The 288,358-nt window shown below is 41.0% G+C and overlaps 1 protein-coding gene across 10 annotated transcripts; it reads right to left on the bottom strand.

Moving 5' to 3' along the window:
* Positions 1–49,064: 49,064 nt before the first annotated feature.
* SHISAL1 (shisa like 1) lies at positions 49,065–245,686 on the bottom strand. Of its 10 annotated transcripts, none has more exons than XM_030040852.2 (7): positions 245,138–245,686; positions 165,774–165,928; positions 96,634–96,732; positions 87,614–87,827; positions 78,552–78,875; positions 76,840–76,869; positions 68,937–75,104 (listed from the first exon to the last, which is right to left on the bottom strand). In XM_030040852.2, the coding sequence occupies exons 3-7, from the start codon at positions 96,701–96,703 to the stop codon at positions 75,089–75,091; spliced, it is 654 nt and encodes a 217-aa protein (XP_029896712.1). In that variant the 5' UTR covers positions 96,704–96,732; positions 165,774–165,928; positions 245,138–245,686; the 3' UTR covers positions 68,937–75,088. The 10 variants fall into 10 exon arrangements, with proteins under 10 accessions (XP_029896714.1, XP_029896717.1, XP_029896718.1 ...); XM_030040851.2 differs by lacking the exon at positions 245,138–245,686 and adding an exon at positions 188,431–188,445; XM_030040854.2 differs by lacking the exons at positions 68,937–75,104; positions 165,774–165,928; positions 245,138–245,686 and adding exons at positions 49,065–53,071; positions 135,361–135,519.
* Between the last annotated feature and the right edge of the window lie 42,672 nt (positions 245,687–288,358).

Below are 288,358 nucleotides of genomic sequence, written 5' to 3'. Positions count from 1 at the left end.
TATTGAAGAGCTGCTCATTGTGAATCTAATTAGACTGGGACCACTGTGACTTGGACTGTCCTCACTTTCATATCTAATGGTGCTGGCTTCTGGGAAGAGACACGCTCCCCTCCTACAGTGGTTTGCACTGTCCCCTTCTTGGGCACTATCTAGGAAAGGTTGTCTCACTGGACATCCAGCACTATTTACGTCTCCTCTTTTTCTTATTTGTGATAACACCTGTAACCAGGGAAGCAGTTTAGTACCATTGTCAGCTGGTTGTGTTTTGTAGTAGGTCTGCAATTTTTAAAGAGGAAGAAATGGACTGTTTCTTGGAGCTGGGCAGCTATCTATCTTCTCTAAATACCTGAGTCAATTTATCTATTACAATATCTTGTTGCCAGTGACATCTCTGCACTCTTTGTTGTCTGCCTTTCCATAGTGACATGTTTGTCCTACTGTGGTTAATTTGAAGCACAGTAAGAGAATTCACATCTTTTGAATCTAAATCTGTGAATGGCCAGTAGCCTGTAAAGCTCCTTAGCTTGCTGAAAAGGAGGTGTATAAGTCTGGCAAGTATCATAAAAGATAGCGGTATGGGAAAGAGAAACAACTATAGTCACATTTGCAGATGATTCTAAATATATGGGGGGTGGGGTGGGGTGCGGAAAACCCAACATATCCCAAGTAATTAAAATAAAAAAGAACAGGATGTCATGAAAATAGATTCTGACCATGAGGTCCTTCTGGGAAAAAGAGGCTCCGGTGGAAGGACCAGAAGCATTTGAAAACGTGTTTGGACACTGAAGCAGTGTGGCTGTACAGGCTGTTTGTGAGAGCTATAGTGGGTGGTTATGTATGGGAAGGTCTCTGCGTTCTGTAGCAGTTGCAATGTAAATGGAATCAGACTGCACTTTGTTTTAGTCCAGACGCTTGAGAGGTTGTGAAAAAATTGGCAGATGTAGTTTGGTTGTAGTAAGATCATAACATTACTGATATAGCAATTCTGCTGGAATGTAAAAGGAGTGAAGAACTTTTGTTGTCATGAGGCCAGGCTCTTTGCTGTTATAAGATGTAGGATGGCTCTAATCTCATAAAAAATCAGATTGCCTTCAACGGATTGTGGACATCCTGTCTATGTTTTTTTAACCTAAACTTTTTTTTTCATCAAACCTTTTTTTATCTTTTCTGTGAAGATCAGCATGGCTTTTGAAGCCCAGATACATCAGTTATTACTGAAGCTAAATCGTTGCCTGCCACCCATGTTCAAATACCCCTCCCCAGCTCCCTTAGGGATTTATTTCATCCAATTACCACAACTGCTGGGCAAAGCTAGACTTTGAGATAGACTCATGGACTGGGGAGCAAATGCCTTCCCTTGAGTCCTTGAAGAGCTCTTGGAGCATCAAGACTGATAGCCCTGCCAGACGTTGTCTCGGTCCTGATTAGATCCTGCCTTGCTTTATCATCTTGTTTACAGTGATATTTTCCTTAGGAGGAAGAAGAAATCAAACAGCTGCTTTTCTGTCAATTCTCATTTGGGAAAGGTAGTGCTGGATACAGATATTTTCAAAATTAAGGCCAGAAGATCTGCTTTCTATTCCCAGCTCTGCTATTCATTCCTTCTGAACTGAGGCAAATTAAACATTCTGCTTTTTTTGCAGCATTTTTGGTTGGGTTTTTGATATTATCTTTCTTCTGCTTTCTTTTTTATCTATTTAGATGCTGTCTTGAACAGTGTGCAGTCAGTCCCATTTTGCAGCGAAAGAGCTGAAGCACTGATACCGCTGAAGTCATGGCTTTTAAAGCGATTTAATTCTCAGTACGACTGAGAGGTGTTTCATAAAGTGTCAAGGCACCTGGTTCCTCTTGTAATCAGGGGAACGTGTTGAAGGTCACACGCACTGATTTGTGCCTAAGCAAGGAAGATGGCTCTCAACAGCCGTACCCTGGTACCTGAAATGGTGGGCTCCCTCCCACTAGGCAGCATGATGGATTGCTAGCAGAATTTAATCTTTAATGAGTTTCTTATCTGACTTCATGAAACCCAATGTGCCTTGATACTTTTTATCATCTTTGCTTAAAACACAGCATCCCTTTGGATGAAATTAATGTTCAAACTAAGAAGATAATTTGTGGTGTCACAGGAGGAAAGAAAAGCAAGGAAGAATTGAGATACATGTTTGATTTGGGGCATTTGTGGTTTTTTTTCTTTCATTAGAGGTGTAAAATAATATATTAAACAAATTCTTCTTTGAACAGTAATTTTTTGCAGTGCACCCTCTCTCTCCAATTTTGGTTCACATCATCCCACAACTACCACATTAATTTCTATGATTCTTACATTTGCTGTTCATGCTGTTGTTATTAATAGATTATCATTATTACTTGAAATCAAATGAAGATGACATACTGACCTGCTAGATTTGAAACTATTTTCTTATCTTTTTTATTCTTTTAATTTCTAGAGTTTGTAGAAAGGACTTGTGTTTGTGCAAAAAAATATTTGCCATCAAATATCCAAGCAATGGAGTGGTTCCCAAAATATTTTTTCTATAAATCCTGATCAGCCATTTTGAAAGCTCTCTGGGAAGAGAACTAATACCCAGTGACTTAAGTAATCAGTCACATAGCATGAATTGCAAATAGGTGACAGAGAACGTGCTAGACCATTGTAGTGGTTGGTAATAGTGAGTGGTCTCTGTGTGGAAATAACTGACCTCAGGATCCTTTGCATAACAAAGATATTTCTAAATGTTTGATGGCCATTTCTAGGATAGCACATCAACTGGAGGAACAACTGAATCTGTTCATTAATTATTTCACTGAGTATTTCACTCATGTGCTGGCATTCCCAAGTGATAGCTGAACAACATGCTGTTGTGGCCCTGCACACAGGGGCTTTAACTGGCAGTGCATCAGTAGTTTTACAGAAATGAATGGAACATGTTCATGGGCATCTTCATGAGACTGAGAATTTGGGAGCTGCCATTGTCATTCCTCCTCAGATGCCCCAGTGGCATTTTGATGAAGCTTTGAAAGGTTTAAGGTGCCTCTGTGGGATTTCCTGGTGTTTCTGATAATCTCAGTAGGTTGATAACTGTGCCTTTGGTTTACCGAGCAGAGGTTTGGTTTTGAAGGCACTTACTTTTTAGAACCAGTTTACTATTTAATTTTGATGCAAGGATGTAAGATGAAAGGCAAGCTTGAAAAATTTCCTTTGAAATCAATGATGTTACATCCTCTTAAACCAGACCCAAAGTCACAATGCTCTACGCGCTACGTATTATGCTTGGCAGCCTAGTACTTAGTCTGTTGGTGCAATTGTGGGCAGAAATAATTTGTCATGGAGACAAAGGGAGATTTTTTTAAATAGTTTTGCTGCTTGCAGTATGTTCAGGAGCTTTTATTATATTCATAAGCTGCCATTTTCATTAGAGTACCTGGTCTTCAAGTTTTTCCATTATGCTTAATGGAGAAATGTGACAGAAGGAGGAATGCTAAAACTAACAGGTTTTTAATAAGTTTTGTAATTAAATTCTCCTCTATCCCTGTCTTTGTGGTAAGGAAATTTGCTGAAATACTTTTGCCCCCAATTAAATATTAGAATGTGCACTGCTTTTTTTCATTATAGCTTACTTTCTTACAAGTTAAAAAGATGAAGAATATGGGTTTTTTGATGGAAAAGGAAACCCACTTCTGAAGTCCAGTCCTTTGCTCTTTTAATTCAATTAAACTTTGACTTCTAGGGCATGGATGGCATCCTGACTGTTACTGATGTGTCACAAGGTGCAGTGGCAATCTGCATGATGTCAAATTAATACCTTTCAGCCATTCATGCTTTGCAAGACCAGTAGTTTCAGACTAACACGTATTTATCAGTCTGATGCTAATTCACATGCTAGCAGAGATAATTTTGGCTGATCAGTAGGTCTTTTGATAACTCTTGATGGATGTTAGTCTAATGTTTTATAGCTAGAAGTTCTTGAGGAAATTAATATTTTAGATGGGAAAGAAGAACGCGAGTGTGTATGAACATAAGAAAAGGAGAGAGTGCTTGTTTATGTGAACGTATTTTGTAAGCAAGTAAGGAAAAAAGGATTAATTATTCTGCACATAATTTCTCACTCTAAGACAATCTTCTTTCAGTCTGGTTCCCAATTCACCTTTAACAAAGGCAGAGCAGTTAGGTAGAAGCAGACCAGGTAGGTAGATCTCATTTGTTTAAATATATCAGTGTGTGAATGACTCGGTCTCAGTTTTCCACTCTAATTCTCATTAGTTCTGTAAGAATAATGAACGTTTCAAGTGTTTCATGAGTAGCTGTGTCACTCCCCTACCAGTCACCCAGCTAGTGGTGCTGTGAGTTCTTACCTCATTACTAGACATCTACAGAAAAGCATAGTGCACATGTGCAGCAAAGCCTGTGAGAGGGGGAATCATGGAGCTTGTGCATTTGTGCCTCGCTCAGTGCCCTCTGCACCAGCCCCACGGAGCAGCCCATCCACCCAGGCAGGAGAGGAAAACCCCCACCAACATCTTCTCAAACATAACTTGAGGAGAAAGCGGTGGTAGCGCTGTGCAGATTTTTGCAAGGTGATGAACTCAGTGCACCATAACTGCAATTTTTAAAGGCATTTCATGAAATGTAATAATATTTCCTATTTGGAAGCCTAAGTGAGCAAATGACTCTTCGTTATACAGTAATTATTTACATTATATTACTAATAGTTTTTGGATATGCTGCTCTAATGTCAAAGATCTCAGAAAAACCCATTGACACCACCCCTTGAATCAAACTTGCTGTAGTCCTGCAGTTGGTTGAATGACGATGTATGCTTTAAAATGTTCAGCATTGCACCACAAAGGAGCCCAGATTTTATAAGTATTCTGTTAAGTGCCTGCAAAGTGTGTGATGAAGATGGATAGGACAGTTTGGTACAGAAGAAACTGCTTTTAGAAGCCATCTGTGTTTTTACTGATGAGAATGAATTTTAACTAATGAAAACTTCAGTGGTGAATGTTGTACATATTGCAGCAACTACTCAGTGTGATTAGATTTTATGTAGTAACTTAAGAAAGAGAGGTGCAAAATCCTGCAAGGAACATCTGCCTTATTTTGAGCTGCAGTTGAGTGGTGATGTTTGGTGGTTTGTTTTTTTTTTTACCCCCAGTTCTGAATTGATATATCCTCTTGGAAAATTTCAGAGAAATTTTGCAGACTTTATTTAAAGAGCAAATGTGCTTGAAGATGTGGAGTGGTCATATCCTTCCCAGAAGTGAAATGATCTCTGTCAGTTAAGGTCAGGGTTGGTGGTAATGTCCACAAAATCTAAAGACCTGAACTTTTTTTTACAGTGCAGCTTACCAGAGCTTGTTTAAAAAAAAAAAAAAAAAAATTGCAGACAAAGGAAATGCTGATGGTGATTAGTGATCCCTCAGTATATCAATAACTCTTCTGGGATGCTTGGAAAAAAAAATCTTATCAGAAACAATTTGGGTTGCATAATCTTTATTTTCTGTGAAGGGTATGATGTTTTGATGGAATAGTCCATGTGCTGGGGATTCTAGTTTTTCAAACAGATTTGGCTTCCCTTTCCTAAAAGACGTAGTTTGTGGAAATATCTTCCAGGTGCTGGACAATTAGTCTCCAGACCCTGGAAACCTCCACAAGTGGGATCTCAGCTAGGTTAGGTACCCCAGGTATGTACACCTGTGAACTACTCAGATTCCCATCACAGCCAAAGATAGAAAGGAGGCTTTGGCAGTAAATGCATCTCAGCCTGATGTGGGCATTCAAAATGACGCCAGTACACCCCAGCCTGTAATTTCTGATTTCTCTGCATTAACTGTCAAAGGAGCATAGATACAGATGTTGATGTTAGACAAGACTCCCACCTTGCCTCCTTACCCTCAGTGTGGGGGTCCTCTGGCTACCTTTATCTCCCTGGAAATGAAAAAGGAGATTCTTTAAATCCTTTTTTTAACCTGGATGTCATTTTATGGGGAAGATTACCTCAAAGCTATTTCCCCTCCGCATTCCCACCATCATCACATTTTTTAATCTCATCTGTGATGGCACAACACTGTAGAAATAGTAGCAAAAGTCCCTATAACTAATTTCCACTTGTACATGCCATGTTACTTTGGTTCCTGGTGATGTGAACCCGATACACCATTTCCATGCTCTATGTAACCTCCTGTAATCTATTGCTTTACATAAAAAAACCCCCAACTGGGCTGTTCAGTGTGTTTCTAGATAACTGCTGCTTATCTGAACAGGAAGCAGAAAAGGGTGAAATAAATGCAATTTTCAGCTGTGAGCACCTAGAAAATGCTGGATGTTTGAAAATTGAGAGATTAAAAATAAATATTAAGGACTCTTGATTCTTCCTCTGAACTTTTGACCATTTGCATTATCCTGATTTTTCTTTTGGGGCAATATTAGATGCTTATTTTTTTTTCAAGTGAATGTCGAGATTCCCTTGAAATAATGCAAGTCTAAGACATGGCATTTAGAAAAGGCATCAGATGTTACTAAGAGCGCTACATGAGGGTGCAGGTTTGCTCCATCTCGTGACAGATTTCTAGGACTCAGCCCCTTTTCTCATAGCTCTGTTGCATTTTGTTTTTTCTGAGGTGCTGACCACTATCATAGCAGCCAAGAGTTACATCCCTTTTCATGGCAACTGGATATCCTGAGTGTCTTAATTATCAGTATGCAAGGATATATATAATTGGTATGGCAAATTCTTAGTAACTATATGACCCTTTTAATGCATTGACATTATCATGTCTTTCTGCTATCTGAATTTGCCTGCAGCTGCTGTTTTCTGCCACACTGAGTTGATGTGATCCTTCACGAGACTTTTTCTGACAGAAGAAAGAGAGAAATAAAGCTAGAAGAGGGAGGAAGGCTGGCAGAAGTAGCTTTTATTTTCCTTCTTTCCTTGCCTCTAAATGACAGGGAAAGATGTGTGGAGAGACAAAAGAAATCGCTAATTTAAATGAAAATGAGCGTGCTTGCACAGGGACTTGGTCACCAATACCTAAACCCCAGCACTTCAATACTTTGGACTTATGGATTTCGGTAAACACAATTACCTCAACAAGGTTTACGAATTATTAGTATTTTGCAGGGAGATTACAACACATCATTAAAGATGAAAGGTTATTTTCAGAGCTCAGTTAAGTTTTAAATTGCATCCTTAGAGTCCAAGAATGACCTTTTAGCTAGCTTGGGACAGACAGAAGTATCCAAAATGTGGATCAGCGCAACATTGCTGAGCAATGATGTTTCTCACAGAGGGACAGCAGATCATTAGAGGGGGTACTTAAGAGTTTCATGTTATTCAACTTTGAAATGGTTTTCAACTCTTATTATCTGGCTTATTCTTCAAAAAGAAAGAAATACAAAAAGGCTTCTGTTATAAAATTGTTTGAAATTGTTCTTCAGAGACTGAATATATGCACAAGCTCACTCCTTTTTATCTAGATATTTGGTCTGAAGGAACTTGTGCAGCTAATTCTAAATGGTGCACAGAACTCTCGCCAAACTTTGTTTTAATTAAATAGTATTTACATTTCTAGCATCCTTTTTATTCCTTTTTCTCCTACTAATCATTTAACAGTGATATTTTCCCTGGTAAATCTTTCAGCAGATATGCTTTTTAATTGGCAAACTCCCTTTGCACAACTATTAAAAAAAATTAAAAGATTTAGATACATTGTTTTTGTGTAACACTTCACAGCTCCCATACTTACTTAAATGCTTAAACCCTTACTCTACGCCCTTCTACATTACTGCTGGCAATTCTTATGTGTGAGAAAACTGGAGATGCCTCAGACGTTGGAGGCAGGTTACAACAGCAGCCCATGCTGCAGCATAGGCTGGAGTGTGTACATCTGACTGGTTCCACTTTAACTGCTGAATAATTAAGATTATAGGTCCTAGCCATATGAGGGAGGTATAGAGCATTCTTGATTTCTGCCTTGTTACTGGTACTCAAGATGTTTAACATTTCATAGCATCAGCCTCCTTCCAGGGAAAGCTGGGGTAGCTGGATCTGACCATGCTGTTCTGATAAGCCATATTTTCATATACCTAAATAATATCTGTGTTTTGTGACTGACTGAATTCCATCTAATTTCCAGTGTTGTAGTTGTTGGCTTGCTCACCACAGTAATTCTGTTGCAGAAATATTTTACAGGATGACAGGGAAATTTATGAGATGGCAAGGAAAGAGAATTACCTTCTTCTAGCATTTTGTTATACAAATATGATTCACTAGGATTTGGACTTAAAGGGATTTTCAATAATTCTTTGTCTAATTCTGCCTTTATGAATGGCTAAGTTTTCTGCTGTTATAAGTTGCCAGATCTTGGGGGAAGACAATGAAGTTCTATCAATTCTGATAGAAGTAACTATCTCTAACAATTCAGGAGTAGAATGAAGAATAAGAATAGGGAAAATTATGCTCTATAGAGTAACATCAGAGCAAGAATACTACAATTCTTCAACTTTTGAAGCTTTTTATACTGAATTTTAAGAAAAAGAGCATGGCTGGGAAGAGGGGCCTCTTTACCCATGTATTATTAGGATGTTTTGAACTGAAAGCATTGCATTGTAAAACCTTGTCTTTATTCTGTGACTTGCAGTTTTAAGTTGGAAGTAACTGATGTGGATACTAAGCTGTGAAAACAAAAAGTCCTCACAGCCTCATTTTTGGACCTGACACTATACACTGGCTGAGGCTTTGTCTCCAGAGCTTTAGGGCAGTACCTTGATATTTTCAAAGATGTATCAGTACTGTGAATACATTTTCACTACATGAACTCTGCATCTATAAGCAACTCTGTGTGCAGACCATTTAGCTAGCTGTTGAACTGTCTTGTTTGTACGAAATAATTGTGCTTATAATTAGGAGGCATAAATTTAGATGCCCTTTGAAAAATGTGTTCTTTAATATCAAAGCAATGCAACAAATGGACCCTTTTTTGTTGTTGCCAAAATAAGCCGGGATCTGCTGTTTAACTTGATTATATAACGACGTTTTCCAGTACATTTCTTCCACAGGGTCCAAAGCTCCTAAAGCCTGTATGTATGTGTTGCACGTGAACACCTTGCATCGAACAGATGTGATATAGGCCAATTTGCTGCAATGCTACATGAAATTAAGGACAGGAAGCAAAGGTACCTTCCAAACTGAAATCATATGAAGTGATTCCCAATGGGCAGTGGAGGGAGGAAGCAGTCAAATTAGAGGCAAAGCAGGAAGCTGGACGGTCTTGTTTTAGAAAGATTGCCAAGGGATCATAACTACCACAAGAGTACAGAATCTTGATTTTTCTTTCTCATCCAAAAAACAATACCTCTATCACCAGTGCCTGCACCAGAGGGATTTTTCATTTTCTGTTTAGTGATCGCTGGTCTAAGGCCAGGATTTAGAAATGTTGACTGTTTCTGAAAGCCTTCATATGGATCTGTTGAATATAAGCTGTTTCATATAATTTATACTCGCATCCACCTGATTTCAGCATCTGGTTTCTGAAGGGCTGATGGAATTACAAATGAATCCTGCATGTTTTTCTGAAGGCTGGCACTCCTTGTATTTTTGTAAGGAGCAAAGCCTTAATTTTCTAGACTTGGGAAATCGTAAACCCTAAAAGTTTCATAGCAGAGTGATTAGAAAGACCTCATATAATTAGAATTACATTTTTAAGGCGTACTATTTTTTAGGATGCCAGACCTAGAATATAATTGGCTGTTTGTTTGGGTTTTTTAAAGTGGTGATTCAATTTAACTTTACTTTTTAAGGGATCCGAGGTTTCCTCAGATATTAGGCCTTCAAAGTGACCTTGTTTTTAAGCCAAAGATGTTAATTTTGACTTTGAGCTGGACCAAATACAGTGAGTCCCAGAATCTGGACTAATCAAGATTACAGTCCCATTTTCCTGGTAACTTTGGTTTATGTCCTGCTTGGGGGAAGGATGCCATTTACTTATTTGTAACCATCTCTATTTTTGTAGTATCTTGGAATGTGCTGCAGGTATGCTATCCAAGTGATTCTGCTGCCTGCCTGCCTAGCTTCTATGATTTGATAACGTCAAGGCATTTGATGGCATGTGTTGTTGGAAAAAACACTGTATGAGATAGTTTAGGAATTGAGAGGAGTAATTTGTTCAAATATAGAACATATAAGGAAAAAAAAAATTGGGGGACCATAAACAGATTTTCAAAGTCACTTATATGTATGTGAAGACATATTAAAAAATCATCAAATATCATGGGCCAGATTTTCAGCTGGTGCCTTTGCAGTAAGCTTTGCATAAGTTATCAGGGAAAATGGTCTATAACACAACTTTAAAGTACACTTCCTCCAGTTGGTATTGGGGAGGCCTGGTCCCTGCTCTTAAGACTTGTCCATCAGATTCAAAGGCATTCTGGAAAAATGTTTATATATAAACAACAACATTAAGACAGAAAACTACGGGGGTCATATTTTCCCTAACATTGGTGCTCTTTCTTAGGTAAATGGTGGCACCATTTGTCTTCTGGATCATAGCCAGTGCCTCTTCGCTGCAACAGCTGCTATTTTTTGCCTATGCCTGACTGAATCCCAGTGCCTGACAGCACCTATACCTGCACGCTCTTACCCCCTGCTTTCTAATTTCAGCCCCTGTGTACAAAGTAATTTCATCCAAGTGATCTTCTGTCACATTCAGTTGACTTGATTGTCCACTCCCAAAATGCCGTTGCCAGTTTGGATTGACACTGACTTTAAGTCAGCTAACTTCAAAGCCAACTTAAATTTGCTTTTCAGTGTTAGCCATGCTACCCTGCATCTCACACTTGTGACTCGACTACTTATAGCCAGAGACTCTGCCTGTATGAGTGATTCATCCTTTATGCATGGTTATGGTAAGCCATTTCCTTACTCCTCTCCAAATTAATGCTAATTGGATTACACTGCTATTCTCACAAGAAGAATTAGTTGTATGATGCTGATGTACTCTAGTTAGCTAGAAAGCCGTATGTGGGAAACAGAACTCCTGGGTTTTTGCCTCCTGAGCTCTACACTTACGTTCCATGTCTTCTCGGAGCATGTATGTTGTTTTCCCAGCAATCAGGGCTGGAAACTACTTTTTTTTTTTTTTTTTTTTGTGTGTGTGTGTGTGTGTGTGTGTGTGTGTGTGTCTTTCTTCCAAGATACTAAAATTTCAATGTCCTCCTATGGTTCCAGGAGCTGAGGCTTTGAGCAATGTGTCCAGCCTCTGCATCCTGTGATACAATGTTCCCTAATTTCGGTGCATGTTTTAGGAATGCTGCTAGACAGATGAACACTGCACAAATAACCTCGGGGCCTCCTCAGTACCATTTCCCCTTCTTCCCTTTGGCTCTGGAAAAGATGCCTTTATGGTTTATTTATTTTATTTATTGATCTCTTTCCCTGTCTTCTACAAAGCTACACTAAAGCATGTATCTTTAAAAAGAGATGAAGTACATCCAGCACACTCTGGCAAAAGAGTACTTGCTTTCACTACAGAAGAAAAATTTCTGCATGAAAAGTTTACCCATTTGTCTAGTGGCTATAATAAGCTGCAGGAACTGCAACCACCTGAGAGCCAAGACAGGAGAAAGGAAAACAATTGAGTAGCTGAGCCCTACGGTAAGGAGCACTAACACAAAGGCAGAGTTTGCCAAGAAGAGCCAGCCCTATGAAGAAAGAAAAGCAATTTTCTATTGAGAAACCTAAAGAAAGGATAAAAGGCTATTGCAAACCCACAGTATTTGGGAAGGGTTGAGGGAGTGACAAAATAGATTAAGCTTATCTGTGGTCCGTGGCCCTCAGGAGATGTGCTTCCATTTGTTTGGTTTGGGGTTGGGCAACAGCCCTAGTGCTGCCTCACTTCACAGAATTGCTGTGTAATCTAGAAGGAAAGAGGTTTTCTCCAGCTTTACTAGATGCTAAAAAGAATGCTGCTGCTCAGCACAGAGCAGCACTGAGATGGTCATCCTAGGCAGACAGGCAAGAAGTTCTTGGTCCAGGTGGGAGATCTGAAGAGCTGACCACTTCTGTAGGAGCCAAGGTGGCAATGTGGAGCGCCGTGATAAAATCCAGACCCTACCACAGGGAAGCTCTAGTTTTGAAAGCAAGACAAAAAATCTTTTGTTGCCATTCGCAGGGCATGGTTGTCCCTGAAGGCTTAAGAACCCCATCAGCCATTTGGTATTGCTTGCCCACCAGACAATACCTGCAGGTTGTTCTCATTTCAAAGCCGTAAAGGTACTGTCCCCAGCTTCTTACCTGTTTTGGGAAACGTGTCTCCATGCTTTGCTCCCAACAGTCCCTCTGATAAGGGCTCTGCAGGGACACATTTTAGTGCTGTTTAGATACTTGGCCTCAGCATCCCATGCTGGGGCTGATGATGTTGAACGGGGTTATGGGGAACAGAAGAGCTTCTGAAGTGGTGCTTAGCTGCGTAATAATTTCCTGAGTGTCAGTGCTCAAACCTCCAGCAGATTAATTTTGTACTAAACAACATACTGCTTGTTTGTGGATAAAGTTCCCAATCTAACTGCTGTCACTAGAGCTGCATTGAACTCATATGTTGGTGACCTTTTCTGTCTGAGGATGGGGAAGAATAGGACAAAGTATGTTTGGAAAATATGTTACGTGATAAAACTGGTCTGAGAAAGCTGTGGTTGAACAGAACTGTCATTGACTCAGACATCCTGGAGGTTATTTTCCTTATGAGATAATATAATTATAGGAATTATAAATGGAGAGAAACTATTGAAGTAATTCTGTCCCTTCCATACCAACACAGTGCTCCTACATCACTCCTTCCTGGTTCTCTACACATCGACTAGCACTTAGCCATCTGATATTACTTTGCTAAAATTAATCCTCAACTTTATCTAACCCTTCTGAATAACTATGAGATAAACCACGTTTAGCTCTCTAATAGTTTTGGAAAGTTAACTAAATTAATTAGGTGAAACGACCTAAGAGGTTTGGGGGGGGAGGGGAGGGTGGCCAGTAAAGGTCTTTGGATCATATGTAATCTCTTGTATTTAAGTTCTGTCATTGCAGTGGTGTTTGAAAGTAGACAAACTCTGCAAGAGCCTTTTAAGGAATGGATCCCAGGATAGGATAGAGAGCACCCTTTCTAACTTCTGAGACTCTAAACCTCCTTGGAAGGATCTCAGATTTCTCTTTCTTGTGCTGTGGAAAACCCTGAATTGCTGTTTTCCCAGGTGAAATTTGAAGTGTCGGTGCACTCTTTGTGCCACCTTTTTTCTGTGATCTGATGTGACTGATACTAGGCAACCAGAATTGCTTTGCCATTTTATCTGAGACCTGGAAGACTTAAAAGAAACTTCTTGAGATCAATCCATCAAGGTAATGAAACCTCAGATTTCTTTTAGTCTGTGGAAGAAGACGATGCTCAAAACCTGGCAAGAATAAGACATCCAGACATTACTGCATACATTGGTGTTATAAATGTGCCTTGGGAAATTCAATCTGGTTATGATCATTGCAAGACCAGAAGACAAGAAAAGCATGCTAAATAACTATAACTGAGCTCTAATACGCGCCATCGGCTTTGAAAGCTTTGGCCTGAAAGGCTCATTGTGAGTTTTCCGAATCATCTCCGGTTAAAACCACTTGTGTTGTTTCATCTATTTGCATTCATGGCAATTACTCTTTATTTGTGATAGAATTCCCTCTAGATTTCAGAATTTATTCACTGAATATTTATATAAACTTATCTGGAGAAAGGCAATATCTTACTGGCCTTTATTCCTCCTGAGCTTGAAAGTGGATCTTGCTGCCTGTTCCAGAAGAAACATCCTGAAGTGCATCCATGTGCCCAGTGAACCCTCAATGGTAGCAAGGCAAGTAGATGAAAGTGGATGAAAAATGTTGTGGTCAAAGTATTAGTCCTGCCACAAACTACACAAATGATTATTTGGGTAGGACACTTGAGGTGTGATTTGACTGCCTAGATCGAGGGTCCTGGTGCCACTCGTGATGTCTTTATTAATCTGAGACATTTGGACCCTGATGGCAAATATGACAAAGATGATGGGATTTAAGAGAGACATCTCTTTCTGGAAGGATGGCAACTGGAAAGTAGGTGGGGCATCCCATTGTAATGAAGCAGGATGTTTCAGCAACTAAATGCCACCCTTTACAGGCAAAACAGGGGAACTGGCAATGCTCAGAGTACTGGAACCTTGGTGTAGCTCTTGGGTGCCTAGCTTCCACAGGGCATTCAAACCCCTGGGCAGGCACCTTGGCGGTGCAGGAGGACATGCGAGTTGTCTCAAATTCACCAAATCCATTGCACTTAGCTGGCGACAGAATGCTGAGCACAGCGATATCATTCAAATCCTGTTGCCCTCCCAGAGATAAATTCCCAGGGCTCTGGTCAGGCAAGCCTCACAAAGATTTGCAGCCTGAAGCCCTTCCCTGGCAGTGCCTGCCTGGGACCTTGCTATTAAAGTGTGACAGTCCTCTCCTTATCGCCATTCACACGACTCCTTTTTCTCAGAGGGATGCTCCAAGCCCTATCTCCAGAGATGTGAATGCAGAGTATGTTTCCGACATCCTCCCTGCCCTGCATGTGAATCCCTAAATGCCGCAACAGCACTGGCAGAAACAGCTGCTCGCGAATTCTCCGCCTGGGTGTGTTTGAACACTTGCGTGATTAGACTAGCTGAAATATGACATGTGTCTGTTAAACTGAAAATGGGTTTTCACAGCCTGCTGGCCTTCAGAGAGAGTGTGTGGGCTGAATGGATCACTATCAAGCAGGGAATGCAAATGTTTGCAATTTTTTTTCCTTGGGAGAAGATGGTGTAACACTGATTAAACTAAAATTCAACTTTTTCCTCTGCAGAAGCTTCATTACATCAGCCTGTAGGCTTCTTCTCAGTGCCTTCAGTTGTAGCCTGTAATCTAACTTTTTGCTTTCTGCCACAGCAGTGCAGCCTTTCAGATTCCTCCCTCCTGGTATCTTTGGCAGGAGAAAATGGATCCCTTTTCAATAAGGCAAGAGGAACCTTTGTATAATTTAGTCTATTTGTGTCCTACCAACAAGGTGTCAGTTTTCTTCCATAACTCCTTCCACACTAAAATCAAAGGCATGTCTTCTTTAAAGATATGATCCTACCTCTTCCCTTCCTTCTGCTCTGCTTCTCTGGCTTAAGCAATCTTCCTCTGAACATCTAATATTAAAGGATACGCTTATTTTATCTCAGTTGCTAATGTTTTCCGTTAAGTTCTTGGAACCCTGCTCCTCTAAGTCTGTGCTTTCCAACCCCTGGCACAACATTTTGAGTTCCTCTGGGAGAAAATGAAACAACAAGGTGGATGTGAATGGCACCAGGCACCCATTGATGATTGCTGCTATTTGATTGTAACAATAGTTTGATAGTAACAATAATCTCTGGGGTTTTTTTCAATAAATGCCAGAGATTTGGCACATATAGTCAGGCAGATTGTGCAAGCGAATACCTGAGGCTGCCTTTTTAAAGACGAAGTTTCTAGCCCAAGCTCTGCCAAGCAGGAATTTTTTCAGCTTCTAAGCCAGCATATTTTGTAAAAGAGGAGATCTCTGCTTGCTTGCTTTTCTGGGGTAGGCATGCAAGAGTAACATCTTGGAAAGATATAGCTGAGTAGAGGTCAGATAACATCCTAGGTTGGTGATCTGAGGGTGGTTTATTTTCTGTTCAACCTTCTTGCGCACAGTACAACCCTAATTTGTTTTGCACAGCAGGCAGTTGTGTTTTACTGAAGGTTGGGCCACTGCAAAGAAGAAGGGGCAATAAAGTGCTAGGGTTGTCATGGGCCACTTCCTAAAGGTTAACAGTTTGGGTTGAATTTCAGCTGTTTCTGGGGCTCCAGTTCTGTCACTGAGAGACTGAAACACCAAGAAAAATGCTAACTTTAATTAAAAGAATAAATGGACTCTCCTTTTCTGCTGCCACCCATCCACAACTTAATTTGAAAAATATTTACTTCAAAAAGGTTGTGAAAGTGTTTGTAGTTCATAAAAACTGGTTACTTGACTTAAGGTAAAAGGTCCATGGGGTAAATTCTGCAAAAGGTGGTCTGACCAGGTTGCTTTACCTAAGTTTTAATGCATTTCCATGCTTTTATGGAAATTGTTAATGGTATTATTGTGTTAATGGTGATGTAACTTCTGCCTGTTTTTATAGAAAACAACATATATTACCCATTCTCATTACAATAGCCCTTCCCATTTTAAATTTAAAACATGTCCAAGTTGAGAAAAGCAAATGCCAAAACCAGTTTTCCTCACTTCTGCATTCTTCAGTTACTCCTGTGACAGATTTGGGATCTGCCTGTGCCAAGCTGAATTCCATTTTGATGGCTGAACCCCTCTGCCTTTCAGGATTATTCATACTATCTGATGACTGTTCTTTGGTATTTCAGCCTTGTTGTCGATTTAAAACATCTTTTTGCAGCAGGGATTTGGTGCCAGTCGGGGTGCAAGAAATGTTTGCACCTGTGCAGCCCAAGGTGGGGTGGATGTTCCCAATGTAGTGGCCGGGAAGGGAGTAGCACCCCTTCTCGTAAATCTGAAGAGAGGCAAGAGGGAAACACCGATTCCTCTAGCTCTGTCCCCAAAGTACTGCTTCTGCCTGATGTGTTACCAGTTAGAAAAGGTGGCTCAGGCAATCACAGTGCCGTCCTCCTTTACATGGTGTGTTTTGGCCAGGAAGAGCCATCTGCAGAAGATGAGCGTTTTCTGCTAGGGGGCTGTTTGTTTTCTTGGGCTGGCTCCAGGTAGAGGGATGGGGATGGGGTCTGGAAGCCTCCCAGCTGCAAAGGATGGACATTTCTGTTTTTTTAAATCAGGTGCTTTCCTGACCAAAGAGGTAGCAGATTGTCATGTTGTCACTAGAAGAAAGTTGTAAAGAGGGAAAACAGGGAGGGTTTTTTGTTCTGTGCATGCACTCAAGGGAGGCAGACGACTAAGGTCGCTCTGTGGGAAACAGAATCTGTAATTTGTTTTTTAAAAAAAAAACAAAACTGCAGTGGACTCCTGCTTGCAGGAGTAAAAGCGGTGGTAGTTATTAGATGATTTTTTAAAGGCTCCCTTTCTGAAAGGTATTGAGTGGCAATCCATAGGGCTTTGGTGTGAATCCACCTGCCCACAGGTGAAGGGGAGAGGGGGTGAAGAAGAGGTTTGCCGGAAAGCAGACAGCTCTGGTCTGGGGGTCTACGATGATGAGCTGCAGCCCTGCAGCCTGGGAAGGGTGATGGGCATGGAGACTATTTGGATCCATTCACTCAGAGATAAAGACATGCGTTAATGTCCCACCTTTACACAATTAATGTCCTGTGGGAGTCAGCGGTCTCCTTGCAGTGAACAAGTGTTTTTGTATAGAAGGAAGGGGCTGTTCACAACCATTTAAAAGTGCATATGTGTGTGTGTGTGTGTTTGTGAAATCTCTTTCTCTCTCTCTGCCCTGCCTTTCCTATTTTTTCTGTGCATTAATTCCTTGTATTTCCTTCTCCTTACACAGTGAAACAAACCTGGCTGTTTTCCTTTTGTTTCTAGCTGGTTTATCTGTCTGCTTCTCATGAATTAGCACAATACTGCAAAATCTGGACTGCAAATCAAGCAGAGATTGGGCTCTGTGAATGGGAAATTAGATCTATTTTGCTTAAAAAAAAAAAGCTTATAGAAAACTCCCTGAGATCATTGCTTTTAGATAGTAATTTCAATAATTTCGATTTATAAGAGTGCTCCTCATCCCAGGTATGGGCTAAGGGGAAAATACGGATGAAAAAATGTTATAAGTATTTCTTAAATCAGAATTTAATTTCCTAATTTTTAATTGGCACTTAAATAAAATTGTGTCAGCTGCTTTAGCACCAGATTTTCAAATAACTTTTCAAGTAACACCTTTACCATGGAGTATTATTTAGCACAAACTGCCATTATAGAGCAACACGAATTTCATTCTTCCACTGTTTGCTTTTAATACCCACTGCTGCTAACACAGATGGCACCCATGTGACGCAGTAATTTTATACACAGTTTAATAAACAGAAGATTTCTCATTTGTGGTTTCTTCCACGTATCCAGCTCGAGTTCAGACAAAAGAAGACAAGGGCTGTACAGCAAAGCCTCAGCGAATGTGAAGCTCCACCAGCTTTCAGTCCGTCTCAGCTGAAGGATGGTACCTGTGGAGCTAACACAAAATCTAGCTCATCTCCATGCTGGAATGCAAAACCTTGCACAGAGACATCGTCTCAGAGCTGTCAACGCTCCGGTGCCAGGCTCACCCGGCTGCCGAGCTTCGTGGTTTGCTGCTCCTGATCAGTTTGTCCCCGAGGATTCTGCCTTTCAATGGAGAAGATAAGAAGAAAAGATGTTTGGGAGAAGTGAGTCCTGATGAGACGATGGTGACAGCTTAGGGGCAGCGCGCTTCCTCTCCACTTACCTTCATGGCAGCTGATGCCTCATTAGCAAATTCTGTTGGTGGTTTGTCTGCTGACTCTCATTGCTTTCTTACTCACTCTTATAATTTTCTTTTAATATGTGCCATTCTTCATCTTTTGTGCACATACCCCCATCCTAAAATGAGCTAGAAGAGCTGAGCTCGTCTCCCCTTGCAAAGCTGCTCCGCAGGGGTAGGAGCAGTGCACAGCTAGCAGTAACTCGCTCGGTATCCCTGTTTGTATGGTGTTGTCCGTAGGAGGAAAGGGTCACAAGTGAAAAGAGCTTGCTTCCTAAGCTAGCCAAAAGAGGATGCTTATAAAACGTTAAGCCTCTCCGATACTTGTTCAGCACAGAATAGGTTAGTTCCTCATTTGCTTTGTGAAGCTCTTGTTTCATTTTAAAAGATGACTGTTAGGATGGCGAGTGCTTAGTTCCAGCTCAACATATTTTTTAGCAAATATGGGTGACCCATACGTTTTCAGACGAGATGAAGCCTGATGGTAGTCCCGAAGAAGTGGGTGTGAGGGACTGAAAGAGTTAATGCCACAAACATTGCGGTGGGGCAAGTTCTGCCTAACAGGAGACCACCTGCAAGAAGCCGGTCAGCGGGTGGGGGACTGGGGCCGGGGGTGTGCGCTTCCCTGGTCAAACAAGGGTCATGCCTGCAGGGTGGGAGAAGTTCCTCCCCAAACGACCCCCAAGCCACCGACCTGTTTCCCGAAGGTTGTGAAAGCACAAACCGCGCATGCACACCTAATTAGCCTAACGAGCTCGAGTGCCTGCCCGAAGGAAGGGCAAGGAGGTGATAAAAGGACAGGAATGGAAGCCTCAGGTGTGCGGGGCCCCTCGGCTGACTGGAGCAACGCTGGACCTGGGACTGGTGAATTTTTCCTCTTTTCTCTCCCTTTCTTTTTTTCATAACCCCTACACCTCATCCCTTTAGACATAAACTGTTGACCAAGTCTGGGACTAGGACCAGACCCAGCCGCCCCCAGGCTCCTCTCTGAGGAGGAGTCTGTAAAGCAACGGGGTCTGCTCTGAACCTCGTGACTCAACGGGAGGGATATCCTTATTGTCTTCCCTGCACTGATCCCCAGATAAGCAAGGCTTGTAGTATATGTTTGGTGACGTATGGTTAGCAGGTGTTATGCGGTTTACTGACGCAATTTCATGCCAATTCTTGTTGTAAGCAAATAAAAAGTGAGTTTTGTGAGTTAAAGGATCCCTGGTGTCATTTCACCTTAATCCTGACCTGGGAATCAGCAAACCTGAGTTGTCATCCTGAGAAATTGGGATGTGACACTGGGTGATGTTTTAACAAAGTGGGAGAGGTGGGATGAATAACAGGTATCGATAACAAGATTTTTTTGTTTTAAAGCGGGGGACAACACATCAGTAGGAGGACGAGAGGTGGATCTGAATGTATCAGTTAACCAGAGGTGGATGTAGCTGATTCCACTAAAAAAAAGACCCAGGGAACAGGGAAATATTAGTGTTCACCTTCAGGGCCGTACTGGTTTTGGCTGGGATAGAGTTAATTTTCTTCATAGTACCATGTGTGCTGCTGTGTTTCGGATTTGCGATGAAAACAGTGTTGATAACACAAGTATGTTTTAGCTATTGCCGAGAAGTCCTGCACAGAGCCAAGGCCTCTTCTGCTTCTCACCCCAGCCCACCAACGAGTAGGCTGGGGGTGCACAAGAAATGGGGGGTGCACAGCTGGGACAGCTGACCCCAACTGACCAGAGGGACATCCCATACTGTATGATGTCATGCTCAGCAATAAAAACTAGGGGGGGCATTGCCAGCGCTGCCGTTGCTTGGGGACTGGCTGGGCACAGGTTAGCTGGTAGATGGCAATTGGGGAATTTTTTTATCGCTTGTTTTTCTTGGTTTTGTTCTTTGTTGTTTATTTATTTATTAATTTAAACTTACTAAACTGTCTTTATCTCAGCCCATGACTTTTCTCGCTTTCACTTTTCCAATTCTCTCCCCCATCCCACTGCGGCGGGAGGGAGTGAGCAACTGTGGGGTGCTGAGCTGCCTACCAAGGTTAACCCACAACAACAGCCTTGAGGCCTCCTTTGACATCATGTATTTAGTCCTGGGTGCTCATGTTCCAGAAAGGTGTACTTGAACTGGGACAAGTCCGAAAAAATACTACGGTGAGCAAGAAGCAAGTTTTCTGTCTCAGGCTGTCAAAAGCCATTTTTGATTTGGCTTGGCCAGAGACATACTGCAAAAGGTTGTAACGTTATACTGCCAAGGCATCCAAATATACCGTGAGTATCAAAACTGTTGAAGAGCTGTTTTAAGTCATCACAGACGAGCAGCAAACTTACAGAGCTAATGTAGATTTTTAGGTAAGGCAATTGAATGGTTTCAGTACATGTTAGGTCAGAGTTCATAAACAATGAGGTGGTTTAATCATGTACTTAAGACTGCAGCCTGTTCTCCAGCAGACTGAGCAGTCTCTCTAGGAAAGGGGACACAAGTGCTCTGACAGAGAAATCCCCTTCAGTCTTGGGATAGTGATGCTGCCCTCAGAGGCTCTGACTTGTGCTTCTTCTGTTTAAATTTGTCTAGTGTGCACAAAGCTTAGGTCAGACACAGCAGATGGGTTCAGCACTTTTTGCAAGTCAAGTATTTCTCCAGCATCTTATATGAGTTTCATCAGGTTTTTTAATATTTGCAGCTGACTGTTAATGCTTTTGTCTATTAGTGGGTTATTAGTTACATTTCTGCTATTTCCAGTGGTCAGTCAACAAGTCACACATAAGTTGATAGTTGTGTTTGCTTCTTGTTGTACTCACACCACTTTGTTTTGATCCCCCTGACTGAGCTGTTTTGGATGTGCTTTGGTTTAGGGAATGGCTGTAGCCTACTTGGGATTCTGCTGCTTGTTCCAGCTTTCTTTACTGTCCACATCTATGGTGAGAGGTGAAAGAGGCTGGCCAGCCACCCTTCCATAATTTTAAGATTACTACATGCTGGATGTAGAGGAGCCTTGAATTAAAAGAATAGCTTGAAACAATTGAAGGAGTACTACTGGCACAAAACGAACTGCATAAATTCATAGATGACCAATCTGCAGAGTAGAAGAAGGTTTCCAGCCATCTAGGGGATGGCTGTTCTGGGGGAAGAAAACCACCCTGCTATCTCTGAGAACAAGGAGCTGAAATCTAAGCTAGAGCTTCATAAATTTATGGAAAGGGTTTTATAACAGAACAACTCATGCAAATAGAAAATGCAGCTTGTGATTCATGTATAGGTATTTCTGAGGGACTTCAGAAGGAGACTGGTTTGCTGTTTGCATCATTGATATTGTACTAATCCTATGCTTTAGGATTTCAACTGGCTGCTTGCTGAGACTAAAAAGGAATTTTTCTCCTTGGGCTGTAACTAAACCCACGAGATAGTGGTGCTCGTACGTCTTGCTCAGTGACTCAGAGGGAAATATATCACCACATTTGGAGACCAAAAAGATAGTTTCCTCAGGTGAGGCTGGGAAACAGTACACAAATTCCTTTCTGGCTTTCTGTTCGAAAATGGAGTGTGGTTAGCTTAAGTTGTTCTGGGAGTTAGACTTTACATGCTTCTACTATTACAGAGACTTAGGACATTGGTAATGTTCTTGAGATCCCCTAATCTCCTTCACATCCGTTCCTTACAGATGGGTGTTTTTAATCCTTTATTACAAGATGCAAATTTATTGCCAGGCACTGGTGGTTGTTTGTGGCTTTTGGAGCAGACGTTTACCACAAATGGCCCCAAATGGTTCTTCCCAGCCTCACATTTGGATGTCCTCACCCTGTGTTTTCCTCTGTTCTCTGTACTCCCATAGCTGAGGTTACAGTGCTCTTACTGTTCTTTCCACCTGCCTCTGTCTTTCCCTTCACACAATCTTTATGAATTACCTATATCAGGTTGTGTGTGCAGGAGAACAGAGAGTGTTTGGATAGGAGGATTTTCACAGCATCAGAGGAATGCTATTAGCATTACTGTACCGTCTTATTGTGTGAGCTGTTGACTGTGGAGCCATCATTGTGTTTTGTTTCCTACTGCACTTCAAGTCACTTCCTCTTCACTTGAGGAAAGACAATGATGTGTTTCAATCATAAGCTGATTAAACCTTCAAAATGTGGATGAGTTTCATTAACCTATTTTTCCAGTTTCCAAGTTCTGATCTTCTACAACTGAGTCAAGCAACCCACTATGTTGATTGCAGTACATCTGCTGGGCTCCTAGTGAGCTCATCAGCTGATCTCGGGTACAAGTTTCTCCCTACTACTGAAACAAATTCCTGCTGGAAAAGGGCTGAGCCCCAAACTTGGGTTGCCAGTGCAGCTGTGACTGCAGTGAAGGAGATACTCCTTCTCTGTCATGAGTACATCAAACCCTTGGTCCATAGACCTTTTGAAAATTCAGATTGCGGTCTGTGGGGTAAGGCTTAGGCTCTCCTTAATTCATCTCCCAGATACAAAAGCAACAAACTATATTCCTGACATTTCCATCAGCTAGCACAGTGACTGCTTTTTTTTTTAGTAGTGCTTGTGGAATGCACACAGCTGTGAACAGGTTTCTAATAAAGATCCTTCTCAATAATGGCCAAAAGAGGTTGCTTTAACCCATAAGCTGGAATAGTTAGCACTGCATACCAAGGCTTAGACCGATGCAAGGAGCAAAAAGGTAACTGTGAAGGTCCGGATGCCCTCTGCTCTCAAAACAATGACAGTCTTTTTTATACTCGGCAAATTTTATGATTTCCAAAAGGAAAACTGTGTTGATCAACAGAGAGGCTTTCTGAAAGGCTTTGAGGCAGATACAGATGCAGAGCAAGGGTCTGAGAAAGGATGAAGATGCCAATGCGTAATGCTTGTCAAGCTGTTGCTGATACCCAGAACAGAAGTAATTAACTCTTCATGAATAGTTAAATTTGAGGAGTTGAGGTGACTGTGTTCCACAGCCAGCTTAGAAAAATAACTGCATACTGTGGGCTTTGCCATGAAGTTAGCTGAATCTGGAAAGTTGGTCCCATAGTTCTAGTCAAGCTGTGCAAATACTCTGAGCACATTTAATATATGTAAATTAAATTAATGTCAAATCACCGTGTCTCTGTGGTAGTGAATAATACAGAAAAAGCAAATGGGATGCACAGCAAATGGAGGTGATTCAGCTGTCAGACTGTGTGCATGAATGTTTCCCCAAACTCTTCTCTAAATGGAGAGATTACAAAAGTACAATTTTACTTAAAAGAGCAAATATGTAATAAATTAAAAAATGGTGACATTATTATGTTTCTTTCTGCTTAGTCCTGCAGTGCTCTAGCTTTAGCTTTAATGTTCAAGCGTGATAATTTAGTTTTCTAAAAATAGCCTGCCAGACTATGCCTTACATTTCATTATTTTATGAATACTCCTTTGGACATTCCAGGCCATAAAGATCAGCCCCCAAACTCGCACTGTAAAGCAAATATTGTTCCTTCCTTGGGCAGATGAATTATTAATCGAGGTTGGGCTTTTTTGGTGCAGGAAGTTCTGATGAGTTTAGTTTTGCAACAAGGATTTTAATCTTGTATCTTGGAGCTCTTAGTGCAGGCAAGTAGATATAAAACTGATGAATTATAAATGTTATAATGCTGCCAAATTCCGAGCTAAGGGAAAAGGTGGCAGTTCAGAAGGATGCGTATCTTGAGTCCCTAAGAGCTTTGTGCACAGGTCAAAGGTGCTGCTGGACAGGCTGCAGCTCTGCTCAGGTTGTAGTCAGCAGCAGAAAGTGGCTTAGTTTTTGTCAGGTTGGCTGTAAAAGTTTTCTGTTGTTTTTTTTTTTTTCTTTTCTTTTTTCTTAAAACCAGTGGGTACTCTAATATGGACACTCATGGGCTTTTAATGGGAGTGGATAAAGAGATGAGCATGAATACAAATGATTCTCTTTTGCTGCTTCTTGGAGAAAGCGCATTAAACTTGTGTTAAATAGAATGAAAAATAAAGCTGTCTCCAGGATAATTTTTTTAAATAATGTGTAGTATTGGTGTTTTACACATTTAGTTGGGAACGAATTACTGAAGTGTGCAAATGCTGTTGTAACTGAAGGGCCACAGTAATCAAGCACTAAAGGACTTTTTCCCCTAGAGATTTACTTTTGGTGGTACTTCTCTGTTTTAAAGAAAAAACTGATTGACAACAAAAAGCCTACATAAGAACAAAACCCTTTTGAATAAATCAGGATGTTTAGTTTAAAAATTTTCTTTAGAAGAAGGACATGTTATGTGAAGTATTAATCTTAATTACTAAAGGAAGAAAAATTAGTTTCTACCCCTAAATATCCTGGTTTGTAACCCTGAGCCAGGTCATCAGGCACAATCCTCCAGTCAGTAGGAAGAGGTTTGGGTCTGTGCTTTCATTATTTTGTTCTGCCTTGGGACAGAGTGGGGACCCATCTCCACCTTGGTGCGATATTGTGCTATTTCCCCAATGACATCTAGTTGCAAAGCCCCACTGGCGTCGTGAAGGTGGAAGAAGGTACTTGGGGGCTTGAAACAGTATTCAGAAAAACTTCCCAGAGTGTGATGATCCCTTGTCTAAGCAGTGTGAGGGTGACTGCTGCCTTCATTCAGCTGCGACGCGGCGTTAGCCTGTGGGGAAGAGACTCGCTGGAAAGCAGCGTGGTTGGATCTGGGCTCTTGGTGTTGGGAGGGCAGTGCCTGATGAGCAGCCTCAGCTCTCGCCCTGGGACAGGCCTTTCTCTCCTGGAGGTGAAGTGTAAGAAAGCACTTGCTTAGGGATAATTTGTTCAGTATTTCATGTTAACTTTCTGTATCTTTCTGGATCTGCTAATGTGCAATATGGCTGTCCAGGGAAGGTGTGGTATTTTTGGAGAGACGGGGAGTCATGTGGACCTGTGTGTGCCTCCAGACAAGACGTAGCCAGGGGTTACACAGTCTCTTTGAACGTGCCTCATGGCAGTGGAGAGCCCCTGGACCTGAGCTTCCTTTCAGCACAGCCTGCAGCTTCCAAAGGCAGGAGCTCTTGAATGATCTTTTTGTGAAGCCATTCAGATGGATGGGCTTGCAGCCCAATCGCATCCCGGGCTGCATCAAAAGCAGCGTGACCAGCAGGTCGAGGGAGGTGATTCTGCCCCTCTGCTCCACTCTCGTGAGACCCCACCTGCAGTACTGTGTTCAGCTCTGGGGCCTCCAACATAAGAAGGACATGGACCTGTTGGAGCGAGTCCAGAGGAGGGCCACGAAGATGATCAGTGGGTTAGAGCACTTCCCCTATGAGGACAGGCTGAGAGAGTTGAGGTTGTTTAGCCTGGAGAAGAGAAGGCTCTGGGGAGACCTTGTAGCGACCTTCCAGTACGTGAAGGGAGCCTACAAGAAAGTTGGAGAGGGACTTTTTACAAGGGCATGTAGTGATAAGACAAGGGGTAATGGCTTTAAACTGAAAGAGGGTAGATTTAGATTAGATATTAGGAAAAAATTCTGTACTGTGAGGGTGGTGAGCCATTGGAACAGGTTGCCTAGAGAAGTTGTGGATGCCCTATCCCTGGAAGTGTTCAAGGCCAGGTTGGATGGGGCTTTGAGCAACCTGGTCTAGTGGAAGGTGTCCCTGCCCATGGCAGGGGGGTTGTGACTAGATGATCTTTAAGGTCCTTTCCAACCCAAACCATTCTATGATTCTATGGAAGTTGTAGTCCTTGTGGTCCAGGGTATTCTGCTATCCTATCCCTCTCAGGCATGGCCCTAGCAGGCTTCTGTGATTGCATCATTCAGCAGGTCTGGGGACATTCCTGTCTCCCAAAACTGGAGTCTCCCTCTTCTTAGCCAGGGTCCTTGTATTTTGGCATGCAGACATGGGAAAAACATTTGGGGTTTCTATTTTTTTCTTTTTTTTTTTAAATATGATTTCCCTCCCTCTGCCTCCATAGTCCTTTCTCCAGCATAAACCCAGCCCCATCCCACAAATGTCCTCTCCTTGCCTGAGTTTGAACCCTATTTTCCCCTCAATCCTATCAAGTATCAAATGGTTTTTCCTAAATATTACCCCACAGCTGTAACTGTAGTGGGACTGTGTGCCCTAGGAAGCAAACCCCAACCCTGAGCAGAACCACTGCCCTAGGTATAGACGTGCTGGGAAGAGTGGTGAGGAGGGTAAAGTGGGAGGAAGAGGGACAAAGCCAAACAGGAGTTACTGACTCAGGCTGCATGCCTGAAGGACACAACAAAACTCAAGGCAAGCTGAGTGGCATGGAGATGTGGGAGCACGTGATGCGGTTTGTCTTTGCCCAGAAAGGTTCTCCTCTTCTCCCCGTGGCAGAGCTGGTGTGCCTCTATGTCTTGGGAAGTGAATTAAGTCTAGATTGTCAAATGATGGGATGACAACGTGGTTCTTGGTCATACAGCTGGCAAACCAGCCTGGGAAGGCAGCCCCACATCACCACTTTAATCAGTTACCCTTGAAATACTCTGCAGCCAAGCCAAAGCATAAGGCCGAGAGAAGCTCCGGTTTGCATCCAAAGCCAAACAAAACTCCTGATTTCTGCAGCTGCCATCCAGCTTCCCTGCTTTTGGCTGTCATCACTTTGTATTGCACCACCGCAAATCCACACTGCTATTATTCCTCTGTAAAACACCGTGTGTTGATGGATAATGCTTTCATTAGTCCTAGCAGCATCGTGCCCATTCACAGAGCCAGGAGTCACTTATTTTTTGCCAATTATTTATTAGGTGACTAATGTACATAAAGGAAGCATTTATGAAAATACATCCAGTCAAAATTTATGCTGGAATGATTGGTGTTACAATAGTTGGCAAGGGGCTTGTACGGAGGCAGGAGCTCCCCTGAAGTCAAGCACAATGCCAAAAAATAATAGGGCATGAAAGATGCCTCAGAGTGGTTGATTTAAATAGATAAGAGAATAGGGAAGGCGAAGAGGTGAAATGAACTGTTTGACCTGGTAGCACAGCAGAGATTGTCAAAGAAGCTGTTTTCTCTCAGAAGGTGCAGCTTTGTGAAGTTCAGATTTCCATTGGGATGTGTCAGCCTTTGTCAGCAGGAACAGAGGAATTAATTCCAATGATGCTGGCATGTTTCCTTTTAATGTGTTTACTAATGTTCACCTTCTGTTCAGGAACGATTGCACAGAAAAATCTTGGCATACAAACATCAAATTACTTGGAAATTTCTGTTCTACAAGGACATTTTGCGTATTTCAAAGCTGACACTGAAAAACAAAACAGAATCCAAAACCTGCAGCCTTTTCTTTTGGGTGAACCAAGTTTTCTGCACGTCTGGTTGTTGGTAAAACATAGAAGTATGAGCCCAGGTCTTGCGAAACTCAGTCCTTCCCATGGGAACACAAAGCCTTTTAATACTCAGCTGTGTGGCATGCCCATTAAGTTATTGCTGATGTCAGGCTGATGTACTTCTCAGTGCAAAACCTCCATGCGCAGGCGTGCTGTGAGACCATCCGTTTTGGTAGGAAACCCTGTAATGTTTTTCTGCCTCTGATTTAAAAGGTCAGAGCACAAGAAATCTGCACACGGAGGAAGGCAGTGCTGGTGCTGCTGCTGGCACTAACCTGTCCTGAAGTGAGGAGATGGGTCTGGACCCATTTCTGGCATGGGATAGTGGCAGGGGAGAAAAACAACTCCTCATCCAGATCGGGGATGTGGCACGGCAACTCTGCTGCTTCCTGGTCTTTAGCATGTTGGGGCTCCCTCTGAGCTTGTCACAGCCTAGATTTCACCCCAATGCCATCAATTTCCCAGTGTCCTGTGGCCAAAGGGGTGCACTGTGTCACAATAACTAAGATGGGAGGTGAATGGTGTTTGAGAATTTTAAAGCCAAAGCGAGGATTTCTAGATTGAAATTTATAGTTGTTTTGATTTGCGTTTGTCAGAACTGTAAAATATCAGTCTTTTATTTTTTGCTCGGGCAGCAAAGACTTTTTTTTTTCCCTGGGGCCCCGAAGTCCATTCCCCAGGATGGACCTGCATGATGGGTGCTGCGGGACCAGCAGTAACCGCAGTGATCTCCTTTGCTTACCTGAGCATCAGTGGCAGACCTGGTGGCAGCTATCTCATCGTGGGGTCACTAGTGTTGGTGGGTGAGAGGTTTGGGGTACTTTCCCTTTTTCAGGCTTCGAGGTCAGTTTGTATGGGTGGAAAACCATTTCTTTTCACGCACTTCCACCACCTGGTCATCAAGCCCTCTCTGAGCATCTTGCCTACCGCTTAATGCAGATGACCAAGAAGCCCCGTGGGGTAGGTAGCATCAAACTGTTGCCTTCCCTGGCTCAGCAGATGGAGATGGGAATTTTGCTGCCTCGCAGGTCAGCTATGCCCACAGCAGAGCTGACACAGGCGGGAGGTCAGAAGTGGCCAGGCGGTGCCACGTTTCATTTAGGGAGATGAAGTTTTGGGGTAGAGTCAACTCACAGGTGCTGGCACTGCTGGGCACTGCGTGCCTATGGAGGGGGTCAGACATGTGGGGACAGCCAGTGCTTCTCTGGCTGCTGAGGATCCTTTGCTTTGAGCTGGTAATGGTCACAAGACCTCATTTTGACACTCTCAGTTTAGCTGGCTGGAATGGAAGATGCTCTGGGGTTTGATTATTTCTGTTTTGTGAATTATACACAACATGCATGGGAAAGCAGTGAGATCCCAGGAGAGCCCTCTTTTGTGATGATTAAAGCAAATAAATAAAATTTGAGGTGCTCTGTCACTCTTTTTTCTTTCAGCTACCCAAGTGTAACTGCACTTGAAAGGATTGCGTGATATCAGGGCAAACAGCAAATTCTTCCTTTCAGAAATGGGGGAAGGTACTTTATTTATATAGTTGAGGCCAGATTCATTCCTTTGATCATGAATTGCAGCTTGTCTCTTGCCAGTGTTATTTCATACTTCATCTTTTCTCATCTAGTTTCTTTTTCTTTTGATCTTGCTCTGTTACTTCTGCCAGTTGTGCTACGTGAGGAGAATAAGTAAACTTGAGACCTGAATTGGCACTGGAAAGACACATCTCTCTAGCTAGGAAATTACTTGTGTCAGATGCCTTGGAAGTTTGACCGGGATGCAAAAGCTTAGTGGTTGTGCTGTTTGTCTGGCATCCATCTGGCACCATCTGCAGAGCGTTTCTCTTGCACTTGGCTTGTTATGGTCTAGTGTGCTCTAGTGCAAAGCAGGCACACAAATATGCAAACTCTAAGCTCTTGGGAGCAAATCCCAGGGAAGACTGGGGAATTCAGTGACCTTTTTTCCCCCCTCAGGATCTCTGGAAGTCTAAAGGCTGCAGCGTTTAGTTTCTTTTAACTTAGAGGTTAGGGCAAAAAGCTTCAATTTGTTCCTCCTGAAACCCAGGGGTCAAAAAGACTAAAGCTATGGAGACTCCAGTTCCTCCACACTCATTCTTCAGATAGACCAATTTTGCCCCTCTCTAGCAGGGAGAAGAGCTTGCAGCTGCATGGAGAGAACAAAAAGAATTGGGAGGCCCATCAACCCTGCTTGGCTCAGTGCTTTTCTTGATGGCCATCTCTTAGAAGCCTTTCCAAGCCTCTCGCTTCACCAGGTGTTGGGTTTCTGGAAGAGCTCCCTTTCTGAGGGAGCCCGAGCCCATTTCTCCAGACCGGTGCTCACACTGGTAATGACTGTCCTGTCCTCTAGTACTTTGGCAGAGCGGCATGTGGACAGCACAGTCCCACATGGCCGTGGCTCAGCAACCATCAGCAACACAGAAACCCAGAGCACACCATGGCATTTGACACCTGGCCACTCTGACTTTGACGAGCTTAAAGGACCATTCCTACTTGGGCTTGCTGGTTTGGTTTTTATTGTTGTTGGTTTGGTTTTTCCCTTTTTTTTTTTTTTTTAAATTTCTCATTTCTATTTGTGCTCCTTTTCCTCCCTTTCAGCACTTCTCTGCATTTCAGAGCCACTGCAGTGCTTAGGTGTATTTATTCAGAGGAGTTTTCAAACTGTTCTTTGTAACATTGTAGGAAGTAGTGATATATTTTTGCAAATCTCTTGAAAGGCACAAATCTATCATGAACTCCTGAAATTTTGATCGTGAAATTTACTCAATTGATTCAGTAGTAGATTTTTCTCCCCTACCTGTCCTTTTGAAGTCCCATCCTCTAGAGGCAAGTGACTACTTTAGAAATTCAGCTTTCATTTATTAAAAGAAGTTTTCAGCTCTCATAATCATAGGTGGATGTTAAAAAAAACAAAACAAAACAAAAAAACCCCACCAAAACAAAACCCAAGTGTTAACTAAAGCACCCAGGAAGGTAAGGAGGTTAAGAAGAACCAAGCATTGTCAGGTTACAAATAATTATTTTTAAGCTGAATCTCCTGACCAGCTGGATTTAGCTTTTTTTGGTTTTAGAGTGCCACAGGCTGTCAGTACTTGTCTCCACTAAAAAACTTTTCCTAGTAAAAGCACTTTTTACTGGTATGATTTCAAGCCTGATCTATGCTAACCTAATTTTTAATTCACCTTGCCCTTATTTATGCAAGGTAACAAGTTGCGCTCCACATTATATTACTAGTGTGTTGTAGTTATTGCATTTCTCCCCTTTATGTGATAGATTTACCCAGTGTAGCCAGGAGGGTCCAGATAAATACATAGTGCATAGGGTACATTTGCAATGCTTGGGGAGTCCATAACAAGCTGTGTTACCCTTAAATCCCTGGTTCAGATCTGTCTTCCAGTCCATGGTGAATGAAGTGTCTTGCTGATTTCTTCCCAGTTTGCAGGCCACAGTGATGAGAGCTGGGGATACACAGATGCTCTATTTTTTTCCTATTTTTTATGTCTGTGACTAGGTAAAGATTAGGTCTTGCATTGCTGATTCCCATCTACTCTTTTAGCTGTAAAGAGATCCTTCTCCTTAATTTTTTTTTTTTTTTCCAATAAAGTCTAATTCCAGGACACAGAGCTTCAAATCCTTCCCAGCTGACTATGCCAGTACACTGAACACATTAATTTTTACAATTTTAGACAAACCTTTTTTTTTCGCTTTTAACCCCCAAACCACCAAGAATCCTGGCCAGAGAGGATTTCTTTCCTTCCTGCCTGATGGTGACTGACCTCAGTCGGAGGGGTTTGTGGGGAGCCCTTGCCGTGCTGCTCGGTTAGGGAGGCAGACAGGAGGGATGAGCAGAGCAGGCAGCAAGCACTTCGTGCTCGCCGGTGGCCTTGCAGGCAGCTGACGCCGAGTGACTGTCTCGGCGTGGGGCTGTGAGTCACTACACAGCGTCAGCCTGCCAACATGAGTAACTGAAAGGGACGGCGGCGGCTAGGGAGAAAGTTTAACGGAGGGATGCCTGCCACGTTTCAAGGAGTGGGGTTTTTTTAATAGGCAGTGGCTTAACATCTGTAAATAGACTAATTTTTTTTTTCCTGGTTGGTGGAGTGTCATGGTCCTCTCGCTTTGGATCTGTTAGTGATAACAGTTAATTTGCATTGTACCAAAGGGACTTTGTTTTGCCCAGCAAATTTAAATGCCGAAATCATCCTTTGAAGTGCCTGATGTGAGCTTCTCTGTTCTGCACGTGACCCTTCGTCTCTATGGCTGGCTGTGTGATACCTCCATGGCCATGGTGGAAATCTTGCGTAATGTTAGTTGTAACAAAATGTTAGGAAATACCCATGACCTTCGCGGCTCCAGGCAACACCGAGGAAGCAGCGGTGTGCAACTAGCCCAGCTCTGTGGATCAATTCCAAGGTGTTTGCTGCCCATGGTGGTCCAAGGGCCCTCGTGGGAAGCCTTGGAGAAACTTTTCTCCCTGGCACTTGGTCCTTCGTGACCCTTTTTGTTTTCAAAGTCCATGTTAGACTTAGATTCTAGGTAACTTATTCCATATTTTTATGCCTTTGAGAAAGGTGATGCATAACCTGACCTTTCTCATAGGTGATTTTGTCTTCGCAGCTGTCTCTTTTCCCTGTGATAACGATTTGCAAAAGGTGTCTTTTGCCCCATAATGAGAATTGATAGGCAGCACCCTGGTCTGTGCAGAGCTGTAAGGACGTGGGGAACGGAGAGCTGAAGGGAAGAGCGGGCACCGGGGCCAAACAGGTTAGCACGAACACCACCGGCTATCAGCAAAGACAAACTGGGTTTCTGGGAACAGCGTGGCATTTGAATTGAGGCTGCTTTCTAATGTGAATTTATACTTCTGGAAAAAAACAACCCGGGATTACATTTGCCAGCCATTTGATTGATTTAGTTGAACTGGTGCAAGTGTTATAGCTTGGTGTCTGCTGGGGAGATCTTCCATCCCCAACGTTGAATGCCTCGTTTACGTTTGGTGACAGGCTGAAAAACATCACTGGGCGGTTTTGTTCTTTGCACCCAGACAGAGGGATTAAAGTGTGCGAGTGGCTTAGGAAGATGGGACATGGCAGAAATTCACTTTTTGAAAGGGGAGTCCTGGCTCATGGCTGCTCAGTGATGTTTAAAAGGTCTTTAACGAGAATATGTAAAGAGCTGAAGTTCATATATGAAGACTGTTCCTCTCTTGTTTCTGTACAAGCCCTGTAACCATCCTAAGCGAAAACAGGGCCAGTTGGTCGGTGGTAAAGCACTGGGCAGTGGGACTGCGGTATCCCCAGGAAGGCAGTGAATTTTTTCTGCTTAGTGATGATGTATAAAAAAAAGAATAAGCTAACTGTCCTTTCTAATCCCAGGTGGAGCTCTGGGGGGTGGTAAATGATGTTCTGAACAATCCCATAGGCTCGAAGGAAAGCGCCTGGGCTGTGTGTGCTGGGCTGGGCGAGCGCAGGAAAAGGCAGCATTGGGGAATGGAGGCTTCTCCCTGGCTGGGACTTCGTCTGCGTGGGTCAGGCTGGTTCAGCAGCTGTTGCGGTAGGTTTGGTCCTGCCTCATGCCCTGGGCATAGATGAGGTGACCCACCAAGGTTCCTGCCAGCACCGTTTTCTGTGCATCTGGGACTGGCTGTGTTTAGACTTAAACTCTGCTTATCTGCTGCATGAGATGTATTTCAGTCCAGGGAATTGGCTTTATTTACCTCCATTTTGCTTTTGATAAGCTGGCAGGAAACTGGCAGTAAGAAAGGGATTTTTATGTGGGTTTTTTTGGGGGGGGGGAGGGTCCTTTAGAATTGAAATGCTGTTTAAAGGTGACATGCTGCTTTCCAAGTGCACTGTATCTGCATTCAAATTTTTGTAAATATGGGCTTTGAGTTGTATTTAATTAATCACCCATTAGCTATCACTAAGGTATACGATTACAGCAATCCACGATCTGAGAGTTTATTAATGCTTCAGGTAATGTGGGCCTGCACAGTGGATGGGACGGCAGGGCAGAAGTAGGGTTTCTCTGTCTGTGGCTCTTGCTGCACACAAGCTTGCTGGAGTCTGATTGTGTTACAGTGGAAACAGAAGAAAGCAAATAGGCCACAATAGGGGCATGTAACTCTCCTCTAATGCTGGTAGAGGACAAACCCATTCTTTATGGGTGTGTTAGAAGCTGCACCTGATTTGTATTGTGTCAGCTATTGTTATTCCAGGCAATAGTAATGGATATATCTTTAGCCTGATGCCTTACTTCTCTTTATACGTGTAATGTAATCCTTAAAAAGCTTTGAATATTATGCAATTGAGAAAAGAAGGCAATAAAGGGGAAAAGAAAAAAAAAAAGACTGTAAATAAAAAAAAAAAGTAAAGGAAAAATAAAATGGATAGGAAAGAGAGAGAGAGATGACCATTTCCTAATACTGTCAGCAAATCTGATATGGAAAGTCACAGGCGACAGTTATGAGTCCATGGTAAATGGAAACCCTGGGGCCATGTGGAGGATGCTGGGCAGCATCTCTGCATCCCTTGCAGATTTTGAAAATCCCAGTGATTTGGGGTGCTGCTTCCCACCCAAGTGATTTCAGTGTGCTTCCGTGCCACTAGTAAACCCTCGGAGGACATAGATGATGGGAGGCAGAGGATGGCGGCTGCTGCTGCAGCTGAGATCCCAGCCTTGGGCCAAGCCAAACTTGTTTATCAGTGAAGGCAAGGGGCACTGCATGGGTTCTGCTCTTCCCCTGTGGTCTGCGGTGCTGCCGAGCCCACACACAGCCTGCTCGGGGCCAGCTGGGACTCAACTGCAGTACTGGTGCAGCACAGCCTGGCTGATGCCGCAGCCCGAGTGATGCGCGGATGAGGGAGAGGTGGCTGCACTGCATGCCGCCAGCTTTGCATACACACGCAGGCTCAACCGTTTGCTTGTTCGCCAGTATCTTATTTTCATGATTGGTTGGTTTTGCTGTGCAAGTGAGCACCAAATCAGACTCAAAAGCAAGCGCTGCAGAAGCTTGTGTATGTTGCTGGAAAACAGCCTGATAAAATAAACAGATGCTGTAATAAAAAATAAAGCAGAAAGTCTGTTAAATAGAGCTTCCCTTAGAGAAAAGGAAAGTATTTCATGCAGCATCCATTGAATTTTCTGGGGTTTATTTTGGTTATTTTGACCTGTAAAGTTGCTGAAGCCTCAGCCGGGTGTGCACGCTGCTGTGAGGCTGGACATGCTTGGAGGGGGTCTGCACCCAGTGCTGTGAAACTGCAGTGGCTGAATTTTTCAGTGCTATGTCAATGTTGGCACATTGTGTGCTCTGGCTTTTCAGAGGAGCTGGCTATTGAGTTTTACATGCAAAGAAAAATAGTTGAGGAGTATATAGTTTGAACTCGGCCTCAACTATTTTTTTACTTTTTTTTTTTTGTGTGTATTTTAAGAGAACAAGGCTGCCTCTTGCAGTCTGCTTTCTTGCAGAAAACCTGCCAAGATAAAATTGGTAGAAGATGTTGTGAGGAGTAGGCCAGTTGCAGGGGGGATGCTGAAATGGAAACCCTGCTGCTTTGGGGTAGCCTCAGCTCTCTGGAAGTAAGAAAAGATGAAGGCAGCATCAGCCTGTGATGCTTCCTGAGGATAAATTTTACAGCACTTCAGAGGAGGCAGCAGAAGTGCCTCAACAGATTTGGAGCAGTGTCTCGAGGATGCCTCCTTTTCTCAGTGGTCTACTGATACAACCCAGACTTTGGCGTTAATTGAGAAGACAGTTGATTTAGTCCATACTAAACCTTACAGTTTTATGGATGCGTGTCTCTGGTATGTAGCTGAATTACTGCATTCTCAGGCAAAAGCAGCAACGACTATTCACAAGCAGAAAAGGAGGAGGTAGAAGTGGTATTGCAGCAGTGATCCAGGAGTAACACTAATATCCGAGCCTCTTTTCAACCACCTCATATCATGTCATTACTAGTTTTAGCTTTGTTGACAAGTTATTTTGTCCAAGATGTTCCCATTTTAAGGTCTTGCACTCCGCAATTTTTTTTTAATTGGATCTTTTGGTACAGTCTAAAACACGTCTGTTATAACTTAGCTATAGTATGGTTAGCAGTCCATTTGCCAATGAGATGCTTGGATATTGCAGTGCCCTGGCACATTTGGGAATGTGTTTCCCTCTCTGTGTAGCATTTTTGGATAGCTCCTTAGGGGAGGCTGGTTTGGATGCAGTTTGGCTTGTGGTCTCTCAGTTACCCTCCAGGGAAACTCCATCAGACACAAAAACCCAAGTAAACAAATTAATGGTTTAAGGTTTCTCTGATAATTGTTTTTACACATGTTAGGGGAATTAATTCCACAACTTCTGTGATGTTTGAACTTCCCTTTCCTTGTCAGCACTTCAACCTCTTCAGAAGTTTTTGATCATCCTGAAGAATTTTCCTAGTAAGTTGATGCTGGAAAATCTTTCCCCCATTATTAAAAAAAAAAAAAAAACAAACACAATTAATAAACAAAAGTGTTGTATGTTATAACATTTAAGGCTGATCTTTTTATGATCCCACAAGAGCAAGGCGATGGAAAATATCAGTCCATCCTGGTTCATGTGCTAGTTCCTGACAGGGGGAACTCTCAACCTGAAAGCATGAACTTCTTCACCTCCAGTTAAGCTTCCCTTTAGCTGTGACAGACGTGCATTTTCTGTGGATCAGCATAGAAAAGGACCTGAGTTGTATCTAAAGGTTTATATCTGCTAGTACTTCTGATCAGAGAACAGATTGGTTTACTCTGCAGAAAAGCTGAGATTTTGGGGGAGCTCCCCCCCTCACTACTCCAAGTTAAGCATTTGCAGAGACTCTGTGCAAGAATTCATTTTATTTCTGTTTTAAACTTCAGAAGAAAATGTAATATAATACATACGGCTTAAAAAAATCCTTCAAATTTTGGAATGCAACTCTCTGAAACATTTGTGATAGGATAAGGTCCAACTTCATTTTCATGAGATTGTTTCACTCTATTTTCTTCCAATTTTGGTGGAATTGAAGTGGCATTTTCCACTGAAAAACTGTCAGTGAAAAAAATGCCTGGTTTCTGGCTACCTCCTATGTGTACCCACCTACCCAGGGACCTTACGATGTGGTAGCAGTGCTCTTTGGTCCATGGACTTAACCTTATCCATACTACTTGGACAGGCCAGCATTTCTACACAGCCTTCATGTAACCTCCCACCACACTGCAGATTTTCTCTGCTATTCTGTGGTGCTCTTCTGGAAACTTATCCTTGCCTCTGTTTACATTTTTTCCGTGGAGTTGGAAACAGGTTCCTCATAATCTTAAAAAGAAAAATACCTTTTATCACAGGGCCTATGCAGAGGTTGTGACTATTGTAAATCAAAAAGTTGTTGGTGGTTAATTAAATGTGGAGAGACAGTAACTCTGCTTTAAAAAGTATACTTTTTCATTTTGATAAGGAAAGGTGACACAGTTACTGGTGTCTATCTGCGTGCTATGAAATGATAGCAACTTTGTTTGCACTGAAAAAAAAATTCCATATGGTGAATACATAAATGAAAGGTTAGAAGTAAAAAATAGTAAGTTAAATACACCTAGGTTATATTTGGCAGTGTATGAAGGAATCCAGTAAGGCCTAGAAAGATGCCTTCAAAACTGGCATGTCAAGACAAGGTGAAAGTATGCTTGTTGGTGCCATCGTGGTTGTTTTTTTCCTCTCTGTTCTAGTTAAGGATGTTTGTCCTTAACTTTTCAGCTTTGATATGTGCATTTGCATGTTTGGGTTTTTTTTTTTGTGGTGTTTTGGTGAAGAATTTGTTTTTTGCCAAACTAGTTAGGCTTTTTTTTTTCTAGATTTTTGTCTGTCTTTAACTTTCTACAAGAGCTCCTTCCTTCAGTGCAGCTCAAGGGATAGAAAACAGCTGTGTCTTGTTCCTTTTTGCTCACGGCAGGGCTCCTTGTTTATGACATCCACAGAGAGAAGAGGGTGCCACCAGAATCTCACTTTTCATCTTGGTCAGTTATTGGTATATAAACCATGTCAGGAAATGGCCTCAAGTTGTGGCAGGGGAGGTTTAGATTGGATATTAGGAAAAATTTCTTTACTGAGAGGGTTGTCAGGTATTGGAACAGGCTGCCCAGGGAAGTGGTTGAGTCACCATCCCTGGAGATATTCAAAAAGTGCGTAGACAAGGCACTTCAGGACATGGTTTAGTGGGCATGGTTGATGGTTTGCTTTTCCAACCTAAATGATTCTATGATTCTATGTCTACTGTTACTGCTTTATATGCTTAGCAGATGGCCTTGCTGAAGCATGCCGTGGGCATCAAGTTAATTTTTTTTCCCTAAGTTGCTGTGGGATTTTGGCAAGTTGTTTTGACTGTCTAGTCCCCTGATTCAACACCAAACCACCCGGGGCAGAGGCAGCACATCAGCAGCTCTGAGCAAGCCAACTGCAACGGGCTGCAGGCAGCTGCACGTCCTGCTGCAGCATCGGGGCTGTGGGGGTCCCCGGCTCCGTGGGGCTCTGTCGGCAGAGGGATGGCCGCTTGACACTGCTTGTCCTTATGTGTTGGGCCTCCTGGCCAGGACCACTGTGATGGCACGTCTCCTCTGTGCACTGGAGGTGGGTGGCTTGTTTTGGTGGTGGGCAGCACGTCAGGATCCCCAGGTCCGCCGTGTTTCCTTGAACTGCCTGGCAGGTCTTGCAAGTGAAACTGTGATGCCAGAGCCAGCTGTGGTGGAGCTGTGCTTTGCCTGTTTCCATTTTCTGTTTGAGAGTAGAAGGCCTGGCACGATGACGCTGAGGAGATGCCCCATTACCGACACGCCAAACCCATGCTGAGCAGTTTGGGATGGGGAAGCCCAGCCCAAGGTCCCACCCCACATCTCTGGGGCCGTGACTGGTGCCCGTTTGACAGCTTGACCTCCCCGCCCCAGTTGCCTGAGGGGTAAAATACATCTAAGCAAAGGCTTGGCTTGCTTTGGCAAACTGATGAGCTAATTCAGATATGCTGAAGCATCCTCTCCGCTACCTCTCGTGAGCTGGTACAGAGACGCCAGGGCAGGGTGAGCTGCCAAGCCAGGTGCTGGGGAGAGATCCCTGCGCTATATGGGGGGCAAACACTTGCTCAATAAACGTCCTGCCCAGGGGTGCAGGGATCGGCCGGGGCAAGGAGGGCACAGGCTGAATCGAGCGGGTTTGCTCTGCCACGCCACACCACGTCCCGCTATCACAGCCCTCAGGAGGAAGCCAGCGGCGAGGGTGTCCTCAGAGGGATGAGGTGCATGGGGTGGCAGGGCTGAAGGCCAGTGTGTGGTGCGGTGTTTCTGAGTCGTGTGGGAGCTTAAAAGAACCGGCGAGGTGAAAAGAAATATTGGCCCTGCCTCAGGAGTCGCTTAGCACAAACGCAAGTGCAGTGATGGAGCAGACCCAAGTGAAGGGCGTATTTTTCTGCAGAAGGTTTTAAGGGGTTCGCTGGTATGAGGTGAAACCATTGATGTCATTGGTAGCATCACTTACCACGCTGACATTATCACTACCTGTACCATGCAGGCGATCGGCAACTTTAAGCTTCTAGCTATTAATCCCTTTAATCTCCTTGTGTTCTAAGCAATGCTATAAATTAGCAGAGTACCTTTTTTCACCTGCCCACCTGTTTTTTTTTCCTTTGGAAAACAAATTCAATTAACTTTATTTTTTCAGAATTAAAGGCAATGTTGTGGGAATTGTGTCCAAATTGAAATGTTCCCTTTTTTGCAAATATGTTATTGCCAGTTGTTGTTTGTTTGTTTGTTCGGTGTGTGTTAATTTTTGGATTAAAAAAAAAAGTCCAGAGACGGCTGGATATACATTAATCTTAGCTAAAAGCTTTTCAGCAGATTAACCCTGGAAGGCAAAAAGGATCTGAACGCAGCTGGAATGAATGATTATTTTCTATTTCAAAGGAATATCCATAAAGCTCTTTATTTTGGGGTTTCACACCGAGTATTACAAAATTATCTCTTTCTGCCTTCATTCAGATTTCCCTTTACAAGTGTCCCGAGAGTGACTTACTATATAGGTTTATTTCTGTTGAGCTGCTGAAATATGTTGCTTGAATCCTTCCAGCACCTCTTCTGGGCTATTGGTGGTAGCTCTGATTTCCTAGGGATTTTATCTATTTACGGTAAATTTGCTGGAGATTCATTAGCAGTAAGACCAAAATTGGAATAGGCTGCCCAGGGAAGTGGTTGAGTCACCATCCCTGGAGGTATTCAAAAAACACATAGACAAGGCACTCCAGAACATGGTTTAATGGGCATGGATGATGGTTGGACTTGATGATCTTGAAGGTCTTTTCCAACCCAAATGATTCTATGATTCTATGAAAATCAAGGTTCATGGGGCATATGTGTAGCTCGGTGCTTGTGCCACACTATCGTAGTAATGTGCCTGTTGTGTACTGTAGTTTCCTAAATACTGTTTGATCCTGGAGGGCAGCCAAAGCCCTCACTGGGGCATGGGGTTTAACCAAATGAGCATCCACCACCAGCACAAAAACTGAAGTGTCAGAAGCAAAGTGTCAAGTTTCTTTTTGGAGGCAGAAGCTGAAAATAGTGAGAATAGAGCAGGGACTTGAAACAAAACTTCCACCTTGGACTCAGAGTGAAGTCTTTTGCTCTCTAGGTGTTGCAGCAGGCAGGCGCAGGTGTGCCAGTGCACACAGGCAATGAAGAGGAGAAGGGTTTGATTCTGCTGCCATGTGGTATTTGCCTAATGGCCTGCTTCCACGAGGCAGGAGAAGACTACCTGGTGTTTTTATTGGCTTTGTTCTAGCAAATTTGACCAGAAACCAAACCCAGATTCAGTCAACCCCAAGCTACCTTTTTGTTTGGTTGGTTTTCGCAAATGCATGTTTGGAGGAAAGAGGGAGAAAGGCATGTGCAGGCCTCCACCTGATGGCTGGCTTCTTTCACTGAAGTGCGGGCTGTACAACTTGTGCTAAAGTCGGTGCTGTGCTTGCGGGCAGATAATCTCTCCCCATGCTCAGGCTGTAAACTGGAGGCAGTGATGCTTTCTTTGGGCATTTCATGCCACTGACACTCTGATATTGAAGCCTGCACCATGCCCAGTGCTAACAAACTGAGCTTGGGGTGGGAAAAGTGAAGATTTGCTTGGGTAAAATCAATGGGCACACGTGAAGGTGCAATTCTGCCGAGACTGGGGCACGCTCCAAATCCTCCCCTGGCACTCGGGGCCTTGCAGTACTTTTTTCCCACTCTTTCGCTTTTGATCAACAATGCTAGACACACTCCATTGTCACTGTGCTGCTAAAAACCAAAGCAAAACGAAGCAAAAACCCAAGGAAACCCCCAACCCTAAGCTAGAAAGCAAACAAAAACCTGCATTGCTTTGATCCTGAATGTTTCTACCTCCTCTTCACATGCCTGTGACTTCTACATTTCCATTGGCTTCCAAAAAGTTTTTTTGCAGCAGAGGCTGTTACAGCAATTCTGGTTGTCTAGAAAAGGCAGTTTTCACGTGTCGGCTGATGATGCCAGACTCTAGCTGCTGCGATGCAAGTAAAGAGCGCCTGGTACCACTGTGATGATGTGTGACCCGTGGGGTATGTCTGCAGTGACTGATGGATGCAGCACTGAAACGTGAATGTCACAGCTGGGCTTGGGGGACTTTGCACGTAGAAAGGAAGATGACACTCAAAAAGGGCTCGTCATTTACAGAAATGATGTAATGGCTCCTTTTGCAACTTCATGCTGTGGTGCAAGGGACAAATTTGGTATCCTTAGAGTGTGGGAGAGAGGTCTGGACAAACACCCTTTAACTTAAATTACTGTGATTTTTTTGTTTGTTTGTTTTTTTAAACCAATGTCTGCTTGCAAAATCCATACGGATTGTCTGCCTTGCTCTATCATCTTCATCACAGCATCCAAAAACTTCATAAAGATTTCCAGGTTGTTCCCTTGCAATGCCGGACTCAGATGCACGCGTTTTGTTAGGGACCTGAGATGGTGAGAGATGAATTGTGCAGCCCAAGGGCTTAGAGAGAGAGAGCTTCTGACAGCCAAAACCCACCTGACCTCTAGTCATGGTCTGGCGTCAGGGCCATAAAATCTGTCTGCCACATTCATGATGACGGATTGAGTTCTCAGAAAATATTGCCGGGCAGATTTGGAGAGAGGGTATTTTAGATAAAAGTGATATAAGAAGTATTGAGGCAAACATCCAGGGGTGACTGGATCTGGTTTGTTTTCCTAAAGTTTATTGGAAAAACAAAGGATAAAAAAAAAAATTAAAACTTTTACTGCCCATATGACATCATATTTCCTGTTGAGCTAAGTGTTTTGATGAGAAATACTGCAATTAGGTTTTAGTTGATTCTTTAGCGTTGTTTTGGTAGGGATTAACCGTTGCTGCTGACTGAAGATGCATGTTCTTGAGCTCCCACTGCTTTCTGCTGGAGCTGCGGCTGCTGGGGCTGGCAGGGGAGGAAAAGTTCCCCTGCTTGACAGTTTATAAAAATCGGAGAGCTCTTCACTATTCTAGAGCAGAAAAATGGTAAGAAAGACTGCTATGACAGCTGCATAACCTACAGTTGCTTTTCGTCACCTCTGAGGAAGCTGGAGACCTTTGCTCTCATGTTTTTCTCTCCCTTGTGTGTGGAGCACACGGGCTATTGCACACCCACTCCCTGGCACCCGACCACACCATCATGGGTGTCCAGGTGCTGCTTCAGAGGGGCAGGTCCCTGACCCACCCTCCTGCTGCACTGGACAGAGAGCGCTGGGACCTTTCACTTGCTGCCTGGACCCAAAAGTACCAGGGCTGCAAACTCCTTACTGAATTTCCAGTGAAGAAAGAAGCCTTCCCTATTGTTCATTTATCACATTATAAGAAATAATTTGAGCTCCTTGGGGAGGGAGACCTCAGTGTATTCCTGTAATAGGGTAAACCCGTAACAAAATCTTGGCTTCGGTTTCACTGTAGGCATTTCTCTCCTTTGCCCATTTCAGTTTGGGGAAAATGGGGAAGAAAAAACTTAGACCATCTATTTTATTCTTGCCTGGGGTTTATTAATCACCAGAAAGCAAGCAATGCTTGCTGTAGAGTGTGGTTATTTCTTTGTTCTTGTTTCTAATATAAATATTTTTGAGATGTCCTGCTCTTCTAACTGAGTATGTTTACGTTAAATCAGTAGTTCCATTTTGCGTATTAAACCCCAACTTTTCCTTATTGGGTATTGTTGTAGAATTAATTACCACCCTTTTACTGAGTTCCTTTCTTTTTAACAAGGGAGAACTAAAGCAGCAGTCACTGGGAATACATTAGCCACAGCAGTTTTCATAAAGCTCTGATGGAGGCCTTGAATTTGCTGGGTTTTGTGCACGTGTCTTGACCTAGAGATTTTCTGCATCAAGGCATTAGAAGAAATCCCTCATATTTACATCCAAGAAGGGCCTCTCAGGAAGGCCTGAAAAGAAGACTGTGCAATATTCTGCAGGGTGGGCATTTTTTCTGTTTCCTCTCTCCAATACAGTCTGTGGCAAGAAGTAGCACAACCTTTTGCTTTATACTCTCTTCTGTGAATGCCCTATAAACTTCAGCACCCATGCTGACCTGTTAAGATCTGATTGATTGCTGCCAAATGTAGTCCACCCAAGCTCTGTGCATGTTTGTCACACCCTACTTTCGTGCCTTGGAGCCAGACAGCACATTGGAAACCTATGGGTCATTCTACTAAAGCCAATGGCTTTGGGTACACCAGGGTAAGTTTTTTGGCTGAGAAACCTGGTTGCTTGCCTGAAATGGCAAATCCTGCAGTTGCTTTGGCAAAAGCTTCGTGTTTTTGCAGAAACCCCACCTGTGCCATCAATGGCTTGAGCTGGGAGATAGCACAGTGAAGGTGAGCCGAAGTCCAGCAGACCTCAGCCAAGCAGGCTGAAACTTTCTGGGTTTGGGTCAGATCACTCTTAATGCTTTCAGACACATCCTTGGTAAGTGCTCGCACGTACTGGGTGAGTGGCTGCTTCTTCTGATCTGAGGCAGTCTCTGGATGTTTGACTTTGCAGTGGGAAAAGAGCCTGGCTGAGGTATGCAGCTGCTACTTGGATATGTGCAAACAGCCGTGCTGACAACAAGAGGAGTTTGGGTTCCCTCTGGCTTAGCGGGGTCTAGGCTCACAGTTAACAGGCGTGCAGCTCGGCCTTCCTTCAGACTCCGCTATTTTTACCCTACTCTGCTCCAAAGTTTATTTGCCGGTTGCCAGCTCACCAAGGTTTGCTCTGCAATTCATGTCAGAGGAGCCTGGGCAAGCAGCAAAGCCAGAGCCCAACCCTGTGGTACAAGCTGGACAGCGGAGAGTGGTTTTAAATCGCAAATGCAAAGCATGCACTTAAAAGTGGTTTTAGTTCTAACAACACTTCCTTCCTCAGTACACGCGGCTATTTCTGGCTCACAGGATAAAGGAGGGAAAGGCCTCGCTGCGTGGTGGAGTGAGGGGTGGGAGCCGTGGTGGGGCTGGAAAAACACACCTGTGGCAAGCGGAGACCTGGCAAAGGCAATGGCCGTGTTTCAGGAGTTGGGCCCTGGAGGAGAGGACAGCGTGAGGGACCCTGGATCAAACCTCGGGAAGTGGTCACAAGCAGTGTAGAAATCTGCTCATAGCACCAGAGTGCAGGGGTTTATCACAGCTCTGACAGAGAGTCTCTTTAGGGAACAAGGCTTGGTCCAAAGCATGCTGGACCTCCAGATGGGCTGTGTGATGGGATCTCATCTAGGAGGTCTGAATCTCTAGTGGCTACAAATGTGGGGCTGCACTGCAGGGGAGAATAGGCATTTTGCACCAACTGGAGAGAGATGGTGAGTAAAGACCACGATCCAGCCCAAATATCCTTCATTTAACTGTCGGGGAGGAGAAGTGAAATGGAAAACTAGATTTGCCCAATTTGTCCATTCCTGCCAACAAAGAATGTGTGTATCTGCAAAAGGATGCTGGAAGCTTTAGTGCAGAGAGGTGATAAGTAAGAAGATTTCTTAATATTGGTGATTCTCCTCTGTAATAGCGTGGCCTGATTTCCCGTTGTCTGAGCATTGGGAAATGGGAGGGGGAGTTAAAAGAGGAAGATGCAGTGTTCAAGTAGTCCAAGTATTCCTATTTTATTTCAGTCCTGAATCAGTTCCCATTTCAGGCACTCCTCCTGAATGCCTGTGGTACCCTTTCTGTGGCTGTGAGGCTGAAGTACCTGAGAAAAAGGATCAGGCTCCCAACTGAAGCCATCAGCTGATGATGTCTTGGCTGAAAAGAAAAACATTCATGTGCAGACTAGGAGGGACTATTTTAGAAGGTGAAGCGGTCGGTCCTTGCAGCTAGGCGTTTGCTTGCTCAGTGCCAGGCGGCATGTCTGGGTCTTAGGGAGGGTGGGAGCACTTGCAGGTGTGTGAAAAAGCACTGCCAGCTACGGTTAGAGCAGTAGCTCGTTGTATATGGGCAGTGCTGGAAAAAGATCTGAAATGGAGGAATGATGACTACACAGCACAAATGAGAGAAGTCACCTCCTGTGCCACTTGCCTGCAGCCCAGGAACTCAATAAAAAATTGACTGTGAGCTCAAAGGGTGCTTTTTATTCATGTGGCATTTGTATGGGTAGTATAACAAAACATAAAATCTGTGAGGCTCACAATATTGCGTGATTTCTTTTCCTAGGGTTTGGGGCTTTTTACTTTTTTTATTAGCTAGAGATAAGTTGCTTTAACAAACATCCATGTGGTTGGCCAAAAGAAAAGGGAAGGGTTGTGAAATGTCTTTGAGCTCCTGTATCTGCATAATAAGAGCAGATATAGCACAGGGATGCTGTGTCTCCTTGCTAGAAAAATTCCCAACTGGCTTTTTCTGGTGGCTGCTTAGAGCATGTTCATTCAGGGAAAGAGAAGGTGTACTGTGTGGTTAAAATGATAATGGAGTTTATACAGCAAATCCCAGCTATCACTTACCAGAGGTGGTAATTCCTACTGCACTACCACCTCCCCCAGCAGCATTTTGCAACATAAAATCTTCCAACAAAATCCAGGCATGCTAGAGAAAGGTGGCTTTGCAGTGAACAGTTTGATACTGCACAGTACTATTTATCAATGATATAATATACCTGATTCCTGGGCCAGCAAATACTGGAGAAAGGAGCTGGTAGATCCTATGCTGGGCAGCAAAAAATTCGTGGTCAAATGCAGCATAGTGTTTTAGATGCTTCTAAGATTCAAATTGTTTTCAATAGCTCTACATGAAAAAAAGGCATTTTTCAGCAATAACTATAAGGCAGTTAAAAACCAAAATTAATTTAAAAAAAAGTAATTTGGGAGAACACATTAAAACTGCAGCTTAGCTGGCCAATAGGAAAGTATTCTCAAATATTACCTAGATCAACCTTTTTTTGTTTGTTTGTTGTCAAAGCTAAGGATTTAAACACAATTGTCACTGGTAGTTCTCACGGTGACAAAGCAGCTATTCGTGTTCAAGTGCTGTCACCCTTTGTAGCTCAGAACGTGGCATGAAACTCCCAGCAGCTCTCATCAAAAACTACCGTGATGCACACAGCCTCTTCATTTTAAGTCTGCCCTGCCTTACGTGCTGGTTTTTTTGGATTGTGAAAGACCCAACAGTGAGAGGAATAGCTCATTCCAGTGGACAGCATTGCAAGTGATAAGGAGGCAGAGAGACGATTAAGAAATGTCATGTAAATATTCCCTACCTTCAAAAAAAAAAAAAAAAATTAGAAAAATAAAGCCAGCTTGCACAATAGCAGAGGTAAGTATGCAGGCACACACCTCATATTAGAGATAGTGTGTTGCTTTAGTTTTCACAGTGAGCAGAAGCCACTGGGGAAGTGTGGACTGTGCTCCCACTGGAAAGCCAGGAGAGTGTGTGTTTCAGGAGGGTTTTATCCTCGAGAGTGCCATCCTGTACAGTGGGGCTGCAGCAGGGAAGTACAGGCATCTCTAACGGGATGCTTTGTTTCCACTTTGTATTTTGTTGGAAAAGTATAAAAAAGAAAGGTGCAAAGGCTAGCTGATGAAAGTGTAGTGAAGAGAGGCAGAAGAGTTTCCCTCTCTTTGGATAAATTATCAGTTCTTTATAAAATCCTACCAATTCCTCATTATCCTTACAGATAAACACCAGTGATGGAATTGCACCTAGGGATGAAATGATGAATTCAAATTTGAGAAGAGCTTGAGGCTTTGTACAGTTCAGCTGTTCAAAGAAGAGAGTTAAAATTCTGATTGGGAAATTCAAGCCATTATATGCTTACACATGAATGCGCACACATACCTAATATATTGGCATGTTTTTTCCCCCACAGTCTCCATTTTCCGTACAAATTAAATTAACTGTTAAGAGTAACTTGGGTGAGAAGGACAGGATTTTGTTACTTGGAAGTAAATATCAAAACCGAGATACCTTTTCTCTCCTTATCCTTCTGTACGTGTGAACGACAAGCAGATCAGTACAATCTCTGCTTTCCAGTAAGAATAAACACTTAATTTAAAGGAACTGGCTGTGGTGCTCATGTTTGTTTATGATTTGGTGATAATGGCTTGGTAATGGCAGTCTGTAAGTCACTATCAGCATTTTAACATCTTCTATGGAAATTCCAGAGATATTTAATTTGCTCACTTGGTATATAAAAGCTGTTCCTGCTGAGCATAATGTATTGAATATAGTTCTTACTCAATTACTAGAACCGTGCTGTAAAAATTGTTGAAACTTGGTAAGGGAGCTGTAACAAACCCAATACATCAATTTACTGTTTCTCTTCTAATTTGTCTTGTGAATTTAGCTGTTTTCATAATTGCAAGTGCAGTTTGAGAAGGGGAGTGGGTTGTGATTATTTATTTTTACGTATTTATGTGTTTTTAAAACTGTCTTTTATCCTCTCTTTCTTTCTGCAATATGTCTCCATAAGTCTTAGCACAGTGGGATGTAATTGTAGTCTCTGACAGTTGCAAAAACCCTAAGAATTATTGAAGTGTTGCTTTAATGAAAACGATCCTTTTCCATTTTTGAGCTGATGTGTGTAGTTATAGAAGCTGCAGGAATGAAATAAGTGACATTACTAAGGATTGCTTATCTTTTTTTAAAAAAAAATTGGCTTTAAAGTTTCTATATTTTTGACTGTTTAGGCGTATTCCTGCAGAACAGTCTCTAGTCTGGGGTTAGTGATCTGATACTGAAAGCATAGTTTCTAATGTGAAAAGGTACATCCTGTGTTTGTAAATGCTAGGGAAAACTTATGCTTGGGAGCCACAGGACAGAGAAGAGCAAGAACTGTTTCTGTCTATGGAAGTAATCTGTACCGAGAGGTGAGAAGCCCTCCTGGACCCTCCCTCCTGGCCGTGTGCTGTTAGGACCTAGACTTCCCACGTATATTACACTCCCCATGTGTATTACTGAAATTTTCTCAAGGAGTGGGTGGATGGAGGAGAAGCTTTAAGTATAAGCAAAGCTGTGAAGAGAGAAGGCGGGGGGAGGGGGGCGGGAGAGAGAGAGATCTTCCGTTGTCAAAAATGTTCCCTTTTACTAGTCTGAAAGCCTACTTAATATTTTTTGAACATTGGCAATGATGCCTCCTAAACAATAGGTGACAAAGGGACCTGAGAGAGCACAGTGCATTTAGAAAGTCTAAACCTCTCTGGAAAAACTGTCCAAATCCTTCAGCCTGGCAGGGAAAAAAGAAAAAAATCTCTTGCCTTTGTGACTTGTTGGTCCTGCCTTTTTGTACAGAGCAAGTTAAACTGTATTCGCCCCTGCCTCAGCTGGGCTGGTGGACCTGCCATAACATCCATGTGGGACAGAGTACTTCGTGTGTGGAAATCAAAATGTTGCTTGCTTTCTGCTCAGTAACACATTTGGCCTTCTCAGCTAGCCTTGAGTAGTGGCAAGATTATGTTTATTTCTTAGCAGTCTCCCACACTTCACTCTTAAGTGTCTTGTATTAGCAACTGCTGGAAAGGTGATGCAGACTAAATGGACCATGTATTTATTGATGCTATGGCCTTAGCTTTTTTTTTGTGTGTGGTGTGGTTTGGTTTTTGGGGGGGCCTTTCCCTGCCCCGCCCCTCCAAATCCAAGCATCATTCTTTGCATTAAATACACTCTCTTCATTTCCCCTTGTATAAACCACTTGTATAAACTATGGAGTATTGGTATCTGGGGATTTCCCTGCAGATGGAAAGGAGGCCATGAAGTTTGAAGCTACTGAAAAAAGTGGAAATCAAATTTCTACAGCTATTCCAGACAGTCTTTGAAACACTAAAGCAAGTTTTATTACAGAGATTAGTTTACGTTACACTCATTTATTAAAACCTAAGGACATCTTTATAAAAACTACTGTATATAAAGACAAGAGCAGTGCAATAGCAGTGTAAAACACGTTTTTGGTTTACTTAATCACTTTAGAAAGACAACATGATTCATAATATGAAGTTAGAGAATGCTGCAAAAAATAGGACAGGATTAGGTCAAAAACTAAATTAGCAAATCACTGGACACTGGCACGTATTGATTTCAAACATCGAGTGTTATGTAAACAGTATTATTGTCAATGTATTAATAAAGAGTGAGAAATCACTGCAACCCTAGAATTTCTAGTTAGCTTAATTAGCCTAAAATTTGACGGCTGACTATTAAAATAGACTATTGTACTGTATATATTATCTTCTTAGAGATTTACTATTTATGTAAAAGGAGGACTAGAAGAAATGCCTGTCTTATACAAGACAATTTTCAAGGCTGAGAAAAGATGTTTCTTCCTGGCGAGTGGGTGATGTTTTCTTTTTGTTGCTTTACTTTTCACACACCATCACTGGTGGTGAAATAGAACCGACTTGAAAAATCACTTTGACATGTTACTTCATTGGTTCTTTGAGTGGACAGTCCTCATATAGAAATTACAGCCATAACAAAACTATTAAAAACAATTATCTAAAATAGCTGCTACAATATGCTGAAGTATACATTAAGAGGCCGGATTGTTTTCACTCTGTGTTTTTGTAAGATCAATAACGAGGCACGAAAGATGGTTAATTACAACACCAAGTCCTGCACAAGCTTTATAACTTATCTTTTTTATGTCCTATGTTATGCACAGCAACTATTAAGGATTTGGACACTCAGTTCTTAGTAAAACTGAAGAGAGAAAATGAGTTGGACAAGGAAGGAGGCTTCTGGAGCACGAAGGTCATTAATAGCCACTGAGACATACAGCTGCCATTGTTAAATAGGGTGTGTAGTGGAATTATACACTTCCGGAAATGTTAATTTTAGATCCCTTATTTTTCCATCCATATCAGGATGGACATAGAGGAAAATACATCTGTTTTAGTCCAGGTCTTTTATTTTAGAGAAAGATTATGTTTGAACCAGTCTCTTTCTGCAGAAATAATTGAAGAATTCATTGCTGCTTATCTGGTTCACCATAATTTTGATCAGGTAAATGCAGAGGGATATCAAGAGCACAGCTACGCAGATGGTTGAGATGTTCAGGTGACTGTCTAGCCAGTGCTCTTCTACAATGTCCCAAACGCTAAGGGAGAGGAGCCTATAGCAATGGTGGTAGGGAAACATGGGTGGTGCACTATTTCCCTTTAGTTTAAGGCCCAACGAGCATTAGTCTTATTCAGGATCTTATGTTCTGCTAAACTAGAGAGGCTATCAGATGATTATAACAACACAATTGATGAACAATTGTTCATCAGCTACGACATGGATTTATCCATAAATTAACTGGTAGGCAAAATCAGACTTTCAGCCAGAGAGTATCTACCTTGTATTAACTGGCTCTGTGTAGAGAATAAAAGAAAACAAACAAACAAAGAAAAAGCACATCAATTACAAGGTATACATATACTAGAAGTAAAGCATAAAACTGCTCATTAATAACGCACAATTCCCAAAGGGAAAAAAACCCTTACAAAATACAGTAAGTCACACAAACCAGTATCTAATACAAATTCCTTCATGAACACAAGCTTTTTACAAAGCTCTCTGTGGTGGTCATCACCTCACAATGAAAGTAGGTGCTGGTAGAAGGTAAAAGCAGCAGTTACTGCAAAGCGCCAAGGTAAGACTCATTACTGTAGATACGTACTTTGTTGGGTGTCTGCAGGGGTTATGGATCTTGGAGCCGATGTGGAAGTGTGGAGAAGATGTGATGTTGGCAGAGGCATGGATGGCATTGCTTCCAGCTACTTGGCTTCCTTTGCTTTTCTTGCAAGTTGGCACTAACAGCACTGCCTTACATCTCATAGGATCGGCTCTCCCACCACCAGGAGCGCTGACCCTTTTCCTGCTGAAGCTCTCATCACCTAGGAGGGAGCAGTTCAGACTGTCTGCCAGTATCTGCAAGCTACTTACAGCGTGTCTTTCCTGGAGGTACTTTTTGTTCCCAGCTGAAGTGCTTTGAATGGTTCTGCAATGCTCTGATGAAATACTCTTTTTAGAAAACTAGAATCTCTTAGGTTTAGTGTGAATGAAGGCTTAAAAATACTGACTCCATTTTATTTGAAGTGCTACGTTTCTCACAATGTAAAACACCCCAGTTGCACTGTGGCAGGTCTGTTACAGCTCTACAAGCTGAGTTGCTTGCAGAGGTGCGTATGCAGGAGCTTCTGTGAAGAGTGAGAATGGGCCAGGCCTGAAGGTTACCTAGGACAGGCTAGAGTCTAATGCCTGCAGGGTGGCACTCCCACCTGTGGCATTTGAATTCTTTCTTATTAGCTGTTGCCTGCCCTTATTCAGTGATACCCTGCATTTTTTACTCATTGGTTTGCAAAGAAAAGGGGCATGTGCATATTGATATCCTACTCAAATTGGGCCTTCTTTGAAGACTGGGCACTCCTGAGGTCTCCAGCCTTGTTGGGTGCCCTAGCACTATTTATTCCTGCCTGGCTTTAGACAGGTACCATCACGCACTCCGGTAGCCGTGAATTAGCTCAAATCACTAAGTAATCTATCCCTTTTGAGTTCAACAGAAGACTAAAATTCACTCAAATCAAAGAGGTACAAAAGGAAAACTTGATTGTTCATTGTCAAGGTGTTCCTCCTGTTGGTTATACAGTAAAATATATGGTTATATGGTTATTTTAAAGTTACTCAGATTTGCAGGACAAAATATTAGGCATGAAGGATTAATTTGGCATTATCATGGCTTTGTGTTATGATTTCTAGATGAACTCCTCTGGGTGTCATTGCCAGGTTCTCTGTGTATATATCTTAAATTGAATTTCACAGGATTTGCTCATGTAATTGATACTGTATGATTTTAAAATAAACCTGTCCTGTGGAAAGTTAAGCCAAGCTGTTGCAACCTAGTGACCAAGTACTCCACATACTTCTGTGGTAGCATCATTGCCTGTCTGGCTTACAAATGTATTCTTAGATTTGTGAGGGGTAAACTCTGAAGCCAGTTTCTGGCTGAGGGAATTGGATTATTGCCTTGTAAAGCAGAGGGACAATGGTATTATTGCTTTTGAAATATACAGTTTGTTGATTTTCTTCTGTTTCTCTTTCAGCTTCAAGGGGTATGGGGGTGGAATGGGGTATCTGTGTTGCTTCTTAATAAAGCTCCCCTCCTCAGGAGGGTGTGTGAAGCTGAAGCCAAGATGTGCTCAGATGTTTGATGTCTTAGCAGAATCATTGCCAGTGATCTTAAAAAGTGTATTAAGGTTAAAGCAATTGCTACCCTGCAGTCTGACTTGATGAAAGGGCTTCATTTACTTACCTTGTAATGCATCTGACAATATGGTTAACAGTGACGAGGATTGCCAGCATCTACCCTATTGTGACAAACTATTCACCAGAGAACTTTGGAAAAACTCACATTCAGTATTCTGACACTTAGATTAGGCTCAAATGGCAATAGATGGATGGGGAGGCAAAGAAAAGTTATCTACCAAAGGTTTGTCTTGTGATCTTTTTCCACCTTTGTGTGGTTTGCCAGAGCAACTTAATTTTCTTCCTATTGAGCATTTCCTCAAATATGATGCTTCCTTTCAGAGATAATAGTATTGGTCTCAAATTAAAATATTGCTTACAGACTACTTCCTTTTAGAGACTTTTTCTATATCCTTTGCCTATAGAAGTTGTCTGACTGGTGTTCCTCTCCAGGTGACTTGCTCAATCTCCCTCTTGTAGACTTTCCTGCTTATCCATCATTTTTTCAGCTCTTGTCATTTAGTTGATTTTCTTGAAAGCTGCTCCTTGAAGTCTGATCTCACCTCTCCCATCTTGAGGCACATCAATATAATTTTCTGGAAGACAAAACCCACAAGTGTTCCCATAATGTTTCATGAGCGCACAACATCAAAGTACTTCCTGTAAAGAAAAACCTGTAGTTTTCTCAGTTGTGAATTTAATTTGGGGAGGCAAGAAGGAGGAAGGAAAAGTGTGAGAAAGAAAGGTGTTAGGAGGCCTCTACCTTCCCTCATTAGCTCTAATTGGCCCAGTGTGAGCTTGTGTGATATGGATGGTTGCATTCTCCTTCTCTTTCTTCCATGTAGTCAGAGTGGGAGGCTAACTTTTTTTCTCCCTGCTTATATTAAACTGGTCCTGGTTCTGCAAAATATTAATCACACAGTAGGTGTGCAAGTTGCCTATTCTTACCTGTAACCTGGCGGGTCATGGAGTGCTGCCTAGCTCCTGGGTCTGGGTGCATACCTGAGGTGCTGATGATGTGCCAGGCCAACCCCTGGGTGAGCATCATCAGGCGGGAACCCTGGGAACTTAGCAGGGAGGGAGATGGGATGCTTTCCTTCAGGTCGTGGAGCCTTGGCTGCTGGAGACAGCAAGGCTGGATGCTACATGATAAAAGTCAGATTTCTCCCCAAATCCCTCTTGTATATATGCCAGCGTACCCATTCCACGCTGTTGTGTTGTCTACTACCTGTGAGATGAAAAGATCAAATTGCTGAAAAGGTGAAAGAGGAAACACAAAGAACTGCTAAACTCTTCATTTCTACTGCTTGTAGTCTACTCTGAAAGTACAAAGTGCAGAGGGCTTCCTTCTGCAACCATAAATTTACTTGGAAGTAAATCTTTTTTCTGTGGACAATCTCACTGGAGCTGTTTACATGAGTAAAGTGTGCCTGTGACCATATGGTAAATGCCTTTATCAGATGGCATGGCATCTTCCTGTTGCGCTCATTACCAAGGTATGCATCAGACCAAGCACAGGCTGCTTACTCTAACCTGTATTCCTTTCATATGATGCGAAAATGCACTTCTATTTCCACATATGTAAATGAGTAAATATTACATTTGTGTGCTTTCCTCACAGAAGTGTTGTGAGTATTCATTGTTTTTTGCTTGCAGTGCCTCCTGGACATAACAAATGCTTTAAATCTGCCCCACTTCACCTTGTGCAGAGTGTGTGCCTGTAACTGGCTGTCTGATCCGTCCATATATGAAGTATGGCAGCGTGTAGGTAAATTGGCTGAAAGCCCAACTAGGGAAAGTTTTGAGTTAGACCAAGATTACTAATCACAATAATAAATTAAAGCAATGCATCAGTTTGCTCAAGCAGGCAAGCATAATGGTACAAATACAAGCTGTTGGAGGCACAGTTTGGTATCCTAGTAGCAACAATACTTAATTAACTTCTCCCACCAGAGTTCTTTGCATATTGGGTATTCTCAAGTCTATATGTTACTTATACATATTGCATTCCATTAATGTATAAAATATAAAGAAACATCTGGTTCAGACAGCAGAATATCTGTGGAAATCTGCATGTTTGAGGTTATCTAGTGTTTACCTATCAATTCTATTCAGTATATGAGGCTTGAGTCTCAACTTTCATGTCAGCATAACTCCATTGAAATTGCAGCGGTGAATCTGCTCGGAAGTGCAAGGTTGGGTAGGCAGCCACCTGAGCTGTAGCTCAGCTCTGTTATCTTAATTCAGATTTGGACATTTCTCGCAGTACTGTTAGCCAGGGAGGACCTCTGAGCAGAAATACGCAATTCTCTCGTAACTAACCCTGAGGATTTAAGCCTTCACCCAAAACTCAAGCAAGTGAAACCTATGTCAAGGTTTGACAGTAATTGTTTTCTAATAATCGAATAGCCTAGACAGCCTTATTCATGTTAGAAATACAAATAAATTACTTTGCATTGTCTTGTTCTGTCACTGTCCTTTTTTGACATTGGTAGAAATGGATATTAACAGAACATGCAAACCTGCCTCTTGTGAGGTCTGCAGGCAGATGAAGTTTAAAACAAGAAGTTGTTTGTATCTAGAAGACAGTCTCCTGAGACTTAGTTATAATGAATTTAAAAAATACCTGGGGAGAGAGAAACTGAAGAGTATGAGCACATATCATGGCTTGGAGCCACCTATGTCCTTCACAGCACCTTCGGTTTTTCCTTTTCAGTCTCCCGTAGAGTGCTATGTGTGCTTTAGCTCAGATGAAATGCTTTACTAATCTACAATCTGCATAACTTAAATCACTAGATTGTTTGATGGGATGCAGTTTCTTTTAGTTATTTGTTTTTTAAAGAAATGTTTAGAGATGGAGCAGGCAGAGCAGGACCGTGTGCTCCAGGTCCGAATGCAATTTTAAATGTGTCAGACCCATCAGCCAGTTACTCTTTTCCTGTACCTGAGAGTCCCAAAGTTGCTCCTGGCCAGATCCTTCTTTCAAGGTTAATGTAAAATCAGGATTGTCACGAAGGTGGTGTAAAATGACAGCTCCCCCATCCAAATACCATAGGAAAGTTTATGAATATTTGTATGCAGCACAGAAGATAAAATATCACTCATGCGAGTAGCTTCAATTCTCTGCCAGTTCCCCTAATGTGTGTATAAAGCTATGGGAGAATGAGTGGGAGGACGTGAACAGCAGAGCCAGCAACACATAGACCACACTCAGCTCTGAAAGCCTCTTACATCAAGTATGAAGTAATCACTGCATTTTCTGAGCTCCTGGCTGCGCCTGGTGCCACATCAATAGCTTCTGCCTGAAACCAAACCCTGACAGGACAGGTTCCAGGGGGAAGGTCCTCTTCCTCTAGTGAGAAGTGGGGTGTGTGATTGACTGCTTGATGGCTGGACCAGTAAAGTTGAGAGGTACTGCTTCAGATCATTTTTGCAATAGTGGGATTGCTGAAAATACTTGCATTTTCCTAAGAAAGATGAATGCTAATTTCCAAGTGCAGTTAGCCAGAGTATTATATTCCAGCCACCCAACACAGCGGGCTTGGCAACAGAAACCCCATATTCGTCATTTCTGGTCACTTCTATTTTAATGTATTTTAATGTATTCAGAGCTGAAGTGTGTGCTCTGGAGGTGGCTCAGGTTACCGCCATTGTGTAGCACCCCAGATGACTGCCATCGCTGCTCTACCTGACTGCTCCGTGAACAGCACCCAGTCAACCTGCATCGATTCTCATTGCCCGGCAAGGAAGTAGCTAACTAAAAGATTGCCGCCTCTTCCACAGCAATGACTTTTTGCATGGCAACTTAGTTCTGCTGGAAAAAATGACAGCCATTAATAATGAAGGAATGATTCAGAGCCTCTGGAGACAAGCTTTTTCGGGGACTTCTGTCATTTTCTGACAAATGAAGTAAACAGTTGCCACATTCACCATTCCAGGGCCTCTTGCTAAGTTGGTGTTCACATAAAAGCACTATCAATCACCACAGCCCCTTCAGACCTCAGATAACAAAGCAAATGGTCTCCACAAATGTCCAGATCTCGCTCTGGCATAAAATTGTATTATACTGATCTAAGCAGACCTGCACTGATCTGTGCCTGTGGAGGTTCTGCTGCAATGCCTTCAAATCTGGTCATGCTGGGAGTGGGAGAAAAGCTTTCACTCTCTGTTCATAGAAGGAGCTTGGATACCAGACTAACAAACAGCTTTCTGCAGTAAGAAGCCCTTGGCAGATACACCGATTATTACAGGCAATAGGAATGCCCTCCTTTCCCATAAATGGAAGGACAAGGGAGGACAAAGCACAACGCACTAGATTTTGAAAAAAGCCTCACAAGATTGAAAGGAAGGATATGAGAAATGAATTGCAGGATGAGCACCAAATGAAAAGCTATTCAGTTGTCTAAATGTATTACAAACCAGAAAGAAATAGAACATAATCTAATCCCTCTGCCTGTGGAGTCTGCCAAAGAGCAGGGAAATCATTTTCATAGCTTGGCATCTGTACACTCCTATGGCTATATTATACATAGAATATAACATTATATCCAAAAAGTATGCTGAAAGGCTGCTTGGGTTATCAAGTCTGATTCTTAAAAGTTACAAAATGCCAGAATGAATGCTGCCGGTGCAATCTACATTTGGCCTTCTTGGTTGTGTGAAAGCAAGCGGAAAGTCTCAGACTTTTTAGGTGGGGCTTGTCATCTTTTTTTCTTTGGGAGAACATCAAAATAGCTGAACGATTCAGATTTTTCCAATGTGGGGGAAACTTTAACAGCAACTAAAATTTGCTTCAGGTTGGCTCAGTCCTGAAGAGGTCGAATGTTTCGGGCTTTTTAATTGACTAAGAACACTTCAACATTAAGCAGTGGCACTCAGTGTTGCCATCTTGCCATAAAGAAGCGGTGGTTTGGCCCCTATTTTCATCCCTAGGCTGAGTGATCTTTTACTGGGTTACATTGCCTTTGATGCAGCACAAATTCTTCTCTGGTCTTGCTGTGAAGTACATCATGGCACCTGCATGAGGTCAGATGAGAGGACTGCCTTAAATGGTGGCAAATCAATTTTGTCACAGCCATTATGTAAAATGACCACCATCACTGGTAGCCATCACTAATGTCTCTAAAGTAATAGCTGGCTCAGGGAAGATAGAGATCTGGTGCTTAAGAGTTTAAACAAAACCTAGGCACTGGAAATTTTCAACTTGAAAAACAGACTCTGAATTTTCAACTCAAGTGTTATTTCTACTGTAGCTGACAATTCTGCAAAGGTGGAGAGATGTGTCAAAATATGTTTGAAAATTAATACCTCAGGAAGGTGTTCGGGCTTAAACAGAGTAAATGTGCAACACATGCCAGATTCATCAGAGTTAAGCAATCCCTTACCTGCAGACTTAATAAAAGACAACAGCAATAGCTGGGATGTGTTAAGAATGAAACCAGAAGCTTCTGCCCTGGTAGGTGTGCTCTTGGTTGTTGGGAGATACATAAATGGGGCCAACTGAGAGAATTCCTTTGCTAAGTAGTCAGAAACATCTGGGATGCTTCTATCCATCACTTGTTAAGAAACACTGTGGGACTTTGTAACAGGCCTGTAAGCCCCAGGGAGGCACAGGACAGACGGGCTTGTTTAATCTTGATCGTACTCTGTGGGGACATTTTGGAGGGGTTCCTATTTGAGGGCAGGTACCAACTGTATTAAGCTGGCGGCCCATAACTTAGCTAGCGTAGGTGTGAATGGCAACTAGAAAGGTTATTATGTGCTCTGGATTAAGCATAGATGGAGAACTGTGAACCACAGCTCCTGTGAGTCATGGATCTGGGGTGTAGCACCAGAGTGCTCAGGCAATTAAGCAGTTCCCTGTCAGTTCAAGAGAAGACTTTCTCGGCAGCATTTCTCTGCCCTGATGCTCTTTGGGAGGACATAACCTACCCTTTTGCTATCGTAGCTTGTGAATCACTGTCCTTATTTAAGAGCATCAGGCAAAAGATAGGTCGGTTGCCATAATGAGTGGAAGAACATGCATTTGGCTGGGGTCCTCTGGAAAGATGAGGCCTATTTAGAAGTCTTAGAAGTCTAAGTCAGGGTACTTAGAAGTACCCTGAGCAGTGCTGGAATGTGCTATGTACTTCAACATACACAAGGCTATCAGGAGAGAAAGCTTTTGCTGGGGTGGGTTAAAGATTATACTAAGTTCATAGTAGTTCTGCTGAAGCACCAGAAAGCCTGCTTTCCGTAACTGATGCTGGGAAATCCACAATCACGTGAGAGATGCTGTCTGCCCACACTGTTGCTTTGCAGGTGGGAATAAACCATTTGGATTATGAGTTTCCTTTGGATTGTGCTTACAGCAATGTATTTGCTCATACTGCAATGCATTAGCATCAGTACAATGGCATACTGAATGAGGAACAAAGACATAAGGCGTGAATGTTACCAACTCAAAGTGCAGGTGGAATAGGTCCTACCTACCAGTCACTGGAAATGGGGCTGCATGTCACCTGTCACACTGTTCTCCTCCATTGCGCTTTCAGAGCAAATTGCTTGTCTGTGTTATGGAAGCTAATTATCACATAAAGGCTTAATATGCTACAGAAGCGAATGCTGTCAGCTGTCTTGGACATAGGAGCATTGTAGCAATATATTCAAGAGTAGCAATGACTGTTTACAATGCTTGAGAAGGGGTTACCAGAAAAAGTCAGGTGCACAAATTATAAGCAGTGTAATTTTTAAGAAATTTCCATTTTAATAATTTGTTACGAGTGTTGGTAAATCTGGCTTTTAAATTGCTTGCTTAAATTTCTTAAGAATCTCACCTCTTTTAGCCTGGATTAAGCTTGTGTAACTCCTATAAGGACTGGGGGATATAAACCAAACTGCACTTCACATCACTGCTGAGAGCTGCTCACTGGCTTTAAAGGAGCTTTAGAAACTTTGGGAAGATCTTGCATTCCTGGGGGGTATGCTGGTTTGGGCACTTGTGTGGGAGAAAGAGCTGCTGGTGGATGGCAGGTACCTGCTGGCCAGATCCTTGGTTGTGCTGCTGTCCTGCAGAGGAAGAGTTGGTGGGTCAGGGGAGGTGCAGGGCTACTCTCCATGCCAGAGGAACATACAGCAACTTAAAGGATTTACACTCTACTGCTGGTTATTTCCTAGCTAAATCTGAACCCAGTACTAAGACCTCCTAATTAACAACAGCCAAGCCCCACACTGGTGTGTAGTCACACATGAGATAAGGTTACTCACACCAGTGGAGGGTCTTTATTTGCCTCTTTAAATTACTTTTAAATTTGTTTCCATGACTTCTTGTTGCTAATGTGGAGTTCAAAGACAGTTTTCAGACAAACACTTTGTCTCTAGCAGGTCTTTCAGCTTCATACTGGTGGGTCCACTGGTTCAGACTTGTGTCTAGGGCAGTGCTCTGAGCTGGTAGCCAGAGAGCTGGGAAACAAAGTGCAACCAGTTAGAAATTGTGTCCCAGCTCTTCCCTGCAATGAAGGGGAGGGACCTGCACCAGTGCTGTTTTTGGCACAGCGTATGGTCTCGTTACTGATTATGTGGTTGCTTTTTTGGTAAGTGAAGCTCGGGATCTGCTTGGATCCCAGGTCTGTCTCACAGACGGATGCAGGAGGAGACTTGGCACTTGGAGTGAGCCTGGAGAGCTGCTGCAGGCGAGGACTTGCCTTCCCCACCTCCTCCACCAGAACTGCGGGTGTTAAAACAGCAGCTGGCTTAACTTCTGTTATTAATATGGCTGCCTGGCTAACAGACCAAAGCTAAGAGAGAAAACGGGTTTCCTGTAGAGTTTCTGGAATATCTATAATTGTAGAAATTAAATACGTCTTTTGTCCCATCAGCTGGGTTGGGTGGGAGAGGAATGAAACCACACAGGACACAATTTTCTCTGTTTTTTACTAAAGGCCGTATTTTACAATTCTCACAAAGAGCAGTGATGTGAAACCCAATAGGGTTGCTAACATAAATAAATATTACTTACTGTGAATAAGGGTTTCTGAAGTAATCCTATGCTTCTGAAAGTCAAGTATTTTTCAATTAGTGGCAATGTTTTTCATTTGATAGTTCCTGAAATGGTTGATACTCCTGAACACAGTTCTGGAAAGTAAAAACATCCAGGAGAATTTCTGAGGTTTTTTTTTTTTTTTTTAAAGGAAATCTGAAGCATTCAAAGTTCTGATTTATGAGTGCTGAATAGAGGAACAGATGAAGGTTTGAGGACATAAATTGAAAGATGATCACTGAAAAGCTGCATGTGTCTTCCCTCACTGAAGCATTGCAGTCTGATTTTTAATGACCTGAAATGTTTCCTTCCTCCTACTAAGGTTATTTCAAAAAAATACTCAAAACACCCTGGGTCTTCCAAAGCATCTTAAAAGTGCGGATGGCCAATTACAAGTAAAACTGAAAGTGAGCTGGACTTACTAATTTGCCAGACATCTACGAAACCCTCAAGTTGCTACCAGGGTGCCTGAATCAGATGCATCACTTGAGGCTGAAATTTATCTGGCTGATTGCTGCCAAATTTTCCTGTAGGCTAATGTGCGGCAACCATTAAATAACTGATACACCTGAAGGCAAATAAATTTGCGTATTCACCCCCCCCCCCCCCCACAGTTTTGTTATGTATACAGTTTGAACCGCCTTCAGTTTTTTTTTCAAGACCTCAATGAATCATGATGCCAAACTGAATAGGGATATCATGTAACGAACTCAGACTTCTTGTTCCACTTGAGACTCTGCTCATTTTCACATATTTTCAGCTAACTGGAGTGACCAAATAGTTTTAATTGCATTCCTGTCATAGAGGAAGATGACTTGAGATATTTAGACATGGAGAGGCCAAGAGGAACTCTTGCTAGAGGCAAGATAGTATTTTTTTGCCTGCTTCTTTAAGGTCTGGGGCAGGCATGTCACTTTGGAAAGGAGATTATTGCTATATGTAGTTTAACGGCATAGATACTGTAAGTGTAAGATACCATCTCACCTAACTTTAGACATCAAAATAGATGTCTTCACTTCCAGAGAGTCACCTCAGGCTCCTTTATTGTCAACAGAAAGCAACAGGCACCTCTGCAGAGCTACTCTCCTCCTGGGCTAGGCGTCAAGTTGGGTGAGTGATGCTGCGGAGACTCCCCTTTGTCCTTACTGGCTCCAAAAGAAAGATGGGTAATCAGTTCAGGTGCAGGTGCCTAAAAGTCCCATGCCTAACTTAGGGAATGAGGAGTCCCACTGCCCCTGAAAACTGAATTATAAAAATGTGTAGCGCTAGGATGGATTTCTGTTACCATCATGTTCAGTCGCATACTGCCAGATGCAAATATATCATCTTCTATGTAAATATATCCAACTCTGTGCTATTTACAATCCAGCACGACTAAGTGGAAGTTGTTCTGGAGTCTCCATGTCCTGGTTAGAAACCTTCCCTCACGTTCATTCATGAGCAGATTTGAGTCATGTGTTTAAGACATGCAACATACTAAAAGATTTTGATGGAAAAGCTAGGGCCTGTAGGTAGTTCTTCACATACAGATACCTCTGGAAAGAAAAGCAACTTTTGACCCTACATGTGCATGTGCAGTTCCAAAGATACTTTTTTTTTCCCCGCTCTCTCATGAACTTCCATTGGCTGAGTGGCAGGAAAGGTACATCCCTGAGGCTCATGACTGTGGCACCCCAAGAGATGCTGCATGCTCCTGTGGATCGGGTAATAGATGGGTACTCTGGAACAGGGCTCGATACTCTGATACTCCTTTTTTTTTTTTTTTTTTTTTTTTTTTTTTTTTGTACAGTGAAATCTCTTGGTACTGCTGTAAGAGCTTTTGAAAAAATCTGTGAACCTTTGAATATTTCTACATCAGTGGTAGGGACTGAATTATCTGAATGTCTCTGATTTCAGCTCATCCCAATTTCCCAAACGCCGATGTTACCAGCTTTCAAAATCTGTTCCCGCAAAGGGGCTTTGACATACCGAAGATACTCAAGTATTCTTCATGTTTGCTGAGCTCTTATACAGCAGTGTCAACCCATACATCTAAGATCCAAGAGAGCACAATGAAAAGTACAAGAGGCTTTACAAGAGTGGGCCCTTCTATGTAAAATTCAGGTACATGATATGAGAAAAAGGCCTCCTTTCATGCTGGCTGACAATTTGAATTTAACAGATCCGCTACAAATTGAAAGCCAGGTTTAAAAAGCAAGCAGTAAAACTTGCCATGTGTTTTATGATGTAGCTTGCTAGGACACTGCCATTCCCTGCTTACGCAATCTCCTAATGTACCCAAAAAATTCACTAGGGATTTTAAAAAAAACCAAAACACCAAACCTTTGTTGTAACAGTAGTGCCCGATTCAGAAAGAGCAGTTACAGAGTGTATTCTTTTATTAAGTCTAGTAACCTAATTTTTTTGTAATTCCTTTGCCATACAGTGACCGATAATTTATAAATAAATGAAGGACATGATTTAAAAGGATGTTTATGCAAGCTATACTCAGTATCTTTATTCAGTGGATGGTCAATTCTAAGTGTTGTGACAGGTCTTTGCAACTTACAGCTGTGGTTAAATGCAGCTTTATTATACAGGGTGATGTATGTGGTTTGTACCTTGACGTTAATTGAGCTGTACAGAAAAGTTAGTAAGTGAAGGAGAAATGTGGCTGTATGTAAGGAACTATGTAGGTATATGTATAGTGATATGAGTGCATGTGCACATCTTTATATATGTGTATATATGTATCATTTATTTTTCTGGCCCACAGTTTCTGTATATAATCTCCCACATTTCACATGTAAGTGTAGCTTAGTTTCTTTGTAAAATTCAAGAATGAACTACTGAGCTGAACAAAAGTAGGCTAACCTACATCAGGTGAATATCCTGCTCCTTTTATTATCTCTTTTTGCCCTAGTGTTCTTTGCCACCTTGGCATCAGCAAAATTCAATCTATTAAAATTGCTGCCTAGCATGTCCTGAAGTCCAGCAGAGGATAAAAACACATTCATGGAAATTGAACTGTTGAAACGTGCTGAAAGGCAGGGAAGGGGTTAGCCAAACATTAGATTTGAGTGTTCTGGTACCATTTGCAGAGCTTCAAGGTGCTGACTTCTTTCAAGGCCCATGGAAGTCAACAAAACTGAAAGCCACTGAGATTTCAGGGGATTTATGTTAGAAGCAGGAGAATTTTTTCTAGATTTGATTTGAAAGAAGGCAGCAAAGTTGGTTTCCAAAGCAGATCGGATTAATATATTGCTTGAACCGGATCTCAGCTGCATCCCCTGCAATTCCTAACAACACTATGCAGTACTCCAGGCTCTCCATTCCCCTGGTAGCAAGGTGAGTGCTGGAGGGGCAGAGGGGGCAGAACGGTGGCCCTGAAGAGGAAGGTGGCCGGTTCCTGTGCCCTATCCAACAACTGCCCAGCAGCAAGGTAGGTGGTGAGCCCCTGTGGACACTGGAACTGCTCCTCAGTCACCACCTAGCCTCTTCATGTCATTTGACTTACTAAGTTCCTCCCCTTTCTTTCTCCTGTTTCCATTTTTCTCTCCTGTGCATTAAAAACCTTCTGTAATAACTGCTGCTTCCTCCAGGAGAGCTGAAACAAGATGCATGAGCTGCGTCCCTTAGTCTCGCCAGAGGCTGAACTTGCTCCAACTGCAGAACGGTCCATTTGGGAGGGAGGACTCTGTTTCAGCACTTGCAGTTTCATCCCCAAACCTGTGGTTTAGCCCAGAATTGTATATTTACTCCCAGTTAAATCAGCTTTTTTATTTACCTCCACGCAACACAGGAAATTCTTTCATTTCTGGAAATAAAATGCATATTAAGGGCATATGGAAAAAACTATATTTCTTGAAATAGTTATCTCTTTTACCAAACAGCCGCCTTTTCTACTTTCACTTTTCAGTATTAAGAGGGCTAGTCTTCTGAGTCAGAGCTTGGTAATTACTCTGTTGAGAGCTAGATTTCAATGTAGGATGAAACAGTCAATTGTGTTTCCTGTAACTGTTCTGTGTATGATTTTTTTTTCTCCTCCAACTGAATTTGTGTGGCTTTTCTAGCAGTATGAAATCTAAAACTATTTCTTTTAAAATAAATTTCTGAAGACACTTCAAAAAAGAGCATGGAACAGCTTTTTAACAGTAACCAAGTTATCAACAATTTAAAAAAAATAGAGGTTAAAGCTGTTGCAATTTAATCTGGTTACTGTTTGGCTTCCTGTTGTAGATCCAGGGTATGTTTGGTTGCACATAACCATCCAAGCAATAAATAATTTTTAACTTTGTTTATTTGTAGTTAGGAGCAGAAGGGTAACACCCACAACACGATCACTGGAAACAGCACTACATGCTGTAAGAGATGTTAGAAAGATAATTTTATGCAGAAACGTTTCTCCCTTCTTTCCTCCCTGCCTTTCCCATGTAAAAAGCCATAGGAGAAGTTGAGGTGTGTTGAGATGTGGAAAGAGAAGAGGCCAAGGACCCTGGACAATTTTAGCAGAGTGCAAGGGGTGAGAAAATATTTTCTCTTTCGTGGTTATCATCTGAGCTGTATTGCTGGCTTCACAAAGAAACATGCCTTGACGCCAATGGTTGAACTGTGACTGGCTTATTACTTTTAAATTGTCTCACAGCTGCATCTAGATACCAGTCTGCTGGGGTGTAAAACGTCCTTTGGCTGCAAAAGGATCTTTGTGCATGGATCAATGACAGCGTATGACCCCTGCTGAGTAGCATTTCTTGAGTTTTGGAGAAAGAAAAACAGTGCTTGCTTGGTGTCATCGGGCTGAGGTACTCTATTTGGTATGGCTTGGTTTGAATGATAATTTATGAAGCATGGAAATTTTTGTTTTGAACAATTACGACTGCCAGCTGGTGGGTTATTCTCTGTTTGTTCTAAGTTATTCTTCTTTATTTATTCATTTGCATGTGTGTGCATGTTTTGTATTGTGAATCTATTGTATGCTCATTTTTTCATGAGGCATATTTAGGCTTCTTGCAGTTGCCCAGTGATGACTGCAGTGTTCAGGTGTGCACTTTAATATTAGATCGTAATAATTCAGAATGAATAATTCAACAACAGCTATCACGTGCATGCGCTATAACAGAGAATCCTGCTGTGCTGTGTCAATGTTCTTGTGTCCACTATAATCTTACAGCACTTCCAAATAAAAAATTGGAAGCCAGTTACTTACACACAAAAATAATCTTCACCTCTTCAGCTCTGTTACCACCACTGGCTTTCTGTGCCCACAGAACGTGAGAGGCGAGGATTTGGCAGGTGGTGCCGAGATGAGACTTTGCCCAGAGATTTCCATTCTTTGGTGTGATTATGCAATCACCACGTAGTCCCACTGGCATCAGCAGCTATTATGCAGCAGCTGCATAATCGGGCGTTTATTGGAAGAGGTGGGGAGGAAGAAGACCACGTTTGTCCCCTGTGTTCCCTAATGGTAGAGGATGAAACAATTGGAAAAAGCATTGTGTGATTTTTGATGTGCAGCTGTTGGCCCATGTTTTCTGACTGCTCTGTAAGTCCGACAAGAATGCAATGATGCTAGGAAAATGCTTGGGGAAGAGTGGCTGGAAAGCTGCCTGGCGGAAAAGGACCTGGGGGTGTTGGTCAAGAGCTGGCTGAATATGAGCCAGCAGTGTGTCCAGGTAGCCAAGAAGGCCAACAGCATCCTGGCCTGTATCAGAAATGGTGTGGCCACCAGGACTAGGGAAGTGACTGTCCCCTGTAATTAGCACTGGTGAGGCTGCACCTTGAATCATGTGTTCAGTTTTGGGCCCCTCACCACAAGAAAGACCTTGAGGCGCTGGAGCGTGTCCAAAGAAGGGCAGTGAATCCGGTGAAGGGTCTAGAGCACAACTCTAATAAGGAGCAGCTGAGGGAACTGGGGTTGTGTAGGCTGGAGAAAGGAGGCTGAGGGGAGACCTTATCGCTCTCTACAACTACCTGAAAGGAGGCTGTAGCAAGGTAGGTGTCAGTGTCTTCCCCCAAGTAACAAGTGATAGGACAAGAGAAAATGGCCTCAAGTTGCACCAGGGGAGGTTTATATAGGACATTAGGAAAAATTTCTTCACCGAAAGGGTTGTCAAGCATTGGAACAGGCTTCCCAGGGAAGTGGTTGAGTCACCATCCCTGGAGGTATTTAAAAGACGTGTGGACGCGGCACCTGGGGACATGGTTTAGTGGTGGACTTGGCAGTGCTAGGTGTACAGTTGGACTTAATGATCTTACAGGCCTTTTCCAACCTAAACAATTCTATGATTCTATGAAAAGTGATGTTGATGTGAGCCTTCTGGGAATGCAGCCTCACACATTTCCCAGATAAATCAGATTTTAAAGAGCCATTCTCCTTAGGGTCCTCAGTTTGGCCTCCTGTACAGACCTATCTTCCCATCCAGTGACTCCTCCTTATATACCATAAGCCCCCTTGCCATAAACCCCCTTGTGAGTTTTCAAATCACAAGTAATGGGTATTCTGCTGCATCTCAAGACATTTCCTTGCTGAACTGCCAACTTTGAAAAGAAATGTACACTTAGGTGAGATGAATCCCACTGTCAAACTTCAGCTGGTTAAATGTTAGCAACTTGCATAAGCTCATCTTCCAGCATAATGTCAAAAAATGAATGAAGAGAAGCTTCCAAGTGATTCCCAAGAGAGGTGGGATGAATAGCCCTCTGGAAATGCCTCTTTCAATGTGTTAGTGAGGATGCCTAAATAGCTAGTAGATGCTCGACTTGTAGATCCCTAAATTGACTGAGGTTAATCCTGCTCCTTATCACCAGTCAAGATTTGTATAAATTGATCTCCCAGGTATTGGATCTTTTTCTGTCTTTGTTTGCTACAGTCCTCTGCTATCTGAAATCTCCTTGCCACGAAGAATTTACAGACTGGGACCAAATTGCCTTTTAATGTTCTTTTAGCCTTGAGCTTCTTAAACTTCTTACAGTTTGACAGACTTTCCAAAAGTCAGATAAGCTCTGCAGCTCTTGCTGAATGCTTTCCCATCTGCCATTACAATTTTTTTCTGCTACAGGCCCTAGTGAAGGTTATGTTTTCCTCTAGCAGTCTCACCACTGCTAGTGAGATAACAGCTCCCTACTTCTAATTGGTATCTCATCTCCTCTTTATATACTCAAGAATTTCATTAGCTTGCTTTGCCATCATACTGTATAGGAAACTGATGGTGAGTAGTTACTTATTGCATTACTGGCTATTTCAAATGGTTCCAGGATACTCTGTATCAGCAATGCCTACAACAGAACAGTAGAGTGTGAGTTGTGCCGTTACCTGAACCTTATGTCCGTGTTTCTACTACATAACATAAAATGTGCAATCTTAGCATTGTGAGGTAGGAAGGTTGTTGCCCAGGTAGGTGTGCTAAGTTTCAGATACCAAAGCAGAGCATGGTATAAAAAGTCTTCAAGAGCTAGATTACAGCCTGTTGTATATTTGATCTTTGTAATGCATTTGCAAATTTTTACAGAACTATGGGAGAGACATATGTAGAAACTGGATGCAGCGCCAGAAGTTTGTGAATCCTTTAATGACCCCTTCATCTTCTCTTAGACAGTCTGCTAGAACCTTGCCAAAGCACTACATTACATGCTGCACTGTGCGAACAAATCTACTCGTGTGCTTCCATGTGGTCTCCTCATACTATGTCAGGTAAGGTGCAAAACTCAACTAGAAGAATCAGTGTTTGCATATGTTGAACCTGGGACTGTTGGGAGCCCAAACCTACAGACCTCCACAGTCCCAGGATTACTGCCTCCTAAATATAAAGGAATATGAAGGAGGTATGATCCTCTAGAAGCTGCAGGATGATACTGGAGGTGGGCGGCAATTTCACACTCTTACAGTATTACAAAATTTTACACAAATTACAATAATGGAAGTATCATCAAATACTTTCAGTGTGGCCCTCAGTAACCAGATAAGCTTTTCCATCTCATCTGTCAAATGGAAGTAAGAAAACTTTACTAGCTCACATCATAAGCACTGTGTGGATAAATATACCACAGCCTATTAAGTACTCATTTACTTCTATAGTATATAGGAGCAGCGCTAACTCCAGCTACAGCCAGTGGTCATGAGAACTGCCTTTAACAAAGATAGGGAAATGCCAGCCAATCCCCTAGCTAATTTTTACTAATTTTGTTTTTTAAATATTCTAGCCTATATTTGCAGGTGAAATTTATTAGTGTAACAAACACTGGAAGATTAAGACTTAAAATGGGAAGATGTAGATTACTTTCATCACTATCCTAATGCTTAACAAGCTCTTTTTTCTGTTACCTCACTTGTCTCTAACTCCTCCAAAACTTGTCCCTTACAGCCAGCATCATCTTGTGGACCTAAGTATAGCTATTGGACTGCTTCAGGTATTTTTACTTTTGCTTTATGTATTCCCAGGGAAAAGACAGGAAGAGGCAACCTGAGCAAGAGTTGGCAAATGCCAAACCAAGTTTATTTATTTTTTTTTTCAATAGCATCACAATTAGGTTGTATTTTTAACACATCCACAAAAATGCATCCACATTTTTGTCTTCGTTTAGTCATTCATGCAACCAGTGGGGCTCTTTTTAATTGGGACACCATTTTTTGTTGTGAGCACTGAGAAGCTTCAGTGAATAGTAAAAAAAAAAGTCAACTGCCCCTCATGTAATTTTCTTTAAGATGTCTTAAAATGCAAATCAAGCAGGTATTTTTCTAGTTCATTTCAGTTGTTAACTTCAGCAGTATATGAGAAGTTTGGGAGGTTTTTGGTGATCGAAAAGGGTGAACTCTGGCTGCTTTCCAATCACAATTTTAGAACTTTTTAGGTGAAACTGTGCTGGAGATGAGCTGTTAGCATAAGAATGATAAAAGGTGCACGGTTCAGCAGCTCCCTGTGACTCATCATTTTCCAGAGATGAGAAGTTGGGAATGCAATAGAAAATAACTTGCCTCCCTCGTCTGTGTGACTGATTAAAATCTGTATCACTAATCAACGCAGAATATAGTTAATGACTGTTTAATTAATTTACTGTAATTTTTGATGAAGCTCACTGCAATTACTTTTCCACATGCTGCTACATGATAGTAATGATTTTCAACAGAAAAAGGCAGCTTGTGTAGCGTGTGTCAGCTCTCAGAGCAGCATCACTTTAATGACTGCAAGGAATTGCTCTAATACAGAATTCAGCTCAGAGATATGATTTGCTACTTACACACACAATTCCCGTAACTATGAAGGCTCCTTTGTTCATGGACTATTCAACTAGTACTAGAGCACCAGTCCTTCAGAAAGAAAAATTGTAGCTGGACCTCGTGCCCTTTTAGGTTTGAGCTCAACAGTCATTGTTCTGCCAGGTGATCGCATGAACTTCTGTGCAAACACTTTTCTGTTGCTGCTTTTAACACTTACTGTAAATGGTTACGTCTCTACAATCGTTCCACCTTTGAGATTCTTTGGAGCCTAAGTAAAGGTTACCAATATATACAAACACCAGGAAACAGATTACCCTATTGGGAAGTAAAGTGAGGTAGCTTATTTATTTCACACATAACCACTTTTTACAGTTATTTTTACCCTCCTGTATTTTACGATGGGTACCCAGTTTCCACCATTTATTCTTTTGATGCTGCTCTGTGGGGGGCTGCATAGTGTTGTGCTGATTAAACTCATTTCTCTGATGTTTAAAGTAACACATCTTACTTGTTCTGTTTTGGGATGATGTTATCACCTGACGTGGGACTAACATCAGCAGCATTTCTAATTGTGTTCCAGTGACATTTGTCATATTCTTGCCATTTAATGTGTTAAACTGGTTTTATCTCTTTAGCATTTCTGGTTTCCAAGAAACTTTTTATAGTGGATTTTGAAGTCTTTTCAGAGGCATGTTCTTCCTGCAGTTAATAGATTTTCTTCACAATTATGGTTGTAGATATCTGTGTATATGTATTTATGACAGTGTTGAGCATGCAACTTCTCCAAAACCTCTTAAGTTCTTGAAAATTGTTTGCTGATTGACATCAGCGTTCTCTCATGACTTTAATAAACAGAAAAATGACTCTAATGTTTCTCAAATTTCAATGCTTTTTAACCTGTTTTGCTTTTGAGACGTGAAACAGCCATATATCAGGTATCTTCCTAATGATGAACAAACTGACCGTGTCTAATTGCTGTCCTTTTCTTGAACTGTGCAGTGAAACATCATTATAAAACCAAGGTCATACAAACACGTTTTATCGCTTTTCTGATGAAATGCCTAATTGCTTGCTGCAGTTGTTTTCGTCATGATCTAATCGGAGAACAGTGACAATAAAAGTAATGATGTGGTAGATTTTGACCTCAGCTCTCACTGCAAATAATTGTCTGACATTGTTACCATTTATGGTCACGCATTCAGCATTATCACATAAGCTTTATGATGATTTCATTACTGTCTGGTATTCCATAGTATGCCATTATTTCATGTAGAAATTTTAGCATACTCTAAAAGATTCTCTGCAACCCCATAAAAGGATTATTTATTACATATGGCTTTTTGTTTAATAATAACTCTGAGAATAATAAATTGGTCTGTACATGATCTTCAGCTCTACTACCTGCTTGTTCCTCCTTGAGTTAGGGAGTTACCTGTTTCTTGATATCCAAAATGCACTTTGGGAGCTGATTTTCCAAGACACTGAAAGCAATGTGATTTTACTTCAGAGACTTTTTTCTTCTTCTTCTTCATTCTCACTTCTGTTAAAAGCACCGAGTGTACATAGATAGTTCTTTTGTAGGTGGTTTTAGTAGTTCTCTGGGGCATAGCCTACTTAAGGTGAACAGTATTCTGTCCATAATTTTCTTTCTTTTTTTTTTCTTTTTTTTCTTTTTTTTCTTTTTTTTGAAAAGTGCTTTCTTTCAGTTCAGAACTCTGAGTTATGTTAAATCTCCTTAGAAATCCTGTTGCAACTTTGCATAAACACAGGAAGGCTTGCCTGTTTAGATCATTACCTCCAGCTCCTTAATACCTTCCTTTTTATTTCTTCTACCACTTGCATTATCTTTGACCAATGCTGTTTATTCTCCCTGTTGTTTGCTTGTCCATCTGCCTTATTTAGTCTCTAGAAAACTAAAAACAATTAGTTGAATTTTACCAATGTAATAAAAGTTTTGGTCCCTGCCAGTTAAAGCTTAATACAACTGAGACTGCATAATTCAATAGAACATGGGAGCTACTCAGTGCTTCATACCTCCTTGCTGTTGCTACTCAGATCCAGCTACTCTTAAAAGCACGTCAGAGACAACTAGGCTGATTTTCACTTACTTACATTTGTATTTACAGATCTAAATCAGGAGTGATTTTGAGCGCCTGACTTAGCTTTTTAAATGCCAACGTGAAAGTGAAATCAGCCAGCCTGGACACCTTTGATGTGCTATTGAGAGAAATGGCCAGACTGCATGAATGTGTGTGGGTATGAAGCTCAGCTGTTGCGCTCAGCTGTACTTGCAAAGTGGCTGGGGCTGTTTTAAAGTTTCTCTGTGATACTTCAGAATCTAAATGAGGGCCTTTAGAATAACCTTGCTATTTTATTTTTCAGTGCATATATAAAATATGTGAAACATGCATGTGCTATTACAATTAATGTTGAACACCTGGCACCTAAGAGGATATAAAGGGTAGGAGTTTGTAACTGCTAAAGTAACTACAGTCTTTTACAATTAAGTGGTTTCTATTGTGACAGAGAAGATAGAATTGGTTGATAAAACTTGGGCTGTCACACTCATTCCTGTGTGAGATGCTATAGTGTTGTGACATTATGCAGTGCAATTGTGGGCTTAATCGGAGCCTTCTGATTTCACACGAATTTTATGCTGCTATCTGCTACTTTAGTAGTGTTATTCTGGATTTGTTATAATGTAGATGAGGTAATGATCTTGCTGCAAAAAAATCTACTCAAAATACATGTGAAAATTTAAATACGGAAGGTGTTCAGAACTGGTTTCCAGTGTTTTTACTAGCTTTCATTTCTCAGGGTGCAGAGTTCATTTAGCAGTACTCTTCAGACCACCTTTTAACTACTCACTTTTGTTCTAATTGCTATTTTCTGACAATTCATTACCACATTTAAGTTAAGTTAAATCACTGCAACTGTACAGTCCATTTAAAAGAAAGACTTTCCTGAAGCTGATGCATGTGACAGTCCCAGTTTGATGGAAAGGCTGAGAAACAGCTAAAATAGGGAATAACAATCAGCCCATATCCAATGAATCTGCAGTTAACAAGAATGTAGAGAAATAAATGTTGCAATATGGGGTCTATACTTTACAGAGCAAAAGGAAAAGGAGAATAAGGCATGAAATGAACAATATATATTATATATGTATCAACAAAAGATGCAGTGTCTATCAATATACACAAAGATTGCCTATATTCAGATTGCGGTGGACAGAAACCTTGCATATTGGCTTAAGTTCACATGCTAATAGTGAATTTCTAAATACAAGGAAGCAAGCAAGCATTCAGTAACTGAAGTATGACTTAAATGCAAATGATAAAAATGAAAAATAAATCTTCCCATTTATTTGCATGAGTAGTGAGGCAAGTAAACAAGACCCAGAGCATTGCAGATTTTGAGGTGTTTGGTTCCAAGCCCACTGCCTGTTTGTGCTGTTGGTCTCCTGCCCCCACATCAAATACGAGGCCCGGCAGAAGGGATATGCAGTGCAAAATGAGTTTCAGCATCTGGCTCTTCTGGGAGCAGAAAGTGATTTCCTTAGCCGTGCTTTTGTTTTTAAGCAATTTCTATTTTTACAGTTATGCAGTTCCTAGCAAATAGACAAGAATATTTAGAAGAAAATATATTCAACAATATCTGTTATTCTAACCCAATGTATTTAAGGGAATGGAGGCACACATATAACAGTAGATGTTGCCCAACACACCTAACATCTGTTACCAGACAGATTCTCCAGATGATAGTAATTCCCAGACAGTTATTTCATAAAAGCACTATATGAGTATTCAATTTTATTTCTTGCCGTCTTTTTAAAAAAACTACTGGTGCTCTGGTTTGCCATATTTAGTCTGAGTGTAATATAAAAATCTAGATAGGGGGCTGTAAATAAAAACTATGCTTTGCCCTGTGATGCAAAATTTTTCATCTTTAAAACAGTATAATTGTATTCCTGTTTAATGTAGCAATTTTGCAAATGTGAATTTGAGATCTCTCATATCTTCACTTTACTTAAAATGGAAGGAGGCAGATTTTGTTCCCTTTGTTACTGTAAATATCTTGTATCAAGAGCAGCCTCTGCACAAAACCCTCCCACCAACCCAGCGTCTAATGTTTTTGGTGGACTATGGCCATGTTCACACCGCGCAGCTGACCCACTTCAGTGCCAATGTCCCAAGCTAGGTGACACAGGCAAGACTGCATGCGCAGCTCGTAAATTACTGCAGCAGAGGACCTACCGAACGTGAGTATTTCGCTCCAGTGATAGTCTGTATCCCGTTTCAAAATTTGGTATCAAAGGGAATTCTTTCACATAGTCTTTTTAGCCACCAGCAAAGTATTTACTCCCTGTGTTTTTTGCACAGTTGCTGTGGACATGCTCAGTTACCTGCTGGCTTCTAGACTCTGCCAATATTTTTATAGGCTTTTTTCTCTCTTTGTTTATAAGTGCTTTGGTAGTCATTTGAAGAGGTGTCAAGTACCAGGTGAATAGCAGCAGGCTAAAAACTACTCTATTTGTTGTCTAAAAGACAATGTGACCCAGAGGAATTCACAGCAAAAGCAGATTGCAACATCTAATAAGGGGAAGTAAAATAGACTTGCCTTTGTCTAACCCATTCCAACTGCATAAAGGAAATAAGCACGGGTTTACCCTGCTGGGCTGATACTTTTCCTGATTCTGGACAACCAGCAGGTTTCCGAAACCATGAGCCATGTAGCATAACGTATCTGATCACAGAGCAGGCATTGGCTCTGCGTGCTGTTGTGCAGAAAGGCAGGGAATAGAGAGGCAAAAGTTAGACTTCAAGACAGTATTCCCTGTGATCTGCATCCTTGATGGAGGTATGGAAGGAGTTTAACATCATCAGAGCAAGGCAGAGAGATCACGTTCATCTGTTCCCCTCACATCTGGAACGTAGCACAGCCACAGAGAGACTGCCAGGCTGCCCCAGCCCACACTTCCTCTTACGTGATCTTCCTTGCTAGTCTGACCTTTTTTAGTCATTATTAACTAACAATATTCCCATGGGTGTGAGAACAAGTTTTTTCAGTAATCAGGATTTTGATTCCTCAACTTACAATACTTCATTTTATCGCCTCCCTGGCTTGTACTTTGTGGAGCAGTAGTAACAATTTGCCTGCTGCTTGTTGCTGTTTCATCTCCAGCTGTTAAAAGCTTGCTCAGGCTAACCAGACTGCAGATTCTTACATGGACCAGTGAGCACGGAAGGGCCCAGCTCATGCACCTCAGCCGTGACCTGGAGGAACCACCGTGAGGCAAGCCACAACCGTTTAATCTCGTTCACTTGCAGTCTCTGACGGTGTTTGGGTTGCGGAAGGTACATCCACCAGGACCTTCAGACCACACAGGCCTTTGGACAGCCCTCAGATGGTTTCCATACTAAAGAAGAAATCAACATTAGTTGGGCCGCAAAATCCATACACTACTTGATGAAGCAACATTATTCTAAATCGGGCTCGATGTTTCTGAGATTAATGATTTTCCTTCCTGTCCTTGCACAACACTGCAAGCCCTCTGCAGAGCAGCCAGCAGCATGTATAATGGATTCCAGACTTCTTTAGTTATAATAATATTATGGCTATACATGGTCCTCTTTGTCTCAAGTAAATAATAAAGTGATCTGCTATGACAAAATGTTTAAACATCTTGGGGATGGTTCTACTCACTATATACTATGACTTGCTTGATTTTTCTCTCTGACATGTTTCAGTCATTGGTTTCACTGCCAATTCATAGCATTTAAACTAGAACAAGAAAAGAAATGATAAAATAAAAAGCACGCACTTACATATTTTTTTTAATCCAGGAAGATCCCAAACTGCTTTACAAACTATAGGTTAATCCTGCCATCTTTTTGAGATAATTTCTTACACTGTCAGTTCTCTGCAATACGGATACCTAAAGTCTCCAGTGCTGCTGAGGTTCTTGATGTGCAAGAATCACTTTCCTATTATCATCATGTGTCTTCTAGAATGGGCATGTTTTTTTAACTGTATTAGGATAAATGCAGTACAGGACACTAACAACTTCAACAACATCTGTCATCATGAAAACCTGCAAACTCTTTCGGAAAATGTCTAACCGTATTTAAGTTTTTATGCCCTGGGATATGTGCATGTCTCACAGGATTAAAAAAATCTATTTTGTATTTTCAAAAAGCTCATATGTAAACAGGAACTGTTCTTATGGTATGATATATGTGTATATATCTATATACACACGCGTAAGCGTGTGTGTGAGGTGCTAAAGAAAAATGCTTATTTTCTCTATGGAGGGAAATGCTGGGATAAGTTTAGGACACATTAAAAATGCCAACATAAACTGAAAAGTTACCAATGCATCTAAGAGGTTGGTGTCATCACCTAGAATAATGGAAATTCAGGTATAAAATACAAAAAGGTATTAATAGATTAGGCAATTTTAAAACCAGTGATGGAAATTGTAAATCCAGTAACTCCGTTGCACTTCTTCACTGCTAGTATGATTACATTTTGAGAAGACAGTACTGCGGTCATTCATCAAACATAGACTACAGCAGAACCGGACTCTGAAACGAAGCTTAATTTTTATATGGCAAAATTACCATATTTTCATGTATATAACCTGCAGATTATCTAACAGAGAAATAAATAACCAGGCAACCTCCTCCTACTCCCCACTATCTTAGCAATTGCTGTAGTACGCAAGTAATTTTCTGAGGGAGCCGTTTACTCAAAAGCCTCTTTCACATGCTGAACACGCTGCCTGTGATCACCAGTGCCTACTAGCTTTTTCTTGGTATTTTTTTAATGTATCCAACTCTGAGTCATCTATGTGCTTGGTTAAGGGGTTGTGAGTTTCAGAAGTTGCAGGTTATAAGTTTGAAAATATGGCATCTCTTGCAAGTGTTTTACATGCTGAAATATAAGGGATAAAATTAGTTTTGCTAAGGAAACATCTACTTATTTCTTCCATTGAGCAATGAAAGGATTAGGGAAAAGAAGAATCAATTTTATGGGAACTGAGGAGAGCACAGACGGACAGTTCACTGGGGAAGGGGTGAGGGTTACTGGAGTGACTTATCAATGCTCATCTCCTGCAAACACAGGAAAAGGAGCATATGGGATATGCTCACCTGATCCTAACATACATTCCCCGCTTAATGCTTCAAATAAAGCAAAGAAACAGAACAACAGAAGTCAGTAAATGGAAAGTGACCAAGAATCCTTCAAGAATTATTGAATAGTTTCCTTTTGTTTGTAATGCTATGTGGGTATATGTAATGCCAAGTGGTATAACCAGGCTACTATTTTTTACATATACATATATTCATGCAGTCGTTACATTTTTATATATGCACACACGTGCACACACACACATATTAAGCTACAATACAACTGTTGTACTACAAACGTTGGTCTTAACCTGTACGGCAATTCTGACCGAAGACTGAGAAATCAATGTGCAAAAAAAAAAGCTGAAGCAATTAGAAGAAAAAAGGAGAGAAGAGGAAGAAGTGGAAAGAAGAGTGCTTACAACTAAGCACAAGCAAGTGTCTGTCTTAAGTAGCACTGTTTGTTAGACTCTTCTGTTTGGACAAGGCCTGCTAGAATGGTCCTTAAGTCTGATCTGCACTGGATACAGCCAGTACCAGCTACTATGCCGAACAACCTCCTCTTTCACCGATCCTTTTCCTTGGGTCAAACTATCACTACCTTTTTTATTACAAAGATTCTTCAACCCTATTTGCTCTAGATTTACACTTAAAACTAAAGGGCAAGTTAAGAAATAAAAGGACTACTGCACTGCTGTCATCATCCCATCTGCAACACAGTGCTACCCAAAGGTTTCAGACAAAGATGAACATTGTGGCTTTACGTGCTCTAGAGCCTTCAGGAACTGCTGTCATCTTTTTCACCCTACTCATTCTTAGATCACTTTATTGTGCCAAAACTCAGCACTCAGCCTTCTGGAACACTTCTGAAATACACTGGTGACACTGTACCCTCTCTGCCCCCTTCCATATCTTTATGCTTTCTTGCCAACACAAAAGTCCCCACCTTTCTTGACATGTTATTCAGAGCATCATTTTATTCAGCTGTCTTCCTTTGCTTCTGTTTTCTTTGGTAAGAACAATCCAAAATCATTCAATGTAATTTTGTCCTATGGCTATCAGTATTTAGTTTCTTCTATTTATATTGCATGTTCTGCCTGCTCCTGAAGTATGTGTCTCCCATTTGGTCTGGGTTTTCGGGGGGGGGGGGCTTTGTTTTGGTTTTGTAGCATTTAACTTTACAGTAGCCTATTTGTATCACCCTGTCAAATGAGATCAAGCTATGCTTTTTTGGCTATGCATATAAAAAAACCTGACCTGGTTTTTACGTTGTTTCTGTGTCTCATGCCACAAATAGTGTGGATTTGTGACATCTCGTATTGAGCTATTTCACCGTTGCTATTTATACAATCTTTTAAAACCAGACCAACAGATACATAGATACACATAGCAATTAGTCTTTGACACCGGAATAAAATTAATTTTATAATGGTTGATGTAGAAAAAATGAGTTGTAGTTTAGTTGTACCACAGAGTAGTAAAACTATTTAGCACTGAAAAATCGCTGCATGTATTTCTCTAAGAACAGTACTAAAAGATGACTTAATACATTCCAGAGTAAGAAATCACTCCTAAGCAGTAATTCTGTAAGACAGTTCATGATATAAAAAATTATATGCTAGAAATGGTGCCGATCAGCCTGAATTTGCAGGCACTTCCAAATACAGGCGATTGTTCACACTACAAAAGTACAGAGTCAAAAAATGTATCATAATATGGCTTAACTTACTTACCAGGCAGATGTACTCTGAAAAGACATCAGGGGTGGGCTTAAAGCATCTCCTTTTAAAGTATGTATTGTCTGTGATGTTTGAGGCTGTGGCTGAGTTTGAGGCTGTGTCTCTGGCTGAGGCTGTGTCTGTACTTGGCTTGGATCCTGAGCAGGGTTAATCCATCGGCTCTGTCCCTGTGTCATCCACTTTCCCTGGATTCCCCACCGTGCCAGGTAAAATTTGCAAATATCGTAGTTCATTGAAGAGTAATATAAGAGGTCCAGTACCAGCAAGATCACCACAAAAAAGCCATAGATCCACACTCCTAACAGTGCGCTGTAGTTACTGTGAAAGAAAAAAAGGGAAAACGAAAAAGTTATTTCATGTATCAGTTATGGTCATCATGTTAGTTTATCAAGGTTGGTTGTTTCATTAATTATATAAATATAATATGATAAATATAATATAAATATAATAGATGAAGCAAAAATTTTGTTCTAAAGCATGTGTCCTTAAAAATTACTTATTATTTTAACCTAAGTACTCCTATATGCATGACATGGGAGGGTTTTAAAAAGTAAGGCCCCCAGTCTTACAAACATCTTTATTTCTCCCTCTCATCTGTGTATTTATATCAAGACATAAATTTGGTGTACAGTTAGCTTCAATGCTTTAAGTGAGACCACCGATACATACATGGTTGATGGGTCCTATGTCTTATTTGGCAAATTCTCACTCCCGGAGAGTCACCCTACTGAAAGTGACAGGGCATTTATGAGAGTGAGGGTTAACCATATGAAAATACGCTGTAATAATTGAGACCAAGGAGCATCTGTGCTATTGAAAACATTCACTGCTGACATGCATTATAAACCACTTGTCTTAAAACCACTTGTCTTAAAAGGTGTTTAATGTGCTTGGATATGCTCTGAATTCAATAATTAATTATTGTTGGATACAGAAGATACTAGTAAAGTATAGGCTTTCAAGAGCAACTGCTAAAGATCCCTTAGTTTGCTGGTAATAAATTTAGGAATGAAGAATATTGACAAGATCATATTATACAATGCATTCCACAGGAAGGAAGATTTATACTACATTTACATGTATATGTTGGTGTAGTTATAATGTGTATATATAGATAAAGGCCATGAAAATTATCAGCTGCTGACACGGTGCACGTAGCTGTAAAGCTATATGACAGATGACTAAAGATATTAAAAGAAAGGGGGGGGGGTGAGGAAAAGTTATAAGGGGTCAAGAATTTGGAGATCAAAAAGGGGACGAAGTGCTAAAGCTCTGCTGGAGATGCAATCTTATTAAAAGAAAAATGACTGTCAGGTGTAAGTGCAGTTTGGATTGGAAACTGTCTTAGTGGGGAGGATGAGGTCAGAACAGAGAAGGAAAGAAATAGGTAAGAATGAGATCGTTAGGTATACAGCAAAGAAGGCTAATCTAGACCTATGAGCTAATGTGGAAGTATGTGTACCAGAGACTGCAAAAACAAGAGCAAGCAGAAGGGATACTAGTAAAAAATGTCATTAGGAAGACAGTCTTGGAGAAAAATTATATCGAAATAATAGGTGGGCAACCCACATCTACGTGAACCTGAACTTTCATAAATAAAATTGAACACACACTCAACCATGCTGTCTTTCACAGACATTCAGAGAAACTTCGAGGGAACTGTATTTTATCAGAACATTGATCAAAATGGAAGTGCTGTGAGAAGAAAAAAGGCTGAGAAGACATTATTATAGATGCAAGCCAGAAAGACATTTTGACATTTTAAAAACATGTCCCAAGCCTTTTCGGAGTTAAAATATTTCAAGTCTCCGCTTTGAACTTTTGTATGACTCTATTTAAACTTTTGTATGACTCTTTCATTTTATACTTTAAAAAAAAAAATCAGGATTTGAAACAAGAAATCAGATAAGAAATCAGAATTTTAATTTCTGTGTTGCTGCCTGTCAGTACTTACGGAGACTGATTCTCCTCTCCAGGGAATGATTTTTCCATTACACAGGTATAACGTGCTTAGATTAAATGAGGTTCCACAGCAAATAACTGTAAGTAACATGAGGAAGGTCAGAGCTGTTAATGGGTCCCTTCCTGTGTAACTGTAGGATTACGCAAGCCTAGGATTTTAAAGACATTTCAGTAAATTTCCAGGAGGATTGCAAGTAGACAAAATATAGTGCTGGTGAAAACGCTTAACTCAAGCATCTTTGCCTCTACTAAAGACTTACACATGCATGTCTAACTTCACACAACAGTGGGTAGACCTTTGTAATGCATTAAAATCCTTGCAGTCCAGGCACTTGAAAGTATAACAGGATCGGGTTAATCCAGGCTGCTCAGCAGTGCTACTCTTTGACTTTCAGTGGATTTATGCCTATTGGGGTAAACTCTTCTATTTTCTGCTAATACAAATAAAAGGGAAGTGAAGGCTGGGGAAGTCAGGAAAAAAGTCACTGTAACAAATCTTGTTCTTCATCACTAATGCCAATAGGATCCATTTTACAAATAGGTGAGCTGTATTTGATCCATAGTAAGAATGGAAATATTAGAAAACATTTTTGTTTTGGCAGCAATGTGAGAGGCAGGAATGTTTCTTATAGTCAGCTCAAAAGAACTTGTTTGTATTTTAGGTATTTAGTTTCACCCATCAAAATTTTGGTTAGTGAAAATGAGAGCTATTTTGAGTGTTCCAATTTAAAGTAACAATTTATTAATCATGCCATATGTGAGTTATCCATCTGCTCCTTCTAAATAACATCTGTTTCTCGCAAGCACAAAAATGAAAGACTGCTTTATTTTCATTAACATACAGTGGGACAACAGCACTATCAAAAGGGCCTTATAAAAAAAATCACAAGCAAAACGAATCAGTAGTATGTTTTGTACACAGAGGGAAATTCCATACTTTGATGCTTTCTGTTTCTCAAACTATTAAGATGGTAGAAAATATTAATTCTGCTGATGGCTACTGAGTATAGTAAAAATTAAAACTTCCCTACAAATTGAGAAGATGTCTTAATTAGAAAATAAACAATCTTACTTACACTGAATAGCAGTAAGGCCAGAGACACAGAAAAGAACCGGGAATCAAAAAACTAATAGGATTTGCTGTCATTTCATTGAACTGAATGATTTAATTGTAGAAGTTTCACCTTGCAATCTGATTTTCCTGTACTTCTGTGCAGAAGTTTCATTTCAATTAAAACCAAAGTGTGAACAGATTCCAAATTTATCGAGATTCAAATGATAGGGGTTTGTTCCTTCACAGGGACTGTCAAGTATACTAAGTTGTTTTCATGTGGTTGTGTATCTCCTCTTCCCTTCTCCAGCTGGAAAGCTTGCCCTGCCCTGCTGGGGCTCCTGCCCTTCCCCATCAGCCATGGCGGAGGTTTCTGTTCAGGTTCAACACAAGGCTCAGCAATACAACACTGAAAGTGACTCCTACAGCTAGGTTGCCCAGTCCTCTGCTGCTGCTGGCACACAAATACAAAAGCTAAATCTAGAGTAAAAGTTACAAGACAATTTCCTTTTAGCTTCTCTGTGAAACAGGGTAATTCATGGACCTATCAGAAAAGCTTAGTAGCTCATTATTTTAAGATATGTCTTTTGTAGAAATATGATGTATATATGGTATAGCCTTTAGACAGAGCCCGCTTGTGTAAATGGAAAGATTTGCTCTGACTTCAGGGAGCCTTGAACTGGGCTCTCCGAGAACAATAAATACTTTTACCATCCATCTCCTCCTACTCCATCTACAGAATGCTGCTTAGATTTCTCTAACATCCCTACACACAAATGAAAGGGCAGGTTCTTTTATTATTACTTTTACCCATGTGATTCCTTCCATCTAATTCATTAACTTTGTGAGACAGATGACAAGCAGGTTAGGACCAGGCTATAATTTTTTTAGAAGAGTTTGTTGGGTTTTATGTGCAGCACATAAACAGAAAATAATTCATTTGGGAATTCAAGCTTAAAAAACAACAAATCAAAACAATTGTGAGCAGAATTCTACAGCTGCAGACTTTAAATGTGGACAGATGGCCATGGAAACTGGTTTTTTCCCTATTCTCCTTCAACAGGGCTGTTACTTGCAGTAGTAACATTTTTTAAGTGTTGCCCCAAGGAAATGCAAGCTTACACCCTAGCAAACGCCTTGGTACTTCTAACACTGAGGAAATCTGTGCAGTTTTTGCATGTACACTTTAAATGTGATTTTTTTTTTTCCCTAATTTCTTTTTACTATTATCTCAAGGGCTTTGCCCAATTCTGTGTTCTCCTGTAGAATCTGGTAATGGAGTACCTAAGAGGCCTTCCCAGCGAAATTACATCTTTTTGCAACGGTTGGTAGTGGAATTGATGCTTTTTTCATATATATTTTTTTTTTATTCTTGTAGAGATGACTTTCTGGAGATGTTTAAGCAAATTCCAGCTCTGCAGGGGACATGCTATACATGGAGAAAGATAGTGCTATTCTAGCCTCCCACTGCTTTCGGTGCAATGTTGTAGTGTGGTGTGCAAAAGCCATTCAACCCTGAAAAACTTGAATAAGAGATAAGGAAAAACATGGATGCATTACAGACTGCCATAATACTGTTCCAGTATCAAATTAAGGATCCCTAGCATAGCAGTACTGCTGATAATCCACCAAAACATCCATAATAGAAAATCTGAGAGAGTATGAACACTAGATTCAAGTGAATATTATTTTTAAGAATAAACAACTTATTAGACGAAGTTTTATGGAAAAATACTTTGAATGGCAGAACTTTTCTTGTCTTTTAGACATTGGTATTTCTATATTTGATACTAAATGAATTGTTCACATTCAAAAATATTATAGACTGATTAATCTGCATGATCGCAAAGATGTAATAGGCCAGTATTCTGCACTTATAAAAACATAGAAATCTTTAGTTATAGTAATGTAAAAATTGTAAATAAACCTGGCTACAGTTATATTGCATGACTGTAGAAGACAAATGTGTTTTTTCAGCTGTGCCATGACAAAGAAGTTACAAGTCACTTCATTAATTTTTTCCCTCAACTGTATTATAAAACAAGAAATTTATTTTGATGATCACAAGAATGACTGAGGGGAAAAATAAACCAAATAATAATACTGAAATAAACCAAATAATAATATTGAATCACTCTTCCCTGAAAACGATAATCCTTTTTTTTCAGTTCATTGCTATTCCCATATCCTAAGTCATTCTCCCCAGCCACAGTACAATAGGTTTCATCAGAATTTTTTTTCAGTGGTGTGTGAAATTAAATCTAAACAAAGAGCTGACTTTGTTAGTATAAAGTGAACCCTGGACCTATTAGAATCCAAATAAAGTTCAATTATCATGTATGTTAAATAAAGTGAGAGTGTATTAAGTAAGATGCTCTTTACAATGTTTTTAGTGTAGGCATCTAGGCTTCACTTCTTTCTGCTCCTTGACAGCACACCAAAATTATCAGGAAGTTTTCTACCACTCTCAGTGAGCTCAGGGTGAGGAGATCTCTCTCCCTCTGTCCCACCACATTGGTGGAGTTTTACGTACAAAGTTACCGTCTCTTCATTTTCCTGGCATCAGAAGTGATGTTTCAGGAAGTTACAAAAAGGTAATGCCAGTTCCACTCTTGTACTTCTCTAAGCTGCATCTCCAGAAGCTTTTTATTGTATTTAGCATGATTTCACATATCTTCACAAAAGATCAGCACATAGCTAATGTCCACGGGAAATTCTGGACTGAAGACATATATGGTCAACAGTCTGCAGGTGGCTCTCAAGCATGAATCTTACCAACAAGGACTACGGAGGTAGCTCTTTCTCCATCACAACTGAATGAGCTGACTTTTTAAAAAAAAAAAAAAAAAAAGATTGCTAAATGAAAACTGATGTAATACTTACACTATGCTCTAAATATTTTCATTAAAATAAATACTGCAGTTCATAGAATACCAAATTACCTTCTTCCCCTTGAGGAACTGCTCACACACAACAGCCCTATAATATGAACAGCCGTATGTTTACTTCTGTGGGTGTGCGTGCATGTGTGTGCACATGTACAGATGTGAGTGGGCATGCGAACAGAGAATGCAGGAAGCAGAGAAACGTTCTACAGCCCAGGGCATATTTTGCCATCAGATTGTACCTGTTCTTGTGTGCGTGTCTGCTTTGGGAAGTAGCTGACTGCCCTGTCCATTTCAGGTTGTTGGTGAAAGGAAGAACAGAAGGGCCTTACCTTAGTAAGCTCTGGCCATGACTACATGAGTAGCTGCTGAGATACTGGAAAAAGCCCGAAGCGTTGGCTTTCTACTTGGCTGAACTACAATTGGCCAGCAGCATCCCAAGCTCTGTGATGAAGCTGCCTGTTATGCAGACTTGGTTGCTCAGCAGTGTTGGTGCAGTGTTTACAGAACAGTAAGGGAAGAAATAAAGCAAATTTGCTCTGTGCAAGACAAAGAACTGGGAAAGTATGGGGGCAATAGCCACACTAGCCCATCCTTGCGGCTCTCTCCTTATCACTCCAAGTCTGAAGCGGTTTCTGGCTCAGTCTGCGACTACGCGCACAGCCCTTCCGTAGTGAGAGTCCTGTGAGGACCTCCCTTCAGGCAGGCATCCGACTGCTGCCGGGTCGTCCCAGCAAACAAAGGGAGAGCACATCCTACTTTTACCATGGAGCGTATATAGAGTATGCATTGCGTGGGGGCACTGGGGCATAGTGTGGTATAAATTCCACCAGGTTGCCTGGAGGTATGCATGTTGGCAGCGTTGGGTAGCCCGAGGTGAGGGTACTACCGGTTTCTAGATTGTCCGAACTGCACAAAGGGTGGAGAAAATGGACGGCCTTTAATGGGCCTGTTAGACTCAAGGGTCTCCCCTGCGTTCTGCGTGATACGTTCTCATGATGTTCCCAGATGCACTACAAGGCCAAGGCAAGGAAATCTCACCTCAAGGACATACCTGCACATACAGTAACAAGACGGTATAGATCCACATTGATTTAAAGGTATCTTATATGGGTAGAGTCTATTTTTGTCTTTCTTTTACACTACACAGTACACGGACTTCTTTATAGTAGGTGATTGTCACATTAACACCTGTAAAGTTAGAGTATGCTGTGAGAGACTGAAAGAGTTAATGTCTCAAACATTGTGGTGGGGCAAGTTCTGCTTAAAGACAAACCCTGCACAGCAAGGAACCAAGGTGAAAAGCCCATCAGCTCAGACATCAGCAACAGGAGGGGGAGGGCGTGCTGGAGGGTGCGCAGCTCCCCGTTCTGATACAAAGATCAAACAACGGCCACGTCTGCAGAGAAGGAGAAGCTACTCCACAAACCACCCCCAAGCCCAAGGGCTCACAAACTGCTCATTAACCTGACGAGTTCGGGTGCCCGCCCGAAGGAGGGGCACGGATGATAAAAGGACACGAACTGAAGCCCCGGGTGCGCAAGCCCACCAGGACCGGACCCCTTGGCTGACTGAACCCAGGACCAGTGAAATCTTTCTCTCTTCCTTTTTCTCTGTCTTCTTCTCTCTTTCCTTTTCCTTTTCCACAATCCCTACACCTCATCCGTTTCAAGACATAAACCATTGACCAAGTCTGAGACTAAGAGTGGATCCAGCCGCCCCTGGGCCCTTCTTCCAAGGACGAGTCTGGAAAGCAAGGGGGTCTGCCCTGAACCTCCTGACTCAACGGGAGGGATCTCCTTATTCCCTGAATCGGTGTATATGGTTACCACAGGTTACATGGTTTGCAGAAGTAGTCCTATGCCAATTCCTGTTGTGAGAAATCCTGCCACCTACTACCACGCCTCCCCAGTTCAGTTTGCTTCTGTCATGAATAAAATCTTTAACTGATCGTTTGGTGTCATTTCACCTTAATTTAGCCCGAGGGAATTTCGAATTAAACACGACTCCCTGGTCTGTCCAGTCTGGGTTGTGACATGTGCAACTTCTACATCTACGCAAGATTCAAACTTCTCTAGGCAGAGCTGTATGAGAAGTGGTTGTTAAAGAAGATGGCAGTTTGCTAATTCCGTGAGCTGGCTGCTGCTGGACGCAGCTGCACACAGTGAGTTAAAAGAGCTGACATCAGTATTCCCGCACCATAGTCTCCTAGCAGCCTAGCACCTGCTTCCATAGGAATGAATGACAACACACCAACTGACTTTCGCACCGCAGAATAAATCACTAAAATCCCTGTTGTAAAGAAAAATCGATAGACTGGAATTCCAGTTCTCTTTAATCTGCTCCTTCCTTGCCCCGGAGGGGCTGGATACCAGAATAAAATGGCAGGGGAAAGCAGATAGATCAGAATTTGACCTTGGGGGTTTACATCAGCTGCAGGTTGCCCTCTGCACCAAGAGAAATTGCAGCAGATTAGTGTGGCCAGAATGTCAAATACTAAATAGGAGACGGACCACAAGTGAAGATTTTGTCATAGCAAATAGGGAATCAGTAACAAAGATCTACTTGCTACTTATTACTTCTTTAGAAAAAAAGTTACTGACATTTACCTTAGAGGATAGGCCCAGCAGTACATGGAAGTATCGCAGGTAACAGGCAAGGAGACCACACATTGTTGGTATATAAACAACTACATTCTGTTCCCCAAGGTCAGTGATTACAAGAGATTTATATTCGAAACATCAGAGATTCAAAATAGTGCATTTGAGTCGATATGGAAAATGTCAACTCACTCCCTCTCTCCCCTGCGGACAGCTTTCGGGTTTGTTTTTACTGATAGACTTTTAAACATAGTTTGGATCAGACTGGGGTTGGGGGAAGGACTTTTCTAACTTTTATATGTAACTTTATATTTGTTACATTTATATGCAACTTTTACATACATGCTCTCCTAGCAATGTTTATAGCCCATGTCAAAGCAAAGAAACCAAAGCTAAAATATCCTTTCTTTTAGGAGTTCTGTAACAGCAAAAACCTTTTAGTAATGTTTTTCTGTATGTGCAATTATTCTAATTGCTTCCATCATTAAGTACACCTCAGACTACGTTATTAGACCAGGAACAGTTTGGTGAAGAGTACTTTAAAACTCATTTACTTACTTATGCATATATCCATCTGCGTTCCCTGTTAAGTTCATCTGCATAACAGTCTGAAATTCTGTCTCATTGCAGCAGTATTTAAATACTGTGTTGTTATGGTGACAGCAAAAGATGTAAGATTTATTGTCAGAAAGACGGGGGCAGTGAAACCCAAAGTGGTAGCGACCTTTGTAGTCCGTATATGGCTCGCAGACCCGAAAATGTGCGGACAGCACTGTAAAACAAAGAACAATATTGGCTTTGTGAGTCACTTGTGTTATCTGTATGTTATGAACTATAATTTTTCATTGGCTAAGCTTAAACAGTTGCTTGATTTCTGAAAAACATAAATACTTCAGAACTTTCAACATCATAACATTGAGTACTAGAAGATCACAATATTTAGCCTCTCCTGACTTTTATTGTTACTATGTTTCTGATTACTATTATTTGTTTTAAGGGAAGAGAAGAAATGCCCTCCATGCCAAGCAGCACAAAAATATTTAGGGAAACATTTTCATACTGCTGTTCTAAATATATGGATATCCACAACCACCCAACAATGTTCATGTTTGATTCTTCTGGGATGGCTACATCAAAACAAAAAGTCTATGTAAAAACTGCAATAAAAGTTTGATGGCACTTGATTTACAGTCACTGTTCTTGACAGAAAATATTGTCTCTACTGTAAAGGTCATTCTTTGATAAGGATTATTCTGCCAAAAATAGTAATTACAAAACAACTTTGAATCTGCAAATAGATAGAACTAATAGAAATACAGCTGTGCAGTTTTGAGGCTTATTGTTGCGTGGCGACAGGCACACTGTGGTTACATCTACGTGGTGAGACTGTGGGCCGATGCAAGCCCTCCGGCCATGCTGTAAGCCTACTGGTAGCAAACAGCTCTGAACTGGAAGCTTTGCAATCATCTTAGTTTCCCTGAGCTAATCAACCGTGAAGAGGGGCAGGATGCAGATAGATCCCTTTCAGTATGGTCATGAGCAACCACACGCCACTTCGTGGTCGATCTGAGAAGTCTTGTATTGTAAGAGACAATATTTGGTTCCACATACTGCCAGCGTTTTAAACTGTTTTATAGTTTGTGTTACGGTAGGCCTTATGGCATCACTTGAGATTGTGTGTACCGTACAGACCCCCCAGAGGCCTTACACTCTAAGGAAAGTGAAATGTAGAAGTCAAGAGTCTTAATACTCTTAGCAGTGAAACGTTTTTACTCTGATTAGAGAACAGAGGCACAGTGATGCTGTGGGTACCTGCACTTCATAACGTTGTACCAATTAATAAAGAATATTCACTTCAGACTGACAGAATTAACCCTTGTAACTTGGTGTATGATTTTTCTATCAGTTTACCAGTAGAAGAGGTTACAGATAATGACTTGCATGGACTTAGCTCAACTGTATAGTATCTCTCTGCACATAGTCCTTGTTGATCTGTAATTGCATCTGTGCACCTTGCCCATCGAATCCTCATTTCTTTCTATGTTGCTTAAAAAAAGCCAATTCCTAACACTTTTGTTTCTCCATTTTATAAAATACATTAATTTCAAGAATCTCTCACTCTCTGTAGGTCTAGTCACATATTAAGGACTATGACAGTGGAGATTACTTCTTTGTGTGTATAGACAGAACCTAGAACAAAAAACAGAGTACTAAACTGAAGAGAAAACAAGGTAACTTGTACTGCCCTCTGCGTGAAGGAAAACTACTCTAAACATTTTACATTTATATATATATATACATATACATACTGGCACATGCACACACACATACCTGTCATCGTTACTGTAACAAAAGAGAAAATCCTTTTGTAGATTAATTCAGTCAGGAACTGAAAGTGCTAGAAAAATGCTATTTCTAAAGGAACACAGATACTGAGAAAACTAATTACCTATCTGTTCTTGCCCTGCCTGGGAAAAATGTGTGTTCCAAATCTGAGGATGCTATAATCAGTAAAGAAATTGTCTTTCTTTAGACTTAGGTTTTCAAAATCCTCTGTTAACGCTTGCAACAGATCTGCATGTTCAAAGTCTGTTGCAAAATCCGCAAAGCATGTAATTGTATGAACATATATTTGTTTGAACAAGTACTTACTTCCCAGCACCCCTCCTTAATTAACATAGCAATAATAAAACTGTTTCAGGATTGATTAAGTTTTTTTTCAAAACTCAGTGGTTGTGGTTGGAAGGGACCTCCGGAGTCATCTGGTCCAACCCTTCTGCTCAAGCAGGGCCACCTAGAGCCAGTTGCCCAGGACCATGTCCAGGTGGCTTTTGAGTATCTCCAAGGAGGGAGACTCTACAACCTCCCTGGGCAACCTGTTCCAGTGCTCAGTCACCCTCACAATGAAAAAACATTTCTTAACATTCAGAGGGAACCTCCTCTGTTTCAGTTTGTGCCCACTGCCTCTGGTCCTGTCACTGGGCACCACCCAAAAGAGCCTGGCTCCGTCTTCTTTACATCCCCCCCTTCAGTATTTATATACATTGATAAGATCCCCCCGAGCCTCCTCCTCCTTAGACTGAACAGTCCCAGCTCTCTCAGCCCTTCCTCGTATGAGGGATGCTCCAGTCACATCCGTCATTCAGCGGCCCTTTGCTGAACTCTCTCCGGTAGGTCCATCTCTCCCTTGTACTGGGAAGCCCAGAACTGGACACAGCACTCCAGGTGTGGCCTCACCAGTGCTGAGCAGAGAGGAGGGCTCACCTCCCTCCACCTGCTGGCAGCACTCCTACTAATGGAGCCACAAAGAGCTTTCCAGCCAGCTGGCCCCCAGCATATACTGGTGCCTGAGGCTGTTCCTCCCCAGGCAGGTGCAGGACTTAGCACTGCCCCGAGTTGAACTTCATGAGGTTCCTGCCAGCCCACTTCTCCAGCCTGCCCGGTCCCTCTGGATGGCAGCACAACCCTATGCCTATCAGCCGCTCCTCCCGCTGCTGTATTAACGGGAAGCTTGCTGAGGTTGCACTCTGTCCCATCATCATTTTAGTTTTAACTACCTATCATTTGTTTTTGGAAAAGTTAAATCTGGAAAACAATGGAGGAGAAACATGGCATGGGAGAAATTCACAAACTAAAATAGAACTTTTAACGAAGTATTTGATTTCCAACAAGAACAGGAGCTTGATTCAGTTACTTAAATCCAGGTTTCCAGTGCCAGCTAAGATTTCCCTAGGCTGTTCTGTCTGGTCTCCAGCTTTCAGTGGAGGAGATGCAGGTCTCTTGTAGGCCTGGTGCACACATGGATGACCTGGGGCAAGTCAAATGGCATCAGATGCACGTGGTTAGGCACCTATAAAGGTCCCTGAGTGTTTTGTAAATGTTTGATATCAGCTTGCAAGGGTGCGTATTACATGCATTACAATGTCTGTAGTTCCACTAGGCATCACCACTAGGAAAAAAGGTAAGTCCATGCCTGATGTCAACAAACAGAAAGTAAGTCTTATTATTGGACCTAATAAATGCAAGTGAAGGGGTAACCTTCCTAGTGTAGCACTGCATTTCCAATAGTGATGTTTATCCATGGTATTTTTGTTTACAGTATCCAGCAGAACACCCATCTAATCCTTCTCTGATAAATGGCCAGCTTCAGATGCTTCAGAGGAAGATACATATGTGCTATATCAAAAAAGCTGTGCGATAAACTCTCTATAGTAAGAAAAACGACTTTCCATTCTTCTCCTTTAGTGCTGCTTATGTCCTGAACATTTGTGTTTGGGTTTTTTCTCCCCACCTTGTCCAGTGTTCTCCCTATCCAGCTGAAGGATAACTTTCAGAAGTAGATGGCTTAATGGATGCACTACTTCAGTTGCAGCTGTAGAGAAAATATAACTGATCTAAACTGATCAGTTTGACAGTTCTTTTTAGCCATCTTCCCTTATTCCTTCTTAGCTGGAATATCTGCACTTTGATTATGCCAGCTGCTCCTAGGAAACAAAATTTTCTTTGATACCTGTAAAGCCTCAGAATGCAACACAAATGTTGTTTATCATGCATTATCAACAGAATCATCATTTTTTTTCAAAATGCAGGTATAATGCCTTTTATGGCTAAAGATACATTAACTTATTTTTCCTTTAAAAAGTTACATTATTACAACTAATTACACGTTAGTAATTTTTGAAGCCTCCAATGTAGATGGTGGTTTCAAGTTTGGCACATTTTAATGGAAGATGTTTATTGTAAAACTAGTTTTGCAAATAACAGGATAGCAAAAATGTAATTTTTCATATGTTATTAATACAATGTAGCTTAGGTGATTACACCCATGTTAAGCTACTACAAGTGAACAGCAGCCCTGCAAGGTTATACCTGACTTGTATATATATCTAGTGCATGTTATAAGAATTAAAACTAGTTCTTTATGTTTCATAAGCAATCGACTACTTCCATGCTTCTGAAACTACTCAGTGCTCTGAGAAAGACATTGCATTATGAGAATGCACTAGAGGGCTATAGGACCCTAAGAAGTTTAGCTTGCTCGTCACTGCAAAGTGATTTACTTAACAGCACATGTGAAAGTGCCCCCTGATCCCTAGAAGGGTCCTTTGCTCATTTTAAAAGGAAAACAAACCCCAAACTTTGGGGATGAAAACCGGGGGAAGGATCGACTAAAGAATGAAGGGAGAATGAAGATAACATCAGGTCAGAGGAGGAGTGATACCTGTAATAAAATGTAGTCCTAAGCAAATCCTTAAATAGGAGAATGTGTGTCAGTGACTAAAATAAATGCACAAATAAGAGCATAACATGATGATTGAATTACAGCCTGAATTTGGTAGTCAGTGTGTGGTGGGTTAACCATGGTAGGCAGCTAAGCACCACACCGCTGCTTGCTCACTCCCCCTCCCAGTGGGACAGGCGAGAGAATCAGAAGTGCAAAGTGAGAAAATTCGTGGGTCGAGATAAAGACCGTTTAATAAATGAATAAGGAAAAAAGAAACCCCAACAACGACAAAAAAGCCCAACCCACAAGTGATGCTAAAGCAATCACTACCAGCAGACTGATGCCCAGCCAGGCCCTGAGCAATTTTTGGATCAACTCCCACCCCAGTTTTATCGCTGAGCATGCCGTTACGTGGTACGCAATATCACTTTGGCCAGTTCGGGTCAGTTGTGCCAGCTCTGTCCCCCGCCAGGCTCCTGCGCGCCCCGGCCTCCCTGCTGGGGTGCACAATGAGAAACAGAAGTGGCCTTGACCCTCTGTAAGGGCTCTTCAGCAGCAGCTAAAATCCTGGTGTGTTACCAACACTGTTTTGGTCACCAGTGTAAAAGACAGCACCATACAGGCTGCTGTGAAGAAAATGAACCCCATCCCAGCCAGACCTAGTACACAGTGAAAAAACGGTATCCATTTATTGTAATCTGTGTAATTTTACTTGCTGTCTTTGCTTCTCTTTGAGAGATTCAATAAACAAAGTGTGTCTTTTTTATTAAAAAAGTATTTTTCCTGAAAATAACTTTGCTTAAATCCTGAGGATTAAAGAGCCTTATTTCTACAGAAATGCTTCAGATAAAAGTATTGTACCTGAAAGGCTCCTAAGTTGTTTGTTGCAAAGATGGCAGCTGTTTCTGAAGTGGAGTTGCATGTGCAAATTCTCATACTATTTTTGAAAAGTATTATTGAACAGATAAGTGACAATAGACGCTCCTATCTCTGTTCTTACTAATTTTGAGATGAGAAGTGTCTGTCGTGCTTCAAATGACTGATTTAAGCTCACCTTAAGATTTATCTACTCTACCTTAAAAAGTGAACAGCCAGTGTACATCAAACTTACTTCCCTATCTGTTCACAGTTAGAGATCTATGTAATGCTGATTAAATTTTTAATTTAGCTACTACACTTTTAAAACCCCAAGGCTTTCAGAATGGCTGGTCTTTATAAGCTTTCCATATGGATCCACAGAAATATTCACATGTATGCATTTTACTTAGCACAATGCCAACCATTTGAGATCCTCTGATAATTTTGCTGTATGGACATTCGTTTCCTATAATTTCAAAGAAAAAAATACTGTAATGTGCAAATAATCTGTCAATTTTTGCTTGTTAATATAAGCCTTGCTGTCATCCCTGATTTTATATATGTGTTTCAATCCATTAAATGAATATAAGTATCAACATTACTGCAAAGCAAATCTAAGAGTTACTGGTCAGAAAGGGTACTCCTCTGGCACGACTGCCTGCTGCTCCTCCCTCTATTATGCATTCCTTGTGCGGCTAGTACAACTAGTAAGCGTTCACAAATCCTAAAATTGCACGCCATTGTGATCTTGATAGCATTGAAATAAAATCAGTCCGAAGTTTCAGTATTCGCAATCCAATTTCATCTTTTTTTTAAATGGAGCCATAGCCTACCTACTCTGAACTGAAGCCTTTCTTTTCAGCATTATTTGTCCCTGCCCCGAGAGCATTTTGCCCACGTTAGGCAACTGCATCTCCTTCCTAACCACGCTGCTAAAGCTGCCAAAATTCATCTTCATTCCGAGCCACGACCTCGGTACCTGACCACGCCTCTGCTCCACTGCCACCGTCACTGCTTCTCTCCTGTTCTGACACACCGAAGCTGGGCTCCGAGAAGAGCTGCTCTGGGAACTGCTCTGTTACTCCTGCCCTTACTTCCATTCCGGCTGTGGAGCCAGTGAAAGTTACGCTTCCAATTGTTGAGTGCAGTTTTCAACCATGCAAAAGGATTTTAGAAATTTAGTACCAAGACTGTGAATCTTAGTATATCAAAGACTTGGAAGTAAAGCATGATCTTACAGACAAAAGTCTGTAAATCTAGGCAACTCAGAAGGAGTCCTGCCATTAGATTTTCATTTCACCTCAGTTTAAAAATGATGTTCATATCATTCCATTGAGAGTAGCATCCTTTTTTTCCCCGTGTCATTTTCACTGCATAAAGCCAGTAGTTCTCCTTTATGGAAGTTCACCCATCTTGGACAAAAAAATTTACATTCATGCTGGCTGCAAAATAATAATAAATTTAATCCTGTAAAATGTGCGTGAGTTAGCAATGACCTAAACCCACTCCTACAGATGTCAGTAGTAAAATTCTCCAAGGAGCAGAGTTAGGCTGCCATGAAAGGCTTATGATGATTTCAAATTAAGCCTGTATTCTACATGCTAAGAATGGATGTCAGATAATAAAATACCAATAGCCAAGGAGCAACAAGAAGATAAGGTACACATTTACAAAGACAATAGTTTGTGATGTTAATAGATAAATTCTGTAAGAAGTAAAAACTATACGTAATTACTTTCAAATAAAAACACTGTACTTCAGAGGCAGTGCTTTTCTTCTAAGAGAAAAAAATATCAGAACACTGGCTTTATGTCTGGGTTTGAGGGAATTAAGTGTGTATAGGTACCAGTCGCTGACTACTTCTATTTGCACACATGTTGTAATCACAGTGTCCCATTCAACTGGAACACAGGTATTTATACCGTCTTGAGGAAAATAGTTAGAGAAGTGGGATCTCAGGAGGTCTCTAGTAGAAGTCCCCTATAAAGAGCGGCAAAGGTATGAAAACTTAACAAAAATCACGAGAAGAGACTGGAGCAGCTGGAAAAGTTTTGTGATGTTTGATCGCTGGGATACATTCACTGAAGTCGTCTTGAATAACTGGCTTCATTTGGGCACCAGGGAAAGAGCTTTCTGAAGTGACTTTAACCTGGAAAACAATGAAGAAGCTGCCACAGCCCCTGTGCCTGACTAGGAGGAGGGTAGTGACATAAGTTGGGATGCAGCGCCATACGTAGGGGTATCCGTGGAAGGACTCTAAAGGAAAATACTAGTTTAAGATTAGGCAGGAAGTAGTCTAGTTGATAACATTGTAACACTGTTACCAAAAGGACTGTGTCAGTTATAGCTAGATAACGAACTATCATTAGCAAGAATCAACTCGAACGCTTGCAAACAAGCAATGAGACTGGGCAACAAAACGCACACTTGAACTAATTGATGAGGATCTAACACGGAGTATTATAGGCATTATGCAGACAAAGTAGTAACAATCTTGCTGGAACACAAGGATACTTTAAGATACATAATGCCTGGTAAAATTTTAAGTATGGTGGTTAGGGATGTGATGTAGTACAAGGGAATAAGGAGCAGTGATGGAAAAAAAAATATGTTTGGATTAAAAAGTGCTTGAAGAATGGAGGATAAAAGAGGTTGTACTGAGACTTAAAAACTAGTAGGATCAAATCTATTTGGACTAAGAACCTTTTTAATTACTATTTTTTAAAATATTCATTCATAATTACAGAAACCTTAATGTCATAAATAACTCCTGAAGAATGAATGCAACTAATAACCATAGCATTCAACTAATTCTCAGTCTAACAACTTACAGATTTCTGCACAAATCCTTTCTGTGTACTAGTAGCAAACATCTAGGGCAGATCTACCAAGTGTCAGGAGAAGAATCTCTGGAACCACTCCCCGGTCCAGTCAATTCTTTAGATTCAGGAAAATAACATAATATTTGTGTACCATGATGTCATGCATTTTTCTCTTAAGTATATATAAGACAAGTTACATGGTATCTAACATGTATTGATCTCAAGAATAGCTGAAGTTCCCAGCTGAATCCTTCACATGCTTACATTCTCTTGCGTGCACATATAAAAACACACAATTGGATCCCGACTTGCTCTGCTTCCAATAGACGGTTATTTAGCTCAATGGTTGGATCGTACGGCAGTCCAGAGCTTGCTTTTTTCTTTTAGATGAGCTGAAAAACTAGCATATCAAAACAGTAGCTTTGTTTCCTTTAAATTTTCAGCCTGCTTTACCATGTCAGTGTCCCACCACCTTTTCCTTCTTAAACTGAATTTTCAACTGCACTTCAAATTCCAGCTTCCAGTTCTTAAATACAAAAACGCTTTATTTACTTTTTGCTCTATTAACAATCTGTTTGACCTTGTTTGTTTTGTAGGAAGCCAGTATTAAATTGCAACTAATTTTTCCCTGTGGCACACATTAGCGAAAGATAAATTCAAAGTATAAAAGTTACCTGCTGACAAGAGTAATGAAAGCAGAACCATCAGCACATTCAAGGACTGTTGACCACAACTTGTCATCATTGGCTTTCATTGGTCCATTAGAGAATTACCTGTTTGACAAGATGCAACATCATGGTTAAGTGTCTGTTTCATCTCACTTGCATTGTTCAAACTTTTACTTCCCCACAAAGCTTTAGTAAAATGAGATGGCTTCACACAATAAGGAAAAAAAACCAAAACCAGTCATGCTTCTTTCTGGATTTAGAAGTTAAATAAATTCTCCTTTTATGATTTCGTAAAAATTCCCTTCTAATTTCACCATGAATGTATACAGCTATTTACATACTTTTGATTAACCCAGAGTAGAGATGAATCATATAAAGTCTTTATTGGATATTCACACCTCCCCTGTGATCTACATTCAGCGAAACTGTGCTTATTTTACTGTCAAAAGAATGGGCTGGTATACTATGCCTATAAGGATATAAACAATATAAAAATAAATTGGCTGCTTTGAAAGTCAATCTGTTTTACCCCATTAGAGGGTGCAGTGGTTCAGAAAGTGGGTCGAGCAACTGAGATGGTTGGAAACATTTGAAAAAAATGTGTTTTCATTACAATCAGAGCATTTCACGGGACTTTTATTTCTTGTTTTCCTAGAAATGATGGTGAGATGTGATGCAGTTTGGCTGGCAGTCATCATAAAAAGGCTATCCTAGTTTTTTGCAGAACAGCCCCACAACTGGGTGAGCCCAAATCCATCCTTATATCTACATGGATTCGACGTCACCAGCTGCACGTTCTACAGCTCTAGCAGAGACTCTGTCCCAGTGCAAGTGTTGTCATCAACATCAGTAGGAACGTCTGGTACCCTATGCTGTTGTCCCTGCTAATGCAAACTAATGCTGGACATATAAGGTCTTCAGCATCCTGAACTCACGTTGACATTAGAGAATAATAAAGAGGTAGCTTACTGGTTTGTACAACAACACTGGGAGCTTGGGCTATAAACCAGAAAGCCTAGATGGTACTACTGAAAGCTGGTAGGGCGAGTCTAATTCTTGGGTTGTTAAAAAAATTGTTCTAAGATGTTTATAAAGAAGCAACTTGGAAAAAAGAAAGGAAAATGGCAATTTATGTGAAAAATTACACTGCTGCTGACAGCTTAAGAGCAACATGATGCCAAATGCTTATGAAATTAGTGCTGTATCATAAATACTAGGTAGTTTACTAATAGGTGTCTACTACAATCTACTGAATCAAATGAAAATCCCAAGACAATTGCACCTGTATGGTACAAAATGGAAGGCAGTGAAAATCAACATTATCATGAATAACTAAATTCTGAGTAACATATGTGGGCACAGGAGGGGAGAGACAGTGCTATCTACGAAGTGTTTAGAGACAAAAGATTTCTCGCTAACAAAAAATGCTGTGTCTGGCACAAGCAGATTCTCTAAGAAGTCATCTTAGCATATGAAAAACAACAGATCACAAACCTAAAAATCAGTGTAACTTTTGTACAAGAAATCACGATAGTTTATACTGTTACCTGCAAGCATGATTAACATCCAAACCACTGTATTTGTAGCTTTAAAATAAGTCAGTTCTTCCAAGGGGAAAATAATTAAAACTATAACACGGAGGTGGTGGGGGGAGGGGGAGTGCAGAAAACTATGAACGTTTATTAAGAATATTTCTCTAAGCATCAATCTTGTTTGGAAAATCCACCACCTTTTTTTTCAGAAGGAATATCATATAAACTAAAACACCAAGCAAATTTAAAGTTAGAATTGCATAAAAAAGAATAATACTGAAAATAAGCCAGAAGTTAAGAATGTAGGATTTTGATCAAGAAAAACAGATACAAAGAACAAGCTATTGCCAATATTGTTAGGAATAAAAGGAGTAAGATTTTTTCCTGAGTAAACCAAAGCTGCAGGAATTCTGATAGTGATTCATTACTAGAGGGAAATCGTGGCTTTAGTAACAGTTAATTAAAAAGAGATCAATAAGCATTTCTGTTGTGTATCTGGGAAGAGACAGATGTTTGGTATAGCTGAGACTATTAAATATTTCCATATCAAAGCTAATTTAGGATGACATTAATGAGTTGATACTAAGGTTCATAATGTGATATTTGCGATTCTGTGTAATTTGTATCCAGTTATTTTAGAAGAGCTGGCTAGGGGACATATATATCCTTTTTCCAGTTCGTTGGGAAACTATGGCAGCTTTCAGAGGACCTGAAGAAACCTAAGGACATTTTTAGAAGTAAATGAGATAATTCAGGTAATTACAAACTTGTGAACATGATGCGGATCTAGAGAAAGTTAATGGAATGGTTAATATAGAATCCAATTAATAAATAATTAAGGAGAGTAATATAACTAATGCATATCATTGTGGGCTTATGGTAAAGTACATTTTATTTCTCTCAGTGTTGTTGTTGATGAAGGTAGCATAAAGTATCTTATTTAGTAGCATGCAACTTGACCAGGTAGTGAGAATGATTGTGGGGGGGGGAAGCGTATTAGTTATGGAAGACTAACTCAGACTGGAAGTAAGATGCACATTTTCTGAAAAGTTCAGTCTTGCTAGTAATTAAGTACGTACAGCCTCACTGGTAATTTTTTAATCAGTACTGTATGTAGAAATCTAGAAGCCTTTCAGGGAGGGGAAGATTTATTCAATTATGTCCAATAGAATTGGCAACAATGAAATTGGCACTTTAATCCAAGTCTTGTGATGCCTGCATTTTATTCAGTGCCAGCTGGGAAGATCAGAGCGAGAGACTAAAACACTAGAGCCACACATCAAAGGCCAGGAGAGCAGCAGAATCTGTGTAGATGTATAAATATATACATATTTGTGATGACAGGGAAATGCTCAGATTTTTAATGACTGCTTCAGTGATCATTAAACTGAGTATGACCATTTTTAGGTGGACAGAGATAGAACTAACCATTCACTACTTCACCATTTTGCATTTTTTTTTTACATGCTGTTGTCTGACTAAAGCAGTCATATTTAGTGCAGTATCGTGAGGATGTCTCTGAGCTATTAGAGCTCAATCAGACAGGTGGAAGAGCTGGGCAGAACAGGTAGCTCGCTAAAAGAAAGTGCCTAGATCATACAAAATATTTCCTAATACTAGGCCACAGAATAGAGATGATAGAAACGTAGTAATTAGCAGTGATCTAGCTGAATAATTTTTTATGATTATTATTAGTCAAGACTGACAGGGCACTTTAAAATTAGAGAATTACATTTGAAGGAAAGAGGAAAGGTAGATTTGGTTGTAGGTTTTGTTTGTTTTTTTTTTTAATGAAATTCGAGGGCCTGGAGGCTAAGAGATTAGGTTTTCTTTTCTAGTTCTGTAAATCAGCGATTGGAAGGGTGGTCTAATGCACCAATTTTAATTTTTAATGCACCATTTTAAGCTTATTTGTGGTCACCGTCGAGGGAAGGAGAATGCCCATCCTTTTCCATATCCTTTGAGATTCCTAGCCTCACACCACCCTGCTCCGTTCTGCTAGCAATCACAAGTATCTCTGCAGCTACATCATAAAGTAGACTAAAGAAATGGTTGAGGAATCACTGGTTTAGAGGCTTTCTTTTTGCTCTGCTTTTCAACACGTCTACTGTGAAGTAGAAAAATTGGTCCTTACTCATGTTTTTTAAGTGCTTTGCTATCTTTTCATGAAATATGGATTATGTTAGGACTACTGCTTTCCCTTGCAGAAGATGCAACAATGAATGATTCAAAGACAGCAACATTCAAAGGAAAGATGCTGTGATGTTATGATCAAGGAGAACAGACATTAATATGAGACTCAGCAGGCGGGTGGCTTTTTGTTTCTGCTGACAAAGGGTCTGCAATTGCACTCTAACTTCCGATCTCCCCACCGCTACAGAAACGGAACTCATTTGCCTTTAACCTCCCTCCTCACCATGGACTTTAGATGCGGGGACCAGATACACGTATCAGTCATTACGCCAGACTTTACTTTTTACTTACACACCATGACGTTTTAGCTCTTACTCTGCTGCTACGTACATTGCTTTGGTTACATACATTGCTTCGGTTATCCTTATAGTTTTATCTAGCTGTCTTTTCTTGAAGGGAATCAGTGAATCATTGGAAAGAAAAGCTGCCAAGAGAAATAACCATTTCATGTGGCAAGATTTTTATGTAGAAATAATTTTCCCCTCACTTTGAAGGAAAAGAAAAGCTATGTTTAGAAGAGATGTTTGAAAAACATTGCACATCTTGCATTTTTCAGTTATTAGAAAGAACAAAAGGAGTTAGCAAGAGAATTTATTAAATACATCAGCACTCACAAGTTAGCTCTCTGTATAGGATAACAGAAAATAAGGTGATTCAAGAGGTCATTTAATCCACCTTTCTGTCACAGGATTAAGTACCTCTAAACCATTCTTAGCAGAAGTTCACAGAATCTCCACCACCAGACGGGTTTTCCAGCCTTCTCAGGCAATTCACTTCCACTGTTCCTCTAACCTCATGGCTAGAAAGGTTTTCCTATGTCTAACTTGCAGCTCCTTTGCTTTGATTCAAGCCCATCCTATCCCCAGTGGAGCTGGAGAACGACTTAACTATAGCTACATTGATTACACCTCTCTTTGCAACAGTCTTTAATTAATACATACCAAAAGTGCTATATCTTCACTCAGCCTTTTCTTAAGCCAACAACTTCCACTTCTTACAATCTTTGTTAAAAAACATATTTGCTATACCTCCTATACCTCCTCTTAAATCTGGCTGTACACTTTATGGCAAGGTGGTACATGTAACTGCAGTGTCGTTTTCAGTTTCAGTTGTTTAATTTTCTTAGTGCCCAGAAGGTCCTAATAAATACCACAATAGCTGCCAACTCTTCCGAGGTAAATAAAAATACCGCATTACAAAAGTGCAGAGCCATAGAGCTTCTGCTGATTCTCATAGTGAATCAAAAGGTACATAGGTATATCACTGTTATACCCAGAAAGGCACATCTACATACAGACGTAACTATATAGGTAAAAACATACCACCACATGTGACGTAACTGAGGATGACTCCCTCTTTTCACGCTAACGCCCAGCAGGCCTTCCAGTCTTGGTGGGCACCAGGGACCTGGCCCTGGGAAATCACGCCACAGCAGCAGCTGCAGCGATGAGCTTCCTTCCACTTCCTCCTCCGTTCTCCTGGGACACGGTCATCTTCCACAGTTATGATTAAATGATACCTAGAAAAGCTCTGATTTCCATAATCTCTTATTCCCCAGTCTCCTCCTGGAAAACACCCTCACTAACCTCAGAGGTGTATTAGCTTTGCTGCACTTCCTACATTGTTGGGACGAGGCGGATCACCAGCAGGGAAATGACCTCTTCTCAACCTATTTGCTCGTGTGAAGACGACAGACAACACCGGTTGCACTGTGGCAGCAGTAAGGGCATGAATAATGTGGCCGACACAATCACAGTGGTTGAGAAAGCTGTTTAAAATTAGATTGAAAAGAGAAGGCTGTGATCCAATCCTAACTTCTAGTCCAGCTCTGTTCACTTCTCACGTTAAAATAGGCTTAAAAATGCATCTAGTATGAGTTAATGAATGCTATTACAGTGAAATTACAGTCTTTGTAAAAAGGCAGCAATGTAACCGGTGTGAAAGAAAACCTGATTATTAAGAAAACGTGGTTTCACAATGCGATAACCTCAAGAAAATGTTTATGAAAAACAGACATTAGTTTTCAGTTGACAGTTGTCTTACCTGAAATGATTGAAACAACCTATGAAAAGGAACTGCTGGTAGAAAACCTTTTGAATTATAGTGCAGCATTAACATTACTCAGTGTCTCTCCTAAAAACATCTTACTACACATATGCTTGAAGTTAAGCATGCGTGAGTCCGCACAACTGCAGATAAAGCATTACAGTTAGGGGTTTAGTATTGCTAAAGATGAGCAAATTTATATTAAACTAACTTGATCATGAAATTCTTTCCCTTTATAATTTTTAAAACTGAAAATATGAACTACTTTATTTTATTTCACCCCTATGTTTATTATTTCCCCCAGCTATCCTCCACACAGAGACGACATGCATGAGTCCTAAAAAATAAAGCTATTAAGTACAGCCTGAAGACCGTCTTGTGAATGTCAAGCAGTCTATAGCTGTTATTCATAAGACAAGGCCAAGAAACCTGTACGTGCTACAACTGTTAAGGCCGCTCATTCATCTCCTGCCTCTTTCACCCCTTTCCCTTTTCACCGACACATTTAGTCAGCCATTGTGACCTGTCCTACACCTACATCCTGAGACACATCATACGCTTGCAAGTTGGAAATGGATTTTAGCAGTTCCTACCCTGACTACGCAGTACATTGCACAGTAGAATCTGATACAGAAGTTAAAGTATTCCTTTATTACAAGATAATTAATTTTAGAGAATCAGTGGTACATTCAGACCTTTTAATCACAAAATTGAACTGATGAGAAACTTCCCTAAGATAGCACAAAATCTTTATTGACAGCCAAATTCCTCTCTCCATAGCAAAACTAAAGATATTAAAGATACTACTATAATGTAGCTGTAGTGCAAATAAGCTTCAGATAATCAATTTCTTGGTGCAATTCATTATGTATTTCCATTTAGCAGGATATTTGATGTCCTGGATTTATTGCTGAGGAAGGTCAGAAAATTTTAAATTGTCATCTGTCCTACAACTGGCCCTTCACTGTATATGGTCTCATTTTGGGGAAAAATACCTAAATTACTTTGGCGAGACAGTCAGCTATGTAAAAATAACAGCTGCAGTTGCAATGATGTACTGACACTGATAACTAACTTCAGCTACAAGTTAGTGGCAACTTTCTCACTTTCATAGCAAAATTCCTTCCGCAGACAAGAGCTACAACCTTTCCTAATGCTCTGAACACCACTTAGCTTTGTTAAGAGACTGAAATATTCATATATTCTCATTTGCATGTACTGTATCAGCATGAGTGTAGGCAGCTGACAAAGATTTGTTGTAGTCATCCAGAATTCTTACTTTTAATGAACTAAACTCATTTTGGATATGTACCCGGGTTATTGAGTCAAACAAGCAGCTGAGTGATTTTGTGCAACCAACTTCTAAGATTAGCCACCTGTGTGAGCTGAAACAAGTGCTTCATTTATCAATTAATAAATAAATCTAGTGAGATGAAACTATCGAGTCTGGTCTATTAATGGAACAAAGTAATCCAAAACAACTGAATTTTGACTCTGAAATTACGAATGCTCTTGGTCTCCCATGAGGCAGAAATTATAAAGAAACATACACAGTTTTGTAATAATTTTCTAAAAGAGCCTGAGAGCAGGACAGGATTAATTTTAAAGTGATTACAAATCTCTATTGTTAATCGAGTTATCATTTCAGCTTTTAAGAAATTAAAAGCTCTTCTCTAGGGAAACTTAAGCTTGTGTTTTTGAGCTACTTTCAGTACAGAACCAGAGCAAAAGTACTTTAAATTTAAAATATTACAATTTCCAAGTCTTAAATTAATAATGTAGATTCTACTAGTTTATTGGAAACAGTTTGTCCCTGTAATTTTAAAGATGTTATTGAGAAATAAAAGAAGTTATGAAGGTAAGATTAGAAGTTTTATAACAGGCATGTTTTAAAAATATCCCAAATCTAATAGACAAATATCACTCATCTCTGTATTACAGCATAGCTCTAAAACCTGAGAATATCTGTTTCTATAAACATGGCAGTAAACCTGCTAGTGTATCTGTATTATCCATTTGAGAAAAAAGTAATACATCAACAATTTATCTAGTGAAAAATAAGCGTGACTAAATTTTTGGTTTCACCAATATGTTGTCAACTGTATATATACAGAATTTAAGAACTACCTATAGTCTCTATGGGAACATTTGATAGATTTTCCTTTCAAAATGGCCTCTTCTGAAAAATAAACCTTCCTGTGAACAGTCTATTGACATCTAAGTTTTATTTCATTCTCACATTCTTGAACATCGTTAATCATTATTTGTATCTAAACAGATTGGTTTCTAACCTTCTGTCAGTCTAGGTTTGTAAAACGGTTTCAAAAATTATTTTGCTCAAAAGTAAAAAAAATGAGAGTAAGTTAAGCAAAAGTTAAAGTGGGCTCAGAATAAAGGATTAATTCGAACATGTCAAGTTCAAAGGAATTCAGAATTCTCATGAATATTTTTTTCCTCTTTCCATCAACTTTAGAAAGGATGTTTCCTTTTACAAATACAAATTATTACTCCATTCCTTTAGAATCTAATTAAACATTCCAAGCCCCTGTATGGGTACCAAGTTGTACTTTAACTCTGGCCAACCACTAGGCATCAATCCTTGCAAAGTTATTACCTTAAGCATGCCCTGTCTTACAGCACTAGAGCTAGTCCTTTCTAAAAGGCTCCAAAATGGTTCTCTGGCCAGCACGTATTGAAATGATAACTCGTGTTCCTGCTCAAAAATGTCACTATGCTATTTAACACATTTTAAAACCAGGACACATTGCAATGGGAAAACCAGCTAATTTTGCTGGCACAGTTAGCTAAGTCAGGAAAGGGTGCAATCCCTGATTAATGTAGCAGTGCTGGAAGAAGCTGCCAGTTGTGGTTAAACTAGCAAAAATACTTTTTTTTTTCCCCTCATGAGGATCATTTTACTATGCCAACACAACGTGTAGCTTATCTGACATAGATGGATCTGTACTACAAGTATTTTGGCAATGTTATTCCAACTTTCCTAAGAAAAACATCTCAACGTGCACTGCAAGCCAGTTCTAAATGTGAAAGGAAAGCACACTAGCTGTCCTAGCGCAGACCTACATGGAGGCGTGTCTACCCTGTGAAGAAACACAGGTTGCTTCCAGTATTTAAGTTCGTTCGTCTAGAACCAGCTCAGCTGTCTTTATACTACAGAGTAGTACTTATATACCCCTACTGCTGGCAGCAACAAGGCTTATGAGAAACAAAATGACCCAGGTAATCACCTGGGATGAACTGGCAAAATTCTGCACTTAATCTACCGTGTCTGTGTGTGTGGTGGTGGTGGTTCTGGGATGGGTGGGCTCTTCTACGCATTTGTTCAAAGGGCAAGACTTCTTCACTTCTGAAATCTGAAACTAGCCATCCGTGTTCCCTTAAGAGGCAAATAACTGTTTGGATTCCAGGAAACGTTTTGGACAGATCTTGCTCACCCTCTTGTTAAAGATAATGATGAAAAACACCCATCGGGGTAAACTGAGAAAGAACTGGCCTTCCTCCTTTAACATCTGCAATGGTATATTCAAATGTTTCATATACTGAAATGTTTCTCAGTAACATCACAAATGAAGGCTGTTCTTAAAGCAGACTAGAACAGGATAAGGAGCTGTCACTGTACCAGCTACGGAAAAAGGAAACTGTGTGGGAGCCTTGAACCAACAAGTGTTGGAAAAAACTGTACGGTGAAGATGGGAGTAACCTCCTTTCACCTGTTCTTTTGCCTCATTCCTCTTAAAACACACCAGCCTCACAGTGCAGCAGAAAATGCTGTTTTTCACTGCTATACACTTAAAGAATACATTAAAAAGCTGGTTTTAAGAGCAGTACATGCCTGTGCTACTGCAGCCATCCTAGCTCATAGGCATTCTAATTAAAAAAACTAAATTTGAGCCCCAGGAACACTGAATTGTTAACAAGGACTTCATTTTGAAAGTTACAAGGCAGCAGAACCAAGAAAAATGGTAGTGAATCCTTTGTCCTCTCCTCTTAGGCAGAAATACTTGCAGGACAAAAGAAAGGACAATTTTTAGTAGTCAGAACAGCAGGTGTGGAGGTTGCCAAGCAGAAGGAAAAAAGGCATGCAGAGCAACAGAAAAGTGGCTTTCAACAATTTTTTTTTTCTTTTTAGCATGCATTTTTGGAACTGAAAAAACAGGTAAAACAAAGCTGTGCTGCTGGTGGTGACAACACAGGCCCAACCTCTGTTTCACGTCCTTTGTTTTACAGAATGTAAAAAGTGCTTATTTTATGTATAGGTTGGGGTTTCTGCAGATTTTTTGCTGTGCACAGAGGTAGGTGCGAGAGAAGCTACTTGAAAAGACTTGTATAGAATTCCACAGAAATCCTGTTTCTTGACCTCACACGGATCAAGCATTGAATACCCCCTCCCCATTGAACCCAGTGAAGTTGAGCAAAAATACAGGAAGGTACCAGAAGCACTAACAGCAGATTGAAACCACAATTCATTTAGAAGTGGCTTCCTTTGTTTAATATTTATTTGTATATGCTCAGTGGGCAGGCATACATCATACACACAGAGCGTACTCCTTAGTGTTCCAAGGACTACAAGAGAACCTGTGAAACCTAGTCATGAGCCACTGACGTCAACGCTGTACGTTGCTCCCTACAGCCATGTACCTAAGAAATGGCTTCCACCTGAACACACCTGTCATTTATATGTCTATAATTACAGTAGAACACAGAGAACATCTCTTCTGTACAGAAGAGATGCTGGATGTATAGGCAGGGAAGGAGCGAAGCGAAGCTCACACCTGAAACAGGTTCTGGCACGGTATCCTGGGTCATTCCAGCGCAAACTGGCACCGACTGCATGTGACCTCTAGTAGTTACTAGAATAGCTAACTTTGGCCAAAAATTCCAATACTGATAGGGATTAGTTTTACATTTTTGAACAGTGAATCTTAAAGGCAAAAATTAAATGCCTCAAGAATATAACTGCACTAAATGCCATTAAGAAGACTGATGAATATACTTGGTTTCAATCATGGGGCTAAATCCCGTTGGATCCAGCTGGGTGCAAAATTACGTCACTACCGAAATAAGGTTTTGCTGTCAACTATACTTGAAACACAATTTCACCTCTGCTCAGTAGATGTGCAAGTCTGGTAGGAAGTCAATGGGCTCACACTACATACTGGAGACTGTAGAACAATCACCCAAAACCAGTAAATGACCCTGAACGCAGGTTCATGACAACAAAGCAACCGGCTGAGGAATTACCACCCTTGTGGATGTGTCAGCCCCTGAGCTGACAATTGTGCTCTACCATGGGAAACAAAGTCTTCCTAAAAAAACATTTACCCCTCTTTCTGTAAGCCAGTATTATGTTTCTAGTTTCAGCATCCTTCTAAATCCAACTTACCTCAGCATGCACTAACAGTAAGCACCTTATAACTTGCAGATGGAAAGTACACTGAGTCATGCATAAAATAAGCATGACCCAGCCATGTATTTTTATTCAGCTCAATTGGTTTATGCTATGTAAGCTTCCTCTACATAGAGAAGGGCATTTATTTCTGCATCTTGTGCAAAGTAACTTTACCATAGTGTTTTGATTAGCTCCTTAGCTAACTTATAATTAAGTTTCAGGGTAAAATACCAGCTTTACTGAGGTCAGTGGGAGTTTTGCCTTGAAGTCAACAGCATCAGCTTTTTACATCAGATAATCACATCTGTAGTAACAAACTGCTACTTGTCTTCCGGTTGCAGTACCAATAGTTCCATTTGACAGAACTTTCTGAAAAGGTTCCTCTGACAGCAACATGCATTTCCTATTTACCTTACAGACCAGTATATAGAACATCATCAACAGAACGTATCAAGTCCAAACAATTCATATGTAAGGAAGAAAGTATGGCATTCATCATGTATGTCACACAGCAAAGATACTACCAGCAAGCAATATTGCATTCATGCAGTACATTTCTTCTCCCAGATATTTTAGAGTCTAAACAAATGAAAAAAGACAAGTGGAGAGGTGGTACTATTTCTATTTTACAGAAAAAAACCTGATGCACAGAGCAGTTACAGTCATAAAGGAAGAATACATCAGATTTGAGAACTGTGTATCAAGTTTCTAGGTCTAATGCCTTAAACAGGAAACACTGATTAAAAATGCCATGCTCCTGTGAAAAGTGACCAGGTTAGGGGAAAAGAAAAAAAAAAAAAAAAAAAAAAAAAAAAAAAAAAAAAAAAAACCAAACAGACCCCATACCTATGGGAATATAAACTCACGTCATGTTTAAGTGATTTTCATAAAGTCTACATACAAAAGAGAGCATGGCTAGGTATTTCTGCTGTACCCTATTTAGTAATGGTCAACTCTGAAGTCATTATAAGCCATAGCGATGCCTTCTGTACTAATGAAGTTAGAAAGTGACAGTGAGAAGTCTGACTTACAACTTTCTGACGGGACCCAGATGCCAGCCACTATATCTTTGAGATACTCCTACAAAGCCTCTGACCCAGAGAACTTAAAAGATAATTATTTAACCTGTGTATAATTAAATACACAGCTCAATTTATTGAAAGATTGTGATGAAAGGATACAGGGATACCAATATGACTTTAAACCATCCTTGCAGAAAACAAGCTTATATATCTTTGAAGGGTCACACTTAACCTCTACATTCAGAGATTGTGAGGAACAGGACACAACGAAGCAAAATAGGAATGTTCAGTTTTACAGCACAGGAATTATTTAAAAAATGAGATACTTTGTTTCTGGAAATTCTGGCTGAATAACTGCATTTCCGCTCTGCAATTATACCACATCATATGCATTACCTCATCAAAGTCTATGTAAAGAATCCCTTATTGTCACAGGGAACAGCCTCTCACAGTCTGGTCCCAATGACCCGTTCTTTTGGGTATTTTTAGCAATATGAAATTAGTTACATTTGTTAAGTGACAATTTTATTATCCTGTAATACAGATAGTTTTAGCTATTTTGCTTGAATGGGGAACACAAAACTTATCATAAAACCTGATCATAAAACATATGACAAAAAAAAGCTGGTGCTACAGCTTCTAAGGCAGGGGGGGGGGGGGATGGGACAGAACACACGACAATATGCATGCAAATTTTATGAGCAGAGTATTATTTTGATCCTAGTATCTCAATGCATTTTCAAGGTCAGTTCCCAAAAGTTTTATCTATTGTAACAAATTTTTTTTTGACCCTCTTGTCTAATAAAATTATAATCATTTTGGCAGCCGCCACAGATGTTCATTCTGCAGTGATTTTCTTCTCACTAACCATAAGGCCTTTGATGCCCACTAAGTAATATATTTATCAGTATGGATGAAGTCATATACTCCAGACAATCAGTTGTGTCTTGGGACAGTAAATTACATCCAAAATATACTGAATTATGAAATCCTTAGAACTCAAACGTAGCTGAACTGAATCTAATGGAGTCTGTGAAGAGCAGAGGGGCTTTTTATATTTAGGATTAAGCCACTTCCACTGCAGGTTCCAAACCTGAATTCCAGCCTTCCCGCAAATAAAGAGGTCTGATATGGAGAAAGAAGGATTGAAATCTGCCTTCCTTATTTTACCCGGAATGACAACTCACAGAGACATCTCTGGAAAACTCTGGTGGAAAGATGGCGAATATTTCAAGGGGCAAAGGAGGGGATGAGGTAGAAACTAAGTGACAGTGTAATGGAAGATGGGATCATCCAAGTAAGGAAATAGGAGCCAGATGCAGAAGTGATTTATCTCCTCCCGTATAACCTTATTCTGTTCCTTCCCATCTTCTAGCTGCTTAAATCATGATTTAGTCCCTACAGTCAAAACAGTGGGAATAGAAATGACCAGATGACTTCTGAAGAACCCTTCCTGTTCTTGAATTTTATTCTCCTTGCTAGCTGCCTCTAAAATCCTCCTCTACGTCCTCATCATTTCTAAGTTCATTGACACAGGACCTTTTCCAGCCAAAAACCAAAGTCAGCAGTCCATTCCTCAGCTTCCTTGGTAACCAACTGTCTTCTACACTATTAAACATACTGCTTTGGTTTGTGGTATTTGACCAAAGGTCACATATTACTCTGTATTCTCCTTGTTGTCCTATATTCTCTCTCCAAAAAAATCCTTATCTTGATTAACCCCCTTGCCCTTGAATCCTCATGTTTTAATACCTAGATTTCAACATCAGTTAAAAGGGTAAGCATAGACTGCAGCATGTTTTGGTGTAATTTGTGTCATGTAATTACCATCTGGGATTACTGTCCTATTCAGGCACCACAACAATGGTAAAGGAGGCTTTTCAGCCTTTTCCAAGGCCTTTTGAATAGTCAGTGCATCAGCTGTTGTAGCTACTGTAGGTCTTAAATGTAACCATAAGTCAAACATAATTTTAAATATGTTGTCAAGAAGTTTTGCTTTAAGAAAATAATCTAGATTTGTAGTTATAGCAAAATGTAGCAAATAAACACAGCCCCCCTATAAAGGCTTGCCAAACCAAGGTCTTTCACACAAAGATATAATTTATTCTTATTTAGCATCTTATCCATCCTACACTAATACAATGGAAAAATTTTAATTGTCCTGGCCACAATACTGGAAAAATTTCTCAGCATTGAAATCTTACTGATTACAGGAAATCATCTGCCCAAAGAATGGTTTACATAGTTTTCAAAAGTCAGAATAATACCTTACTCCATGTGCATGAATTTTGAGAGTTTCTACTGCCTCTTCTTTGCAGAGACACACTGTTAACCTTGCTGCCTCATCCTAAAATGCGTATTCATGACAGATTTAAACACAGCAGAAGTGATACATTAGACTAATCACTGGAACTGCAACAGGGTTTGGGTTTTGTTTGGTTTGTTTTTTTCCTTCCAGGTAGCGTTACACCTTGCTACAACTGCTAGAACTTCAGTTTAATCATCCTAGTTTTCTGCTTACTGACCAGTCTGGTAGAACTATCAGATGGTTATACTCCAGGTAGTTAAGTTCAGCTCTGTTCTTTTAAGCCAGTTGTCTAAATTTCTTTCACATGTAGTTTAACTGGTAAGAATTTATACAAGTTCTTGTTCTTAAGAAGTCTTCTTTGAGGAAAAGGGCTGATTTCCTGCTTGTTCATGGTGTAAATCAAAATAGGACATTTTGATTATACTGCATGCACCAAAAATCAAGTTTTATAAACAAGAATAATAATTTATAAAGTCAGCTAAAATTGACTATTTTTAAAAATGAGAAATGTTTCATATTCTAGATGTAGACATTTGAGAACAACAGAAAAAAAAACCCAAAATTTTATTCTAGAAAGATCCAAAAGCTTATCTGCTTTCTCTCTAATTTATTGAGCAAGAGAAATACACATTGTCCTGGGTCAAATGAAACATTCTGTGTTGATTTAACAGTTGTGGGGTTTTCTCCTCCTTGAAAAGGCAAAAAACATTTCTGTTTAACCCTGGTTAATGTCACTCCATTCCTCAGACAATATGCTTTAATTTTTCCATATGGTCACTAACTCAGAAACCTAATTCTAACGCCAACTTCATTACACTGAAGTCAATGGCAAAAGTTTCAATGTAAGAACACAAAATGGAAGTTTTCATTCTTAACAGTAGATTTTTAGAGGTATTTCAGTAGGTTAAAGAGGCTACAGTGAAATTCCTACAGAAAATTTGGCTGTCATATCAGTCGCAGGTCAAATCCAGTTTTTCTTCTGCAGAACAGTCTGCTAGATATTTGAAAGTAGACATGAGCAGAAGTCTGTCTTACAGGTAAATTTCTTCTATATCCCTTTCATTAGAGGCTTACAATGTCCTGAAGAAAAAATTTACTCCTGAAGACTCTTTATGAAATTATCATAACAGTGAATTATTACACAGTTATTTCATTGTTTCTATAAATGTCTGCTCTTCTCTGGAGCTCTTATCAGCATGGCTATCTTTTAGCTCAATGACTTCTATCGATTAGTTGTAAATAAATAGTAAATGCTATTGGACCAGTTTCACAGTCTCTTATTCTTGCATTACAAAAGGGCTGATCTTCTGTCCCTGTACCACTTCTAATTTTGTATGTCCTTTTGCATCCCACCTTCCAATGAACAGTTTCAATCTTTTCAGTATTCTCTCTGGAGCAAGTCTTGTATCACTTGTCATGTGAGAAATATGGGAGAAACTCAAGAGTCCTTGATTAGGAAGCTAGAATTATCTTTTAATAAGGCCTGGATCAGAATGCTTATTTCAAAGATGCACTTTGAAAATGAAAGAGTATTGAAACACCAATTAATTTGAAGAAGGAAATGGCTTCAAAACATTTTAGATTAGACTGATGTTTACATAGCTTAAAAGTTGTGTTTTCTTTGAGAAGGTACATCACAGTAGCTCAGAAACCCTACAAATTACAAACACCATCCAGTGAATAACAGAAAGTCAGTTTAAAGGAGGCCTTGTTCTTAACCTGATATACTTCTAGCTAAAAGCTATTTACTCTCGCAGGATGCTTTTGGGTCATATATTTTTATTTCCCCCACTACTGTCTTTATCTCAATTGTATACTGAAAATGCCAAACGAAAAGGGCAAAACTGCAATTTCTTCTTGCTCATAAGCTCTAAGTATAGCAGCTTCTGAAGGCAATTTTGAACAGATGAATTTCCAAAGCAAGTCACGCAATTCATCATCTTGCTCATAAGTAATTAACAGTAATTGAGAAGGCCACTGTAACTTACAGAAACCTCTCTCAGTTTAAAAAGAAAACTCACCTTGAACTACGGCATCGATGAAGAAAGAATTTAAGAAAAATCACACTTAGGAAGACACTTCTCAGTTAATCAGGCTTGCAGCTTGAAACTGCAACACTGTGGGCACCGAGTTCCACTTAATCCTTCACAGAAAGGTTCATAACCAGGCAAGGCATCTGCACTGTAACTGCCTTCCAATGTCATAAACCTTGTCACAATGGGGCTCTTCAAATAAAGACTACTGCAAAATACGCTCAGAGATGAGACCAAAGTTCATCTGAAGAAGTGATAATCTTCACGGAAGTCAAGAGGTAGCAACCAGAACTTAAACATCCATCCTTCCTTACAGGGCACAGTCATTTGATAATTAATAAACATAAAAGTTGCAAAAAGCACACATCTAAGAATCGCTGATGCATACGAAAGAGTAAGCCTATTTGTTTATCTAGTAGAAAAATACCTGGGATCTTCAAGTAGATAAAGCAAGCCATAGAGAAATCTGGAAGGCATTGTTTGTTAAAGTAAGCAGAAAGGAAAATTGGCTAGGAATGAAGACGAATATGACAATTAATGTTTACAACCCAACAAGCAATGAGAAAAGCCAAAGCAGCCACATATGTGATAGCAGTACATAGACTTCTGAACTAAAGGTCTCTGACTGACTGCTAAATGCGTGCAATACAAGACAAATAGATGCACTTAAGAAGAGACCTGTGGGGATATCAGCTCAATGAACTTGAAACAAGCTGTTAATAAAGTACTGTCTCAATTGCAAATGTATAAGACAGCCAGTTCAGAAGAATATCCACGTGAAGAGCTAACAAAGCATTTGCAATTAAAATAATTCATTTAAAAATACAGGCAGTCGCATTAGTGTGACTACCCACAGACATTTTCAAATTTTCTGTGGGAACAGTGATCAGCATGTTTTTTGAAAGCCAGTATTACTATTAAAACGGCAGATCTCCCACAGAAGTACATACACAAGGTTTCAGAGCAAGTCAGTGCTTGAAAGTGCTGCCAGTTAACCCGAGGCAAGTGTTTGGGTTCTGTTGTTTGTCTTACAGGTGGAGGAGAACAAGAGCCAACTGAATTCAGCCTTACTCAGCATACGAGCATGTCAGTGGGTCACTGAAACTACTCACACAGAGCAAACTTCAGTACCGCCGGGAACATTAGCGAAAACTTCCATCTTGGTCTCATAACAAGGGAGAAGCATCCCAATCATCCATCTTTTCTCCAGGCAGGCTTCCCATTGTCGTAATAAGCTACCAGCTAGCAGGAAAGCAGTATTTCCAAGAAGACAGAAAAACAGACTAGGTACATGGTACATGAAAACACAAACCCCTTGAACATCGGGTTCTCCTGCAGCACGTCTTCTGGCCAAAAATGTAGGTCTTCCAGCATGCGAGGAAGCTGCTGGCAAAGCACGAGCAGAGGTAGACAAAGGAAAATATGTGTGCGTGTCTGTGTATTTAAGAGAGAGAATGCAATGCAAGAAGTCTAAAAGTAATCTGGTTTTATTACAAGCAGTTACATAGTGGGCACTGCAGCAAAAGCATTTCCACTATAATGGATCTATCAACCTGTCAACACTACCCCGTGGCACCTAATTAGCCTGCTACTTTTTTTATCCACCTTGCATCATATTTCAATTTGCCTTTGTAGTTGGAGCATGAAAAACGTTCTGGAAAGGCTTGTTGTACCCTAAGAAAAAAAAAATCGTGAGCCTTAAGTATTTATATTATAACACATATATTTATGTCACTAAAAGCCGGACTAAAGCTTATTTGCTTTTAATAAAATTTATTATTGAAAATAAAAACTCTTTGTATATTGTGTATAATTCACATTGTTCTGTCATGCAAACACATTGTTCAGATTGTTCATTCGTATGAAGATAAACACGTTTATTCTCCCATTTGCTCAGTGGTATGAGACAATTAATGCACTCTAAAACTACTCATAATATAACTCAAAAAATTAATACTTCAATCCTTCAGAACTTCCTTGCTGGAAAAAGGTAATCAGATAATTAAAGCAAGCTGTTTTTCATCAGGAAAATCAGCAGTTTTACAACACAAAATAACCACTGGTGCAAACATTAATAGTTTCTCCACTGTTACAAACCTTACTCAGTTTGAAAGCATGCATACAGATCATTTCCATATATTTAAGCACAGTCTGCAGACAGCATCTAACAGCCTCGAGTGGTACTCTCTCTTTTTCAGCTATGCACAGGCTGAAAATCTATCCAGTTGCTTCAGCGCTCCATGACACACTAACAACTTAGGTCTCAAGTGTGATAATCAAGCATAACAGAAATATGTAACAACCACTCCAATGTTGACATGTCATTGTAAGCACATGCTCTCTCCCCTATACAAGTACAGTTCTGTCACAGTATGGCAATACATGAGTATCAATGCAATCTGCTTGGTTCAGGGTTTGCAGAGAGCCAGATTGAAAAAAAAAAAAAAAAAAAAAAAAAAAAATCAAAGATCCTACTTCTCTTAATGGACTTGGACCTTTTTGATGTCTCACTCTTTTAAGAATAAGGTTTTTAAAGACAAAAATTATTCTGTCATTAATTACAAGCAGCATGACTTCTCTTCAAACACTAGGAAGTTTTACTTCTGGAGAACAAGTGATGTGAAAGTGATTTCCCCCCTGTTATTTGAAAGATTTCTGTAGCATTTTCAGACAATGTATTTTCAGGCATTCATCTTAAATGGCAAGGAATATTCTTGGATATCAATATTCTTTTTCTTCTGAAGTATTTCTGAAGGTTTTTTAAATCTGACAGGTATATTCATACTGCCTTAACAAAAAGACTCCCCATTTGTGTGTAGCAGCTTGACTTTCACCCTTTGAATTCTGCAAAGTCATCACTATGCCAGTCCTTTTGGTCACCAAGAAGGATTCTATATTGGAGAAAGTCTGAATAATCCATATGTAAGCAACATGTGGGAGCAGAAACGGATGCCAAAGATTTCAAAACATTCTTGGTTTTAATTTAATTACAGAAAACTTGCCTCTAAAAGTTTATTGTTACACGTCCTTCACAATGCAATGGAAATGGCATTTCAGGCTTCCCTGCTTTAACATTTGTCCTCAGTTGCTTGTGCTAAAATGACTGAAAATTATGTGATAGCTATGATGCGACACACGAGATACAATACATACGATATACGAGATACACAATACATATGGCACATATGACATAAGGCACATATGACATATGATACGTGATATAATACACATGATGTGATATATGAGAAGATAGATGAGATAAGATATGATATGATATAACAGGACCTTCTTTTTTGATAGATCCTCATGAGATTAGTCAGATTCCACCAGAGTAACCTCTCCTGTTATCTGGACTTCTTGTGTATTCAAAGAAGGGCACAGAACAGGTTTAAAAAAACAGGAGTGAGTCAGAACGTTGTGCAGTCCTGAACCTTGAATGACCAGCAAAGCAATGATTTTCATTACCACAATGCACACTGTGTGTTCAGTGTAATAAAAACTTTAAATATTGGTGAGTTCATGAAGGTGTTTCCACTTAATAGCTTGATCTTTTGGAATCTCCCTGAATTAAGCTAGAAATCATAGTACATTGTCTCAAGCTGCTAAATGTGACAAACCAGCTTTTCAAACCCACTAAAATGTTTTAAAACCTTTTTGCAAAAGGCTTTTTACTGTCTTTCAGTAAAAAATCACCTATTAACTATGCCGAAACATAGTATACTACATAAATGGAAACAAGAAACTTCTATGAAATAGGATATTAATAAAAATGAAGAGTGAGAAGATGGACCAATGACTGAGAAAGTCTCTTAGCAACAAGGTACAGGAATGAAAAGGGTGCTGCACATATGAAGCAAATTTATGCAAAACTCAGGCTAGAGTCCAACTGAATAAGTATCTATCTTCAGGTAATAAAAGCATATTTATTTCAGATGTTTAGGAAAGCATACTTAGTTAAAAATGTTAGCATTTACTTACTACTGGTAACTGGAGTACCAGGTACGGGGAAGGTGTTTTTGAACACTGTAATGGTTAAAAGAGTTTTCTGTCCTAAATACACTTTGAAACTAAAACCAGTAGTGCAGAATGAAAATTCAAAGCCTGTTCCAATTCTTTCAAGAATCAATGCAGCTAAGGAAGGACTTAAGTGAAAACAACAGGAATAGTATTCTTTATTTCAATAGTAATCGTCGCATAATACTTCATTATTGAGCAATGTTTTAAGTCACTTTACAAACTACCCAAAAAGAACAATTCCTTCAGCACTTGAAACAGTCAGTTTTGTTACCCAGCATCTCAGATCCAAATGACTCTGCTAATGTGGGCTAAAATGAAGCAGACATCTAGTTAATTGGTACCATGCAACGGGCACCTTTGCGTGATTTTCACTGACTCATATCCCCTCTCCCCAGTCTCCCATCTCCAAAGAAGTTAAAGGTTAACAACCATGACCAACCAATGAGAACAAGCTACAGAATTTGAGACACTTAAAAATCAAGAAACAAAGTATTAATTCACTTATTAGACGAAGTAGCTAAACAATGCTGCACATACCTGTGAAGAGCCTTATTTGAAATGTCAGCCTTGCTATTGTTCAGCAGTAGTGAATACACAAGGCTCGAGTTTTCTGTGCACTACAGCTCTGTTGTATCAGCTTGCTTTGCTTGTCCAAGATCAATTTCATCAAAAGGATGGACTGAGTATTTATCCAATAATAGATATTTAGAAGAGAGGGATACTGGGAACAAGTCTTCTGGGTAAGCTTACATTATCTAAAGTAGGGACTGCCTACTGGCCCATGATGATGGATTGACTAGCTGTGGTCATTGCTCTTGCTTCCCATCTCTAGACACAACCTTGTAAAGGACCCAGCTCTTGTGGAAAAGACTGCTGTGCCCCATGCTTCATTTCTAAAATCAAGTACAGAATGGTATTCTGGGAACAAAACCAAACCAAACCACACCAAATTTACACCAGGATGAGAAATCTGTTGTCTATTCAATGCCTCTAGCAGAAGAGGGGTAAGTTAAGGGTCCCTAAGCAGAAATTCCCCCGGCAGATATTCAGACATTCCTGGGATACAACTCGCCTACCTTTAAAAATTTTCTGCAGCATACAGATCTGTATCTATACTCAGTTCAATGGAGAAGGAAGCACTTTCCACATGCAAATCAATGTGAACATCTCTGTTTGGAAGATAAGGAATGTGCTGTTGACTCTACTGAATGACGACAGGTGGAGAGAACTCCATTGCGCATGAATACATCCAGTTTACTGAATCGTGTCCTATCTACTAGCACTGAGCAGCAGCTAAGTGTGAGACAGTTTTAAGAAACCTTATTTCTGACAGCAGTTAATTGTCTTTTAGTCAAATCCAGCAGAGAGGGCCAATTATGGAACATCCTTAGAGATAAATGTGGGATACTGCAATGACAAGAGACCAGGCTTTAATTACAATATACAACAGAAACAGAGAAAGACCACCAGAAGATGCAGACTTGAACTTTCTTGAGGAAATGAGGATGCACCAAGTGAAGCAAATCCAAGTGTACAGTGGACAACCACTACGCAAACTGCAAAGAACCCAACCTATTACAAGCAAGAGAAATCGGATACAGAAAGTTGCCCATGGACCTAGAGTGAACTGATAGCAAGATGACCTCTTGCCCTATGAAGAATGGATGCAGCGACTACAAGGGGATTATGTCACTTAAGCAAGACCATATAAGAACCAGAGCTTGCATAACATGAATGAGAACCATGTCAATAACATAATTAATTCAAAAGCATTCTATTTAAGACTTATGTAAAGGGTTTTAGAAGATAAGCAAGACTATCATCCTGAAATCAAACAGGCTGTTTATTACTTTTGTATTTGGCATACAAAAGTTGGCATGGTTAGCCAAATCATGATACCAAAACTTTAGAAAAACCACTTCATAGAAAGAAGTTAAATTGAGGTTCAAGAGTACTTTGTTTTCACAATGGGAGAATATAGAATAAAATATTTAAGTAAATGAACTAAGAAAGGTACAATGCATAGTGATATGGTGGAGGAGGAATTACCCATCACCAAATTTAACCACGTTGCTCAGTAGACTGGCCATTCCCGAGTATATAAAACTGCCAATGCAGGGTCCAAGGACAATGTTAACATGATACTGGAAGGGACAGAACAGAGCTCAAAAAGTTCATGCACTCCGCAGACTGTGCCTTAAGACACAGATTACAAGAGGAGTCTTTTGTCATATGGCTATTGGAATAACATGTAAAAGCAAAGAGTGAAGGAACCTGCAGTATAAAAGAAGGTAGAACTTAAGACATTGGCTGAGAAGAACCAATCAAATACATAAAAAGAGATTGCGGGGAGAAATCTGAAAACAAAAATGATTCAAAATATTTCCTATACCTTAGATAGCCCAAGGTTATGCCTCAGTCTGTTAGAAAAACAGAATACCTTTATGGTACCCCTTAAGGGAGCGTATTCTGTAGATTACTTTCCCAGCAAAGAAGGTAATTAAAGGAAAATCATAGATATTTTGATGATATAAAAGGTTAATGCTGACAATGCTGATGCCTTAATCTAAAAGAAGTAGCAAAAGAGCATGACTAGAGGGTCTAAACAGCTCTGGAAAGAATTAGATTCACAGAGTAAATAAAAGCAAGAAGGTAAATCCCCTAAAACCAAAAATAACATTAATACCAGATTTGGAAATGAAGGCACCTCAAACTGTTCAGATGACCACAAGGATGCCATGACAAAGGGCTATTGCAAAAATAACTCCATTTTCTTCAATATCTCATCTGAGCTGCTATTGTTTGATGTTGATGATGTTCAATGATTGTTCTGCCTCCTTGAGATAAACTCATGTGAAGACTAGTAGTCCCCTTAAGTATTTTGTCTAGGCACACACTGTGACTCCACAATGAACCAAATTCTTTTGCAACACCAATAACTGAAATTTGCTTTCCCAAAGAGGTAAAGATTATCCATACCCTAGCCAAGGTAAAGACACAGAGAGGGGAAAAACCCTAACCATCTGGTGACTTGCTGAAGACATCGCTAGTTTCCACACTGTCCTGGGTTCAGCTGGGATAGAGTTAATTTTCACAGGAACCTGGGAGGGGGCACAGCCGGGACAGCTGACCCAAACTAGCCAAGGAGCTATTCCATACCGTGTGACACCATACCCAGTATATAAATGGGGAGCAGGTTAGGGGGAGTTCTCGGCGTCGGGTTCCGGGTGGTGAGCAGCTGCACTGTGCATCACTCGTTTTGTATATTCTTTTATTAGTACCATTATTGTTGTTGTAACTTCTCTTTTTGTGTTGTCCCAGTAAACTGTCCTTATCTCAACCCAAAAAAAGGTTCCGTTTTTTTTCTTTTTTCCTTTCTGATTCTCCTCTCCATCCCACTGGAGCGGGGTGGGGAGGAGTGAGTGAGCGGCTGCGTGGTGCTTTGTTACCTGCTGGGCTGAAACCACGACACACATGGGCAAAACTTAAGATTTATAGGGGAAGGAAGATTTGACAACCTTAAAGATTTTTCTTCTTGTTTTGTATTTTGTGAGGAAACACATCTTAAGATTGCGTTACACAAGAAGCCCAAGTACTGCATCCCCGAGGACACATACTCTAGTTGTAAAGCAGTCTGAATAAGCATGGGGAATTCAGATCACTTTGAAGGTCCCTTCTCTCAGCACCAAGAAGTCTAATTCCTACTGCTGACCAAAACACTGCATAGTGAGCAAAACCCAAGTACCATTTCTGTCTCAGAAACTTTAAATCTGCACAAGAAACATAGCATAATGTCATAGTGGAGAACTGCTTCACTGTTGCTAGTTGAGAAAAACCATAAATCTACAGAACCACGATAACCCCAGTCCACATATTCCATGAATGTTTCTGCTGTCAACCGATCAAGTACCTGTCCATAGTGTCATCCTGCTATCAAGATGCTGTGTTTCTAAGTTAACAGATTTCTGGTGGAGACCAACCTTTATCTCTTTTTTGTGATTCCAAGTCTCTTTTCCTCTCCTTCTCGTCAACTTATCTCCTGGAACTGTGTGTTCTGCTCCTCCCACTGCTGCCCTTGATCCTCAAAACAAGGAAGGCAGACCTTCCACAGTCCTGCTGTCACTACTCCTCCATAACCTCATTTGGCTGTCAGGTTTTGCCCATTAAGTCCTTCAAAGACTCTGTGGCAGAAGGCAAAGAAATGCACAGGCTTAATAGGAGAATTTCTTGACCGAATTTATTTTAGAGAACTTAGGAATTCCGATTCTACAAAACTATGACAAGCCCCAAGACATACATTCCCTTATACTGAGCTGACTCCCTCTTCGAAGCATCTACAGCTTGACAGAACACTTTCTTGCCTTTACCCAGAAATCATTCCAGTAGAATCCATCACTCATGATACTGACAAACTGGGGGATAAAATGGCAAATGAAATTCACGTTGGTAAATGCAAAGTAACACAGGGAGGACACCCCCTCCCCTCACTAGCTTTGCACATGATGGTTTCCAACACTGGGTGGGCTACTGCATCTTAGAGAGATATGAAAGCTATAATAAAAAAAAAATTATGGACGTCAATTCTATGCGATGGTGATTTAGTACTCAGTAGCAGTCAGAAAGCAGACAGAATTTCAGAAGCTGCTGGAAAAAAAGGGAACCAAAGAAAAGCTCATTACATCATGGTACTAGTTTATGGTCTAGATGTATCTCTAGAGCTGGAAAGGGAACAGGAGGGAATGAGAAGGGTAGTAAGAGGTGTAGAATGTTTTCTGTATGCAAGCATTTAAACAGACTAGGAAGATTCAGCTGGGAAAGAATCTCATAAAAGTCTATAAAAATCTACAAGTGGCACTGACAAACTGAATAGGCAACAATCATGCATCACTTCTCATAACACAAGAATTACAGTATTATCAGATAGCAGTTCTAAAACAAACAAAAAGAGGTGTTTTTTTCCACAGAGCATGCAGTTTAACTGGATTTTTTTAATGACCAAAGCTTACTTATATATTAAGAACAATTAAACAAATTTTATGGATAAAAACATCCACCAACAGCTATTAAACACAAAACTATGACCTTTAACGCAGAAAGTACCTGCGATGCAGATGACCAGAAGCTGAGAGGGTATATCTGGGGAAATATGTTTGCCCTGTACTTACATGATAGGATATCTAGCCCAGCCAGTATCAGAGACACAGCAGCAAGCTAGACGGATGCTTATCCTGACCCAAAGCATCCACTCTTACATCCTTTTTCTGTGTCATCTGCCCAATCCAAAAGAGCCACGCCAAAGCCCAGTCACCTTGCCCTGTCCCCCATCCCTGCAGAATGCCTACACAAAACCAAACAAAGCATTACTCTACAAGAGCAGATCATGACTTCAAAGTCACCTTTTGATGGCTGCAAAGATCACAGTTTTCTGAAACCTCTTGGTACTAGAAGACATTCTCGAGGCTGTCTGAAAATCTGCTTCTGGGCACATACGAACTACCATAGCCTCAAGTTCTAATGTTCAGGTACAGGAAGAAAAACTTCAGTTTTATACTTATGACCCACTCTTCACTGTGTCTTACTGAAGAGCTGACCCAGGTTTGGATCCTCTAAAACCACAGAATATAATGAAGTCACAACTCAGGGTCAGAGCACGCAAGAGAACTCCTCAAACAGACTTTTATATCTTGAAAGTGGATTCCTGCTAAAAGACAAAGCCACCATACTGATGTGCAGTTATTATTGTGTATAGACATCTACTACTGTCTAGATATTCAACTTAAAATTGCCCTGGACCCTGCACAGGGTATACAGGGAAAAGCTTCAGCAGACTCTTGTGAAGTGGTCAGCCTGCACACTGCTTAGTTTTTGGCCTCTGTAGATTAAGGTCTTCAGAAAAACCAGACACATGCAGTCCTTGAGTTGTTTCTAGGAAAGCAGCTGATCCCTTTTGTTGTCATAATGAGACCGGAATGAGAATATTCCCAGGTGGCGGGGGTTTTTTTGTAGGAATCTAATATTGTATAGGTATTTATGCCTTACTTGTGTCCTGCTGATCACCTGTGTTTTGAGGGTTTTACTTTCTATTGTATTGCGGTTTATATGGTGAAAAATGATGAAGAGTTTGTGTCCTCATGAACCTCGGTTTTAACCACAAACTGATGTAGCACACCACTAAGAAACCAGACCATGCAGAAGGAATTTTTTATTTTTTAAATTTTAAGTGATACTTTACTACTTCTGCCTTAAAGCAGCGTGTCTTCAGACGTTATTTCATTCTCTACTGTGGGAGATCTGCTGCTAACTACTCATATCATTACATTTTCAGAGATCCTTCACTCCTGCGATAGAACAAACTTCAGTATTGCTTAGGTGCTTGGTTATGTATTTTAAACCATTGACAGTTCTGCTTAGTCTTGCTGGGAAGTCTAGATTCGTTTCACAGGGGAAGGAAGGCCAGAGAATCTGCCATCCCGATGAATTTCAGTTGCATCCATCATCACTTGGTGTTTCAAAATTCAGGCTCTGTATTTGTTATATCATTACATTTGTTTTTGTTATATCATTATGTTTGTTAGCAGTAGCAAGCCGTGTAACACATGGCTTGCTTTATTGTGTCTGCTTTGCTACTAATAGCTAGGCAATTTAATTTAGGTGACATCCTTCCTTCCCCGACCCCCAAAATGAAGAAAACCATCATATTGATGGATTGCATTCAGCATGGATATAGAAACGACGTGAGATAATGCCACCGTAAGACCCAAAAGGTAACGATCAAAAACTATTTTTACATTTCATATTAACAGCACTTTTTGAAACTGGATTAAAAAAGTTTGTGATTCTATGGTAAGCATAGCCAGTATGGGCTTAAGAATTGAAGATACCACGTTCCTTGAGGACCATGTCTTAGCTTTGTTTTCAAGAAAAGGACATAGGTACCTTACTCCCTTAAAAAAAGCTTTGGGGGTTTTTTAGTGGTTTCCTAAACTCTTCAAACTCTGTGAGTCTCTGGCTTTTCAGTCATAGAAAATGCTCTTGTGCAAGACGACAGGACTTCTCTTCCAGGAAAGAGGACTTGCAATGATGACAACTCTGGAAACAAACTGATGGTATCCTGTGCTCAAGTGCCTCAACTCACAGGAAAACCCATCTTCTTTTGGGGGGCCACTCTGTGCCAGATATAAATTCTCCAATAAGGCTACATAACTGACTGGTATTTTTTGTTGTTTTGGCAGCTGAATTGGAAAAAATTAGAAAAGATGTTCATGTTTAAATGGGATAAACATTTGTTTGGTTTTGATGCTTGAAAATAAAACACCAGAATATTTACTTCATACCAGACAGAAAGGAAAAGGAAAGGAAAAAGCAAAGGAAATAGGGATTAGGCTCATGAAACAGGAAAAGGATTTTCCTGGTTTTGATCAGTATTGCGTGAAACAAAACCACTTCCACTGTTCTTAGGACCATTTCCTATGCAAGATACGAAGAGGAAGAAGGCACAGTAAATATTTTTTGAGATAGTAGTCTGGCAAATTTTGGAAGTTTGTAGGCAGCTGCTGGACACCCAAGCTTTATTAGCCCAGCCCATGCCACCAGTATACTGCAAAACACAGTCAGTCCTGGCTTTGGTAATTAAAAAAAATGACAAGAGTTCCATTACTCTCCACTATGTGCCTGCCTAAGCCTGCCTAAAGAGAGTTATGTGACTGACATGGCAGACAGAACAGAAAAGGAAGAGCAAGTTCAGAAACTAAAGGAAGAGAAATCTCAGCTTTGATCGCGACGAGTGACAGCACTACAGTTTCATTTACTTTATTTATTTTATACAGGACTTTTAATTGTTTGTTGTAATATAACTATTACGCAGAAGGTTGCAAAACCAATGCTTGCTTTTAAAGCCTAATTATCAAAACAGACAATAATATAAACACATCTGCTTAAGAAAGCTGCTGACTTCCTTGAGAATATTGGTCCTCTTTCATCTCTCCTTAAAGAGCACCTGGGACCAAGACTAGGACTTACTGTGAGACAGACACAGTACAGGGCGCTTCTGAAAAGCATGCCTGTGTTGTTGGAGCTCTTGCTTGATGTTTTAAGGTTGGACTATAATTACCTTTGATTTAAGACTATTGGATTAAATTTCATACTTCAGAGAAGAATAAAAGAAAAAAAAAAATCTCTTAAATGTTTAAAACTGCGAAGCCTTGTGAACACGTTTATTCCGTTTTTCATTCCATCACTGCAGTAAGTTTAGAGAGATGTTACTTATGTTCAATAGGTAAAGTAATAAATTTTGTTCTTACTAGTTCTTAATCATTTGGATTCATGTTCCTGCTACCACAAATCTTCCACTGCAGTCCAAACTCAGAAGATTTAGGGAGAAGCTATGTGGAGTTAGAAAATAGTTCTAAGGGTTACAAACTCTGGACCAAAATTTGCCATAAGCATTAACCTTGTTGCACCCCTCATATTATCACTGAGAGATTAGACCAATTACAAAAGCACAAAATGAACACACGTAATGCAAATTAATTTTAATGAGAGCTAATGCGTGTATGCCTATATGTGTGCATGTGGATACATATTCATTTATCTTACGTATAATAGATTCTAGGAAAAAAAATGGAAGCAAGCTTTGGACTATGGCCTGAGGGCTTAAATGACTAATGATGGATAGAACTTTCCCTGCTATGAATATGTTACTATGAGAAAGAAGATAGAGACTGTCTAACAAAGACAATTAATGGACTGAGCAGCTCTCTGCTGAGAATGACCCAAAAGTGTGGGAAGCTAATGATGAAGAGTAGAAAGGCAAAAGAAGTATTACTACTGCCAATTCCCTCCCTCATAAATTTCATATTGTTACATTTAGATTACTGGCCAGGAGTGTGTCCCGATTCCTGCAGAGGGGACTCAGCAAGGGTTTGCTTTCACAATAGCATCCCTCAGACACATGGAGCTTGACCCTGCTTCCATTCAAATAAATAGGAATTTGCCCATGGACTTAGAAAAGTAGGATACGTGTCTTGAAAACAGTTATTTCATATTAAAGAAATATTTCAGCCCTGTTCAGTAACTCTTCACCTGTGCTCTTCTACTCTGAAATAAAGATGAATTGTTTCTCTGTTGCAAGATGGGCTTGCAATTTATAAATACAGTTCTAGGTGTGAGGCTCCTAAAAAGTTAATTGTCATCAGCAATATATGATGTGAGCTGGTTTCTTATGTAAAATTTGTTTCTCATGTAAAATTATGTTTCTTATGTAAAACCTTTAGATGAACAGTGAAACTCACCCTGAGTGAAAAGGAAGAGAACACAAATGGGAAGAAGTTAAGAGCGACCGAGCCACCGAGCCTGATCTTTGCAGCAAAGATGCTGACCGCACAGTGATTTGGACACCGTGCTGCTCTTCTAGCAACAGCACAACTTGAAGACTGTCACAAATCACAGGTTAGAAGCAGAAGAGCACCAAGCCCACAGGACCCTTCCCATTTGCCACCAGCCCTTGAAGGGCGATGGGACGGGATGTGGAACTACTGCGCTGGCTACTGGCCCTGCGCTAGTGACCCCTCTGCAGCCCAGTTACACGGCCACCGAGTTACCGCATGTAGGAATTCACAGATTTGCCCAAACACAGACAAGAGAGGCTGCAACACAAAGTAATAATTAACGGTCTCCAACTTGTGTGTATAGAATCTCCTTACATAGTTGGCTTCAGGGATTGTTTATTTTCTGGCTAGAGTCCAGTTTTCTAAATCCCTGCCAATAGTATTTCTAAAAATGAAAATTCAGCAATATCTTAATCAAGGAAATGCTGCCATGTCACAATACTTTACAACAGGATCGCAATGAATTACTCTTAAAACTCCACACAATCAAAAAAGATAACAAGGATGATTATATTGAACTTGCTTCATAAAAATCGTTTCAATATTGAGAACAGCCACTCGCTGATTTCTCTCATGACTTTTCAATTCTAGCCCAATCTGTCAGTGAGCAACTCTCCCAAGAAGCCAGATATGCAACCACTGTTTTATTCGGGTCAGGGCTCCTCCACCGCATATCTATAAGGGGAATTTAACTGCTAGTGTAACTGACAACATAATATTTACAAGAATGAAAGTCTTATTAATTTTATTTTTTTTTGTCCCACAAAATAGCAATGAAGACCATCCTGTGAAGATGTTGTTCAGCTTCCATTCACACATGATCGACATTTCCCCCATTTTGGATAGTGTTAAGTTCTTCATGACTATAAATGTTTGGGCTGACACCATTTCTGCCTATAGTCTTATGTTGTCTTTTACAGCTTTCAAGTAAATCAGTCAAGCAGCTTTGTATTCAAGTTTTGCATTCTGGGATATTTTGTACCTTTAGAATAGAAAGTTTGGTCTATTATCTTGGCAAAACAAAAAGTTTAGTCTATTATCTTGGCAGCTTTCTGTCCCAATGACATGCCATGGCTATACTGAAAAAAGAAGACAGGACAAAGAAGCCAAACTTAACTGCGTAAGACAATGCCAGTACTCTGGATTTTAATGCATATTGAACATTCATATTTGCCATTCAAAATAAACTGTCTGAAGCAGACAAAATTTCCTTGGAAAAGTTTACCTCTGTAGAATTTTGCCTATGCTTTTGAATGTTAAAATGTGAATTACCTGGGAAGTGACATAATGGGAAAGCATGTAAGCCACATGCTTTACAAGACAAAGCTGCTCCCCCCTACCCCCCCAAGCATAAGAATTGTTGGGCAGGGGAATAGGTGGAGAAGAATTTAATGGATGTTGATGCTGTTAGGACACTGCAGGGGAAAAAAAAATGGAATCTCCCAAATGTTCACCACAAAACCAAACCAGTCCACAATGAGAGATAACCATGCTTCACCTGGTACTTGGAGAAAATGGTATTCTGACTACAAGCTGAAAACTGCGTGAAAAAGCAGCCCTGGAGCTCTCATGTTTGGGAATGCAACACAAATGGCAAATGTACAATCTATATGACTCAAGTGATTAACTTCCCACTACTTCCTCACACCTTGGCAGCTTTATTTGGACAGAACGGTGGTTTTCTAGTGGCAAAATTAATGGAATACAGGGATTCTGGAAAGCAAGCAAGGAACTGCAGGTATCTACGAGCTACGTTTCGGAACACCCTACCTCCAACAGGCTGTAGGTACTACATTTCAACTCCTCTTAAAGAAAATGCCTGTAACTGAAAAAGTTCCTCTTAAGTGAAACACAGGAATGTCAGTAAGGGTAATATGAGCGGCGGAAGGAGGGAGAAAAAATTAATACCTAAAGGAAAGGGGGGGGGGGGAGAAAAAGTTTTAGTTAGGAACTGGTCTGACTAAAGCATAACAAGTCAAAGCAGCAGAATTGCAGTCCAAAGTTTGCCTCAGTAACTTCCAACAGCCTTCATTCACATCTATGTGGGAAAGGGCCTTTTGCTTCTTCAGGTAAACTGAAATCCCACTGCCTTTTCTGCTTGACATACTGAATCCTTCGTGTAACTGCTGTTATGTGACACTTCACTGCTTCTAGAATTCCATTCCTGATATAATCTAAGGGGCCTGAATAGTGTCCATTAGAATAAACAGGATTTTATCAGTAACATGATCAAGCCTCAATTGTTTCTCCAGGCAGAATGAGAGCTGGTAATCCTCCACAGTCCTGCCAGGAATGCCCTGAGATTTGTTGTTTGCGGCGCTTGGTCTGCAAGCACGTTACTGTTAAGAGCTTTGAAGCCTAGAACAATGCTTGATGTTTTGTGTAATGTTACAGTCTGGTTCTTTATTAGGAAGTTTCTTTCTAGCTACTGAAGTATGTTTAGGAACACATCTCGTTCCTATGGAAATCAGTGAGAATTCTGCCCTTGACTCCAAATACAGCAGGAACAGACTCCCCTTCTGCAACATCACACGTCCTGGCATAAAGTGACAAAATTGGGTGCGCCTGCTAAGCTTCACTAGTGTGAAAAGGTCAACCTACAAACCAAGGGACTCAAAAGAAGCACGCAGGCTGCTGCCGGGGCTGCTGCACATGCAGAGGTGAGGTCTCTCCCCGTCTTATCCCCAGAGCACATCACAGATCTGCAACCTCGGCTTCCAGCCTGCACAGCCAGCCAGGCAGTCCTGACAACTTCTGTGCTCGGAGCGTATCTCCTGCAAGTACAACAGCCTAGACACACCAGTCCTACCATAAAAGCAATGCTATATTATGCCAGCTGAAGATAAAAGGCAGTTCAGAAGCAGCATCTAACGGCTGAGATGCCACCAGAACTCACTTAAGTACAGAGTGCTCCTCTCTGTAGGAATTATATATTGACAGAGGGTTCTGAGCTGTAAGCGGGGAACATGCTCTCTGTTTTTCCTGCTGTGTATTGATTTCTTGGGGGTGGGATGTTCCTTCTTTACATTTTGGCGAGCAGTATATGCGCATCAGGGGTACCAATCAAAGCAGAAATCTATCCTCTGTCCTACGAACTGCTAGCAGATAAACTTGCCTACATTTTTCTAGTTATCAGAAAGAAAAAAATATTTTTTTCCTCCTGTGCTTTAAATCTGAACTGTTCCAAAGGCTGCACTATGCTGTTCTTAGATTTTCAAGGATTCTCCCAAGAGCAGAGGCTTCTGAAGTCTACTGGATATTATCTAGATGCCTGAGCAAAGATACGATATGGCAAAGACAAACCTTTTGCCACGTGTTTTTTGCCTCTATCTCTAGACACTAGTCAGCTTCTTTGAATCAGAATCTCACCACTGGTATTTCCCATCACCAGCGGATGAGCTCTTTACAATCGAGGCAGAGGCACAGAGATAACGAAGACTTCATACTGCAGAATCTATTGAGGCCAGCAAACAGCTCTGTCTTTGTCTTCACGGCCTGTGAAACTAATCCTTTTGTTTGGTGTTTCTGAAGCAGCAAGGCAGTCTGGTTTGCTCGCTCTGATTTGATGTACTCTAACATCTGTGATTTGGCTTCTGCTCTTACTGGACTTCTGGTGACTATTAACACCACTAACTATTACTACCCAATTTACCAGCATCTGGATAACTCTTTTGTAATGCCTGTCTTCACTGAGTGCTGTATTTCTTCCTGAATTTTTAAATCCCTATAAAAACCTTCCTGCATTCTATTCCTTCATGCAAGAGGCCACACCGTATTCAGTGGGACTCTGCGAGGAGGAAGATTTACTTTGCTCTCCAGACTTCCTATAGTCTATACTGCAGTGACGTACAAATTGATCATTGGCAGAGCTATACAACTACTGAACTCCATTATTGGTTTGAGCAACAAAAAGATTTGGAAGTCACTTGAACTTGGAAGTAATTTGAGCTGATGTCTCTTTTCATCTATTTTATAAGTAGAAAACACTCTCAGGTCCTAATCTTCCCAAGTGACTAGAGAGTTTGTGCATGTGAACTTGCAGCCGTGCAACATTAGGCATTTTAGAGACCTGGGAGAGGTTTCCCTCCAGAAAACTTTTTTAAAAAACAGATTTCTTTGGGTTGTTTCAAACTTGGGCCTTAAAAGCCTGAGTAATTTTGAAATCATTGTACACAGTTCATTAAAAATATGGCAAGTAAATGAAAGGTTGGAAAGGAGCTTTTCTACATCTTTATATTTAAGAAGTCTCATCTTTAAGATGACCAAAACAGAAGAGTTTTACTCTACCTTCCACTGGTATGAGAAAATACATTCTTTGTTTTATCTTAATTTTGCCAGCTAAATCCTGATGAAAGACAAAAGTAAATCTACCCCATATAACAGAAGAGATAACTTTAAAAATCAGTTTTCATCTGTAAACCTTTCATAGGAAATAACTCTGCCTCAGTCTAAAGGCCTAGTTTATCAGAAAGCATCAGTATCGATTAGCATAGTGATTTTAAAAAGTAAAACCAAACAAAAAACCATAGCTGAACCAAGTACATCATATTTTGAAGTATAAACATTTTATAGTAGTTTATGAAGAACATAATTAAGCTCCCAACTAGAATAATACAGAAACAGCTCTCATACCTTCCTAACATCATTACTCACTCCTGTCAAATGAAGCCGTGTTTTATAAGGTCAAAAAGTGCACTTGGAAACTCATCTGCCTTTCTCCCTCCTAAAAAAACACTGGAAAAGGTAAAAAGAAAAAAAAAAAAAAAAAAAAAAAATCAAGATTCCACTCTGGATCTTTAGTGCTGGTTTCTGCCCTTGATGAGCCCCTTGCCGCTAATATGCATATTTTAAATTCATGACGGCCTTATTTTTACATCCAGAAAAGTAGTACATTCAACCTGATGGCAAACATAGGTGTTCAGGAAAAGCAGGAATGAGCCATTATTTACGCTCTATTCCTCAGAGGGTAAGAGCTGTGAACTTTTTCTCTGAAAGCTGTTTTCTTCAAATATATTTAGCAAAAGGAATTTTAAGGTACTAACTAGAAGCAATTCCTCCATTACATCTTCACACTGATCCGCAACAATCTTACTGCCTCTCAGACAGTAACGAGTGATCATGCAAAGACCATGGTGACTGATACAGGAAAAATGTTGGCTATCATTTCTTGTTATTGCACTGCAGTAACATTTTGCTGCTCCAACAGAGATCTGCCTGGGCACAATATATGCACATAACAAGACTCTACACTGAAGAGCCTACACTCCAAATAAGCAAGACTGAATGATAAATAGGGGGAGGATGACTAGGGAAAAGATGAAACGGAGGGCCAAAGTGACTCGTCCAGAGTAGATCAGTTACAGAGGAAGGAGCTCAACCACCTCCCCTAAATACTGGTCCAGTATCTTATTTACCAAACCATTTGAGGGACTTCCAACACCAGAGAAACAAACAATATTGTTTATTTCCACATGCCAGCAAAGTTGAAGCAATATGCAGCTTGAGCAATATGTAGCTTGAATATGAACTCTGTTAGAAGCATTTTTGTTTATGAAAACTGGTGCACATTATATCCAAGTTATTTTGGTATAATACTGAGTAAAATACAATATAAACCAATACCATCATTCATAACTATAGATTAAGCCTTCAAGTCTATGTACTTTTTTTCCACTCCCTCAAAGAGAACACCTTTATCAGTGACAGCTCATATACTCAGATGTCTTCTTACAATCTTAAGTGATTATTTTTCTGAAAAATAACTATAAAAGTAATACAGGCTTCTTCTGAATTATCTTTCTTGCTGCCCTGTAATCAGTCTTAAAAAATAAAATGAAGAATTTTTTTTTTCCTCTCATGGCAACTAGGGTCTGAGAATTGAACTGGAGTTATCTGTTGTTCTTATTATCACCAGTAGTAAAAGACTGAGCTTTGCAGAGGATGTAAAGCACAGAGTAAAACCTAGATCACCTTCTCTCTACCTGTATTGACCGTGTAGCACTAAGTAGGAAAAATTTAATAGTTCAGTATGGAAATTTAAGTCAATGACATCCAAAGGAGATGAGACGCTAAAATGTCATTTCTTTTTCTTTCTTTCTCTTCATGAACTGTCATAAAATTACTTCACTGGTAACTTCACTGGTAACTAAGGGCTGGTAATGGTTAGGCGATCCTCAATTCCCAGGAAATATTTTCAGACAGATGTCTCGCTACTAAGCTGCTAAAAAAACAGAACACAAAAGCCAAGGTCACAGGCCTTGATTCTTTAGAATATTTAAGTAAAAGCTTGAAGCGTGATTTGCCTACTGATACTAGAGAACACTAATGCATTTGGAATAAGGCATGTGTTTTAGCACTTTGCAGAACTGAGATAGACTCTCTCACAGTATGAGACAGACAGTTATTTTATAATAGTTTATTCACTTAAAAGAAGCATTTCAAGAATGAAGAAAAATGTATGCTTCTTGATGAAGTTCCCCTACTATTATAACTTACTACTTCTGTCACCTAAAATGGTCATACCTGAACATCTCTCAGGCAGTATTTTGGTTTAGAACTGTATATTCTAAAACATTTCTTCCACACTCCCAATTCTTCTCAACAGAACACTAGATATTAAGATGTTTCTTGGAAAACGATGAAAATTGGTGGAACAGTTTCAGATGTTTAACTTGACATATAGTTAAGTTAAAAGTGCGTGCTTGCTCACTCTCTTTCTCAAAAAAAGCATTTGAGTCCCTCTCAGGTTGCAATGCTAAGGCAAGCGATTGAGACTGTCATTCAATTTTACAGTCTTTTCTTGCTTTACTTTTCTATTATCTCCTGGATGCATACTCTTTGTCACAGTAGATATCCCTACAGACTTAAGGATGCTAAAGACTCTCCTTTTTACCTGCCTCTGCTGAAGTTAACCCACAAAAGCAGTGACTGGTAGTTAGCATAAATGGGATTCGAATCACTGATTTCAGCTGGATGATAGCAGTACACATCATTTGAAGAGCTAACAGGACTGTGCTATGTTAAATAAAGACTGAAGTTAAAAAGGGGGATTTTCACCTGTATTATTAGGGAAAAGGGATGTATAAGATACGTTTACTCCTCATAACAGAAAACAATATATTCAGTTTTAACAGTACTCCATTTTAGAAGAAGGGCTTTGCTTGATTAGCTCAGAGCACTTCACAGGTACAAGTGGGCAACATTTCCCTTTGTTGAGACAGGGTGGGATATAAAGAACTTAAGAGACCTGTCAAGGTCACACCACAAGAAGGTGACAAAGTTACACAATAAGTCACTACGGATTCCCAGCTCCGCTGTAGCAAAAAAACTACAGAAACTGCAATACAACGCCTCTCAAAGGGTTCTGTGCTACTAAATGAGACAGGAACAAAAAGATAACAAACATCACGCTTCTCCGCACTACCTTGTCTAAGGAGTACTTTGAATAAGAGACAAGTCAAACCATATCTTAGTCTCAGCTTTATAGCTAAGGGAGGTAAGGCAGCAAAGCAAGTACTAAGAAATCTTGTATAACTCATACACTCGCTTAGTCCCATCCATGTATCATTAATTAAGGCTGAGGAAACAACCGAGCGTTAGAGGAACACGGAATAGGGGCCACAGGATCACGCAGGTTTTATTTGCTTGTTTTTCTCCTCGGTGACAAAACACGATCCTAGTACCAATACGCTTCATGAAAAGAAAAAAAAAAAAAAAAAAAGAAATCGGGCAAACAGATAACCCCGAAGACTCGGAGGGGTCCTGTTGTCATGGAAACAAGTCACCACTAACGAGCTTTTCGAAGACACGAGTGATTAATACCTGAGTCCTGTAAATAAATATTGATTCAAACCCCAAACGCGCACATAATAAACCTACTGCCAGCAGCCGAGATCGCGGGCAAACAAACAAGCCGGCCATCCCGCGGCGTGCGCCCTCCCCGCCGGCGCCCCGAGCCGCGCTGCTGCCGCACGGCCCCGGCTCCCCCTCACACCGGCGGCCACACAAACTTTCCCGAACGGCAGCGGCCGCCGGGCTGCGCCGGGGAAAGGCGGCGGCGCCCGCTCAAGCCCACCGCGGACCGGACCGGGTCGGGTCGGGCCGGGCCGGGCCAGCGCCGCTGCCCTGCTCCCGGCCGGCGAGGCCGCCGCAGCGCTGCCGGCAACCGGGGCACGGCGCCGGCAGGTCTCCTCGTAGGGAGCGAAGAGAGAAGGGCGATCCGCGACCCCCCCCCACCCCGCCCCAAGCCCCGTAGGAATCAAGCCCTAACCTTGCGCTAAGTCGCTCTCGGGGCACAGCCACTTTTCCCAACAGTTGCACGCCGGAGCCCTGCCGGAGAACTCGCCGCCGAGGCGGGGCCGGGGCTTCGCTCCACGACCCGGCGGACCCTCGAGGCGCCGGTGCTCAGGAGGCGCCGGTGCTCAGGAGCCGCCGCCGCCGCCGCCTCCTCCTCCTCCTCCCGAATCGCCCCGCTCTGCGGCTCCCCCGTCCCCTCCTCTCCTCTCCCCGCCTGCTTCTCCACCTTCTCCCTTCCTCCCCCCGCCTCCGCTCCCACCAGCTGCTCTCCCTCCACCTGGGGCCGGCTCTCCAGGTGCCTCCCTACTCCCACTCGCGTCCCTTCTACGACAGACGAGGCGCAGGAGCGGGCGCGCCGCCTGTCTCCCCGCTGTCCCGCACGAAAACTTGCCCGGACCACCCGGCGCTCCCTTCCCCCCCCCTCCGCGGGGCGGCTCGGCTGGGGATACCCCCGGCTCGGGGATGGGCAGAGCCGCCCAGAGGTGGGCACTCACCTCAGGAAAGCCCGGCGCCGTCCTCCGGGGGTAGAGGCAGGGCTGGCGGCCGCCGCGGCATCACCGGTGGAGGTGAAACCTAGCGGGTGCGCGCTCCATGCCGCCCTCCTCCCTCCTCCTCCTCCTCCTCCTCCTGCAGGGCTCGGCCGCTGCCGGCACGGCTCCGCGCTCCTCTCCTCTCCCCGCCGCCCCCCGCCCGGGAGGAGCGCGCCGGGGATTAAGCGCGCATTCAATTTTCAGAGCATTACGTTAGTAATAGCGGTTCGGTGCTTTTAAATTACTCTGGGAGCGTCCGGCAGCCTGTTAAGAAGCAATCCTCTCCGGGGACGGTTTAATCGGAGGGATCAAAGCCCGGGCGCCGCGTCCTCCGGTTGCGGCTCGCCCGCCCCGGAGAGCCCCAGCAAAAAAGTCGGTCGGTCCGCCTCGGATGCCTGAAGAAAACGCCTCGGGAGAGAGTCGCCAGGCGCCCCCGCCCCGCACCTGCGCGTCCCTCCGCCCGCCGCGGCGAAGGCCGCGCGTGTTTTTTTGCCCAGGCGGCGGCGAGCAGCCCCGTGGGCGCTGGTGCGCGCCGCGGCGAAGCGCGAAGGGAGCTACGGGGACGGGGGAAGGCGCTGGCACCGCATCTCCCAGGAGCAGCCTGACCGAACACCTGCCTCGTACCGCTGCTGGCGAGCCCCAGCCCTCTGCTTAGGAGCAGCCTGAGGGCTCCCAGTCCCACGTCTCGCCAGAACCGGCCGAGGCGAGACGGGGTCCCCCGCGTCTCGCTATAAACTGGCCAAGGCGAGACGGGGTTCCCCCAAGTCTTGCTATAAACCGGCCGAGGCGAGACGGGGTCCCCCACCCACGTCTCGCTATAAACCGGCCGAGGCGAGATGGGGTCCCCCACGTCTTGCCAAAACCGGCCGAGGCGAGATGGGGTCCCCCATGTCTCGCTATAAACCAGCTGAGGTGAGACGGGGTTCCCCGCATCTTGCCAAAACCGGCCGAGGTGAGACGGGGTCCCCCACATCTCGCTATAAACCGGCCGAGGCGAGACGGGGTCCCCCCACATCTTGCCAAAACCAGCCGAGGGGAGACGGGGTCCCCCATGTCTTGCTAAAACCAGCCGAGGTGAGATGGGGTCCCCCGTGTCTTGCTAAAACCAGCCGAGGTGAGACGGGGTCCCCCGTGTCTTGCTAAAACCAGCCGAGGCGAGACAGGGGTCCCCATGTCTCGCTATAAACTGGCCGAGGCAAGACGGGGTCCCCCCACATCTCACCAAAACTGGCCAAGGAGAGACGGGGTTCCCTGCGTCTCACTATAAACTGGCCGAGGCGAGACGGGGTCCCCCGCATCTCGCTATAAACTGGCCGAGGCGAGACGGGGTCCCCCCACATCTTGCCAAAACCAGCCGAGGCGAGACACGGGCCGGCCGTTCGGCAGGAGTTGAGGCGCTGGAGTAAGGACGCGTTTTGGAGCGGTCGAAGCCTGTTTTTTTGGCGGCGTGCCTCCGGCAGACACACACGTGCACGGATGGGCACCGCAGCGTGAGGCCTCCTGGGGCCGTTCAAAAGCGCGTCTGCACGCGCAGCGTGCCCTTGCTGCTGCTGCGACGACAGCAGAACCTGCCCCTCTAGGACAAAGACTGAAGCAACTGCGAGAGAGGACGATGCACGCTGATTTATGGGCTCACTTGTCTAAAAATGGCTAAAGCGTCCTCTTCTCTCCTTCCCTCCTCTCACGCCACGGCTCCGTAGTCCAACAGGTGGTCGTGACCTCAGAAGGAGACTGCTCTCAGCCGATGTCTATAAATGATCACTCTCGTATGAATTCAAATTATGATAAAAACTATTCTTCATTTACATTTTAATGCGTAAATTGCGCAAAGCAGGGAGCTCCACAGGCGCTGTTGTAAGAGCGATGACTCATGCCCACCACGTACATTATTTACTGTTTGGGGATGGAGCTACGTTTAAATTAGGCCGCTCGATAACATAATCTGGATGTTCTGAAGTGCCTCCCTGTAATTATGATCTGGAGGAAGTAAAGCATCGTTTCTTAACCCTAGTCTCTCCCCCCGACATTTTAATTTACAGTCTTGCGTGAAGCTACATTTTGAATATTCAAGCAGGTGAAGTGCACTTTCTGCACAGGTGTTGCACGTGGAAAGGAGCAATCGCAGGTGTACTTCTCAAATTAGGCAAGAATATAAACTATTACTTTCTTCACATTAGCAAATCTAGTCGGTTGTTTAAAAACTGTAAGTTGAACCATTTCAAACGGAAATCAAGGTCCCCTGTCAGCTTGTGCCAATTTCTCATAGCAGGATGTCTCATTACACAGCCATGTAAAACTAGGCTACATTGTCCCATTGGGACTAATTCTGTTACAGGCACCAAATAAAACTCCTTATGACTAGGTGCACTGCAGTTGTTTTTTTCACAAAATAATTACAGAGCACAGGAATGGTGGACCACTGGTTCATCTGTTTGTTTTTTTCTTACAATTCTGTAGTATTGCTGATTCCTCCATTTCACCAGCCCCCAAAAGGACAAGGGCAATAGGCTGTTCTATTCCCCATTTTTCCTTTTTTTTTTTTTTTTTTTCTTTTTCAGCAGATGGTATCAAGGAAGCTTTTCCCACATGGACACAAAGATTCAAAGCCATTCTTGTGAGGTACTCGGGCTTCAGCCACTCCTTTTTTCCGGGGCTTCTGTTTCTCTTAGAGTGACACACTCTCACCCTCATCCATTTCATTGTTGCGAGTGACCAAAGGAAAAACTGTGGCCGGAGCCTCCTTTAAATAAACCACAAATGATTCTGTATTACTCATGCCTATTTCCTGAGGAGCAGACGTTTTCGAGTGGGTATATGTGTGAGGGGAAAGAGCAGGAGGGAGGGTGTTTATTTTTGTTCAACTCTTTTTGGAGGCGAGAAAGAAATGCTGGACTTTTACTGGTTTTTGCTGGAAAGCTGGTTTGAGCTTTCAGTTGGCTTTTGGTCAGATCCCAAACCCACAGGGCTGAAATGCAACAAACAGTAATAGGAAATGCAAATTAGGACGAGAAATGAAAATTAAATCCTGATCAGTGATTCTGCCATCCCATGCTAATGCCAGATGCAGCAACCAAATGCTTCTGTCCCAACAGCCTCATCATCATCTGTGTGATGTTGTATGGCTCTTTTGCAGTAAATGTAAAATAAAACCAATCTTGTATTTCAGGTAGTTAGTACACACTTCTTTTTTTTTTTTTTTTTTTTTTTTTTAAATAGCTGCAAGTCCTCCTGCTCTAGCACTCCTGTCTCATATAATAAAAGCTGTTTAAATTCATGACCTCTATCACTGTGTAAACTTCAAGTACGTATCTTGGTATGGAGAGTTACAATGAACAGAAGACAACCGAGAGATTTATCTGTCACTCCTGCCTCAACCAGTGCTGGAACTGGTATTAGGACCAGGTTTGCCGAGTATGGCAGTGTTCCTGATTAAGCCTATACTACTTCAAGGTTTCAAATTTAAAGCTCTATATAAAAACACAAAAGATGGTAAGAATCCAAGCAGTGATTGCTTGCGTAATTGTGGTATAAAGAAGCCTTGAATGGGAATGTCATTTGGGCCTTGGGACGATACCACAGTAAATAATATAATCATGAAAAATAGCATAGAGCCACTATTCAAAGATTCCTTTTTTCCCCCTGAAGTTAGAGGAAAACACTACTTTAAGGTTCACAACATCTGAGTAGCTAATTTACTATTTTAGCCACTTACGGGCCAGCTCTGCTGGCTCACACAAATAACTTTGCTCACATGGAAAGTCCCACTGACTTCAGTAAGGACAAGATCACACCCTAGGTTTTACAGTACAGAACTCTGTGCTGAAGCAGCCGTGTCAGAGGCCAAATGCTGTAACGATTTGCACGCATGAGTTATGCATAAAGATAAGCATATGTGTAAGCCTTTGTGGGACTGACCCCAAATTTCTCAGGTTTTCATCACTAAAGATTGTACTTTGCCAAAGCCAACAAGGCTGTATTGTTCCATCCCTGGAATTCCACACGCTTTCACCCTCTGTGTAACTGTTAACATACACACAGCTTTTTTCCTAGGCCATGTCAGGAAATCTTAATAATGCATTATGAGCACAGAAGTAGAGCACATGTCAGTATCAGATTCATTTTTGAAATGGCTAATTCACCTTTCTTAGTATTTTAAATAGTTTTCATTGGACTATTACGGTATGAAATGCACACTGTTTCCACACAGTATTTGGAAAAGAGAGTGTTTTCAAGTATTGTTTCAGTCATCTTTCATAACTCATCTTTAAATACCATCTCGGGGGAATTTGCATGGGTTTTTTTGCAAGGGACTTGCATGCTAACAAGGTACACCCAAGGCATTAGATCCTTCCAGATGAGAAGTGTTGACATCTGTAGTGAATTAACAATCAAAGTGCTGACTGCAAACAGGGAAGTCCAAACTCAGGTGGTTTGGACACGGCCCTGGCTACCACATGGTCCTGAAATGTGGCCAAAGATGGTTTTCAGAACTAAATGTCAAGGAAATGACTCAGGGACAGGCCTTACTGTTGCTGTCCAGGCTGTATATGTGTGTGTGTGTGTATATATATATACACACACACGTAGGTTTCATTTGCAAGAAGAAACTGATATTTAAAAAGTGGATGAGAACCAAGAACACTGGCATATACTTCTATAGACAGTGCTGGAGCCATGACTCTGGAAAGGACTAGCTACAGCATAAACATTTTGTTATTGTTTTAATTAGCTGGGGTTTCTAAAAAGAAAATAACAGAGGTAAAACAGCAGCTAATTATAGTAGTGCAAGGACATCTAGCTGTGTGATTTACACACACAGAGGCACATGTACACAAATATACATGTTCACTTTCAAGCCCACATCTAGAGAAGCAGAATGGGTCACAACATTACACAGTGGAGATTACACAGCCTCTGCCGTGCTAGCTCTTGGTGAGGGCTTGTACCAATAAATCCACCTCCGAACACACACAAATGTGGGGGATTGGCATTAATCCTGTTATCAAGGAGGGAAGGACATTCACTCCTCCTCCCACAGAGCAGCCTGCCGTGAGTTCAGGGTGCTCTCTCCTCCATTTGATTGCTAAGCAAGTCAGATTGCAGCACCTCTCTCCCACTCACATGCACCCCGGCCAGATGCTGTTCAGAAGGGAAAGACAGGAGGGTAACTATTTTTGTGTACGCAAATAAAAAATATTGGTAACTTCTTTGTGTAGACGGTGGGTTATGCTACAACACCTGACATTTAAAACCCATTAACACTTGTCATAGAAATATTACGCAATGGGTGGATTATCCCTCAATAGCTCAGCGAGGCCATCCTCAGCCTCTCTCTCTCTCCCCGCTATCTTGTAGATACTTTTTCCTCTTTCACTTTCTGCTGATTGCCTAGGAGAAAATGTACAATTTCCATTGTTCCCAAAAGGTTAACAGATATGTGCTTTTAGATTGTGTTACAACGGACTTGTAAAGCAGAGGGTGGAGAGCTGGAGCAGCGTTCCTGTCTGGCACTAAAAGCAAAGCTATCTTTATAGTTTTCTGTAAGGGCACCATTTTTTCAAAGACAACCCACCCTTCTGAATCATTCTGCGCATGGCAAAGAAGTTACCAGTTCCAAAAGAGTCAGAGTTGGATGGGGCTGTATAACTTCATGCTGGTGGAGAGAGGAAGTGGAAAGAAAGAAAGAGGATTTGGCTCTACAAAATCCAAGTAGGTCTTTGTGGCCACAGTGTCCAGCCAAACCCTCCATTTACGAAAAAAGAGATGCAGCTAGATGCAGTATTTGGACTTGGATGTGGAACCCTTAGTAAGAGAAAAAAGTGGTGGAAGAACAATTGCAATGTAAGTAGAGTTATGCAAAACAAATAAGAGTGTGAAGAGAAAAGAGAGCAAATGCTGGGACAGGTTTTATATTCTCCACAATTTACGGTTTAAATTATTGTACGATGCATATCAGCTAACAGTTTTTCCACAAGTTTCATTTTGTCACTGTTCACTTTCTGTCAGAGATTATTACACAGAGTTGGATTGTTGAACAGTGGCTACATTTCATTCCAAATATGGCTACACTTAAGGGGTGGGATTGTTATTGCTGAATTGTATCTTTCACAATTTTTAAAGGACTCCAAGATCCTTGACATGGAAAGAGCTACACAGATGCGTGATGACTATATTTTACTGGGAAATGCTAAACCAAAGCAGAGAGGACAGAAAATAGGGTGGGTTTTCTTGTAGTTACAGCACAAGATTCTTGGGAATTGGTGGTTTTTACACAGGCATTTGATTCTCTGGGTACCCTTGACAAGTAGAGGCACGTTTTAGTTTAGCTATCCATAACATAAACACAAAAATATCTGGTCTCCCAGATGTGCTGTGGGACATATTGTTTGTAAAGTATTTTAAGGTTCTCCAAATGAGAGGGAATTTGTATTGTTGTATTTTTCTTACTATAAACCAGCAGGAGCTCTTCTACAGCTGACTCCCTCAATGTGTGCTCACTTTATGGGGCTTGGAGGGTGGTACATGTGAGAGACACATGGGACTGACTCATCTTCATATTTCTTAGCTGGCATAAGTGACCTTTGCAGGATAGATTGTTTAGAATTTTGCTGGGAATATAGGTTAGCTTTGGGTTCACCAGTCTCCTTCAGTCCTCTTATAGCTGTAGGACATTTAAGGATCCAGTCCAATTAGGGAGAAAGGAAGGCTGCTTTTCTTTCAGTCAGAAAAGGTTTTATTTTGATGCGTCCACAAAATGAGATTTTCCCCTAATCTCCTGTGTGATTCATTCACGTAATCCCTTTGTAGGCACATCACATTAATCCTTGTTATTACAGAGAGAAACTAAAACATTGAAAGTGTCAAAACATACTGCTCAGCGGAAGAGGCCAAGATGTTGGATCTCCCTACTCTTTATACTATAATAAAGATTTACATCGTTTATGTCTTAGCACTTCACTGGAAATATTCCCTGAAGTTAGTATTCACAGAAAAAAAAGAAAAAAAAAAAGAGAAAGTATTTGAATGAGAAACATGCAGTGCAACATTGAGCCATGCCAGCAAAAGCATTTTTCTACTGTATGGTAATGAGCTGCAAAAGCTGGGTGAAAGGGTTTTTAATGTGAGCTGAACCCAGAGACTGAAGCATACTTTGCAAAGTTGCTTATGTTTTCCTTTATAGTCAATCTCCATGGAATCTCTCGGTGCAGAGCAGACACGCAGAGAAAATGAACAATAAAACCATCATGTAAATAGGTTTCTCTTGCACAATATTCCATGCTCACAGGTTTTAGATTGCCATCCTTGGGCTAGGATTTGCATGCAGTAAATGTCCCTTTACTATTAATGGGCATGGCTCATAATCAAAATCCCCTGTGTACTAATAAGTGATTACCTCCAGAACAGTATTCCACCCTCCTGTTGAGGATTTCTGACGGATGGACTGGAAAAGGAAATTTTAAACTCCACTGTAAAATTCTTCTCCTGCCTGAAATGGAAACCGGAATGGTCACCTTCCCTGTGATGGCATGCTTCTCCCTCACTGTACTGCTGTATCCTCCCTTCTACACTTAACTTACTGCAACCATTCACAGAAATATGTGTCAAGAGCCAGCATACCAAACCGCACCAGTGCTTTCACCAGGGTCCGGGCGGGTATCTGCCAGAAATTCTCATGAGCTCATACAGTGTTTTCATTTCTCTGCTATACACTGTATTATACTCTCTTCTGTATTTTCTCCTTTGCAAACCTTTGCAAAAGCGGACACACCAACCACAGGCAGTTTGGAGGACAGATATTTAGGTGTCCTTCTAAATCATCTGTGCCCATATCCTTAAAATTATTTAAGCATCAAACACCTACATATCCTTGAGGATCTGGGTCACAGATGTATTAGAAAATGTTATCTTCACTTTGAAGTGCAACTTCAATACAAATTTGCTTGCTTCATGCTGCTCCTTCCCTTCTTGCTTATTTACACCAGACACCTTTTTGTTAGTGAAAGCAGCAGAAATAGGTTACTTTGTATTTCAGTCACTTAACCACGCATCCTTGGGTCACTGTTTATTTTGAGGAAAAAAATTTTTTTGGGGGGTGGCACACCTACATTAAGACATCACAGATCACTGACAGAAAATGGAAGAAACCATTTCGACTGATGGGCTGGTAGCCAAACCCAGGGAGAAAGCAAGTAGAGGTGACCTGAGTACATTAGAAATTACTGCTCTTTCTGGAAGCATAGGTCGACACTCGTCCACTTCTGTCTCGCTAGATAAAATACTGCTCCGTGTGTCTTCCTACAGGAAGGGATTAGAAGTGAGACATCTAAAACAAAGGTCCTTTCCTGTTCAACACAAACCTAGTAAGATGTTGTGGTTTTGCTGTCTTTTGCTAAATGATGGCTGCATACCTATGGTGTTCTGTGAGCAATGACGGGTGAAATTTTTTTCTCGGGATGAAATGCATTAAACAGTATCACTGTAAGTAGTAATTACTAGTCATTTGATGTCATAATATTAAGCTTGCATTTCCATAATTTTCATAATAATAGAAGATTTTTGCATGCTGCTTTTGGGGGAGATTTTGATTTATCTTGGCTAAAGTGTTTCTTTTTCCTTCTCGCAGCATAAACTATATTTTGCCAGAAAGCATATCAGTCAGTATCGAGTCATACTCAGGTTGCCTAACTCACTAAGTAAAGTCCATTGTGCTGAGTTGCTCACTGTGCACAAACAGGGAGAGCAATCTGGACTTCAGGGCAGCATGTGGTAGGGAAGAGGCTCAGGGAAAGAGAGAAATGTCCGTTTTGGGGGTTCGTGGAGAACAGAGGTTGGAAAGAGAAGGTGTTTCAGAGTGTCAAAAGAGAAGCAGGTAAGAAGGGGTTGCAGAAGAAAAGGGATGAAATGTAGAAATATAGGGAGAATCAAAGAAGGAGGAAGAGAAGCAGCTCAACAAAGAACACCCAGGGAACTGTAAGGGATGAAACTGAAACCAGTTCACTGTAAGGATCTCAGGACTCCTGTATAAAGTATGTGCAGAATTAGAGGGCTGGAGGTCTTTAATGCCAACCACGGTGACAGTGACTGTGGTTGCTTCTTACCCAAATGCATGGTGGCATTCACGTGTCAGGGTTTCTGAATCCTGTTGTGTTGACTCTCGTACTAAAGCCCTTTCAAAGCAGCCAGGGAATGCTACCAGCGTGCCTGGTAATGGAATTCTGGACACTCTCTTGGGGCAAAGATATTTGCAAAGAAAAATCTACAAATGAGTAAATAAAAAGAAGTCACAAATATTTTCAGAGCTATTTCTCAGTTTTGAAGGTAAATGTTCACAAATACATCCTCCTCACCCTTCCCACATGTCAAGAGCTTGTCCCAGCCTCCTGAGGAACAGAAATGAATGTGAGGAATTGCAGAGAATCCAGGTGGAACATAATAATAATAATATTTGTTTTAATTTTTGTCTTTATTTTACACAGTTCCAATAATTTTTTTCTGACTCTTTTTATATTTTTATAGTACTCCTGCATTTAAAAGGATATTGTTTAATCAGTAGCTGTCACTGCTTTAATTATAATAGCAATATTTGCTCTACAAAGCTATGTAAATCAGGCACACTCACATTCTAATCTAGTATTTCCACATCCCATTTATTTGCAATATTCTTAAGAATCTTGTAAGAATTATTCAAACTGTCTCTGGTCTCCTCTGCTGAAGAATCACATTTGGCTGAATTTCTCCTGCAACTGAAGCCAGCCTGCCCTTCTGTTCTTGGGCTGTTCACATCCCAGTTAGAGATGGGAACAAGAACATAAGATTTTCTGGGAAACTGTATCTACCTGCTCATTTTTGCTGCACAATGGCAGGAAAAAAATCACACGTTATTTTGTGCTTTTTTCTTCATGGCCAAGACTTGCCCAGAGTTCAAAAGCACTAGGCAGAGCTGCTAACAGAAATACAGACTCACTTGACAATACCTGCTGCGATTGGAATCAGCCAGTAAAGACTGAGGAAGAGCCTTTTTGAATTTGTTCAAGTGGCAAACAAGAGGATAAGTATTAATAGCAGATTCTAATAAACCTTCACGTGACCAGAAACAATATCCAACTGTTGCGGCCTTTTAAGCACTTGCAGTTGTGGCAAATCTTGCAGTCTTGACACAAAGAAAATTCCCGCTAGAATTAATAGGAATTTGCGTGAACAAGGATCGAATGACTGCAGACTTGCAGCCCAGCCCTACAAGCCTTTTCTCATGACAGCATCCAATTAAAACTAATGAAGTAACTTGTTCAGGATCACCCAGGGAAATGATGGGAGAGGCTGGGGGGAGGGGGGGGACACGACACTCAGATTACATGAGTCACTGCCAAGTTTCTTGATGTTACAATGTCAAAAATACTTAGAAAACAGAAATGCTGAAGAATAGTGAGAAATGCTAGCCATTAGTTTAAAGTGGCTCCCAGGCAATCTGTCTGGGGTGATCAATTTGCAGGTATATCACCACTGAGGTATAAAGTCCTCCTTTCTGGCAATATTTCTAACCTATCTCACATGTAATTGGGTATTACAATTAAAATGTGAGAATATCTTATATTTTGTAAAGGAAAAGAATTATGTCTTAACATGCCAGGTGGACTCGATCTCTGTTCTCTTCACCTACACCATATTTCAGCTCCCCCTGGACATTTCAGAGCAGCCCAGAGATGATGCTCTTTCACACGCAGCTGGCTGTGCCTGATTTTGCCCCTTGCCCAGCTCAAACCAGTAAATTACATTCTGTCTGTGACCAAACCTCCTCTTTCCTCTGGCTCACCCTCTACACTGGATGCAGCTGAAGGGAGATGACATCCCTTTGCAGGCTGGCTGAGAAAGCAGCTGTTAAATCAACTTATCATCACCTAGGGTGTTAGTGGCATGAGGGGAACGGGGAGGCTGTAAGGATTTGGCCTGCTGTTTATAAAATAAACAGATTTGCTTGCTTGCTTGTGTTGCAAATGCCACATGGGAGTCACTAAAAACAGGAAGAGTTTCAGAAATCTAATTTGCTTTTCATTGTGTATGCTGTTTGATTACCTTGTACATTTCTTTCTGGTCGCAATAAAAATAGTTACTTTCCAGTCACTTTCATTTTAGGTCTCTCTCTAGCACTCACACACCAATATAACATTTGAATTGCAAATACTGTAAGAAATATTTATTAGTCACTTCCTCTGGATTTTATGTATATACGCATCTATATCTTCCTAATGTTTTCAGTTACTATAAGGCTTTATTCTTCTGTCTTCTAGCAGGCGGCTTTTAACTAGCTCTGTGTCTCTAAGTGAGGAAGAAGGGAGGAGCAGTAGTGCATTTAATGTACTTTCTCAGGAAACTGTTCAATCACAGTTTTTGAAAGAAACGTCTGAGTATTGTGTGAGAACTTCAATGCGCAGAGAAAGTTCCCCTTGACTAGAGGCTCACTACCACCTTGTCTGACATCCATGCAATTTAAATGATTAAATGAATTCAAGAAGAAGATCCTATAATGAAATTGCATCCTCCCCTACTTTTCCAGCTGCTTCCCCCTCTCCAAGCTTACCTAACTCAAAATGAGGAGCTTGCTTGCTGTGGTCCATTATACTCCAAAAGGAACATGAAAGAGTGTCTGAACCAAAAATATAAAACATGTCAACACCATGTCTACATGTCTACAAACACCATGATGGTGCCATCTAAATCCCTGAACCCCAGAATGCAATATATTTTCTCCAGTATGCTAGCTGCTCATGGAAACAGCACAAGAGGAATCAAAAAACCCCAAACTTCCCTAACATACAGCAGAGCAAATTCACACAGGCCTGATAAAAGCAAGATGGGTAAGTCAGTCCCCCATGGGACAAACACTTCTCCCAAGCTTCTTCCAGGGAGAATGTGAAGCATTTTCCCATTAGTGGGGACACTGTTAACCTTTTCTGAAAAGGAACAAGGCCAATATGGATTTTCACTCCCTTGAGCTGAATTTGCAGAAGTCTGTGTGGCTGTGCAGCTGCAAAAAAAAAAGGTCCCCTGATAGTAATGAAACACCATGTCACAGAAATAAGACCTAACAGTCTTAGCTTTCTGCTCAGCTTTATGACCAGCATTTCAAAACAACTTATATTTGCTGCTCAGTAGATATTATTTATTTTGGAAGCCTGTATATACTTATTGGACTTCCGTAGCAGAAACAGTTGTTAAGGTAATACAGCAGTAGGCTAGTGATTTGTGTTTGTCCCTAGGGTCTGGCTTATCTTTCATGGAAGTCAGCTGTAGATGCATAAAGCTGGCATAAACTTAGGACCTTTCTCACTTTCTTAAGATCAGTGATTATGGTGGCATTACCTGTGACACGGCCAGGCAGTGAAAGCATCTGGAGCCATGTAAGTCACAGGCCAATTTCATACAGAAATATACCATTAAACTGAGGGTATCCGAAGATCCCCAACTAGCTAGGTAGCCTTCTCTGCCCTGTGACCCTCCTTCACCCTTTGTTACTATCGCCTTGTCTCTCTGGTTTCAGCAAAGTTACTCATGACATATATCAACATAAGTAAGATTAGAAGGCGGCCCCTTGATTTCTCTCCATCTCTGTATTTTCCCTCTACTCCTTTGACAAAGAGGTTCCACCTTTATTTTCCCCCTTAAATAAGTTGGTAGAATATTGTCATTTTAGGTACTTTATGCTGGATGAGCTGTAAACAATCACCTAAGAGGGAAGGGGTCAAGAATACAGATTTTTTTGGCCTTAATGTGTCTAGATCCATGTGTCCAAGTGATATAACACAACATAGATCCGTTGCTCTCAGTCAGTGACTTGAGAAAGGACTTTCTGATTTCAAATTCGAAGGACTGTGCTCCTTCCACTGAAATCCATAAGAATACTGGTTTGAACAGGTTCAGGATATAGGGCTTGAAGAGTCTGATTTTCAGAAATTCTGGGCTCCAACTTTTCTCATGGGCCTCAGTTGAAATGGAGGAAGATAAGAAATGCTGGTCCTAAGATACCAGGTCATCAATGCTTTGCATGGATCAGTTGCAGTGATGGAAAGGGGGTTTCCACCCATTCACAGCTATCACACACTGCCCTACAGAAAGCACATGCACCAGGTTTATAATCTACAGGCAATACTCATGTTGCTGTCAACTCAGCTCGTGTACTGGCTTTCAAAGTGCACAACATTTTACATTACATCATAGGCCACCCTATATATTAAATACGATTGTACCACAGTGTAAAACAGCAGAAAACTTAATAAGAAGTTGTTAAATGTTCTTTAAAATCGTTCACAGTGATGCACAGAATAAGAGCTATGGATTAAAGTGAACAGAATATGCTACTGTCATAAAGTCAATGCACATAGCACATGCCACATTGCAACTTACAATTAACTCTGGCTGTATTTAGGGAATATGACATGACAGTGCATGGATCATGAAGCCAAACAAAATTCCAAGTGTCTTCAATTACCTGACAAGTGTTATTTTAGCAGTAGGATACCCCATTCCCCAACTGTCTTGCTGCCTTCATAAACTTAAATCAATATTTTCAGTGTTATTTGCAGTCTAAATGATGATAGATATTTTAATTTTGAGGTTGCGGTATTAAATTGTGTCATTAATGGGATTTTACCCCTCTCTGTCTCCCCTAAATGATGTCTCTATTTTCCCTTCAAGATGAGTCTCCTGACTACATTTTCAGCAATACCAGACAGAAAGAAGCTTCTATCGTTTACTATGAAATGTATTTTTAAGGTTAATTTCTCTCCTTTTTATGGTAGGTACACATATAAAGCTGTTTCAGAGCAGCACCAATTGGAATACTATTTGAGTTTGGAAAGATACAACTACTAATGTAGAATCAGCAGGGAGACCTACAGGCTACACAAAATCATTATTTTTGGTAAGTCATACTCATAGTTCAGTGAGTTTGGTGGTTTATCTCTAGGAGGAACTTACACCATGTACTTCATCTACAGGCAAATCTTGTTGCTGATCTCATTCTGTTCGCTCTTGCAGTAGCTTAAATTGGCATCACAATGAAAACCGAGATGTGAATTTAAGAAACAGCCATGGCTGGTGTTGGGCCTTTCTTCCTCTGAAGAATGTACATATTGTTCATGATAAATTCAAGTTTGTAGCTCACCTTGACGATCTATGACAAAAAGCTGCTAAGGTGTCCAATTCCTTCCTTCATAAGAAAAAACCTGCTTTGCCAAAATGTCAGCTTACTACAGTCTGGAAGAACAAACGCTCTGTGAATTGGCAGGCAAACATAAACCTCAGTGGCAGTCAATGAAGAGAGAAGGGAGAGATGCGGTTTTTGTTGGGACCACAAGGTGAGCGTGCAGTACTTAAAATGACTTTCCATCTTCATTCTTCCATGTAAGACTGGTTAGAGAGAAGAAAGAAAAAGTTAGGCTAGGTTGGTGATGCTTCAGTCTGAATGAATTGAACTTTCCTTTCACTTACAGAGACAAAATAATATGACTGACTTAATTCACTTTCATTTATGTAAGATGTACATGCACAGTGCCTCAGTCTCTGGCAGAAAGTGGATGATTTACACTGAGAGAGTATCTTCGGTGTATCATTGTCAGAGCACAGAGTAGAACATTAAGACATAGCCAATGAAGCCTTTGTGCTTGCCCAGGAAGGCAGACACCAAGAAGACGTATTGGAAGAATCGTCTTTCCGGCCATGCTGTCTTCTCCTATGTAACATTTCCGTAATTTCTGCTGACTAGCATTCAGTAATGTCTTCTGCCCTTATGATCAATATGAGCCCATTAAAATGTATGGGCTATGTTTGGCAATAGAAGGAGGTTGATATTTGGTCGAAGTGAACCGAGCCTTTCAATTCTGATTGAACAGCAGTATTACTTGATACACTAGGCATTGTCAAACATAGTTAGTGACTTGGAAAGATAAATACTAAATAATACAAGAATATGAAAATAAACTGCAATATCATGTTATTACCACGTTGTCTTCTATAAGGAACATGACACTATATTAAATGAGAATCCAATTCATCCTTGATATTAAAAAAATGTTGAAAAAACCCCACTGAATTGTAAACGTGGACAATAGCACAGCTCCTTATACATCTTGAGACACTCTGTTGTTCATTTGAGAAAGTTGACTCTGTTCTTGACATTTGCTCTTATATTCATGGCAGTAAAGCTCTGGAAATATGTAGAGGCAGTCTCTTAATAGTTTGGCTTATAAAAAAAAAATCCAAGAACATCCAGCCAGCTAAATAGTCCAACCAACGATGTATGCCAACTTCACTGCTAATTGCCTGTTTTAAGCCAGACCAGCTGAGTGTCTGCTACCTTACATTTTTACTGGGCTAAACTCAACTTTTTTTTTTTTTTTCAGTAACACAGATTGTAAAAGAAATAATTCGGAATTACTGAATATTTTGGCTGACCAGAACAAAAGTGTTATCTTTCATTCTTTAATCCTTTTTTTTAAATTAAATGTTGGCAACTTTAAAATAATTTTGAAGGCAAAAATTGAAAAATCTTGTTTGAAAACAATTCATTGCAGCATATTTGTATTTCCAGTATTTTTTCCATTTTTAAACTATCAGCCAAATCAGTGAAGACTTGTGACTGTTGAACAAATGTATTTTTCATAAATAAATCATTAGTAAAATCTATGAGTCTGAGTCACTCCACTCTAGATTATGTCATAATTTTCTAAGACCATTCTTTGGTTAGAAGTATGTCTCACTTTCATCTGTTTGTAAAGCACTGAGTCTATATCTAACCTTGAATTATGTAACTGATTGATGAATAATCACTAATGTTTCCATACTTTCTACTACAGTACAGCCTAACATCCCCACTGATACCGGACTCCCATTGGGTTAGACTCTGGGCAAACAAAACTAATCTCCCTGTTTATTCATAATACAAGTGCTTAAAAGAGATCAGAGTAGAAGAAGAAAATACCAAAATCTGCTTTTTAGACGTTTAGTTCTGAGACAAAGGCAGAGCGAATGATTTCTCTCAAGTTTTGCAAGAAATCTGTAGAAGAGATCAGAAAGTGAACGAACATCTCCTGAGTTCCTCTGTGGTGCCTTACTACAAGCAATCCCTCCTGGAAAGAAAAGACAAACCACGCTTGTTATTTCAGCATTTGCTGAGCTCCAGATGTGGTGAAGCTGCTAGGTCGAGGATCACCTCTGTCTCCATGAGCATGATGCTAACTGCACAGATGCTGATGCAGAGTAAGGCGAGAGTCTTCAGTCTCAAGTGAACCGAGTGGTTTTCTCAGTGTAATTTGCTGTATGTATTGGCATATTGTCTTTGAGTCTAAGCCACAGATCCAGATCAGGCTGTGGTAGGCACTGTACAAGCACAGACCAAATAAAATAGCGCTTTTCTCAAAGAGCTCATAGTTTAAGCACTGCTGGTACCTCCAGTACCTGAAGCGCTTACGATTGCAAATGAAATCAGGAGTGTATAGCCATGACATATGTAAGGCTTCATTATTTTTATAAATAATGACAGGCTCAGAGGCATATGAGGATGTGAGTTTTAATATGCTGGTGAAAGATTCTATGTTTATATTCTCATAAAAAGAAATCTCTTTGGAAGACATTTATGATAACAAGCTCTTCTTTTTTCCTATTCAGAATGTTATGTTCTTTGGAAGATTTCAAGTATTGATTTGCAATAAAATTTCAGGAAGAAAGACACAAAGGGAGAAAAAATTATCTTTAAAAAGAGAAATTACATGGAAATATGAGAGGAAGGAAAGCTATTTTTCTTCTAACCAGCATGCAAAAGAAATGGATGTAGTTGTCTTTAAGAATATTTATTTGCTAAAAGTAATCCAGCTATTTATGAGAAAAAGGAAAAATAAGAGAAGATCATCAGGAAAAAATGAAGGAAAGGAGATTTAGCTAAATTCTTACCTTTCATTTTAATTAACAAGAAAATAATCTGGTAAGATAATGGTCTTTGTTTTCTCAATCCAAGGACACCTTCCCCCCAAAAAAACCTGAAATTGTTGCTGGCAGCACAGATCGTATATAAATAAATTTAAATTAGAACATGTTTAGCTCTTTCTTAATCAAACTAACTTTTATTCGGTTTATTATTGTTAGTTAATGATAATGAGCTGAGCCATATCAGATATAGAGTCACAGAGAGAGAGGTGTTGAAAAGCTGTTTCAAGAAAGCAGATACTGTTCTGTTAGGTAGCATCTCACACTTTATGCAACTGCACCTCACTAGCAAAACAAGATCTGCAGGAAGAGACATTTCAGTACAGCAAGAGCCTTTTTCCAGGAAGAAGCAGGAGACTGGTCTGTTTAGTTAATATTTGACACCACAGATCAACTTTGTTTCCACTTTTTTTAAATGCTTTGTGGAAAGTTTATTACTCACTGAATATTAAAAGAGCAGTAGCATCTTATGCAAATGGACAGGAAAAACCTTTCACTTGCCATTACTCTACCAAAGACTGGTTACTTTCCCATGGGAGGTTTCGCTACGTGATGGCAACAGAGCACGCACTTAGGTTTCTAAAGAGAAGAAAGTGGGCAAGATAGGAGCTTCAGAATAGCCAGGGTCTGCAAGGGTTTTCAACGTCCTGTTCAGCTTCCATCAAAACCCCTGATTTTGATCATTCTAAAACATAAAAGTTACTTAACAATAAAATTGCCATTTTCGTCTCACTGACCTGAACGCACATTTGTCTGCCATTACAGAAAAAGTGTTTTAAGGAAAATGCTTGAAGAGCCAGCAGCTCATTGGTGCTCAATTCACCATGCTGCAATAACATTCGCGTTTCAATCTGTATTCACAATGGTAAGAGATTTCAAAGAAAGTTTCCAGAACGTAGGAAGGCAGGCTGTATGCTTGCAACCACGTTTCCCAACAGGTTGTACCACCATTTGTTTTGAATGAGGTAGATACAGTTGATTCTTCCTTGGGCAAGGTGATAAACTAAATGACAACCTGAGGTCTTCTGCAGGTCTATTTTTGTGATTTATGATTAGTCTTTGCTGGTGAGTCTTCCTTCTGGGAGCTATACAAGAACGTGTTTCTCTTGGTGTTCACACACAATTCCAAGGCGTGCTAAGAGCAGCTGGCATTACTCCCAGGCCATGGCTGAGCTACCATCAGGCCTTCCAACTAAAGCTGGGTAAAGCCGGGTCGGTGCTGGAATAGAAGACCTTTGGAGAATACCAAGCTGCTGAGAAACAGTGGAAAAGCTGGAAAATGACAGAACTGCTGTCTTCAGCATGAGACAGAACACCATGGTTCCAGTCACTTCTGATTATTGTTCAGGATATCATCATCCTGGCTGTACTCACAGTTGGCCACACACTTCTTGCTCCCTAAGCTCCCTTTGTGATTTAATGGATAAAAAGACCGTTCACTCTTTCTGTCCCAGCTTTATGCTTAGCACGTGACTGAGAACTGACTGCTGGGAAGGAAGGTCCACAAACAGCTCTGGGGCAATCAGAACTGCTCCTGTTTTTATGGCTTTTTAGGAGAGGATTTTTCTGTTGACGTGTTGGAGCTGTAACACACAACACCATGTAGACATGCCTCAGCTGTCCCAAATGAACTGATAAAGTACCCAAGTGAAGTACCAGGCTAAGGAAACTACACTGCTTGTAGCACAGAGACAGGTATCTAGTTCAGGTATCTCTTTATATTATGGCGTGGATGTATATCAACTTAGGCAATGAACAGTCAAGGTTGAGATCTATTGATCTTGTGTTGGGGTCTGCTGTTAAACTAAGGCTGTGCCCCATTTCATGACAGGTTACTTCTGGGATGAAAAGTCACTACTACACATTAAAAAAGTTTCTTTTGGAGAGACTGGAGTGGACCCTAACATGGTCTTCCCAGATAATTGTCATAGTGTGACCACTAGTATTTATATGAAGACCTGTGCCTGTTGGTACTTTGTGACAATCTCAAGAGAAATGGCCAATAGCAATGAAGAAACAGAGATGAGCCTCAGTGTATAAATCTGAGGATACTCAAACAGGTGTCTTTTCATCTGCAAAATGAGAATACTTGAACATTCCAGTCAAAAGAAACACGAAAGCATCACTGAGAAAAATCCCTTTTGGATAAACCACCTATGAAAACACTGCACAAAGTATATATGAATCATCCCTTCATAAAATGGAAACTGAATTGGTAAAATCTTTAGAAACAGCATTTAACTCTCATACTCTTTGTGTGGATATTGCCAAAACTGAGAACTCAAAACTGCTCTTGCTCATCTAATGAAATTCTTGAGAAGAGAAGTAGAATTCATAATAATGGCTTCTAGAGTTCTGCTGCTTGTGGTAGAAGCAATATCGTAAATTCTTGCATGCTTCCACAAGGAAAGTTACAGTAACTCTATTGTTACTACTCTGTGTGTATTACAAGTAAGAACTGTTAAGTGCTCATTTTTAAGAACCACATTCCATTAGATTGCTTACAAGAAACCTCATTTATGCATCTGCTTTTTCTTTCCTAGGAAAATGCAAAATTAAGTTATCATGACAACATTTTATTGTGTACAAAATTAGTTCGATTACTAAATCACAAAAGAATTGCAATAGAAACAGATATAACAATAGTATGGCAAATAAAATCCTTATGGCTCCTTCTTCCTGTACTTAGAAAATGAAGAATGATTAGCCACATGTTATAGCAGGACCTATGTTGCTGGCTGTAGAGTGCAAAAATGTTGATTTTAAGTGGTACTATACATGCTCTATTCTGTCTATTAAACTTGTTCTGTTTATCCTGATTATGTTCTTTGTATATGAAAACTATCCGGAAATGGAGGATCCCAAGCATCTGTCCTTTATTTTTGTTTATTGTAGATTTTGATTTTATATTCATGTCACAACAGCTGTGACATGGTTTCTGTGGATTAGAAGTCTGAAAGAGCTGATGACTTTTCACAACACATGCACATAATAAATCTCTAAAAGGATATAAGGTACAAGTATAGTAAGTTCTGTTCCTACCTAACTTGAGGCCTTGACAAGTTAGACACTTAGGTGATGGGCTTAAATTAGAAACAAGGTCATGTTAGGCTTCCTACATAGTTAATCCGTGCTTCCTGAGGGAGATGCAGCCCACCTATGATATGAATCACCCACTGGAGGTGCCTAGCATTCTTCATTGACTGCAAAGGGACCCTACAGTGACCTTGATCCAAATATAGATTCTTTCTAGGTACTTGAAGTTAGTTTAAAGGAATCCAGGACTCTCTAGATAGTTAGGTAAGTTTAGATTAGAGAGGGAAAAAAGGCAAGATGAAATGGGAAGACACGCTGTGTTTAAAGAACCCAAGCACATTTGGTATTTGAAGTTTTGATAAGAAGAAAAACCCAACACCTTACAGAAGAACTTCTGTCCCTCATTCTTTATGACCCATTTTGGCCTCTGACCTTCCATTCCAGAAAAGAACCCAAGCCAAAAATAAACACCCCTCCCTCCCACTCTGGTTAAGATGGTTACTTGCTCAGGAACATAAGACCACTTGTCCTGGGTCGTCTCTGGCCAGTACCCAGTCTGTCTCCAACAATAGCCAGGAATACTCGTCTATGGGGGAGCACAAGTATTGGAACAAACATGGAGTGACATTTTTCTGCAATATTCTTCCAACTTCTAACAGTCTGTGGCTCAGTGGCATCCTTTGTAGTTAACAACCTTCAATTGTATTTCTCTTACATTAACCTGTCGGATGTCCTCTTTAAGGTGCGTAAACTGTTGTCAGCCACAATTTCCTGGGGCAAGGAATTCCACTGCTGAACTGCATGTTGTTTTAAGACATGTTTGTCTTCTGATTTGTTTCTTCTGATTTCGTGGTGTTTTCTGTACCATATCCTTTTGCACTCAGCACCAGGAATCCTTGACTGTCCTTTCCTCCTTCGAAACCTCTGAAGGGTGAGTAGGTAACTATCTGATGCAAGCTCACAAGCAACTGAAAGACTTGGGGAGCATTGCCTCTTTTTTCTCTCTTTCCAGGCTCAGAAGGACAAAATTGCCCAGCTAGAAGACGCGGCTGAAACACAAAAGGCCACGTAAACACCAATACTATGGAAGAACGGCATCAAAGGGAGAATACTGACGATGGATCAAGTGCAAGAGCTTTGTAGCCAGCTGAAGAGAAACATTCAGAGATATGTTAAATCCGAAATATTGGAGAACTTCAAAAGAGGTCATTCTGCAATTGTAAGGGTTCCTGAGAGGACAGAGAAAAGCAGCCTCTGGAACTATGCCCCTCCCCACTCCTTGAAGAAGTTTTTACCCTGTTGGATAAAAATAAAAATTTTTTTGATAGGTTACTGTCTTCTAAACCAACATTGAATGCTAAACCTCAGGAATTGACTGGAACATTTTTCAAATTCCCCTTAAAAAAAAAAAGAATGCCGTTAGCCTGTGATAAAAAAAGAAACTATGTTAGGGAACACAGTGTATTAAGACACTATGAAGACAATTATTTTTAAAGATTTAGGCAAAAGACAAGCAAGAACAGAGATCAGACTTTTCAAGGAAATATGCTAAGCAGGGGAGACCATGTTTCTCCATGAACTTTCAGCACAGCTTTAATTCAAAGCTGGTTACAAAGTGCATCCTTTGCAGAAACCAGAAAAAAGTTTTAATATTTGTACTAGTTTGTTTGTTTGTTTGTTTCACACCAAGTTCCTTCTGGTTGTTACAGTTGTCTACCCTACTTGTACATAAAAACTTAACCAGTGGCTGTGACTAACACATCTAGTAACCTTTTCTGCTCCAAGTGCATGCTTTATTATCTCCTGGAATAGGTATAGCAAGTTTACTACGTGGTTGAGTGTGAAATAGTCCAGGGAAGAGACTAAAAGCAGTATTGAATTCCGCAGGGTTCTTAGGGGAATGAAATATTGGTATGAAGGATGCATTTAAATAGTGTTATCAGTTACACAAGGTGTCTTTGGTTCCTCTAGCTGTAGCAGGGAGTTAATGACATGTTGGCAAGCACACCTAACTGGACAGATCAATACAGATAATTTGTTTGCAGATAGTACAGTGTTATCTCAGCACTGAAGTACACCAAAGAGATGGTTTCCCTGCAGGAAAGCATTAACTTTGCTTTTGAAAAGGAGTGCCAGCAGAAACCCCCTCTGTGCCATCCCGTCTGGTTTCTGGGAGTCCACAGAGGCTCGCGACTCCACGTGTTGGAAGCATAGAAGAAAGGTGCTCTTGCAAAATGGCACCATGTGATGTGTGAATAACCTGAGTGATGCACTGATGGGGAGGCTGAAAGGAAATATAGTACAGGTTGCTGAGCTATGGAGTACTGTGATTTCTACACATCTAAAGCTTTTATTTGTCCTTCATTCATTACCTTTGATTTTTTTTAGCCTCAGATGCTTCCCTTTTGCTCCTACCCATCTCCTTTCTTCCACAGGCCCGGTCCCCTCCCCTGTTTTCCCACCCCCTCTCACCCGGGATCTGAGATTCCCCGTCCCTATTTTCTAGTCAGAGCTCCTCAAAAATGCTCAGACCTTGAGTATAACAACACGGCACACAAAATGTACTAACAGGAGCCTTAATACAAAAGTTTATGATGTGTGGCAATAGGCCTATTTTTCTTCAGTTATTTCTATCTGCCTTTTATATGGGAAAGGAAATAATCTTTGCAGGTAAAGTCTCTTCCTGAGGATATACAGCTCCCACAGTGTCAAATGTCTCAGTTCAAGCCTAAGTATCTATTACAAGTACTTATGTGCTGCACTTGGCAAACATATTAAGAGAAAGCAATGATAGGCAGGAATATTTTGACATCAGTTAAAACCCACCAAATTTTCTAAGTTTCCATTTTCTGTGTGCCTACAAAGTACTTGTTATCCTGCCATGAGAGAAATACCGAACGATCGAAGAAGGTGCTAAGTGCTGGAAAAACTCCTGCCCAGGATGTCACATCTTCTCACCATATTCCACCCGTCTCCATCTCAAATATGTGTGTGTTAGCTTGTTTGAGATGCTAAGTGCTGCTTTTTCATTGCAATTTGGTATTTAGGAGATGACTGAATAGATATTACCAAACATTAAGGATCAGCAAGGTCAGGCTGCGGGGAGCTGAGGGCAACCGCAAGACAGGTTGGGACAGTGTCTTCACCTCCAAGGGGTCAGAGCCACGGTACTAGTGCAAGGGGAGCTGAGAGGGTCTGCTGGTGTTAACCGGGGTCAGCCAAGAGTCCCATCATTTCCAGAGACGCCCACAATGATGGGGCAGCTCCGTGGCACCAAGCCGGGAAGTCAAGTCATGAAGACAAAGTCAGGATCAGCAGAGTGCATGGCCAGACAGGGCATTCCCGCAGCATAGGTCAAACAAGGACCAAGGCTGAGGCTTGAGCTAAATTTGGCTCCCAAGCTAGAGGGGGAAGCCCCCAGCAAGGATTCTTGTAGCTCTTTGTCCCAAGCTAGCTGCTTTCCCAGCAGCCTGACCCAACATCACCTGCCTGTGTCACATCAGCTAAAACCCCATGGTGGGAGAAGAGGTTGCAGAACTTGGTGGTGCCCCCAGGGCCCTGACATCAAGGCGAAAATGGATCTAATGGATCACTGCTGATGTATATTATGTATAAGCCTTTCCAGCTTTTTTTTTTTTTTTTTTATATAGTTACATATTAAATTACACACATGGCTGTTGTGGTTGCTTTGGTACTCTTGATTCCCTTTATGGCCACAACTGGCCCCAAACTCGTAAACCAGCCAAAACTACAATGGTGCTGGAATGACATTTCAAAGATGTACAGAGAAGTAATACCTGGAAGTTCATATATCCAATAGATGGAGATTATTTGTACTTTTGCCATTATCTGGGTTCTGTGCTTGTAGAGATTTCTTTCTGTTTTGCAAGGGCTTGTTAATTTTCTAGCTGCCTCCCATACTGCTACAACTGTTTTCTCTGATAGAGCATCTGTAATGCTCTGAATGGAAACACATCCAAGGAATAGACACTCTGGGGATTATACACTTCTGTCAGACACATATTTCAAAAATTTTACAGAGGAAAATAAACTTGCTAGTGAAAACTAAAGAAGCAAACCCCCTTCAACCTATAACACATAGCCTATCAGATACATCCTAATGAAAAGTTAAATCAGCATTACAGAGAAATTTTAAGAGACCTTGAGGAAAAAAAAAATACAAATTAACATGTTGTAACTGACATTGCAGGCTCTATTTCCAGATACATGGGAAGCTCTGGCTAATAGCAATATGATTTCCACAAAGTACAGTCATGTCAGGCTGATTTTCTCCTTTATGGACAGGCATTATTTCTGGGAATTAGTTGAAAAAGCAGGCATTTCTTAGCTGATTAAGGTTTAAAGGCCTGATTAAACAGCTGTTTTGGGAAGAACAGTAGCCCTCTATAATAAGAATTGGTAAATTATTAACATCATCCAAAGATTTCTGATGAAACAAAAGAATCTTTTCAATTCTCAGAACATGAGGACCTGCTAGGTATCAGCACACCGGTGCGGTGGGGCTACTTATTAAAAAAATGCTGGGAGCTATGGTAGTGCAGCACAGAAGCTTTCATCATCGTATGAGAGGGCAGTATGTTAAGAATTTGAAAGCAGGGAAAGCCTGGAGGACATTGTCACAGAAATCCACACACCATTCCTTAAACTTTTTTTCTTAAAAAGTACTTGGACAGATTAAGAGTTATTTTTGGAGAGTGACATTGAGGAAAGCCCTAATATTGTGCTCCTTGACTAAAGCAGGGATGCCATGCTATGTTGTAACTTCAAATGGGTATCTCTTTTCAACAGTGCTGGCAGACGACTGGTTAGAAACTGGTACAGACAGAATGAGTTCTAACAATGAGCCTGAAAATGCTTTTGAGCTCCATTTTGCATCCAAATCAAGTTGGATTTGTTAAAACTTTGACAGCCATTGACAACTTATTTTGAACCACTGCATGCAATCCAGCGATTATAATGCAATATTTCAAGTGTATATGGAGAAAAGGAGGTTTATCTTCCACCTTCTACAAACTTTTGGGTTTCAGCCTGTGTTTAATTCTCCAGCATTCAGATCTTGTATTCTCACCAGCTTCTCACATCATGAGCTAAAGAGTCTCTTGACACTTTCATTATCTTCAGAGGCATTAAGCCATCATCACATTATTCCTTTCGATTTGCTTCTGAAGCAAAAACTTTGAGAGTTCATCTAGACAGCAGACATTACAGAGTCATCCAATGGGGTATAAATTAATAGTATATACTGATTAATACCCCATGGTATATACACCCAACTCTCCAAACCAGAAATTCAGTCCTATTATCACTTCATTCCCAAAATGAGTCAATATTTGAGTCTGAAATTAATTGGGAAAAATGCGAATTGTTGGAAATCTCCCAGCAGCCATGTAATGGAGAATCTCTCTCAAAGGAATCTCCACAGGGAAATGAATGCAATTAAGGACCAAGGTAATAAACTGCCAAGAAATTTTAACTAGCTAGAAAAGCCTTATTTAAACCCTGAGTTCCCCCAGTGAGGTTAACAGGGAGTGTCATCTGTCCCTGAGCTGCTGCAGAAAGATTTTTAAGTACAAAAATGAATATTCTACATAAATATCTCTGTATTTTTTGTTGCCTCTCTGCATATACCCTCCTAACTTATTAAAAAGAAATTAATAGCATTTGTAGAGGTCTCCTGTGTGCTTCTGGTTAGCACCCTGTCTATTGTTTGAAGAAATCCAAATTATTATGAAATCCAAATTATTATAGGCAAAGTGGCAAATGTGCTCTCCCTTTGCTACTTTACTGCCTTTGCTGCCTTTACTACTGTAGCAATAATTAAAATGAAGAAACTAGATCAGATACTCCTGGACTGTCACAGGTCCCAGAATGCCCTACAACACTTTGCTAATGAACAGCTGCACCAGCCTGAAGCTCTTTATGAGAGCAGGTCACCCCTTGAAAGGGTCCCAGTGGCAGAGCGTATGTTGTAATAACAGACTTTTTTATGGCTTGCAGACAGCTTCATACAAAAATATAAATATCAACTTTATCAGACACACTATGGAGTTTGAGCTGACAAAGGCCTTTTTCTCTAATGCCTGAAAGCGCCGTAATAAAGAAAATAGGGCACTGGTAAGTATTGCCTGGGACTGTCCAGCAGTCAGGCAGCTGAAGGAACAGAGAGAGACCCAAGAATTAAAGCGGTCTTCAGTAGACAAACCTCTGCCGAAGAATCAAGTTCATTATGTTTATTTGCTGAAATGTATTATATCAGGCCACAATGACTTTGGATTTTAACGGCTGCAGAGATCACGTCTGTATCGAGCGTATGAATTTACAGAAAACAGAAATAAGCCTGAGCCCAGAATAGAAAAAAGGGTGTTTGGCTGTTCTGAAGGAACAGCACAGAAAAAGCAGCTTTCCACCCTAGAGAGCAATGAGACAAATTCAAGAACACTTGGAGCATGCAGCTAGATGCAATTGTTTAAGAACCACTGAGACTGCTGAAGGAATTTCAGCCCTCCATTTCCCCCCCGCCCTCGATTCACTCCTTTTCCTATTATGCACATCTCCTCTTATTTTATAACTGTAACACTCACTGTAATGTGTTATGTCTATGCTGCATTGTCTGGCCTTGTACTGTCTGCAGCTTTGACAAGCTTTAAAATTGCCTAATTGGTTAGTTCTATCTGAGATCCTGGGAAAGATGCAGCATTTGGGAACACGCAAAAAGAAATTGTACTTTTCATTTGTTTTTCTGATTTTGTAGAAAAAAATAGCTTAAAAGGCTTCCCCAAACAGGCTAGAATACAAGTTCTCCAAAGAGAATGTGATAAACCTTGTTTGTCACTTTAAAAAATTAGCGTATGCTTTCACACTGCTGTCACCAGGAGATACTTTGCTTCTGCTGCATGTGATGGTGAACAGTGAGTAGCAGCATAAACAAGCAGCATGGCAAAGGCTCATGCTGGAACAAAGAGGCAAGCACAGCTCTGATTTTGCAGGAGAACCTATACAAGGAGGGAACTATATCTGACAGTAACAAGAGAAAGAATACTTTAAAAAGGAAAAGAAAAAGGCAAGGAGAAGATATACGTGCCTGGAAGCAGTGGGATAAGTGCCAGGTAGAGACTAAAGACAATAGCACTGGAGTAAGTAAGAGCTGAGAAGAGAAGCTGCTAGCTTGCAAACAGGGTCATGGGAGACAGAAGTTTTGGGGAAGACAATGCTCTGGAAACTGCGCGACTGAATGAAGGGAAGATTGAGAGGGCGATGGCCAGCACAGCACAGAATGTAACACAAAAAGTCCTCGTGTAAAAATAGATGGGTATGGGAAACAGAAATAGAATTGATGGTTTGGATGAAAGACGAAGTCAGGCCAAAATGCACAGTTAAGGAATTCATAGAGGATTTTGCCAACCCAATGGTTTATAAATCTGAGACTGAAAAAATACTTCTATGTATTTAAAAGTCACATATGTGGCAAGACAAAGTTTATTGTCAAATTAACCATGGAGGAGGAGTTCCTAAGTCTTCTCCTCAGTAAAGCCTCTCAACCATCTGAATTCCTTGTGGGTCACCATCTGAATTGAAAACGTACTTTTATCTGAAAATGAAATTATTTCCTAGACTACTTACCATGGCCTCATGGACCAGTAGTTTGAGAATTAAACCATTTTTAGAGACTCCAGAGGGCATGGGACTGAAGGAAGAGGTGGCAGCAGGAGCTGGGCAGTAAGTTTGGGATAAGGAGAGGTGCCTGTGTCCTGTCAGGGTGAAGGAGTAAGATCTGGGACTAGAAACATGGGGAAGAGGAGATGAAGGCAGGATAGTGGGCTATTTTGATCCGAGAGACTGAGCTGGTAGGCCTAAAATGCACACAAAGGACAAAGAACAAGGGATGGGGAAAGTTGGGCCTAGATCAGAGACACGTAGGAACAGCTCAGAATAAGGAGGGTTTGTCTCCAGAAACTATAGTGGTCTGAATCTCAATATTGATGCCAACAAACAAGAAATTGGATCGAAAACTTCCATATTTGGTAATGAAACATGCTGAGTCAGGAACTCTGTATCTTTGATTATTCTTTTGGTCACATTGCTTCAGTATTTTCATTTGGCTATTTTACTGAAGTTAACTCTACCAAAGTACGTTTTAAGAAAGTACTCGCAGCAAATCCAAGACAGTTTTCCAAATTTTCACCCTTAAAAATTTCAAAGCGTTTGGATGCTTGTGTTAGTGTTATACTGAGAATGGTATGCTCACGCTATGCTGGGAATGACAGCCCCGAGAGAGCACTGGCTGGCATGCAGATTTGCATGTGGTATCTCTCTAGCATGAGTTGAGGATCTGGCTTGTGTTCTGCATCTGTTTTCTCCTTTCCAGATCTGTGTTTTTATTGAAGTTCCCTTTAGAGTGCTTACAGAAAACTACAAGTCGGGACAACGAAGAAGAGACCACCCCAGACAATACGTTATATACTACAGAAAAGATTCATTAGGATCTGGCATTGTGAAAGAAGTAATCTAGCATTGCCCTGCCGTACAGTTACGAAATAGTGAGTATGTACAAAATTAACTGCTTATTAGATGTATAAATTACTCCAGATCAAAGGGGTTTGAAAGGCCACACCACTACTAATTTTTCTTTAGCTTAGCGTCCCCATGCTTCTACTGAATTTCTGACTGGTGTGCAGGACGTGTGACACCAATGAGCACAACACTAGCAGCAGCGTTACTGCAGCTACCAGCCCAGTAAAGTCTGCAGGGAGCGGTAATAGCTTTTACTAGAATAACTGGCATGTTTGGGAAAAAAAAGTGTAGACAAAATCATAGGTACTCACTGGGGTTTTTTATATATGTCTCTCATGGATGTAAATTTGTGATTTTCAGATATGACATTAGGAATTGGGGACACGCAAGTCTGAACTTTTCCTTTCTTGCTGCCTTTTGAAGGTATTCACCAAAATGAATTGCATATGTAACAAATCCTTATGAATTCTGGATAGGAAAACAAAACTCAGTTCACTAAAGGATAAACATATGCACGAGGATAAATTAATCTCCACACAATTTCCAGAAGTACAAATGGTTAGAGCTACAATCCTAGAACTAATGTTGTTATTTAATCAGGACCAATCTGAAGACCGCTGTCATCTGAAGCCATAAATTCATGGAGACATCAATTTCCTGCATATGATGGAAACCCTACCAGAACATCCTGGCTAGACAATATATGGCCATTTGTCCTGATTGAATCTAAAACTTGCCTTGTTTGTGTGTTCATAAATCAAACCGAAAATCTAGACTATTTTGTTAAGAACATAACTGCTGATATGAGGAGCCTATGCTACTTCTGGCAGGACAAAAACATAGGGTGCAATCCTGTTTGGATTAAATTAATCAGATTACTCAAAAAAAACCCCCTAATCCCAACGCATTTGGGAAGACAAATGCATGGGTTAAATCTCACTGAGGAAGAAATATGGCTTCAAACAAGAAAATTTATTAGCCAAATCCATAACAAGACCAAGAATTCAGGTTGATGTTCAACAGTGCAGCTGCAAAGCTATGCTGGCTATTCAATATGTATGCCAGAAGAGTTCTAGTTCCAAATAAATCAACATAATATAGGCTTTGCCTGCAAAAGAAAGTGGCAGTGGTTTCACTAGGATTGTTTCTTTAAATCAATTTCATTAAACATGAAGCAAATCCACATGTGGACACAGTTAAATTGATTTACAACTGGCTTACGTTGATTTAGTTTAATTCAAAGGGTGGAATTTTATATGGCAGCTATACATTGATTTAAGTGCATCTACACAAGACTGCAATGGTTCAATTTAAATAGATTTAAAAGAAGACTTCAGTTAAGCCACTCTTGCAACACGTTAAATAGCAGGTTAGGTCTTACTAAGTAAACACACATAGAGGTGGATGACAGCCACTTTTCAAAGAACAGGAGATTCAAATCAATCTGAGTTAAATTTTATGCAACAGACCTGAGGTTGTCTATTTGTACAAAACTACCAAGGATTAGCTAAGACACTGACTTGAAAATTTTCTTTTTTGACCTATGATCATTGTATTATAAAACTGACCCTACTTTTAAAGGGATTTAATATCTTCCATCAATCCTTTTTTTGTCTTTATTTACTTATTTTTTACATATATGTTCAACATCCTCCTGTTGCTACAATAACTTTTGTTTGTACTTATGGAAAACTCATATTCAGTATTCCAGCAGCACTGATCGTCTCAGCCTGCCTGTGAAGGACACTTAAAACCCACCAGTTTTGATCATCAGAATGCTTTCCTACAGTGCACAGAAGAAAAAAAATGAGAGAGTTTGATACAATACTGGATACCTTTTCTCATCAGTACGTTCAAGTCATGCTCCAGAGACACTGTTTTTGTTGCATTCCCAGTGGAGGATCTAGGCCATGCAGCAGGGAACAGATCGCTGATTCTCATCTGCTTGTAATTCTGCAGTCAAGTTGTGAATCCTCATTTTATTTCATACCTGAACATAAGGGGAAGAAAATACCAAAGAGAAAAGGTGAGTTTTACAATATCCTTTTTGGTAAGCTGGGGTTCTGTTACTTTTTTTACTCAAAGGTTTTTTGCAATATCTTTGACAGATACAAAAAGAAAAAAGTGAACAGTACTTCCCTGGGATAAACATTCACTGGTCTGTGTACAGTAGAATGAGCTACAGTGACTGTTCATTGCAGTGGTCTCATCAGCACCAGCCAGTAAGTACCAAATGTCTTTGAAAATTAGGCCATTTATTTCAGGGCCTAAATAGGCATTTGGGAACCTAACTTCAAGTATGCATTTCTCAGTGCCATGCCTGCTAGCCTCGAAGATGCACAATCCCTGAGCAGAGACCCAAACTAAATCTCAACTGTTTTACCCTTCCGAAGGCAGTGGAATTTTTAACATTTGCGGTGGTTCCAGTGGGACCAGGATTTCACGCTGTATCTTCTCTTTGCTCAGTTTAATGTTCAGCATGCCATCAGTGGTTAATCAGTACAAATGGGATTCATTTATTTGGTGAAAGCAGGACTGGGGTGATAGTGATTACCCCGTTTATTAGCTCTAATGATAGAAATTTTTTGTCACCTCCCTGCCACAACCGATGAAGAGAACACCACCAATTTGCAATCATTTTATGGGTGAAAATACTCTTCATTTGATGGTGCTCTTCATGGACCAACTTGTGACATTAGACATGAGGGATGGGGGGCTTTAGCTGGGGAATCACCAATGTTAATGTTCTTGGGAAATATTCAACTGGATTCCTTTTTTCGCGGGGAATTTTTATGTGTCGTATCATCTCCTTTTTCTTTTTTTTTTTTTTTTTTTTTAAATACAATATAATGTATGTCAGAAGGCAAAATACTTTTATTAGCCTCAGAGTTAAGTCATCTTTCATAGTCAAGACTAAATGATACGTGGAAAGGGACTGATCTCTAAGGCAAAGAAATTTCCATTTATAAAAGTGGAATTTTAATAAGATGTTCTCGTGAGCCCCCTTCCAGCACGTTTCTGGAAAAGGCTCCTTATGTCATTACCAGTCCCCCAAGCTAACCACTTCTGCACTAAACAGTCTGGAGCAGAACAGTTTTCAGCTGCCAGCCAAGGCACAGTGCTATTGCTGCTCCTTCACGGATTTCGGATGACCCCAGGACTACTCCAGAATCCACATCCAAACAAAAAAAGAACAATACATTTACTGTCTGCTCAGAAGAAAAGAAGCCTGTAATTACTATGTGGACAGTAACAGGACGCATGGAGTCTGTCTATAAAGATAAGAAATTGAATAAAGGCTAGCTGAGAAGCGTTATACCGAACTTTAAAAAAACACTCAGAGAAAATGAGAGGAAGAACAGCGGTACTAACAAGAGCAGAGTATGTTGGATTTCTGTCAATATTCTATGGTGTCTAGTGGTGTAAATATGAAGAAAAAAAAATAATTTAAAAAATCAAACATAAATCCTGATTCCACTGAAGTCAATGGCAAAACTCCCATTAACCTGAACAAGACCAGAATTACTTCCACAACAGCCTTGTGTACTTGTCACTGTACAAGATGCTAGTCAGTATTATACTCCGCTGTAATCACCATTAAAATGTGACTAGTCCTGGAAATATTTTGCTGTCACCCTTCTTACTTTCCCTCTGATTTCCAGAGATGTGGTTCCACTTCCCACAGCAGCACACATACTTAACCTGTTTTAGACCAAGGGAGTAGAGATTTGCTTGAAAATCAAAAGATGCAAAAAAAAATTCTACCTAAATATTATAGACTGCTGTTCAGACTTTAGCTGAGAATAGTTTCAAGATGTGGCTGAATATAAACACAATATAATCAAATGAAAAAAAAGGGCAAGTTTAGAGTAGCCATTTCTACCTGTGGCCTGCAAACTACTATAACGCCATAAACTATTCTTAAAAACCTAGAAAAGGCAATGAGGAAAAGCATTTCTATTGCCAGTAAACATAAATTCACTCTGCAGATGTCTGCACTGCCCATGGAAGTTTTTGAGAATCCAAAAATTCAAAGAAGTTGAAAAATCAAATATATTAAAAAAGTGATATTGTTAAACTTGCTAACAAGATGTCATAAGTGGACTTAGAAAATTAGGATTATCAATATTTATGCAAAATACTTATCACAAAAAACCTGAGTAGCAAACCATTTTAACAAGGGGTTAGAATTTGGATGCAAACCTATTCTTTCAAGGTACCTTCCTCAGGCTGAAATCCATGTACATTTCATAGGCAGGGAACCTATATGAGAATGGATTCTTTGGGGTTACTAAGATTTTAGGCTGGTTCCCTAAGGAAAAGAAACTTCTTTACTCATAGTTTTTGTGTGCTTGTTTATCTTATCTTTCCACCAGTCGCTCCTGAGCAGTCCGAGTTCAGCCAAACTCGACCAATAACTAAGTTCCTACAAGTTTTATAAGTGCAGTCAGGTATAAAGAGCAAGAAAGTACGAGCACCTTGGCAAAGGAGAAAAGCTGCAGTGTCAGTTTTACTTTGCTTGACACCAAAGAATCCACACAGAAAGGAAACGTGCTAAGGGCCATTGTCTTCAGTCAGACCTCAAAACCACTGTAGGACACTAACCCATAAAAATGCAGTTTTTATTACCTCTGGCAGTCCCAGAATGATTTGTTCTGAGAATAGATATAGCAGCAGATGTATTACTGATTAGGAGTTTTGCTACTGTCTCAGGGTATTCAGGGCCTTAACCTTCCACACGGAGGGCAAAATCCACGGCACACATGGACTAGCGTTATGCTTCCATTAAGAGCAGGTGATATAGCCCAGAATTCTTGATCTGTAATCAGGCTCAGGTGACAGAGTACGCAGTCCTGCATTTGTAATTATTTCAGTACTTGTTGATTCATCCAAAGGTTGCAAGTTTCCCGATAGCCTTGTTTTTGATTAGGATGCCAGGCTGAAAAATATGTGGTAATTTATTGGAAAATCTCAGGCTCAATTCTGTAATGCATACTTACTGCCATGACCGGATGGATGTTTATCCCGTTTCAGACTTAGGTGATGTCAATACTTATGTTCACTTATTACAATAATACTTTAAAATCATAAAAGCCAATCAGCTCATCTCAAGTAGGAATGACAGATTTAAACATCTAAAATGAATGGATATTAACGGAATAAATTGGTTTTAGTCTACAGACAAAATTTATACTTGGAATAACTTTTAAGCAACTGGAGCTAAATTAAAAAATAGTTATTTTCTTTAGGTGAGTTTAATTAGACTACAGGATCCGAGGAAGAGAGCTAAGTTTTCAGAGCACTTCCCTGCCGCACTGTGCAGGGAAGGTGCTGGACCACAGGCACCGTGTGGCAGCAGGAGCTGATACCAGGGCCCAGCTGCTTAGCTGCTTCCCAGGGCTGACTCTGGCAATTAATTCTTTGTGTGTTGGGTGGGCACCACCACTTCGTTCAGACCAGGAAAAGACAGAGCAAATAGCCCTCCAGAAGACCAGTAAAGCTGCGTGTGCCCATCTGCCGCGGGACTTCAGCCGAAGAGCCGCTGTGAAAGAAGCCCTTGTGCAGTAGCTGTTTCTTAACTAGCTCCTTTTCTGGACTCCCTCATTCTTTCCATGCAAATATAATACAATTCTGAAAAAGATCAAAACATGCACACCTGTGACAGAACAAGAGCATCTGCATAGGGCATTGCTTCAAAAACAGCTTTTCCATTTTACATTCACACTTCAATCTGAAATGACTTTCCAGTGCGAAAAGCCCTTGTTTAACCTGAACTATAGACCCATCCACAAAACCATTTTGTTTCACAGACTACGTATTATTTTTGCTCTTTGTTTGAAACCACGCATAAGTTGTGCCTTAGGCTGGGTCAAGGTGTACCAAGATACTGAGAACAAATGAAGAAAATGAAGAGTCAATGTTCTCGTCTTCAAGATGGGACTGGGTTGCTCCAGAGCTGGGCCATAATTACAGTCCTCTCTCTGGCTTCCCCTCTCTCATTTCTCAGGGAAACCACCAGTGTCCCAGTCTGTGCCCAGCTTACTCTTTACGGTCTCCTCAGATCTGCCGGGAGCTCAGGCCCTGCTCTTCTGTGAAGGGGACGGCAGCTGCCCCCCAGAGAGGGAATAAAAAAGCTCAAAGTAGCTTTTTACTTCCTTAGGTGGTGGCGAAAAGCAGGTCACAGGCGAGCCCTGCTCTGGAAGCGCTGAACAGCACCGTTCCCCGTCCGGCGGGTCGGACAGCAGCCGGCACATTTGCATCGCTCTTACCAAGCGCCTGCAGCTCTTGACCCACACATTTATTTGGCCCTGGAACATGGAGGTGGAAGCAATGCTGGAAGTGTTTGGGTACATCTGATTAATTTCTCTTAAGGTTTTGTATAAACACATACAACTGAATTATTTATGAATTGCTACCTTTTCCCCTACCGTGACAAAACACCGTGTTAAAAAAGGACGCAAAACAGTGGCAGACCTTTTATAAGGAAGAAAAAAGCATTTCCTGTGCACTTGCAATATGGTTCCTTAAGAATGCTGAAAGCCAAAATTTTGCATGATATTGCAGTGAAGGAAAACTTGGAAGTAAATTTACATTTTTTGCAGTTTAAAAAAAAAATCTCCAAATGACAACTTTCCTTCCTTCAGTAATTAAGAGAAGCTACAGTTCTCTTTCAATCAGGATGCAACGGTTTTAATATACTTTACATATGAACTGTGGAAAGAATTTGATAATACACCTCAAAAAACCAACCGGCTTGTTTTGTAGTGGTCAAAAATAGCTACAGTCTTTTCTGCAATTCAAAATTCAGTAATTTAAAACATTACAGAGCTCTTGTCTTTAGACTTCCCAATCAGCTCTTGCAACACGAACGATGCCTTATTACTGCAACTGCTACTTTTGTCTATTGAGTCAAGTCATTCGAAAAATGATTTCATGGTAGAAAAACTGCCCTAATGACAATGAATATAATTTCGAAAATTATTTCATTCCATGAAGGATTTTACATAATTTACATTAACTGATTTTTAACATGCCAGCGATTTATGATCTACCAACCAAAGAAAATACCCAGCAAATAAAAATGCCCTATGAAGAGTATGCATTTACATAGTGAGTTTACATTTAATCTGTAGTTGAATGTGCATAGCCACAGCCCTTTTCACAGGCTGAGCTCTGCCCAGGTATGTCAATTATCAGTCGTAGTGACCACTACACACATGCCATATACATGCCAGCTATCTCAGCCCACTGCCACTGCCCTGCAACAGCACCAAGCAACATTACCCGGCTGTTCAGGGCACAGACCCTACGATTTGAACCCACCAGGGGACCAGAAGTCCTTTTACTTTGGGGTTTGGCAAGTACAGCAGCCCCACTGCTCTCCTTATCATCACGAATAGGCAGAGAGAGAGAGAGAGGAGAAAATATACAGCCATAAACTACGGTTGGTCTGATTATTAAACGTCAGGAAAGAACAATTTGACAGTGCAGCTATGAGAGGCAAGGTATCACTTGGAAACACCCTGCCTGCCTGGAGCTTGCCACTACCAGTACCAGGCTGACCGGATTCCCACAGCCTTCACTTCCTTACTTCTGTACTTTTTATTTGCTTGGTAAAAACCTTTGGGTTTTTTCACCATCTTTGACAGTGAGATTTTAACATCTATTGGAAATAAATTGACCAAAACCATGTAATCTCTCTTGCAGAAGTTTCAGCTATTGAGGAAGAGTGAGTGTGTGCGGGGGAGTGCTAGGAAGGGGGTCCCTCTGTGGACATACTCCGAATATTCACTTTTGGTTTCCAGGCAGTGGCATCAAAGACAGAAACTCCCATCAGCTTTGGGCTCCAGATATTCAACCCAAGCTATGATGAACAAAATTGATTCTAAAGTTAGTTTTTCAGCTATTATTAATGTTCTTGTTTTCTAAAATATTAATTCAAACAGATAAGAAAACGTATGCCATTGCCACATATCCATCTTCCTACCCACACACTGTCTATCTAGGTATTATGTTATCTGTCTGAAAATTGAGTTAATTCCCAGATTGAATGAAGTTCATAAAACTTTCAGTAAAGCTGGGCTGAATTTTATGAGCATGAAGACACATTACAGCTTGGGAAAGAGATCAGGGTAAGCTCCCTGGAATTGCACGGTTTCATTGGAAATCATGCAAAATTTTGTAGGTTCAGCTGTGTCTTGCTTTGAATTTATGAATTTTCTCAACTTCTAAATTAAATCTAGGGTAGGAACTTGCCTGAATTCAGTAGGAGAGCAACGCATCCATCAGCTACTCCTCAGTCCCTCATAGCCCAATGAGCACTGCTTTACACTCGAGATCCGACTACGTTTTCAAGTAACAGAGAACACTGTATTAGCAACCATTGTAATTTTAAACAGTCTTGTCCCATTTACAGAAAACTTCTAGTGGGGAGGAATCTGCTCGCTTTCATCCTTCAAAGCACAAGCATTGCCTTTTACTGTACTGTTAGTTGTGGAACTACCTAGAGCTCAGCACTGCATTTTGTGTGATCAAATCAGCTAAACCATACCGACCACAAGCCCTGCACTGTAAACTGGGGTTCTCCTTCAGCTCAGGTTGAAAGGCGTCCGTGAGGAAAAGGAGCGTGCAACTGCTTTGGGGATGCAGGGAGAGAGCTGAACAGAGGCCTTGTCCCCCCAGATTTGTGACCGAGAGTGCACATGGCACCAAGTGCTCCTCAGGGAGGAAGGAAAGGTGCTGCAATGTTCTTTGGCCCCTCAATTTATAACCACGCTCCACGCTAGCTGTCACCACTGGCACTGTGAGAGGCATTTTAATGACCTTGTGGACCTGAAGGAAGATCCAGGGAACAACAAGCCAGTCAGCCTCACTTCAATCCCTGGGTAGGTGATGGAGCAAATCCTCCTGGAAGTCATTTCAAGACAAGGACAAGACAAGAAGATGGTTAGGAGTAGTCAGCATGGGTTTATAAACGGGAAATCAAGAGACAGTGGGCATAAATTGGAACAGAAGAAATCCGGTTTAAACCTAAGAAAAAAATCTTTACTGTGAGGGTGACTGACCACTGTCACAGGTTTCCCAGAAAGGTTGTAGAGTCCTTAGTTGGAGGTATTAAAAACCCAACAGGACACGGTCCTGAGAAACCTGCTCTAGCTGTCCCTGTTGAGCAGAGGGGCTGCACCAGATGATCTCCAGGGCTGCCTCCCAACCTCAGCCGTTCTGTGAATTGCTATAAGGTGGTTTGTTTTGGGATCAAATAACTGAAGCGTATTGCTGCCATCACTAAGCTATACCAGATGTGACTTCAACACATTTGTTACAAACATAGTACAAAACCAGTCAACCGCAGGGCATCAACTTTATCTCTTTCTTTAAAGATAAGGTCTGTGCTTGTAAGAAATAACTTTTCTAGAAGCATTTCTGGAGGAGAAGGAGATGTGTATCTGTTACTGAGTTTATCTCCGGGTAACTGACTGATAGGTGGAACATAGGAACCCTTTTGTACATCAGCACTGACAGTGCTGGAAGTGCGCCATAGTGGTCAACTGCACCTCATACAGCTTTTTATCACAACATAGCCTGCAGCCTCAGACTGTTGATTTCAATAAAAATGCTCCAAACATCTTTAAGAGTCCTCTTCACCTCTGCTAATTGTTATTAGGAGGCGTGTCATTAAGTATCAGCTCTTACTAAGACAGAAGATTGAAGACCTCTTCTCTAGCATTGATAGGATAAGGAGCTGGAAAATGTTTTTTTAAAATGTATTTGGTGGAAGGGAGTAAAAGGATGAGGTTGAGGGATTATACAATATCACACGGAATTATAGGAAAGAAGCTCAGGCACATGCTGTTAAAATCAAACAAAGGATCATGCTAAAGGAAGTAGCAAACTCTTTTTCCAGGCCTCTCAAATAGCAAAAATACTCAGGACTGCATTTAGGATGCATGCAAAATACTTACTATCCTAGCAAGTGATGCCCTTTGGGTGAGAACCGCAGTATACTGGCAAGACAAAGAGAAGCTTATACTGCCTGTACTAGTGTATGATGTTACTCTTCCATGAATGAGAGGGTTTGGTCTGCACAGCTATCAATTTGGCAGACTCCTCACACAGCAAGCCCTGCTGTACTGTCTGCAGAAGAGGATCTTTTCTATTGCTTTCAATAGCTACCAGGTCCAATTCTTGCGAAATAAACCCCGGAATCAATACACTCTCTGAAGTAGCTTTCACCTCTGACTTCACCTTGCCCTGTGTCAGGGGCTCTCAAACTATGGTATACAAACCATTTCAAAGCACTGTGCCTGTACTCTGCTGCAGCTGTGGTAGCTGGAATTGAATCCCGATTCATTTAACAGCACAGACAAAGTGAAAAGCATGAAGTGCTCAGGCAGCTTGGTGAGGCTGAGCATCCCTGCAAGAGATGTCCTAGAAAGAGCAAGATGTACTGCGAATCAGGGTTGGGAGAGGTCCCAACTCTATGCTATGCTCAAGCACAGAGCTAAGGATGAAGAAGTTCAGACAGAGCTTCCCTCTCCTCTGCTCATCTGTACAGCTGCTGCCACTGCTGACAACGGCACCCGTCACTGTCGGGAATGACAAAATCTGGACAGTTTGGTCAGTGTTACTTATGACCACCAATACAAAATGGAGGCAGCAGGGAAAAGTAGAAAATGAATGGCGAGTCTTAATGAATTTCCTCTGAGCAGCTTTCATCTCATACATCACACATTAATGCAGCATTTAAAATTTTATTTCTTTAAGGCAGTAATAGAAAAATTAAATTATGCATTATTAATAAAGTAACTCACAGCAAGGCTAAAGCCTTTCAAGAAGGTGAACAGAGGTTTCAGAGGCTCTACTGCAGAAGATGAGATGGTGGTGCTACCCACGGAGGAAAGTATTTGGAACCCTTTCTAAAACCTCTCAGAAGTGTTTCTGGACACTATCAGCTGCAAAGGATTTATTACTGGGATAGCAACTGTCAAAGCTAGTGAGAGAATAAAACTGGCGATAAAGTTGGCTTTGCTGTTCAGGACTGGTCGGTGATCACTCCTCAGTCACAGTGCATGTTTTGCATAGACATGGCTTATATGGTACCATTTAGGTGAAAGGGAGTTCTGCGAGTTCATTGATCTAAAGACAATTAGACCTCATAAAAACTAATTGCCACACAAAGCACCTTGCTCCACAGCAAAGACATGGAAAACAGAAAACCAAGCCCTACCTGCCAGGAAGAGTCTTAGCAGATATAAAAAGCTCTGCAAGTTGCTATCTCAGCATTACAGATATGCATGAGCTTAACCATGTACGTGTGATATCGGATACACGTGAGGTTAAACATTGAACTGGATACTAATTGGTCTCCGTTTTTAGAGACCTCAAGCCCACAAAAAACAGTAAAAAAACCCCACAACACATTTCACAAAGCTCTACAGTGAGAAATTGTGTGGCGTGTCAGAGTGGGGCTTGGGAGACCTGATCTGCTGCCCAGCCTTGCCACCAGCTCGTGAATGCCTTCAGCACCCACCCCGCTCATCCCCATCCCAACTTGCCCCTCTGGGGCATGGGCAGAGCCACGCTCCTCTGCTTTGCAAAGACCTGCAGGGTCTTCCCACCAAGCGCTAGTGCTGCTCTAACACTCAAGCTTCTGCTTTAAAAAGCACTACTTCTGCTCCCATTTAAATGGCTTGTTCACAGGCTCGCACACATTGCGCCTGGTTTCACTGCAAAGTAATACACGAAGCAGATTCCTTCCTATAGCACGGCTACCTGCACATATAGGTGTTTTTCAATTATTACTATTACCTACAGGGTAAAGGAAGAAGTATTGACAAATACTGAAAGGATCCGTACTAAGGTTTGTATCAGTACAACCATTCACATGTAACTATTATAGCCACAGAGGACTATAATAGTTACACCAGCACAAAAACTGCTAAGACAAGTGTAAGCCTGAGGTCATGCAATCCAAAGCAAATGAAGTCCTGGAATTTATGGTACTGCACATCAGCTGGGTACCATGATAATTCATAGCCTTTTACATATGCTAACTAATATGAGTGCTTAGTTTCTTTAAGCTAATTTTACTTCTCAGTTCAGATGGATTAAAAAGATCATGAACACAGTTGCAAGCAGAAATTTGCAAAGCTGAGGTAATTTAATAATTGCAAGTCATAAAGCAATATCCCACTTTTCTTATCCTGTCAGAGCTGGCGTGAAGTGACATTAGTGCAAAAGAAAGAAGATTGCTTTTGCAGACTTGGTGGGGTAGGGACAGGGCCTTTCGGTGGGGTATACCAAGTCGGAAAAAATCAAGCCTCCTCCCTTACTGCAGTAACAGATAATTACTGAACCAAAACAGATAAGGGCAATTACCAATGATCTTGAGAAAGATTATTTTAATATGGCACAGAGCACTGTTATGGCAATTAAATTGCTTGTAAAAAAACCCCCGAACTCAGCAGGATTTTAACATCTGCAGGTAGGCAAATCTATCAACACTACTGCTGTGCTTGAAAACAGCTGTCGGCACAGCTTATACCATGGTCCTAATCTGTTCCATAGTGCTGCTTTTTCTGCCGTGCTTCACTGCTCCTTCTTCCCATAGAACTGTATGGGCTTTAGCAGTGGGAGGATGCGATCCCTGCCTACCGTAGTGATAGTTTATGCAGCCCTTTTGTTTGCTGTTACGAAAGTCCCTTCACACCCTGCCACACACTGAGGGGAAGTCTGCCTCAAATTCAGAAATGTTTCCTTCTGAACAGGAATGGAGGCGAAGAATGGAAGTGTGTGACAGAGGTCTGGGAGGGAGGGAAGCTTCTCTGCAAATCCCAACATGAGAAATATAAAAATAATTTCGAAGTGGCAAACCCAGAATCCAATTCACAACACTTACTCTGGTATTGACATTCTAAAAAAAGGCATTACATAATCTGAATGCAACAAAGTAATAAAAATACAGCTTGTTTTTGTGCTAGCGAGGTCTTAACTCACTTACTCAGATTAGAAGCATCTGGTATTGAACTGCATTTCCTTTACTACGTGGGATATGTTTCCCCTCCGTGGAAAACATTTGTGAACATTTTTCAGTATATACTGTGTGAAGCTTCCGTTCTTCTTCTTTCAAAATATTGCGTATATAGATAATACCCAGACCTGCATGTAGAATATACATTCTAGCTGAGTCTTCATAACATTCAGGGTTTCCCAAACACAGGGACCAGAGAGGATGCTCTGTTTCTTCTCTTCTCTTTGCACCTATTTCTGGAAGAGGCATCTTGCTGAGGGTTAATTAATACTCAAACATGGGTAAATTGATATGCAAAGGAGCACCCGAAGTGTCCAGACATTTCCAAAGAGGTGGCAACAGAAGTGATTTCCTTGCAGGTGGATTTGCTACCCATGTTCAGCTCATACAGAGACACAGGTTCTATAGGGGATGTTACATTATCAGCATCTTTCTAATTAAATGTCAATAGCTCTAAGAGGCTATTACTGCTTGTAAGATTCACTTCCAAGCCCTGAAACTTTGCTTTTCCTAACTGTCTTCTGTCTCATACTTTTTTAGAGAATTACACTACTAATGATGGGATTAATATTAAGCCATTTCATTATAAATGGGTTGGATGTACTGTTAATATCTTGAATTAATCTATATTTGGCAAGCACACCTCTGCCCTTGTCCTACTTTCCAAAAGAAATTTAGAATGACAGATTCATTAGCTGTCATAAATAAAATGTCTGCAAGGTTAACCTGTGAGATAGGACTGGATACCTTTTATAAGAAGGCAAACTAAGCATACCTCTCCAAGAATCACAGAAATTAGACAAAGCTACAGGGGGTTTCGCTTGCTTGTTTTTCTCCCCACTTTCTAGTAACTGTAACTGTTGCTTTCATCCTGAGGGCTTGGCTCTTTTTTTTTTTTTGTCGGGTGCTGTACAATGGTAAAAGTGCAAATTCTCACCCATTTCCCTTTGAGCTTGTCGAACCTAGTGAGCTTGCTTTTGAGAAGGCCTCAGTCTCTCGGCTCAGGCTGGGACTCCACTGACCCTGGTGATAGTGCCAAGCGTGCCAGCAGTCAGTGCCCTCCATCCTTCCCAGAGCCAGCCACCTTCCAGACTTCCCCTGCACGCGCAGCAGAGCTCAGCCTGAACCAAATCACGTTTTGCTTTCTGTAAAGGGGTTAGGGAATTGGGCAGCACTAAAAGGAGGAAAAAAAAAAAGAGCTTGCTGAATCATCTTCCCCTTTGCAACGCAGCCAGCTAAATGCAGTCTCCAGCCTTCCGCTTGCCTTGGGGGCATCTGCAGTCGGATCCTGCTTTACGTCAGACAGCAGATGGAGACGTCAAAGGGATAAGAAGTGCTCCTTCCGAGGAAGAAACACCATTTGAGGGGCGGTGGGGGACAGGATGATTGCCGTGACTCACCTTTTGACAATGGTACAAAAGTAGTGTTTGGGGAATTGTTATTATTGACCATATTATTGGCCACATAAATCAACAAGACTTCCTAGGACAGTTAAGCGCCTAACCTATTGCAGCAGGTATTGCACTGTCTGAACAGGGGCACAGGAAATAAGAGACATTACTTCAGGCTTCTGCTTAGCTTTGAAGTGAACTATTGTAGACAAGGGAAAAAAAGAGAAGGAAAAAAAAAAAGATTGATTTTCCTTTTGGCAAATATTTGGCTACAAGGATCTGCTCATCTGTCATTTGTCTTGCCGTGAGAACTGGCCTTTGCAGAATGAAACAAACAAACACTGCTACACTGTATGGCATTTTGTATTGACATAAAAGCCTCGCTGAGGATAACAGACATTTATAGAGCAATTCATATGACTTTAAAATTATCAACCTTTGCCTTTGCTTAGCATTATTTAATCTAATAGTTTGCATTTGTTATTTGAAATGTACGCAGAGTAGATTGTGTCGCTGATAGCTATGTGAAAAGCCTGCTGGCTGTTAAGAAGACTCACCATTTGTGTGTGTACTAACGTCCTCTCCTGAGGACAGGATTTCATGTGGACAATTACAGGCAGACTATGTTCCCCACCTATTCCTTAGAGGGGGCAGAGAATGGCTGCACCAGCACAGATTCCCCAGAAGACTCATGTAGTTCCCCAGAAGATCCATAGACACGACAGTACAATCTTCCACTGCATGGGGTGGGTTGGAAATGGAAAATATAAACTGCTATACTTGCTCTGATTATGCTCAGCTCGCTCCTGTTCCCTTGAGGGTCACTGCCAATTGCCAAAGGTTGGCATAATGCCGCAGCTTCTATAAAGCTGCTGTGTGTACAGGCAAAATTCAGGGACATGGAAGGCAGCTCACTCGTACTGAACTCCCTGATAGCTCATCCTTCACATTTCCTACCACCCACTCACACACAACACTTCTGCTTTGTGAGCACAAGCATGGTGAAACAGGGAATTGGGCTCTAATTGCCAGAAGTCTTATCCTGTGGGTACTTTCTGGGAAATAACAACTTCACAGCCAACTCCTGTGATGCACAGCTAGGACTTGGTCACCACAAAGAGAGAGAAAATTTCCTGTATCTGTTGGAATAATTTAATTCTTGGTGAATCTTCAGCTAAAGTCCATTATCCTTCAGGAAGAGTGAACTTGGACCATTAATGTCCACATTCTGATCTTCACCATCCCCTGTCTTGCTTTGCTTTAGTATAACAAAAGAGATACATGGATAATTTAATTGTCTAGCTGACAATGCACAGAAGAAAACTCCAGGGACAGACAGTTATTTACGCCTCAATGTTGGGCTCACATTCATATTCATGTAGCTGGATAAGCATTCTGACTATCAGGGTTATTATCACATCAAGAATTTTAAAGGCAGCTGATCCAAATAGGTTCTACTGAGATGCCACTCAACCCCAGCTCTTCTCTTTTCTTCTGGGGTCCAGGAAGCCTTCAGTAAGTAGATGATACACAAAGTATACCTTTGTGCAAGCTAAATCTAATAAGTGGTGTTTGATACTGAAGCAACACATTTTACTGACCAGTGAAAAGCATAAGATTCACAAAGCGTAGTACTACTTTCACGCAAGTTCTACGCTTTTTTTCCAAGCAGTATTATCTTTTGAAGTACATTAAAAACCACTGCAAAGCTGGGAATACCCTGACAATCAAAGCTCTCACGAGCATACCCGGTAATTACACTAAAGCTACACCTGAGAGTTATCCGAAATAATATCTTCAGTGATATTAGAGAAGACAAACAGGGACTTTGACTGAATACCAGCGAAGCTCAGTAAAGTCTGTTTCTCAGTTGCCTTACCATCACCCAGCACCATGGGAACAGGCCGATTCTTCAGGGATCCTCGCTAGAACCGTGACACACCAGTGCTGCTCTTACAATTTTGAAAACTGTGTTTTAACCCGGCTGTCCCGCAGACGGGCTCGCCGTAACACATCCCTCAGCCTGGGCTCCAGCCTGAGGCCCACACGCAGGACTCGGGAAGCCGCCGGCAGCAGCGACGTCCCTCACCCCCGGCCCTCGGCCCACCAACAGCTGCGGGCCAGCTCCCGCCCGCGGCCCGCGGCCCACGTGCGGACGGGCAGCGGGCCACGTGCGGCCCCGTTCCGCGACGCCCGTCGTTCGGGCTGCCCCGGCTGCCCGGGACCCCTCGAGAGGCGACGTGGGTGGGTGAGCAGCTCACCCCGGCGAACGGCTGCCCGTCTCACAAGATGGCACCTCAGCGGCGAGGCCTGGGGGGCGCCGGTCACGCGTGTCTGACGCGCTTCAAGGTCTCAACGGGAAGACTTTGTGTCGCGGCGCGGGAACGAGCTCGGCTTACCTTGAGGTTTTCGCGGACGCTGTGCGCGTACTTGCTGGCAGATGCATTTACTGTGTGACTTAGCGGTGATGCCTGTCCTCGATGGGGAGGTGAAAACGTGACCCAGCAATGGTACGCTGAGAACGGAAACAATCTTTTGGCTTCAGATAGCCCTTTTCAATAAAGACAGAACAGTTCTTTCAGTAAATGAAGACAGGTATTCTTAAAAGAGCTGTTTTCTAGGTTTTTGATGGTAAAAATAGCTCTAACGCTACCCAAAGAGCAGTTTGCTTTTTTCCTTAGGGTGTGGGAGCAAAGCCATACACAACATCACAGAGCCAAAGAAAAGTTTGTTTCAGGTGGCGTTGAACGGACTCCGCTCTATGAAGACACTGGCACTAACAGAGGTACAAAAACTAGACAAACTTTTGGGCACAAAAGCTTGTCCTAAATTCAGAGGTGGAAGTCACGGCCTTTAAAGCTAAACGCAACCGAGTACAAATGCAAGTTAGCAGACATCTGTGTGCTTGACTGGCTATGTTAATAATTGTTTAGACAATCTGAAAGAAAAGGTAGTTGGTAGCTGTGAAATGACATTAAGGAGGACTGAAGCGTTAAGCTGGGTAAGGCTGCCGGGACCAGGAAGCTTTGCAGCTCCACCAGCAATGAGACTGCTAATGGCAATTCATTGCTCACCTGAGCCAGGCTTCAAGCAGCGGTGCTTCCTTTTCTGTGTTGTGATGCTGTGGATGCTGGAGATTCAAGGATTAGGATATGTGACATTTTCACAGCGTGAGCCTCAAGCCAGCAGGCTCTTAAATCACCAAGTGTCCAAACAGTTTTCATTGTGCTTTCATCCATTCCCCGCTAAGTAAGATCAGCGGGGGAAAAAACTGCCTCCATATATGAAACGAGAATAGCACAACACCTGCTGGGTCGGAAACTGTATTCATGAGGTACGTAAATGAGTTGACAACAGGAGGACATTGTAACTGGTCCTGCAGCATAAACTCTGACGCAGCTAACGCAGCTTTCCTAAGATATATGGGGTTCATGAACTAAAACCTGGTTATTACAGAAGGAAGCAGCGTGTGTTGTTCAGAAAGCCTACAAAATGCAGGAAAACCAGCCTCATCTCAGGGAAAACAAATAAAAAAGATGAAAGCAACAATTCCAGAGTATCAAGAAGGCCTAAGAGGCTTGCAGATGCCCATCCATAGAAGCTATAAAAAGTGTCCAAACCTATGAATATCAGCCAGTGCCAGCCTCTCCCAGCCAAATGCACATTGCTTCACAGGTCCAGTAACGTATTTTTACCCACCATGTTAAGTACGGTATTTGTTCCTGGGAGGAGACACTGCGGAGTCAGGTGTGGGGAGCAGTGCCTCCGCCAGCACCTCCTGGGAGTTCCTCTTCGCAGGTGCAGGCACTAGAAAATGAGCTAGAGCATGGCTGCGCTAGGCTGAGGTGCCTAAGCTAGCGCTCAGTCAGAAGCAATAGAGCCACATTAACGTAATACTCCTTTTCAGCCAGGCTAATGAACCTGGGCAAGGTACCACATTAATTCAGCTTCCAGCCCACAGGTTAGATTCATCTCTGCCTGCCACTTTATGCTGTGAAGACATGCCCTGAGATCTCAGAGCTGACCCTGAGCAGCAGGCTGGCCAGACACCTCCTGAAGTCCTTTCCAGCTTGAATTATCCTACGATACTGGGAAACAACCCATTCTGAAATCTGGTAATGAAAATGCAAAATTACTTCCTACCAGTAAAAAGCATGTGCCTGATTTTTGCTACCTTTTTTCTCTAATGACAACACTTCCTCTCACAGGTACAGGGCAAAGTAAAGCCTTTTTATCTACAAGTCAGATGTTGCAATATACTGTAAACAAGGTGCCTCCATGGGGAATTAATGACATTTTGGTGGGATTACTGAAGTAAGTAAGTGGTTAGCCAATGGAAGGGAGCTTGTTTTTGACCATTAGTTTCAAAATGACGAGGAGAAAAGGATCTAGTCATGGATCATATCAGCCAGTGACTAGATACAAGCCACATATCAACAAAATGCTCAAAGATTTTTAACTGCCAGAAGTAATTTCTGGTTCCAATTAACTTTTTCCCCCCTTTTCTTTCTAAAATTTTGTCTGTATGTGAACTGGTATATTGATAATGAAACGTCATTAATCCTTTTCTAGGACATTCTTCAATTAAACTAAATATAGCCATGAAATCCTCTGTTAGATAAGATAATAGAGTACTGCAGCAATAGTCTGCCAGCTGCTAACAAGAGCTGTTAACTCCCTAAGAGAGTCAGAGGGGCTGGGACTGCTGCTATTGAGAACTTAAACCCTTCAACGACAGTAATATATATGTAGGCCCAATCAGGAGTGGGGCTAGAGCAACATTTAAGCATACAGTGTTAACACCTGCACAAACTTCTAGAGGCCAACATAGCTCAGATGTGGTTTTAGAAAACATGCAGCGTTTAATTGGAATAAAACCAGATCACAGCTCATATCCCATAATGGAAATGAACAAAGTTGTTTTGTGACTGTTCAAACAGTGCTGAAATTATTTTTGTTTGTTCTGGTAAATTCCTGAATTAAGTTAAATGTCTGATTTAGATAATAGGAGACGCTAATTGTTTGCCTTTTGGAAAGGGTGAATATGACTGATAAGACACAACTTTTCCTCTCCAGAAAAGGCCCAGACATGGTGGTGGAGGAGAGTGAGTGGGTTAACTCACAGCACTCAGGCTACTATTATGGCCTTGTCTACACAGCCAATGTTTTCTGTTGTAGCACTATAATTATACTGCTGTCATTATATATAATGATGTGGTACATACACATAATGGACTGAACACAGGTCTATTCACACAGTCACAAGCATGAACACAGTGTGAAGGTGACAAAAAGAGAAAGGAAAAAGAGGAAGAGAAAGGAAAAAAGAAAATAAAAAAGGAAAAGGAAAAAATGGAAGGGGAAGAGGAAGGGGAAAGGAATCTTCCAGCAGAATGAGGATGCCCATGTAGGGGATTACAAAGTATATGTCTTCTGAGTATGCGTTTCTGAACAGGCAAGGATCTAGGCAGCTCTGGCTCAGGAGAGGCAGAGGTCAGTTCTGTCAGTAGGCTGGACAGGGAGATGTAGTCCCTCCCTTGTACCACAGTCTATTGCAGCCATACTAAGCCACTGTAATTACATCAGTATAATGATAGCATTTTATTTTCCCATTCTAATTTGCCACAGTATAGCCTTATACAGACCAGTATTGAATTGATAAACTTGGTCATATTGGATGTCTTTGGGTATGAAACATCCAACCACCTAGGCAGGGTTTTAGCCTGGACTCAGTAAGTAGAAAAAAATTCAACACTGAGAAAATCAAATTCTCTAGGGTGCTTCTGAAAAGATGTCAACTGACTATACAGCACTTCTTTCTCCAACACCGAGGAATTTGACTTGGTGGCTACCATTGCCTTATGTTGCAAGGACTTTTGAGGCAGAATGGTCTGAATCTTACAGTGTAGCTATGCAGGATCATGGGAGAAGCTGGGGATGCTGCAGAGCTGAGCAGGGAAGTCCATGGAGAAGATTATGCAATCTGAGCACATAGGACATTTACCAGGCAGATATAATGGATCTGTGTGGATGGGTGTAAGAACAGAAAAGGGATTATGTGGTGCTTAGCTTGAAAAAGAGCCGATAAACCCATCATTGTGCCAACTTTTCTTTTTTAACTCAGATTGTTTCACTTATCTGGGCTACCAAACAGTTAAATCTACATACAAACAGGAAGAATGTAGTAGGAATGGTCTACAGAAGCAAGAAAAAGGTGGTGAGCATTGTACCTGTCTATAAATTGTATGAGTCACCGGTACAACAGTTTGTGTAATCAGGCTTTGTGCTTACTCACAGTTAATGCAGCTATTGTTAAGGAAGACGCCACTTGCTGCAAGGTGGCCTTTCATTTGGTGAAAGATGGAAATTCAACTGTGACCCTTCCTTTTATTTAGAAAGGGGGAAGAAGTGAAGTGGGAGAGTTGGGTATGCAATTAGCGATTTGCTGCTATAAACTTATTCTAAGATGGGAGTGCAAGTTTAATAAGCTGGAATAGCTGTCTGAAGCACATGGATGTATCACTCTGGATTTATAATCCCATTGGGCCAGTACTTGCATTGACGTTGTATCCCAATGACTATGGGCATATCTGCGCAGTGTAGTTCAAGCACCTGGGCACAAATCACCTCAGTCCTAGAGATGTGTCACTGCATTAGTCTGGGACTGCGTCCAGATAAAAGGCAAGAGTGCTCTCAAAAGGCCACATTTCTAAACGGCTTTAAACCTGCAGAGAGCTCAGGCAATCTGTAGTGACCTTGTTTCTAATGAGGCCAATGTGTAATTATGAAATATGGGCATGTCAGAGAGATGTGAGTAACCGATTTGAGGAAGAAGAGCCACGGCAGAATGGGAATGAGGGGAAGGAAGAACAGGGTGGCCATGGACTGCCACTCCTTGTCAGTTCAAAACAGGAAAGCCTGAAGCACTCTGGCAATATTTCCTTCAGGTAACCTGAACTTCCCTCTGTCTATGCAGTCGGGGAAAGGTCCCCACATCGTCCCCCTGAAGGAGCCTTCCAAGAAGGACTGTAATGGCGTGCACAGACACCTTTGCCACAACCACTGTGAATGGAAAAGGAGACTCTGCAGGTCTCAGAGGTAGCATCACCTGTATTTGGTTTGGAAGTACATCGCCTGCAGGATTGTGACTTCAGTGCTGCCAAAATGCCCCGTGTGGTGACTCATACCCTCTAGGTGCACCCTGCTGCGTTAATGGTGCAGCAAAAGGCAGTAAAAGTGCTTTGCGCCGTGTTGCATCCAAGGTTTGGCAGCCGCGGGAACAGATGGGAGGGAGGTACGAGCATGGCTGGGAGCATTTGCAGTTTGCAAGGCTGCTGTGTCAAGGATCTCTCTGAACAGAGCGCCAGGTGCCCCAGGAGTCAGTGCCTGCAGCATCCCCACTCCATGGAGAACTGAGTGCCTTGCTCTGCACCCCCAGGTGCCCCAGCCGTTAGCACGGGTAGCCTACTGTCCTCACATCTCATTGCAGTACAGCTCTGGAGGGTGGAAAAGGCAGCTTTGGCTAAGCCAGATGCTCACTTCTGCTCTCCCGTGCTGTTGTGGTTTAACCCCAGCCGGCAACTAAGCACCACGCAGCCGCTCGCTCACTTACCCCCACCCAGTGGGATGGGGGAGAGAATCGGGGAAAAAAAAGTAAAACTTGTGGGGTGAGATAAAGAACAGTTTAATAGGACAGAAAGAAAGAAACTAATAGCGATAATAATAATAAAATGACAATAATAATAATAAAAGAATTGGGATATACAAACCAAGTGATGCAGAATGCAATTGCTCACCACTCGCCGACTGATGCCCAGTTAGTTCCCAAGCAGCGATCTGCCCCCCCCCAGCCAACTCGCCCCAGTTTACATAGTGGCCATGATGTCCCATGGTATGGAATACCCCTTTGGCCAGTTTGGGTCAGGTGTCCTGGCTGTGTCCCCTCCCAACTTCTTGTGCCCCCCCCAGCCTTCTTGCTGGCTGGGCATGAGAAGCTGAAAAATCCTTGACTGAGGATAAACACCACTTAGCAACAACTGAAAACATCAGTGTGTTATCAACATTCTTCTCATACTGAACCCAAAACATAACACTATACCAGCTACTAGAAAGAAAATCAACTCTATCCCAGCCAGAACCAGGACACACGCCCAATTTCACGCTGTAGGGAAGACGGTGTAACAAAGTCATTATGAAATTGATGTAGGAAGGACGTTTAATACTTGAACTGACTGATGCTTTTCTACTCAAAAGATTTCTTTATATTTCTTGAAGCAAAAAGAATGGGGTAAACAGAATACAAGACCTCAAGGCAGCTAGAACCCTGTTAGGGATAATTTTCTCACAGTAATTGCTCTTCCCAGCCTTTGGGCAGGATATGACTCCTGCAGACATCTTACAGATGAGCTGGAGAATATTTCATACCATATACATGCCAGATTTATACTGCCTTCTCGAAAGAATAAACCAGCTTTTGTACAGTAGGGTTCAATAATCTCGGCTGACTATCTCTTCATTTATTTGAATTTTGAGAAATCACGCTTAGACACTTCCTGTTCCTGACTTTAAAGAGTCTTTGGAACATTTTAGATAGAAATTGCAGTGAAACAAACCTGAATTTTTATGTCGTTGTTAAAAATAGCAATTACAACTTAGAAATGCACTCAGTGGCTATGATGAGAGATGTGTACTGTTTACAAAACATTTTCATAGTTATCTGATAGTTCAGGATTCTGAAATCACTTGAGAATCTCTGGGAAGTAAAGTTTAATTCAGCCTCTTGGCATGTGCAATTAGTTGGTTGCCTTAGCTACTCCTCAGATGAATCTGTTACATCCAAATTAAGCTTGAGCCAACACATCTCTGTTGGGCTGTTAGTTAAAAATGAGATTGAGAGGCCTGCACGTATAGGGTTTAAGCAATATAAAAAAATTCTGGTAATTATACTTACTTACTTACTCTGCTCATGTTAGTGGGAGCTTGTGTTTAATACGTTCAACAGTATGAAGAGTTTACTCTCTAGATTTATTTGCATTCAGGGATATCACCTTTTTTTTAATGATCTAGTAGAAGTTGATATTTAAATTCAAGAGGTACATCTGCGTGGACAGATTCAGCAATGCCAATTCACTCTGTCCAAAGCAGTTTGCGGCTTAGCAAGGAGAGCTTGTTTTAAAGACGATGTTAAGAGAACGGGAGATTGGTCCTTCTCATTCAATCTAACATTGAAATTATCCAGATACAGAAGGTTCAATCCAGTTGCGCACATGTAAGTCTTCAATGCCCTTGAAATGCCCTCAGGCATCCTGCCTGGCCACCAGATGCCACACCAGAAGAGCACAGGTCTCCCGCGGGTCCCGTGTCACATCTGCCATGCCGATGTCCCAGACGCCCTACGGCATCACAAATGCTCTAGGGGCCTGGGATGACACTTTTGATAATTTTTCTTTGGTGCTACAAGGGACAGCTAGTGTATGATTAGATCAATAAGTCAAATAGCTCATGTGCATTAACCAAGCCCAGCAGAAGGTATTGCTGACCTGCATAAGCTGAGTATCTGCAGCAGGTCTTATGTGGGGAAGTAAAAGCGAATACTGAAAACATTCCAGGGCAGTCCTTGCTCACTAAGAGAGCTATACAGTCTACAAAATACTTTGATTTTGATTTTTTTTTTTTTTTTAGGCAACTAAAAAGTGTGTAATAACAAAGCAGTTGATTGTGTTGGGCATCAGAGTTTGAGCACTTTATGAGGATCAAATACATTGGAATGTCCACAGTTCATTACTTTTAAATACCTTCCAAAGCGAGGGTGCTCAGAATGACTGTCCACCTGCCTCTCCCTTACCCATACACACACACATATACACCCCTTCGCTCACCCATACTATGAATTTACTTTGCTGAAACTTAGACTCTAGTTCTAGCAGATATTTGTGGATATGCCTAGCCACAGAAGTGTGAGTAACTCTACCTGGTTCAGTGGAAGTACCTTGTACTCAGTTTTGACATGCATAGGACTTAGCTCCTCTGCTTGAGGACAAGTATGAGCTGGATATTTCTCTGCTGACTCACACTGTACGAAATCTGCAGGCTCCTGACCACACTGCTTGCAGTGCCTTCGCTCTTGTCTCAGTTGTCTTCAGCTATGCATAAAGTCCTGTCTGTAACTGAGAAGAATGGGTAGGAGACTCAGTATTTTTGCTGATACTCTGATAAAAGCTATACCTCTCTCTCATAGCCATATCATATACATTAGATTTGATCTGGGCTTTTATGTGTAATAAATATATCTGCAAATATTTATGTACGCAAAAGTAGATATAACAGCAGGAAAATATTAGGGCTTCATCTGACACTGCTTATTTAGGTATACTCAACAATTTTTATCAGTGTTAATGCATTCATATTAAAACACTGAGTATATTTCTTGAATTATATGTTAGGAAAAAAGGATATATTTAAGGTGATGCAAAAATTACAAAAAGCTTCAGTCTAAATCAGGACAGGACTCTGAATGAGTCTGAATAGCAGCACTCTTCAGTCAGATCATAACTTTTCCCAAAGTCACTTCTCAGAGTAGAACTGTACTTTACGTACTATTCAATCCACTTATGTTTCACAGTTATAAATGGTCTCTCTTTTTTTTTTTCTTATTGCATAACATTTTGTGGCCTCCAGCTTACATTTCTCCTCGACAGACTGAACTTAAATCAAAAGGACCAGATACTTATTTTTTTTTTCTATGGGAAGCTTAGCAGTGAAGTGTGCTTGCTTCTTAAGCTCTGTCACTGACAATTACTGGAAAACAAAATCAAGAAAATGTTGACTAGTCCAAAGTTCCTTTTCAAAACTACCGTCTGCAGTCAAGAGGTAATTAACTTGCTATATTGATTCAGAGTTCCTGGGGGCTGGGGTGGAATCAGAGTAAGGTATCAGCAAGGCTGTTAATGCAAATTTCTTATTTACCAACACTGCTTGCTAAGAAGAACTGCATACTATTAGTGAAATGAAAAATGTGTTGCTTATAAATTTGAAATGTTTTCATTTAGAGTTGGCTTTAGTGGCTCCTTATTTCTCAGCACTGTTATTAATATGCAAATAGTAAAGCAATCTTGTATAAGCAGTGACCATGATTTATGCTACCTGAGCACATTTTCTGGTAGAAACAATGGAATTTGTTATCATGAAAAAATAATGTATGTGGAGGTACAGAAGAGGAACTAGCAGAAAGGGGATATATTGTGTTTCAGATGTGTAGGGTTGAAGTTTCTGTAATGACAATGAACAAGACAGAAGTTTTTCAAGAAGATCTCACAGACCCAGTAGCTATTACTGTATCCTGCAGATCTAACTTTGTTTGTGAGATGGTCCCACTCATGCGTTTGCAGGGAGGCGTACTCATAAATATCTTGCTAGGATAGGTGATCATGCTTGCATGCTGTGTGTACTGGACTCCCACTGAACAGCAGGGCTCTCTGGTGCCCGACACATTCCAGGGCACCATCCTGGATGTTTCTGTGGCAGCTTAGGTTTCTTTTAATGAATCTTTCTGTGGCCTGAGTGGATAGAGGCCAGCTCAAAAACAGAGATCCAAATCTACATTTTCCTAGTGATTGAGTGGTTCATGTCATCTTTAGTGGTCATGAGTTTCTAGAACACCATTTTGGTGAATGCCTGACTGAATACTTAGGAAAGGCAAGGCCTATAAGACCCTTATCTTACAAAAATGTACAGGACATATTTAAATTTACTCACTACAATTAGTTTCACTCATTTTGGTGAGACTATTTTCTTTCATATTGGACGTGAGGACTTTGTACAGCAAAGGAAAATTGGTATAACGCATATCAGATAACAGAATGAATGAAGCATTTCCTCTACTTCCCTAAACCCTTTTCAATACACACAACTGCTTGATAAAAATAAAAAGCCTTGAGAATTACATATATACAGTGTGTGTGAGCACTAGACTGAAACAACACCTAGCACTTTGAGGGATAAAATACCTCCTGTATCTGGGATAATTCTTAAAAGAGTTCATCTGAGAAAGCTGGTACTGAAACCATCATTCCTTTTTGGTATTAAGACCCTTATTGCTGTCCTGGGATCTTGCAGGTGGCTCACGGCATATTTTAGTGTCTTCATTTAATTAAGCACTGCACAATGTTGGTGCAACTGAGATGGTGTCTCAGGGCCCAAGGTCCTGACTCAGAGCACATTAATGACAACGCAAAGACTCCCATCAACTCTTATGGTTTTAGGTCAGGCTATAAATGAGTTGAAAATCTTGAAAAAACCTTCCTGAATTTGTAAGGGAATTTCAAAGGCATGAGACAGGTATTTTTGCTCTTTACAACACAAAGGTGTTTTTTCATTGAAATTAAATCCATCATTCTGCTTATAATATGTCTCAAGACTTTCCAATTTCCTTTATTTTGAATAACTACTGAAACAATTGAAATATAGAAGAGAAGTATATCTACAAGGAAAAGAAAGCAGTTATAAACTGTCATGTGTCATAACAGAATGCAACACATCTACATCACTTAGAAAAGCTTTTTCACTAAAATACCATGTAAAAGAAAGTGGCAAAGGAAATAAGCTGAATGAAAAGATGAACTTAGCCTCTCACATTCACGTTTCTGCCTGCCTCCTATCATCTTCTTTTGTCCCTTTCCCATATGTGAGGCATTCTAGACTTTATCATCTGTTTTGGTTTCCCAAAGCACTGGTTTTCCTTTTTGTGGTATTCAAGAAACTACTTGATCCATGTGGCCTGACTTACTAGAGAAGGAAGGGAGATCACTTTGCCTCTGAGAACAATCAATCAGCCGCGCGCAGCCATGCCCTCGGGAAGAGCAGTCACCAGGAGAAAAGTGAGAAGAGCAGGTCACAGAGGCAGCGGCAGATGGGAGATGCTTTCCACAGGGATCCTTGGCGGTGGTGACGTGGAGTTTTCTGTGGCCTAACAAGCCACAGAAAGCTGGTGGACAGCAGCAGGACTGGAGGAGAGGACCTGGCTTGCAGGACACAGTAGGCGAAGGAGGATACTTAGTTACACAGTCCTTTTTTAAATCCACCTCAGTTTGAGTTTTCTCTTTTTTTTTAAGTTCTTTTGTTCATGGTCGCAGAGCTTTAGCTAGTTTGGGGCTTCATAATTTCTTCTGTGAATTTTTTTTAAAAGCCATATAAAAAAAAAGGGTAATTGATTACATGCCTTTGCCAAGAATAACCAACAAAAGTAAGATTTTACATTTGTTCCTTTCTTTCTCCTTTAAACTTCTATATTTTGTAAGTGTAGAAAATAGGGGACGGGGGGGGAAGAAAAAAAATTGAAACCCAGACAGGGAAAATTATTTTTGTCACTTGTGTATGAAAATGAAAAATGGTTTAAATGTTTGCATCAAATGACATGGAACACTTCAGATAAAATGCAGTAATCATTTTTCATGAGCTCTAGTTTGGGATCGTCTTTTTGATTTATGAACTGCAAAGTTATTCACTGAAATAATATGCAAATTTCTAAGCTCTGAAAACAGAAAAGTGAGCAAAAATTTAAAATTTGGGTCATCAGTTTGTTGAGTGTTACCTACTCAGTTACAATGCTGATAGCTCACTTTTGATTCTGGGCAGTGACCCCTACTGTCTTGCTTTTACAGACTCTCTGGTGATAAGAGACTTGGGCTGCTGAGCTAGAAGAAGAAAACATGATCCACAGGGTCTGGTGACACTGCAGTTATTGCTTCCAGTTATCACACTGGACTGGTCTGAGACAGCGGGTGGAAAATTGCTCGCTGTGCTGAACTGGCCAGGGAGGGGACTGGTACGAACTGCTGTTCCTCTGTAAAGGTAACAGTGATTTATTGGGTTAAGTAACAAGGCTTATTCTGCTGACACCAACCACCTCAGGGACTGCATGCAGAGAGAGAAAGCATTAATCATCAGGACAACAAGGTGAAGCCATTTGTAGCTCCTGTGTACACCAAGCCACAGGTATTTTTCCAGGTACTGACTGGAGCAAACACTCAGTTGCAGTTCTTGGCTTCTCACCTTTGGTTCTAACTGGGGTTCATGACAAAATAAAGAAATGCCAAGTTCAGCCACTATTTCAGGAAGTTACATGCCATGCAGTCTTTTCAGCTCACTGATACAGTGAACATAAATGAGATACAAATCTGTCAAGAAAAAGCTCCTAAGCAGTAGTGCCTTGCTGATGGCCATTTCACATTTTTTGAGCTCTCCAACGTCGTTCAGTTCTGCAGAGCATAAGAAGAAGACTTGTCTGTCTTTCTCAAGGGGCTCCTTAATTAAGTAAGATGGATCAACAGTGCAATATAGACACAGAAGAGGCTTTCTGAAAGGTATTAGTCAAAGATAATGCAAAGTTTTCAATGTATACGTGAACAGCTGCTATTGGGGAATCACTGCCCACCCCATCACCAAAAATCACCGTGATTGCAAAAACAAAGTACTGAGAGAGAAAAAACAAAAAGGTGGGAAGATTTGGGAGTAACAAACATGATTAATGTAAACACGGTTAGTATTTAACCATACTGATGATATCCAACATTAAGTAGATAACAAGGTCTGGTGCATGTAAACAAAGCCTACTGTTCCTATAGCGTTATCTCTGAACACTCTGCAGAAGAGGAACAAAAATGTCTCCATTTTACAGACCGGGGAATGGGCGCCTGATGAGATGAAGCTGTTTATCAAGCTGCTCATCAGACAACCCCAGCACTAGGAATTTGAGCTTATGCTTCTTAAGGCAAATTTTACTTTCTATCCAGAAGGTATTTTATTCTCCATTTAAGTATGTTCCTCCATAAAACATCCATTGTACAAAAAAAGCTGTATTAGGTCAGAAGAATGAATTTAGGAAAAACACTATTAAGAGGGATATTGCTTATTCTGTCACGTAATATACTGGAACTGCAGAAAGCTTGCGAGGCATAGCCTTCTCGGTACATATAAACGCTAATGGCATTCATTAAACACACGCACTGAGAGGGAGAGTCACAGACCATTGAAATGAACGGAAAAGGCAACCCTTGATTTTCATAAGTGTTGTATTCAGTTCTGAGAGAGATGGGTTGGGCAAAAGCTCCTTTCTCTTCTGACTGATGCACAGAGCTAGCTGAGGGGAACTGCAAACATAGTAAAATCGTATCAAGCAAAACATCATAGGAACCAGGCTGAGTAGTAATGCCTAAAAGGTTTCTTTTACAAATACGAACCTTGTTTCACTTGTGAAACTCACCATTTGCCTACAAACCAAGATTTTTTAAGAGGCAAGAAGTAGCAAAAAGCAGGTATAGCTTATGATAAATCAGACCTGAAGTTCACATATCTGATCTGATGAACTTTGCTTTATGGATTTGAAAATGCCCAGGTCTCGTTGTTTTGGTTAAAAGCTACTGTCTAAGCCGTGTCAGGTTATTTTGCTGCAAGGTAAATGATTCAATGCGAAGACATTCTGCAAAAGGCTCCTTACCTCAGCACAGAGCAAACTATGTCTTCAGCAGTTTACTATTCATAGCTCCTGACCACATCAAGGAAAGTCAAGGGCAGAGGAAAAACTGAGATACTAGATCAGGTTACACTGGCACAAGTCATCAGGTGCAGATTCGCAAAGGAACATTTATCACTCGGGTTTGATGAACCAGTTTCTGTTTCATAAGAAACTGGGATTTTTTTTTTCCCTTTTGAGGGTTAACAGGTGTTTATCAAAAGTACTATAAGCCTGGTTAGTGCTAAATGTCTTCAAAATAAGTCAAGCAGCCATCCTAGCTGTAGCAATATGTTGACGTAAAAGGCTGTAGGTATTTATGAACAAAAGAAAAAAAGGGAGGCAGTTGCTGCACTGCAGACAGGTGACAATTAAATAATTTTAAATACTAGCTTGGAATGCTATGAGTAGGCTACATGGCATTTAACATGCTATTGCTATCATGCTAAATACTAATTAAATACTTGTATTTCATATGGTTCTCTCATCCTGCAGTACTTTACCAACCCTTTTCAGCCTTTCAATAACAATTTAACACCCTCCTGCCAAGCTGTGGAAAATTATCTTGCAGCTGCAGCATCTGCTCCCAAGCTAACTCTGTAGCTAGCTGTGTTTGTGGTATTAAAGCCATGCCTTCGCACACTGCTTTGTTAGGCAGCTAAAGGACTGTGGGATCTCTCATTTCCTCACCAGTTTTCAAATGAGAGGTGTTTGGCTAGGATAAATGTGTGTTTGTATTATTTAATGAAAAAATCCCACAGTGACATGCATAACTTGTTCTCTTATAGGAAATATTATCCTTTGCTGCATGGAGGAGGATGAAAGCATGTGCTCATTTTGGGAGAGAGAAACTTTAGGAAAAGAAGAGCGATGTTGTCTTCTTGCTGGTGGTTACAATTTATTGCATGTGATATTCTGCTCTTCACTTATACTGATATAAACATTTTGCTGTGGGTACCTTTCAATCAGAAAGAGCCCAGAAAACAAGGCTGTATGCTACTCTTTAAATTGTTTTTTAAGCCTGGAATATAATTTTTCCAAAGCAACTAATAATGTTTGGTGTCCATCTGCTAGTACCTTGAAAGAACGTATTCTTCCAAGACTAAGAAGGTAGACTACTTTAGGTAGTCTTAGGTTGTCAGAGTTCCTAATCACCTATTTTTTCAAAACAAGCAAACAAACCAGAGTAGCCTGCACGCATGGATCCCAACAAGCAAAACACATACATGTGCTGTGCAGAACATCTACTTATCCTTGGATAAGCGGTCACATACTGACAAAATGCTGCGATGTGGCTTCCAGGTGGTAAGATTACAGGCCTTCTGTGTCCCCACTGTGCCCTCAACACCACAGGCATTTCATTTTCAGATACCATCTTTAATAATTCATTATTTCTGTTGCTTCTAGTCATAGAGATCTCTTCCTGAAAGAAAACCTACCTTGGTATTTTTTTATGATATTTTCTTAAAAACCTTAGCATTTATGGCCTCCTAAAAGAAAACCATTATGTTTTAGGGAGGTGATTAATTAGGAATGCACTAACTATTCTTATTCTAACCAAGAACAAGGGTAATAGTCAAAGCCTGAATCTTTTGCGAAATTTGTACAAAGAACGATGCATCTTAGCAGGAAAAAAATGAGAATAATGTTTTGCTTTTATGTCAAATTGGATTTGGATTTTGTGAGTAAAAGAGGTAGGATCACCTTTACAAAAACTGCAGTGTTTTTTTCAACATTCCACAGATTTTATTTTTCTGGCCTTTCTTAAATAAGGGTGAAAAAAAAAAAAGTAGATTAAGAACCACTCTTCACAGCTTGCTTTCTCTTAAATTCATATACAATCACTCACAGAAGCCCTGATCCTTCAAAAGTATTCCATGTGTAGATAATCTCGTAATAAATTATGTCCCATTATGATGTTATTTTCTGTATCACAGCTGTAAATAGGTATAGCAAATTAGAGTTGGTTAGGCATCATCCATCTTTTCCTCTTCTCCTACAAATGCTGTTTGTGCAAGCCTGAATGCTTCAATGACAGAATTTTAATTTTGCAAAAAAGGAACAAAAATCCTTAAATATTTAAAAACAAATGCCCTAGTGAATTGTGGGCAGCCCATAAACTGAAATCAACGTTTCTGTGAATTCTGTCACTTAAAGAAAAAAATCTGGTTTTGGCTTTTCTTTCATCAGTCCGGGAAGCTGATTGATTACCTGTTTGTTTTTCAAAGGCTTGCATTTTTTGCAAGATACAATTCCAGGATTTTTTATCACTTTTAATTGCAATGGAACTCTTATCATTGGCTGATTTTCTTTATTCAGGACTATTATTATAATACTTTTCATGTTATTAAAAAAAAAATTAATATTGAAAGAGGCTCCCAAAGAAAGCTGATTATAGTCAGCTTCATCCTTCCTAAGATATAGGGTTGTTTAAAATATTCTTATATTATCCACTCACAAGCTTGTGTAACTCAAATATACTAATTTCATTTACATGATAGTATTGTTCCTATTTTATGATCACATATTGAAAACCTATTATTATATTTCATGATCTCATTTTAAGACTGTTACATTAATCTTTGCTGTTCTACATTACTACCACGAATATACTGCACCTACAGCTTATGATTAGTTCTTTTATATTCCTCATCATATTAAGAAGGCAATATAGAGATTAGTACCACAAAAATAAGTTGCTGCTGCTAACATATCTAAACGTTTTAAACATATACATTTCTGAATAACTGCTAAACCAGGAAGTCAGGTAGAGATAGATGTTGGGATGTTATGTTTTGATTGCCTTCCTCCAAAATTGCTGCTATCCCAAAGATACTCCCATAAGAATGGGAATAGGATTCTGTTTGTATGAGACCTTGACAATAAAAGGCAGATATAGTGGAGCTGACTATAGAAATGAATGGCATCTTGGCATTGGTTAGACATTTCCCCACAAATCTCAGCTCTCCATTAGACTCTGGCTTTGTCCCTTATTTTCAGTCTGATCATGCATCCGTAGTGGAGTTTTGGGGTGTTCGGTGCGTGCAGACTCAGGCATTGGCATATGAGATTTAGTAAATTGGTTGTATCAGATTTTCAAAAATGCTCCCAGGTGACAAAATTCACTTGTTCTTAGGAAGCCCACGAAGTTACAGAAGGCATTCTGAATCTTTGACTCTGGTTTCAGAACATACGTCAGTGCTAACGTTTCAGTACTAACATACAATTACATCTAGAGTAGACAGGGTGGATGAAGACCTTCGATGATCAGAAGACATGGCATTTATAGGAGAGCTGCATTTCTCTCTGTAGTCTGTTCAGACAACTTTTCAATAGGAGTCATCGAGAACACCAGGGACACCTACGGGTACCACAGCCCTGCGCAGGTGCAGTTTGTGTTCGGGGTGGAGGAAGGTCAGGGAGAGCGGTGGAGCTACTGGAAAGGTTAAGTACATAACACCACAGCGAAGAGAGATTAGAAACAGATGACATAAAGTGAAATACGTTCCTTATCCTCCTTTCTTTGCTACTGGCTATACATTTTCCTTGACAATGGCGTATCTCATTGCTTATTCAACAGCCTGTTCCCCCCTTGCCTTCTATTGAAATCTTCCTCCCCTCACATTTGTCCTAAGCAGTAAATTTTTAAAGGATTCAGCCTGGCATCAGGATGATTTTATTTTTAAAACTGCTTCTTCTGTGTGGTTTAGGATTTTCAAGACAATGTGCTTGAGGGAGGTTGACTGAGCTGGGCACTTCCATTTTTCTTTCATGCAATATTGCCATAAGAATGATTTTGCTTCATCTGATCTTGCTTCTCAAATTCATGATTTTTAAGACAGCCGCTCAGCTGGTATAAATTGAAACCATGTTACTGGTGGCCAGCTCAACTTGTGCCTGGGGAAAATATGCCCCTTTATTCACGAATCAGCAAGGTTTCCAGCTTGTCTGTGAAGGAATTTTTTCTACTGTAAAGCAGCTATGCTTTGTCTGGTCTGTAGCGACAGATGTATGTCATAACAGTAGTTATTAGAAAGATTAAAGCACCTATGACCCTTTTATTTTACCCCCAAATGTTTATTTGATACTGAAGTGTAAAGCTAACAGGAATCAATCCAGCACATGTGGCAAATTCAGTTAAGGAGTTTATAGTAATAGTCAGAGCAATTAACTATTGAAATGCAGCTAGGATTTTTCTTGGAATTGAAATTGATACAGATACTTGAAATGTTAAAGGTGGCAATAATGGTGCAACATTAACAAGACTTGTATTTGACTTTAATTATGTCAGTAAGTTGAATGGCAGGACCATTTGCTCAGTGGGGCAATTCCAATGCCACGTGAGGGCAGTAAGAAGAAAAGGTATTAAGGCTACGGAAGCAAAAGACAACGTCTTTAGTATTGGATATGGCTGCATGTTAACCAACTGTATGGTCACAGCACCATGACAAAATCTTCTTGTTCTTTAAACAGTGGTAGGAGGCCCTGGCTGGCTACAGAGCTCCCTGAGCTCAGTCCTGCCAGGAAAGCACTGCATGGGAGAGCTCCTGCCCCAAAGGGTTTGGACTTAAGCAGATGGAGGCTCTGTCCTAGTATCATCTTCAGTTTCACGGGAAGTGAGGCACACAGAAAGGAGATACCGAATTTCTGTTCAGCCAGGAGTTGATTTCAGGGCGGCCAAATGCCCAAATAGGTGTTAGCGTCAAAGGCTTGGGCCGAAGCGGGTGACCGAAGATCATGCAGATATGCGCAGCAGAGGCCAGGACTGAGTGAAACCTGCTGGCTCAGTCTAGTGCACTAAATGTAATGTTGCGGTCATTTAGCCATTCTTGTGTGTTTTAACTTTGCTCCCTAGAGTGAAATTATTTCCCCCCTGCATTTTTCCCTTCTCAGATATTTGTATTGTATTATATCATATCCCCTTCACATTGTTTTCACATTTACAGTAAATAAAAGTAAATTTGATAGATTGATCTCCTAGACCACATTTTAAGATCTTCTAAATTTGAGTTGGACCTTTCCACTATAAAGCATTAATGTAAGTTCCCTCTCACAGACAAAATTCTCCAGGATATATGCATAAAGAGAGATGGATGTTTCTCCTTTTCGGTACACTGTCACTATTCCGACAATTTACTTTAGTTTCTTATAATTTGTCTCTTTCTTTACCACTAGTTTCTAAATGCACAATTGATTTTTCTCCAGCAGATGTTAGCGTGGGGACCATGGCTTCCTTTATCCCGTGCCCAGGGGCACCTTTTGACACCCTGCCATTGTGCAGCCTTAGGCTCTGTTCCCATCAGCTATCAGCTAGCCCCAGCTAGGGAAGCACAGCACTTGGCCACAGCACTCGCCCATTAAATCAATAAACCTTTTTTATAATGGCTCCTTCAATTGCACTGCTCAGGATGAATGAATGAGCAAGCAGCCAGACGTATTTGTCTGACATCCTAAAATCCCTGCAGAAAAGATATTGGGCTCTGAGAGGCTCCCGGGTGCAGCAAAGCCCTACAGAGCGGATCAGTGGCTGCCACTGCCCCCAGTGCCCACCCCACTGGGCTGGAAGATGCTGTCCGTCCTCAAGCCGAGCTAACTTGATCTGCTCCTCAACCAGCACCTGAGCTGAGGCTGTTTTCAGCTTCTGTTACGATAAACTGAAATGAAAATGCCCTGTAGTCGGTTTGCAAGTTGGTGGTTCTTCCTCCCACAGAGCGAGCCGCCACGGCTGCTGGGAGCCTGGGTGCTGGTGCTCGCTGCTTCCCGCAGTCGCCCAGTTTCCCTGCAAGGCAGGCAGAAACCCAGCAAGGTCACAACCTAGAGCTCATTTCACCTCCTGGGGGCTGACGTGTAAGTATGTGATCCACTGGCACTCTTGACTGACTTGATTACTACAAATTGAGCTTTTACAATACCAAGGTGGTGTGGGGAAGAAGGCACTGTAAAAAGTAATTTCTAACAAGCCAGACCGTGTTTATTTCATACATATGCTGTTTCCTAGCTGTTTGTGGCCACTGGAAGAGTTATCCCTGCAAATGCTTTGCAAACAGACGATGCAGATGCTCTTTGCCCTGCTCCTCTGAAGCAGACCTTCCTGACGCAGCCGCACTCAGCTCCCCATCCTCCTCCCACCTCCATTATCAGCTTTTCCTCATTTATAGATGGTCTCAGCAAGTCCACAATCCTTTTTCAATTTATTAGATTCTTTAACTGGTTTTGCACATTGTCACAGAATTCTGCAATTTTGTGCTGCAGGGCCAGTTTCCGAAAGGCACAGTCCCAGGGGAGGGTTGTTAGTGCTGTGCACCGCTCACTGTTTGGGTCAAAGCTGCTCAACTGTTATAATCCTGTTTCTACAAAGTACAACGTTCCCAGCTCGTACTTAAATGAGCATTCCTTTGCTGGGCCAATGTGCTTTAATACTGTCTCTCCTTGTACAGCAGCTTTAGGGACATGCCATAAATGAAAAGCAGATACAACATATCAAAATACAAAGAGTTCTTTTAAAAATAGAGGACTCCATAAAAAGGACCGAAGCACTGAATTCAATGTATATGCTGCAATATTAGCTCCATGCTTAAAGGTCCTTCCAGAATTAGGGGCATTTTTGCAAGTGTTTGGCAGAATGTTTTACAGCTATTTAAAAACACTCTTTGTATCCTGAGTTACAAACATTTAGTAGTTCCTGTCAGCTACATGTTTAGCACTTCTTTTAGTATGGAAAAAGGGGAACTCCTGGCACTCAGGGCAGGCAGAGCCTGCACACGTTTCATACCGCTTGCAGCTGCTGAATGGTGGAGGGAAGGTGTGGTACGAAAAAGATTAGCCATAATTATTTTATATGCTGCTGGATAGTGGCACTAAGCAACCTACCTTAGATACTTCAAAGTCCCAAATGACCCTTAGCCTGGAAGTATTACCTCAAGTAAGATGAATAGCTGAGCACATCTGAGAAATAACAACCTGAAAGAGTGCATAGAGATGATACTGCATGAGAATTTTGTAAAAGGTTCCCTTTAGCACTGCGACTACACTTGCATGCAAAGCATGGCTTCTGTAAGGGTCTTAAGGGCTGCTTAATAATACCTTGTGCTTCTGCTATATATCCATTTACAAGGCTTTTAAAGAAAGCTTGTAGTTTATTATTCCCAAGCATGCTATTTATGTAAACAGTCAGCAGATACAGCCAGTACTGTATGCATCTTGTTAAAAGCTTTTAATAATACATGATGAACCAGACGGAAAAAAGGTCAAGTAAATAGTTTTAACAAGACTATATAAAACATGTTGCATTAAACATTAAAACTAGTTGTTTTCCTACTACTTAAAACTGTTTGTTTTGTGTTGGTCCTTTGCAATATTTTAGAAACAAATTTGCTTTGTGTTCGTCTAGATAACACACTGCAGATGTGCTAAGAGTAGCCATGCAGAGTGGAAACAGCGGAAACCCTGGTGATCTGTCAGCTCACATTACACAGTTACCTAGTATTTGTCATCTTCTAGTAAGACATAGATAGATGCATTACAGCGATGCCACATACAGAGGCTGGCACTTTACCTGTTCAACGATAAGTGACACGAACAAAAGGAACACAAGTGCTTTGCAACCAGAAAGGGACTTTTCAGAGGCCAAGGGTAAAAGAGAGTTTCCTTTCTCTTCATTTCTGGCTTTACTTTATTGTAGAAACCAGTGGGGAGTCCCAGACATTTACTTTTACTATTCCCTTACAACATTTAATGACAAATAAGAAAATATTGAGTAAAGATGTCTCTGAATTCAATTACTGTTTTTTATTTTTGTTTTCTCTTGTCACTAGGTAATATCACCAAGTCATGGAGACAATCTTGCCAGTTATTCAATAAAAATGCTAGTATTTTTAAGTTAACAAACATTTCCACCCACTCAAATTCTGGGCAGGGGGTGTGTGTGTGTGTGCGAAACAACAGCTGTAATCTGAAGATTTTGACTATCTTAATTGTTATATCACCTCACGATCTGGATATCACAAGTTTCTGTTATGTTTTGTATGTATCAAAGTTGGGCTTTGGACAGCGTGGACAGAAAACTCACTCTGCACCAGGAAAACATACGGTTAAAAAAGGAAGCTGTTGCCTCAAAGAGGTTATAAACTTGTGGCTACGTTGTTTAACCTTATTTATGTCAGTGTGCATTTGGTCCTGGCCTAATTGCAGGTTAGTTATTAAATTTAAACAGATGGTTCAACAAATGGGTTGGAAGAGAAGGAAAATCGCACAGAAGTTATATAACCGCATTTCTGAAAATTCTGTCATATAATCTACCTTGCCATTAGTCTGTCATCATCATTAACATCAGATGGGTTATTTTGCTTTATCGTATCTCTGGTTTTCCGTATAGGAACTCTGACATCTAATTTTAATTACCTCAGCCTGAGAACTATGCCACTAGATAAGCAGGTACAGCTGTATCCAATCTAACTTACTACCAGGTTGTACTACATGTCTCATAACAAATTTGGATTTTAAAGTTACAAATATTAATGTCACAAAAAAGGAAAACTTGTCCAAAATTTACCATACAGGCCTCAAATGTTCAATATCCATCAGCTTTCCAAAATGACATTTCTTGGAACTAGCAAAACCAGACAATATTATTCAATTGAGTCCTGACCCAACCCTCCAAAAACAACTGAAATGACCAAGTTTTGGACCTAGCTCTTGAAATTTATTCAGCTATGCTTTTGGCACACTTTAAAGATGTATTCGAATAATATTATGTACATTTACACCAGGATTACGCACACTTCTCCATAAGCAGATAAGGAAGCAGGGCCCCAAATCCTATTTCATAATTGACTTGGACATTCAAGTGATTGAGTCTCACTGAAAATCAGTGGAACCCAGATTCCTTACTGCATGTCAAAATATGTAGCAGTTGCTTCTGGGAAGGATGAAGGAGGAAAGTGAAGTGTATACTTTTTGGAAGAAATTAGAAACCCAAAGAATAGCTTACTGCAAGCTCTCTTCATTCAGAGAAACTACAGTAACCCCAACAAAAGCAAATGACTTGAAAGGTCCCAAGTTATATCTCATGATCTTATAACAGGTAACATGGTGTGTTCATCCTTACTGTGTGTGATGGCTGCATAAGTGTTGCATCCAGCTGTGCTAACGTCACCTGCTCACCGTAATAGAATTTCCTAAGGGGCCAAATTTTGCTCTCTGTAAAGACAAACTGTCCTTAATTTTTATTTTTTTTCCCCAGTTTGAATGGTTAACAGGGACAACAACTAGGGATACATGAACTTTCTTAGCTCAAACAGGTTTCCTGAATTTTTATCAAGTCTGTAAATAGAACTTAAACTTTTGCTAAGTGCTTAACCTTGGTTTTTCATTTATATCCTTTTTTCTGTTCTATTTCTTCATAGTGGCAAAGGCTACAGGTGTGCAGGAGAAAGACAAAAAGAAGCCGCATGACACACAGCTTAGACAGATGAGCTCTGTTAAACCTTGCTGTTAGTTGTTCAAGGTAACACTAGTCCTAGCTGCCTGCCTAGCCCTCTTGGTAGAGGTTGCTGCAAGGTAAAGTCAGCAGAAATTAACCAGTTGCTCCTGTTAAGAGCCTGGTGTCTTAGTACGTACTCACTGGCTTAAGACAAAATATTGAAATCTGCCCAGAAACTGCATAGCTGAAGGTGCAGGTTCCCTTGCAGGCTGCATTAGAGGGCTGGTAACCTCTGTCAGTGAGACCAGAGAGAAAGCTGGATATAACATCTTAAACCTCAACAGTGAGATTTGCCAGTGCGCATCAGTCAAAACGTGCATTTTCCTCTTTTTTCTGCACTGAATTGGAGGCTGGAAAAAGGGGATTGCTAGTTTTATGCCAACAAATCCCATTCTTGTCTAACACAGCTGGATTAAATGCTCTTTGAGGCTTTATGATGCAGAATTACTGTCCCCTAGCTATAGAATATATGTCTTGATAATAATTCCACAAATTTTGTAAGCCTATATCTAGCTGGGCCTCCAACCAGAATGAAAATTATAACCTCATCTGAAAAAAGGATTATGACTACAACCCCCCCACCATCACAGAGAAGTTGTTCCCTGAGGACTCACAAGACAGGGCTCATAGATGCTTAATTTCATGAAAGAAGTAAGTCATAGTGACACAGGTGCCAAAAGGAAGAATTACACCAGTTTTTCAGCTGCATGCAAAACATACTTGAAAACAGCTTCTTCCTAATTATCAAAAAGGATCCACAGAACAAGGCTAGACTGCAGAGTCTTCCTTCATTTTCATATGGCTCACACCACCCTACTTACCACTGCAGACAATGACCAGCTCACCTACCAACTCGTGGAGGCTCATTAACACGTTCCTAGGTGATACACACCTGAACTATTTTAAAAAAAGTAGAAATAAAGCCCTTTCTGTGCCTATGTTACCATAAGATCGTTACCCATAAATCTCTGGAAAGTCATGAGAACACTCCTCAGGGACAAAATAATTGCTGATGATTCAGTCAGAAAATTGATAATAAAGGTTAACTGTCTAGAAAAGAATATTTCTCTAATAGAGATGCAGTATGAGGAAACTAAAGTCAGAATTCTGTATTTTCAGGGACATGGCAGAATTGAATAGGGCAAGTTTCTAATAAGGTCAATATAAACCAAAACCATATCTATTAAAAATGTTGGAAATAGAACAAACACAAATACCCTTTTTTTTAACAGGTAAAACAAAAGATACTGATGCATGGGGGTGGAAAAGGACTTCAGTAAGGACCATAGGACCTTCATGAATCAATTCACAACCATTTAAAAGAAGCTCTGCACAAATGCTAGCCACAAGTTAAGACCCTTTAACCATTAAGTAACAAGGAAAAAAAAAAGTCACAATTCTTCAGTTCAGACCAAAAAACTAATGTGACCAATACAGGTCCAGAGTAATTTGTAAAATCTACATATAGCTTATACATTTCTGAGAAACCATTAGATAACAGTCAAGAACTCACAAGCCACCAGCTTCTGCAATTCTCTAAGTGAGATGAGTTGACAATGGAGAGATTGGAAAGGACTGCCAAAGAAAAGATGCACCAGAAAACACCGGAGAGACAAAAGGATGGACAGAACTGTTTCAGAGCTGAGAGGAGAACAAATAGTTTTACGGTGAGGTGACCCAAGAAGGTCCTCTGGGCTGAGAGGGACTAAGCAGTTCGGAGGACATACTGGTTACGCAGAAAACCTGCATATTGCTCTTGACTACCTGAACCCATCCCAAAGGTTTCAGAAGATACAGGAAATTAAAAGAGCAATATACAAAGACAACTGCGCACAGATCAAGGCATTTTGTATGCTTTTGAGAAAGCGGCAGTAGTACTCTAAGAGAAATGCCTGCATGCTTGAGACCATTTGCTTCTCTCTAAAGTTTGCCTTTGTGCAACCCCTGTGTTTGTTTTGAGCCTACAGCTACTGTACAAAAGCCGTACTGTATTGCTGATCATCGCCTCCCATTCCCTATGTCTTATCTAGGAATACCACTACATCCTAGTTAAAATAGAGAGATGGGAAATCAGAACTACACTTAGCATTAAAGACGTGAGCTCATCATGAATGTATATAGAGTGGTTTAGTTTTGCTTCCTATTGGTTTCCTAATAATGTAAAGTATTCCATTTACTTTTTGATTGTCTTTGAGTAGTCACGTTCCTAGGAGCTCTGTAACATCTCTATGATCTCTTTCCCTCATGGAAATGGTTACTTTAGAGTCCACCACTGTTAGTGTAAAATTAGGATTGCAGCCCTTTGCTGGCAGCAAAACAGATCTTATTGGATCAGGACCTCTCAAAGAGAACGGATAATTCTCCAGAGAGAGATACCGAACAGAACTGTAACTATGTGTATCCCATATTTAGATCACACCATAAATTAAACCATAAATTGTTTAAAAAAAAAAAAAGTAATGTCATACTGATACTGACATCTCTAACCTACTCATAATTCAAAATCAACAAATACAAGACTGAAAAAAAATTTGTATTTTATTTACTGAACTAAGTGACTGTTTCCTTAAAGCCTTTGACTCTGTAGCCATCCTTCAACCTAGTGTTAGATGGAGCAAAAGCAAGGAAAATGGATCCGTAAGCTTAGGATTACCACAGAGAAATCCAAGAATTAATCATATAGCGATATAAATCATCATCAGCAGGTCAGGTTCACTCCTTGGCACTTGACATAAAAGACTTCCTTCAGAACTGTGCTGGACAGAGGTGGATTGGAAAAGACAACTTGACTGATTAGCCTGCAACGACACGGCTTCAGTAACCAATATCTACCAAGTAGTCCAAGGGTTAGAGTAGTGGTTTTAAGTGGCTGTGGAGTTTGCGTGGGGAAATTGCATTCCCATCAAAAGTGTTAAAAACCTATCTTAAAAGCCCTTCTTCAACTGCTTATGAGTTTCACCACCTTGGTCAAAATCCTGCCCTCCTAGGCTTTCTTCAGGTACCAGCAAACACACAGAAAGCAAGGTTTGCACTTCTCTCCATGTATTTAAGACATACATTTGTCTGAAAAGACTACTGAAGCCCTACCTAAGTTACTTCAAGACATCACTCTCTTGGTAAATACAGCTATGTTCACCATATTGGAGTATGGACGTGCCTTGTGAACATCTCAGGTCATTAGAAGTCAAGCATGGCTGGTCTGAGTGCAAGACTTAATTCCAAACACCGATGGCATTGTAGGCAGACGCTGAATCTCTTCACTATGCTTCCCTAAACATAGATTTGAATTTTGAATATTACTTTTTCCTGCCCAGTATACAAAACGCTGAAGAACAACAGTAGACACTGAAGAATGATGTTAGACATAGCTAGAAGACAGCAGACAGAAGGCAATGGTAAGGTGTGGTGACTGGAAGACTGAAAAGATATTAGAATATGAAATTAGTAAGATGGATGAGGTGAAAGTTTTAGGTTAATTAGGACCTAACAAAACCTAGTATTGATATTCACTACTAGATTTCCAAAACTGTGATTAAATCAAATTTCTGGAACCAAAGACATGGGCTTTTTGTGCGAGTCCTAGCAAAAAATCTCAAATTCTGATGTAGTCCCTTATGTTTACATGTTTAAACACTGCTACTGGTTACCATTTAAAATACTTATTACAGTTATTGACTTTAAATGCCTATATACACTCCCATCTACCTTAACTGAAATGAAATAATATTAAATCCACGTCTTTAGTTGCTAGGCATAGCCTCTACTACATATAGTGAAAACTTTCAATACTCAAGTAATATTTGCTGCTTAACAAAAGTGAAATTGTAATATGCTAATTTATGGGTTTTGTAAGCAGGGAATCCCATAGAAAGAGATGCTTTGATGTGGCTCAAATGAGAAAAAAGGGAATGACTTCAAGTATATCAGCAGTTTCACTAAGGCACCAGAAAATTCATGGAGATTGTTGGCTTAGTTTGTTTATACCTCCTCCCTCTCTTCTTCCCCCTTCCGCTACCTTCATACCCAGCACACTCCCACATACATACCAATATTCGATGTAGAATTAAAAAATCATTATTCATCCCTGGACAAAAAGGAAAAGTAATTTTCCTGCTATTCTTTGCTATTGTTTTGCTGTAACCACTTTGCAGTAATGTGCTGTGATGCTGTCAGCTCAGCCAGTGGAGCTTTCCAATTTTCCTAGTAAAAATGAAAAATGTGAGTAGCAAGTAGAGGCATGTCCAATTTGTGCAAGAGATTGGCATCCCGCTCTATTTCTGGGCTTCCTGTGTTGGGACCCAAGGTTTTAATTCAGGCCCAGCCCTATTTCTGGATCTCGAGGTGCTTTCCACCTGAAACCACGTGCTCCCTCCACCCTCTTCTCTCCCCCGCAGGACAGCCGGCGTAGGACAGAACACAGCCACTCTCCAGGTGTTTGCCGCGCAGGAGCCGATCACCGTCCTCCTTTGGGTCAAGTTCTAACAAGACTGGAAAGGCCGTGGTAGACCACCAACGTGCTCCACACCACCTCCATCCCCAGCCTCGCTGCAAGAAGGTCATCAGACGCTTGGAGACACATACTGAAATACTTTGTTCCTTTGAATTAACTGCGTGTGGGAGACAGTCTTACAGTTCAGGATGAGATCCTCTGTATACAGGGAGAACCCAGCAGATGAATCACCGATGGAAAAGAGGGGACACGCATTCAGCAACACCCCACCCCCACGTAAGTTTTTCTGGAAAAAGTGTAGGGGTCAGACATTTTGTAATGATGCACAAATAGCGTCATAATTTTCCAAGGCTGCGAGGGGACCTTCTCTGTGTGCTAGCCCACGTGACTGATGCTGAGCTCAGGCAGAGGCCTTACTTCAGATCTATTTTAGACCAGACAGTGGTTTTGAGCCCACGCCGCCCAGCCACTCTACCACAAATGCCGTCCTTCACTGATAGCGCTGCCCTGCGCTTTGCCTGGTATGTACCTTCTGTGTTTCACTGGAATGACCAAATGGCTCAAAATTATACTTTTAATCAAAAAAAAGTGTTGATAGATGGCGTCCCTGCTTTTGGAGCATGCGCCTGGGTGTCGAAGCCACCTGCACCACGTGCATTGTCCCTTGCAGCAGACCCACTTGGGGGAAGCAGCACCCTAATTAAACTAATGCACGCCCCGAATCTCAGCCCACGCAGAAGCGAGCAGCTAGCTCTTAGGAAAAGCAAATTTGCTTTTGTTAAGGAACAACTCCCAAAGAAGGGCCCAGCGTTAGGTGCCCGGTGCTGTCTGCATGAGCCTGCGGGCCTGTTTCCAAAGAAACAAGGAAGCTTTTGTAGTTGCTGTTGTGTTGCTTGAGCATCTCACACAACGCACGCTCGTCAATACATTTAAAGTCTGTTGCATACGCCTGCCATTAACAGGCATCTAACACGACACATACTCTGAGACAGCAAAGATTCATCCCAAAGTTAAATGAATCCAGACTCCAGGACTGAAATGGGTTAAAAAATGACGTTTCTGTTGCATGCCATTGAACCACCTGCCTTTTCATTTCACCAATACTTAGCAGTGTAGAAAACCAGTGCAAATAAAGCCTGCTGCATCACCCACGAGGGTCACTTTCTTTGTGCTATAGGGATTATGTCAGGTAATATTTCTTGAGGCTGAGGCTGTGCTGTTTAATTACTAAGTTGATATTTTCAAGAGTTTCAATAAGTAGCTCTGCCTGGTCAGTGCTGGCATGGGAGTCACCAACGTCACTAGCAGAACGGTGCATTCAAAAAACCTCACCATATTTATATTTCCTTTCTCTTCTGACAACCTCTCTACGCAATCAAAATACTTTAAAGCTGGTACAGGACACATTTTTTATTTTAGGTATTTTTACGCAGAGCCTACCACAATGGAAAACTGCAAGAAAGCTCCACCAGAGTCTTTGTTAATCCATGGAAGGTTAAACTCTGTGCAGACTTACTTCAGACATTAAGTATTAAAATATTGACACATATACCAGCATGAGAGAGTAAAGAAGTACTCATGCTGCTTTTCCTATGGCAATAAACATACCAAGTCAGTCACTGATCAAAAGCCTACATACTATTTCTATGAAAGATGTTGCATATATTAGGATATGAGCACTGTTTATTTAGGCTAGATAGTCTCTGAGTTTATTTAGGCTCTAGTCTTTGATAATATCTCATTGCAGATTTTATGTCCTGATCTTACATATATATCAATTTCAGATTGATCAAGTAGAAAAAGCCATAGAAAGTCTTATATTAAAGAGGACTATATTTCTGCCATTTCCTATCCCTGTTATTTGCACCCAGATGACTGGTTTTGATCTTTTGGCCCATATTTCTGTACTCACACCTGCCAAAGCAGTACAAATAAATCTGCAAAAAAGTCCCTGTGGTGAAGGCAGTGGTCTGGGGGCCACTCAAATCAATGGAAGCTTTTTTTGTCCAGAACTGGATCCAAATTTCATTACAATTTTACTTGCTCAGTAAGCTTGGGGTGAAACTGGACACAGCTTAACTTCATTCAGATGTTTCACTTACATTCTTGGATCAATTCATACGGTGATTTCAGTCCTCAGAGCAGGACAGAATCCCACAGATAAACTGGAATTATGATGTGTAACATGTTCCGATGGCTTTTCTTTTGGTCAGTTAAATTGGTTTATTTTTCATTTCATGTAAAACGAGTGGGTATGTAAAAAACCTACCATATTTTTCCAAGCAAATTACTATCTTGGGCTAAGACTAGACATTTATATTATTCGAATCAAATGTTCAGTATTGACAAGAGGTGATTGTTTTGCATTGCATATTATCCTATTTCATAGAAAAATAAATTAACTCCCTTAATAGCGGCAAATTTGTTAAGGAAACTTCTCTAAGAAATGTTTTTCAGCAGAAAGTATCCAGTCATCAAAGCCAAGGCATTTTAGAAAGGAGCAGATATGAACAAAACCATCTGGAAAATACGTCTTTTAACCAAAACTGTTAAAATGCCTAGTTTTAATTTAAAAAGTTTAATTTAGAAAAATGTTTTGTTTCAAAATTGTAGCATCTGTGACTGGTATATCGATTACAAATGTGAAAATAAAGTACATGCCTTTTAAAGGACTTATATTTGAAAATAAATCTTCAGATAACCATAACAAAATCAGAGCATAAGCAGGCGACTTTTGGGATTTGAGAGAAAAGGCTGCTGAGGATCAGAGAGATGGGAATCTGGTACAAATTTCACCTCATGTTACCTGTGCACAAATAGCCATCGTGGCTGCAGAATCACAGCAGGAGAGGTTGTTCGTTTATACACATTAAACACAGGTTCTTTTTGTGAAAGTATGCTATCTGATACAAAGGATATCAAGCTTTTGCTCAAAAGACCAAAGTCAAAACAAAACCTTCTAATGGATCTAATTGCATATGATTTTTTAAAGCATTTTTTACAGTTTTCTTTCCTTTTAAAGACAGAAAGAATGTCGCTCAGTTCTATTAGATTTTACTATGTGTTCATTCGTCATCATTTGCCTGTGAAATGTCTCATCAAGTCCATATTTTGAATAAAGACTGCCTACTCTTTTCAATCCTGCTAGCTTAAGAAAGAAGAAAAAAGACAGGAAGAAGGGGGGTGGGGGGGGGGGGAAGGCAACCCCTTTCTACATATCCCACCAGCATCCTCATCTGGAAATTCCCAGGAGATCAGAAGTTTGGCCTCACCAGGAACAAGATAAAAATGGAAATGACAGCCTTTCACATGCACTAGAACTTTTGTGCTACCAACATAAAAACCCCATAGCACAGCATATAATATTTCCTATTTTTGCATTGTATTTTCATCCTGAAGTATACTGTGCCTTTGGAAACTAGGTTGGAGGGTGGTAACCACTGAGCGTGTAACATGCTGAATAATAGGAGGAGGAGAATGCCAACCCTTCCTCTCCTCTCCTGACACAGAGCAGAAGAAAACTCAACTCTGAATGCTAAATGACTATGCAGTGTAATTAGGACTTCAGATTTTAATTCCAGTTCGCACAATTAACTCCTTAGCAGTCTTTGGGGGTGATTCAGGTGTATAAATAGAGATGCCCTGTGCAATTTTAGATGCTCCAGGGTATCTGAGAAGTCTGTAAAGGGCTGGCGGATACCAGGCAGGAGCTATGGGAGACATGAGTCTCTCCAGAGCCACAGCTGGAGGCCAGGCAGCTAGTCTAGTGCACCTAAAATAGCATTAGGTATTTATGGTTGGGCATTTAAATCCCTCTTCTGTTCTCTGGAAAAGTGGACTAATTAATCCGTTGAAATAAATTTATCTTTCTAGGTAGTCTAGCAGTTTTCTGCTACCTGATGCTGGCTATGCATTAGCAACTAAGTTTTCATCCAGACCTCCCATGGCACTTTTAGGAATTACTGCACTGATGGGGTGCTGGTGGAAAGGAAGAAGCTGCAGCTTTTTGGATGCCACACAACTATGACTGTAATGATAATATGATAACTATAATAATTAATTATAACATCATTTTAGTATTAACTATTATAGTTAAACTATTACAGTACAATTGAATGAAATTTCAGTATTTTCCGTAACCTACAGATATCCCCCTACCAGAAACAATATACGTCTGCACCTCCAGTCCTTTGGATATGTGGGCCAGTACAGTCACAGTACTGATGCTGGTGTCCTCATCTCTGCAATACCTGCCATTCCATACTTCACACATTCCCTAGAATAATGAGGCCCATCATCTTTTGATGAGACTGTGGGAGTTGATATTCCCAAAATACAACATTACACTATCAGATAATCACTACTACTTAATACCGCTCTAGGAAGACTATTTTTGTGAAAGCTACTGGGAATACAATAGCAACATGGGAAAGTCAATACAAGGAAGTATCTCTGTTTCTGCAGGGAATAGAAAATGTAATTAGGGACAACCTCAGACAGCAAGAAACATTAAATACTTTTCAGTCTGCTTTTATAAGACTTCATAAATCTACGGAGCTGGACTAGGGACAGAAGCCAAGACAAAAAATATCTTACCCTACTACATGTGCAACAAAACCACTTATCAAGGAAGGCCCAGCCTTTTTGGCAAGGATCGTTATCTTTGGACAAACTGGATGTTCCAGCAATATTAGAAAATATGCTCGAGGATCTTATAGCAGCACAGAAATGGGAGCAACATTCTTTCTGGCAATGCTTTGTGAAAGGATGTGGCTAGCAGCATATATCGAGAAGGTAAAAAGAATCCTCCTTTCTTGTATTCCTCCTTTCATGAATTACCATCATAATTTTTTTCCAACAACAGAAAAATATAATTGATAAGCAGCTTCAGAGATCATTGGAAGAAGTAAAAAAATCCCAAAAAACAAAAAACAAAAAACAAACAAAAAAAAGAAAAGAAAAAAAGAAAAAAAAGTGGTTCAAATCCTCCTGGCAAGAACTTATAATTTTTATTCAGCTTGTCACATACCATTGCTGACCTAGGTTGATCTGCAGACAAACAGTGATGTAAAAAGATGCAAATGTAGAATCCTCAAAGGTTCCACTGGGAGGAGGAGGACTTGGAATTCACTGTGTTAATGCATCATGGAAGACAACTAAGCATGTTTAATTAAATCTTTATGAACTGCCAAGATTTTATGTTCTGGCTTAATCTTCTGGTAAGAAATGTGGTGAGTGTTTATTCTTACTGTTTTTAGTTGGAGAGCAATTCAACAGCCAAAACAGACCCTCCAACCGCAGTAAGGTGCCAGTGGTTGCTAGCCCATTTTACCTTGGTAAAAGGTCGGTATTTGTTTGGTAGGTTCTGTGGCTTTGCTGAGACCTAACCTGGTATTACATCTGTATATGTAGGGGGTGGAAATGGTTGCAGGGAAGCAGAGTTGTAAGCTTCATTTTAGGCTGAGCAACCCTGAAGGAGGAACCTGTTGAGCCCTCAGAGGACAGGAACAAAGAGTTTGTGGTTGATTTTTATCACGCCTTCATTTTTTCTTGGTTGCTCCAATGAAAGCAGACTTTTACAAAGCACATAGGTGTTACTTACAGCGGAAAGTGGTACCAGTAGGTCTTGGAGAGTAACAAGAGCAGCAGTGGGTCTTGCTGCAGCTTCCAGCATTGCTGTCAGCACTGATCTCAGCTACAGAACTGCAAGGGCTTATTCATTTTTAACAGAGCTGCTTTACAGGCTTGTCAGTAGTCACAGACATGGCTGGCAGTTATCACCAGAGCTGGCCTGTCCAAAATGAGATCTTCCAGGTCAGTGTAAGATTTCCAGGACCTCACTTGGATAGGTGAAGGGAGACTCATCCTTTTCCACAAGATAATTACTTACTACTTGGTGTACGTGGTCAAGCCTAGCCTTCTCAGTCGCTCAGACCCGCTCATTTGGGTTGAAAATAAGAGGTGAGATCCATCTATCCCAGTTCTTGCTAAACTCTCAGTGTATTGCTGCCCAGCAGTTGCTTGCCTAGGTCCCCTGACAGTCCCACCCAGAGTCAGGAGCTGTACCAAAATCAGCTTTTGGCTCCAGGCACCTGGCTTGAAGCACTCCAACTGGAGAACGTTCACCTGGGAGACCTGTCTGCAGGACAAGGTGGTAGCTGGTGTCTGACTGCTCCTCTCCAACCCTGCCATTAACCACTAGAGTTTCCATTATCTGAAGGAGCCCTCTTCTTAAACTGTGAGCCACAACAACCAGCTGACAGAGGGGACTGCTCTTCTACTTACGGCTTGCCACTGAGGAGGTTGGGCATGCATGACACCATCACCATTCCTCTGAATGGGTCCTGCGCTTCTGAACTCATTTACAACCTTTCAGCATCAAAGGATAGAGCAGCACAGATCCCTCACCTTCCTCCCAGGGTTTGTAGCCTAACTTTGGGCAGTTATACAGGGAAGCTTTAAACCAAGGAACCTTCCTTCAAGTCGCCCAGATTCAGAGAGCTTGCAACTATGAATACTAGAAATCAGGAAAAAAATGGACTTCACTTCAGGACTCATGTCTGTGAAGTCAATCAGTTCCCTCCAATTTTTTTCGCAGGATCAGAGACAGAAATCATTAGCAGCCTCTGAGCCTATTAATGTTACAGCAGCAGGACTATTGACTATGAACTGGGGGAAAACGCTATACACACTTGCCTGTTCTCTCAAGCATATGTGTAAGATGGAGTCAATTGATTTGTTGAGGTTTTGTAGAAATTCAGTTTAAATATAACAGAATGGGATGATTCCTTTCTGCAGTGTAATAAACCAAAACCTACTGCGAGTTCCAGTGCATTTCAGAAACCTGCTGAATATTAACTCTAATAGTGTATCGAACAGACCAAGTCTAACACACAAAAACTGAACTACACAAGCACCGCTAAATCCTACCAGCATTTAAGATCAGCCTTGATAAGCTTACTCTCATCTATTTGCATATTTCTGAAAATCCAGAAAGCGTCTGTTAAAATTTTTAAGCCATTAATAAAACTGTAGATGTCATCTTGATTTTTATTTTGAGTAAAGGAGATGCATTAAATTCCTGCAGTACCTACATGTGTAAACGGTACAGAACTCTGAACATCCCGGATTTCCTAAAGTCTCTGAATCAAACATATCTGACAAACAAATCGCCTTATTCTCACAATAAAACCTTGGATTACTTTAAGTAAATCTCTGCAATTATGAGTTCCTTGATAAATCAGACAATTTGGGAATTTTAAACTGATTGTCATAAAACCCTAGAACCCTGGAATATTTTTTAATATTTTGGCTGACATTTTCTTGTTTATAAAGAAATAAGTCTACCATCTGCTTTCCAATTTAAAGCTGGGGTTATAATACCCTTTTTTCAAAGAAAAAAAGCACAATAATCCTTAGCTTGCTTCAGTCTTTGTTTAGCAGAATTGTAATGATTTGTTGTTCCTACTTTATATATAACTCAACACTTGGCCAAGGACATTAGATAGAAATGTTTGAAGAAGTCTGAAATTTTAAAATGTTCAACTCCCTAATGGCTAGCTTTTTGTCTCTATCTGAAGAAATAAGTTAGTGCAAGGTGTTTCTACTTTCTTTAAGATATGTTTGTATTTTACTGCTTGTAAGCACAGCTCATGGTTTGCCTCTAAAGTAGAGGAAATACTGCTTTCCAGGTAATTTCATTTCTAAGACGGACTATAAAAGGAACATTGCAAAGACTGTGCTGGAAAAAAATATGTTCTGTTAAAAGCCAATATCATTTACAAAAGATTAAGTGCTGCAGGTGAAAGGTAAAGAAAATGGGACTTAAGAGACAGGCCAGCTCATACAGAGCATTATTTAAAAAATTATCTGTACAGCAATTCTATTGAAATGGAGATAGAGAAGCTGCGGAGATTGCCAATTTCATCATGTTGAACTATTTAGTAGACAACTCTCCTAAACAAAGCTCACACATTAGTTTAACGCCACTTTTTTCCTAAGAAAGGCTGGGCACGTTCTCATCCAGGCTACAGACTCTCTTGCTTGCAGGGAAGCAAGGAACAAGTCCCAGTAATACCTCAAGGAATCAGGGGGTGTGGGATGTTCTCCAAACCCATCAGTATATGGGAGCTGAGGATCAAGCTCATCTTCCAAGTAAGTTAGTGCTCGCAATACTGCGCTGACTGTCCTACAGATGTAGCTCCTCTTTACCCAGACATAAGCTATGGTATCTTAGATAAGCTAACCAGCTGAAGCCTGAGCATCCCAATGAGATGTCCCACAATGACCACTGGAAATTGCACCTGGAGGGAATGGGAGGAGAGTTCAGCTCTCCTTTGAAGCAAACCCTCTCAGCAAGTCCTTTCAACGCCTGACTATTCTGCTGAAACTACTAAGTGCAGTGCTGTTTGTATGGCACTCAATTACGCTTCTGCTAAGAAACAGGCTGAACCAGGAGCTCTCTCATTTGTTTTGTGGCAGAGGGAAGAAGATAACAATGACTTATGGTTAGTACTAGAAAAAAAAAGATAAAAAGACAATCAACTGTGAACCAGCTAGATGAGGAAATGCAGGAGGGAGGAACCGCTCTTTCCAAATAATTAATCACTGTAATTGCTCCCTCCCCACACAAATCCTCTCAGGTCAGTTTTATTAAAGACCAAGTGCAATTTTAGGCCTTCAGAACAAAACTTTTCCTCAGGAAGGACAGAATTCTCTAGTGCAGGCTTATAGGTGAAGGAAGATCAACTAATTATAAATTATTTTAACCAATATTTGTCAGTGCACTTAGGAGAACTATCAACAGTTCAAAACGTAAAATGGTGGGATGTATTCACTGATGTGCTCCAGCTGCTTTGCCTTTCTCTGGCAATACTCAGAGGCTATAAAACTGCCTTAGCCTGGCTGGTGTAAGTTTACAGCTCTCCTGCATCACCGAGGCTGCACAAAACAACAAGAGTATGCTGGTAAATTCAGCCCAGCATATTAGCTTTAAAGCTTAATAAACGGAATGTAGAAATGAAAAAGCTGCAAGGCTAATGCAGAGATTTAAAGAGGAGGAGACAAGGACAATAATCATGCTTTGCTTCAAGGTCAACTTGTTAAGCAATAGAGGTATCAGAGAGGAGTTTTATACACCCTATTGTAATAGTGATTTAAAAGCCCTGGGAAAGTATGGGAACCATATGCATGGCTGCTGAGAAAGCAAGGTGCAGGAGATGCTTTTTTCCTCCTAGTTCTGTCCAATTTTGTCAGAAAATCTAGTCTGAGGACCAAACTGCCTTGTGCCTTATTGGCACTTATTTCAAAATCAGCTTACAGACATCACAAACAGGACAACTTCGCAGGTCTGTATCTACCTTTCAAGGATCCTTTTAGAAACGTTACATTTAATACCTCTCTAACAGATTATTGGTAAATACGTGCTATCTCTGAGACCACTCTAAGTCAGGGCCAGAACTCATTAAACCTTCATTTTGAAACCTGTGCTCTAAGCTGTGCATCGCTCACCAAGGGTATCAGAGATCACCCCCCCCCCCCCCTCCTTTATTTTTATAGCTTGCTAATAAATTTCAGAAGTAAAAGAGCAGATGTTTGAGAATCCTGGCTCTAAAAAGCAACATAAAAAAATCAAAACTGTATCTGCAGCTACAGAAAACACTGTTATCCTTCTAATAAAAAATTACTGAGGAAAACTCTCCATTTTTACCACAGATCATGCACACAAAAAGAGGAGAATTTAGACTGCGTTACACTGCTCAAAGGGAGGGTGAGAGAGACACACTGGCTGGTGTCCAACACCAGGTTAAGGGAGGGCCAGGCTCCACCACCCGCTTCTGGAGCAGGAGCAGAAGGAGGCAGGGTTACATTGCTGGCTTTGGGTCATCAGAAGAAAAACGTAATTTTGACTCGATTCTGCATAGTGAAAACAACAGACATTGATTTTTGTGTGTCCTGTGACATGTGGATATCTGCTACTACAGTTTGTCACTGAAGTCAAGGTGTATTTACTCAGCAGTGAGTTTCTGCGGTGGCAAGGTCAGTAGGCAAGGCCAGCATACATCACCTCTGCTTTGCTTTAGCCTAGAAGAATACATCTTCAGGGCTAGGAGGGACATTTAGTAAGGGGTCCTTTAATATACCTTTCTCTCCCCAGGGCAAGATCAACTTTCTTCTGACAGAAATTTGTTAAGCTGCTTGCAAAGGCTCATAGTAGTGGAGACTCCACAACCTCCACAGCTCGTGTTTCAACGTATTGCTGTCTTGACCATTAAACTGAATCTTCCTTGGCATAATGCAAGCCTGTTAATATCACCAGCATTGGACAGCTGCAAATTATGTTCCATATATATGGTAGAAGACAATCTGGTCACTGTGATTCTTTCCTACCAACAGGTAAATGTTAAATTCCATCTAAATATTCCTGACAAAACTGATGAAGTGAGAAAGGAGCTTGGGTGAATGCCTCTGCCAGCGAAGCATCATCAACCAACCGTTTTATTATTTTTTTTTTTCCAAAGATACTGCTGCTAATTTGATCCGGCTTAAGCTGTAGGATTGTATAAACTGTTAGCAGTAAGTATTGATGAACTGCGGCTCTCCCAAAATCTCTCTGCCATTCAAAAGTTATAAGCATGGGAATTAAAATGTGTTTGATTACTTACTCAAAAGTTCACCATTTAATAAAAGGAGCAATGAAAGATAGGGCAGTCGACAGTTGCTTGAGGGTTCTCACCTTGAGATTTGATGTTGAAAGACGCTTAGTTCCCCCCAGTGACTCAGCTTCAGTAAAGGCCTAATAAAGAGCGTTTGCTGATTCTACTGCCTACCCTAAAATACCCTGGCGTCCTGCAGGTTTGGAGACAGGGTTACTTTACAAACATGAGTTTGTCAGACAATATTTGAACTAGCACAGGTTTGAAGGATTAGGCAGATGGAAAGATTTGCCTTTGCAGGCAACAAGGAATATACCTTGTTCCTTTTAATTGGCAAAGTATGCAATAAATAGCAACATGGATTTGTGAACAGTAAATCTTGTGACAACACTGCTTTTAAATGGAAAAGGCCCGAGGATGGATTTTAATGCACAACTTTAAATGTCAGCCTTTTGTTTTCTATCCAGTACTGCTTTACCCATATCAATAACCTACTACTTGTTTTAATAACGTGAAGATATGCACGAAGGAAGAAGTGTTTCTGAGGAACACTGCTTCAAATCTAAATTTAAAAAAATCTTTCACTGAGGATTTTCTGTGGTCCAAGGTAGAACCTGTGCTGAAACCTAGAGTAGGAGAGGACTAGCCTTCCTAGCTCAAGAACATAACATCTGAAGACAGTTGTGTTTCCATTTGGGTGCAGAACAGACAAAACTTCCTGCTTTTTATTGTGTTTTTTTTTTTTTTTGGGGGGGGGGGGTGAGCTAGCTCTCTGAATAATCAGTTGTAGCTACAAAGATATACATACTTTTATCTCTTATGAAGAGGAAGCTGAAAAATTACCTTTTCTTTTGACTGTGGAGTTTCTGGTACCATACAGCCACATGGGATCAATGTGGGAGACTTCTGCAGCTCTTGACTGTCTGACCACACCTGAAACCACACTCGCTAAACTAGAAAACCCAAGGTGATGTGCTCCCCTCTGAGATCAGAATCCCAGTCTCAGGAAAGAGCTCAAATCAACTGAGCTGTCAGACAGAGTCCAGTATAATTTCCAAATTATTTTCATCAACTACCTCTAGGTTACACCACTGGACATTTCAAGCAGTCTTAATAAAATGAAATTACAAATCTTCAGCTTATCATGTCTAGATCTCTGCTCTCAGATTGATTTTAATTTGTAGCTCCTTGAATTATTGTTGCTGTTATTGCAAGAGTGTGTCTGAAATAATCACTTTGCCACTCCAGAATGTTTTTTCTATAAATTTTCATGCAGGACTCCAAATGTTTAAAGGTAATTTTACTCTTCCTTGAATCCAGCAGACACCACAAAGCTTCTCTGAAATTCCAAATCCTATCAAGCATTTACTTTTTTGACTCTTAATAAATACTTAATTTCCATTTCACTGATCCTCCATCCTCTTTCACAGGTCCAAGTTTTCCACCTGTCTGTCTGGCAAGTCTCACAGAACAGTTGCAGATCAAAGCACACACAGTCCAGACTTACTGTGCACTTGGAAAGCTTGAGAGCTAAAATTACAAGTTTGTAAAAGGCTCAGATTTTATCCAAGGCCTTTTAATGAAGCCACAAGGAAATTTGTACTTGGTACTCCCCATTACTTGAAAAAGACCATATATATTGTTGGCACGTTACCTTCCAGGATAACTTTATGGAGAGCGCATAATAAGCCAGTCCTCTGTCCTCTATCCGTTTTTAACCAGCTTGCCCTTAATCATCATGAATTCATGCAAAACAGGATCTACTAAGCATCAAGACCGGAGCCAGATATCGTAAGTTGTCAACATAAGGCAACTTACGGCCCGTTGTAGAAGTTCTTGTCACAGGCCTAATACTCAGAAGTCTGGCTGATTTCAGGGCAATCTCGAGATATGCTTTTCAAAGCGGAGTTTCTTCCTTTTCACAGGATGGGGTACTCACCACACCACGGAGGAGAGCAGCGGTAGAACAATTCTCCTGCTGCCAAGGCAGTTTTCTGTTCCCCGCTGCCTCACCACTTTGAGCTCTGCCTGTTATTTACCCCGGCTCTCTGCGGGCAAACGCCCGACAGGTTTATCTGCAGTAGCTATAACTCCTGTGGCAACATTAGCTTCATTCTTCTGTCATCATTAATCCTCAGACAAATGAGGCTTCGCAAGTCTGTCATTTATTGCGCACTTGTATTAGGCCTGCTTCAGCTTTTGAACACCGTATCAATGGATGGACTGCTTTACCAAAGGCCAGGCAACCAGCTCTGGCTCCGGGCTCTCACCGGCTGTCAGGTCAGGTCAGACCAGCGGTCCCTGCTCACCTCCAGCGGGGACCTACGCTGACACTTTCCAGAGCAAGAGACTTAAAAAGCGGTTTTTCTGGAACATACTCCAAGGTGAAGTTTCACTCTTGCCTTCCTGCAATTCATGGCTGAGCTGAGTTCCGACAGCATGGATAGTGCTCTATGGATAGATGATTAAATCGTAGAGTTATTTTTCTCATGAAAAATAGTTTACTCCATTTCTGCTAATTGTTTCAGTACTCATTTTGATCTGCTTTTAGGACCCTTCATAATTATTTCAGATGGGGCATGAATGATCTGGTTTATATTTGTTACACTACGATAGATTCATGTTCCAATACCAGCGTCACTAAAGGTTTCATCCAAAGGCCACTGGTCTTTTGCACACCTCTAAGTGGGCAAATATGTTCATATACATAATTAAACTACTACACAAATGTGCTCTTTTCCTATAAAATGGTGCTTCTTTAATATCAATATTTGAAAAGTGATTGCTATTCAGCTATTTAATTCCTAACCCTAGGTTTCAATTCACAGAAATAATACATGACCATTTACTAATTTGTTTTCAAGTACTCATTTGTTTATTCAGTCCAGTCAATATTTCTAAGACCTTAAACCTGGAATCAATTTCCTGTGGGTGTACATTTGCACTCTGGCAAAGCCTGACTGATTTTGTATTTACCCCTCTTGGAAGAAATTTCTACATTGCATTTCCTCGGGACTGTGAGAAGTAGTTTTGGGGTTTGGGGTTTTTTTTGGTGTTTGGTTTTTTTTGTTTTGTTTTTTTGTTGGGTTTTTTTGGTTTTTGGGTTTTTTTCAAACTGTTAGCCCCCTAAGTTTGCATCTAACTTGGACATGTAGAAATGAAGCAGTGCTATTTTTCACTCACATATAAAAACATAATAAACAAGTGCAGGTTTTAAACCCTATGGCCCACGATCAAATACAAATGGATTCCTGCTCACTCTCCCCTAGCTGAATTATTGCTGCAGTACTAGCTAACAATAACAAAATGATGATTTGTTCTGTTGAGACGTCAATAGCTGCAGATAAAGCCTGAAATCCATATATGACAGAGGTGGGGTTTTTACATCTAATATTCTGTGCTATGAGGAATACAGCCCAAGACCGGTTGTCTGGTTCACTCAGAATCTTTGGAATTGTGCGAATTTGCTCATCAAACTGATTTTACTGGTTTGTTTCCAGCCAATTTACATAACTGGGCTGGTATAACATTGTCAGCAGGCACTGGTGCATCTGACCCTAAATCTCAATAAAGAAGTTATTCCTGATGAAGTCAAAGTTTTTGTAAACCGTTGATCTGCCTTGGATAGAAAGCAAAACATGCCAAAACTAAATTGTGGGTGACTAAGATTCATAAAAAACCCTATTCAAGATGCAATAATTAGAGCAATCAATGCATTTTGATTAACTGATTACCACCTTTCAATTGCCAGTGGCAGAAATAACCTCCTTCTATAAAATCACAAACTCATTCAGATTAAATTGGGAGCAGATGGAAAGTTGTTTTTGTTATTGACATTTCAGTTCCTGAATACCCTTCAAAAGCATGCGGTACTGCTACATTGTAGTGTAATTAGAATGAAAGCAACAAAATCAATCTCTTTTCACTCCGCAAATACAAAGATTATCATTCAAAAGGTCAGCCTAGCATATGACAAATATTGACAACAAGGAGCGCATAGCTTTCTAAATGTCCTTTTGCAGTGTTCTCAGCACATACAATTGAGACTGGATACAATTTCATTCAGAAAAGAATTCTCAGCATGAAGAGACTTACTAGGATTTCTATATGGGGGGATCAAATGCAATCAGATGATATAAACTCATGCATCTCAAACTAGTTTCAGCAGGCTTTTACCTATCCTTTACAACGGAATTTGGACCACAAAAAAATTTTGAAAGAAGGCAAAGCAGCTATCATGCATTTACGTTTGTGTAAGTTGCTCTGAAGAGATTCTTCAGCCTTTAAGAGGTTGAATTTGGATTTTGCACATTTAATTTATATTGACCTATCCTGTTTTCACTGAAATGGCAACTACCATCCTTTTGTTTTGGGAAATATCTTAACATGAGTGTAGCATCTGTTGTTTTTAAATGTTCTGCTTTCCCCAAACAGAGGAAGAAAATTAACTCTTCTTCTAGAACTATTTATGTTACCTGGAAGACAGTTATTTGTCTACATATAGATGCAGTGCCTGCAAAGAAATTGCAGTACTTCAAGTTTTCAACCTGCCCACCAGTTTCACAAACTTCTCAAACTCAAGCTGAGTTTCAAGCAGCATTAAGCACATATATGGATTTTGGCCCGAAGCTCAGCTGTTTTAACTGGTCCCCATTTCAAGTCACTTCAAGCTTTTCCTTTAGATCTAGAGTTCTAACTCTGGAAAGGCTGTATGTCAGTTCAGACATATCTGCTATATGGATAGTTCTACAAAATTCGCACAAAGGAGCATCGTGAACCCTGTTTCCATATTCATGTATGTATAACAGCACTATTAAAATGGTGATTATGTATATGACTTTGCATCCTAATAAATCTGGAGAAGCATTTTGCATTAAGTGGGCAGACACTTTATACAAAGGCTGAAAGTTCAAGGCTTTAAAATCCCAGGGTTGTTTGTTACAGAGCCATGCTGTGTGAAAATTCTGTTTAGTGGCAGTCTAATCTCACTGAAGTCCATGCAGTGTCATTTGGACTCAGCATGGCCAGTGGTTCTAAGTGGGGAACATAAAGACATTGTTAAGATCTGAACAAAAATGGCACTGAAGAAATGAGATGAGGTGTAATCTTAAAAACATTGCAGTTTAACTATTTGTTTTAGAATCATAAGTAAACAATAGTACAAATCTACATTCAAAATATCTTTTGAATTCATCCTGTTTCTTAGGATGAAGCCATTTTTAAAATACATTCCATTATAAAAAGCTTATGAAATCTAATTTTTTATTTTTTTATTTGCTGATTAAGCCAAGAGGATTGTTACTAGTTTCTGGGTTTTGAGAGTGCTTTCTGAGCCCTTTCATCACGTGTTGCTTTAGGATGTTTTCTACAATAGAGATAATACCATGTCTCAAATGGTAAATATTTAATCAAGGGATTGCTCCTCTTAACTCTCTGATAATACTGATTAAATATATTATTTTGTTTGAGCAGCAATATAGAGAATTTCCTCTTAGTTATCTTGCATCTATAATCTCGTTTTAAAGTAATACAAACTCCTGTAGTATTTACTGTATAAGAAACAGGTACATTAATCAAACTATGACAAACCAACTATTTTCAGCATTATTGTTCAGCACAGTACAATACCAAACTGATATGAAAGATTTACATTTATCTTGCTCTAGGACCCTGGCATTAGTACAGGACTGGAATATATTCAGCCAAGTACTGCCATTTTCCTTACTTTTTACAGGCTTCGCTGTCTGAGAGGCAAGAAACCCTGCCCTGAGGCCCCTTTGATCTTGTTAGGGGGAGAGAGCAAGCACGTTCCTGCACGCAGACTTCAAGTTTCTCTTCGTTGTCTGGGTCTCAGGTACCCGCGAGGGGTTCACGTGCGGAGGAACAGAGCACTGTTCCCCTCTGGACGCAGTGGAGCTTGTTTAGGGGTCAGCCGAGAGAGCCGGGACACGCAGGGCTGGCCGCAACACCGGACACCCTCAAGGAACCCTGGCACCGATTTTGCCATTTTCTCCAGCGTTTTTAGAAAGGGCTGCAGAATTAAAGCTTACCTTGGCTCGACATCAGGAGACGCTGTTTTGCTGATCTCATCACCGGGTGTTCAGAACAGCACAGGACCCAACTTGACGTTTGTTTTACACACAAACCTTCTGCAGGCTTTAATGGGCTGAAACGGATATTCAGGAGATCTAAAGGGCCTCTCCGGTCCTCACGTCCCGGTCTGTTAAAGGAGGCTTTCCCAGCTAGGGCAACAAATACCAAACTGAAACTACCGTGGAGGTCTTATACTTGTCCTAGCAGACAAGGATAAAAGATTGCCTAATTACAGGGAATCCAAATATTTACTGTTAACAGCAGTTTTCTAGGGAAAGTCTATGTATCTCAATTAAGACATGCAGTTTGAAAAAAGAGGGATTGGCTTCATTCTTGCAATACTTCCCTCTCTGCAGGCTGCAGAAGTGAGCTGCTCCAGTGGGGGCTGGCCCTGCCTGGACCTGCGGACACCTCCTCAGATCTTACTGCCAGGCGTCCCGCAGGACACGGCGGGGGGGGGTGAGGAACCAGATTCCTCTGACCCTTCCCAAACCTCAGGCAGAAGGGATAAGGGATCACAACAGGCAAGGGCTTTGCTCTCTGCTCCTCCGCGGGGATAAATACAACATTCACATCCTCACCCTCTGCCCAGCACCTGCGCACAAGAGTCTGAAAGAGCCTGCTTCGAGTCCTAACCATGAAGTTTCATTTTCAGCTCAAGTGCCTCCCAGCTCTTCAGAGTGAAACGCAGCTAGACTGCGCATCAAACTGCACCCCCCTCACAGAATGGGTAAGGGCAGACAAGGTTACAGAAAACTCAGTTACACGGCTTCCAGGTGAACCTGGGCTTGGTCCAAAACCCTGTGCCTTGTCCTTGAAAGGTTGGCATGGAACCACCCGGGAAATACAAGCTGCCGGTAGCTCGCTTGTACATCAGAAAGGCAGGGGATGCAATCACTCTGGAAACCTAGTGCAAACTTCAGGTAGATTTACATATGAAATTAATACAGTAAGTGTCTACTCCAATTATTAGTAAACGGGTGGTACTCTGTAGCCACAAAGTCAGGGCTGTGAATAAGAGAGCTCTTTTGAAATGGGCTGTCATGTCATCTCTTACTGATTTCTGGAAAGGACCATTCTGAAATTAATGAAAAGTCTGGCCAACACTGTAACAAGAAGCATTTTTAGGAATTTCACAGGCCTTTTAAGCTGAGGTGCTGCAAGCATGAAATACAGGTAGGAATGCAGGAATTGTGAAAGTCTTGGATCACCGTATGACCAGTGCTCGGGAACAGCACACTGCTAAACTGTGCAATCCATGCAATTTATTAGCTTCATTATTTTGCAACCCCTCCCTTCATATAATGCAAGCTTATGTCAGTTAAACCAATGCAGCTTCTACTACTATACAATACACTTCTATAAAAGCCACTTTAACTACAGTTTTGTCCTCAGACATATTTTGTGGTCCTTGAGAAGCAAACAAATCCCTGCAGTCAGTAAGAATTCTGGTGCCTCCCTCCGTGGACTGCATCGGGTATGCAGGGAGTAACATGCAGAATGTGGGATTTACCAGTTTGGAAGGAACAGGGTTATCTGCTTTTTATATACTATATATATATATATTACAGGCATCATCCCTATTTTAATGAGTTTTCCACTATTTGATTGTTTCTGGATTTTTCTACCACCTGAAGATACAGAAGCCCACAGAGGTACTGAAAGAGGCCACGGTAGGCAAAGGTTTCTTTCGTCCCTGAATGTAATTTTCTGAGCACAGAGGTGATCTCTTAGCTCTCTAGAAAATCTGAACAGAGTGAGCCTGCTCCGACGCTTTCTTCTGCCACCCACGCCGGCCCAGCAAATAGCAGGGAGCCTTCAGCTACCAGCCAAGCCAAGGAGCCTCTCCTCTTTGCGGGCTCAGCCGTTCATTGAGACAGTTGACTAAATGAAGATAAAAATGTTTCAGTGTAAAGCAAAGGCTCTAAAGCGCAGAGATGAGTGTAGGCGTGAGCTGAGCAGATTTGCTGAACCAAGACTTTCAATAGGATGTGCATTTAGATATGTGATAAGGTACACCAATGAAGAGGACTGAAGCGTAGCCTCAGGGAATAAGGCAAACATCTGAAGCTCAGTGAAACTTGTAAGAGTTTTTCCACTAGTTTGCAGACTACCTAGTACTGTTGGATTGGAACCTAGCACAAAACAGTTTAGCAATTTAATTAAAGCTGAAGACTATTTGTTCATTCTGCAAAAGCTTGCTAATAGGCAGCACTGAAATGTCAGTAACAAATACTAGGGAATTCTTTCCCGCATTAATATGCACTAATAACACCCATTAATTTAAAAAAGTAATCGTTTCAGACCAAAGAGTAGTTACACTTCCAGTTTTACATTGGGCAATTTGAAATTTTCTTCACTAGGTGTCAGAATAATTTGTTTTATATAAAAGCCTGAGAGGCAGGAGTGGAGATAGACTTGTTCACTACCCAAATGATGGGGTTTTATTTTTTTAATTTCTAAATCAATCTGCTTTTTTGCAAAGCCATTTACAATTGACTATTAATTTGCATACTCAAAGAAGCTATTAATGAAAGCAATGTAATTTCTTCTTCTCCAGTGCCCTAGCTGAGTGCCTAATTCAGTGTTTTGAATAAACTGAACGGTGGGGTGATTTATGAGTACAGAGAATGTATTTTCTTTTTTTACTCAACTACCATTAAACTGAGCTTCCTACCAATGAATTTAAATTAAAAGGACAAGAGCCATATTTAAATTTTATCCACACATAACTGTGTTGAATTAAATGAATATTGCATTTTATAGCATGTGTTTGTACAGTTAAAATGTCTATGAACAGAGACAAATAGTGAAGACTGAGTATTTCTTCTGTACTTGATCTTATTTATAAATTCTAAAATCATTTTACAGAAAAATGATCAACATAGTTTCAGCTAAGGTAATTTCACTGGAAAAGTAAGATTTCCTCTTTCAGTTACAAGACCCCAGAGATGTTTCATGAATAGGTATTAACCCCCCCCATCTTGTTTTTTCCCACTGCTTTTAATAAAAAAGACACTGTTTTACATGCGACATAAGGTAGAAGAAGAGTAAGAACGTGAAAACATACCTAACATTAAGTTTGTTCTGAAGAAAGGAAACTGATTTCCCTATAAATATCTGTATTGATAGAGCAGGAAAAGTTAAAATCCAAGCTTCATGCTAATACATGGGAAAGCAAACTTCATTACTTACACTTGACTTACACCAGCATAACTGAGACCACAATCTCATTCTCCATTGGAAAATGTAGATGAATGGCTGATTCCCAAGTCATGCTGTATTTTCTCATTTTCACAAACACTACTAGAGTACTTACACGGAAAAAATGTTTCCAGGAAAGCTGGACAAATGACTATTCATTATTTACAAGCTAGAGCCATTTTGCTGAGAGTTTAGTGGGGAAGATTTCTCAGATACTGTTACTTACAAAAACAGGCCCATCTATGGGATTTGAGAGAGTAAGATACTGCTAGTAAGTATGGACACAGGTGTTCAAAACATGCTGAAATATGTTCTTTGATTTGCTCCTAGAAGAGACCTGGATACACCTGTAAACTGTTTTCCTTGCCCCTTTCTTGCTGAAGAGCAAAAAGAGAATTCTTACAGATGCCAGCAAGCTGGGATACCAAATTGCCATCTTCCCTATGTCTTTTTTTTTTTTTGCCTAGAGTTTTAAATAATGCTACAGGTATAGTTAGAGACCTACAGACCACTTTCCCTTAATAGCAGATTAAATTTTGAATATGTATATTCTGATATGGATGCCTATGTTACCTTTAAATGAAAAATAAGGTGAGCCCATTGACCCCCATCCCCTGCTTCATACCAGTTTTTTATTGGAAAGAGTGTGTTCACATAATACCCATACAATTATTTATTTTGGAATTGTCTTAAAAGCTTAAAGCTTAGAAACTTTCCATGCAGATGAATCTTAGAACAATTAATGTTTATTTTTGGCAGTTTTGTCAGTTTTAGCTGCAGTTTTCATAGGTGAATAAGAAGTTCACATTCCCTGGGAAATACTCTCTTAGCATCCTCCGTTAACTATCTGAACTGGTTACATTTGATTCACATTTTTCAGCCTTTCTGTAAAACCTTAACAGCCAGAGACCTACAAAAACCAAAAGTGTAAGGACAAAGATCATGGGAAACAAAGTAACTTCAATTTGATGTATGAGCACATAGCATCTATTTCTGAGACTTGCTAATAAATGAAGGTTACAACAATGACTTGGCATAAAAGTTATTAGGTAGCTCTCTTTAAAGTTATAAAGGTTCCTTAAAACTGGGACATCTTTCTCTATGGCATTTGTACAGCTCTTTACAAAACACTGTACAAAAATAGTACTCCTTCAAACCTAGTGAGTGAAACGCAGATGGCTCTTCCGAACAAAGAAAAAACATGAAAGCAACACAGTGCACAACTAAACACTCATTTTAAAGACTCAACATTAGGATGGAAACACACAAGCCACCTAGAGAAGAACAAGCCACATATTACTCATTTCATTCAAGTTACATTGAAATATCAGTTTTCTACTGTTGCAAGTGAAGCCATTCCCAATACTTAGCATATTATTTCTCAGGAAGCATTACAGGAGTGTTCTTTTCTGTACTTTCTGCTGCTCTGAAGACAGTGAAGCATCCAGCTCAGGGATTAAAAGGTAGACAAGGACTAGCCTCAGCTTGGCTGCGCAAGGCTGTTTCTTTCTCATCCAGCTGAGAGTTATTTGGAGTATTATGGGGAGTTGGTGTGCCAGGGAGATCCAAGGAGAGACACTTGAGAAAAACAGGCAGGGTGGAAAGTCTGAGTGGTGCTAGGTCCTTCCCCCCCAGTTAACTTGTGACACAGGTGAGCTGCTGGACAGTGGAGAGGAGAAATTCTTCACTTATTCTCTCCTCTGAGATGAGATCACAAAATACTCTGTCCTCAAACAGTGGCGAACAGGTCTCTGCGGGGCAATGCCTCCCAGCCCCATGCCAAAATGCACCAAGGAGCACATAAACCAGCACGTTCTGACTGCCGGTTATGGTAAGTCACATTGCCTAAAGCCTCATGTTATTTTAGAATATCTTCTACTGCTTTTTACTGCTGTCTTTCAGGGGTCATTTAGCTTATGAATAACCAAACCATTCATTCTGCTTCATCTGTCATCTGCCATTGCCCACACTATTTTATGGCAAGCTCCAGTCAAACTTGTTTTCTGGTAGGTGGCCATAAATTGTGATGATTTGTAATGGCTATCATGCAAGGGTAAAACACAGAAGCAAAGACGACACATTAAGTCACCTCTAATGTACTGATGACACTACCCAAGTATATAATAAAGCCAAGCAGTCTGGCAGCACCTAGCCAATTCCCTTATAACTTCCCTTCCCTCTGTTCTCTACAGTGCACACGTATAGAATCATACCTGCCCATAGACGATGCGTACGTGGCCCTGAGTAGGGAACACAACCTTTGCCACATAACCTTTGCAAAATACAGCAGAGCCCCTTCCTCATTTGGGGACATCCCGCATCACTACTGAAAAATGAGAGAAGTAATGTACCCTTGGGCAGGGAAAGGCATCTGCTGGAGGACACTCACCCAAGCCAAGCACAGCGTCTTCTCCCAGAACTACCTCCTCGAGCTCAGTGCAGACCACCACGGATGAGAGGATTCAAAACAATTACGTGGGTGTCACTTGATGGCAGGCTGAGCCTTCACACACGCAGCTAACCTGGCTCTCGGCTTTCCTACAGAACCAGCTAGACTGGACCCAAGGGCTGGATGACAGGGCTAATATTTCAACCCAACGTGGTCTCAGGCACAAAGACTGTATGAGCCAAATAGGCCACTATATGTAGAGAGATGTTCCACAATTGCACGGGCACCTACGGCAGGTAGGAGGAAAGCATCTGACGGTTCGTCTAGAGCAACAAACCGTGTTAGAGCTAGTCTGCGTCAGAAACAAATCACAGTTTTGGACTCCGAACTCGCAGTCTCTGACTGAGCAATTTCATCATCTGTACCAGCTCAAACCAGTAAGCCACTAGCAAGCAGGATTCAATTCATCCTTACTCTCTCCAACAGCAGAGAGGGGGAATATTAAACTAGATTAAATTAATCGGACTGGGTTCAACCATTCCTATATCTTGCTTACTCTGAGAAAAATGTTTAAGAACATAAAGAATGGTAGCTGGCATATGCAAACACAAATGATCACAACAACCCTCAGCTGTGAGCTGAGAGCAATGATTTGTCACAAGGGTTTTTGACAGCAAGGAGTTTAATTTTATCACTAGAAAATTCAAACTGTAATGGCATTAACTATTAAAGAGAAATCTTTAGCCTTTTAAATGTCATAGGGGTATGTGAGGGGCAAGAGATTACGAAATATAGCCCTGCAGGACGTTAAATGATTCCGGAAACAATGTTTGCTTCTCATGGAAACCCACTTAAAGCAGAAATCAAATCAAATAAACCTCCTCTGATAATGTAAAGCTAAAGAACTGTGTGACAAAGTTCATATACATAACCTTCTTCTTTCCTTAGTAAACATGCTGGATTTACACTGTAAACCCTTAGTTAATCATATAGCACATTTCAAAGAGTGAGAGCAATGTCCTGAGCGCACAGACACAAGCAGTAGGTGAAGTGGCAGCAGCAGGTCCCAGTAGCTGGACTCATGGTTATAGTTGGCCGTTCACTGAACAGGATAACCTTCTTTGTGAAGAGTGCAAGCACGAGTCAACTATTTAGCCATTATTCTGAATTAATTTATAGTATGAGTCCACTAGCAATGAGTCCGTCTACTACATCTGTGTACCTCTACCACTTACATACCTCTGTTCCTGCCCTCGAGCAGGCAGACATCTCCCAAGGGTAATTTACCTTTGCAAAACACTACAGCCCTAGCCTCGCTTCCCCTGCCTACTATTGTTTATTTGCAGCCTGCCAAATACAATCCACGTTTGTCTGAGATTCATTTTGCAGCAGTGCTGAAATCCTTTATTTCTTCCTGGGCCGCTATGGAGAAGTGTTTTCATGCAATGTAGTGTTCCATTTAGACTGATACCTGTCAGTACTTTTAAGAGCAGAGGAGATGGTAGCAGTTGTTTAAAAAACACCCTAAAAATGCTGGAGGATGCACCCCTCCGCCTCGCACTCCCTTGTTATTTAGGACTGCCTGCTCATTTCAGGACCAGGATCTGTATTTACGTCTCTCCTGCAGAGGAGTGCTCTAACTTATGCCCTGTTTTCAGAACTATTTAACTTTATATGGCAAATACCTATAAGTATTATCCTTAGAGCATCAGGATAACTTTCTAGCCAAAGAATTAAGGCACTCACCTGTGGGTGAGTCACCCAGATTTCAGTCCCTGCCCAAATAAGTGTAATTATTTATACAAAATTTTGAGCATGTAGTCTCTGTTCTTGGAGACTTTCGAGATCTGACTGGATAAAGCCCCAAACAGTTCTGACCTCAGAGCTGACCTTGTTTTGAGCAGAAGTTTGGACTAAAGACCTTGTGAGGTTCCTTTCACCCTGAATTATTCTGTGACTATCAAGTTACAAGATCAGCAAGAGCTTTAACTTTAAAGATAAGATTTATTGGTTATTAGGGCACTCCGTCCTGGGAAAATGATAATACAAGTTCTTTAAGCAGAAGGAGTCTAACAGAGCTTAGAAAAACACATAAGCTCTAGGCTATGATGCAGAGATATGGATGAATACTTTTCTTCCTCCAGCATTTCTGTGACTATCACCCTGGACATCTCACCCTGATATTTTGGAGAGTACTGTTAAAAGTTTGTAACACATTTCAGGATGAATAATTTTCAACAATCTTATTATCTGCTAAAACTCTCCACCCAGTTCTATCTCACTGAAGCTTCATCTGTCCCACCACCTCTACTGAGCATGTTGAAGGACCACTTCCCTCCATCAGGAACTCCTGGGATGTACAAATGTAATTTTCCATTTATTCCTTACTCAAGAGTTGGAAGCAGTACCTGGGAGGAGGGACCATGAATTTGCTTGAACCCCTGGAGCATTCTGTACTTGAGGGCCATATTGTACTCCTCATTGCTTTAGCAGGGGATGTCTTTAATTGAACAAGAATTTTACATAAGAAATACACTAGGTGCTTATTTCTGATCTCTGCAGGAAAAAAATCCTGTATTTCCCAGAGTAGGACATTTATGCTCATACTATTTTAGAAGAGCTTATTTAAGGAAAACAGCAAGAGCGTGGGGAAGACATTTAATATACTACTGCTTCTTCCAATTAAATATTGTGAATATCCTTCAGTTAAATGCCTTTTTTTCAGTTACATAGCCATGTAGGATGGTGAAAGCAGAAGAAATTCTTAGAGCTAGTACTTTCTAAAATGTGTGAGAAAAGAATAAAAGATAAGAAAAAAGTCATTTTGCAATAGGTGAAATTATTTTACAGATGAAACATGACGCCTTACCAAGCTGTTCCTACTTGTACTTTATATAGGACGCAAGTAACAGAGGTCTTGGGAATGAACTACTCATTGTTATTAACAACTTAAACGGGAGTTTAAAGGGCTTATCTGCAATGAATTATTCAAGAGCTTCATGAATTAACTACTGAACTTTTCATCCTTTTTTTACCACAACACTGTTCCACATTGGACCTCCCAGTCAGGTAAAACAAGTTAAATATTACTAGTAAAAAGAGTTAGCTATTATGGCAAAATTGTTTTTGAGGAGAATATGAAGGGCCAGCTTTCTGAAAGCACGGTGTTAGGCCAGATAAATAAGGGGTAGAGAAGCAAAACTCCTAAGAATTGAAATGTGAACAGTGTTACTCTGTGCAAATGTATTAAAGCAATGGGTGAAAAGTGCTGCTGTTGCACTGGAAGCAACAGAAAAATCTTAAATGCATTATGCTGAGAGGTCTCTTCCCAGCTAAAAAAACCCTTCAACTTGCTCTCAAAAGCATGCTATCAGTCAGTCAAATGGGAAGAAACTTCCGATTTATTTTTTTCAGGAAACAATTAGACTGTAAATAATCATAGAGGTATTGGAATGTTTATCAACTTTAATGAGTCAAATTAAAATGTGGCAACAATTCACTCTAGTGAGGGCAGTGGTATACCTGGACATTCACTGGTGTCTTCCTATCTACTTTTTCTGTGGAAGTTCATTACTGGCAAATATCAGTTAGATAACTGTATTCCACTTGGGGATAGGCATTTCTAACCTGTTGCCAGCTGGAGAACACAGCAGTTTGAAGGTGCCTTTATTACCTTGCCTTGCTGGTAATAGGCTTCCCTGTGTCATGTTGAAGTTGTGTTCTTCCACTAACATCTGGCCATTACCCCTAGGAGAAAAGTTGTTTTTCATTCTTCTTGGCCCATTCGGTGTTTGGGCTGAGGTTGCAAAGCATTTCTTTCAGTATGTAAATTCCTACTTTAAGTAAAAACTATAGGGATTGTTCTTAAATCTACTGTGCCACACACAGCCCCCGCGCTAAACACTGTGTGAGTTTAGAGTGAAAATCCAGGCCCAAATAGAAAGCACTTATAATGCAATCCCAGTAGGTACCCTCCATATGCACAATACTCTTTTTCCTTATGTATATACTCAGAGATGCCACACTGTAGTAAGAGCAAAAGGAAAAGTCGAAGAAAATCTACCTCCTTTATTTACTGATGTAGCAGGGCTTCGCATCTCTTATCAACATGCTGGCCATCATCTAACTACTTTCATTCAATTTTTTCTCCAAGTTAATAGAGAGAGGATTTAGAATACTTACATATAGCAATTACACACTGAAGAAATGACCCAATAATAGAAAGTGAGATATTTCCTTAAGTATAACAAACAACTGGCAAATTTGTAGGTTATAAATCCTTTAAATCACTTTTCAGGCAAGCTATTGATGATACAGAATGCATGTGGACGCAAGTACTGCTGTTTGCAATGTAAGCCTCATACAACACAACTGTTTGAACAAACTGTGTAGAATATATTCAACTCCTATTTGCCATCAAAGCATTTTATTAGCAGTTATTTACAATCCTAAATCTTCCCTCCATTAAATGCAACATACTCCATTCCTTAAGCCTCAGTTAGTAGCAAGGCAAGTAATTCAGCCACTTTATCAAGAAATAAGTCATAGAAAGGAAGGGAGAGATGTTTCAGGGAGCAACAAATATGCCAAGTATTGTGTCCAAAAATGTTCACAGATGGGTATTTCATATGGGAAAGATACTCCTGCAAATAGATGATGCAAGATGAATTTTGTGCTAAGCATTAAGAAACACACTTGTTCTTGTTATCCTTGTGTGTCCAACATCATAATACAAAAAGGAACAACTTCCTAGGGGTGGGGCACTATGCCACTGACACTTCAATACAGGCTTTAGACTATATTTCAAAAGGTAGGGGTTTTTTTACGGCTTATGGTTTTACTTTTTGAAAAAATGTATTTAATTAAAAATTGAGTTTGCTAAGTTTCAGTGGAGCTATGTACACTAAAAGATTGCAGAAAAATCAGGTAGGGTGCTATACAATATTTAATGAACTGGTGAAAAACTTTGCATTAGTGGGCAGGGCGAAGGGATTTTTTTATGGTATGAATTCACTTTCTCAAATTCTGGAATTAAATGGCTTTGAAATTAAATAGTCCAACTGCTTTGATTTTTAACATATGGACTCAAATGGCTTTCATTACAAATATGATTGCTGTATAATAGTCAAGTAGCAATGGAGAATAGATGAAAGATGATTCATTTAAACAAAATCAGATTGAAAAAGTTACCTTTTAACAAATTCAGACCATTGTTCTAGACTGTCTATCAGTATTTGAACAGCTTTGATCCATATTCTGCAGTATGAGAAAATGTAATTCAGAGAAACACCCAGCATCACTATACTTATTTAATTTCTGAAGAATGGTCCTGCTTAAGTGAGCCAGTCTACACTACTGAAGTAATTTATATGTAGTCTACAACACCAGGACCAAAATGATCTGTTACCATATGTGTACATAAAGGACACAGTATATTTAGGTAATAAAAACATATAAGTATCTTATTCAATACATAAATTCAGTGACTGTACATGGCTTATAACAGATGCACATCTCCTGCTAATATCCATAAAAGCCTCATTTGTTTGATGAAAGAGTAATTCTAATAGACAGCTAAAAGATAAACAGCAAAAAGCTCAGTGCCATGTTTGTATCATGTATCCTCAGATACAGCCTGCCTATTATAACTTATCTGTTATGCAACATAAAAGGATTCACTTTCTATATTAATGGCCAAGATTCTTTCTTCCCTAAATTGATAACGTGCCATTTGAGATCTGATTTAATATTTTAGAGCTATTGCATGCACATACACACAGAAAGCAAAAGGAAGAAATTTATGAATATATGAAAAAGGTCACAGATGAGAGCAACATACACTAAAGACCACATCAAGGCTCTTAGTGGTTTTTCCCCTCCCCACCCTGATAGAATTAGAGTGAAAGTGCAAGTTCCGTTTACCTTGAGTAAACATAATAAAAGGCAAAATAACCCAGTGCTGAGACTAAGTTTCAGAGCTAAATGAATGCAGGGATCCAAACATTATGTTTTTTTGGAAAACATGGAGACATCTCTGTAGATGGAAAACATCTCTGTACAAGAGAAGATGTAGAAGGGAAGTCCTAGCTTTGCAAAGGGCTTATCATGAAAGCAGATGTGATTTTGCTTTAGAAATGCCCTAATTAGAGCAGGGATAACAGGACATTGAATGTCTCCTCAGAGCTAAGCTTGTTAACTTGTTATAAACAGAATTGGCTTCAGTGACTCCATAGTTACAAAAGAGTAGATTCTCATGACTTGCAAAATTCCCCAAACTTAAGTTTTCTGTAGAAAGTGAGAATACTAGAAATTACAAGGTTAAAAGGAATAGCATTTTGAAAGACACCTGAGCAATAGTACTATTTCCCATAGCAATGGGTTTGTGGAACATTGCACAGACTAAATGCAAACAAGTCAGTCCAAGCAACAGGAAAAACTTCCAACAGCAGAGAACTGAATTATTCTGAGACAGCTGGCTGTATGATGTCTATTCTCATGCTGTTAAGAGATATCAAAAGCTTTTGGTACCTGATCATACCTCTGCGGGCCAGGTCTGAACTACTGTCACTTGAAATTAGTGGAAGGAGCTTTATCTGCCTCAAAGTCTGAATGCTGAAACAGACTAGTCCTTTTGCTTTAAAAGTAATTTGCATGCTGGAATTATGGTGGGTTTATGATTTAATCTAACAAGAAATCTTAAAAGAAAGGCAGTATCAGAAAGGCTCTAAACTAGCAACACTATACTAAAGTGAGAAGCAGTAATTTGAAATAAATCACTTTAGAATTAATGTTCAGACCGCCTTTTAAGGATCTACAGGTCTAAGTATCTAGTAGGAGTTTTAAGGAACCTTAGAAGACTTAGCACTAGGTCCAGAAAGATAGACAGTTCTTTTAACATATAAGGCATTTTTACATTAGCATTAAAATCAAGATATTTTAGCAGCAGCTGCCTAATAATCCACTCCAGTGTTTGGATATCTGAACTTGCTTTCAGTGTTTTAGGAGTGTCACATCCTAACAGGTAAGCTGTGTCTATGTTTTTTGTTTTGTGTTTGGTTTGCATTTTGGTTTAGGTTTGTTTGGGTTTTTTACAGCTTCTCTGTAGGCATCAAAAAAGAAATTCCTTATCCTTCCCTCACTTCAGAGGGAACCAGTAAAATTAAATATACTTATCATATAATACTTTCCTCTAACAAGTGTAGAGATATAAGGCTGTTCCTGACTTTTAGACCTAGTAACCAAACAAAAGTACAGGGGAGATCAGAGAAGTTAGAAGAGACATATCTTCTCTTTGAGGTACTGTAGCAACTTCATGCAGCTGAGGCTGCCCTTCCAGCTTAAAGGCCCTTTTTCAGGCAAGGGGAAGGAAAAAGGAGTTTCACACATACTGCCCCCCCCCCCGCCCTTCATTTCTAACTCGATGCTAATAGTCACAAGTTTTGTGCACAGACTTCAGCCCTACCTTGGAGCATGTGGAGTCCATGCGGACCATCACCCCTGGCTGCTTCCTTCCCATCCAGAAAGGAGAAACGATCAGGAGCAGAACCTGGCAATGCTGGCAACCCAGGAAATTCCTCATGTGAGCAGCAAGAGGGACAAGGGTGCAAAGCAATTTGAACTAAGTGCTCTGTGCCTAAATCTGGCATTTGTTTTTATTACTGTCACTTGGTCTCTGATAAAAGGCAGCAATATATTAGAAATGACACTATCAGCACCATCATATTGCTGCTATTTCTTATAAGCAATTGCAACATGGGACAACACCAAGAAAGAATTTAAAAGTTCTAATTCAATTTCAATTGAAAGAATTAAGAATTGTATGTCATGCTATCTGGGAAAGGAGAAACTGGTAAATATACGACTCAGGAGACTTCCAAGCAGAAAGGGAAGCAAGACTAGGAAGAGAGTGCCTTTATACTACAAAGGTCATAACCTTCAGACAGCTTCATTTGCAGTCACCGTGCTTTCACACAGTCTCTAAAAGTCAAAGAGAAACACAGTGCAATAGCTTTCTTAAGAAGGGAAGAGTTCTTCCATGCAGTCCCATTCAGTTGCTTTGATGTTGCATTTGTTTTGAATGGAAACCAGGTATACAAGGCCAGCTATAGATATGTTAAAGATAGTTTAAGAAAACCTTAGTGATTCACTTTTTGATAGACTCCAACTTTATTAAAAGACCATCTTTTGCTTTACCAGAATAAACTTTCAGTATAGTCACCTTGTCCAGGTTAAAAACAAGTATCAGTGAGGTTAATAAAAAATCATAGTTATCAGAATTGCTCTGGATTTAGTGGATTTTTCACTGGCACCCCCATCTTCTGCCCCAATGAGAGCATCAAAGTGCCAATAAAGCTGAGATTAATCACTATGAGATCTGATACAACCATGGACCAAGTGCTGTGGAGAAATATTTTCTGACAAACTCCAGCTGTGCAACTTTCTTTCCAGTAGGAGGTAATATCATTTGGACCTCTGAAAAATTACTTGCCTGGACGGTGTTTTATGAAGGCCCATTTACAGTGTTATAACACAACAGAAAGGATTTAAAACATGCTGTAAACCAACTTTCATTTCAAGTCATTCTTCAGTACTTTGCTAGTATAAATCAGGCCCAGTACATAGTAATGAGGTCCACTAAATGTCAAGTACAGCAAAGACTGCTTATCTCCTTTTAAGTGGTGAGACCATACCTATTCCATCACACTTTTCCACTGGACACATTTAATCATTAATAGCACTAATTATTACCAACTTTAAAGTTTCTATTAATTAGTGCACCTCTTAAGAGGTATAACCACCACTTGTGTGCTGCAAATAACAAATACATATAATAGTTCTCATGGCACATCTTCAAGTAACTCTTACCAAGCTCTCCTGAGGCTCTGATTTTATGCTGAATGACTACATTTGCAAGTGGTCAGATAGTGTCAACTTTCAGATTACAAAGTAATTTGGAATTTAAATCAGCTCAAATTGTCTGAAAGTCCTTAGTTATTTACAGCCGGTAGGTTCCCTTCCTTGCTGAACACATCTAGGAAACAATTTTTGTTATAATGGTTACGGGACCATTAGGAGAACAGTTGCTGCTTTGCTTAGAGCTGACCAAAATGGTTTTGATGGTTACTTCCAAGGAAAGTAGAGCTTAAGACAATGAATGACGTAGGCTTTGTAGACTGACATGGAAAGAACAGGTTTGATGAGATTGTAATGACCACTTGGTCACAAAGCTACTGACCATGAAGTCATAGGTACATAACATTTGAAGTTGGTGTGTGAGCTCTGCAAAAATATACTGGATGAAACTGTAAAGTTCTATTCCCATTACTCCATCATACAACATGTTAAGAGAGGAGCTGTATTGTGGCTGCATGTCATGAATTCATATTTCACTTAGAGTCATTTTACTTCACTCTTTGCAACACACAGCAAAGTTAAGGTCGAAGTTTAACATGTATCAGCTAAAGAAATAGGTTATCCTTGAAACATACAGAAAGCTACCCTGGAAACAAAACAAGATGATTCCCAACCAGCAATTTTTTTGACTCCCACTGTTAAGTAAGTGTAAGTGAAGTCAATGGTATTATGCTGTCCTAACCAATTTAACCAGCCTCTTCATCATCTTAGGTATCAGAAACATCAAAACCAATTTATGATAGACTAGAATTACTGCAGTTAGGCATTTTTGTTGCTGTAAAAATGTATTAAATTTATCTGCAGCTCCATAATTAAAACCTAGGCTTTAGAGGATCTGTGAATGTTAGTATATCTTCAAAGCACTTTACAGATCAATCCTTTTCAGCATCACTCCAAGAGTGGAAAGAATTACCTTTATTTAATGGAGAAACAAGCTGCAGCACAAAGACACAGTGACTCATCTGCCGGTTAAGTGCCTAGATACCATGGGGATGATACAAGAGCAGAGAACAGAGTGTCCAGAGCAGATCACATCTGCAGCTAGTTTCCAGTACATTAATCTCTTCTCTTTTCTATATTTAATCTCTCATATATTTGTTCTGTTAACCATTTTCCATGCCTATGCTACACTGCTATTCAGTCACTTCCCATAAATGTGCATCTTCCATCTGCTTCCCTCCCTTATATATGACATTTAGTTCCCCTGCTATCCATTATTTGTCTTATACTGGTGGTACCTGAAAGCTAGAAACATTTTCAGCTCCCTGTATGTCTCTCAGCTTCCTTTCTCAGTGGATCCAGGCAGCCAAACTCCTTTTCATTTCCAGTCGCTCTTAGGAAATCACAGTGGAAGAGAGCTAAACATTGGAAGTGGGCTCTGCAGTTTCTTTGCTCCTGAAGGATGTCTACTTTCTACTAAGCCTGTAAGGGCACAAATCTGAAGCAGACTTCTGTTCTTCATCAGCTTGTATTGATTTCTCAAAGCTTTCACATACATTAGCAATCTTCAAAATACTTTTTGTGTAGTCGAGAATTCAACATTTTCTAAGTACTCCTGCTAAATCTACTGTTCATTTCACATAACATTTTTCCTTAGCCACTAAAAATTTAGACCAATTATATGCATAACTCAAATTCTGTACTCATGTACCTAAAAGATGGCCTCTTTTGGTACAGAGTCACACTGAATACCATCAAAATCAATGAGACCTTCATATGCAAGTACTGTGAAAAACAACCATTAATATTTATTTGTTTCCAAGTATGTATTTCAGAGTCTAAATTTAGGGAGATAGGACAAAGACAGAAGTCAGCTTGGAGAATGTACACCAAATCCCCTGTGTTGCATAGCACCTTACCAAGACCAATCTTGTCGAGCAACTCTAATTGTCTCCTATTCTACTTAAATCTAGTTGAGATTGCTACTTTTAGGTTAAGGACAGTTCGGAAGAGACTTACGCAGATTCCCCTGCCTTTTTCAGTTCATGAACAGAACAAGCCCTTTTGTTCTGATGGATAATCAGATCTGAAATTCCACATAATATGTACTTCCTACATGAAATACACATTAAACAACATTGAACTGCCTTCCACCACCCAGTTCCATATCTACTTAAATTCTATAAAAGCACCCTGACACACAGAGAATGCACGGGTAAATATATACTCAAAATATGTTAGTTCTTCCTCCTCAGATGCTTTAGTTCCTTGTCTACAAAGTACTGTAGTATCAGTAAGATCGCAACAAACCTTTTGTTTAGGCTTACTAGCTCCTTGTATCTTTTTTTGTAAGGGCTGTTCCTTCTGGATATTAAGTTCTTTAAAACTCTGCAAGACATCTTTTCCTCTGTGAGGATAATGTGACCCTAAGGTTTAACGAGCAGAGATGTTAGATAAAACCATGTGTTACAGTAACAAGTATTATCTAGACCAACTTGTTTTCCATTGATAGAAGTCTGCAACTCTCAGCATATGTTTTTAGTCCTGTTTCACTGCAGAAAAACAGTAAGTGTATGAAATGTTTATTAACATTCTACAGTGCTGTTTTTCTGCACTTTTTTCCAAAGCATCTGGTCCAGCATTGTATGGAACAAGCCTATATGGATCTTTGCTGTGTCCTTGCTCATAGGATCTCAGTCAGATTATAATCTAGACAAAGCAACAGATCAAACACTAGACTGAAAAGACTAGTCCTCTGTGATGTATGGATACCTCAGTAAAAGTTAGTAAAGCAACAGAAATTCAGAACAGCTCATGATCTAGATGACTACTGAGGAAGACGCAAGCAACCAGAAATATATTATGGCAGCAGCACTATTAACTTGCTCTTAAGCTTTTATTTAAATTTAAAATGGTAACAGCATGATAGCAGAAAAAAAAAATCACTATATATGGAACAACTATAAATTCATTCTAAAAACATCTATTGTATCACCATGAAAGTGTCACACCTCCTCTAATTTTAAAATACTTCCTTGCAGCTTTACATTTCATTACATTGCAGTGAAGTAATCCCCTCCTGCAGTAACTGTAATGGTTATTAGTATGTTATTTGGGCAGCTACTAATATAATGGTGTCATGGTTCTTAAATCAGGCTTCTGAAACTATGAAAAATGCATAGCAGTAACTCTTACATCCTCTCTCAGCACAGTATCAGGTAGTGATAGAAAAATTCATGGAGATAAGTGGCAGTGAAATCACCCATGTATACTACAGTCACATACACAACTGTGATTTTAAAAGATTTCTGTAACCATGAGTGCATTGTTATAGAAAACACGGACAAAACAATTAGAAAACCTTACCCCCAGTGGCCATCAAGCAGATTTCACTAAAACCAGGTGAATACTCCAGTCTTTTTCCTATGGTTAGGAAGGTCTGTCCTCTCACACTAAAGCACTTATCCCAGTCTGACCCCTGGTTAAGGGAGTCCTTACACAGTTGGCTGCCAAACTGCTCACTTGCAAGGCCTGCAGTGACATGTCCGGCTTCCAGTCCTACAGCTAACTGGAAAACACTAGATATTCTTCTATTGCCCTCCTCAATTTTGCACATGCATTCTTTGATCAACTCTTTTTAACCCAGTTGCCTGCACTCTGCGCTATCTTTGGTCATTTGCGGCTTCAATGTTTTAAGTGTTGGATTGCACTACCTGCAGAAGGGGAGTATGGGATTATCACTTATTGATAAGAAAACAACAGACCATCATTAAGCACAAGAAAAGATTCAATTCCCAATAGCATCCTGATTCAAGAACAGTATTTTCTACATGGCTAGAGTTGTGCAAGACCAGGTTTTCTTTCAGGATGAATTACCAGATTATTTCATCCACATGTGAAAAAGACAGGCTAATGCCCACGCAGAAAGGGAAAGTATCTTCTCAATCATCATAAATATTCATATGGAGCTAATTTACATGTCATCAACCAAACACTTATCGCAGCATTAAATAGACGACTTACTAACCTGTTTTCTTGGACTCCTCAGTAAGACCCGGGGAAGCTCATCCCTCCCCGCTGCAGCTGCACACCCCAGCCCTGGCCAGTCCTGTCTGCCGCTGACTCAGAGGACGAGCAGGAGGAAACACCACCCTCGAAGCTGGCACAATTCGGTCTGCTCAGCTGATATGGCAGAAAGCCACGGAGAAGGGAATTTGTTTTTGCTAGCATTACTGCAATATTTCAACATGCTTTAAATTGTTTAAGCGTGTTAGCTACTGAGGGCAAGTACTAGATATACAGACACGGAAAGCAAAGCCCTTCCAAGAGGAAGGAGAGCCTCACAGCTGAGATGCTGAACTGTGACTTCAACTCCGAAGTTGTTGTTCAATTGGACTTGACGGACTAGGTTCAACATTGTTCTCCTTGCAGACCTCCAAGATGTTTAGGGCAAGCTAGAGATTTTCAGTTCATCTCCACTACTGTGCTACCCTTCTCTTCTACTCTCTACCTTCTGAGAAAGCTAACTCCTACCACTAACATACTTCAACCTTGGCTCATGCCCTACCATAATATACCAACATGAGGAATACACAGGTTCACAGGAGGCAATATGGGATGCAGATTTCATATTTAGCTAATCCTTTACAGCCCCACAGGGGCCACATGATTAATGCACCCCGCATTTTGAACTGGCTGGAGCCCAAAGTCGAAAGACACTTTCACAATGGCTGTGCCTTAACTTTTCTGCAAAGTACAGAAAGCGTAATGATTCCATACTGTGAGCTGGCTTGGTAACATAGCTGTCAGAATAATGATTTTTCTCTTATTCATCTTCAGAGCTAGGTAGTTCAAACCTGAGTTAGAACAACCTACTTGCAATTGATTCTGGCCATCATCAATTTAGGGAGAAGTTTAGCAGAGAAAAAGCATATCACATTTGCACCCTAGACATAGAAATAATCCTGGATGCCCTAAGCACTTTAATAAAGTAACCTGCTCTTTCACAAGGAAATTGGAATAAAAAATAATGCTTTTCCCTTAAATATCCTTTATGCAGATTAGGCAAAGAATCCATTTAGACAGTAATTAATATTTGGATATGTCCATATACCACAGGATGAGCAAGCTCTCGAAGCATTAAGTGAATCTTCCATCAACCAAGACAAAAAAGGTTTATTAGAATAATTGTGTCAGTTTACACCGTTCACGCAGAATATGATTGTCATCTGCAAAGACAACTCCCTTCCAAAACTGGGAAAGCACTGATCTGATTTCAGTGAAACACTGTAAGGTGACATGGCAGAGGGTCCCATTTCCCCTCGCCCACAGCTTGCCCATTCTCCTTTTCAGCATGCTGAGGGGGAGCAAGAAGTCACCTTCCTGGCTGACACCACGGTACAGGTCTGTGAAGGCTGGAAGTAAAAATTGCATTTGTCTATGCATTCATTTTGTTGTCAACCTAAATAATACTGGTCTTCTGGGAGTTAAAGCTCTTTAGGAGCTCACATTTGGTATGCTGGATAATATTATTTTATAAACTCTAACCTTCTGACAGCTTATTTTTTTTCAGCTCACAAATTTCTCACCTCCCCTATCATAGTTTCAGTTGTCTTCTGAAGAGTACATCTTAAACTAGCAGTAGTTCCTTAAATATACATAGTACCATTATTATGTGGAGTAGAAATACATTACAGTAGAAATCCTAGGGAAATGGCACTTGCTGTCTTTTCAGAAAAAAAAAAAAAATCTTTGTCATTTGAGACCATGCAGATGGCTTCCTGACAGAGAAATCTAGATTAATTTGCTAGTCGGATTAAAAAAATTAAATCTCTAATTTAACACCTGCAACTTTTCTGTACAGCTCTTACAAGTTTGTTTTTCTGGCATGTATAAAAGCTTTCAAGAAAAGCCACTAGAATAACAACTCAAAACCTATTTTGTTTTAATGCAAATTCCAAAATTCTGTCAAAAGGCTTCTCTTTGGCAATGAGCATTAGCTAGAGTATTACACAAAAAATTGCTGATGAACTGAAAGTTAAAACCTTGCCAAGTGTTTAGGAATGAGCAATATTACTAACTTAACTAAGACCAACATTAATAAGCAAATTTTTATACCTACAAGAAGGACTATAAATAGCATTACCTGTTAGCAAGTCAGTTGTCAGCACTGGTGTGTCTAAGAAACAAATAATAATGGGTTTCAAAGTGGCTGCCTACTGATCAACTTATTCCAAGCTCCACGTACATTCAGATGAACTGCAGATCAGAATGAGCATCACTTCATCCGAGAGCAGATTCCCTTGGATGCCAGTTCCGTAACGCAGTCCAAAATAAAGTCTGTGTCCGTCCTCACCCTGCCAAAAGTGAAATGTCAGATGTCCTCTAAAGCCACCTGTCTCCAAGTCACCTAAAGCACCACTCCAACTCAAGACCAGATTAAACTCTTAAATGCAGGTTGAACTGATAGAAAGCATTTGGTAATCTGCCACCACAGTATCAGTTCATAGGGTTTTTCTTTTCCTAACCATGAGCTCCCCGACTGTTTCTCTTCTTAGGTTGTCTGAAAAGGTTTATATTTAGCACACGACCCCTTTCTACACAGGAATTACAGGAGAGGTTTATGAAGATTTTAAAATTCAGAATTGCAGCCTGTCAGTTTTTCCTTCACACAGCTCTGAGCCCAGTTGTGAATTTGTGGAGGTGGAGGTGGATGTGTGGGGGAGTTGCAGGCTTCTTTCTCCCTCTTGCTGATGGGAAAAGATAGGCAGCAGGAAAGGGTATCAGGTTTACAACATTAAGACAGATGGAAAAGGCAGCTCTAACATGCATATCACCATGGAGCACAGCAAGCAGAAGGTGATGTCTCTAAGGGAGAGCCTGTACATCACAATGACATCACTCAACAACCCAAGGGCTGTCTGAAACTACATGCAATTTTAAACACCAGTGTTGATCAGTACGAGATGTGCTTATTTTTTAAAACAAGAAATGGGTCAGAGCTCATCAGCTCATGGATATTTTTATGATCCATCCAATCAGGAATTCTGAAAACAGAAGAGCTTCTCCTGAGCATACAAAACAAAGGAGCATTCTAAGCATAAACTTTAAACATGCTTTATGAAAGGCTGCACATAATGCACATAAACATGTAAGAGGCAGTTAAAAAGATGCCTGCTTTGAAAAGCCTAAACAGGTAGTTCTAGAGCATGACAGATTTATATCCTACCTTCACATTGTAACTCCTAGTTCACTCTGGTATTTTCAGGATGACTAGACCCAACGTTTCATTGCATCGGAAGGTCTGATCTGAGCTTTTAACTACAGAATCTCTCCTGTATTTAATTTAGCAGATAAAGTTTTCCTGAGATCCAGTGGAAGAAGCTGGATATATTCAGAATATAAATGTGGTATAGTTTTTCTTTCATTTTAGTTACAGTAAGGAAAGTTAGACATTGCACTACCTTACCAAGGGACACAGTGCATTCTTCATTGCCCAACATCTTGAAGGCCAGAATGTCTTTTTACAGCACTCTACAGCTCTGAGGGCAAGAGGGAAGGGCACAAGGGCCAGGTGCTGCTCTCCCTGAACACCAGCAGGATTTTGGCTTCTAAAACCAAGGGATGCTCTTTGGGTAGCAAGGCTGGCTGGGGAGAGACGAGATCTACTTAATGAAGTGGGACAAGAGCATCTTCAACAGATTTGCTAACTCAGTGAGGAAGGCTTTAAACTAGGTTTACTGGTGGATGAAGACCAGAAATCAGAGAGGGAATAAGAAATTGAGGACACGGGGGTGGTACCCACCCAACAGTATAACAAAGGAAGCTCTCACTCTTCCTGCAAAAGTGATGTAACCACAGAGCCACCCGAAGTACCTGTATATGACTATGCAGCACATAAAGAGGATGAGTCAGATCTGCGTGAACCTGCAGAGTTATGGAATGACATGAAACAGATGGGACAGCTCACACAGAGCCCCATAATGGGTGGACACAGGCTCTTTAGGAAGAACAGGCTGGGAAGACAAGGGGTTGTGCTCAGCATACATGCTCAACGCATAGAGCTTTGCTACAGGGGTAGCAGGGGGCTGGGAGCTAATGGACCAAAATTAGAGAGTATGCCAAAAGGGATAGCCACGGTGGAGGTCTCCTACAGATGCCCAGTCAAAACCTCCTTTGAACAGAAGGAAGAGGCCTCATAACATAGGCCTTGATTCTCATGAGAAATTCTAACTCCATAATGCTTATGGAAAGGGCAATATAGTGAGATGCAAGCAGTCCAGAAGATTTATGGGACATGTCTGGGAAAGTTTATGCTGCAGATGCTGGACAGGCAGCTAGAAGCGGCGGTCTGCTGGACCTTCCACTCACGACTAAAGAACTTGCTGGGGACATTCAGGCAGTGGTAGCCTTTATTACAGTTATCATGACTTGCAGTTTAAGACCCTAAGGGAGTAAGGCAGGCAAGGAGCAAAGACCCTGGCTTTCAGGAGAATGGACTTTCGGTTATACAGGTGGGTGGGACCCTGTGAAGCATTGCCTTGGGAGGCAAAAGGGCCCAGGAGAGCTGGCTGATCTTCAAGGACAACCTTGTCAAATCACAGGAGCAGTCTATTCCAGTGCGCTAAAGAGTGAGGAAACAAGCTAGCAGGCCAGCTTGATTTAACAGGGAACTCCCGAGTAACTCAAGTACAAAAGAATATATGAAATTAGAAGCCGAGACAGGCTACCTGGGAGGCATAGCAAAGCATTGCCTGGGCAGGCAATGACAGAGAAGGACAAAGTTAGACTGAAGCTGAAACCAGTGAAACATGCAATGCACAAAGGCTAGTGGCAGAATTTCATGAAGAGTGCTACCCACAGTAGAGAAGGGCCAAATTTGGGACCACTTAATCAACTGGATATACCCAGATCAATGGGACCAGAAGCGACGCATCTAAAATGGGCTAACATCATTGCAAGACCATTCTATGATTTTTGAAAAGCCATTGCATTTGGGGGATGTTCCCATTGACTGAAGAAAGACAAATACCATGTCTTCCTTTAAATAAGGCAAGAAGGAGGCTCCAAGGTACTACAGGCCAGTCAGTCTCATTTCACTCACCAGGAAGATTTTGGAACAAGTCCTCCTAGAAGACATTTTCAGGCACTTGAAGAATAAGCCAGTGATTTGGAGCAGCCAACATGGATTTAGTAAGGGGAAATCACACCTGAACAACCTGTGACGAGATGACTAGCTCTGAACCAGGAAAGAGCAGTAAAAGCGGTCTTGAGTTCAGTAAGTCTCCAATGTTGTCTCCCATAACAACCTTGTAGCCAAACTGGATGGGATAGATGGACTACAAGATGCATAAAACCTGGCCGGACTGGCAGGTTCAAAGTTACACTTGAAGGCAGTTAGTTACTATTGGTGTTCCTCAGGGTTCAATGTTGGCATTGATGCAGTTAATTTTCATTGACGTCCTAAACACTGGGATGAAAGGCACCCTCAGCAAGTTCAGAGATGAGGTGTAACTGGGTGCATGATTGATGCGGTGGGGGATAGGCTGCTGTTCAAAGGGACCTCAAAAAGCTGGAGGAGTAGCAGAAACCTCATGAAGTTCAAAGATACATGCAAAGTCTTTCACACAAGACAGAATAACCCCAGTTAAAAATAAAATTCAAAATAAAAGCCAATTAAAAAAGGGAAGACTCACCAGCAAGACACACTTTGCTGTAAAAAATAAATGGGAGTAGAGGAGTTTAATACCACTTTTTCTCTACAGCTCTGCTAAAGGAGGGTAGCTTTATGGTTGGCTGATTCAATAGTTTTTTGTGGCAGAGGCTACATTAGGGAAACTGCCACTGCAGTGTATGCTTATGGTAAGTGCATTGCAATGGGTCCTGCAGGTTGCCTGTGAGAACCTGCTGCTTTGCACTGCAGTGTATGGGAAACTACAATAACAGATCCCACATAGCAAACTAACATAAGCCTAGACCAAAGGTCACTTTTCCCATTGCCACTTACCTTGGAGCCCTTTTCAGTATAAATGCCCGCTGAAGAGGCCAGGGCCTGCCCACTGAAGATACTGTCAATATCCGCCAGATGCAAATACTGTTTCACAGTGCTTCCAAGCTTAAAGTCAGCTAACTGTAGATTGCTTAAGTTTAAGGCCATTGCCCTACCTATGGCAAGTACTCCATTCTTCCAACTCTTATTTTCTTTCCTCATAACTCTAGAGCCTAGACAGGAATTCCTTTAGCCATGTCACTTTTGTATAGTGTTTCATTTTCTACATGCTACCATGTGTCGAAATCCTTTCCCCTGTCATTTTCAAGCCATTAAACTGCCACTACAGCAATTCAAAGTATTGCTTTAAAATCCTGTTAAAGGATTATGCAAAAAACCCTTTTGACAATGCTATAAGGACAGTACATTAGGCTGCAATATGAATGTGTATATATATGCAGGGGAAAGGGGGGGAGCAAAGCAGGGGGAAGATTTTATGAAATCGCCTGATGCTAAACATGAAAGAGGAAAAGCTGTCACTCTCAAAGCCTAAGCAAAGGGTCAACGTAAATGAACACAGACATGAATGAAACTGCTCCCAACTGAAACTGGAGGGTCCTCAATCTTACAGTGAGTGGTCCCATTAGTTTCAGTGGTTCCTCCCACCTACAAGCTGCATCACAGAACTGGTAGCCTCATTTTATCCCAGCACTGCTAGAATTGTTAAAGGGCAAGACTGAAAATTATTGTAAAGCTGATGAAAAAAAATGTGTAGACTATTTTCAGCCTAACCACTCCACAGCTAACATGTGGCCAAGGCATTTGAAGTAAATGACATGAACAAAAGGAAGAAAGAAAAGGCCGTTGAGAAATACTTATATTGGGAACAGAGTTAAAAAAATAAAAAATTCACTTCTAAGTGCAGATCTCTGAGAAGTATCTACATAGCTCAAATCTAGTGACTGAAACTTTGCTTGACAATTGAAATTTATATCATAAAACACTATAATTGCCTTCCTCATCAGGAATACAGTTTTATGTCTAGGTTAGTGGAAGTTGCACTTCTGGGTATGATTTTAAAAAACCACAGCAAGGGTCTACCTCATCACTGAGTTCTTCCTCTAATATTTGTAACTGTGAGGAATGAAATAACAGCAATACTGAAGAAATATAGTTGTGAGTTATACCTCCAAGCCAAGGTTTTCCCTATACAAGGAAAATCATACCATCTATATACATACAGGAAGATGCATATAGATCTTTATGTAACATACATATAACATGGAAGATCTTTTCCCTTGCTATAAAAGGTTTGAGACAACTACTGCTTTTAGCTAAGTTTTTCTATATTAGGTATTCAGGCTGCTGCTTCATAGGACAATAAATCTATTTTCAGCACCTATTCCTGAATCGAGAGTGCCAGGACCAGCTAAAGCAAACCAACAGAAACTCAGCTTGCCAAGGCTAATCTGATCATAAGTTTTTGAATTGTTGTATCTGTCCCCCAAAACGTTTTGCTGTAGCCAGTGTTGCCTGCTCACTTGTAGCCAGCATATGGCTGGCATAAGTGTTGCAAGAAATGTAGATTCAGTTAATATTCAGGTTCCTATAACACCCCTGATCTAGACCAAATGCATACTTCCACACTGTGTAGAGAACCCAGGTCTGGTATCAGTGAGCATGTATCCCTAGGCAATATTTTCAATTTAAGTACAAACCTGAGTTCATAAGGGATACTCTTCCTGAAAATATTGCTTCTATTTGCAAACATTTATAATAGCTACAATCTCTGACTATTTCAGCTATAGACACAAGCCACTAAAAGGTGTTCTCTAAGTGAGAAGCCCTGTCACATCATACACATGTATATGTAAGTAAACTTGAGCTCTCAGCTAACAGGAGTACATTCACAGCTCACCTCTGCATTGTTACCTGCAAGACACCAACTTACAATGAATAGCAAGCCAGGTGGCAAACTGTGACAGCGTATGGCCCCTACTCTTCTTCTCCCTAATCCTTAGGGAATCATTTTGTTCCTGCCACTTATCACCATGACCTACACTTCCACCACTCCCAACACAGCAACAAGACTGTATCAGTCTCATCCTAGCTTCTCTGCTATATGTGCATTTGCATACGTGAACTGTCCTTGTATCCTCCAGACCAAACCTCCTTTGCTCTAATTACAAGAACCTAGCTAGATTTAGCCACTACCTAGCCAGGAGAACAGCTAAACCAGGAAGCTTACTCTACCACTCAAAACTCTTAAAGCTGGATCTGATTTTCTAAGCAATATTTTCTACTACAGACACAATTTTACTAGGCTTGATAGAGTCAGGGATCCTTAGAAAAAGTTCTATCACCTGTGCTACCTAGGAATTCAGACTAGAGAAGGGTCCTCCAAACAAAAATTCAGTTGATCCATCCTTCACTTGCCCTCTTGTCCATGAGACCTTCCATAATTCTGTTTAAAGTTTCGTGGTGCTATCATAATAAAAGCAAATAGCAAAGTGTGGGACACCTGGCCTTTCTGGTCTAAAGCAAATGTAGAATGGAAGGTTCATCTCCTATTACATTTCAAGGGGACACTTCCAAGTTTGGTTTTGGCTTTGTATGCTCAGAAGGGTAGCAGGGTCTATGTGCAGACTTCAGATGAGTACTCTCATCCCCTTGGAAACATTTTTGCACTGACTAGAACCATGCACACAATGAAAATTCAGACGAAAACAATCTTTCAAATGTAACTTCAGGTTTTCTCTTATGCCATGCAATAGGAAGGGGAAAAACAAGTTTTCATCCATGCAGCATCATTTGTGATGCTTTCATTAAAAGTTAGAACTATAAAACTGAAACTCTCACTTTCTATATATAAACAACTGGCTTTTCTTTTAAGAGTCACTTTCAAATTAAATACAATCCCAGCTGTCATTTCTAGCTATTTAATCAAAGAGGTTTCGTAGGTACATAAAGCAGGAGGTGATTAAGTTAAATTAGAGCCTATATTTACAAGCATCCCCTGAAGCAAGCAGATTTTCTGCAGCATATAAATATTCCTAAGGGTTGTTCAATCATGGTATCTGAATAAACGAGACTGCTAATGGATGAAGTGCACAGTATTAATCCCACTTCAAGACACCCTACTCCCTCTTTAGCAACCCCAAGTGTTACAGGTTGATCAGCAGTACAACTGAAGTGCCCAGGGGCAGCCGAGCTAGTGCTTTCCATTTTCTTTCCTCTTATCCCTTTCCATCCAATTCTAGCTACAAAACAAGCACATTTTTAAACACAGCTTGAGGCACCAGAGGTGACAGCTCCTTCCTGCATCTGTCAGCCTCGTAGTTAGGACACTTACTCCAGACAACCTCACCGCCTTCTCAGGAGAAGGAAGGGGAAGCAAAGCATGTTGCCTCTGGAAGAAGAGGGGAGGGTTTCTCTTTACCCAGTGAGGCACTTCCACCACAGAAACTGCAGGAGGATTAACAGGAGCAGGACCCAGGACCTACAGGTCCAAGTGCCGAGTCCATCATTGTTCATTTGCCATCTCTCAACAAATCTGATTTAAAAATGCACTTGCTTTCCGCACTGAACATCCATGACACTGAGAAGATTTAAAGACAATTTGAAGACTCCAAAGCAATTGGCTGCAAAGGAAAATATTAGAGATAAGTCAGATATTGAAATTATATTCCTAATTTTTCATAAAAGTCTAGCCAAAAAGGAGAACAAAACTCCAAGTTGTCTTATTTTCAGTTCTGCTCTTTACCACCAAAGTTATCCTCTACCTCATGAATCACCCTCAAAGTATTCTGATTATACTGGATAAAACAATAGAGGAAGATGTTTGGTTTAAAACTAGATACTTGCAGTAATTTCTTTTTCAGATTCTATTATATTCTACATACATTATTGAATATGTAAGTAGAAATTGTAAGTAGAAATATCTGTTTTAAGAAAAACACCTAGCATATTAAAATTCTCCTAAATAAAGATGAAAATACCTTCAAAAATACAGACGGCTAACATGCTAAACTGGATGGTATGAAATCCTTAACTGTCAGGGGCAGGTGAGAGAATAACACCATTCATGATCTGCAGGCTAAGGTAGTCCATCCACATTACATCATTTGGAGATCTCAATATGTAGAAGTAAAGCAAGAAGAGTCTACGCACAGATTGAGTTCTCTTTTAGTGAAGCAGCAAAGACAACCCTAGCTTGTGAAGGGGAGGCATATATCACATTGGCTACTGTCGGTGGGCTGAGGGAAAAGGAGGTGCCGAGATGCTTTTCCTTCCAACCCACCACTCCTCCTCCCACAGACACCAGCTGACCCCATGCCAGACATTGTTCTTCCAGAGATCTCACAGGCTTCTCTTTCCTTTTGTTGCCTTAGGGTTTTACATAAGTCAAAATGTTCAAAACGTTCATTTTCATGGCATTAAATGCCATATGGTATTGGGTCACTTGAGCATGCTGTTAGGAGAATAGCTGTTCTCAGAGGAGAGGGTCAAATTGGCAGGCAGATATCCAAGTGCCAAAGTCCAGGGACAGTTATTCAGTATTTACGATCATTTTTGTAATACACAGCCTAGGAATGATTTCAGAGCCTGAATCCCCAGTTTGCCTGTTGTATCCAATAGCTGGAGGACAGATGCAAGGGAAGATGGCCAATTAGCAGCTGGGTCTGACACCCCCAAGATTCCTCACTCATATGGGACTGCACATTGCCACAGGTAAGACCTGTGCTGGCAGCACAGTGGCATGAAGATGTCAGCCCTGCTGAGAAGGGGCTAGCCTGCTGTCAGACCCATGAGAAACATGTCACATTTGATTGAACAAAAAGTCACTCTTTGTAGTAAACATGGAAATTAAGAGCTCAGTGGTTCCTGGTTCCACTGTTCTCATAATGCAAAACCTTTAGTATAACCTTTGCTTACATTCACCAGCTGCCCAGTTAACACATCTATGAAGCCGTACATCCAAAGTACAGGCCACAGCCCTGTATCCCTTACCTTCTGGGTTACAACACCCCAAGCCTCTTGCATACTCCTATATTGTATCAGTTGGATGCTCAGAAGACCATGGGGTCTGACGGGTTTCATCTGAGTACTGAAGGAGCTAGCAGATGTTACAGCAGGACCCCTCTCAATCATCTGCCAAAGGTCTTGGGAATCTGGAGAGGTCCCTACTGACTGGAAGCTAGCCAATGTTATTCCAGTTTACAAGAAGAGTGTGAAGGAACACCCAGGAAAATACAAACCTGTTAGTTCCTGGAAAAATTAAGAAGATCACACTGGGTGCTACTGAAAGACATTTAAAGGACAATGCCATCATCAGGCACAGCCAACACAGCCTCACAAAGGGAAAGTCCTAACTAATTTGATATCCTTCTATCATAAGGTCACCTGCCTAGTGGATGAAGGGAAGGTGGTGGACATAGTTTTCTGGATTTTAGTAAGGCTCTTGACACTGTCCCTCACAGCATCCTTCTGGATAAGATGTCCAGCTGTGGGATGAACAGGTACATGGTATGGTGGGTGAAGAACAGGCTGAATGGCAGGGCTCAGAGTTGTAGCGAATGGGGCTATTCTGGTTGGCAACCGGTCACCAGCAGCGTCCCTCAGGCCTCAATTCTAGGGCCAGTTCTGTTCAATATGGGAATGGGATGGAAGCCCTTACAGATAAGCCCAAATAGCCCATGGGCTGGGAAGAAACACTTGGTACATTCTTTCTTTGTTTCAGTAAATATTCAGAGATTTTTTTTTTTTACGTCAGGACTACTCCCTCAGTGGAAACCAAGGGATGATCTACCATGACCTGTGTTACAGCCCAGTGGATGCCACTGTTCAACCCCCTGCTCCCAGTGAGGCAGAGAACAGGCTGAACTTAACCCTCCCACAATGTGGGACATCCTCCTGACTACGGGAGTGCTGTTTCACTTCCCTTTGTTAAAGACACTCAAACGTGCACCAAAACACTTCTCTTACACGCAAGCACCAAAGGTTAAACATAAGGTTCAACCCAAGAAGAATTTTTCAGCTTTTCAATTCTGTAAGAAAACAAGCATACTTGCAAACAAGCTCAAAAAAATCAGTTTGATCTAGAGTATTATTTCTCCAGGTATTTCGAGCTATTCTCACCCAGGACTCGCATCAAATATACTGACTTAGACATTAGGACAGGGTATTCAGATAACAGACTTACACTTAAGTTTTCTTGAATTGACTGCCTCCAAGTGTTCTAAATCTACTATCTCTTTGATGGGCATTTGTACAAGTTTCAGGCATAAGTGAGCAAAGAAACAAAGTTAACCTCAGCATGGCAGAAACATACATAAAATTTGTTCCTGATTACCACTCCTAATATGTGCCTAAGAAGTTCCTAATAGGTACAGATATAGAGTTTATTTCCCCCATCAACATGTTAACTGTGTATCTTTATAGCTCTAACATTTATACATAAGCAGTGAAACCCCAGTATAATTTCTCTTACTGGGCTATATTCTACACTTCTATCCACCAGAAGAGAGCTTTGCTTGCCTGTATGCTGGTTTTAGTTTTTGACCAGCATCAATCCACTCATGGCTGTATTCCCACAGTATACTTTCCTGTATCAAGACTGATAGTAGCTTTAATATCCAGGCTTAAGGTAAGGTAGTTTATTCAAGAATTTCAGAAAAAACAAGATTAAGCAAGTGGTATACACTGCAGTTGTCACTATCTCCTGTCAATGTTCAGGACTGGTGAAGATGTTACTTCTATTCCTGTGTCCACAAGACAGTGTGCCACCTACATTTACTGTATTCCTACTAGTGATATCTATCTACGTAAAACATACTGCTTTATTTATAAAGGTTGCTTCATAAGTTGGTAGCAAGAATAAGATATATTTAACTCATTGGCACACATTAAGACAGGTTGAAAAAGGCTTTACTATGCCTTCTGTAGGGCTGTGCCTGTACTTCCTGACTTATAGAGGGAGTTAAAGAGATTAAGCAACAAAATGTGGCAGCACTGCCAGTATTTAGAGGTGATGGCAGGCTTTAGGGATGAACCAACTGAAGTTAATATTCAGTCTGTGGTTTGAGATAACTCATGGGACAGCTGAAACTTAATGTTGGGCTTTTTGATATTTTAAATAGCCAGTCGACATTGATGATACCTTTTCCAAGAGCTCAGAACATAAACACACACTAACTCTCGAAAAAATTTCCTGAACAGTAGAGATGGCAAAGGTCTTACAAAACTTCTCCCCCCAAGGAATATATATATTGCTATCCAAGTGTAGTTAAAAAATCAAAACTGACAAGGAAGGGAGGAAATGTGACTTAGCCAGCTCTACTGAGGAGCGAGCAGCTGTTCCCTAAATACAGAGTTATGCCTACTCCAGAGGTGGAGAACTGTATCAAACGTAAAGGTTTACTGTGTTCACTCTCATCCATTATTTGCCTTGCCATTGTTCAATGTTCGTTTTTTAGGATGTATCTAATCTTGGGATAAACATTCAGCAAATACAGCATCCTTTTTTCTTCCCTGACTTTTCTCCCTTCTAGCTGTTTTCAGTAAAAACTTATTTTGCCACAGTATTTTGAACAGGAACCTATTACTCCTTTTCCTATCACTGATACATGCCTTTTTCTCCAGTTTTGTTCTTTAGTTATTTTGGGGGATCATGTAACAGCTTTTCTTGAGTGCTACAAAGCTCAAAGCTTTCCAATTCATTCCTCAAGAGTTAGAGGGGAAATCACTGGACCCTTCTTCTCCTCCTCAGACACCTCTTTCTTTCACATTTTATGTCAGACTAATTGAGTTGCCAACATCTCAAGGAGTAAGGATGGCAGCAGCTACGCAAGATCCACCTGGATGTGGATCAGACTTTTCCTAGAACAATTATACATATTGTGGAAGCTGTTTCAAATTTACACTGTCAATTGCTCACTATCAGAACTGGAATCCACTAATTCTCAGGGCACAGAGCAACTTTGCCTTTAGTGGGAGATCATTTTTAAAACACTTCTGAACAGAAGTTTGGGAAGAATGTTCTTCGCATTTGTTGGTTTTCAAAATTGCAACAGCAATTCTTACACATTCTCATGTAATTTCCACAAAAGCTCTATGTAAGTCACTGGATTATCTACATCACATTCTTCCCTTTACATCACTGAATTCATTATTTCTGATTTAAACAGAGCAAAGACCCCTGTCATTGCTACCTGCCAAGTCCATTGACTATCCTGGTCTAAAAGGCTGTGAATCATTCTGGATAAATTAAGTCCTATATCCTCCTTCATAAGGGAAACTCTTCAGGGTTACTGAACTGTACAGCAAGTGAAGCCCATGAAAGTAGATGGCATAGATATCTTAATCACCATAAAGATAACTTCTCACAGATGAGAAGATTTAGGCTCAAAATTTAACTTACATCTCTCCAGATCAAGAGAGGTTGTAAAGATGCCAATTAAACTTGCAGAATAACGAAACACCAAAGCTACAATTACATATCCAGCCATAGCTCTGGTCATGACTGAGTATTTCTTCATATGATCTCTTGGAAAACACCACACCATTCTCCACTTAAAAGGAAAAGAGCTTTATCTACTCTTTCAGGTAAAGAGCTATCAGGAAGGCAGCATCCATGATGGACATGACTCACCTAGCAGGTTTCAAGGCTCATACGACAGAGTTTCTTACCTCAGAGGCACACAAGTTATTCTTCTCTTGATATGTCAGGAGAGGCTTCGTTCATTCTCTAAAGGAGCTGAAATCCCTCCAAGCCACAGTTTTGTAGCAATGTAGGCTCTTAGCTTCAGCCAGCCTTGCCCTATCCTATATACAAAAGTCAATGTGCAATCTCCACCTGACTTAGCAGGGCATCAATGCCAAAAGCTTAACCCTACACTTAATTTGCACTTCTGCTGCTGCATGTCCAAGTTTCTGCCCTGAACACACTTTGATAGGGGAAGATAGTGTTTACTGAGAGACTCAAGCTCACATAATAAATCAAAGATCAAACTTCCAAATAGAAGTTCCTCACCACTGATCTGTAAAACCGTAAGAGCCTACAAACAGCTACAATCTCTTGAGCTCTTGCCAATCCTGCTACCTTTCTGCTTCAGAATTAATTTTTTCCTTGGTTTATTATACACGTATTTAACCAATCTTTCCTTTCTGTCAGACCCCTGTGGCAATAGATCTTATGCATTTACTATCAAACTGAGTATAAAATATTAATATCTTATTAAAGATTTAGTTGAGTCAGACATGTTTTCTGCTTCCTTTCATTTAAGGGATTGGTGGGAAAGAGTGTTGTTTTGTTTTTTCAATACCAATATCCACAGGGTATAAAGCAGTACAGACATCCTCTGCTTTCCACTGCTGACAATAATTACAGTTAGTCAATCTTACTTTCACTTAATGTTCAGAGATTGAGTACTTGTCTGGGAAGGGCCTTGAACTGTAAAGATTCAAGGGACTATTTTTCCCTGCAGAACAGTGAAGTAATGGGGTCTTCCCAGCTTTCAAGGTTCTTTACTAGCTCAGGGAATTAATTGGTAACATAAGCATAAAGCAGACCTTTAACTGGGCCATTTAGTGCTGTGGTAGGACAGGTATTCTTTGTTCTCACAGGTTTTCCTGTGGGGAGAAAGGTGGCAATCAGGAGATAATTGCAGTATGATGGTACAGTATTCATACACAGCAGGTATCCTTTGGACTAGGGCTGCCAAAACCAGAAAGGCAAGAGACTTTCAGCTTCCCCCCCGCCCGGCAAGGCCCTTTGCTAGTTGTGCCATTCTTAGAGCTTTTCCTTGGAGGATGGGGAGGGGAAGGTAAGCAGGTGAGTACAAGCCAAACAAAATTATTCCTTTTCCTTCTTCTAGGGCTGCTGAGCATTGAGGCTTTTAGCTCTGCTTTCAGAGATAAAGACTTACCCACCCTCTTTCCCATTTTTACCCTGATAGGCAAGCTTCAGACGAAAAAAAATCTGATTTTCCAGGTTTCTCTTTTGTCTGAGGTAGGAGTAGGAACTGCATTCCTTTCAGGGTAATTCAGAGCCTGCAACAGCAAAGAAAGCCCCTCAATAAGGGCAGAGGTAAAACCAAATAAAGGCTAATGAAAAGGATACAGATAGGCAATCAATAGATAGCAGAACAGTTGTATCACAAGATCTGTTTACCTAAAACCTTAATATTGCAATATCTGTCTACAAACCCCCCTTCTGTAACCCTAGAGAAGGAAATGAAATAGGCTGACCTGAAGCACAGCATTGATAGGAAGCAAAATGCAAATGCCCTCAGTTGCCTCCATATCTGGAACCTAGTTAAGAGTGCAAGGTGCTTCAGTTCTTTTTCTTTTTAGTAAAAAAGGCCACATAGGCAGGGGAATTGCTTATAGCCAATTCATCTGAGTCAGAGTGAGCCGCTAGACAGAGTTATAGTTTTTCTGTAGAAGGGGAAAGGGCAGCTATTTGAAGTAAAGCCTTAAGGGTTCGCGTGTACGTTTTCACTTCTGACCCAAAGGGCAGTCACTTCTTAATAAGCCTCTAGCATGATATAACAAGATAACAAGTGTTAAGATGCCATATAGCTTGTGTTGATGCATGCGTGAGAGACACAAAAATAATCAGTATTTGGTGAATACCTCCTGTGTGACAAAGGCAGACAACAGAAGTGAATAATGTGCATAAATGATGTCTACCCCTTGTGATCTTACCATAGCATATATATACACACATGAAGCTGAAAAAGCAGTCTCCATCTATGACAATTCAGGCCTACATGAGTGTAGAAGACAGCCAACAAACCTTTATACATGGAAATACACAACTCAGCAGGAAGGATCTCTTGTCTATAGCTGCAGTTTTGCAAACACATCGGCAAGGAAGTAATCTTACTTGATTTCAAGGGTAATTCTGAAGGCAGGACAGATACATACCTACGGTTGTTCAAGATGAGTGGACAGGTGTGTGCATGTAGTCTATTTATTTCCCCATCTTAATACAGCAAAGGACACTATTCCTTCTCAATAGGCTGTTTCCATTTTTGCTTTAGAGGATTCCCAGGAAATAACATAAAAACTGAGCACAATACTCAGGCATCGTAGCAAAGAGACATATGGAGAGAAGGAGTGTTACTTTGGAAGCTGCTTTTTTAACCAGACAAATATGGCAGCTGCTTTAAAACAGTTCACAGGTTTTTAAGTGCTGCAAATAGTCTTGAGATGCAACTCTGAAAGGGAGTGTGAGCAGGTGGTCAAGGTTCAGGAAAAACTGCATTTGATCCTTCAGCATGTATCACCTGCTTTCTTCCATGGCTATGAATACTAAAACATGCACAGTATTACAAATAATTGAAAGTGCAACACTTACAGTTCTGTATCTGGAGTCCAAGTTCCCAGGATTAGGTATGAATTAGTCAAAAGAAAAAAATTAACCATTTATACAATTTATGAGACTACCGATGTGTAGACAGTTTTTAGAAACAGAACAGGGTTCTGCAGAAAGAAAAATCTCTACATGACATGTGGCAGCCATTATCACCTAATGTGCTTCTGCAAGGCACTTTACTGAGCATGGTACAGGGATATAAATAAAATGGGGACTAAGTGTAAGTAGATACAAAACCTGCTAGTACAGACAAATTAAGGCCATGGACATTACTTTTGGCCACAAAATGCCCAGGGATTTAGTAACAGTAGATACATGCAGTCTCTACATGTACTAGTGAGCGGGGGTGAAAGCTCTGTGTTGTCATTGCAGTAAACAAAGCCGCTCATCTGATGTGCGCTACTGTAAAACCCCCAAAATGACAAAAGTGGCAGGAAACTAAAGACCTTAGCAGGACACAAGAGCAGAAGCAGCAAACAGACAAGTAATATTAAAATTGAAGTATAACCTAAAGTAGTCCAGTGAGAATAGTCCAAAAGGAATAGTGATCAATTGCAAGAGTGAGGCGCTCTACTCAGAAAAGGAATTCAGAAAATAGCAAGTTACCCGTTTCTTCACTGCAATGAAAAAAGACATCCCAGAACTTGAAACAAAGAGCCCATTACTGCATATTAAACTGGGCCGAGAATGACTATTTCTGCTAGCTGGGTAAACATAAGTACAAAGTTTCAAGTGCAGATGACCATGTTATCAAGGTGGGGGTGTTTTCAGATGCAGGTAGTAAGACAACACTCACAGAAACATTATGGCACACAGTGGCTGTCTGAGAAGACGTGGCCATCTTCTGCCCCAATAACAGGCAGCCAAAGAGGCAGCGCACCCATGCCTCAAGTTCAGCCTGGGCATAGTTGCAGAATACTGTTTCAGTGTTCCAAACCATGCTATGAATGAGATGGATGAAATGTGGTACAATCTGCTTTTATTCCTACTATGGGACAGTTACCTTTAGACAGACAACTACTTATGGTAAAATCTGCAACCACTGCTCCTCACATCACTCAAGCCTGCCTGTCATGTCCTTTATGTTAGCAGTGTGAGAGAGATACAGATGTCTCCTCCTTGTGAAGCTTTCCCTTACTGATCATGAATATCCATCCCTGTTCCCCTCAGAGCATGTTAATCTGACTGTAGCTGCACATGCAAATTCAGACACCTCATTATAATCTATCAGGGAACGCAAAAATGACAACCCACACCTTCTTAGAAGATAGGGTTCAGTTTAGAAAAGGTAGCGTGATCTTTGCATCAGAGGGCTCTCTGATGGAGATTACTTCGCCACTGCCCTTCCAGTAGTTTGCTCCCACTGCTTCAGAGAGACCTCGTCTTCTCATGAAATAGCTGCTGTAGCGTCAGAAGTTACCGTGCTATGGGGAAAATGAAGTCATAGCAAATGTCTCCTTAAAGTAAATTCTGTGAATATAACGATGCAATTATGAAGCGTTATTCTTCAAATACATGAGATCCCTAATAAATTGGATACTGTAGACATCCTGAGAATTGCACAGGAATTAAATGCTATTTATAAGTCACTTTGAGTCTTATGTCTTATATTGCAAAATTGACAAAATGGAGAAAATCCAATTGTTGGCGAGAGCTGGTAATTATTCCACATGAGATGGAGATCCAAGCCCCAGATGGTTCTCTAGATTCATGTGAAACTGAAGGCTGTTTTTAATTCAAGAAAGAGCTTTCAGTGGCAATGCTTACTGAAGTTATTCCCACTCCATGCATCTTACTTGTACCCCTTGGCACGACACAGCACCTGCCTTAGCTTGAGCAGCCACATTGTGAACAGGGTCAAGGAACTGATCCAGAAAAACAAACAGACAAATGTCAAAACATTGTTGCTGGTACCAACTTTAAGTGCAATCACTGAACACCTTCCAGTTTTGGAGAAATGAGGCTGTTAACTGTGACAGTCAAGCCTATCAACACAACCACACAACTCAAAATCCCAGTATTTTACAAGAGGATAGTCCTCAAACACCCTCTTTCACTTGAAGTAAGGTTAGAAGTTAAATTCTAGCCTGATCCAGACCAGTGGGAAATATCCCCTGACTTCAGAGCCAAGAGTTCACCCTCATGGTTTCAGGAACCATTTGTGGTACATCAGAAGTAGATCCACATGGATTCCCTCTTCAGCTTTGAGGGAAACTCAGAAGCATCCAGAATCCCAGGCGGGGATAAAACAAAATAGGAAGTTCTGAAAGTTTATTTCAACATTTTGAAATCATTCAGTTAATTAATCATAGCAATTTCCTAACTGATTGTAGTATTGATGTAGTTGATGTAGTTTTGTTTAGGTTCTTGTTTTCCAAAAAGGATATTTGGACACAATTGTCACAATCACACAAAGTTTAAATTGAAACAGGAATAGTTTACAAGAAAATCCTTTCAACTCTAATCAGAAGACAGTAACTTCAGAAAAATATTCAGATTACCACAGGATGTAACTTATTAAAAACATCCTTGTCACTTCCCGTAATAAAGCCTCCTTGGACACCATACTTCAAGGAACCTTAACTAATTTTCAACTACAGTAGCTTGGATGAACAATTTTCAACTTGCATATTTTTAAATGAAAAATTAATATTGAGTTTCTGGCATTTCTCCAGTTTGAATATGCATTGTAAAGCTGTTGGTTAAACAGTATTTCTAAAGGTTATGACATGCTGTGTACTACCAGCTGGAACAAATGGACCTAGACATTAAGATCACTTTCCACCTAGCCAAGACTCAAATTAACATTTCTGCTTTTTACATTTTGGTTTAATTCATACTCCCCAGCAGCAGGTGCTTTAATAGGAAGTAAAAAAAAGTTGACTTCACTGAAATTTAAGCCACTGAAATATAGGCTTACTAAAAGAGCAAATAGTCAAAGAAATCTGACAAATGGAAAACTTGAAGCAAAAACCCCACCAAATGAGCTAGTTCACTGCTTCTAGCTAAGCCACCACGGTGTCCATAGCTCTGCGCCTGACCCCAGGGAGGTGCTTCAGAGCACCCAGATTAGACCCAAAATCCCTCCCGTGCACCCTGAGCCACTCAGTACATTGTATAAGAGACACAATGGGTTCCTCTATTCGAGAGTTAGAGCAGAGGTTTCTAATATTCCTCAGTGATCAAATTTGCCCGCCAAAACATAGCAGCACCCACCCACACGGAAGGTGCCAGGAAGAAGTTGCACAGGTTTGAGGTGCTTCTCACCCTGAAAAGCTTAACTCACCAGCCTCTCACTCCCTTCCTTCCTCATAGAAAAGGTGTTTACGCATTTTCTTGCCTCTGCCCCAGCCCACGTGGCAAGCAAGTGTGACACTGCAGAGCCACGTGAACAAGAACAGCCGTCCCAAGCCAGGCCCACCCAGCAAACGCGCTGATGAGGAGGTCTTCTCCTCAGAGACGGAGGTGTAACTTCACTCAGGCAGAGGTTACCACCAACATCGGAGTTCACAGCTGCCATGCCCTTACTTGAGCACTATATTCACCTAGCTACTGTTTTAAAAGCGCACCTCCCCTTCCCTCTGAGTTTAAGGACTGACACCTGCTCAGTGTCTAAAAGCAAGGCATTCAATAGAAAACATAAATACCAGAGCATGGTGCCCTTATATTTCCCTAAAGCAACTACATGCTTGTCCTCAGAGAATAAGATAATCAGTTTTCAGATTTTTTTTGTTTACTACCTTAGTTAAATCAATACTCAGGGTGCTTCTTACTGCCCTTAATTTTTGAAGACTTCGGTGCTGTGGGTCTCTATTCACCATGAACAACCCTGTTATAAGGAACCCCCACTTCCACAAACCCAAAGCCAGACAGCAGGTACAGCTGAGAAGATACTGTAGAGGCAGCTGCCAATTCACTGCTTTGAAAAAGTTCCCTGGAATACCACACAAACTAGATGCTTAGTAAAACTGAAGCTAAATTGCATATCCTAACATAATGATAAATTACTATGTGGAGGGTAAAGAACCAAAATTTAAAGGCAACAGATCCAAATGACAGTTTGTCGGGCATTCCCACCATGTTTGCTTTTATGGAAGCTGAACTGCATGCAGTTGAAAGTAACTAAGATGCTTGATCTACCATTCTACATGTACACAGCTGCTGCAAATAAAGGACACTAAATATAACAGGGGGGAGGAGAAATGAATAGGAGCCAGAAAAGCCAACACTTTTCTTAAGTTTTCCAGCTAAATGTTTATTTCCATTATGTTAGACAGTGACCAGACTTCTGCAACTGACATTTTGTTGCCTGTAAATGCTCTGCTTGTGCAAGCACGGTGTGTATTGTTTCAGCTGTGAAATCCACTCAACAACTCTGAGTACTTTCCCTGATGAAAAACATCTTACTAGGCTGCTTACAGTGTCTAAGGATATGGTAGGTTTACCAAATGTATCAACTGAAAATGGTATAAAAAAGCCACATGTCCTCCTGGCTTGCCCAATAGCCAAAAGAACCCATCCCAGGTGTCCTTGGTAGTTCAAATAGAAAAAGTGAGGGGATAGACTTTGATGTTTCTCCCAATCTACTTACTGTAACTCTGAAAGGGACAGATCATAATTCTAGTAGTGTTTACAACCTGAAGATGGAGGGCATGCCCAGAAACAGCCCTTGACATCTACCCCAGAAGACCTCAACCATAACTGTTCCATGCCATAAGCCTCCATGCAGCTGACGTGTTAGCACCAGGCTGACAATACATAGCTGATCTTCAGCCGAGGAATCCAGAAAAATCACAGGACTAAAAGATGCAGAGGTCTATTGCATGTCACCGAGGCAACAGTCCTCTCCCTTTGCATTTATTTCCCAGTTGGGTTAAGCAGCTTCCCCCTTTGCTGTGGGGCAAGGATCCCATGGAGAAGCCCGAGCACCCACCTGGCACAGGTACTTCCACTAAGCAGCAGCATGGAAGAGCTGGGTGCTGTAACATGTGGGTACTCTGAACAGCTAAATGTTCAAATCTTCATTTCCAACTAATCTGCAGCAGGTTCAGTGAACCAGAAAACTGGGCCAGGTATTGATTGGACTAGTGTGCCACCTGAATACTTCAGGCTTAGATTTTCAGCAAATAGCAGGTGGGGGAATGCATATCAAAAGGAGCAGCGGAAAGTGGATTTATACTTCACCATAATTCTGAGACATTCAGAATCTAGGAACTTCATTCAGGCTCATATCCTTTTGAAATGGATACTCTGAAGCAGCACTCAGGTTAAGGAAAGCTCCAGAACAAGAGTTACCTACATAAATTTAATGTGGTTCCTTTGGGCCCAGTTATTTGTGACACAGCAGGTACTGTTTCTTCCAGGGGATCCCCAAGACTGAGCATAGTGGATGGCTGGTGCTTAACAGGTGAGCAGCCATCCAGATTTTTTTCTTCCCCTCAGTGAATTAACAGGCCAGGATTTAATTTATTGTCATACAATCTGGATGATTTAGTGATTTCCTGATGAGCTCTTCCAAGGACTCAGCAGATACTAATTGGTCTTCACAAAACCCCTGCAAAAGTAATTTTAACCACAAGCTTCTTATAGAGAGCTGAGGAACAGATAAATTTAGAAGTCCAACCTGACATACACAGTACTTTTTCAGTACCAGCCACCTCAAAAAAACAGGGCTTGCATGAGCTCCTACAACAAGAAAAGAAGTCCCAGCCCCATCTGACTTCACATGCTATCTGTCTTGCCAGTTAACCTCCTGCAACTTTTCACCCTTCTCCTGTTGTGCTGGTTTTGACTGGGATAGAATTAATTTTCTTCATAGTAGCTAGTATGGGGCTATGTTTTGGATTTGTGCTGAAAACAGTGTTGATAATACCGAGATGTTTTCCTTATTGCTGAGCAGTGCTTACACAGAGTCAAGGCCTTTTTTGCTTCTCTCACCACCCCACCAGCGAGGAGGCTGGGGGAGCACAAGAAGTTGGGAGGGGACACAGCCAGGACAGCTGACCCCAGCTGGCCAAAGGGATATTCCAGACCATAGGACACCATGCTCAGAATGTGAACCTGGGGAAGAAGGAGGAAGGGGGGGACTTTCAGAGTGATGGCATTTGTCTTCCCAAGTAACCGTTACACATGCTGGAGCCCTGCTTCCCTAGAGATGGCTGAACACCTGCCTGCCGATGGGAAGTGGTGACGGAATTCCTTGTCTTGCTTGTGCGTGCAGCTTTTGCTTTACCTATTAAACTGTCTTTATCTCAACCCATGAGGTTTCTCACTTTTACCCTTCTGATTCTCTCCCCCATCCCACTGAGGGAGGTGACTGAGCAGCTGCATGGTGCTTAGTTGCTGGCTGAGGTTAAACCACACCACCTCTAAACACACTCGCCCTTCTGCTCCCACCTCTTCCTGAGGCTTCCTTCTTGCCTAGTCCTAGCTTTGACCTTCCATGCTTTATTGGGCAATCCCTGATCTTCCCCATTGCTGTTCTCAGACTGGTCTGGACTCCTTCCCCCCTGCACAGCACTTCCTCATTGCAGGATCCGTATTCAGCAAGTCCCAGGAGCCTGCTCCCTGGCTTTGATCTTGTGCCTGCCTCCTCCCAGAGCAATCTCAGCTCTTGCTGGCTCTCCAGCATGTTTACTGCCTCAAACCACAGCTTCTGCCCCAGGCACCAGCTGGGCTCCTCAGCACCCAGCTCATGGCTTTCTCCCCCTGACAGCCAAGGTTCAGGGGTGAAGAAAGTCACTCGGGTACACTGACATGCCACACACTAGCCCAGAGCCAAGCCCTCACCTCGACTTGCAACCTGTGCTGCTTCCTGGAGTCAATAGCCTGAGAATACAGCAGGAGAAATTTGTCCCTTTCTAAGGGAGGTAGTCTACTCCACACATCCTCACTTTCATATTGCAGTCACATAGTCACACTGATAGACTGTGAATTGACAAGAAGCTCCATAACACACGTCCATCTTTGTACCATACGAAGCCTTACAAACACTTACCAGCCACTCTAAGTTATCAACTACTGAAGCCCTAAAACCACAAAGCATCCATAGGGCTTCACGTTGCTAACACATAGCTCAAGACTAGCGGACACATGCTTAGGCTTAACTCCGCAGGCATCGGGACACTGAACTAGTGAGCTGCCCCCCAAGGCAAGGCAAGCCAGCAGCCAAGGGCAGCCCCAGGACAGGCTGGGCCCTCACTGACAAGCACAGTCCTACAGAGACTGAAGGCAGCAGCCAGAGCTGGGCGCTGGTAACAGGGTCCACCAACAGCCCCAGGCACCGCAAGGGGATGAACCAGGTCCAGGGAGCCTAGCCAGGAGAAAGGAGATGGGTCCAGAAGCGAGACCGCAGACAAGTCCACATAAGGGGTCCACCCGGGACACCCACCACCCACAGCAAAGGCACAAAGTCCACCCGGGACACCCACCACCCACAGCAAAGGCACAAAGTCCACCCGGGACACGCACCACCCACAGCAAAGGCACAAAGTCCACCCGGGACACGCACCACCCACAGCAAAGGCACAAAGTCCACCCGGGACACGCACCACCCACAGCAAAGGCACAAAGTCCACCCGGGACACGCACCACCCACAGCAAAGGCACAAAGTCCACCCGGGACACCCACCACCCACAGCAAAGGCACAAAGTCCACCCGGGACACCCACCACCCACAGCAAAGGCACAAAGTCCACCCGGGACACCCACCACCCACAGCAAAGGCACAAAGTCCACCCGGGACACCCACCACCCACAGCAAAGGCACAAAGTCCACCCGGGACACCCACCACCCACAGCAAAGGCACAAAGTCCACCCGGGACACCCACCACCCACAGCAAAGGCACAAAGTCCACCCGGGACACCCACCACCCACAGCAAAGGCACAAAGTCCACCCGGGACACCCACCACCCACAGCAAAGGCACAAAGTCCACCCGGGACACCCACCACCCACAGCAAAGGCACAAAGTCCACCCGGGACACCCACCACCCACAGCAAAGGCACAAAGTCCACCCGGGACACCCACCACCCACAGCAAAGGCACAAAGTCCACCCGGGACACCCACCACCCACAGCAAAGGCACAAAGTCCACCCGGGACGCCCACCACCCACAGCAAAGGCACAAAGTCCACCCGGGAGAACAGTACTGGAGACAAGCACACCTACAACAAAGTAAATAGCCCAGGGCAGAGCTTAAATAGGGCTTCTGGGCCCATGGGTGTGGGCAGAGGTCCCAGGTGAAGCTGGTCAGGGCTATTAAGACCATAAATACCTGTTAAAGCCCACAGGGCCCTGACACCAAAATGCACTGAAATGTTTTAGCAGTCCAGGTGAGAGTTGGGGGCAGTTCCGCAGACTCCCCCAGGCGGACCGTGTGGTGTACAGGGCGGCCGTCGGCACTGACGCGTGTCTCCGTGTGTTGGTTCCTGTGCTGGGAGGAGGATTTGAGGATTTGTCCCGTCTCGGTGTCGTGACGACCCCCACCCTCCTGGGGCGGTTCCTGCTGCAGCACTCACCACGATACACGCAGACAAAATACTTGCACGTAGTCAGGAGAAAAGATGCAGAAGCAGTTGCGTAGGACAGGGTTTCGTACCCACGTGAGGCAGTTAGGACGTGTTTTGTACGTATTTTAAGAAGATGGGTAGCCACGGGCCCTGTATGTGCTGGGGTGGCCGCAGAGGACAGTGGGACAGCCGGGTGCGAGTACTCCGCGGTTCAGGGGTCTCACCAAGCCCAGGTGAAGACCCCTGCTGCTGTCTGGACAACGACCCCCAACCTGCTCAAGAGGTTTGATTCCCCATGTGAGCACTGCTCTACTCAAAAGGTAACAGGTAGTTTGTTGCTTTTTTTAAAGAAAAAGCTAGCTCTCTGTCGGTGAGTGTCAGTGCAACATCCCTCTCCCTCAGCTCCGTCCGCCGTGTGATCACTGACTGTCTCTGCTCCGTCAGCTGTCTGCTAACAGACAGACAGACGAGAAGTGCAGACACAACCCGTGTTTACCTGGTACTGACAAACGATTAGCGCTTCTGTGTCCTCATCCTTTCCTTCCCCTGCATATAAATTTAGTCCAGGCTGACAATTTTGGCACAAATAGTCAAAATGTTCAAAGTTTTTAAGCAACTGGAAACAATATGTTAATGGAAAAAAAAGTCACCTTAATATTAGACTGTTAGCCCCGCCTGTATCAAAAACATTTTACATGTGCTTTGATATCAGAACAAGCTCTCCCACACAGTGGTTTCTTCCACTTCAGCTTCTTTTTATAAATATACAAAATACGCACCTATCTATATTCTCTTTAAGCACACCACGGATATGCAATTTCAGAATTCAAAGAAAAAGAGACTGAGAGAGCTACTACATTACTTTCTCTTGACTTCTCATTTTGTACCCTTCTGGTAACACAGACAGCTTTATTCTCACTGAAATTAGATGTGCACTGGGTTAATGAAAAGAGCACTCTCTGGTTCTGCTGCAACCAGTTTCATTCCCACACTCTGACATGGAAGAATGAAATAGTTGTGGGACTTTGTGGGTTTTTATACCACTAATAGAGATACAACCATTCTTTTCCCTAGAATCCCATAGTTTTGTGTATATAACCTGGTTACTATCTATCGATCACCATGTAATTGTCTCTCTTGACACTAACAGCACGCTTATGACCACGTTGTGTGAAAACCTTAGGCATTTTAAATGTAAGCACAAATGTTTATCTTCTTTAATCTGTACCTTATGCTGGTGCATAAAGTCAGGAGTAGCTACTCGTTTCCTCACGTTATCTCCTTCTGCATGAATAAGTAAATTCTTCTTAATTTTTCTGGTATGTTTTTTTACTTCATGTTCAGCTGTAAGGCGATTCTTCATGGGATCTAGAATCCCTGAAATTAATACTGTTGCCTGGGACACACACTGGCAGATAGTTTTGCCCTTTGATTTAAAAAGGTTGATTCAAGGCATTCAGTCAAGAGATGAAAAATCGGTTTTGTTCTTGAAAGGAGCAAAGAAAAGTATTGAAAGAGAAACCTATAGAGGATGGTGTTTCCATGCACCATGAAACCTGAGATCTAGTTTCTTAAAGGTGTGAGCACCAGAGTTTGGAGGAGTCCTAATCCTTTATGTTTTCACAGAAGCTGACAAACTAAATGAAAGGAAACACTTCAATTTCACAGCTGAACTCCAACAGGGGATACCATGTCTACCATGCATTATTAATTGCCTGCTAATGAAGTATAAAACAGTATTTGTGTCACCACATTACTGAAGACATAACTGTGAGCAAAGCCTCTGCTTCAGATGGCTTCTACTACGACTTCTGTAATTTGGAAAGCAGTTCGACCAAAATTAGTTTTTCAGCTGACCCAAATAATTTTCCAAGGATGTGTGGTTGCCCTTATAAATAATATTAACATCAATAAAGAAATTAAGCTGGAAAGACAACATGACCCCAGTACAGACCTACCTGGCTGATAGATTATAAGTCACTAAAAAAAAGGTAAAGCAGATTACACCAACATTGGCTTGGTATTCTCTTAAGTGGGTCCTGGTTTCAGCTGGGATAGAGTTAACTGTCTTCCTAGTAGCTGGTACAGTGCTATGTTTTGAGTTCAGTATGTGAAGAATGTTGATAACACTGATGGTTTCAGTTGTTGCTAAGTGGTGTTTAGACTAAATCAAGGATTTTTCAGCTTCTCATGCCCAGCCAGCAAGAAAGCTGGAGGGGCACAAGAAGTTGGCACAGGACACAGCCAGGGCACCTGACCCAAACTGGCCAACGGGGTATTCCATACCGTGGGACGGCACATCCAGTATAGGAACTGGGGAGGGGGGGCGGGGAATCACCGCTGGGGGACTAGCTGGGTGCCGGTCGGTGGGTGGTGAGCAATTGCACTGCACATCATTTGTACATTCCAATCCTTTCATTATTGCTGTTGTCATTTTATTAGTGTTATCATTATCATTATTCGTTTCTTCTTTTCTGTTCTATTAAACCATTCTATTAAACTGTTCTTATCTCAACCCGTGGGTTTTGCTTCTTTTCCCGATTTTCTCCCCCATCCCACTGGGTGGGGGGGAGTGAGTGAGCGGCTGCGTGGTGCTTAGTTGCCGGCTGGGGTTAAACCACGACAGTGTAACTAAAAATACTCAGGAAATTGATACTTCATGTCTGTCATTGTACTCATCACTTCATTCCCCCAGTGTGTGGTGCACAGTCATCATTTGGAGTACGGCATTAATTTTTAACAGCGCGAAGTGTAAATGTACCGTCAAAGCTTCTGCCACAGATTAGTGGTTTCATGGCAGCCTCTGAGCTAGTGGCTGCATTGATTTGTGGGAGAAACTTCTCCCGCAGGTGTTAGAAAATGTTGAAGACCTGAGCACCTAGACCTGCTGCATCTCTTTCTTCTATTCAGTCTGTTCTCGTTCTGCGTATCTAGAGAGGCTCCGAAAGACAGAAGAAACAGAGAAAAGCACCCACCATATTTCCCCAACCTACTCAGCAGTAGCACATTGGCTCCCCCAAACCTTACAAGGGAAAGGAAGGTTGGAGCTCTGGCAAACGCAGACACCACGGGTGCGGGGCTAAGCTGGCAGCAGGGCAGAGTCTCCGACCCACAGCCCGCTCACAGGGCGTCCATCGCCCGCCTCCTGCGGATCACCAGAAAACCTGTTCCGAGAAACCGGGCACTGTGCTGAGCCGTCAACAGCGAAGCACCTCCAGGTTCTCTGTCGGCATGGACGCTGCGGCAGCATTAAACGCCGTTGACAGCTTCCTTCCCACAGGCAGGGGGAAGATATTTTCAGAATGTGAGACAGTTTTATTACGCCCTTCTCTTAAATAATTCTGAAATACTTTTGTCATTTTTGTAAGTTATTCATGCCTTGGGAGCGTAATCTTGTTAAAAACAGGAGGGTGGCTCAGGCACATGGGCTGCCGATATTCTAAAAGGCAGCTGAAGAACCGAGATGGCTCAGGAAATCAAAATGATAAACACAACTTCCTGAGCGACAGGACAATTCTTATTTCCTAACATTCCCTGAAAAAAAAATCATAATATCGTAAAATACGCAGCCATTCTTCCTTAAAAGTAATCTCTGGGACTATTTATTACCAGAAGAGATTTGAGAGACACCTACCAAATTTCCTAGAGTCCTGGGGAACCCTTAAGAAAGTCACATGAGGAAAAAAAACCTGCAAGCGTATTCTTCCTGGCAGGGTTAGGGGGGTACATGGTAAGTCCCAAGCATGCAATTGTGTACCTGGTCCTGATTCAGGCTCCTAAGGTTTACTGCACAACAAGTAATAAATAATGACTTCACTGTTTCTGACCTCCATCGGCAATTTCTTTTTTGAAAAGTGTACCTAGCAAGGAAAGGCCAAACCTCTATGGATGGATTTCTTTGGTTTCTGTCTTCTGTATGCATACTAGCGTTAAAAAAAGACTGACTGGGCCCTACCTCCCAAACTTGCAAAACAAAATAGAACAGTCTTTTTGAGAGGGAGAAACACTTTTGCTTTTATTCGGGAAAGTCAGCAAATAGCCTACAAGGCCTGAATTACAGTTAATGACCCATATGCTTCTCTAGCATTAGGGTAAAATCCAATATTTATATTTTTACAAGCTTACTGAATTGATCTAGATGGAATCAGAGTAGCTGGAAATTATCTGGAATGTAAACAGCTGATGTTCCTGGGAAATTGCATCAACATTTGTAGCCATTTTGGGAGAATTACTAATTAAATTGCCATACCTCTTTCTGGGGAGGGGATATAATTTTCCTAGTTTTCTTCTAATATACTTTCAAAGTTCACACTGTCCATTTTTCTTACTTGTTAGGAAATCTGTTACCCCACAATAAACAACTGCAAATTGGTGGTTTGGCTACTACTCATACTTAAGGGTGTCCTAGATTTGTTACTGAGTTACACTGGACATTACAAAAGCAATTTTGATCAATTATTCTTAGCAGATACAGAGAAAGACAAACCTACTGGATTTCTGACTTTCCTCTTCTTCTTAGTTACATCTGATCTAGTGAAGTGGAACTAGCTAGCAGTAGTAATACCTTGCTTTCATATAGCACCTTTGTCCTTCAAAGTCAAAGCATTAAAAATATATATATAAAGCAAAATGAAACTATTTGACCAAGGTCACAGCGCATATCACTAGCAGGCTAAGGAAAAGGATTTCTGAGTCCCAGAGCATCACGCACATTGGAGCAGAGATGGAAATCATCAATTCAGAAGGAAATATCAATCACTCAGTGTTGAATTAACGTAAAGGGGAACTCCCACCTCTTTCTCATACAGATCTGTTAAATTTCCTAGCCTTTACGACACTAGCTATTTTCATTTACTTTCCGTTTTGTCCACTTTATTAATATATGTGTAGTCTCAAAGACAATAGCGATGGTGAAAACTATATGCCTGGGAAGTTCATAACGGGTCACCAAACTCTTCAGAGTTCCTAGGCATAAGCACAGTGCTAAAGTAATATTTTGCAAACAAAGCAAGAATTAGAATTCCTTTTAGATTTGCTTTCAGACATTACCTGGATTAACAACACCTCAACCTCTCTGCCACGCCCTTGGGAAATTTTCTCACGTATTTCAGACTTATTTTAAAGCCTTTGTCTGGAACCATTTGGGGGTATAATCGAAGTAAATGCGAGTCTCAACTAAAAAAATAGTGCCTAATACAGTTTAGGAGCTACTACAAGTAATATAATAAAAGTAGGCTTTTCAGTAGTCTGCAAGCCTGGTCTGGAAATTAAGACCGAAATTATGCTGTGGCTCTGTTACTGACCACTGGATTAATCACCTGATCTTTTTTCTTTCTTCCTCTCCTCTGTTTCTTTTTCTCTTTAGCTTGACTGTTATTCAGGGCAGAGACAGTCTCTTCTTTCCTGTAGAGCACCTAACCCAAGAAGACTTTGGACTACATTTGGGATACTAGGCTTCACAAAAGAAAATGACGAGTTTGGTCGTGTTTTTTGACATCACGGCCTCTGTTTGTCATGTAAACATTCTTCCTGAACCAAGTTTTAAAAATGCATTAGGAAGAACTATCGAAGTTAAGCTTGTTTGTTCTGCCTGTTAATTCAAGTCATGGTCATTAGCATTCAGCTAAGAGCTTTTAAACATGGCACTAGGCAAAGATACAGTACTGCGACTGACAGGCTGAGGTTAGCCATGCAGTTGGAAATTTTAACTGGTGCTAATTCCCAACAGAAAGACCTTCATGTTTCATTTTTTTCAACCTTAGAAGTTGAATGATTTATTGTGTCAGAGTCCTGCAATGCTACTCACAACATAATTCCATTGCAATTTCTTCTTACAAAGGGCTGCTTTTTCTCAAGCTTGCTTGTTTTTGCAAAATGTTGACGGTGCCAATAAATGACAGGTTGCTGTAAGTAGAAACAACTGCTCTTGTGGGGGCCTCCTGCAAGTACACCAATGAATATTGAATTTCACACCTCTGACATGACTAATCCTTGGGAGTGCTTTATGATGCCTGACACATATTTACAGAAGAGGCACTTGTAGGCAATTAACTTAAGCTGTGCAGTATTTCCAGATAACCTGACTACTTTAAAAGGTTCTAGATTAAGGTTGAGTATCGAAAGCAGGGACAGGTGGTACTTGCAGTAGTTCATTCTGTTAGCAATTGCTTTTTCTATTATGTTTGTATCTCAATGTCGGGATTCGAGGACAAACAAATATATCAAGGTAATACACTTAAAGACAAGATGACACTTGAATATGTGTGTATACTTCATAGGCATACCTACATTTTTCTCAGGTCCTCTCTTGGCAGCAGTCTAAACATCTGTTTTAGCAGAATACATGTTTTGCCTTTATTTTAGTGTTAAGTTTCATACCAGATTCAGCTAATACTTTAGCGAAATGAGGTCATATAATAGGAGAATTACCAGGGCTTATTCTCTTCTAGCATCAGTGTATACAGTAGTGTACACCAGCAAAATACTGTTCACATCAGGGGACTAAATCCTTATATGTATCTGTGCAAATGAAAGAAAAATCAAGTTCCCTATGTAGGAGTAGGAAGCTAGAATCCCAGTCCCTTGCTATTGTGGGAGGCAGCTTAGCCAGAGTGATAGTTTTTACAATATGAAGTTGACTGCGAGAACAAACTCTGTAGACTGAGCAGCTAGCTCTGAGTTACCCTAAAGTAATCCTAATTTACATTTAAAACCAGTGCCACCAGGAAAAAAAGAAGGGGTTTAAACCCAACTTTTTGGTCCCCCTACCTGTCCAGTCCTACTTTCAACATCCTCATTCACCCCTTAAAAATGGGTATGGAGGTGACTGAAAAAACAAGGTGCACAAGATGAGAAAAAATTTAAAATAAAGCAATAAGTTAATAAAAATAAGAAGCTAAAAGTGTACATAGAGAAGACAGCTGAATAGCGTCAGTCTGAAGAACTGCCAGGGACAATAGGAATAAGAGATTCTCAGCAGCTGAGGACAGAGACATGAAGGAATAACAAAATACTTATTTTTAGTCACGTCTGGTTGCTTATGTAAGTGATCTTGTAACAAACAAGAAAGGTGCTTTGAAGTAGAATTCCACATAAAAGAGATTGTAAAGATTGGCAGAATAATGGCATACCTAGTTATTGCTTCCCTTTTTGTCTTTGCTAATTGGTGTACCGTACAGGGCTGAAGCTAATTTGGGTTACAGTAGTACTAGCATTGATCTAACAGCATTAGTTTTTTTAATTTTTTATAACTTTGCAGGGGGAAATAAAAATTCTGCAAGACCTGTGTGTCTTGTTTTCTCTAATTTTGGGAAACAGTGCAAAAACAATAGTGAAACCAGGGGGCACCTGGGACCAAGCTGAAGATTCAAGACATTCAGAGTAATACAGCATCCCCGAAAAGGGGGATAGAGGGGCATTCCTAAATCCCTCGTCCATGTTGAGATCAACTGCTGGCAAAGGTGCCCCAGTGACTGACCGCAAAAAGCAGCACCGCTGGTCAAGGGCATAGCCTTGAATCCGGCTGTTTTGACTCTTGGTAAATTGCTTCTCTGGACCATAGTCCATAACAAGAGTTAAAACTCTTCTGTGAAAGAAGTTGAAAGGCTTAGTTAGAGTTTGAATACTTTGGAGATGAGCTTCCATATGAAATGGTAGGGATTATTTTAAAAGCCTTCAGTCTGGGAGTTGGTCATGTGGCCTGGTTGATATAACAACACATATAATGGGATAGCAGCAATTGTTTTTAATATCTTCCTGTCTCAAGATAAGAGTTAGAGAAATTCCACAAAGTTTCTTAGTCTTTGTAATGCTAATCTCCCTAAGCAGCCATAATTCGTAACAGTAGAAAACCTAGAATAAAATACAGAGGCAACGTCAAACACCACCAGGGAAGAAACTGGGGAGGGGGGGACAGGGGACGGGGGGGGACGGGAGCAGGGAGAGATTGCTAAAACAGTCTATATGGAGATCATACAATAACCTACTTTAGTTTTTCTTGCTTTTTACGGGTATCTCTGGGCAAGGAAGCAGCTTCATATTTTTTCAGAGATAAGATTTTCGTGGTTATTAAGTCTCTTACCTTGTTCATATGGCTCTTTTCTCCTTCAGGGTAGAATCATTATTATTGTTCTTTAAGTACTAACAATATACTTGGCATGAGATGAGACACGCTGTCCTATGCAGCTAGGAATTTGAATAGGTAAACTACATAAATCATGTACAAAGTGCAATGAAATACCTGCCCTGGGGGATGCCAGAATAAAGAGGTAAAGTGACCTTAGCCAGAATCAACACCAGAATTAAATTTATAGCACTGCAAGCATTGTATGTCAAAAAGTATTTAAAAAACATTTTTTTTTTTGCTTTGAAACCAGTAACCCTATGTAAAAATACAAGATTAAAACTGGAGATTCAAGCATTTTTAAAGAAATGTAGTACTTGATATCAGCCAGACTCCTGCATAATTCATAATCACTGATTTTCACAAAATGACTCTTGTATCAAGCTTGTAACTTCCGCATGAAGCTCTAGTCTGCCATTACAGTTTAGGAATACAGAAAGGAACAGAGACAAAAGAGGCAAAAGGGCGTCTGAGTCAAGGATATGGCTCTATGCTATCCCAGCAGAGCAGTTTCTTTACTAAATAAGCATAGAGGTAAGCTAAGAAACATCTCTAGTGGAAGATACACAATGCTTTTCTGTGAGCACAGTTTGCAGCACAGTAGGGTCCCTTCCCTGCCAGTGTTGCTCAAGAAATGGGGGGGTTTTGTGCAGGAGTCGCCGCGTACAAGCTAAAGTGAAGCACTGCACAACCAACATGCACGGGAGAGAAGAAAAAATCACCAAACTGCCTTACAAAGACTTCCTTTGAAAACAGACCCCATTCAAACTGAAAACAACCAATCTAAATTCAGAAATAAAGCTGTCAGACTTTATTGGACTACCTGATGAATAGAGGCAGATTTCTAGCAACAAGTGAAAGTACAGATCTGCTCACACACCTGAGGTAAGAGCTCCCTTTGGTGACTCTTCACCTCGGTATCGTGCGCAGCTACGGGGTATATGATGATCACATTCTCCTCGTAGGAAACATTCCTCCCGCAGGTCTGGGAGTTTCCACCCCTGTGCTCGGCCTGTTCTTTCCTCCACCTTTGCCTTCTGTAAACCTCTCCGTTAGGTCCTCATAGTTTTCATTTCATCTTGTACGTTGTTGGTAGGTTTTATGGAATGTACCACGTCTTATCACATGTCCCATCTCAAAGCAAACGCATTCATTTTGAATTAGACATTATTTAAATAAAACCACCCCAGCAGCTTTGTTCCAAAGTAATCAGAAGAAGGAAAACCAGCTGACAAAATGGAAACCGCAGTACGTTCCCTGAAATGAGTAGATGGGGAACAGATGTCATTGCTGAAAGTGAGAGGTTAACCTGACATAAATAACGAAAGGACAGCAGTAGGGAGTCCAATCAAGGCTGAATCAATGCTCTGATCTTGCACAGCCTGACAAATCTTTCTTGCTATTTATGGCTTCATTCCTCCTCTGCTCTCTGGGATTGGAGGTGGCAATTATGGGAGAAATTGTCAGGCCTTTTTTTCCCTTTTTGTCACTGTCCAGCTTGTGAAACCTGTCAGAGATTGCTGCTGAATGAGGAAATGGGAGTTTGTCAGCTGGGATTTGAACATCATGTCAACAACTGCACAACTCGGGTTTTGCATTGTCTTTGACATGTGTATTCCCTATTAGCTCCTAGAAAGGGCAAAAGATGTTTATACCCTTTTTAGAGAAAAAGACTAGTATCGTCCATAAACTTTATTCTTGCTACTGAATAAATCACCTCTTTGTGCCATAAGACCAAAGCTGTGATTTCACTACCACGTAAAAACAAGAAAACTGAAAACAGGCAAAGCTTTTTTCTATCTGTAGATAAGTACTTTTGCTGTAAAATCCTAAATACGGTATTCAGAAAAGAAACTAAATAGAGCTAAAAAAAATAATTTTACAAGATCATCTAGTTCATCTCTCCACTAATGGGAGATCACACAGGCCTTGCCCGACACTATAAATCAGAAAAGCAAAGCACAAAAGACCAATTTTACTGAGAGCTAAAAAGCCTTTTGGCATGAATGAGTTTTTTTGCCATATCAGGCCAGAGAACAAACTGTTTCCTCGACCCTGTTTGGAGACACTGGATTCAAACATCATCCTCAAGGCACTTTTTTCTTCTCTTCCTAGAAGGCATCTGCATGTTGTTTCCCAGCTCAGCCTCACTGACCCACAGGGAAAATTGGTGTGACCTCACTCATGATTTCAAAGTGTGCCAAAGCTTTTGCTGAACACAAAGACAGAGTTTATGCACAGACTTTTCAGGAAGGAGTATGCAGACAGGGGTATCGCTGTGTCATCTCCTGCCGGAAAAATACCTTTACAGAGGGGGAAACCTCTAACAAATCACTAACAGCTCAACATTTTCCCCTGAATATGTCTGCATCCTTAGCAGAAATACACCTTTTAAAGGGTAAGTGCTTGTGCACACTTCAGTGAACAGCGGTGAGCAGCAACAGGTAAAAACTGTAAGGCAACATATTGAACACGCTTGCAGGTGGCAGAACAGTTTTACTTTCAGTTCTGTGCGACGGCTCTGTCCCCTAGGAAGACAATTAACTTTATCCCAGCTGAAACCAGGACACCACCAGAGATAAGCACAGGCCTTCAAAGATCTGTGGGAGCCTGGAAGAGAGACGAAGTGAGTACATGGATGTGTGTGTGTGTGTGTGTTTGCATGAGTGGGAAGGGATAGAGAGCGGGGCAAAACACTCAGACATCTCTGGCAGAAACAGCAGCTGAATTCGGCACGCAGGATCTGAATAAGGCTCCCGTTATATGTGTATCACCATAGCTTTTATGCTTGTAACTGGTCAGAGCAAAAAGCATTTTCTAATTCCTCTTATCAACTACCGAACTACAGCATCCTCCAAGAGCACATACCCTCCCCCGTTAATTTTGTTTGTCTAAAAATACAACCATGATCATCTGGGATGTAGCTGCAAAGCATAAATTAATGTATTTCCATAGCATCAAAGAGCAAGGCACACACAACAGAAGGAGGATCTGTGTGTACTCGTTAGAGGCAGCTGCTGCTCCAGCCTGTTCCGATGGCCGGGCTGGCACAGGCATCAGCGATTCCTGTGGACATGTCTAGGAGGGCATCTTCTACCAGGTGGAGGATGCGTGGCTTAAAAGGCAGGTCAGACCAACACAGAAAATAAGAGCAAAGTTTTTCTGGGAGCTGGAAGCCAAAGAAAGAACCTTTGGGCTCTCTTCCTATAATAAATGTAACTTACAGAGCTTTAGCCTGCAGTATTGGTCTGCACAATGGTGCAGTCTTATTCTGCACTGCGGATGCTATTACAGGTTCAGTATAGACTTTCCATATTGATTACGTGTTATTTCTCAATGCTTTTTTCCCCTCACACTTAGGTAGCGTGAACAGGAATACAAGGCTGCCACGTTCTGAAGGTCAAGGCTTTTCACACAGCTCCTTCATCTCTAAAATATTTAAATTTTTGATCATAATTTCTGACCTCCATTCACCACATTTATTGTCAGTGAACCCTGTATCATTACTTCCATACTTTCTTTCAGTTTTACTCACGCCATCTCCTTTACTGAGCCCTACCTCCAATGCAACAGATATTCTTCAATATTTTAAATTTCTGCATATTGCACAAATACTGACCCTGAATATTTCAATAAAATGCTCCTTCCTCTTCCCCATCAGGAGTCTCTGAATAAACTCTAGCTAGTGGGTCTCCCCGTGTGCATACTTCAGTTGTGAAATCCTTTTTGTATAGAACAAGCATGTAAGAATAAATTGTGTGAGGTATGCCTCCTTAGGTATACAGATACCCGTGGTTCTTTTTCCCAGATTTCCTTTGAAGTAACGTCCCATTAAATACCTTTGTTCTACTGTTTTCAGGAATTCCCCATCCATTTACTTTTTGATCCTCCTTATGCTAGACTGCTTATGCAACTCTTCTTTCTGAAGGGGGGAAAAAAAAAAATAAAAGCCTTGGAAGAAGTTTGTTTAATAGCATTTATACCTCTTCTACAAATCCTTATTTAAAAACAAGCCTAAACCAAATTAGACTGAGAGAAAAATCAAAGAAGCATCTTTAAACTCCTCTGATTTTCATGATCAAACTAACTGTGGGATGTTGCTGGAGTGCGGAAAAAAGACAGATCTAATTGCACTATGAAGCAAGTGAGACAGGTTAAAAGGAAAATCAGGGCAAATTGAGGTAAAGAAATGACAGAACCAAAGGAAATAAAAATGAATGAGTTGGGCTGGAAGGGAGGTGGGGATGGATGGAAAGCTAAGATGACTGGCATGGTATCAGGGAGAAAACCTCGAAGTCCAGAGACATGTTTAAACATTTTTGGACTTACTGAAACCTAAACATCCAAACCCACTGAGTTAAGTATTCTAATAGAAGACATATTCCCCGCGTAATTGCAAGTGACACATGGAGAAAACGTGACTTTCAAAGTAATAGTTCTTGTAAACCATTTAATCTTTGCTTTATTAAAGGCAAAAAGGGAAAAAAGTAAAATGACTATCAGAGAAGGAGCACTGTTGTAGATGGCATTTAAACATCACGATCCTCATGGATGAGTAATGCGTATATTCAAGAACTGCTGCTGAATACAGTACAAAGGCTATTTCACACTTCCATGACCTTTTTGCTGAGGTAGCTGCTATTTTACTTCTCAATAATGAGATTTCTTTAGCGCTTAGGAATTCAGATTGAATTGGGAAAGCCACAGGAGCCCTGATGCAAGGTGTTTTTACTGAAAGAATTATCCTTGCATTTTATAAGTGAAAGATCAATATTAAATTAGTTTTTGCATTGAAAGAATGGTGGTGTTCCTTTGCAGCAGGCTATCACTTCATGTCACACAAATCAGTATCTTACCATCAAGAAAACCCCTGATAGCTATAAAAACATCTTGAAAAAAACCTCCCAAATGATCCTTGGTTGTTTTATCTTTCCAGCAAATTAAGTGAAAGAAACGTACTTTATCCAAGAAATAAACTACAGTCAGATGGGAACACTGACTTCATTTCTGGCTTTGCAACTTCAGCCTAAACACAAACCAAAACTGCCTGGAAGTATGAAATTATGTCAGTGGATCCCATTGAGCATGCACTGACCTCAGAAAATGCCAGCGGATACCCCCTGGTACTTTTGTTGGCAACCTCAGTAGGAACAGTCTCTTCTTGTGGCTCTCCTGAAGCACACAGGCAAAGTTACAGGCAGAAATGTATGCTGTGTCTGCACATGCATTATCTTATTTTCCTGGTAGCTCTGTTGTACACTGGGCTTGAAAACAAGGTGTAATAAAGGTATTAGTGAAAATAACACCTATTACTACATGACATTGAGGTCATTTGCTGTAAGGAATTTACAATTAACCTACCATGTTTCCCATCTGTAGAACAGGAATTATTTTGTCTTAACTCCTGTAGGTTTTGTTAAGATTTAGCTCTGGAGGGATTGGGAAGTACTCAGGTATTCTTATGAGAGGACCCGTGTAAATTCCGAACCATGCTGCATTTGACACATTTCTGATTCTTGCTGTTCAGAAAAAGTATATTTGTTCTGCCCATTTCTCTGAAAAATTTACTAAATTCATATTTGTAAGCATGAATTTATTTAAAACCACCTTCTATGAGTTTGTACGATAGGCTTTAGGAATTCATGGGGGTGCCAGCCATTGCCCTGCCCTGGGTGCCGCTTGCCCGTCTTTGCTTCCCTCTCAGCACTCGTGGGGATGAGGGTATCACCAAAACACGGGGAAGCCGGGCAGCACAGCAGCTGCACCGGCAGAAGTGAGGAACGGGCAGCAACGCTGACCTGCTGTCTCTATTTCACAATACATTATTTCTTACAAATCGTATCAGCGCAAGTCTTGAATAGGGGACTCGCTCTGCATCTGCCCGAACCACACTGGAAACGTGTCCAGAACAAGGTGCAGGAGCCAATCGTCAGGGCGGCCCCGGGGGATAACGTCCCTGACACACCACGACATCAGTGATGCCGTCAGCCAGGTCCTAGGTGGTCACCGCTAAAATGTTTGCAAATACATTTTAATTTAAATCTCTGTTAGACTCTCCTGAATATTTTATGAAGAGAGCTGAAAAGTTTTAATTATCTCTCAAAAGCAATGTTCAGTTTCTGACTTTCTCCTAACAGCTACTGTTACAGTGGACTCCCGAAACATGAGAGCTCCCAACAGCTTGAATTACCTGCTAGGTTTGTAAAATCATAAGCTTGAGCAGTTAACAAGTGCTACAGAAAGTTCTTGGATATGCATCTAAAGGTTATGTTTAATATGGGATTTGGCTTGGTAGGCCTAATTGGGTGTAGAGTTAAACCAGATCTTAATTCTTATGAAATTCAACCATCTTTGGTGAGGCCTCGTGTAATGACTGCGTGCGGGTTTGGAATCTGATCTCATGGCTAACACGCAGAGCTGACCCAGGAACGAGAAATTAATGCCCAAAGTCAGAACATGAACCTGCAACGTCTGGGCCAAGATCCACGCAAATGGTATGTGTTTGGTTGCCTTGACAGAAGCAAGCAGCTTCTGAGGAACTGGTCTTGGGTACCTCAAGAATAACCTCTCTGTTGGAGACAAAGTGCAGGTCACCTCATCCAGAGGCACCGTACAGACATCCCCCAGGGCAGAAATTCCTGAATACACATGAACTGAGCTAACTCCCCTCCTGCGTGTAGGACATGGCAGCATGGTGCTGCCCTTAGGCTAACAAACCCTGCTGAAGGCAGCTGTGTGGACCAAGGCAGTGGGACTCCCTGCATGACGTACCAACACCACGTGGCACAGTGCAGGGCCACACATCTGTATGATGAAGCATCACGATGTGCCACGAAGGCAGTCCGGTTACATTTAGGCTGCGCCATGTCTCACTTAAAAAGCCCTGAAGAAAGGCACGATCTGGCTGCCTCCACCTGGGGAACTACCGCGGTCATTGCTAGCTGAGGCATTTTTGCACTACCTGCGGTATGTGCATGCTCTTTGAGGCAAGGTTAATTAGTCTGAGTACCATGTTAATTCAGCTGTGCAGCTCTGGGACCTGAACTTGCACGTCCACCCAGCATGAGAGCCGGGCACAGATCCCAGTTCAGGGCTTTGCAAGGTGAATAAAGGGACTGATTTAAAACTGTTTCATATCTCTGCACTTGGCATAGGTAGATACATCTATTTGCACTGAGAAAAACTTGAACTCACACATTTCTGCTGATTGCTGACATTATTCAAGACTTTGTGCTTGCCTACGCTGGATGGCCGCTCCCCAGTAACATACTAAAAAAACCTGAAAAGACCTTCCATTTCTGAAGAAACAACCTCAGAACAAAGTGGTGGACATAAAAATCCTACAGATTTTTCATCCAGAAAATCTTGCGTAGCAAAAGGAAGTAACCCTAATTAGTAAGTTTAAGCTACAAATCCCGTGCTTGATTTCCTGTCATATGACATTTATTAGCTTCAAAATATCACTGTCAAGGAAAACCTTCAGAGCTGATCACATTCAAAATCTCAGAGGAGAAGGAGATTTGAAAATGCCGTGAGTCTTGTGCCACTTGCTCCCTGCACATTGCTCCAGCACAGCTCCTGAGTAATCTCATGAATCTTCTCTCATGTTATCCTTCCACTGGTGGAAGCCCTTGTCTTTAAGGTACTACTGATTAAAGCAATGTAAATGAATATTCAACAAGACTCAAGAGCCTTTTCAAGGATGACATACTATTAAAATACTATTCATTAAGTGTTGAAGAATTCCTTCCAAGAGGGGCTTGCTAGGAAGTGGGCAGGAAAGGGAGGCTCAGCGATGATCCCTTATACTGCCTCTTCATTAACACTGTATATGAACCGGCACATATGAATAAGCCACTGCTCACAGTCCGCTTACCACACCTCTAGACACCTACTGAAGAAATGCTGCAACAAATGATATGCGCATGCAGGACGCTGTTAAAAATTCACCTGCAAAGGAGGCTCAGGGACAAAGCCACATGCAGAGATCAGACAGATCAGCGCTGCGCATTTGAGCTTTCTAATGAAATCAAGGTTTCTAAGAAAAAAAATAACCCAAGCAAACACTGCAAGGATGCATTCAGAAGCCAGTGAAATCCAGCTCCCACCTGAAAGAATCCAGCACTGCTACCTTTACTCCTTGCGTGTAAACTTTGAAGCCTGTTTATACGCAAATCTCCTATCAATGTGAAACGCCACCAGCACCAAAAGGGCAAAGGAATAAACTTTAATGCAATTTTGATTAGCAGAAAGCACTGCCTGTCAACTTGAGTAATTTTAAAAATTACTTTCCACTTACAAATGTTATGAAAGACATAGAGGTGGACAAGCCGCTGATAGCAGAAACTAGCCTCAGCCTGGCTTACATGCTAAAATGACAAAGATGCATCAGAAATGAGTACAGCAAATGAAAGAAAGGGCAGTTTAATGAAGCCAAGAGCCCCCCAGAGTCAGCCATGCAGCTCGTATGCATTGGTGCGACTAGTGCCTGGGCTGGGTGACACTACTTACGAAGTAACGTCAGACAAGAGATTTAGGTCCATGTTTATGTCTGTGCTTTTTCCAACTTTCAATATTAAAACAGAAAAGAAAAGCTTACAAGCAATACGCACAATTTCTCATTGTAAAGGTCAACATTTCAGTTGGGTATGAATGTGTGGAAGTGTTCAGTCTAGTAAACAATGTCTTTTTCACCTATTCCACACTATGACAGCAGAGAAGTTTGCTGTGTAAAATGACAAAATATTGTGGACTGAGGTTTCTCTCATAAATTGAGGAAGGAAAAATTGTTTACAAATGTACATATGAAGGAGTTTTAATGCCTTTACTAGAGTTCATTAATCTTTTTTCCTAGCACATATATATTAAGTACCCATTAGCATGAGGCATTGAGCCGAGATGTCTAGGGCAAATGTGGAGACACACTATGGCCCTTGTCCAGTGAGTTAAGAGGCAGAGAAATACCCGTCTCTCTGGACTCAGACACCTGAACTTCAGAGAAAGCCCAAGCCAACTAGACTCCCCATATGAGCACCCCAACTAGGTGAAGAACCTCAGACCTACTCCCAGCCTGAGGTGAACTTCATCCAAGCAGCGATGTGCGCAGCACAAATGGAAATGATGCAAAGTGGCAGTGGACCTTGCAAGCACCTCCTGGTTTATGGGATACTGGCATAACTGAGTTCATATACAACACAGAAGAGACGAGTGCACAGAGGATGCTGAGAACAGTGGTTGCCTAGCCAAAGCTACCATTTTTATGGCTTCAGAGGCTGCACCAAAGCTGCAGAGAGCGCTCTTTACTAGCCGGGATTCCCTCCTGGCACAGAAAGTTCCAGAGAGAGAACATGGGGAGAGCTGATGCCATACCAGAGCTAATGTTTGGAGGAGAGCTAGCTGGAATGGCTCTGGAAGGTGCTATTCCCATTTCATGTGAGCACATGCTGCACCCCAGCAGTGCTAGTGGGGTACGACACAGTTACCTCCACCCTGAGTGGAGATTATTCCAGCTTGGGCCAAATTCCAATAGTAAAATGGTGGACTCATTTAGGGTATAATCCATTATTCTGTGCTCCTGTAGATTTTGCAGAAACTCCCTGGGACTCCTGATCTGCAAGTCTGTTTTACCACAGTTCATTTGCACACCTCTATGACTGACCATCAGTCAGTCTATGACTGACTTCAGCAATAATAATAAATAAATCAGATTTTTTGTTTCTCTTCTAGAACAAAAAAAGAAATATTTGTATACCTTAAGCATAAATAATCTGTAAAATCCTTCAGTTCTAAATGTTTAATGATCTTGGAACCTGGCAACACTGGAAAGGCATACCAGTAAAGGCAAACCTGGAATATTAGCTCTCCGGCAACAATGGTAGGGTTGGAAACTCTGCACAAAAACAAAACAACTAAAATGTAGAATATGAATCACATAACGGGGTTCATTTCAGAGACCTTCTGGATACCACATGGAGAGTTAGTGATTTTTAGCTCTGTCTGGTACAGTATTCCCTCTTCTAAATTTCTGCTTTAAAGTTCTAAACACCAGCTGGGATGATAAATATGACCAGAGCAGTAATCTACAGGAAAAATACCTGACTACAAATTACCCTCAAATAACTGTTTCACAACACACATAAGGCAATTATATAGAGAGGAAGGAAACCTAAGTTATATCAGCCAGGTGTAGGCTAGATGGAACAGCTGATGCCATGAAAGCTTATGTTTCCAAAACCCTCATGTGTGAGAAGCTGTGAATTATCATTCCTTTCCCTCTTAGCATTTTACAGCTTTTTAGAAATGCCGCTGCTACAGTGCTGTGACCAAAGCAAAGAAGGGCATGTCTGGAAGTGCTAAATGCTGCATTCTTTCCCAAGTGAAATATTGAGTGTCAGCACCCCTTGCTCACATGCCTCTTCTTAGCCTCATAAAATACTTACCAGTCAAATAAAAATGTTGCTTTTGCTTGACCAGTCCACCTCCCTTCTTCACTTCATTATACTGATATGGTCCTTTTGAGAGATAGGGCAACACCCTTTACACACACCGTGGATATGTCAAAGGAATGTGATTCAGGTTGCAAAGCCATTAATTTCTTTGGTGTTCGTGCACTACAACACCGCTTTTAATCCCAGGACCTGATAAGATGTTTTAAAGGATGTGTTTGCTTTATTTGGTACAACACTGAGCAGTACTCAATAAGCACCTGTTCAATTTTTAATTTTATTCTCATGATGCAATGTTTGGTGCAAGCCTTTTTCACTGAAAGGGAATTCAGACTTTGGTCTGAAGACAGAAATATTAATTTCTTTCCCGGCATATTGATGCCCTTTATTACCCGTATGTTGGGATTCACAAATGTTAATTGATCTTTACAAAACACCTGTGACATATGATTGGTTTTGATTTCTAAATGAAGAAAAAAAAAAGTGCAGATAATTAAGGTAAAAATACATCTGCTCGGGTGCCCAGAGCACACCTGTGAGCTGAAAAAAACCCTTATTGTGATCCGCTCTCAGTGGTACAAGTAAATAACTGATCATCACAGTTTGTGGGTGCATAAAAACTCTTTGAGTACAAGTCTCACTGTCATGATTTGACACATTACACAGGGGGAGGATGCCTAAATGTTGAGAAAGAGCCTTTATTGTGATATCAATGGTGCAGAAAAGAAGCATTCTTGTAAAAAGTCCTTCACCAATAATCTGAGCGCACGTTTGACCCAGTGCGGCCCACTGGCCAACGCTGAAATAACAAGGTGAGGAAAGGGTCTTTTAAAAAGTGTGCAAGGCAAAGGTAAAGGTGCTAAAGCAGCATGCAGGTTCAAATGTAAAATTTTGATGTATTCAGTGGGATAAAAGATGC

This window comes from Aquila chrysaetos, chromosome 17, assembly GCF_900496995.4.
Source record: "Aquila chrysaetos chrysaetos chromosome 17, bAquChr1.4, whole genome shotgun sequence".
NCBI classification, from domain to species: domain Eukaryota; kingdom Metazoa; phylum Chordata; class Aves; order Accipitriformes; family Accipitridae; genus Aquila; species Aquila chrysaetos.
This window is presented reverse-complemented; position numbering and strand designations above follow the sequence as displayed.

Coding starts and splice junctions, on each gene's coding strand:
- SHISAL1 (XM_030040852.2), bottom strand. CDS start 96,703: ATGATGACAAGTTGTGGTCAACAGTCCTTGAATGTGCTGATGGTTCTG. Junction 87,828..96,633: donor TTCATTACTCTTGTCAGCAG/GTAACTTTTATA, acceptor TTTGTTTTACAG/TGCTGTCCGCACATTTTCGG. Junction 78,876..87,613: donor GCAGATGGATATATGCATAA/GTAAGTAAATGA, acceptor TTTCTTTCACAG/TAACTACAGCGCACTGTTAG.